A 288358-nucleotide genomic window follows, 5' to 3' on the forward strand; every position below is an offset into this window, starting at 1 on the left:
CACATGACATTGTCCCCCTTGCCCCCACCAACAGTGACCCTGTTTTGCTCCACACCTCGGGAGGCCCCACATGGCTTCCCGCATCCAGCCAGCCAGATGTGGGATCCCATTCCTTGAGCAATAGCTGTGGCCGAATGGGCTTGGGACCCAATCCTGATCAATGATAAGGGAGAGAAAGTGTGCTGCGGGCTTTGCGGGGGGTTTTTTTCCTTCTTGCTTTCCCCCTTTCTGGTCTGGCTGCCTGGAATGGCAGATATGGAAGGGATCTTCATCCTCTTGATGTCCTTGAACTTCTGATTGCTCTGTGCCTGCCTAAAGACAGCTTTTTTTTTTTTCTGTTTTTGTTTTTTTATTTTATTTATTTTTTTAATAATTTTTTATTGTTGTGTTAATCACCATACATTACATCATTAGTTTTTGATGTAGTGTTCCACGATTCATTGTTTGTGCATAACACCCAGTGCTCCACGCAGAACGTGCCCTCTTTAATACCCATCACCAGGCTAACCCATCCCCCCACCCCCCTCCCCTCTAGAACCCTCAGTTTGTTTTTCAGAGTCCATTGTCTCTCATGGTTCGTCTCCCCCTCCGACTTACTCCCCTTCATTCTTCCCCTCCTGCTATCTTCTTCTTCTTTTTTTTTTTCTTAACATATGTTGCATTATTTGTTTCAGAAGTACAGATCCGTGATTCATCAGTCTTGTACAATTCACAGCGCTCACCATAGCACATACCCTCCCCAATGTCTATCACCCAGCCACCCCATCCCTCCCACCCCCCACCACCCCAGCAACCCTCAGTTTGTTTCCTGAGATTAAGAATTCACAGCCTTTTTGTGGAAGCTGAACAGTCCAGACTCAGGCTCCAGCCATTAGAGGTCCTCAGCTGTGCAGCTCAGGAAAGAGACCCAGAGAGACTAAGTCACCTCCCTGGGGACACAGGGTAGGAATGTGGCAGAGGTGGGATTCCCACCCAGGCCTCTCTGTCTCCACGTCCTGCATTCTCAGCTGCCCCTCCACAGGAGCTCTTGGTTTTAACTGTCTCTCCTGATTTTACACAAGGCTGAGGGCCTGGGGAAGGCGCGGCTGCAGCCAGCTCTTAAGCACAGTGGGGACGGTGTGTCATGTGTCCACAACAAAGCAATGACTGCCTTGTCAGTGCTGGGGTCCCACTTAATCGGGAACAGTGCCCAGGACTTGGACACGCATCAGCTGACTCAGTCCTCCAGAGCAGCCCTAATACTGATGAGGAAACTGAGCCTCACTGAGGCTGGCAGCTCTGTGCAGAGCCATGCAGACAGTGAGGGGCGGAATTGGGCCTTGAAATTCCTCGGTCTCACTCTGGAGCACCCCCAAACCCCAGCTCCCCATCTATAATGTGCGCTCCCGGAATGGGACTTTGATGATTCCTGCTGCCTTCCTGGAGCCCAACAGTGCCTGGCTCCTGGAAGGCACTCAGCAAGTGTTTGTTGAATGAATACATGAGCCCCAGCAGGAACCCGAGGCTTGAGAAGCCCAAAGAAAAACCATAGGACCAGAGGCTCTTCCCACCAGCCTCAGTTTAGACAGCTGACTCCTACAACTCAATAGCGACAGAACAACCAGATTTAAAAGTGGGCAGAGGACTTGAACTGACATTTCTCCAAAGAAGACATACAGAAGGCCAACGAAAATATGTGTAAAGAGACCCCACATCACTCATCACCAATGCAAATCAAAACCAAAACGAGATAGCCCCCTCCCACTTGTTAGAGTGGCTGGTATTTAAAAAAAAGGTAACGGGTGTTGGCGAGGGTGGGGAGAGTGGGGGACCCCTCGTGCACTGTCGGTGGGATTGCAAACTGGCGCAGCCGCTGTGGAAACAGCAAGGAGGTTCCTCACAAAACGAACACCAGAAGCACCACGTGACCCAGCAATCCCACTTCTGGTATATGCATCCCCAAAACCTGAAGACAGGATGGTGAAGAGGGTCTGCATTCCCATACTCATGGCAGCGTTATTCATGATAGCCAAGATGCAGAAACAATCTAAACATCCGCCGAGAGATGCACGGACACAGAAAATGTCCTATGTACCTACGACGGTATTGTTCAGCCTTTAAAAAGAAGGAAATCCTACCACTTGCAGCAACGTGGATGGACTTGGAGGACAGAATGTGAAGCCAGGTGGGCCAGTCGGAGGACAGCCATTGCATGACTCGTCTCCGGTGAGACATCTAAAGGGACTCAAACTTCTAGATGCAGAGAATAGAATGATAGTTGCCAGGAGCTGGGAGGCGGGGAGGGGGGGTGGGGAGGTGTTCAATGGTTATAAAGTCTCTGTCACACAACGTGAGTAAATCCTAGAGCTCTGCTATACAACATTGTGTCTACAGCTGACAATAATGCATTGCACATCTAAAAATGTGTTGAGGGCGGATATCCTGTTTTGGATTCTTGCCACACACACATACACAATATAACACAAAAGGCAACTACAATGACAAGGGACACACAAGGAAACATGTGGAGGTGATGGATATGTTTGTTACCTTGACTGTGGTGATGGTAACACAGCTATATGCATACGTCCAAGCTTATCAACTTGTAGATGTTAATTGTGCTCAGTTTTTTGTATAAAAATTATACTTCAATAAAGCTGAGAAAGAAAATAGCACAGGTTTCTGCCCCCCCCACCCCCCCACCCCCCACCCCCCCCCCGGCCAACTGCTAGGCCTGGCCTAACCCTGACAAAGTCTGGAAGCCAGCTGCTGGGACTGGGCTTGTCCCCAGGGGACATGCACGTCTCTGAACAATGTCGGGAAAGGAAACCAAATGCAAAGGCTGTCAGGGGGTTTCTGCTCATTTTTGGCCCTGGGGGTGTAGGGGTAGGCCAGAAGGCTCCCTGGGGCAGGGGGAGGGGGCTTCACTGGGGCCTGGGGAGAAAGGGGCCCAGGTATGGAAGGCCCACCGCGTAACGATTATTATAACGAGAGGCTGTTACTTATGGAAAGCTGTGTTGTGCTCATCTCTGTGTTATGCACTACCTTGAATTCTTTAAACAACTTTCTAAGGTAGGTATTTTTTTTTTTACCAGCTTTATTGAGATATGTCATATATACACAATTTGCCCTTCTAAAATGTACAGTTCAATAGCTTTGGGTATCTTTGCAGCACTGTTCGACCATCTTCACAATTTTAGAACTTTCTCCTCACTCCAAAGGGAAACCCCGTACCCCTTAGTCATCACCTTCCAGTACCTACCTGCCCTCAGTCCTAGGCAAGCACTCATCTACTTTCTGTCTATAGATTTGCCTATTCTGGACAGCCCAGAGGATGGAATGATGGGGAAACTGGAGGTTCAGAGAGGGTGACTGACCAGCATAAGGTCACACAGCTAAGGAAGTGGCTTGAACCCAGGTCTCCCTGTTCTTCAAGTCCCCACTTTCCTGCTACACCACAGGGTTCTTCTTTCCAATGACAACATTAAAAACAGCTCTGACGGTTGAAGCAGGATGCCCATTTTAGCTTGTCACATTTAATCCTCGCCATCGCCCGGGGGTGGGGGGGAGGGCAGATACGGTTATTCTGCCCATTTGGCAGAGTGGGAAACAGAAACACTGAGGGCCTAATGGTCTAGTGTGCCATGGGGGCTAGCCAATGGAAGAGGGTTATGGGGAAAAAAAACAATATGTACATACTGAGGACTGGCAAGGAAACACAGGATAAAAAGTTGAGGCAATGCTGATGAAAAGACAAGTTTCTTTCAGGTTATTCCCCCCCTCTTCTTTCTTTTTATATGAAAAGGAAAAGAAAGTTCCCTCCACCCTTTGAGGTCACTTCCTGACCCATTTGTGAATCTGTGTGGAGTGGTTACAAATTCACTTCTCCCTGCCTGACTGCCTCTTGTTAATGTTTTGGATGGGCAATGGGGCTATGAGTCCCTGGGTGCTGGCACCAGACAGACCTGGGTTCAAATCCTGCCTCCACCGCCCATTGACTTAACACCTGCAAGTCCTCCCCATGACGGGTACTTTTCTTTTTCTTTCTTTCCTTTTTTTTTTTTTTGACACGGTGTCTTCTCCCCCTTCCTACTGTGCTTTGGAAAAGATATGTCATTTTGTATTTGAGTCCTCCCAGAAGGAGGCGGGGTGGGGAGGGGCTAATGTCCCAATTATTTTGAACAAACAAGCTGAAGTTTAAGAAAAAGAGATGAGGAGCCCCAGAGATTCCCATTCATTGCACCAGATGCCTTTAGCTATTCACCTGAAGATAAACAATGAGGCAGAGAAGAAAAGCAATGAAAAAATACGAAGAAGCAAGCTGCCATGTACTGTAATCATCATCTCATGCAGGTATTTTAGCTGCCAAGATGCTGCAGGCTTACAATCGCAGGTTAAAAGGGAGTTCTTCGAATTGAAGCATGGACTTCATGTTCTTCTTTTCTTGCTTGGCCCCAGGGACCAGAGAAAACTCCAGCCAGAATTAGCATCTGTTTGGACAGAGGTTGAGAGCCAAGGCTTCCAGTAGTGGTCTCTCCAAAACTTCTGATTGCATACAGTCTCATTTTGTCGGCAGGAGATTCAACATGCTTCCCTATACAAGCAGATTTTGGAATAGTAAATTGTACACATATATGGTTGCACCGAGGTACCATGCATATGGTGTGAGAGGTACTAAAGTGTTAAAAAGATTGATGGAAATAAATATTGTTGGGAATTCTTAAAAAAAAGGCAAAGAAATTGAACCTTGAGTTAGCCACTATTTCTTGGAAATTGGCCCCATGATTCCAAGTGGCTGACGTTGTAAGAAGCCTCTCAAAGAACTCTTTAGAAAAACAGGGCAGTAAGTGGTGCGTGGTGGTGAACAGTCACTGGTACACTCCTGAGATGGGGCAGGGAAAGAAATGAATCTATGGATTTCTGAAGTTGGTGAATGCGTCCTGTGACTTCACATAGAACATTTTCAGTCGGAGCAACATTCACGTGATCAAAAAATGCTGTAACTCAATTTCGGAGTTAGCACTGATGTGCTCTGAGGGCTCTGTAGGTGACCCTCACGCTGGCTTGAATCACCACGAGGGCACTTGTGCCAAAGGTGCACGCGAAAAGTTTAAGTAACATGGTTTCGTGAAACACAAGAATGGAAAAGAGCCGTTAACTATCATAAGTAGGCATTTGACTATCTCCTCCATGTGCTTAGAAGTTCACCAAGGGAGCCATTAAAAAACATCTTACTGGGAAACCGGGAGATCAGTTCCCAATTCTGTCTTCCTTACAACAAACTTTCGGGGCCAGCGCTGTTTGATCCCGCCTGACGGACGGGGACACTGAGGCTGGGCGCACTGAAGTGGTTTGCCCAAGGTAGTGAGAGGTGGTCTGACACCCGCGCAGCCTCGCTGACGATTTGAAATTCCGGCGGGTGAACGGCCATCTCCAGGTGATGATGAGTTTGTTCACCGTACGTAAAAGCACCTGGATGGAGTAGGCCTCCACCAATGCTAGGCCGGCGCCCGCAAGTTCTCGCTCTCCCTCGCCAGTGGCCTCGGGGGACGAGGTGCCGGGGTGCGCCGCGCGGCGGGCGGGGCGGGGCGGCCTCGGGGCCGCGGGGGGCGGGCCGGGGCGCGGGGGGCGGCCCCCACGAGTCACGTGGCGCGCGGCCGCGGCCGAAGCAGAAGTAGCAGCGCCCGCGTTGGAGGGCGCGCGCCGCAGGGAGTGCCCGGAGCCGGGACCCGCGGCGGGGGCACGGCCAGGTGAGTGGCCCGGCGGGGCGGGAATGCGCGCAGGCGCCCGGGGTGGGGAGGACCCGCGCCCGGAGACGGGGGACGGCGCCGGGGCGCAGCGGGCACGGGCAGGAGCGGGGCGCGCCGTCGGGGGCCCCCGCCCGCTGTGTCCGGGGCCGGGCGGTGGAGGCGGGGGTCGGGGCCTGGCCGCCGGCCACTTCCTCACCGGGAACGGCGCCACCGCGGCGATCCGTGACCGCGGACGGCCCGGCCTTTGAATGGGAACCCGGGAGGGTCGCGCTGGCGTTGGCGTTCAAGGCTCCCGTGGCCGCGGGGTCCCGCGTGGGGTCTGGCGGTGTTTCCCGGCCGCTTCTGTGCTCAGGGCTCGCTGACCGCGGGCGGCCAGGCAGGCCCCCGGCGCTTCCCCGTATTACACAGGTGGTTGCGGGTGGTGGGTGGCGGAGCGATACCACGGAAGGGGCAGCCCTCACCCAGAAGAGACGGGGAGGGTTTTGGGGGAGGCAGGATTCCCGCTCCCACCCCACAGTTGTAGGCATAATTATACGTGTTGGTCTGTGCGTTTTCCTGGTTATGGTTTGGAATCCCAACAAGGACATTCCCCTTCCTCCCCCCCCATAGTGGAAGAATTTGAGGGAAAACTGTCTCCTTTAGACAAGGGTTGGCGCCTGGTTTCTGGTGGAGGACGGGGAGGGGCTCTTCTAGCACCCTGATCTTAAGCCAGACTGAAAGAGTCTGGTGGGTTGAGGGGGTGACGTGGCACAAGGCAACAGGTGGCCTTGTTAATCAACTTAATTTGAATTTCAATTCCAGCTGTGTGACCCTGGGCACGTTGAAGAACCTCCCTGAGCCTCCGTTCCTTACCCTGGATCCTGGGGCTACTCAAACCTACATTCCAGGCTTGTTGAGAATTGGAGCCTATCTATGGAAAGGGTGCCCTGGCTAGTTCTTGACCCTCTCTGGCTAAGGGCCATACGTGGGGCTTGGCCATCATCCTTAGCTACAGTTCTGCAGAGAGGGGCCGATTTGGGGGCCCATGCCAGGCCCATGCCGTTAGCCTGCTGCAAAGGTGTGTGTGCATTTTGCATACCAGTTCAGGCTTCATGGATGCAGAAAGCGCCTAGAGCTGCTGCTGCTGCCGCCTCCCCCAACCCAGGCCCCCGCCCCCACCTCTATTGTCCCCTCCTACATGCCCCCCCACCTTGAGAGTGTAATACTTCTCTAGAAAAGGCAAAGCGGGGACCCCATGAATAGCCCTTTTGCTGGGTGGCGTTAGTGAGAAACTGCTGATAAGAAAATTTCAGAACCTTTCTTAATTTAGAAAACAGTGAAAACACAAAGAAAAGCTCATCCATATGTTACCACTTAAATTAATAAAAAGTCAAGACCTGATCTCTCCCCTCCCCTCTTCTGAAAGTAACCACTTTCCCTAGATTTATACGCAGGCAGCCTTTTAAAAAACCTAATTCTTTGATGCATACTGGTTTGCCACTCTTTTTTCATCTATTTCGTGAATCTTTCTGGATTCCATTGCTTATAAATTTTTGTGCTGCTCTACAGCTGCGGAGCATTCTTCAGTGTGCGTGTCCTGTGATTTCTTTAAGGGACCTCCCTCCCAGTTGTGTTCTGTTCTGTTACAAATAATGCTTCTGGGGACATCTTTGTGTTTCTTCCTCACCTTGGTGATTGCTGATCAAAGCATATGCATGTTTCATGGTTTGACAGATGATCATAGGTTGCCCCCTAAAAAAAAAAAAAAAAACGGACTCATTCACATTCCTCCCTGCCGTGGATGACACCACCTCTTCCTCCAATAAAACTCCATTGCCGCCGGGTGGGTGCGAGACGCAGCCGTAACCACCTTCCTCTGAGTTGTTGGAGGGGCAGCTAACCTCTCAGGGATGTGACTGTGCAGAGTTTAACAGAGGATTGTGCTGTGGGACTTGATATGAACTCCTCTATGGGCCTAACGTGTACAGAGAACACTGAAGAGGAGAAACCATCCCTGCTTCCGGGTTCTGGGTCCTTGTAGCCCAGAAGTTTATTTTGAAAAGGACATGAAAAGTAGAAATGGCAAAACCTCTTATTAAATTTCAGACACCATAAGTCATTTTGCAAAGGTACCCAGGGAGGATGAGAAACAGGACTAAAAAAAGGGATTTCGAGGCCCTTTCTTTCATTTGTTCTTTTCTCTCTTTCCTTTCCTTTCCTTTCCTTTGCTTTCTTTCTCTTTCAGCAGAAGCAAAATGGAAATTGCCTCTGATAGCTAGTGCCTTCCCTTGGGGAACCAACCTTGGAGACTTCCTTGCCTTAGCTGCTGAAGCATCAAACTCTGGAAACCTGAGTCGGGAGCTGGCTGGATTTTGTTGGTTGACTCCAAGGATCTCGTGGCCATGAAGACCTCTTTCCAGTTCTTGGCGAGAGGCAATGGGACAGACTTGATGTTTATAGTTGGGCCAATGCACCAGGCTTCTGAGCTGGAAGTAACCAGAATCTGGGGAAGGTTACGTCCAAGGCCATCCCAGGGCGAGAGTCGGAAAGAAATGACCCCAGTGCCTCTGGGCAGGCAGGTTTAATAGAGGGTGGAGGTGTTGTGACAGGATGTGTGTCCCCTATTTATGCCCTGCTGCCCGTTGGCCTAGAGACCTGGGAGGGAACTCCAGGGGCACATGGCTGGGGGGTGGTCAGCACAGCGAAGAGCTGCAGAGCTGGGACCAGGTGCAAATCATGCTTCTGCCACTTCCCAGCTGTGTGACCTTGGACAAGGCCTTCAGTCTCTCTTGAGAGGGTTGGGAGGGCCAAACTAGTTACTTTCTGGCCAGATTCTGGTGCAGAATTCTGAGTTCCAGAAGGCAGGTGCTGACAGACTGGGGGCGTGGGATTCAGACCAAGGCTCTGATCCCGGTGCTGCCACGTTTCTGCATGACCTTGATCATGGAATTTCCCTCTCAGGACTTGGTTTTTCACCTCTGGTAGTTCTCATTGAGATAAATGACATAAACCGGGTATAGCACGTGCTGGCCCCTGGGGAAAGCCAACAAACAGCTAGTTCACCAGGATGAGACTGGCCACAGGCACCTTGTTCAACGGCTTGACCTGGATTACAGGGTGATGAGGCAGGAGGCTCATCCCGGAGTCTGTGGCACAACCTAGTAGTCCTGCAGCTTGCTGGGCTTTGGCTTAAGCCAGCTCTTCTGGTTAGAACACTGTTCCCTCCTGCTTCACCTTTTGGATTCAGATACCCTCTCTTCCCAGAAGCTTTCTCTGATCTAAGTAGGGGTTGAGCTGACAGGTCTGATTCCAAGTGGGCAGAGAGCAGGTGTAATTCATGGTTTTACCTCCAGATGCCTGTGGAGGTGCCTTTGGTGATGGGCAGGAGCTGGAGGGAGGAGGGGGCAAAGGGCAAGGCCTGGGCCTCTCCCCACTCCCCCTGATTTGCATACCATTTCCCAGCTCAGTTGCTGGCACAGAGTTGACAAATGGCTGATGACTATTATCTGAGGCCCTGCCAAGGGCTGGGGGCTGTACATTGTAGCTTTCAGTCCTTCCAGCGCCTCTTGAGACTAGTATTATCCCCATTTTACAGATGAGGGAACCGAGGACCTGATTTTGAGCAGCGTGGCAGGAGGCTGTCAGAAGCGGACCCAGAGTGAGGGCCTGCATGACCTTGGCTGAACACTTGCCTCTCTACAGAGTAACAGCTGTGGGCTCCTAATGCTGTGGCATTTGGGGAGCGGGGAGGAGGTTCACGGAACGACTGATGGCAGTAGTAGCAGGAGCTAAATCTGGGGGGCACTGACTTTGCATCAGTTTTAAGGGCCCCAAGATACACTATCTGGTTTAATCCTTCCAAGAACCCTGGAGATTCTTGGGAGGAGGGATCCGCCTTTACGAGTGTGGAAATAAGGCTTGGGCATGGGGGTCTAGAACGTCTTCCATTGGACTCCCCTCTGCAGAGCCAGGGCTCAGGCCATGATTGCAGCAGGCTGGTCAGAGGGGTTGACGGGATTTTCATCTTGTTCCAGAAGTGTCCTCTAGCTCCTGGTCACTACTGGGCTGTAGGGGGCTGGGGCAGAAGCAGGAGACCAGGTGGGCGATGAGAACAATCCAGCTGTGAGATCCTGGGAGGAGCCAGCGAGCCGGGAAGATGGGTTGCATTTGCTTATGGATTGGATGTGGGTGTGAGTATGGCCAGGCAAGGGTGACTGCGGATTTGGGGCCTGGCGTCTCTCTGACTGTGTGTGGGTATGAGTGGTGTTCCAGAACGCCTACTGCGTGCTGAGCAGAACGCTGGAAGCCCCTCACCATGCCAACAGCGCCGTTAGAGAAAGGATGCAGCTGAGGCTTGCGGAGGTCATGCAGCCTACCCAGGGCCACACACCAGGCCTCGACCCTGGGGCTGCTGGGCCCTGACCTTTTCTGTCCTTTTGGCTTCGTTTCCATGCAGAGGTCTCCACAGACACATTCTGAAGTGGCTTAATATTATTATTTTTTTCTGTTCCCAACTTAGGAAGTAAGGGGATGCTGAGGAAAATCTAGGCAGAATAGAAAAGGTTGCTGGGGGTGGGGAGTGGGGCCAGTCTGGGCTGCTTTGGCTATTCAAATATTCTAAGCATGGAAGTGTGTGGGGAGGGTAGGGGTCACCGCTAGGCTGGGGTGATTTGGTTATTCAAAGCCAGGGTAACAGTTCGGTCCCTGCGGTGAGGGGCCTTTTCCCCCACGTCCACTTCTATTTAAACCTCTGTGTCCTGCATGGGCGGTCTGAGTGGTCCACGATTCCCTGCCACCAGAACCCCCTCCTAAAACTCATCCTGGTGGGCATGAGACAGGATTTTGGCTGTTAACGAATCCCCTCCCCCACCCAGTTAACAAAAACCAATTCACGCCTTTATTCTGCCCTTCCAGCGCCCTCTTCCCTCGCTCCTGCCACCCCCCATTCTGCCAACAATGACCGCCCCAGTCAATGTGGACACCCTTCCTGAATACGAGAAGAGTCAGATCAAGAGAGCGCTGGAGCTGGGCACAGTGATGACGGTGTTCAGCTTCCGCAAATCCACCCCGGAGCGGAGGACCGTCCAGGTGATCATGGAGACGCGCCAGGTGGCCTGGAGCAAGACAGCCGACAAGATTGAGGGCTTCTGTGAGTACCCTGGAGCCCTGGCCCGTGCATCTCTCCCTTTCCCGCCTTCGCTTATTGGCCTGATACCTTCTCTTCTTCTTCTGGAAATGCAAGTGTGGCCATTCTGTCTGCGTCTCCAGTGGGGTTTAGAGTAGGTGGGGGAAGTTCGGCCAGAAACGCCCTGGTGAAGCAGCAGAGGCCTGCGTGGGCCAACTTGGAAGTGACATTGAGGTGGCTCACCTGGGCTGGCAGGGGTGTGCGCCCTGCCTGACAGCATTGGGGATCCTTTAGTTTCTGCTGCTGGTCAAGCTCTCTGCCCTCCTAATGGCTAAATGATAGAGCTGCAGAAACTCCAGGCTTGCTAGCCAAATGCCTGTTTTGTTTTACCATGAACCACAGAACCAGAGGCCTTTACTTTTGCTCCGTGTGGCCAGAGCACATCACTGAGGATTCTGTAACATTTAAATGAAGCTCTGGTCCTGGGGGTGGTGTCTTCTTTCCCCACCCACCTTAGATTGGGCAATTGGCTCAGTTCCTAAAGTTTCTAAGACTGTTTTTAACAAACGGAGTAAGGAGGCTTAAGCAATTTTCAGTTGCAGACTTGCTTTAATTTGCATTTTTTTAAATGGACTCCTTTTTTAAAAAGTCAGCATAATTGAAAAATTAAAATATACCCTGGGGAAAAAAAAATCAAACAATTCATTAATACATGTATCTCCTCCCCAGCCCCACCTTGTGCCCTGGGGCGAGCTCATTACCAAGTTCTTCTGGCTTTCAGAGTATTCTGTGCCTGTGTCAGGGGCAAGTCGTGTTTTTTGCACGAATGGGTCCCTCCTAAAATTTCTGCACCTTGATTTTTTTTTTTTAAGATTTTATTTATTTATTCATGAGAGACAGAGAAAGAGAGAGAGAGACAGAGGGAGAAGCAGGCTCCCCAAGGAGCAGGGAGCCCGATGCGGGACTCGATCCCAGGACCCTGGGATCATGACCTGAGCCGAAGGCAGACGCTTAACCATCTGAGCCACCCAGGCGCCCCTTGATTTGTTTTTCTAATGATTATTTGGAGGAGGGTTCTGATCCGCACCTGGGTCCGCCTGATTCTTTAACGGCCACATAGCATCTGGCTCTGCTTAGGGGTATGAGCCCCGGAGCTGGACATTGGGGTTATTTCCGGTCTTTTGCTATTAGCTACTGCAGTTAAACTTGTAGCCCCTCCTTTTTTTTTTTTTTTTTTTTAATAACAGCTCTATTGCGATAGAATGCACGTACCATACCCCCACTGAAAACGAACAATTTGGTGGTTTTTAGTGTATTCACAGGTCTGTGCAACCAACCACCACCTACATCAATTTTAGAACTTTTCATCACCTCAGAAGGAAACCCTGTCCCTGATAGTCCTCACCCTCCTCCCCTGCCGTAAGCAGCCATGAGTCTACTTAATGTCTCTATAGATTGCCCTGTTCTGGACATTTCCTATGAATGGAATTCTGTAACATGAGGCCTCTTGTGTCTGGCTTCACTCACTTAGTGTGATGTTGCTGAGGTCCATCCATGCTGTAGTGCATGTCGGTACATCATTCCTTTGTGCGGTTGAATAATATTCCATTGTGTGGATTTTCCACAGTTTGTTTATTTGCTCATTGATGGACATTTGGTTTGTTTCTACTTTTTGTCAACTGTGAATCGTGCTGCTGTGAGCATTCACGTACAGGTCTTTGTGTGGGTGTATGTTTTCATTTCTCTTGGGCATATGCCTGGGAGTATAATTGCTGGGTCATATGGTAACTCTGTTTAATTATTTTAGGAACTGCCAGACTATTTTCAAGGTGGTTACAGCATTTTACATTCCCACCAGCAGTGTGTGTGGGTTATCCTTGCATGCTTTTATTCTTCTAACGTGGGCATACCTGAAGGACAGCTTCCTATAAGTGTTATTTCTGAGTCAAAGGTATTTTGGCAGCACCCCCACAAAAGCCCGTGAGGTACCTGTTCCCAAACTTGAATCCATGCTGCAGTGGGATTCCAAACTTGGCCATTCACAGGTGGACTCTGCTAGCCTGGCATAGTTTTTCATTTGATTTCTTATCATGAGTCAGATTAAATAGATTTCCAAAAGGTTTCTTCTGGCTTTGGAGCCAAGCAGGTCTCAGGTGGTACAGAGTCAGAAGCCCTGCTTTGAAAATGCCCATGTGAGTGAGCAGCCAACTTTCCTCCCAATTTTCCTTGCATTTGGCTACACTTGACCTCCCGAGTGGCCCAGATACCTGTTGGAGCTGGGGTGGGGTCGGGGGCCTGCTGGTTGTGGAAGGGGCACGAATGGTAAAGGCAGGGGTGCCATACTGAGAGTGGGCAGTGGGTCCCAAGCCTGACTGACAATCAGAAATACCTGGGGGACTTTTAAAAACACGAGCTCCTGGAACCTTCTCCTGAAGCTCATTCTAAGGGGCATGAGATGGGATTTTGTCTCCTGAAATCCATGTTCTGTAGTTCTCCCCCTTCGGTTAACTAAATGCAATTCTGCCCTCTCCCTGGAGAGTTTGAAGGTGACTATCGTTCACTAGGTAGTTTGGGACTCAGTATTTTAATCAGCTCCCCAGTGGTCCTGGTAATTAGCTAGGTTGGGCATATGGTGCTCTTGAGACTTCCATCCTGCCATCCCTCCTTCCTTCCGTAGTTGAGCATCCACGCTGCCAGGCACTGTCCTAGGTCCTGAACACACGGCAGTAATCAACTTCAAATCCTCATGGAGCCGACCTTATTGCGTTAGGTACAAGCAGCATGGGGTTTGACTTGGAGCACTATTTGCGGAGCTTTGTTGTGTGGCCATGGGCAAGTTACATCTGCTTTCTGAGATTTAATTCTCTCATCTCTAGAAAGGGAATAATACTGGTGTCCGCCCCACAGGGTTATGATTGGGAGTGAATAAATGCGTTAATATGTCAGAGGGGTTCAACATGGTGCATGGCATGGGATAGACACTCACCGTTGGGAACCCTTGCTGTATTTTTGCCACTGTTGTTGCTAACGAGTGGTGTCCAGCTTGTCCAGGGTGGCAAAGTCTTGCTCAGGTGTTTGGACTTTTTCTGGAGGGCCGCAGGGATCCAAGGAAGGGTTTTCAGAAGAGGGATGACATGATCACATTTGCATTTTGGAACACGCTCTGGCAGTCCTGTGTGAGATGGATGTGTTCCTGGTGAAGAGACAGAAAAAGCCAGTTCTGGGGTAAAGAGCTTAGTGATGGTGCTCCCTGACCCCTCAGAGAGCAAGCCTTCAGGTCCTTGATGGGGACTCTCAGGGATGCATTTCCAGCTGGCTGTTGTAAGGGTGATGTCCTGAAGGGGACCCCAGGACATGGTGTTCCTTCAGGGCTGTAAGTTAGTAGGACCATGCAGGTTACTGGGACGCCTGCCAGCTTTCGTGAGGGAGCACGGACAGGTGGTTTTGGAGTACTCGGCAAATGGTGTGTGACTTGTGGACAGGTATCTCACACACGCTGGCTGCCCATGCAGGCTTGGGTGACAGTAGACACGCATGGGTCCTGCTGTCTAAAGCAGGGAGTGGTTCTCCACCAGGGCAATCCTCCCCCAGCCCACTGGGAGCATGCAGCAAGGCCTGGAGATGTTTTTTGTTGTCATCACTGGGGATGGGGTGTGCTCCCGGCATCTAGTGGATCAAGGCCCGGGATGCTGTTAAACATCTTATGATGCCCAGAACAGCCCGTACCACAAATAATAATCTAGTACAAAGTGTCAGTGGTGCTGAGGTTGAGAAATGCTGGTTTCAAATCACGTGTGGCTTTGCTTAGAGCCATAAAATGTCAATGGGTTTAATAGGGTCTCTCTTTGGACCCTGTCATGATGGAGCCCTGTCATGTGTTCAGTCCATATTTGCTGTCCTATTGGGTGCTGGACTGCTGAGCAAGAGGAGGAAGGGTGGAGCCCCTGCCCCTGGTGGGGAACAGACCCAGCAACCAGCCGTTGCACGGTAGTGTGATCAATACCACGGTGAGGGTCTGGGCTTGGTACCATGTGGGGAAAGATGGTTCTTACCCATCTGGCTGTGAGGGGGATGGTAGGGAATAGGGGGAGGCCTCCTTGAGGAGGAGCTTCTTGGGTAGCAAGTTGAAGGAGAGGCTACCAGGTGGCCTGCAGGCTGGCTGTCTTGAAGTGGGATCAGCAGGTGCCATTGGATATGAGTGAGTAAGTTTGTAGGTCAGAGATTTAGGCAGGGTTCAGCTGGGTGATTTTACCCTTTGTGGCCTGGACTCAGGTCATTTGGTGGTACTCAACTGGTGTGTCCCTTGGTCCGGAAGGTTCCAGAATCTTCACTCCCACATCTGGTGCCTTGGTGGTGACGGGTGACTGAGTGCGTACTGCCTGCTAGTTCCAGAGTAGTTGGACTTAACATGGTGCTTGGGATACCCCCTGGCGGGTGTGTTCCAAGAGTCCTCGGCAGAAACCAGCAGAAGCTCACGGGACAGCCGGGAAATGCTGTGTGTGTGGTTTTTCTTTCCTTCCAGGGGCACCAGGTGAGTCTCCAGCAGAAAGGAGCCCACTTGGGGCCCTTGTTGGGTTAAACCTTTAGGGTCCTCCTACATCTTCTGCATTTGGGAGGCCTGGAATGTGTCTCGGGAGCTGACGTGACGCCACCGGTTTGTAGAGTCCGAACAGGGTTGGTGCAGCAATGAGCTGCCTTTGAGGGTATGGACTGTGGCCATTTCGACTGAGTAGGCTTGTATCCCAAAGTTTTCACTTGCGCTTACGCATGTTTTCTCCATCTGCTTATTTTTGCCAAGTTGTGGCTGCCCGTGAATTGAGGAATTCTCAAAAATAGGAGCTGTTCTGTTGCTCTGGTGTGGGGTTCTTGGCTTGTCCCCCTGACAGTGACGGGAGCTGCCTCTAATGAGTGCTCTTTCTGTACCGCTCGGTGTGGAAGCACATTGCACACACCAGCTCGTCAGCTGCTCACAGTGAACCTGGGAAGCAGGCATCCTCCCTGCACTATTGAAGAGGACACGGAGTCGTGGGGAGTCTTAAGAGATGCGCCGAAGGCCACACAGCCACGACCAGGCACAACAACAATTTGTACCCGTTCTGTCTGCCTTCAGAGTCCCACCTCCTGGTGCTCTTAGCTGTTTCAGTTCTGTGAGTGATGGAGAAGCACCCCGCTGGGGACCCAGGAACAGCAGCTCCGCTCAGACTGCATTGTTGACAATGGGAGGGAAATGCATCCATTCCTTCTGTATGCACAGGACACGCTCTGCGGGGTGCTGGAGATGCCGGGAGGGGGGACTCTCGACGTGCCCTGGTGAGCAGGGAGACAGGCGTGCCAGGAGGCTGCACAGTGTGGACAGTTGCTGACAGCCAGGGCCGGTGAAAGGGTGGTGGTTCTGTTTCTCCGCTAATTCTGAAATCCATCCTGGGGCTTCATAGCCATTAGAAAAAATGAATATTTTTGAAAGTTATTATCAGAATGTTTTCAAAACAACGTAGAAGTGACTGTTTTTCCACTGGCATCCTCCAGCTAAGAAGAAATCCACATTCCTTCAAACATCCCATCAGAGATAAGATTGAGCCAATGTCCTCAGTATCTATAAACCCATTTATTTGTTGATTTAGATGTGCACTTATGGTACATGATAGCACAGAGTCCAGAGCCCAGGTGCCTGGGGTCTGATCCCAGCCCTGCCACTTAGTTGGGGTGTGATCTTGGGCCACTTGTCATCTCTTTGTGTCTCCATTTCCACATCTGTAAAAGGACTAATGAAAGAGCCAATTGCACGAGACTTTTGGGAGCATGAAATGAATACGTGGGAAATGCTTGCTACGTTGCTGGGCACACTAGAGGCAGGTGCTCAAGTATTAGCTGCTCTTGTCATCTTTGTCATGATTATTGTCATTGTCCTCATTGAACATAAAGGCAAATGGTATTGTAGAAAGGATGAGATCAACATTAGAACTTCCACTTACATAGTGATTTTCCTTCCTGGTTCCCTTCTGGGGTATATATTCTCCATGATAGAGACTGCTGGTATAAAAAATAGAATTGACCTTTTTATTTATTTATTTTTAAAGATTTATTTATTAGAGAGCGCATGTGCGGGGTGGGGCAGAGCCTGATGCAGGGCTCGATCTCACAACCCTGAGATCATGACCTGAGCTGACATCAAGAGTTGGACACTTAAATGACTGAACCACCCAGGCGCCCCAACCTTTTTATTCTTATTATTGGTTCAGACCTGCTTGTATACTGGATGGTTGAGGAATTGGTGTCTGTGGCTGTTCAAGGGTTTTCTGTCCTGGATCATGATCATTTGATGTTCTTAGACTGTGTTCCTTTGTTGGTTTAGCAGATGCTCGAAGAGGACTGAGTGTGTGTCGGGTGTTACACTGGGCATTGGGGATGAAGTGGTGAACGGGACAGTGGAGATCCGTAAAGCAGCCTATAGTGCCTATAGTTTCGTGGGAAAGAAAAAGCCAAACTGATCATTCAATCATTTTGGAGTGTGATGGATGCTAGGAAGGAAAGAAACAGGGCACTGTGACAGAGTGACCAGTGAAGAACACTGTTTGTAGGGCAGGTCTCAGAGAAGCCTCTCTGTGGAGGTGACATTTGAGCTGAGACTTAGTGGGTGAGAAGGAGGGAGCCAGGGGAAGCTCTGTGGGGAGAGCATTCCAGGCCAAGGGCATGGCAGCAAAGCCTCTATGTTAGTCAGGGACAAAGTGCAGTGAGAAATGATTTCTTCATATAGTACAAGTTTCTCACCCAAGTCATGAAACAGTGGGTGGGATTGAGGGGTGGGGCTCTGCAGCCTGGCAGCACCATGATCCCCTAAGACTTCTGAGGCCACCTCAGGATCCTCTGTGTCCAGCCAGCATGCAGGGGAAGAGGGAGAGTAGAAGATGCCTTAGAGGGTTTTATGGGCCAGGCCTGCAAGGTGGAAGGTGCCCAACTTCCACAGACCAGAACTTGGCATGTGACTGGCTGCAAAGGATGCTGGGAAATATGGCCAACCTGTGTGCCATTAAGAATGGGAAATGGGTTTGGTGGGCATCTTGCAGGCTCTTCCATGGCCCTTAATTTTGGAGGGGGCAGAGGTGGCTGTAGGAACCCCATGGATAGCTGGAGGACAGAATGGTCGTAGGGGCTTGGTTGGGGGGTGGGTTCTTGTAGGAATCCAAGAAAACGAACAGCCTTACCCTGTAAGTGGCCTTTGTGGGAAGGGGAGGTGGTGGCACTGAGGACTCACCATCCTGTCTGTGACAAGAGCCCCTGGCGGTGGCTTTTCTCCATGGACTGGTCTCCCTTACATGTCCTGGCAGCCATGGCTGGATACCCCAGCAAAGCCTTTCTCCAGCTTGACTCCCTGTGCAGCCCCTTCCGGGAAGCCTGAGGTGTCCCCTCCCCCCCAGGGATGGACTCCTGAGGGAGGCCTGTGATTGGCTGGGTCTTTTTGAGCCAGTGCACAGGGATTGGCTGTTTTGTGGCCATTGTCCTCTCTTGGGTGTGGGCAGGGTAGGTGACCTCTCCTGTTGGAGAGTATAGTCTGGCAGCTTCAGGGCTTATGGGGGGGGGGGTCCCTGTGATGGGTTGAATTGTGACTTCCCCCCAGATTCATACATCAGAGCCCTAGCCCATGGTACCTCAGCATGTGACCTTATTTGGCAGTAGGATCCTTGCAGAGGTATTCGTTAAGGTCATGTTCTGTCGGGTGGGCCCTTAGTCCAATATGACCGTGTCCTTAAAAGGAAAAGAGACACACAGGGAGAGAAGGCTCAGTGATGAGGGATGCAGGGCTGGGAGTGGTGCATCTACAAGCTGAGGCATACCACCAGTGCCAGAAGGTGGGGGAGAGGCACGGAACAGATTGTCCCTCTGAACCCTCAGCAGGAACCAACCCTGCCACAACACCTGATCTTGGGCTTCCAGCCTCCAGGGCTGTGAGAGACCGTAAACTGCTGCTGTTGAAGCTACCCAGTCTGTGGTATTTTGTTATGGCGGCCCTAGCAAACCAAGACACGCCCCTTTAAAAGGGGCCTAAGGGGCAGCGGGCTGAGCATGACCAGAGGTGTCCATCTGGCTGCAGATATGATGGGCAAGTTGGAGTTTGTTGTAAAGGAATTTAGGAGCCCTTGCTTTATTTCAAGGGTCCTCTTACTTCCTAGCTATGCTGGTCTTGACCCGGGCCACGAGGACTGGTTAAATGCGTGTACTGTGGCACCAGCCCACGTAGGTTTGAATCCTGACTCTCTAGCTTTTTAGCTGTGTGACCTTGGGCATGAGACTTAACTCTCTGTGCCTCTGTTTGCTCATCTGTAAAATGGGAAGGCTGGTAGTGCCTGCCTTCCAGGAGGCTCAGATGCGTGCCTGTGGGTCGATCACTGAGCACCTGGAAAGCCCTCTGTAAGGTTTGTTCTTGTTCTTACGGCTCATGCTTCTTTCCTGTCTCTTGGAAGTACATCCCGTGAATTCTCTCCTCCAGGCGACCAAGCCTCCCCCTTTGAAGGATCCTGTGCACATCAAGTGAGTTGTAGTTGGTCCACTTTGGTGCTCCCACATCTCTTATGGATGTCTAGGGAGGGGGCTGTTAAAAGCGATCTCTCGGTAAATCCTTTTAGAAACTCGTCCCCACTGCCCACCATCCAGTGGATCTTAGAAATGAGCATGCATTTTTCACACATCAGGGTAGCAGAGTGACATGTCTTGGGTTGTCTTGGAAGAGACCTAAGTGCCGTGCAGTTTGAAGATGAAGCCAGAAATCCTGGTGTCGGCGTTTCCTGCCCTCTGGCAGGGCCTGACTTGGAGCCAGGCGCTCGGTGGTCCTTCCTCCCCAGACTGTGAGCTCCAGGTGTCAGGGACCTGTCTGTCCTGCTGACCAGACCAGCGAGGAATCCCCAGCGCTCTGCCTGTGCCTGGCCCACAGCGGGGGCCTCACGGGTACGTGTCCAGTGGACGGATCCGGGAAAGGACCTAGATGCCCCTTTTGGCCTCCGCCCGCCTTTTTCTCCCCAGACACAGTAGGATCTGGGGTTAAGATAAGGCATCCCTATGGCAACTTCCTTTTTAGCCACACACACACACAGCAGTTCCGGTCTTGGCCCTGTGCGTACTGGCTGCATGACCCTGAGCGATTCATGCCTCTTTGTGCCTCTGTTTTTGCATGCGAGAGATGGGATGATGGCAGAGCTTTCTGGCATGATCCTTGGGAAGATGATATTTGTAAATGTGTGTAACATGCCTGGTGTGGACCTGAAGGGGGAGGGGGTCTCACGCTCATGCTGCCCTGATGGCTGGTCAGGGCCTGCATTGGTGTGTTCTGGAAACGTTCTTGGGGCCATGTGGGGCCCATACACAGTTGCCACCACCTCCTGCTGTTTTGGGCACGCAAGGGGCCTTTTGGGTTAAGGTCCCCTGGATTCCAGCCTTGGGTAGGCCAGCAGCTCTGGCCCTGGCCTTTCTCCTTGGAGGCCGGGGAGGCCCGCACTTGGGGAGGAGGAGTGTCCACAGGTCAGTGGTGATGTTTTGGAAACAGAATCAGAGACCATGCCATTTTAGAGCAGAGGGGCCCTTCCCACTCTCCCAGCACAGCTGGAGGAAGCTTTCACCTGCCCCGAGTTGTGCTGGCAGCCAAGGGTGAGTGCGTGAAGGAGAGGAAGAAGAACGTGGAGACTGGCAAAGTTAGGGTCTGCACAGCATGATAGAGACCGGGAGTGGAGACCCTGCGGGGCACCTGGCCGGGGGTGGGATGCCAGCCTCAGAACTGAGGTTCTGCAGGGTGTCATTGGCAGGTGTGCCCTGCCCGTCATGCCCGGACAATCCAGGCCGCTCCTGGCCTGCTGCCGGCCTCTGCTGGTTGGCCTGGGGCCTGGCTGGAGGAGGACCCGAGTCCCTGGAGAGCTGAGAAGGGCCCAAGCTGGGGTGGCCAAGCATGAACGTTATGCCAGTTTCCTGCTGGAGACCACTCTGAGCTGATCTCCTCTGACTTCCTTGTGCTTGCCCTGATTAAAATAACTCCGGTTTTGTTCTCCTCGAAGAAGTAACATGTCTTCATGCGCAGGAATGTCTTTAACTACAACTGGGTGAGGGTAACAGCCCCTTTCCCCTGACCCAGAGGCAAGTGTGTGAACACTTGGTCTACACCCTTCCGGGTTTTTTTTTTTTTTTGGAAGACATAGATACATTTTTATAAAAAGCTGTCCCTTTACAACATTCTGGTGTCATGCCTTTTCCATTTTGTGCTCTATTGTGACCATTTCTTACTATAAGCTGTTCTCTTAAGTCCTGGCTGCCTGGGTTCAGATCTGGGTGCTGCCACTTAAAATGTTGGTGACCATGGACAAGTTAGTTAGCTTCTGGTTGTACCCATCTATAAAGTGGGGTCATAGTAGTGCCTCCCTTAGGGGATTCTCACGGACATTAGCTGAGCAAATTAGGTTGCACACTTTGAGATAATGCCTCACAACTATCCCAGAGCCCCCAGGAAGAGTCGTGATTTCTGTGTACTCTGTGGTAAGCAGAATAAAGCCCCCTTCCCCGCCCCAAGACATCCCCACCGTAATCTCTAGAATCTGTGACTACGTTATCCTGTAGGGCAAAAGGCTCTCTACAGATGTGATTAAGAATCTTGAGATGGGGAGATTATTCTGGATTACCTGGGTGGTCCTGATGGAATCACAATGGTCCTTGTAAGTGAAAGACAGAGGAGGGTCAGAGTTGGAAGAGGGGATGTGATGACAGACCAGAGGTCATGGAGGTTAAATTAGTGGCTTTGAAGGTGGAAGGGGTCCATGAACCAGCCGCAGCCCACCTCCAGAAGCCAGAAGAGGCACGGGAAAGGATTCCCCCACAGAGCCCTCCCAACACCTTGATTTTAGCCCAGTGAGACCCATACCTGACTTCTGACCTGCACAAGTGTAAGATCATAAATGTGTGTTGTCCTAAGTCACTGAGTTTGTGGTGATCTGTTACAGCAGCCATAGGACATGAGTATACCCTTCTGTCCAACTTGGACAAATCATGTTTCCTTTGGGTCATTGTTGTTAATAAATTTTAGGGCGCCTGGATGTCTCAGTCGGTTAAGCGTCTGCCTTTGGCTCAGGTCATGATCCCGGGGTCCTGGGATCGAGTCCCATGTCAGGCTCCTTGCTCAGCGGGGAGCCTGCTTCTCTCCCTGCTTGTGCTCTCTCTCTCAAATAAATAAAATCTTAAAAAAAAAAAAAAAAGATTATACACATATAGCTAAGTCCTCACATATACTCCTTCTTCCCTAGGAAAACCAGGATGCTGCTTTGATAATTATTCCCATGCGTATTTTTTACATTTCAAAAAAATTTAATCTTTAATTAGCATATAATCTGTTAGTTGTGAGGTATCCACATTGTTACCAGTGGCTTTATTTTAACTGCCCTTTGGTTTCACTCAGTGAGTGTCTCCTGATAGGACACCTGTCCTCATGATGATGGTTATTTTGGTTTCCTGTGGTGGAAATCTTTCCAAGTACACGACTTCCGTTTTGTTTTAAATGGCTATAACCTTTCCACCTTATCTTTTTATTTGTATTTGTTTAGTCAGTTTTCTATTTCTGGATATCATGAAGTTTATTATTTCGCTATGTCAGACCTTGATCCTGGGAATATTTTTAGTGCTAACCCTTAGGCACGTCCCTGGTCATTTCACAGGATAAATGTTGAGAAGAATTGGTGGGAGCAAGGGAAGGCTGTGTCACGGGCTCTGGGCACCGTGGTCCGTGGTCCGCAGGAAGGCCACGCTGATTTGCGTGCTCATCCACCACCCTTGCTAGCATCCGGGTGTCTGTGAACTTTTACAGATGTGAAATTCATAGGCAGTAAAGGGTCCCCCGAACATCGTGTTTCCTTGCCCTGGTTGGGCATTCTTTCTTTCCGAGGCTGTGGAACCAGTAGCTTGATTCCTCTGGTGACTAAAGGCCGTGGATCTCACCCCGGCATCAACGTGACCCCTTGGGATGGGGGTAGGAAAACTTAGGAGCCCATCCTGTGGGCTGAGGCCACCAACGGGCCCTCATTTAACCCACACAGCAACCCCAAGAAGTTGGTATTTTCCTATTCTTCTTGATGAGAAATTGGATGTTGAGGGAAATCTAGTCGTTTCTGAGGTTGACAGCTAGGATATGGTTCCAGTTATTCTAATTGCTCGTCTCATGTGTGTGTCAGGCCATCTTCTGGGATGAGTTGGATGTCCTGTTCCTTTCTTGAGAAGAAGGCTTTGAAGGACCTTCCATGTTGGAATTGGCTCCAAATGTACGTAACTCTAGAGAGTTGCCAACCAGAGCTAGGCCTGCCAGGAAGAGGCTGGATTCTGATTCCCTGATCTCTACTTCTAGCACCAGGGACTCTGTAAATGTGCTATTGAGCTACTACTTTCTTTTTCTTTTTCTTTTTCTTTTTAATTTTTATTTATTTATTTTTTAAAGATTTTACTTATGTATTTGACAGAGACACAGCGAGAGAGGGAGCACAAGCAGGGGGAGTGGGAGAGGGAGAGGGAGGCTTCCCGCCGAGCAGGGAGCCCGATGCGGGGCTCGATCCCAGGACCCCGGGACCATGACCTGAGCCGAAGGCAGACGCTGAACGACTGAGCCACCCAGGCGCCCCTTCTTTTTTTTTTTAAAGGAGGAATGTACTTTCCGTTTCTATAGATTTGCCTTCTCTGGACGTTTCATAGAAATGGAATCATAGTGGGTAGCTTTTTGCATCTGACTTCTTTCATTTAACATAACATTGAGGTTCGTCCACATTGTAGCGTGGATCAGTATGTCCTTCCTTTCTGTGGCTGAGCGCCGCTTCATCGTTAGGACAGACCACATCTTCTTTATTCATTTCATCCCTCGATGGACCTTCGGGTTGTTGCCCCTTTCTGGCTGTCATGAATAAGGCTGCTGTGAACCTCTGTGGACAGACTTTTGTGGAAATAGGTTTTCATTCTTTGGGTATATACCTAAGAGCGGACTCGCTGGGTCACTTGTAACTCTGTGTTTGCCTGTTTGAGGAGTGGCCAGGCCGTCCTCCGCGGTGGCTGCCCCGTTTTACGTTCCCCAGAGCAGTGCGGGAGGGCTCCCCCTTGCCTGTATCTTTGCCGACACTTGGTATGGTCTGTGTTTTAGGATAGCCACCCTAGTGGGGGTGAAGTCCTCTCTCTTTGTGTTTCTGATTTGCATTGCCCCGATGGCTCTTGTTCTCTGTCAAATAGAGCTCCTCATGCTCTTTGGTTGATGCAGTGTTTTCCCAAAGAACACTTTCTGTGGCAGTGTGCGGTCTTACTTTCACTTTCCCGCGCCAGCGGTGCCACCTGCTTGCTTACCTTGAGGGTAAGCTTAACGAGGAGCACATGGGTCTGGACGCTGATCAACAGGGATGTGATTCCTGGCCTGAGTCTAGAAATACACATTTTAACCCTTACTTCTGTGTTTGGGGGGGCAAAAGGACCATTTTAGGAAGGTGATAGCCCATCTAAGTTTCCTTCGTAAGTGTTCAAGATCACCTGGAAGCGGTGGGTGAGGTGTGGCATAGATTTCCCCGCATTTCAAGGTTCGACGCCTTGGCCCGGGGTGTCCGCTTCCCTCCACACTTCCTGACTGCCTACATGAGCCTCCACCTGCTGTTTGGCCACCAGCCGTCCCCTAAGAGGGAACGGAATCAGGAGGCACGATGCCATAGTAATTATTGCATTTATTGAGCACGTGCCCCAAGCCACCATTGTGCCGAGCACTGCACGCACACGGGTATCCGTGTGATCATGTGTACAGACGTGCACGTATAGTGTGCAGTCATCACAGGAAGCCTGTGAGCTAGGCCTTTGTACTGGTGAGTTAGGTGAGCTTGGGTGACTGGCCCACGGTTATCAAGCTTTTTGGAGGAACTACGTCAGGCCAGTTTTCCCCATCACCAGCTGCTTATAAAACCTTCAGGTTGAGAGATTGAAAAGCCAAGCCATAGACTGGGAGAAAATGTTTGCAAAACACATGGCTGACAAAGGACTTGTTTCCAAAATATATAAAGAACTCCCCACCCCATCCCACCCACCTCTCCATTCTGAAGCCAAACTGGGCTACTTCTAGACCAGTGCTGTGAACCACCAGTGCCAGGCCTCTGTCTGTAGAGTTTAAATTCCTAGTCACCACGTTAAAAAAAAAAAAAAGTACAAAGAAAAAAGGTGAAGTTAATTTTAACATATCTTATGTAACTCGGTCTATCCAAAGTAGTATTATTTAAACATGAACACAATATAATTATTGAGATTTTATATTCTTGTTTTTGGTCTGAGTCTTCAAAATCCAGGGTGTATTTGAGATCTACAGAACGTCTCGGTTTGGACCGATTCAGTTTTGCGTGCTCAATAGCCATACCTGGTTGTAGCTGCTAGATTGGACGGTGTCGTTCTAGAATATACCTCCAGCTTCCTTCTTGCGTCACCCACTTCCTTTATTATCCCCAGACTCTTCTTCTTCCCCAAGCAAGAGAAGTGGTCTCCGTGGGACAGCTGCTGTGATGATCATGATGGCAAATCTGCATCTTGCTTCGTGAGGTCAGGTGGCTTCGTTTTCCCACAGAGATGGGATCGTGCGTGTCTGCTGGCTTTGCCATCTGCCTGGGCATCTGTCCTAGATTGAAGTGTGACACCTGATCGGCTGGGCCAGAGTGTCCAGTTCCAGTTGTGCTTCTGCAAATTACTGGGGAGCCCAGCTAGAGCCTTCTTCTGGGGGTGGCCTGCATCCTGGGTGGCATTGATCAGCTTGCCGACTGGGGAGCGTGTGCGTGCCCTCATTGTGTATGTGTGTACATATGTGTGTGTCTTTCTCCTCTGGCTGCTGATTTCCCAGTCTTCTGTGTCACCTGTCCTAACTCTAGAGAGTGGGTGTCTGATGGCTCAGTTGCCGCTGCTCAGCACACAAGCCGGGGTCTTTTGGCCAGTGAGGTCAGAAGCTACCTTCATCATAAAAGAGAATTCCTGGAATGGGGGGCTGAGAAGGAGGCTCTGTAACTCACAGAGTCCAGGGAGCCAGGGCATGGGGATCAGGAGCAGGAACGGCCTCCACCACTTCCTGTTCGTCTTTCCTCGGCCCTTCTCATTTCCCCTTTCTCTTCGTTCACAGACCTCATCTGTAGATCAGATCATGTCGCCCGGGGTGCTTTCTCTCAGCATCCGCAGTCAGGCCTCATTATCTGTGGATCCCAGCCCCATGTTTGGCCACTCGCTGAAATTTATTTGTAACCCCTGCACCGAGTCTCGCGGCACTTCTGTAATCCTTCCCAGACATGAGCAGAGTGGGGAAAATGTTGAGTCGCCGACATGCGACATGTGTGTTCCCAGCTGGCTTCTTGTTTCAGCTCTCCTACAGGAAACAAGTGTCCTTTCCTCAGATGGTCGTTGACATGTTTTTCTGGTTTTGTACTTTTTGGGGTGGTTTTGCTGTGTAAAATAGCCCCCGAGGGTGATCTAGTGTTCCTGAGCCCAAGAAGGCAGTGGCGTGGCTTATGGAGAAAATGACAGGTGTTTGATAAGCTTTATTCGGGCATGAGTTCTAGTGCTGTTGGTTGTGAGTTCCGTGTTAATCAACAATGTATATTAAATGAGGAGTCTTTAAAAAGAAACACACAGGGGCTCCTGGCTGGCTCGTTCAGTGGAGCGTGCGACTCTTGATCTCAGGGTTGTGGGTTTAAGCCCCCATGTTGGGTGTAGAGATTACTGAAAAATAAAATCTAAAACAAACAAACAAAAAACCACACACACACACACACACACACACACACACACACACACACACACACACACAAATACAAATGAGGTTACATATTGATCAGCTGGTGCAAATGTCGTGACCAGAGGCTTGCAGGAACCTAACCCTGTATTTCCTTGGGAGCACTGGTTCAGTACTTGATAATTCAGGGTTCATGGTGACTTTACAGAATGCAACTACCATGAATGATAGAGAATTGGCATATATGTTAATCCAGGGAGAAGATTCTGGCTCTGCTTTTGTCAGGGGCCCATCACTTGGTCCACGGATGTGAATTCTAGAAGAACAAGGTGGGTTCTAGCCAGAAGATGGGTGGGAGAGCATGCATCTGGTTTCTTCTCTAGGCTGGAGAGAGAGTCTCCTCCCTCCAGAGCCACCTATTGGAAGTCTCAGGGTGCAGCTTACAGCCCCAGGTCTTGCTTCCAGAACTTTCCAAGTGCTCTTCCCACAGTTCCAGGAAGTACCAGACCTCACGTTCGAGAGGGAAGAAAGTCTGTTTCTTTGAGCATTAGCCTTTTCCACTGCAAAATGATCAAAGCTTCTGGGGAGTTGGTGTGTTGGAAGTGTGCAGTCAGGAGAAGATGTTAGGCTCTAGCTATCAGACCGGTCACAGGTAGGGGCCACTAACTGGTCATCTCTTGGCGTTCCATTGTCATGGCTTCATTCATTCCCACCATTATTCCTTCATGTAGTTAACTGTTTATTGATAAACCAAGGGCAGTTGTTGAGTTGAGAAAAATAGCCGTGATCTTTAATTCCATGGACATTGTTAGGGAATGGGCAAACGTTGGATCGATATGGGACACGAATGCACGTACAGTGAAGATGAGTATGAGTTCTCCTGCTCTCTCGGAGGGCTCTGGGAGGACGTTTTGTACCTGATGGGAGCCAGACTGCTCCAACAGTGGCCTCGCCCATCCCGGTGGCCTGCTTTGTGGCCCAGAACCACATCTGACCTCCGGCCCCAAGGCCTGAGGCTCTGCACTTTCTGGTTGATGTGCTGTGGGAGATCCCATGACATCATGTATAAGAGCAGTGTTGGATTTGGACAAGCCTGGGCTTGACTCCTGGACACCAGTCTGGGGATGGTGCTTCAGGTACCTCTTGCCATGTAACGAACGGTGTCACAACACCGGACTTCAGACAACAATTCTGTGGGTCTGGTACTTCCTGGGACTTTTTGGGCAGGGCGCACCTGGGTGATGGTTCCTTCCTGCTGAGCGTTGGCCGGAGTCCTTCAGTCAGCCAGCTTCAGCTGATGGTGGGAATTTCCACGAGGGCCCTCCTCCCTCATCTGCCCCTCGGTGCTCTTTCCTGCAGTTTCTCTCTCCCTCCCTCAACGTGGTTAGCTTGGGGTGTCACTTCTGGCGCGGTGTCGCTTGCACTACATTCTTTCGGTCAAAGCACATTATAAAGCCAGCCCATTCTCGAGGGGAGGGAAGCAAATTCCACCTCTTGATGGAAAGGGTGGTGAAGAATTGGTGGCCGGCTTTGATCCACCAGCAACAGAGACCGTGGTAGCCGGGGGCATCTCTTGGCCGTGAGCTTGGGTCTATCCAGAGGTGTAGGAGGCAGCTCTGGTAAAAGATCCCCCTCCACAAGGACAGAGGGAGGGAGAGTAGGGATGGGGGGCCCAGGCCAGGGCCAGCGTGCTTGTGCCAAACTTTGGGGCTGGAGCAAAGATGTCTTAAGACAGACGGGAGGAATGGGGTCAGGTCCAGGGCTGGAATGTCTGTCTGCTGTTTGTTTTCGGTCCCACTGCTTTATTGTTCTCAGTGGGTAATAGTCTTTCGAGGGGACCAGCTTGTTTTAGCTGAGACAAGTGGTGGGAATATAGTCTTAGGTGAGAGCATTCGGGAGCGAGAGTCTTGCTTCGGTGTCAGTGAGGTGGGGCATAGCAGGGATCTCCCTGAGAGACACCCAGTGGGAGATGAGGCACGGGAGATTGGGGAGCAAAGATTGAGACTGCTCTCCTGGCCCCACTGCTTCTTGCTGTGTGACTGTGGGCAGTTGAGGGAGCCCCTCTGAACCTCAGTCTCTTTGTCTATACAAAGGGGTGTAACGGAGGGATCATAATGGCCCTCACCCCATAGCGTTGGTGTAAGCTAATACAGGTCAGATTTGTAGCACAGGGTTTGGATCAGAGTAAGTGCTCGGTAAATGTCAGCTTCTGAGGATGACCGTGCTCACAGGGAGTCACCTTCATTACCATTCAGATCATGCTCACATAGCCTTACCTTTGTCAGGGTAATTCTCACATGGAGTTACCTTCATGACCAGGTTGTTTCAGTAATTCTCTCAACCTGCCATATCTCCTAGGACTAAAGCTTCCAGTTGCCAAGGTTAATTGGGAATGGCTTCTTTTTCCCCAGTTAAGAAAGGAATGTGTGGTCGTTGTCAGTAGTTGGGGACTGCAGAAGGCTTAAAATGAGCCACCCGTGACATTGTCCTTGTGATGAGCATTCATGCTGACGGGGGCTGGGTGAAGGGGAGCCGTTCCTGTCCTTTCTGGACAGCGAAGGGCGGAGTCCTTCAGCTGGAGGGTCTCTGCTCTCCCTGGGGGGCCCAGGACAAGTCTGAGAAGGGGGACCTTGTTCCTTGTTAGAAATGATTACTTAATTCTGAGATGATGGGGTCCGAGAACGGAGAGCGTTGGGGGCACTGTTACTTGGACACCCAGGGCCACATCCCATTTCTGCCCTTTTGAGATGGGTGTTGGGCCTTCTCGGAGCCAGTTGCTTTGTTCCTGTACCCTACCCATTTCTCAACTACCCATTTAGGGTCTAGAAGGTGACAGGCACTAGATGTGTTGGGTGCTGGGTAAATAGAGGCAAGTGACCTGGACAAGGTCCTTCCTATGAACCCTGTAGGCCGGTGGGGACAGAGAGATAATAGAAAAGAAAGGGGGACGGGGCGCCTGGGTGGCTCAGTCGTTAAGTGGCTGCCTTCGGCTCAGGTCATGATCTCAGGGTCCTGGGATCAAGTCCCGCGTCGGGCTCCCTGCTCCGCAGGAAGCCTGCTTCTCCCTCTCCCACTCCCCCTGCTTGTGTTCCCTCTCTCGCTGTCTCTCTCTGTCAAATAAATAAATAAATAAAACTCTAAAAAAAAAAAAAAAGGAAAAAAGAAAAGAAAGGGGGATGAAGGCCTGACCTGCCCGACAAAGACAACTCAAGGGGAACGGCATGAACCCTCACTAGGCGTGCTCAGCTAAGTCCTCTCTGAGCAGGAGGCGTTCAGGCCTGTCTCCCTGTGTATAAAATAGGAACAATAAGAGAACCTTTGTCGCTAGGCAGTTATGAAGGTAGAATGAGTTATAATTACTGTCTGTAAAGCATCTACCCTCTAAAACCAAGGTGTTTTAGATGTCATTATTTTACGGTTATCCTGGCTGGAGGGCAGTCTTATTTTTCTCCTGTGCGTTTGTGTGTGCGCGCGCGCGTACTCCTGCCCAGAGCCGTGTGTGTTTCCTTCCACTGTTCATTTCAGTGCTGCCTGGAGGTTTTTAAGAGGGAAGGGGTACCCTTCACCCATCTCAGAGAGCTTCTGGGGACAGGCCCACACAGCGCGGGGCTGCCGACCCTGACCGTGTGGGTGCCTCCCTAGCACCCTATTCTTACTATTCTTACTGCATCTGTGTAGTTTTCATGCAGTGCATTGTTCAATTCCTGGCATACAGAAAAAGCCGAATAAACGTAAGCTATTACTCTTTGTGGGGGATGAAGATCATGGGCCTGGGCCAGACAGCCTGCATTCCAGTGCTCACTGGTGAGGGACCTTGGGTAAGTCGCTTCACTTCACTGAGTTGCCCCTTTTATCTAAAATAGGGGAACATTTCCTCCATTTCATTGGGTTGTGTGTGTTAAATGAGTTACTCCGTGAGTGACCGGAAGAAAGCCTGGCGCGCTAACCGCCGAGTGGACGGTGGTGGTCGCCAATGGTGGTGATGGTGCTTTCGGCTACATATTGCTGTGTAACCAACTGCCCCCAAACTTAGTGCCTTAGAACTGCATGGATTTATTACTCTGCACGATCCTGGGCTGTGTTTAGTGGCCGTGCTGGCCTCACCCATGCGGTTGCTGTCAGCTGGGCTGGGAGTTCTGAGATGCCTGGCTCACGTGGCTGGCGGGCGGTCCTGGCGGTGGCAGAGGCCGAGGGCCTCCGTTGTGCCTGTGGCCTCTCCTCTAGGAGGCTGGCCCGGCTTCTGAATGCAGGGGTCTCCGTGGCACCTTCAAAGAGGCAGAAGGCAGGAGCCTCCAAACTTGTATACTGTGTCCCCTCTGTGTTGTCCGACTGGTCAGAGCAGGTCCCAAGGCCAGCCCAGATTTGAGGAGAGGGAAGCAGGCCCCTCTTTTCGGTGGGAGGAGCTGTGAGGTGTGATGGCTGGTGTTTGCAGCATAGCACGATGCCCTCATCTTTACCTTGAGGCGCACCGTCCACTCTCCCGTGCAAGCCACCAGAGTGGTTTCGAACACCCTTTATCAGTTGTATTCAGTGTGACAACAGCATCAGTAAACGTTGGTGGTAAAAGACCAGTTATACCTGCTCTGCGTAAAGACTTCAAAGGTCAAGGCAGAAGATCAGAGGATACGTGGTGATTCTTTGACTTAACACATTCATTGAGTCCTCAGGATGCGTCAGGCTCAGGCTGGGCTGTGCGAAATCCAGACACACCCGCTGCCCTCACGGAGCATGAGGTCTACGGTGCTTGGTCTTTGGGGAAGAAAAAAGGGATTAAGTGAACCTTTGGGGTTGAGAGCAAGAACTCAAAGGAGAAGTCCGACTCTGGGAGGGAGGGGGCAAGATCGAGGGACCTGGCTGTCCTCTCCCAGTTCCTTCCGACCACGTGACCTGGGCTCAGTCACTTCCTCTCTGTGGCCTGAGTTCTGATCTGTGAAGTACAGATGATAGTACTTACTTCATGGGGTTGCAGCCAGGATTCACTGAGCTGGGGTGGAAGCTCTCAGAATTTTTCTGCTCACTTCTGTCCTCTGGGCCTTCCTTGGTCTCCTCATTGGTGAGGGCCTTTCTGTCTGGATTGTCGGTGGCTTCAGGCAGCTCTTCCTGCCTCCCCATCGGGTGTACAGCCCTATGAGTCTCCGGTCCCACGATGCCCCGCGCACAGACTGGCCCACCCACATACCGCAGACTTGTCTGAATGGGCGAACGTCGGTCTTCCCTTGCCTGGGGCCGCGGATACGCTGTGGTGGCTGTGAAAGGGGGGGTCTGGAGGCCTCAGCTTCAGGAACCATCGGTCTGGAGAGGGCTGTGTTTCTGGACACTCCCAGGGCCTGGACAACAGCCAAGCCAGAGCTGTTCATCTGGGCACAGCCTTTGTCAGCCGTGGCAGGCCTGGCGAGCCCTTGTAGGCAGAGGGGGCTGGTTGGAACAGCTTGCACGAGGGCACCCCTTGTCCTTCCCAGGGAAACCGAGGGTTGCCTAGCCCATCACCTTGGCATGTAAGGGAGGAGGATGGACGGGAGCATCATGGGAGTTGGCGTTTAGATGGGACATGAATGGGTAGGTTTGCTGCTTCCCCCATAAAGTAGTAGGAGTTCATAGTGTTTGTTTAAATTTTAGCGGGAGACTCTTAGAATCAAAAATAAAAGCGAATACACACTTTGAGAACTCAGGGCATACCCAGAACTGTTCCTTCTTCCAGGCTCCCCTCCCCTGCTACCGTTATAATGGGTTATAATATATCTCCTGATTTCCACATGAGGAAGCCAAGGCTCAGAGACTTGCCCAAGGCCACACAGCCAGCGAGTGGCAGAGTTGGAGTCCAAAACCTGGTCTGCCTGCCTCTGGGGTTTGCTGGGCGTACAACACAAAGCCCCTGCTGGGCCCGAGGCTGCTTCGAGGGTGTGTGTGGGGTGGGTAGAGGCTGGTCTGTGTCCCTTCCAGAGCCAGATGGCTGGGCGGGGTGGGCAAGTGGAACTCATGAGTCCTCAAATACAGCCAGGCTCAGAGAACTAAGGATTGGGCCCAAGCACCCAGGAAGCCTGAGTCCAGCCAGGGACATCTCCTGACTCCTTGACCAGTGTCCTTCCACCCTTTCTTGGGGGGACATAGTCACCTGGGACATCTCAGGAAGGCTGCACTGTGTCCCCTGTAGCTTTAACTTATGTGGCCTGTGGTTTTATTTTGCAATACAAGAGGAATACATGTTCATTGTAGACATTTTGGAAAATAGAGAAAAGCACAGAGAAAAGAAAAAAATCTCTCTCCCATTGCCTGCCATCCAGGGATCAGTGGAACCAAACAGGAATTGGGTTGCTTTACTATAAAGATGTCAGACTTCATCTTTAAGAGTTTTGATCTTCCGGGAGACAGAAGATGTGCCTGGTGTCTTTTTTTTTTTTTTTTTTTAAACTGTTTAATTGAATTTTATTGAGGTATAAGTTACATGCAGTGATACGCACCCATTTAAAAGTTTAGTATGTTTCGACACTTGTGCAGCCACCATCCTGATCAAGACAATACCTCCATCAACGTAGAGAGTCCCCTCCTTGTCCCTTTGCAGTCAGTACCCTCTCCCCAGGCAACCCCTGACCTACTTGCTGCAACTCTAAGCTTGTTCCGTTCTAGAATTTCACATCGATGGAATCATATGGTATGTGCTCTTTTGTGTTTGGTTTCCTGCACCGTGTGATGTTCTTGAGGTTCATTGTGCTGTTGCGGGTTCTAGTGGTCTGTTCTCGTCTCTCGTGGAGTGCTGGTCCGTTATCTGTACCCTTGTATCTGTTTACCCTGGTCTCCTGAGGGGTGACCTGGGGCACCTCAGTTTCCCCTTCTGTAGAATGGGGGGGGATTCTTAACCACGTGATTGGGTGTTGTAAGGATTAAATGAGCTTCTGTGAGTGATTAGAAAAAGGGCCGACAGACAGCAGGTGCTAAACAACATGGCGGTGGTTACTGTTGGTAATAACCATGGCTTCCATTATCGATGGCTGTGTAACAAACGGCCCCCAGAACTTGGTGGTGGATATAGGAGTTTCCAGTTTGGGGCTCTTTTGAATAACATGGATGAGTGAATAAAATAATTAAAAAGGGCACCTTCCTGGCTTCTGCCTTCATCGTGGGCTCAGGTGCTCTGTGTCTTGGCGACTGGCTGACAGGCGGCTGCTGCTAAAGGTGGGCGGCTTTGGTTTTGAGGTGGGTCCCAGGGCCTCTGATCTGCTCAGCATTGGCCCTGCCTCTTGCCCTGTGTCTTGCTCTGAGTCTGGCTCTGGTCTTGCTGGGTAGACCCACCAGCTTGCCTCGTTTGAGCCTCAGGAAGTGGCCTCTGTAGAGAAAAAAAAAAAAAAAAATGTATGAGCAGCGGGCAGTGAGCTCTCGGCCAAGTGAGCAGATCACTGGAGCGCAAAGCTCCAAAATAGACCTTTCTCTGCTCAGCCTCCAAGCAAGTGGGGGCAGAGGCAAATGCTTTGCATAGTTTCTTACCCAAAACGAAAGGTTCTATTGTGAACAACTTTTTGAGACCAAAAGGAAAAAAAAAAACCAAAACCCAGCTCCAGAGGATCCAGGGTTTTTCAGAGCAGCACAGAGCAAAGCTAGACAAGCCTGGGTTCAAATCTGCAGGCTCTGTGACGTAGGGCAAGTGTCTTAAGCTCTCTGTGCCAGTTTTCCTCTGTGTTCATTGGCAAAAATGAGATCAGAGTCTGTAGCGTATATGCAAAGTACCTTGCCCTGCATTTGAAAACATGGTAAGGAAGCTGCAAATATGCATTGTCTTTTTTTTTTTCTCTCTTCTTCTCCTCTTTCCTTGTCCCAGAACTCATGCCTCTGTTTCTGTTAACATCCTGTGTGGTAGGCAAGAGGGGACAGGTGAGCTTTGGCTTCCCTGGGGGGATGCTTCCAAAGCCATCTTTGAAATAATACACTTCCCCTCTGCAGGTCAGTGGAGAGGAGTCAAAAGGTGGACGTAGACGGTAGGCATGAATCGAGGCCCCAAAGATGTTCATGTCCTAATCCCCAGAACCTGCGGATGTGTTACCTGATGTGGCAAAAGGACTTTGCACAGTTGATTAAGTGAAGGATGGGGAGAGCCCCTGGGTTGTCCAGGCAGGTCCAATGGCATCACAGGGTCCTTATAAGTTAAAGAGGCAGGAGGATCAGAGTAAATAGAGATGACAGCATAATCACAAACAGAGGTGGCATTTACATCTTTGAAGGTCGAGGAAGGGCCCCGAGCCAAGGAGTGCAGCCATCCGGGCCACTCACGGGAGGGCGGAAGCAGAGTCTTCCCTAGAGCCTTCAGATGGGGCCGACCCTGCCCATACCTTGGTTTTAGCCCAGAAAGGGACTGTGGCCTTGTAACTGGAAAAGAGTAAGTTTGTACTGATTTAAGCCACTCGACTTGCAGTAATTTGTTACAGCAGCTGTAGGAAACCTAGCACGCTAGGTTTGTGTTACTGCGGTTCCTGATATGGCACCCTGGATTCACTTCTGGGTGTTTGCCTGTCTGGCTTGGATGGACTGTTTGATCAGACTTAGGGTTGTGGGGTGCCCAGCGTGCCCGGGGGCCTGGCCTTGGAGCTCCGGTCCATGTGGGCAGGGGGCTGTGAGCCCCTGGGGCTGGGCCAGCTGCTGCAGGGAGGCATCCTCTCTCTTCCCCCCCCAGCGCCACCCCCCCACGCCCCCCCCACCCCCACTGAGCAGGAGGACAGCGAGAGGCATGCGGGGCCCGGCCAGCCTAGGAGCCCCCGCCACGCTGGGGTCCAGGTATTCTCTGAGGCCTGCTCTTCTCCGTGTGCTGTGGATTTGTGTTTAAGTTTTGAAAACGGTTGTTCTGCTGTGATTTGGCACAAATAGCCCCTGGGGATGTGAGCGTCGGGGACCATGGCCAGCCTCCTCGGAGAAGCAGGCCTGGACTCGGCTCCGTGACTCTCTCGGGACCCTGGATCTGCCTTGGGCCTTCTTGCTCTGTTCTTCATGCACCACGTTTGTGAGGCGGTTGGGCATCCAAATTCAGTAATAACTGTTATAATTAGGAAACAGCACCGGTGCTGAGAAATGTAACCTGTCCCATGGCTGAGATCCTCGAGGGTTGCCATTGTGTGACCTCCGCCCCTTCTGTCCTTACCCGTGACCTCCCCTTTCACTGGATGCTGACTCCCTGTGTAGGCAGAATATGGCCCCCAAAGATGTCCCCATCCCAGTCCCCGGACCTGTGGATGTGTGAGCTCACATGACAGGTGTGATCGAGTTAAGAGCTGGAGGAGGGAGATTATCCTGCACGATCAGGGTGGGCCCCATGACCTCACAGTGGTTTTTAAACGTGGAAGAGAGGCAGAAGGTCAAAGTCAGAGGGTGAACGATTCTGGCTCAAAGGATCGAAGGGAGGCCACAAGCCAAGAGATGCAGCCGGCTTCTGGAAGGAGGGAAAAGGCAAGGAAATGGATGCTCGCTGGAGCCTCCAGGAGGAACGCATACCCATCTTGGAATGCCGATCTGCAGAGCTGGAAGATAGGACGTTTGTGTTGTCTTAAGCAGGCAAATGTGTGGTCGTTTGTTAGAGCAGTAACAGGAAACTGATCAGTCCCAAATGTGTGTGTCCATCAAGATGCCTTTCACCGGTCCGTTTGGTAAGTATTTATTGAGCACCAACGACGTGCTGGATGCAGTGCTGGCATCGAGGTCCCCAAGTGGAGTAAAGCAAGGCCCTGGTCCTCAGGGCTCACTGTGCAAAGCGGGGAGAGACAGGAAGGCGACAGTGCTACCATGGGACATGCAGGGTGCCGTGGAATTGTAGGGAAGGGAGTGGGGATCAGACTGGGGGCCACCGGAGGCTTCTTAGAAGAAGTCATTGAGCAAGAGGAACATTGAGCTTGGAGGAGGAACTCCGGAAATGCCCAGGCCCCTCTTGGTTATCTCTCCTTGGGCATCTAGGGAGTCCTTCAGACTCAAACTGTCCAAAATGGAACATGGCATCAAAAATAAGGCCTTTCCTTTTATTTTTTAAAGATTGTATTTTTAAGTAATCTCGAACTCACAACCCCCAAATCAAGAGTCGCATGCTGCACCGACTGAACCAGCCAGGCACCCCAAGGCCTTTGCCCATTAAAACCTGTACCGTTTTCCCCACGTGGTGAGAGGTGCACCACGGCCCCCGCACAGTTACCCACGCCAGAGGCCTCCTGACTCCTCTCCTTCACCTCTGAGGGCTGTGGGTTTTATCCCCTTTTGGAGACGTGTTTCCGCCCTGCCAAGGGCAGAGCGCTGGCATCCCAGGCCCAGACACGGAGGACTGAGAAAAATGTCAGTAAAGCCTGTCTCTTCATACAGGTAGCGGGGCCAGTAAGCATCCTGGCCAAAGGGGTGCATTCCAAAGACGGACTTCCTAGGTTCAGATCCCAGCTTTGTACTTGCCAGTGTGACCTGCAGGTCCACTTGCTTCATCTTGTGTGTCTCTGTCCCACTGATGAAATGGGAACAACAGTAGGACCTATGCCGTAGGGATGTTTTAGATTCAAGTATGTTAATATATAAAAAGCACTCTGAATAATAGGCTCGGTAAATGGCGGTGGTGGTGGCTGGAGAAGCCACTAAAAGTCGGAAGAACGGCCACTTACTGTGTTCTCTGAGTAGTCCTTACCTCTGTCCTTGGTGCTTTATGCACCCTCTTTATGCTCCTTGATGAGTCTACCCATGTTATAGATGGGGAAACTGAGCCTCAAAAAAGTAGCATGACCTTCCTGAAGCCACTTAGCTGGAATAGCTCTGCTATTTCCAGTATGTCTTTCAACGCAGCTGAGACAATGTTGAGCAACTCTTGGGTTTTTTGAACTTTCTTCCTGCATGGCTTTGGAAGTCTCGGACCTTACTGCTGGAGCCTGCAGACCCAGCCTCCTGCTTCCCCAGGGCAACCAGTCTGCTGAGTAAAGCCAGGACACTTGGCCCAGAGTTTTTCTGTGCATTCAGCCTCCTTCGTTCCCATGAGGAATTTCACTGTGCTTCCCTGATGATCACTGTGCTTGCGTGGGCTAAGGATGCACTTCCCTGTTGACCTTGTGCTGAAATAAGACTCACTGGACTTCTTCACAGCATGGGGAAGGCACCTAGTAAATTAATGTCTACTAACAAAGGGTCGATGTTGTTTTGGAACACAGGCTGCTTCTATATATGCAATTAAGTTTTCAGACCCAAGAATAGAATCTTTGATTTATGGCTTTAAAAATCCTACCTCTTCTTTTGCAGACGAGGGATCAGAAACTCACTTAACCTGTAGGAGACCAGGCAGGTGACCTAAGTGAGAGAAATGGCTGGGTCTCGGGAACAAATACGGGCTGCACGGTGGGCGAGATGCCAGGGTGGGTGGGAACTGCGGTCAGTGCGGAGCCCATGCTTGCCTGGTAAAGGGTGGGTGAATCGTACCCCCTCTGCAGGCTCAGGGGCGGCAGATTGGAGGCTGAAAACCTAGGTCGTTACTGCAAAGTCTCCTTTTCGTCAAACGCTAACTCAGTTGAACAGATAGCATGGTTTTTGACCTAACAAAAGACATCTGCCGCCAGATACAGTTGCCTGGCCAACGATTTCTAAAATCTGTGTAGACTCTGGAGGATCTTTGTGATTTTTATGAAGTGGCATGTGGTGCCACCTCCTTTGCTTATTTCAGCCACGGTTTTGATCAGTGGGTCCTTGGTGTCCTTCCCGGGGATCCTGAAAAGATACACTTGTATGACCTGATGCAAGTTATAAAACGCAGTCAGAACTCCGTTCCTATATCTAAGCTGGCCTATGTAGCACCAGCCTTCCAAGGATGCTGTGAAGATGGAACAGTGCAACGTTTTTCAGAGTTCCCGGTGAAAGGTGTGTTACCTGGAAGGTTTCAATAAATGTGAATTTTTTTCCTCTCAATTTGTGTTCCTTCTTTTTCCAAATCTTGGATTAAAAAGAAAGAAAAGGAATGGAGTCGGGCCAGAGTCCAGCGGCTCATCACTAGAGGTATCCTGCCACCTAGCCCATGGTTTTGGTTTCTTGTTTGTGTTGGTTTTGTTCACACTTGGCTTGGGTCTGGAGATGCACCGGGGCAGTATGGCTTACGTAGAAGGAAGTGTAAGTGCTGCCAGAGAATGGGTTCTGAATCATGGCAGGTGCCAAGGCCCTGTGGCCAGAGAGCACTTTCCATGTTAAAAAAAAAAAAAAAAGGCAGGGAGGCTATTGGGAGCAGAGTGGCTGGAGGTGAGGTCCGTGAGTTGTCTTGTGGTTTTAAGCTTTCTTTATTTGAGGCAACACGTTATTTTGTACAATGGATACTGATAAGATGAACTACCATGTAACCGTCCCTCAACTCTAGAAGCCCCAGGTATGTCTTCCCATCATCCCTCTTTTCCCAGCTGGTGGCTTGTTTTTTCTTTATGGCTTGACCATCTCTGCAGCTTTTTGCTCTCGTCACTAAATAATATTTCAGGAAATCCCTCCAATTCAGTGGCACAGATAGTCCGATCCACCCCCTTTATTGAGTTCGGAGTAACCCACGGTGTGGCTGAACCACAGTTAACTCAGCTATTTTTGTCCTTTCGCTATCTTTCCAGTTTTTTTGCTTTTTTTGTTTTTTGTTTTTGTTTTTAGCCCCTGCAGACATTGAGCTAAAGGGGCCTCCTTGCACTGCATTGCACTGCTGATAATAGGTGTGTACTGTAACAAACAATGCGAGAGTTTGAAAAATGTTTTTTTCCTTCTTTCCTCCAAATCCTGGAGGTAACCAGTACTAACCATGTTTTGTGTATTCTTAAAAACATCTTTCCTAGGTGTCTGTAGACGTACAGACACACTTAGGTACATAAGTTTATGTGCAGTTTTTTAAACAAAAGCTGGACCGCAGGATGCACATTCTGCAGCTCGCCTCCCTGCCCCCCCCGCCCCGCCTTCCTGTCCTCCGGGCAGCCTTGTGGTCAGTATGTGTGCATCTGCGAAAGTCCTTCCTGACGGCTGCGTGGGCTTCCAGAGTTGGCTGCACTGTGGGGCAGGAGGTCCGTCCCAGTCATCCTGCATAGAAATCCGCCCCCCCCACCCCCTGCCGTACCTGTATCCCTGTGCACCTGTGCAGGATGGGCCGCTAGAGGTGGAATCCCTGGATGTGCACCTCGAACATTTTAACAGATGGTGTCCTCTTACCCCGATGAGGTCATATCTCGCCAATTGCAGCCTGGTTTTCAAGGGCTCACTGAAGGAATTCTGTTGTGAACATTGAATCTCTCAAACATGTGTAGACCGGGAATCCTCGGAGAACCCTAGAATGGGAATTTTAACGATGAGGGATGTGCTTCAGCTCTGCCCTTTTCCGCTTCTGTGGTTTTCATCCATTCGTGAGCTTTTGTTTATTTACATATTTTAATTGATAGGTGTTTGAGTTTTTCAATGATGACTTAATTCAAACATACATAGCAGAGCAGAGAAATGATATAAATGATGCCCAGTGACCCAGTTTTACCAGCTCAGTGTTTTCTTCATCATAGTTGCCTGAGATCTTTTTAAATTAAATGTTATAGATAGAGGTTATAAAGCCTCTGTCATTTCAGAAATAACCATTTTGTGAAATTTTCTTTTCTTTTCTTTTTTTTTTTTTAGTGTTTAACACTGTTAATATACTGGGATAACAGAAATCAGAAGTACCCATGACACACATTGAGCTAAAGAGGCCATGACGTCTATTAAATAAATTGTTACCATTTTATAAATTTTTAAGCTTCTTGCAGCCTTTTTCCTGCTTAACTGGCTGAGCCACCCAGATAAACTTTTAATTTTAGAATAATTTTGGATTTACCAAGGAATTGTAAAGTCAGCACAGAGAGTTCCCACATACCCTTCTCCCCCGTCCTGTGCTACTTGCTGAATTTGCCTAAACCAGGAAATTAACATTGGTATGTGACTGTTAACTAAACTGTAGACTTCATTTGGGTTTTACCAGTTGTCCCACTACAGTTTCTCTCTTCCAGGATCCATCCAGAATACCACATGGCACTGAAGGGTTTTGATTTATCTATATCAGTACATATAGTTGTTTTCATAATTATTGTAGAGCGAGCCACAGATGACAGAGCCGGTGTGCCCCCCTCTCCCCAATGCTGGACATTCCCGTTGGGTTCCCTTTCTCCTTTGCAAGCAGTGCTGCAACTGGCATGGGTGGGAGTTTCTTCAAGTTGAATGGTGAGAAGTAGAATCACCGCGTGGGAGGGAGTGTGCCTTTTCAGCCGAATCCCTGATTGCTTTGTTCTGAAGCCTCTTGACTGGGCCCTTACTTGGTGCCAAGCACTTTCCTGAATGCTGTGGTTACAGGAATGAGCAGGACAGTTCCTGCCTTCCGGGAGCAGGGAGGTAGAACTAAATAAATAATGGAAGACCACCACCTGCCTAGGGCCGCAGCAAGGGAGGTAATGGGGCTCCAGGGAGGTGGAATGACTGAAGCGATAGATGCAGAGCTGGTGTGATCAGAAGGTGTAAGCAGGAGAGGTGAGGTGGGCAGGCAGTGGGGGACCTGAGGGCTCCAGGGAGCTTTACACACACAGACACACACACACACACACAGACACACACACACACACACACGGTGTGTCCCAACCAGTAACCTGCTCTTTCTAGAATGTGCCATGCACATTTCCCTCTTGAGGCTTTTGCTCTTGCTATGTGCTCAACTTGGAATATTCTTCCCCAGACATCCACATGGATATGCCCTCACTTCCTTCAAGCCTCAGCTTAAAGGACACCTCTGGGGAGGCCTCCCTGATCACACCTGCTACCAGAGTCCTTCCCTTGCCCTATCACCCACTGTGCCTTACTCTGTTTTGGTTTAATTCTTCTGGAACTTACTGCTACCAGATGTAATATATACTGATTTGCTTATCTGTCTACGCCCCCCCCCCCAGTGTGACTCCTTGAGGGCAGGGAACTGGTCTGTTTGGCATGGCCTGCTCCCACAGCTCTACCAAGCTCATGGGTCCTCAGTGGCTCTTTGTTGACTGAATGAGTGGGGGGATGGGCGTTGCCAGGACTGTGATAATCTGTGGGTGATAGCAGCAAGCGTCTAGCACTAGCTCTGTGTCATGCACTCTGCTAAGCTCCTTGATGTGAACTGTTGTCCCTTTAAATCTTCACGTCTGCTCCACGAGCCTGGCTCGAGTTTTATTGTGTGTCCATTTTACAGGGGGAAATGGAAACCAGAGGGAGTGTGGCTGCCTCGTGTTGGGGCTGAGATTTGGACCTCTGCCTGACCCGGGGCTCCAGTTGGGCTCAGTCCCTGGCAAACGCTGGGAAAGGGGGAGGCAGGCCGTAGGTTTCAGCCCCAGGTCGTGGAGTCAGACTAGTGTTCATATCCCCTGGGCTGGACTTGGACCCTTGTGCAGAGGGGACTCGGGACAGACCTGCCTGGGCTAGAGTGTTTGGGGGACCCTCTTGCCCCAATCCTGCCTTCTCTGAAAGGGAAGGAAGACTCTCACCTTCTAGCTCGCTGTAACAGGAACTGCCACCCCCACCCCCCAACCTTGGTTTGCAAAACTGAGCCGGGTGGGGAAATGAAGGGCTGGCTTGCTAACCACAGTGAAGACTCATTTGCAAAAGCAAAACAGGGGCAGCAAGGCCCTTCTCTGACCCCAGCAGAAGGGATCAATTTCTGCAGGCCACCTTCTTGCTGGAACCACTCGAGCCCACCATTGGGCTTGGAGCTTGGAGGCACTTACCAGCTGCAGGCCTTATAGTCTTACAACCTCAGTCTTCTCCTCTGTTCAATGGGGATAATAATAACATTATAGTACATGAAGCGCCAATGAGGAAATGCATGTAACGCCTTCTCTCCATGCCCATTTCTGCAAACCCTTGGGGGATAGAGGCTGTTATTATTGTGGTGGTGGACACAGTCAGCATCCCTCTCTTGGGCCCCGCTCCACACGGTAGCCACATTTCAGGAATAGTCCTCAGGTTAAACAACAGAGGGGTAAAGGAATATCCTCTAATGCATGCTCTTCTTTTCCTTTTTGAGCAGAATTTGGCATTTTAGATGAACCTCTGTGAGCAGGCTGACAGTGAGTTGCTTGGTGGCATAGCGAGGGCCAGACCTGTTCTGCAAAGCTCAGGAGACAGGCCAGCCCTCCTGCCTCGGGTTTGGGGATGGGGATCGCGGGAGGAGAGGGGAGCTGGGAGTGCCCTGTTAGCCATAGGTAACTGTGTGAGGTTTCTTGCCTACCACCTCGCGTGGGGCTGGGCCACAGCACTGACAAGGGGCAGCAAGTAATGCCAGTAAATGAGAAGCAGGGAAGGGGAAGTTGAGAAGAGGAAGGCAAGTCCTCCAGAGTGGGGGCATTTGAGCTGGGCCTTGAGCTGAGCTGAGCGCTTTTTCCTGCTCTTGGATTCCTCAGAGAACCTACTCCTTCCCTGCAAAGAGCAAGAGGCAGGAAGGCCCTCTGTTTGGAGTTCAGGGACCCCGTGAAGGCTCATGGACCCAGGATGAGATCACCCCTTTAAAGAATGAGGGCTTCCCCTCTCCAGGGAAGGCTTTCTAGGCCCAGAGGGCTAGGTGGACCGTGACTGGGTGTGTGGTGCATTCACCATGGGGCACTGAGAGGGGCTTCTAGAAGACCAGGGCTTTCTCTGGCAGTCTCTCATGTCCCTCTGAGCCCTTCCCCTTGACCGTGGCTGTCGGTCAGTGGTGAGGGTCCTGAGCAGTGTTCTGGCCCGGTTCCCTGCCCCGCCCGCAGTGAAGTGGGAGGGCGTCTGGAAACCCCAGCCTGTCCTGTGGATCATTAACAAGGTGGAAAGGTATTTCTGCCTGTCTTGTCTTATCTAGTGACTGACTCTGGCAGTGGGAGCCCTGAATACGCCTGGCATCTCTCTCTACGTGCTGAGACTTGACTTGAAAGGAAGGATCCACCTTCAGTCGGATTCTAGCCTGTTCATTCCAGGGTTTTCCAAGAGGCCGTTGTGGGAGCAGCTCTCTCGAAAATGGAAAAAGGAAGGGGAAAGAGCCAGGCCGCCTTGCCCACAGCTCGCTCTCCGTGAGACGCCCGTGCGTCACTGCCCTGCTGTCTTTGGCGTCAGGGCCCCGGCAGGTGGCTGAGTGAATGACTTCAGTTTCCTGAGCCAACTCTGGAAAATGGGGTTTTGTTCCCAAGGTTGGCAGGAAGAGTGAGGAGACGGTGAAGTCAGTTCTGGCACCTAATAAATATTTCATAAGGAGGGTCCAGTCTGTTCTCTGTCCAGATCAGGTGCTTCTACCCCGGGCTTGACCTTGGCAGGGCTCCGTTTGCTGCCGGCGGACTTGGTAGGTCAGTCTGTGCAAGCGCCTCCAGGCAGGAGCAGGTGTGGGTGGTGTTTGAGAACGCCGGCTCTGGGTCCGGACGGGCAGGGCTCAGACCCCCAGCTCACCCAGCCCGCTGGAGCCTCTGTTTCCTCCTCTGCAAAACGGACAGGCTGATAACAGGGACCACTCACCTCTTGGGGCTGCAGGAGGCACCCCCCAGATAATGGACACCAAGCACTTGACTGGTTTTTGTTCGTTTTTTTTTTTTTTTTAAGATTTTACTTATTTATTTGAGACACAGAGATAGAGGGAACACAATCTGGGGGAGAGGGAGAAGCAGGTTTCCTGATGAGCAGGGAGCCGGACACCAGGCTTGATCCCAGGACCCTGGGATCATGACCTGAGGCCAAAGGCATATGCTTAACGACCGAGCCACCCAGGTGCGCCTTGACTGGTGTTTGATAGACCGGGAGCTGTCAGAGCCCCTACTGCCTCTAAGGGTTTGGGGGCTGGGATCCTTGCAAGGATGCTCCTGAGAGGAAGAATCCAGCAGGACCCAGTTAGGCCAGGGTGACAGCCGAGCCGGGGGGCGAAGGAGGGGGTCTGCCCTGGAAAAGACCTCATCCTTCCCTGCGTTGTGGGTAAGAGGACAGGCTTGGGAGCTAAGACTGCTGGGGTTGAAATCTGGGCTCGACTCGTGTATACAGCCTTGGAAAGTCACTGACTCTCTGCCTCAGTGTCCCCATCTTTGGAACGCAGATGGTGATCTCAGCCTCACGTGAGCCCACACGTGTCAGAATCCCTGGCATACTGCTTGGCCATACTAGATGTTTCTGTAAATGTGGCTTCCCTTCCCTTTTCTCTGGTTTTCTCTGAAGTCAAGAGGTGGGTAGGAAGATGCAAACCAGCAATTTCCGTGGGAGGATTCGACATCAGTCAACTTCTAGAATTTTTGTCGCAGTTGAACAGAATAGCCTGTGTTCTCGGAACCTTTCTTTTCCTATAAAAAAACAAGGACAAAGCATCCGACTGAAAGAGTGAGCATATATTTACATGCACCGCTGCTCGTTGGGCTGAGGTTAGGGAAGGGCATGTTGAAATGAGTGGTTGCTGCTGAGACGGGTCCACATTCGCCTTCTCCCGGGGCTGTGCGCAGACTCCTGGCGGACGTTCACAGAAACCCTGTTCTTGGCTGTTGTCGCTGCTGCCCTCTTGAATCTGTGGGCCCCTGGGCCAGGCCTGGCTCCAGGCCCCCTGCCGGCCACTTCCTCTGGGTTTCTGACTGGCTTATCAGAGGGCTACATGAGCATCTATTTCTGGCCTGGCTGGAAATAGTCTGGATCCTGGTACAAGGCGAGCCCGGAGTCAGTTCCTGGGATGGAGAAGTAGCCCACTGGGAGGGGGTGAGGAAGTCTCTTGACACTGTCCCCCAGGGGAGACCGGGCCCAGGGAACAGGAGTCACCAATGGTTCCCTTTGCAGGTCCCTTGTGGTCTCCCTGAGTGTGTCAAGGAGAACATCTGTTTGGTATTAGCGTGTTTTTTATTTCTTTCTTGATACTCTTTATCTTTTAATTGAAAAATATATTGAGATAAAGATAGATTCATGTAAAATTGTAAGAAGTAATACAGAGAGATCTCAGGTAGATGTTACCCTGTTTCTCCCAATGGTCCCATCTTGCGAAACTTTAGTGTGCCAAGCATAGCCAGGGTATTGACGTTGCTTCAGTCCACTCCCGGTCTTGTTCAGGTTTCCCCAGTTTTACTTGTCCTGTGTATGTGCATGTGCACGTGTGTGCGGGTGCATGCATGTAGAGTTCTATACGATTTTATCACACACGTACGTTCTCTGTGTCTGCCACCACAGTCGAGGGAGTTCCATCATGACAAGGATCCCTGGGTTCCCTCTTAACCACACCCGCCTCTGCATGGAAGGTTTGCATTTGGTAAAACGCACAAATGGTGAGTGTAAGCTCAAATTTACGCATAGGGACACCTCTGTGATCACTTCCATACCCCCACCTCCCATCCAGATCAGATCTAGACCACTTCCTAAACTGCTGCCTCCAGGAGATCACCACCACTGTGACTTCTGTCTCCAACTGTGAGTCCGGTACCTCTCAGTGCGCCTTACTCCCTCGAGCCTTTTCTTCTCACCTTCTATAACTCAGAGCCACACTGAGGGTTTGGTCTGTGGCATCAGCTATTTCTAGGCAGAATTTAATGTCCTATTTCCACTGCCTCTGTGTTGTACAATTCCTGTTATGTTTGGTGGGTGGGACCTTTATCAAAGGTAAACTCCTTAAATATATATGTGCATATATATTTATATCCTTATAATTTACATATATTTATAATTTATATATTATATATATATTTTTCCAAAAGCTAACTCCTTATATATATATATGTATTCATATTCAGTTGAAAAAGGTGAATTGATTTAAAGACTGATAATTAGACAAAGAGTGCCAGCACTATGCATATAGGGCAAACCATAAAATTGATAATCAAATGATATTTGAGAAAGTGTCAGAAGCATAGATGGCTCCAAAAAAAAAAAAACCAACACACACTCAAATCAAAAACTGGTGCATGGGGGGGGGTTGGGGGAGCGGGATCTATACATAGTCTATACTGTGAAGGCCTTCTTTGTAATTTTGATAAAGAATACTGGTTTAAAGCAGAGTAAATTAAAATTTCCACAGGCCATGTGAAAGGTGGTGAGCCCTTCCATAATGTCTTAATGATTTTTGTTCGATCTGCATTCTACCTGTTCTATAACTAAGACACATTTTGAAATGGACTCACTGTTGTTGTTTTTTTTTTAAAAAAAGATTTTATTTATTGGAGACACAGCGAGAGAGGGAACACAAGCAGGGGGAGTGGGAGAGGGAGAAGCAGGCTTCCCGCTGAGCAGGGAGCCCGATGCGGGGCTCGATCCCAGGACACTGGGACCATGACCCGAGCTGAAGGCAGACACTTAACGACTGAGCCACCCAGGCGCCCCTGGACTCACTGTTTTTAACTTAAATTTATATAAAAGGAACTTTGATCCTCAAGTTTAGAGGTGCTAGATGTGTATTTTTTCCAATTCTTGTTAAAATACATCACAGTTAAGACCTAACAAAATGTGGATACCATTTAAGATCCTTCCCCATATCCCATGATGGGGTTACTCCTGTTGAGTTTTCAGCAGGAGGGAGAAAACGTTAAACTCAATAACCCTGGAACAGTGAATATTTAAAGACATTTGTGATGGTCAGTGTTTGGGGTTTTAGCTGGCCAGTTCATAAAGCAGGTCCTCTCTTTCTCGTTGTCTCCCGAATTTGGAAACAATTGAGAAACCCGGATGACCGATAACACGGCGACAAGAAGGTCTGCTCTTTTTGTGCCTCCTGTGGAGTCTGGCTTAGATTCCGTCTCTGGCCCCTGACCTGCTCACTGTCTGGTCCTGGTGGACGCCCACTGGCCTCTTGGAGACAGCTCCCTGCTAGCGCCAGGGAGCAGGGCAGGGCGTGTGGTTCCTGGGGGACAGATCGGACCAGAACCGGACAAGGAGGCTAAGCTGGGCATGCCCAGTTCCTCCTTCTGGACTCCTGTTAGAGAGCGTTCCCTGCTCCCCTGGAGAGAAGGGGGTCCCCGGAGGAGGAGAAGCTCAGCCAGTTCCTCTAGTATCACTTAAAGCTCTGAAACATCTAGAAAACCGTTCGTCCAACATTTCTGTGTGACTACGAAGCACAGCTGTAACAGCTACCTCATCAGTTGAATGCTGTTGTTCCAGAACCCCCCGTGGAAGCGCTGGGAAGACTGGGATATTCCCCCCTGGAGACCAGCACAGTCTCAACAATGGTTTCTTTTTTAACAGAGATGAGAGCAGTCTCCCTCACCCCCCGATATGTAGGCTTTCAAAGGACTTTTGTATCTACAGCTCATGAAACAGTTTACATTTTACCGCGTTCTTTCAGGTGTATCTGTCTATGGGATGGACATTTGTTCCCATTTTACAGATGAGAAAGTAGAGGTGAAACCAGAACAAAGAAACCCATTCCAAGTTGGATTTAAGTGCATGCCTGCTAGACTCTTCTAAAGTTGGGCTCTTTCTGCTCTCCCACGGGTGGCCCTGTTAAAACCGTGTGTTCTGCAGTGCATCTCACTTGTCCATCTAGCTGTCAGGTTAGCTGCCATCCTGTATGTCCAACGGCCCAACACCCTTGGTTTTGTAAAGCAGAATCTTTCACTGAGACCCAGCAACCCTGAGACAAAGTGAAACCACCAGCGTCGGTGAAGGTGTTCTTAGAGGGTGGTATGCAAGAACCTGCATCCCAACAGCTAGATTAACCTTGACTGAGACCTCCTGGGGGCCACGGGGTTCCTATTAGTGTAATTTCACTTTGTTGGTAGAGCAGCTCCGTGAAGGAGGTACCACTGCCACGGTCGGTGCAGGTGGGGAAAGAACAGAGAAAGGAGATGATTTGCCCAAGCTCCAGGTGCCGTTGGGGCAACTTGTCCAAGCTCCGGGAACCCCTGCAGGGCTTTCTACTCCGCTCACTGGGTTACCTCCAGCCTTCAGAGCTCCACCAAGACACACGCCCTCAGAGAAGCCTCTCTTTCCCTTTCTGGGAAGAAGCCCCCGTGTAGACTTTGTTCCTCTCCTTTGAGGTATTCAGCGTGGTTGGAGGCTTACGTGTCCATGTGCTGGTTTGGAGAGGGTCTGTCTTCTGCGGGCTTCTGAGGGTGGGGACCATGTCTGTGTGCTTTCCCCCGTACACCCTCAGTACGAAGCTCAGTAACGGCCTGGCTGACTGAATGGCTGACAGGTGGACAGGAGTGTGGGGATGTGTGTGCGAAGGTATTGAGCCTCAGTGGTCTCCTTTCCCCTTAAATATGGCTGGAGCTTCCCTGAAGATGCTTGAAGCCTGTTGTCAGATGGTACCCCTTGAGGGCAAGTGTGGGAATCAGGGGAAAGGCCAAGTGCCCGGTCTGAGGGCAGGCAGATGTTCCAGGAGTCAGGGGCGGGGTGGGCAGCTTGAGAGTGTGGCCCAGAAAGGGAACAGGGTTTGAAGAATGGGGTCATGGGGACAGTCAGCAAAGGGGGTGGTGGAGTCAGGCGGGGGAGTGGGAGGAGGCTGGAAACCCCAACTGTGTGTCTGCGGGTGATGGGCCGGGAGGGCCGCGGGAGGTTGGCCGGACCTGGGGAAGGCCCGAAGTGATGCTGGGAAGCCAAGTTTGTGCAGAGATGAGGCCTCGCTTCTGTGGCTGTGTTGTCTTACTTCTTCAAGCAGGAAGCATGGCTGCTGAGCCCCACCGCAGGAGCACGCGTGGCCTGAGCTCTGGCCACCAGAGCCTATTTGGAAAATAAAGTTGGTCATCTTAATGACTATGTGCCTTTGGCAAAAATTCCAACCAAAGCAGATTAAGTCCACCATTTGCTCGTCATCCTGCCCCCCAGTAACCCTCACTGTCAGCAAATTGGTGAACTTTTTTTTTCCTACCTTGTCTCCTGCCTTTACACACACAGGTATACGCAGACAAATACAGGCATCCTTCCTTAGCTGAGTCTAATGCGTTCCTGGAAACTTGAGGGAGAGCAGCCTTTTTTTTTTTTTTTTGGATACTGTATATCATGTCCTAGTACATGGATGTAAAATGCATTACCAACCAAATGAAAAAAACCCAACCCCAGTGTTGCTTAATACCCTTAAACACCTGGAGGCCAACCCATCAGATATTTCTGCATGAGCACAAAGCATTGACAGCAGCAAATACTTATTGGATGCTTTAATGAACTTGTTACTGGGCGTGTTTGCAAACAGTACTGAGGGAACTATATAGTGTTGGTTGTGAATTTTCATTTTTTTTCCTGTCCTCTACTTTGCAACTTAATGGAGATGGCAGTGAACTAATCTGTTACAAATACTAGAGATGTTATCTAAATTGGACTCTGGTAGAAATTTCTGCTTGTCAGAAATAAATGCTGGGACTCAAGCAGGACTTAGTAGGGTGGGCAGGACCCGAGGTTTGATGCATGATGATTTTCAACATTGGGAGTGCTGGACTTGGTCCTCTTCCTTTGCAGGTTGATACACACCAATATTTTCACCGGTCCCTGTGCATGAACATCCTACAGCGGGTGTTAATCTGGGTAGTACATTTTGTGTAAAAAAATATTTGCAAGATAGAGTGGGTATTTAGATAGTGAGAATTTGAATGATGATAGACACCTGTGCACAATATGTATGTCCACACATATGTTTGTACGTGTGGACTCACATACATTCACGTGCAGGCACAGTACCCTATTTACATAAGGTGTTGTGGATTTTTTTTCCACATCAGTACATATGGATCTGCCTCTTCAGTTTCCACAACAGATAAATTAAGAGAATGTGGTTTTTTCTTATACCTTATGAGTCTAGCTTTATTCAGTTGCATTAGTAATTTAAAAAATAAGAGCTAATAAGCACCTAGAAGTGGCTATGTCTTTTATTAGTTGTCATTTTGAGGCACTATTGTAATGCACATGCACTCACACATACTCCTTTAATCCTCAAAGAGCACTATGTGAGAAGATTATTCTTGCTCCTATCACTCACATGAGGAAGTGGAGGCCCAGAGGTGAATTCTGCTGGAAGCACCTGTTAGAAGCTGGGATCCACACCCAGGCCTGCGGGTTCCAGAGTCCATTCCCTTGTCACCAGACACACACTTCGCATAACTTGGGTGGCACATTTGCAATCCTGGCACTAGGATTTGATTTCCAGCTGCATGTCAGAAGCATGATTTGTGATTGACCTAATTGAGTGCAGGAGGCCTGACCCCCCCATGGCTGCTCTGTACCCCATGGGCAGTGGGATCATCCTTCAGCAAGGTGCCCCTGTGTAATGCAAGATCAAGTGCGTGTCAACAGAAATGACCAATGGGCCCCCCTCACACTTTGCTGATTACCAAATAGAAAACCCTCCCTGCTGGTGAGGGGTTTCCTTCCTGCCTTCTTGGGGCTCCTGGTAACCAAGGGGGTCCTGGATAGCGGGCAGCCCTCTGGTTCTTCTGGAGCTGGCCCCTCCTTGCTCAGAAGGCCTAGGAAGTCGTAGTAACAGCTGTGGAGGGCTTGGTGGTGGCCCCATCACCACCTTTTCATGGAGGCCTTAGCCACAGCCCCATCCACAGCTGACTTTCCACCTATGAATGAGTGTCCCCCCTGGTCTTCATTGATGGCTAGACAAGCCCCTTGGCCTGAAAGAGGCACCTCACAATTAGACGGTCTGCAGCCCTAAGAGTGTGGACTCAGGAGGACTGCTTTCCACTCCTAGGAGATACGCGAGAGAACTGAAAACAGGTGTTCAAACAGAAACTAGGATGTGAGTGTTCATAGCCTCACTATTCACAGTAGCCGAAAGGTGGAAATAATCCAAAAATGCCCATCAGCAGAAGAGCGGATAACTAACATGTAGTCTGTCTGTACTGGAATATTACTCATCCGTAGAAAGGAATGCAGTCCCGGCTACGACACAGAGGAACCTGGAAGACTTGATGCTAAATGAAAGATGCCCGACACAAAAGACCACGTATTGTATGATTCCCTTTGTATGAAATGTCCAGAAAAGGCTGATCTGTAGAGACTGAAAGTAGGTTCGTGGTTGCCAGGGGCTGGTGTGGGGACAAGAGGGAAACAGGGAGTGATAGCTACAGGGTATAGGTTTCTCTTCGTGGTCACGAAGATGTTCTTAAATTGGTGGTGGTGGTGGTTTGCACAAGTGAATATATTAGAAGCTATTGAACTGCATGGTTGAAATGGATGAATTGTACAGTATGTGAACTGTATCCTGATTAAAGCTGTTCTGTTAAATGAGAGTACATTACCTATAATCCCAGAACCACCTGCTGAGCCAAGATACCTTTGGGGGTACAGAACGCACGGGGCAGTGACATCTAGTCCTGTCTCAGTGCGGGGGAGCCCAGAGGAGCCGTTCTTTACAATGACTGGGACTTGGCCACATCCATCCTTCTGCTGCCTGAAATACATACTGGGCCTTTGATCCCTCAAACATACCGATCCCTGCGTCCCATGGGGGTAGCACAGAAACTACCGGATCCGGTACCTGATGGAGCAGAGGCTGCCTCGGGCAGATTCTGCTCACTGTAGCATTGACTTCTGCCCCTCAAGGCCAGTTTGGCGTGAACGCCGCAACCCTCTGCTTGAGGACAGGGGAGGCAGGCCCCAGAAACAGCCCTCGACCAACAGCAGATGGGGTTTGGGGATAAATAACCCCAGTTCCCTTACTCTGTGGTGGGGCAAGGACTCCCAGAGCCCCCATGGGATCGGCTCCAGGTACCCACGGAGGGCCCGCTGGACGACCTAGCAGCCTCTTCCTCAGCTCTTTTCCTTGCCGGTCTCACATCCTCGCTCCTCTACCAGTGTTCCTGGGACCACCTCCCAAATAAGAACCTAAGTCATTCATTGCATGGGTACCCGAGTTCTGCTCTGAGCCAGGCTCTGGTGCACGTGGCTGTGAGGCTCCAGTTGTGAGTGCACGGGACAGACAGGATCCCTGTTGTCCTGGGGCTCAGAGGAGGATGCACCTGTACATACAGATGTGCACGTGAGGAGCTTTACGGGCCAGTTATAAAGATAACAGGGCGAATCATTTCAGGGGTGGGGATGGAGAAGGCAGGCAGTGTTGAGCAGGCGCTCGGGTGAGATCTACCCGCGTCTGGTCAGCTGATGACCAGGGAGAAAGGGCTAAGCCCCTGCAGAGGGCCTGGTCCCTTCAAGAGCATCATGAATGAGCCTGCCCTTACCTGGGGGCGGGGGGGGGGAGGGCGTGGTTGGCATGACGTCATGGAGGCGATGGGTCCTGCTGGAGCGGTGGGTGCCTGCAGCCCTCCCCCAGGACGGGTCTGGTTCCGAAGCTGGCGCCAACGCTTAAGGCAGGACCACTCACCTCCCTAGAGTGGCTCTTTCTCTTTCATTCTCTTTCCATGTCTCACACTTCTTCCTGTCTGACTTGGTACCTGTGCGTGTTGGTATCCCTCTCCCTCCTCATCCAGGTGGCGTGTCTGGTGTCTCTGTCCCTCTTTGCCCTGTCCGGGGGTCTCCTTTTGTGTTTGTTCATATCTCTGTGTCCATCTCCGGTTTGTGTCCCGGTTGCCCCGCCCCCCCTTCCTCATTCCACAGCTGTTTATTGGGTCCACTGGGTACCAGCCACTGTGCTAGGGGCCGGGACACGGCACTGAGGAAGGGAGCGCCCTCAAGGGAAGCGGTTCCGAGCCCACGAGTCCCACGTGCAGGTCCTGGCCTCTGTTCGGTGCGGTGGGGAGAGGGGCTGATAGGTATGATAGCAGGAATTGGTGGGTTTTCTGTGAGTTCGACGGCCGTTGAGCTGAAACTGGAAGGGGGAACTCGGAGGGAACCAGAGCCAGGGTGTTCCTAGCAGAGGCAGCAACACATGCTGATGTCATGTGCTGGGGGTGACCGCTCACCAGGTGGCCGGATCGCCGAGGGTGAGGGCACAGGCCAGGTGGGGCTGGCGGGGTCGACCCCGGGCCTTGGTTCTCAGTCCTAGGAGCACCGGGATGTGGTCAGGAAGTTTGAAGCCCAGGAGGGCCATGAACATGTTTATTTATTTACTTCCTTATTTTTTAAAGATTTATTTATTTTAGGGAGAGCATGCACACATGAATACGGGGAGAGGGAGAGGCAGGGGTTCCCCGGTGAGCGCAGAGCCTGACGCAGGGCTCGGTCTCGTGACCCTGAGATCATGACCCGAGCCCAAATCAAGAGTTGGACGCTTAACCGACTGAACCACCCGGGTGCTCCAACATGAGCTTTTTTAAATTTCATAAAAATGGCTCTGGGGTAACTTCTGTTTACTTCAATAGGCCAAGCAGGAGATCCAGTGACTTGGATCATGGCATTGGCCGTGGGAATGGAGAGAAGTTGACCGAGTCAAGAGTAATTTAGAAAGTAGAACTGGTAATTGCCTGAGGACAGTATTACAGTATATGAAATTTTTTCTTTATGTACATGTGTCAGATTTTTATTATAAGTTTCTTGCAGGGAGAAAAACTTACAGTAGGCCAATTCGGAGATTTTTCACCTACAGATATTTTATGGGGAACAAGGATAGTAGGTAATCACTGCTAGACTTGATAGGAAAAAAAAATATATTTGCTTCTTGCTTCAAGTCACTAGCATCTTGCCTGGCAGTGAACTGGGTGGGTAACATCCAAGAACAAACTCACCACCCTTAATGTTCTTAGGGGAGGCGTAAACTGTTAAATCGGCAATGCTAACTTCCTCCTAGAAGGCTGTAAATGTCAGTGCACACAAAGGGTGTTTGTTTTTGGGGAGTGAGGGCAAAGAGAAAAGACTCTAGGTTTCTGGGTTCGGTGAAGAATGGGGATGTGGCCCCTATTCCTCTCCCTACCAGGGTTTAGAGGCATCCCTGCTCCCAAAACAAAAGGACCACTTATGGTTGAGGACTGGGTTTTTTTTGGGGGGGAGGGGGTTTCCTTTTTTTTTAAGTTCAATTAATTAACAATATAATGTATTATTAGTTTCAAAGGTAGAGTCCAGTGATTCAACAGTGATCCATCAGTGATCCATCAGTGATCCGTCAGTTGCATACAACACCCAGTGCTCATTCCATCACGTGCCCTCCTTCATGCCCACCACCCAGTTACCCCCCCACCTCCCCTCCAGCAAGCCTCAGTTTCTTTCCTATGCTTAAGAAGTCTCTTATGGTTTGTCTCCCTCTCTGGTTTCATCTTGTTTTATTCTTCCCAGGTTGGTTTGTTTGTTTTTTTTTTTTGCTAACCAGAATCATGCTGTATGTATTGTTCTTTGATGTGCTTGTTGGAGATGTTCTCAGCCTAGCACACTCCTTTTATCCATTCTATATTCCACAGAAATAGTTAGATGTTTGGGTTGCTTCATTCTGCTGTTATAATTATGCCCACTTTTGTGCACAAACTTGAGCACAGGGGCTGGAATTTGAGGGGAAGAGTGTCAATTTGAGCCCTTGGCAATCTGAGGTGAAGGCGTGTTGACTTGGCATTGAGCAGGTGGCAGGCTGTGCATGCTGACTCGGGCAGGAGGGTGGCTGGACTGTGAATTTGGGACCCACAGGCCAATGGCATTGTGTGTGACAGGGACGTGGCTGGTTTTGCTTTTAATTTTTGGGTGTTTTCTGGGAAACTCGATCTCTCCCTCTATTCTAAATGAAAGCCTTGCTGGATAGCGTATCTTTGGCTGTAGATTTTTCCCTTTTAGCAGTTGCAATTTATCATGCGAGAAGTGGTTATTAAAACTTTCTGGTTTGCAACAATTTTAGACTCACATGAACATTGCAGAAATAGTACAGGATTTCTGTGTACCGTTCATCCGGCTTCCCCCGGTGATAACATCTTTCTTGTTCAGTCACCAAACCCAGGGCACTGACAGTGGTACAGTGTGATTAAAATACAGACCTGGGAGGTGCCTGGGTGGCTCAGTTGGTTAAGTGTCTGCCTTCGGCTCAGGTCATGATCTCGGGGTCCTGGGTTTGAACCTCGTGTCGGGCTCCCTGCTTCTCTCCCTCCCTCTGCACCTGCACCCTGCGCTTCATGCTCCCGTGCACGTGTTCTCTCTCTCTCTCTCTCAAACAAATCTTTAAAAAATAAAAACTAAAATAAAATAAAGAACAGAACTGGTTTTCGCCATTTATTTTATGTGAACTTGGGTTTGGTTTGGTGGCTTTCTCACGTGTATAGGATTGTGTAAATACTGCCACACACGGGTGCAGAACAGACGAACCCATTTAAAGTCTTTTCACATTCCTTCATGACTCCTGTCCGCCAAGGTGTTTTTGGTCTGGCTAGACCCATGGGAAGAAAGGAGAGAGCTTCCAGTTCATTCCGTCCCTCTCCCTCCTAATTGCATTCACTGCACCCCCACTCCTGTTGCTACCTGTGCATGAACCTTTCCTGCTGTTTCAACCCTGACTCTAAATGCCGTTTTTCACCTGTTGGCTTCCTCCATCCCAGGTTCACGCTCCTTCCCTCACCTCCCATTTCCAGGGACACCTTTTTGCCTGTTTCTCTCTGCAATATAAGGACTGAGATATACATGCCAGACTCTCAGGGTGGTAGAGTGAGCAAGTGATAGAAACTCAGGTCACACTAACCAAAGCTAAAAAGAGAATTCATTGTGTAGGGGTTCAGATAGTACATCTGGGCTCAATCTTTTCTTTCTCTAGGGCAGGCGGCATGCTCCCCGTTACCCCCAGACTCCTGTTTTATCAGCCAGGCAGCAGCAGCAGCAGCAAAAGAAATTTTATAAATATCTCTGGCCAAAAAAGTGCCAGGAAGATGCTGGTGGGCCATGTGCTTGTCCCTGAACCAATCATGGTGCCCCAGTGTGGGGCACCTTGGTCATTCCCAGGACCCTTGGGCCCCCTCTTTGACTTGTTGTGGTCAGTGGAAAGGAGAGGCAGATCAGCTTCATCTGAGGCACTTAGAATGGGTCCATTCCATGAAAGGTGCTGTTTTGACAGAAAAATGGGGAGGGAGGGACTGGTCGAACTTGTCTCTTTGTGACAGTCCATGGTCATCCTGTGGCAAGGAGGGAGATCTCCCCTGAGTCAGGTGGCTATCCTGTGGGGTGGGGGGTGGAGTCACCCATGGGTCAGTTGGCCATCCTGTGGGGGGCAGGGTCATCCCTGGGTCAGTGGCCATCCTGTGGAGGGGAGGGGTCACTCTTGGGTCAACTGGCCATCCTGTGGGGGGCAGGGTCGTCCCTGGGTCAGGTGGCCATCCTGTGGCGGGGAGGGGTCACTCTTGGGTCAACTGGCCATCCTGTGGGGGACAGGGCCGTCCCTGGGTCAGGTGGCCATCCTGTGGGGGGCAGGGCCGTCCCTGGTTCAGGTGGCCATCCTGGGGGGGAGGGGTCGCTCTTGGGTCAACTGGCCATCCTGGCCCGGTTTGGTTAGGAGTGGGTTGGAGTCCTCCAGCAGCAGGGATTATAGGGAGGATAGATTTCTTCTTGTTTCGATCGTCTGTTGCTATACAACTATCCCAGTACTTAGTAGCTTAGAACAGCAAGCTTTTTACTTGCAATGTAATCCTGCAGTTTGGACAGGGCTGGGGAGTAAAGGAGCTGGGTGGTGTGTGTGGGGTGCAGGCAGTGTGGCTACATCCTCGGGTGGAGTGAACTCTGGCTCTTAATTGTTTTTTAGTGGATATCATGGAAATCAAGGAAATCCGCCCAGGGAAGAGCTCCAAGGATTTTGAGCGTGCGAAAGCTGTCCGCCAGAAGGAAGACTGCTGCTTTACCATCTTGTACGGCACCCAGTTTGTTCTCAGCACACTCAGCTTGGCCGGTGAGTGCGCCTCCGTGTGCTTTTCTCCCTGCTGTGCCTGGCTGTTTCCTAGGATGTTCTGTAGTACCAGAAGGCTCCTGCCTGCCCCTCATGTGTGTTTGAGGGCATCGTGGTTTTGAGTTCTAACCCTGTCCTTTTCTAGCCGTGTGCCTTTGGGCAAGTTACTGAACCTCTCTGAGCTGCAGTTTGCTCAGCTGTGAAATGGGGAGAATGGTAATGCCAGCCTCATTGGGACGTTGTAAGCATTATGTTAAGGGCCTGCTTGACTCATGCAGATAGGTGAAGGCAGGCTAGAGTTTTCGTCCAGCAGAGCCTGGCCTATACTGTATATTCAGTTGAACTAGAGAAACTATCCCAAAATCTTAGATCTCACACATATGTGCACACACACATAGACGCCCCTACACAGACACATGCATGCTCACACGTACACACAAAACACTTACCACAAGCATACACACACACACACGTGTGCAGGCACGTATGCACTCACATAGACACATGATCTGGAGGTGAGATTTCCAGCCATCCCTATGAATTCACCCAAAAGCAAAGGGGCCTCTGAGACGCCAGAGAATGAACTGTGGAAAAGCTCAGGCACTTGACTCAGGGGCAGAAGCTTGTCACCCCCTTCAGGTTGACTTCTAGAATTCATTGACTTAGAACCGTATGTACAGCTGGGAGTGATGAGAGAAAATAAATGCCATTAAAAGTAGACCCAAGGGGGAGGAAATGATGAAAGCTGAGCAGTATCAGGGACATTTAAATTAGGGCCCGGTAGCTCTCGTCGATTTGCTCTCTCACTTGCGCAGCACACACCTTTGAACACATACTAGCCCCGGGCTAGAGGCTACTGGGGCTATAGGGCCGAATGAACCCGGTTGCTGCCTTTCAGGAGCTCACAGTACACTGTGATAAGAGCTACAGTCCTTTCACAATACAGCATGCTGTCGGAGAGCAGAGGGCTAATCTCAGGGAAGCCTTTGTGGAGGAGGTGACTTTTAAATTGGGTTTTGAGGCATCAGCGGGAGTTGGGAGGAAAGAGGGAGGCCAGTCCAGGGAGAGAGTGTTCTGTGTGTGAGGGCTTGAAGGAGGGAAATAGCAAGCTGGGTGTGGGACATGATGAGTGGCCGTCTGACTGATGGTGTATGGTTGGGGCAGGAGAGACGGGCCTGTGCCCATGAACTTCAGAATTTTGTCCACTTAGCCCTGCTGCAGGTTGAGGCCTGGTGGTTCTTGGTAGGGAGACCACGAGAGCCCAAGTGGGTCTTGGAGTCCAGGATGCTAACTCTGTTCCACTCTGGGGTCTTTCTTTTAGAGCTCTAGAATTTAGGTCCAGGAGAGAGATGGGCAAGACCTGGATTCAGATCCCAGCTTCCCACTTATGGGCTCTGGGACAGGTCTCCTAAAGCTTCTGAGTTTAATCCTCTCCTCATCCCCATGGGAAGAGGGAGAACAGAAACCTTGGCATGCTCTCGTCCAGATAAACAAAGTACCTGGTCCTTAGGAGATGGTTAATAACTCAACGAGTGTCTGCATGGCTAGCTCCCTTGTACTGATGAGGAAATGCGGCACAGAGGGGTTAAGGAGCCAGCTGAATGTCACACAGCCCCAAAGTGGTGCAGTGGCACTTGTCAGTGATGCCAAGCCCTTATTTGCTGCTTGGTGCTGCTTCTCTCCTCTCTCTCTGTGGCCTTGATGAGAAACGGGAAATGCTGAGGGCGGCTCAGGATTGTGGTGGGAATTATCCCAGACCCTGCACCTTATTTCCTAGCATAGGGGTAAAAACTAAAACTCTTGGGGGGAAAAAATTGTCCCACTTGTCACCCTTGCTGTAGAAGGGTCATCACGGGCATGTGGCTTTATCTCGGACAAAAAGCAGGTCTTAGAACCATGAAGGTGTGAAGGAGATGCCTTCTTGGTGCCTTTGAGCAAAACCGGAAACGGGTCCTGGCTGCTCTTGTCCCCATGGTCTGTATGGGGCTGGGATGGCCTGGGGCCCCGATTTCTCTGCAGAGGTCTTCCCAAGGGAGTAATGACATTTCTGTCCGTGTTCACCTTCCAGCTGACTCTAAGGAAGATGCGACTAAGTGGCTCTCGGGCTTGAAAATCTTACACCAGGAAGCAATGAGCGCGTCCACACCCACCATTATCGAGAGGTACTGACTTTTGCTTGTTTATCTTGCCTTCCCACATTCATTGATTCCGCTCCCTTTAGCCAACACGAGCGAAAGAAAACAAAGTGGGACGTTTCATCTTGGAGGCTCATGGAGGGTCCCGAGTGCGTCAGGTTCCCGGTAGAGGCAGTGGGCTCCCCAGCATCTCCCCAAAGAGCCTCTCTCAGTGTTGGGCCGTGCTTGGCCACCTGGGGTGAGGCGCGCGCTGAAATCCAGACAGAAACAGGCATTGGTGGTGTTTGAGGGGAGGACAGAGGGCTTCCTTCTTGTAGGATTAGGAAGGGATTCTGCCGACTCACCAAAGGACAGTCCCATACAGGGTATGGGATTTGCCACCCGCTCAGGACGGCCTTGTCTGTGCTTCCGTGTCGTGGAGGTCCGTGTGGGATCGGCATGTGAATGATTGTCCCCTCGGTTAAAACCCTCTGATTCCCACCATTTGTCTCATCAGGTTTTGGGGGGATAATGAACAGAGAGGCTTGTCCGTTTAAAGAGTGCCAGCCGCTGTGCGTTGCGGGGGGGCCTCTTGGCTCAGCTAGGGCGTCTCAACAACAAGGAGAAAACCGCTCCTTCCTGAGCTGCTCGAGTTAGCAAGTTGGAGAGCGTTTCTTGTTTCCGGTATCCTTTGTCCCCATTCCATAGAACTAACCGAGACTGGGGCTGTTTACTAACTCTCTCTCTCTGTCTCTGTCTCTACTCTCTTCGCAGTTGGCTGAGAAAGCAGATTTATTCAGTGGATCAAACCAGAAGAAACAGGTAAGATTTGTTCGTATTTCTGTGGTTTTCTCCACGTCGTATTGGCCTCTGATGTTCTTTCTTGAAACGTTCCACGGCTGTCGGAGCATGTTTTGTGGTGTGGAAAGGCCCTCGTGCGGTCTGGCTGGACCTGCGAGGTGCCGGACGCCGTGCCAAGCGCTGGGGGCTGACGGTGGCACAGCCCTCACCTGGCTGGAGCCTCACTTCTGTGGCTGTTCAAGTCCATCTGCAGAGAAGGCTGCTGTGCTGTGGAGCAACTTGGACCTCGTTCTTGAGGCCCTCACATTTGAGCACCTTCTGTGTCCTGGGGAGACGCAAGATTGCCACGCGCCTGCCCTACTTTGTGGCGGGAGAGAGGTTGACCGTAAGGAGGGAAAGCAGGTTGACTTAGGACAGTTAGGCGGGCTGGGCAGACATGAGTCAGGGGAAGTCATCAACGTAGTAACGTAATTCAGTGTATGTGTTCCTCAAACAGTGCATCTCGGAGTGGTTCCCCGTCAGCACCCGCGATGCTCCGCGTGGGACATTTTTGTAACAAACATGGTTTGACCTTGGACTTGGCAGCATGATTTCCTTACTGAGGAGAAATCGTTTGCTTCTTGATGGACGTAGAGTTGCTCCCGGTCCGTTAGTATCATGAGTACTGCTGCTTAGAAACCTTGGGGTCTCCCTGTTTGTATGCGTGTGTGAGGAGGAGAAAAACAGGATCGAGTCCTAGAGGAGGGATCCCAGCCGCGAAGTGTTTTCTGGTCTAATGTTTTGAGAGAGGTGGTAACAATTTGAATTTCTCCCTGTGGTGCAAGAGGGCACGCCTTTCCTTACTCCATGTATTACCAGACCTTTGGTGATCCTGATGGGTGAAAGGCAACGCAGATATTTGCTTAAATTTGTATTTATTTTTGAGTAAAGTTGAACATTCTCTCATCCATTTTTTTTAGGGTTTGATCCAGTTATTATTAACAGTGTAATGATAAATCCTACCATTTATTGAGCACTCAGCCTGCCGCACACGGTGCTCAGCGCTTTAAATTGTTGTATCATTTTAGCTTCGCATAAGACCTTCTTAAAAATTTTTACGTCATTTTCCTTCCTTCTATTCTTTGTTAAGATCTGTCAGCACGATACGTGAGGTCCCAGCTAACCTCTCCAGCTCCCCCCCGGTGTCCCTTTCCATCTCTGAGGCCCCTGGGTGTCAGGCCAGTGTCCTGCATCAGCTGGTGATCTCAGAGTTTGGGTGTGTGCCACGTGCTTGCTCCCACATATGCTGCCCGACGGGATGATGGAGAAGCGGTCCCCTCCAGTGGTGAAACGTTCAGTGATATTGTAAGGTCTGCCAGAAGCGCACCCTGCGTTCCCCTCTCCACCCGCCCTCCCTCCCTCCCTCCCTCCCTCCCTCCCTCCCTCCCTCCCTCCCTCCCTCCATCCATCCATCCAGCATTCACTGGGCTGCGCTCTGGTGTTAGGGAGGTGGATCTGGGGAGGTCCCCGTGTTGGAGGGTTTTGTTCACACTGGTCTCTCAGCCACTGAGGTGGGGCCTCCCCGGTGTTTCCTTTCTGTTGTGGCTTAGGGGTGATTCATTGTTGAGGTTGGCGCAGGGATGACAGATGGAGCCCTCCCGGGCCCTCTCCCCATGCACAGGGGGTCCAGGGTTGTTGATTTGGTTTGGAAGTCCGCCTCTCCATCTTGTCAGGGCAGCCTCCCTCTGGCTGTCTTGCTCAGAATGGATTCCTGCACTTCCTCCCTAGAGACCCGTCTTTCTGTTGGCTGGTCCAGAACCTTCGGCAGAGAGGAAGTCTGTTTGTGGACTTGATGCCCCTGTTCCTCGCTTCCTGTTCGCTCTCCCCAACCTTCCTCCCAGTGGGCAGAGCCCCGCTGCTCTGTCAACATGTGGAAAATCCCACCTTTCCTGTGGTTTTGGGAGGCCAGGAGGGAGCTTTTCAAAAGGAACTCTGACCAAGGTACCAGTGAAAGGGCAGCTGACTGACTTCTGCTCTGCCAGTTTCCCCTCCCTTCCTGTCACCCACGACTGGTGGCATTTCCTGAAGGAAAACAAAGCAGTGGCCCAAGCCAAGGAAAGACTCAGCGGCAGCGGGAGGCGGGCTTGAAGCCGGCTCCCAGCGCTTTCCTTGACCGGCATGCCTCGTCTCCCTGCGGGGCGTCTAGAGGGGACAAATGGTAGCAGCTGACCCTTGCCAAGGGGTCGGTGTGCAGCAAGCCAGCGTACCAAGCACGTTGCTTGCTCTCGGAGTTGGGCCCTGCTTCTGGAATGCTCGCAGCCCGGGGAGCTCGGTACCCTTGGATCCATTTGGTGAGGATAGTGAGGCCGAGCAGAGTTACGGGACTTGGCTGCAGCAACCCGGCTTGCGGGGCAGGGCCCCAGGGTTCGAGGCTTACCCATCACGACCGACGACGCGATGTTGCTTGTCTTCTTTTATAATCTGTACTCAGGAAAGCCAGTCAAAGGCAGAAACCTTCCCCTCCCACTGCCCGCCCCCCACAGCCTGTAACTGAAAACTGTTTAATTGGTCTGATTGTGGTAACGTCGACACAACATAAAACCTACTATTGTAAGCGCAAGCCTCCATGAGATTAAGTGCATTCGTACTGTCGTGTGTTCATCACCGCCATCCTCTTCAAGCGCTCTTCGCCTTGCACAGCTGAAGCTCTGTCCCCGTAACGGTCCCCCCCCAGCTGAAGCTCTGTCCCCGTAACGGTCCCCCCCCAGCTGAAGCTCTGTCCCCATAACGGTCCCCCCCAGGTGAAGCTCTGTCCCCGTAACGGTCCGCCCCCCGCTGAAGCTCTGTCCCCGTAACGGTCCCCCCCAGCTGAAGTTCTGTCCCCGTAACGGTCCCCCCCAACTGAAGCCCTGTCCCCTTAATGGTCTCCCCCCAGCTGAAGCTCTGTCCCCTTAACGGTCCCCCCCAGCTGAAGCTCTGTCCCCGTAACGGTCCCCCCCGCTGAAGCTCTGTCCCCGTAATGGTCCCCCCCAGCTGAAGCTCTGTCCCCGTAACGGTCCCCCCCAGGTGAAGTTCTGTCCCCGTAACGGTCCCCCCCAGCTGAAGCTCTGTTCCCGTAACGGTCCCCCCCAACTGAAGCTCTGTCCCCTTAACGGTCTCCCCCAGCTGAAGCTCTGTCCCCGTAACGGTCCCCCCCAGCTGAAGCTCTGTCCCCGTAACGGTCCCCCCCCGCTGAAGCTCTGTCCCCATAATGGTCCCCCCCAGCTGAAGCTCTGTCCCCGTAACGGTCCCCCCCAGGTGAAGTTCTGTCCCCGTAACGGTCCCCCCCAGGTGAAGTTCTGTCCCCGTAACGGTCCCCCCCAGCTGAAGCTCTGTTCCCGTAACGGTCCCCCCCAACTGAAGCTCTGTCCCCTTAACGGTCTCCCCCAGCTGAAGCTCTGTCCCCGTAACGGTCCCCCCCCAGCTGAAGCTCTGTCCCCGTAACGGTCCCCCCCCAGCTGAAGCTCTGTCCCCGTAACGGTCCCCCCCAGCGGAAGCTCTGTCCCCGTAACGGTCCCCCCCAGCGGAAGCTCTGTCCCCGTAACAGTCCCCCCCCCAGCTGAAGCTCTGTCCCCGTAACGGTCCCCCCCAGCTGAAGCTCTGTCCCCGTAACGGTCCCCCCCAGCTGAAGCTCTGTCCCCGTAACAGTCCCCCCCCAGCTGAAGCTCTGTCCCCATAACGGTCCCCCCCCCAGCTGAAGCTCTGTCCCCGTAACGGTCCCCCCCTTCCTCCTTCCCCACCTCTGATAACACTCTGCTCCACCTCCTGTGCCCAGGAGTGTGCCGGCGCTAGGCACCTCGCATGGAGTGGAGTCAGGCCGTCTTTGTCTTTGGGGGACTGGCTTGCTTCACTTAGGACAGCATCCTCGCAGTTCATCCATGTTTGTGTGGCAGGGGTCAGAATTGCCCTCTTTTTTAAGGCTGTGTAATATTCCCTGGGAGGTGGAGCCCATGTGTTGTTGATCTGTTCATCTGTTGATGGACACTTCAACGGCTTCCCCCTTTGGGCTGTTGTGAGTATGGTTGCTGTGAACATGGGTGTGCAAGCCCCTGCTCTCAGTTCTTGTGTACATGGCCTGGAAGTGGAATTGCTGAATGCAGTGGTAGTATGGCTTCATTCTTAGACGCAGTGCCCTGCTGCTTCCCACGGTGCTGGCAGCCTTCTCTCCTGCCAGCGCTCTGTTCTTCCCACTTCTTACCGGTGCTTGTTTTCCCCTGCCTGCCTGTCTTCTTTCCTCCCTTCCTGCCTGCCTGCCTGCCTTCCTTCCTGCCTGCCTTTGTTCGTTCCTGCCTGCCTTCTTGCCTGCCTGCCTGCCTGCCTTCCTGCCTGCCTGCCTGCGTGCCTTTCCTGCCTGCCTGCCTGCCTTCGTTAGTTCCTGCCTGCCTGCCTTCGTTCCTGCCTGCCTGCCTTTCCTTCCTGCCTGCCTGCCTGCCTTCGTTAGTTCCTGCCTGCCTGCCTTCGTTCCTGCCTGCCTGCCTGCCTGCCTGCCTGCCTGCCTGCCTGCCTTCTTGCCTTCTTGCCTTTCCTGCCTGCCTGCCTGCCTTTGTTCGTTCCTGCCTGCCTTCCTGCCTGCCTGCCTGCCTGCCTGCCTGCCTGCCTGCCTGCCTGTCTGCCTTCCTGCCTGCCTGCCTGCCTTCGTTAGTTCCTGCTTGCCTGCCTGCCTGCCTGCCTGCCTGCCTTCCTGCCTGCCTGCCTGCCTGCCTGCCTGCCTGCCTTTCTGCCTGCCTGCCTGCCTTCCTGCCTGCCTTCCTGCCTTCCTGCCTTCCTTCCTTCCTTCCTGCCTGCCTGCCTGCCTGCCTGCCTTCCTTCCTGCCTGCCTTCCTGCCTGCCTGCCTTCCTGCCTGCCTGCCTGCCTGCCTGCCTGCCTGCCTGCCTTCCTGCCTGCCTGCCTGCCTGCCTTCCTGCCTGCCTGCCTGCCTGCCTGCCTGCCTGCCTGCCTGCCTTCCTTCCTGCCTTCCTGCCTTCCTGCCTGCCTGCCTGCCTGCCTGCCTTCCTGCCTGCCTGCCTTCCTGCCTGCCTGCCTGCCTGCCTGCCTTCCTGTCTGCCTGCCTGCCTTCCTGCCTGCCTGCCTGCCTGCCTGCCTGCCTGCCTGCCTGCCTGCCTGCCTTCCTGCCTGCCTGCCTGCCTTCCTGCCTGCCTGCCTGCCTTCCTGCCTTCCTGCCTTCCTGCCTTCCTGCCTTCCTGCCTTCCTGCCTTCCTGCTTGCCTACTTGTCAGTGGTGATGTCACCCTTGATCCCCTGGCCAAGGTGGTATTGGGAAGATGGCCCTTTGTAAAGTCACCCCCACCCCCGTTCTTCGGGAATAAATCGCTGAATCTAGCCCACCCTAAAGGAGGCAAGGATTAAACCATTTTCACATCACGTTACAGCATAAGAATGTCTACACTTCCTTGCAGCTCTTCAGGAAAGTGATGTCCATGCCTACGTTAGAAATCAACCAATGGGAATGTGATACTTGGTTTGAAAAGTTGTCTTTTGTCATTTAATCTATGTCCAGTTTTTCCTTATGTTCACATTAGCACCAAATCATGTTCCAAGTTAACACAGGATGTGACCCTCACGAGAAACATTTTCAGGGCCACTGTAGGATTCTTGGTCCTTGTACCATGACTCCGCCGTCCCCCATTGGACAGACATGCTCTGCTTTCCTAGAGTCTTCCCTTCCTGTTGCTGCTCGCGTTGGCGGGGGCGCCTTGAGGTTAGGGTCTGGCTGGTTTGGTCTTCCTGGTGTTTGTCAGATGAAAGAAAGTTCTCCCTTTCATTCCTAGACATAACATTGAGCAAATGGAACATTCTAGCTTGGGAAGCTTTCCTTATGACATTTCCAGGCCTGGGGAGACTGAGTCAGAAGTGTCAGTTTTTTAACAGTAACTCTTGGCTGGATTTTTAGAGGCAACCCCCACCCACAACCCCATCTTTGAGCCTTTAGAGTTTAGTTGTCTCTTATCAGGGAATTCGGTTCTGAGGTTGTGCAAAATGTGAATATTTCTGTGATCAAAATACCCCTTGAGAAACCCCCCTTCCCTCAGCCGAACCTTCTGTGAGGGTCCCTGGAATTGTGTTCCCTGGTGGGAGGCTTACCATGGCTGCGTCCCACGGAGAGCAGATTGTCTCCTGCATTTCTAACAAATTCCCAGCTGACGTTGGTGCTGGTGGTCGGGGGACTCAACTTAGAAAAGGATCCTCTAGGGGCGCCTGGGTGGCTCAGTCGTTGGGCGTCTGCCTTCGGCTCAGGTCATGGTCCCAGGGTCCTGGGATCGAGCCCCGCATCGGGCTCCCTGCTCAGCGGGAAGCCTGCTTCTCCCTCTCCCGCTCCCCCTGCTTGTGTTCCCTCTCTCGCTGTCTCTTTCTGTGTCAAATAAATAAATAAAATCTTAAAAAGAAAAAGAAAAGGATCCTCCAGAGCTGCTCTGTCCAATACGGTGGTCCCTAGCTATAGGCGGCTATTTAAATTAATTAAAATTAAATAAAATTAAAAATTTAGTTCCTGGGTCATGTTAGCCACATTTCAAATGCTCAGTAGCCACATGTGGCTAGTGGCTACCCCATCGGACAGCCCAGATCTAGAACATTGCCATCGGGTAAATTACTTTTTCTCTGTGCCTTAGTTTTCTAATCTGTAAGAGAGAGCTAATAGTTGCTGCCTCCCTGGGCTGGTGTGAGGTCTCAGTGGGTGGGTATGTGAAAGTGCTTAGATGGTGCCCGGCTTATGGTGAGTGCTGACAAAGGCTTAAGATTGTCCTTACTGCTCTAAGAACCTGCAGGTGGTAGAGGGGTTGGTCCAGCCTCCCGTGGCAGGTAGGTTTCCTCGGGCGGCGTGGTCAAGGCTGCTGGGGTGCGGTGCTGTAGGAGCTGGGACAGTACCAGGCCGGCAGGGGGAGGTGCCACAATTGTGGAGTGATGCCTGCCGCGGAAGGGAGAGGGGCTCCGTGTGGCCCATGGCAGGGACCATTTCTTGCCTTCCCTCTCCAGAGGAATTGCCCTGGTTCCTAACCCACGGTCACAGGCTGAGCCTGCAGGAATCAGAATCTGAGATGGGTGTTAGTGTGCAGGAAGCTTACTGGGGAGGGCGTGGGGGAGGGACACCTGTGCATACTGGCAGGAATTAGCTGCCGTGGTCACAGCCACGGGCTCCAGAGCCATCCTCCCTTGAGGTCCTGAGAGGGTTGGGGATGCTGGATTTAACCTTGCTGAGGCACTCTCTTCATCTGAGGACGGGGAGAGGGGTGAGGTTGGGGGCTGCCGGATTTCTTCCCCTCCAGCAGCTGGGGAGTCCCAGTGCCTGTCCTGGCTCAGGGTCAGGCGGTGCAGCACAGACCCACAGTGGGGGGCATGGAGCGGCAAAGTCACGGCACAGGAGCCCAAGGAAGCTCTGTGGCCCCCACCTTTACCTGGGGGCTCCATTGCTCTGCTGTAAGGTGGGACTTTTGGAGCAGCTGGGTTCGGGTGCCCTGTTGCTCAGAGTCTTGTGCCCCCAGGTCTGGTTTGCTCCACTGGCTCCCAGCCCCCCTGTCTCTGTACCTGGAGGTAGGGAGGTTTCTTGACCCTGTTTCGGCCTAGAGGTTCTGGGGTCCCCAGGGGACTCTGACCTCTTCCCTGGTGCCGGATGAGCCCTGCAGGGCCACCAGCTTGGCCACACCCTCTCCTTGCCCCCGTCTTGGGACACCAGCCCCTGTTGCTCCTCTCTTTTCGTCCCGTTCCTGGCCAGGCTCTTCCTGGACATCCCGGGGGCTGGGTCAGAAAGGGGCTCTCAGCCAGCCTGCTTGATTCTCTGCCCGGCCAGCCCTACCTGACGTTGTTGCTCTCATTTCTGGGAAAGCCCTTGGTGCTGACCCTGTCGTAGTGGGGGGCAGGGAAGCCTCTTGCAGGTAAAGGTGTCTGATGTTAGGGAGGCTGTTAGACTAGAGGTAGAAAGGCTGACAGTGGGGACCCTGGGACAGCCGGGAGCCCCACTCCGTGGTCTGCAGGGCCAGCTGCGGAGGGTAACGTGCTGCTTCTCTCCGGATGTACCGGCAGAGGCCGAGCTGACAGCGTTGGGGGAACTCGGCCATTTTCTGCCCACATCCTGGACAGGCTTCCTTCCTTGACCACGCACAGCCCTGTCTGGTCGGGCGTCTCCAGAACACAGAGCAGTTTTCTCTGACCATACCAACAGCACCCCCAGGCCACCCTCTCTCGCTCGAGCAGACGCTCAGCTCTGTAGCCGCAGGGGTCTGGATGCCAGGCCCTTGACCCCCCCCACCCCTCCCCACTGTTCGTGCTGTCCCTGGAGAGGTAGGGAAATGCCCTGGAGTCCACCTCCCCCACCTCCCAGCTCCGAACCTTCTGAGTCTGTGTCCTCACCCGGGATGTGGAGATGGTGACGGTACCCACCCCAGGAGGTCGTGAGAGCATGGAGGGAGTATGTGTCTGTGCGTCCGTCCACCCCGCAGAGCGGTGCCTGGCGTTGAATATGTGCGGCTGAAGTTCCGGTCGCTACTGTTATTAACTAGAGCTACTACAGGTATTTCTTTTGCTCAGAATGTGCTCTCCCCTTCTTTCCTCTGGAACTGAACTTGCCCCCTGGCCCAAGTGAAAAGCATGCATGGGGGTTTCTGTGATGTGGTCCACATGACTATACCTTTTGGGATTTGATTCAAACCCGGGCTCTGCTGTCACCCAGCTCTGACCTAGAGCAGCGCTATCCTCCCAGACCCTTCCCCCGTTGCCTGTTCTGAAACCCGAGGGTGGGTCATGCTTCCTCTGTAGGGGGTCAGGTGTATGGAGGGGTTAGGTAACATTATTGCCTGGATGACACCAGGGCAGCCTGGCACATAGTAGGTGCTCCTATGAGGCTGGATCCTTCCCCTTTCCCCTCCGGCCTTCTGTGGCCGCCCCCCACCCCTTGGTTTGAACCCCTGGGACGTTTCGTGTCTGCCCCTCGAGGTGAATAGAGCTGGGGTTTCCCTGTTTTGCAGCATCAGCCTCCGAGAGTTGAAGACCATCTTACCCCTGGTCAACTTCAAAGTGAACAGTGCCAAGTTCCTCAAAGATAAGTTTGTGGTAAGTTTCCTAGCTTGGCTGGCCTGGCGATTTTGTGAACTTAGGGTCACTTAGCCTTTGAGCCCCATCGAATGGTGCCCAAGAAGATCCTTCACCTCCAGATGCATCTGTCCCAGTCCAGACAGAGGGACCATGTGAAGGTCGTAGGGCCCTGTTCGCAGTCCTAGCTGAGGACATCTTCCTCAAGGACCCTGTTTGCTGAACTGCTTGGCTTGCTCCCACCAGTAGAGCCTTTCCGTTTCCTCACCGTCCTGCAGCCTACTTTCCTTCAAATAACACGAACTAACGTGTTTCTTTTGGGAAATATTATGAAAGGTTCCTTATGTAGGTTGTCAGGGGCATGGTGTCTTGTATCCAAGACCACCTCCTAATCTAGTTGTCTGAGTTGGTTCTTCCCTGGCTTTCCCCCCCACTTCCCACTCAGCCGTCCTTCCACCCATCATTTAGTTTGGTTACGGTCTGGTGTAATTAAGCTGTTGGCAGATCTGTGGCAGGTTAAGTCACTCCAAGAGTGATGGTGCAGTGTGGGGCAGGTGGGGCCTTCCTGAAAGGGGTTAGGATGGAGATGTGTAGGCCCCCTGACTGGTGCTCAGAGAGATCCCGACTCTTGTCAAGGAACTCAGTGACACTCTGTCTCCCTAGCTCCAGTTGCAGGACTCACGTGGCCTTGCCAATGGCAGCCCCAGTCACAGGCTTCCTCAGCCATGAAAGTGCATTCATTTTTGTACCAGTGAACTCTCGGAAGAGTTAACCCACTTTCTGGCTATCAAGCCATCTTTTGACCTGTCTGGAACATTCCAACTATTCTAAGAAGGCAGAAACAGAGACAGGGGGAGCATTTACCATCGATCGTCACGTCGTTGGAATCTTGTTCTTTATCAAGGCTTTCCTGAGCTGGCAATACGTAGATGTCACTGGTTTGGTTTGGGGGAAGTCCTAGGGAGGGCGGTGGTGATTTTTCCATTTTATAGATGAAGAAACTGAGGGTCCGAATGGATTGGGTAAATTACCCAAAGCCATAAGCAGTTCGGGGGACAAGCCTTGACTGGAGTTGAGCTCTAACTCCAAAGGCTTGGTTAGTTTTCCCATGCTTTTAGAATGACCCTGTGCTAGGCCTGGATTTGGAAGTGTCTTCTGCCCCCAGAGGGAGGAGTTCTGCATTACCGCTCTTGGAATTCTGGCCAAATCTCTTCTGTTGTGAAGGGCCAGAGCAGGATCTTACCCGCCCCAGGAGCCCCTGGTGCATATGTTCTCCAGGCAGGTACATGAGGAAACCTGTGGACAGTTTGGGTTCAGAAGAAGGTGAGTTTGCTTGTAGCCAGTGCTGTAGGTCAGCCCTTCCGCCTGGTCACAGTGCGGCGCCCTACTTCTGGGGACTTCAGAGATCACGTGGTCATTTTTTTTTTTTTTTAATTTACAGGAAATCGGCGCGCACAAAGACGAGCTCAGCTTTGAGCAGTTCCACGTGTTCTATAAAAAACTAATGTTTGAGCAGCAAAAGTCGGTAAGATAATTCTTGAGCAAATGATCAAATGAAGTCTTTGTTTCCCCTGTGTTTCAAAGTCTGGCACGTTCCTAAGAAACCCCTTAGAAGTGTTGAGTGTCCGTTCTTGACAAGGAAAGACACGGTGGGAATGACAGGGACATACTGTTTGCATCTGTTAAATTATAGACATGTGAGAGAGCTATGGGGAAAATGGGGGGAATGGCTCGTTCATACCCTCCTGGTGGGAATGTGAGAAGTCTGGAATTTAATTGCAGCCTATTAAAGTAAACAAGTTCCATTAACTTGGCTGCATGATCTCGTTGTGGAAGGAAATTTATCAAGTTATTAAGGGGAACCATCTCTGGGTGGAGGGATTATGTGTGTGTTCCTTTTTATGCTTTTATTCATTATTTATGAGAATATTTTTTATTAAGATAATAGGCCATTTTAAAATTAAGATGTGCATACATTTTGACCTGACAGTGGCATTTTGGGGACTCTGTTTGAGAGAAATGAGGGCATGGGGACCTAGGAATTTATTACCAGATTGTTTATTGCAGCATTACTTAGGCTGGCAAAATACCTGGGAGCCATCTGCCTGCCTCTCAGTAGAGAAATAGCTAAGTAAATTATGGTCAGTCCATACCATGCAACATTATGCAGCTGATTAAGAAGCCTGAGTCTGTGTGTTTGTTGATCTGGAGGGATGTTCGTGATATTTTGTGAGCAAAGCCAGCAGCAGATTCAAGCAAGGAACTAGGTCTGATGAAAAACCAAAACCAAAACCAGGATATAATAACCCTCCTCCATACGTCTCTGTGTGTTTTATGAACAAAGGAAAAAGTATGGAAGAATACACACTAATGTTGATTTTGTCTGTATTGAAGGGGTTTGGGAAGATGGGCAGGAGACATGATTGCATCTTCCTTTGCACACCTCCGTTTTCTTTGACTTGTTTCGAAGAGCACATTACTTTCACGATAAGAAAAAGTTCCGTTAAGTGTAAAGCTTAAAAAGTGGGGTTCGTGCGGTGCATGGTGCACAGTGCCCGGTGGGTGGTGCACACCCCACAAACAGGAGCCTCTGCTGTCGGTAAAGGGCTTTGCAGGTGGCAGAGGTGGGTCCAGAGCAGAGCTGCAGAGCAGAGGGGATGTGGTACTTGGAGCCAGAGATCTGGTTTCTCCAACTAGCTGTGTGATCCGGGGCTGGCCACCTACCACACTCAGCCTCAAGTCTACTCATCTGTGTGATGGGGGCAGGGATTCCTGTCCCACCGGCCTCTAGGGAGGTCTGAATGAGGGCGTGGGACGGGGAGGTCAGTAGTGCAGGCATTTTTAAATGATGAGCATATGAAAGTCACTAGAAGGGGGGCGCTTGGCTGGCTCAGTTGGTAGAGCACACAACTCTTGATCTTAGGGTTGTGAAGTTCAAGCCCCATGTTGGGCATGGTGCCTACTTATAAAAAAAAAAAAAAAGAACACACACATTTGCTAGAAGACACTTATTAATTGCCTTCTGCATGCAGGCTTACAGTGGGCACAGGATGAGGCTTCTTGATAGGTGACTGTTGGCTGTGGGATTTTGGATGTATCTGAGGTAAAGAAATGGGGGCAGCATTTCTAGTCTGCCTAGATTGGAGAAAAATACAGTGTTTTATAGAGTAAAACAGTCCATTGCATTGTGTTCATTTTCACATATTAGTTCTTGGTTTGCCAAATAGAGTAGAAAGACTCTGTAGGCTTTGGGGATTGAAAGTCCCGGAGGTTAGCCCCAGCTTGACCTTGGCTGACCACAAGTGATTTGGGGGAAAGGCATCTTTTTCCCGTTCACTCAGCCACCTCTGTAAAATAAAGGTATCAAATCAGGTCATTGGTTATGAAACTTTTTAAATTATATAACCTGCCTGCCCTTTTTTATATGAAAACTTAATTTAAAAAAACTGTATAAAAGCTGATCAAAACACATTTCTTAGGTTAAAATCTGTTTTATTTAAAATCAGTTCTTGAGAACAATGAAAATGTTTTGATGACAATGTACAAGTGAAATCCAGAATAATGACAATTGCTGTCTTACGCAATTGACCGGGATTGAGAAAGGCTCCATGCACTCAAGATAAGTAGTTGCAAATAACAGTTTATTTATAATCGGTTGCCTTGAAATTTCAGGATGCTGGTCTCAGACAGATGGCAGGCGAAGTTTGAGAATAAGGTTTGCACAAAAGCTAATTCATCTGCCAGCACAGGTTAACCCATTGGTGGTCTGTTTCCACTGTGATAAAATTCCACATAAGACTTATTTCAACCTGCACTTTTGTTATGGTTCTTTTTAAGGCTAATGTGTGTGTGTTTGGGAGGGAGAAGGGGAAGAAGACATTTGAGTCAGATTTCTGCAGAATCCCCGAATCCTCTGGGGGTAACTTAGTTTGCCCGGTTTTGGGGGAAAAACATCTGTACCAGAGGTTGCTTCTGTTGGCCAGAACACCACATTGAGCCTGCATTCTGTTGGACTTGGCCTAATGCTTTAGATATTTTTAAAATGAATTGCCTACATTTAAAACTTAAGAGATTCCATATTAAGATCTAGATTTTCTGCTGCTTTTGAAAAAAAAAAAAAATGACATGTGGCTATATATGGGTCCTGAGTTCCCCATGAGGACTTCTGAGTAGGAAGGAAGCAAGCCTTCTCTGGTTTCTCCCACCGCACCCCCCAGCTCTCTACTAATTTATGTTGCCTACGGGACCCCAAAGACTTTGGATCTCCAGCACTAGAGGGTAGAACTGACTTGGAATTTGGATAACAAAGCCCTAAGCTCTGTAGATAGTTAATGGCCAGCTTGAGAAACCTTACTACTCTTGTGCAGGTAAAATGCCCCACCCCTACGGTCAGCATATAATTTACTTCCTGAGTTCCTTGCTGGCAGCACACAGCACAGAAAAGCAATAGCTGTGTGCTCTTTAGAAGCTCAGCTGGATTTCTTAGGCTCCTTCGGGGAGACAGAGCTGTTTATGGTGATAGACAACCCCCCAGCCTAGATCCAGGAGTGGGTTCCTGCTCATCAGTAGCTTTCGGTTCCCAGCTTGAGGAAACCTGTGTCTGACCACCTGCTTACGTTGCTGCTGTCAAGCCTCAAAGTTTCTCAAAGTTTGGCAGCAGCAGGAGTACAAGAAACTTAATTCCATGCGTGTGTCCGGTGATATGCCTCTAAGTAGGCTGTACTAACAATATTATGAATAAAGAGCATAGCGAACATTTCTTAAGTGTAAACTGTTTGCTGGGTGCTGTGCTAAGTGTTGTCCGTGCATCTAATTCTCTTCTCTAATTGTGTGAGAGGCCCTATTGTTATCCGCATTTTACAGATGAAGAACCTGAGTCTCGGAGAGGTTACTTGCTGGAGGTAACCTGTAAACTAGGTTACTATACAATAAGCTGCAGAGCTAGGATTTGAGTTCCCTTCTGCCCAGCTTTGGTGCCCAGCCACTGATAACTTGTTTTTAATTTTTAAAACATTTGTATCAAGGGAAATTTCAAACATACTTAAGCAGTGGTGATAGTGTAACAAACCCCATGTACCCATCAGCCAGCTTCAGCAGTGATTAACTCATGGCCCTCCTATTTCATCTTGTTCTTACCCACTTTCCTCTGCTCATGGGATTTTGTGTTATTTCTCCCTTAAATGCTTGAATGCCCAGCTTCCTAACTGCTGCTCTGCTCCCTCCCCACCAAACGTGTGCAGGCCCCCTGGGTTAGTGACAACCACGCATCAGGTATTCACAGGCTCTGATCTGCAGTGAGGATGGCTGGTTAATTTCCTTCTTGCTCTTGGTCCAGGACTTGAGTTTCACCCCGTGGGATGCGGTGGTCAGGTTATTGTTTGTTCATCGGTTTTTACCCCCTGCCCTTCCATATGATGTATTCTCTGTACCCTCCTGTAGATTCCTTTGGAAATGTGTTAGGGTTCTGCATTAGCTGCATAGCAGTATCACCATGATGCTCATTGTTCTTTCAGTTTCTGGCGCTCAGGCATTTAGCTGAATTCTCTGCTTTGGGGTCTCATATGATTTCAGCCTAAGGCTGTGGTCTCATCTGAGGCTCAAGTGAGAGAAGATCTGCTTCCAAGCTCATGAGGTTGTGGAACAATGAGTTTCTTGCAGGTGTAGGACTGAGGGTTCAGTTTCTTGCTGGCCAGAGGCCACCCACAGCTCTTAGATGCTGCCCATAGCTCCCTCTGATGGATGGGGCTCTCCTGCATGGGTGCTAGCTTCCTCAAAGGTGGCAAGACAGGTGCTCAATCGTGATAGTGTCATCTTAACAGTCTGAGACACATAATCATGTACATCCCATTACTTTTGCAAGTGGCAGGGAAATGGCAGGGGTGCAGACACTGGGAGGAGGACATCGCAGGGCCACCTTAAAAGTCTGTCCACCATGGGTTCCCATAAACCCAAGATTCAGAGTTGCTCTCCAGCAGCTCCCAAATAATCATCAGCTCCCAAATCGTGTCCAGTGTGATTCAAAGAACAAGTGCCTTCCCAACCCTGCAAGGTACCAGAAAACAAGCACACACGGCCTTCTGCCATCCATCACCATCCCCCTGGACTCTGAATGTAGGTGTCTTCCGTTGCTTGTTTGCCTGTTAAGACAGAAAATAGGGGCGTCTGGGTGGCTCAATCGTTAAGTGTCTGCCTTCGGCTTAGGTCATGGTCCCAGGGTCCTGGGATCGAGCCCCACGTCGGGCTCCCTGCTCCGCGGGAAGCCTGCTTCTCCCCCTCACACTCTCCCTGCTTGTGTTCCCTCTCTCACTGTCTCTCTCTCTCTGTCAAATAAAAAAAGCTATAATTTTTTTGAAAGGTGGCACTAATCTTGCTTTCGTGTTACTTGTAGCTGAGAGCAGTATTAAGTTTCCAGATGCTCAGTCTTTTCTCTTACATGGGGGTGATGGTACCCACCCTCCAGGCTTACTGAGAGGATAAAGAGGGCTCGTCGAGAGCAGTCCCCCCGCAGAGCGTCCAGTGCACAGCTGGCCCCCAGGACAGCCTGTCCTTTCCTGTGGCAGAATTACTTCAGGAAGAAGGGACTACAGCTGGTCTTGGTGCTTCAACAGGACCATCTTGGTCAGAGTCAGTGGGTTTCCCAGGGGGGTCCTTTGATACCTCACTGCTGAAGCACAGGACCAGGCAGCCCTTGATTGGAAATTCATTTCTGAGGTTTCAGTAAATTGTATGATAAGCAAAGTAACGCATACTTACTACAAAGAAGTAGGAAGCTCATACAAATAAAAAGATAATTAAAATGTCTCCAAACCTTCAATGATCATACATTGAGGAGAAAGATTAATATTTATTCTTCGAGCTTTGACATGGGTGCCAGTGTGTGGGAAGTGAATCACATTCTATAATGGTATTCTGGCTGAGGATTCCAGAGAATATCGCAGATTATTCTAATGGGGCGTGGGGGGGTGGGTTGGGGAGAACTGTCCACAGTACAGAAGTCAGCAGTGAATCTCTGGTTAGCTTTCTGTTACTGTCATTTTCCCCTTGGCCTCCTGGCACCGAATGGCTCACGTAACCTGCTACGCACAGAGGGTGTAGGGTGAGTTGTAGCCTGGAGGATGCACTGCCCCCGCCCCTGGCCATGTGGGGAGACTCATTCCCTGAACTCAGGTTGACCTTGACGCCTCTGGGCCCTTGCTTTTGTAGTCCCCATCCTTTGGCACAGTCCCTTCCCTTGTCTCCTGGGAACAGAAGTCAAAGGTGACTTTTCCTTGTAGTCTTCAGTTTTCCCCAGAGAAAATTAATTTGTCCATTATTTTAGGCATTCATTCAACGTACGTTTGAGCCAGGAGGTCACAGTGGTTAATAAAACAGACATCTCCCCAGACCTCATGGATCCTTTGCTGGGGCCAAAGGGGTCAAGGATGTCACCTCTAGTCACACAGAGCCAACAGTGTCCTGGTTTGGTAGACTTTGACCACATAACCCCACACAGTAATGGTAGAATAACTTAATTGCTGTCTCTCCACTGTGTGCCTGTAGCATCTAGCATATTCTTCTCTCATTGCTAGGATGCCACTATTTACTGTGTGTGCATCTGCATGTACCGTATGGGCCGGTGGAGAAGTACCAAGGTAGACCAGCATTGAAATTCTGACCCCATGACGTTCTAGATATGTCATCTTGGAACACCTGCTTATCCTCCCAGAGGAGGGGGGGCGGGTCTGTGACTGACGTGGGGTTTGTTTTACTGCTTTCCTGATGGGAGGGGCACCAGGGGTAACTGAGGTTGTGGCTGCCCTGCATCAGCTCATGACAAGCCCTGTGAGTTCCCCAGGGCTGCCACGACAGACCCCAGCTAAGTGGCTGAAGAGAGAACAGACCTCTGCCTCTCGAGGTCCGGGTGCCAACAGCACTGAGTGCCCACTGATGTCTCTGGGGAGGATCTGCTCTTTGCCACTCTCCCCGCTTCTGCTGTTTGCTGGCCATCCTGGGTGCTCCTCGCCGCCCCCCCCCCCGTCTCTGCCTCTGTCATCACATGGCCACCTTGTCCTGGTCTGTGCCTGCTCCACATGTCCCCCTTTATAAGGACTCCAGTCATGGCATTAGGGCCCGTCCTAATCCAGGAGGACCTTGCCTTCGCTTGATCACATCTGCAAAGATCTGATTTCCAAATAAGGTCACATTCGCAACGTAGGGGGGAGGGGTTGGGGCTGGCACAGATCTTTTGGGGGCCACATACGTACCTATAACACATGCTGTAAACTCTTCCATCGATAGAATGCCCTCCCTGACACGTCTCCCCCGTCCAACTGCTGCCCCATCCCCCTGCCCCGGGACCTGCCCCAGGAGCACCATCAGCATCACTGTCTTGCACCTGCCTCCCTGTCTCCGTCTCCTGAGCCTCTCCCAGCCATGTGTCCCAGCCTCCCCCCTGCCCACTGCAGCTCATCTTGTCATCTCACCAGTGACCTCCACGCTGACAAAGCCATTTGTCTCCATTGTCCTCTCACTTGGCTCACAACATCCTTGGCTGGGTCTCTGATTTCTTGGTGTCCGAAGGTTGGTCATCCCAGGCAGGGCCTGTGCTTAGCCAGACGCTCCCCTCTAACTGCCTCCTTGCCTTGCATCTCATGCTGCAATGTCCAGAAGAGACCTCTCGACGCTTCTCTGCTCTCCCCAGCGTCCACTGCAGTGGGTGTGTGACTGGCCGCTCTGTTGGATGGGCCCGGGGATCTTCTCGCCTCTTCTACCTTCCATTCCCCATGACCCCCACCCCCACACCTGCCCTGTTGTTTTGCATCTTTGAATTCTGCTTCTGCTTGTGCAAGTGGTGAGCCTTTTGGCTTTTAATCCTTTCCCTGCCCTGCTCTGTACCCTGGGGGTGCTGGTTCCCACAAATACATTCCCAGGTGCCTCTGCCAGCGGGTTCAGCAAATGGGGTGACCAGGATGGAGACACAGGCATACGAGAGGGGAAGCTGGGGTGTTTCTCCCCATATTTTCTGGCTCTGGAAGCATCTCTGCAGTAGGGGCACCTCCTTTGTCCCAGCTGTCCACCTGGCTGAAATGGGGTGGCGCTTTTTTGGTGCTTCATTGAAAAGAAGGAAAGGAACCAGCTGGCTTTAAAGAGCTAGTAGAGTGGATAATTGAGGATAAGTGCGAGACTGGGCTTTCTCCAGGTATAAGGAGACCAGTCTTGGGGTTCGGGTTTGGAAGGGATCTGGCCTTAAACACCAGGTCGATCTAGGGATCTAAGTGGCAAATGAGTCCAAATCCCAAAGAGCACGCACCGCCCCAAATCCCCTTCTTTTTTTTTCTTTTTTTAAATAAAGAAATAGCTATGCTGTAAATTATGAGTAAATAGAATGAAGAACTTCTGAGTTTTTCTGAAAGAGTGGCTCTTAACCTTTTTGGGTGACCTATTTCTTTGAGATGCTGATTAAAGCTATAGATTATCTTCCCAGAAAAAAAATGCATACATGTGGAGATTTACACAGACCTCCTGATGCTTCCTGGGAGCCTGTAGATAATTTTTCCAGAAGGCTGGTTTTCCACGTGTCATCCTGGACTCCAAGCAGCTTGGCAAGAGGGCTGGGGAATCCAGAGCAGGAGTGCCATTTATATCATTAGTGCTTGTAACATGCCAGTGGATGCATTTCCATTTGTGCCCTGAATTTTTTTTTTTTTTAAGATTTTATTTATTTGAGAGAGTGAGCGAGAGAGAGAGAGAGAGAGAGAGTGTGTGTATGCCTGAGCAGGGGGAGGGGCAGAGGGAGAGGGAAAAGCAGGCTCCCCACTGAGCAGAGCCAGACGTGGGGCTCAATCCCGGGACTCCAGGATCATGACCTGAGCCGAAGGCAGACGCTTAACTGACTGAGCCACCCGGGCGCCCCGTGCCCTCAATTTTTCAAATGCTTATCGATTCACAGTCTCATTAAAGATGGTTAAGTAATGCTACATAAGTGATGTACATATTATGGAATACAAAGTTTTCAAAGTAGTGAGGCAAGACTATTTGAGGTTGCAGAATAATATGTAAAGCCTAAAATGAACAGCTTAAAGTTTGGAGACATGGACGTAATATAAGATATAATTAAATGAATATCTATCAAACACATTCTAGAAGGAAACCTACCAAATTACTGAGATTGATTACTTCTCAGGAGTAAGACTAAGAAGGGGGTGAGGAAGACTTCTCCCTTTTGTTTCATAACTTTCTGTCATAATTGCCTATTTAAAAGTCATAGCAATTATAATTTTTTAATAAAAAACTGTTCATTTGCATTGTGTGGCTTGACTTGTCTAATGTTCTTATTTTTTTATGTGTTTTTCTTCTGTCTTCTATTTCAGATTCTTGATGAATTCAAAAAAGATTCTTCCGTGTTTATCTTGGGGTGAGGCACCTCTTCTGGGGTATTGTTCAGGGTGGCTGTGCTGGGCACAGGTGCCCTTTTGGAGCCTCCCAGTTGGGCCAGCTGGTGCCAGGAGGGCCACCTCTGTGGGTAGCCACTGGTCTCCACAGACAAGGTCTCCTACAGGGGGATTGGCTTTCCCGAGCCTGTGGCATGGATAAACATGAACAGCAACAGGGTTTGTGGAGTGGTGGGAGGGTGACCCAGAAGGTTCTATAGAGAAGCCTGTATGCCTTAGGACCTGCTTTCCCAGATAGGAATTTGGGAAATTCCTGGTTAAACAGGTTTAAGTGAATTAAAATGAGTTGATGCATATAAAGTGCTTCATGTGGTGTGTGGGGTGGCAAAGGGCTTGTAATAGTGATGATGGTATTATTATTACAGTGTAAGTGCTGCAGGACTTCTCAGGACCTTTACTGTTCTTTTTTTTTTTTTTTAATTTATTTAGAGAAAGTACAAGTGAGCTGGGGGAGGGGTAGAGGGAGGAGGAGAGAGAGAATCTCAAGCAGACTCCGCGCTGAGCACAGAGCCCAACACAGCGCTCAGTCTCACAACACTGAGATCATGACCGGAGCCGAAACCAAGGGTCAAATGCTCAACTGACTGACCCACCTAGGCGCCCCAAGACCTTCGCTGTTCTTACTAATTCCCCAAGTGGGGGATTTATGAAGTGTTCTGTGTTCCCAAGTCTATCTGCCTGGGAAAATGTTTGGTCTGGCGTTAAGAGCACCTAGAATAATTTGTGGCATGCTGACCTAGGCCTGCTTTTCAGAACCAGACCTCAGGGGTGAGAACACTCCGGCAGCTGATCCTTCATCCCTTTCTAAACCAGAAACCTCAAGACAGCAAAGTACATATGAAACAGATCTGATTTTTATGCAGTATTTTAAGGAAGAGGTTAGTGTTAGACCATGAGGCTGGTTAGCAAAGAAGGTTACAGATACACTCATGATTAAAGACATTAGACTATTGAACCCTGAGTGTTTAATAAAGGGAACAGCTAAAAGTGTGTTTTATCTCCTGTCTTTAAAAAGACACCCCCCCCCCCAGTACACACGTACACACACAGAGACACCTTGCCAATGCTCAGGGTAAAGTACAGATTTCCCTGGAAGGCTCTGTTCTATAGAAACACCTTCCATAGAAACCAGAGTTGCTAGTCCAGTGAGGTCCCAGTATTTCAGTAACCGCGAGCATCGTCTCCCGTGAGGCCCTCTGTCAGCAGGCTGCTGGCTGAGGTGGAGTCTCCCTGTATTCAGGGTAAAGGGTTCCCTCGTCTCAAACAGAAAATCCTCCCAACAGTGGGCCTCTGCCTGTTCCAAAGCCTATGTCTTGCATCTTCCGGCTGATTCTCCCCATCCGCCCAGAATCTGGGGGCGGTGGGGGGGGCTTCATCTGGCCCCCACTCCTGCTTCAGAGCTCTCATTGACTCAGCAAGCTCTGCGTTGTGGCTTCTGAGGAGACCCTCTGATGGGCCCCTGTTCACTTCTCCAGCATCAGCTTCCCCGAAATGCTGTCCACATCCAGCCCTACCCAAGCATTTGCTGTATGGCTTGGGTCTGCCCCCCCCAATTGCTCTCTCCCCCCTTCCTCCCCTTTCCGCCTTCTCTTTTTCGTTAGGCCTTTGCATATATGGTTCCCTTTGCCCGAGACCCTTTCCACCTCCTCGTGAGCCCCTCCTCATTCTCTGAGACTCCATCAGCTGCTGCATCTTCCAGAAAGCCTCCCTGGCCCTCCAGGTCTGGATTCGTACCCCGCCCCCCCTGCTTTCCATTGTCACTGCATTGCCCTACGGCACTGCATCCCCCAAGGCCACAGTCCTGGAGGTGCTCTGCAGATCCCAGGGTGCGCTGGCAGCACAAGGGAGCAGTGAAATGCAGATTCCCGGGCACCACCCTCCCGGGTTCTGGTGTCAGGGCCCCTCCTTGCATCCTCTGAGGTCAGGGATGTGGGGTCTGTCACCTTGTCTCCCGGGAGGGACTCACAGCGTGTCTGGTGGCAGCTTCTGTGGATTGTGTCCTGTCTAAATACCCTCCCTTTCCCCGAGGGCAGCAACACCGACCGGCCCGACGCCTCTGCCGTTTACCTGCACGACTTTCAGCGCTTTCTCCTACATGAGCAGCAGGTGAGAGACGCGCAGGGCTGGGGGAGCAGGGCGGAGCTGCCTGGGCCTCTGTCTCCCCTTCTCCCCACCTGCCACCTGGCCTGTGATCGAAACATGGGTGCTCCCTGTCCAGGGCCACTTCGGTGTCTCAGACTCTGGGAAGAGAACGGCCTCATCTGGGCCCCTTTCCCAGGCACAGACCGAGGAAGGGGGGAGAGTGAGCGCAGTCCAGGGTAGCGGGGTGGTATGTGCCGTGCCCCCCACCCCCGCCCCACCCCGGCTGGCTTCTGCTCCTTCTCTTGGCTCATTGCACGTGTCCCTTTCCCAAAACCTTCCCTGGCTGATGGGAAGCTGTGACCGGGTGGATGAGCCTGCCAGGTCCTCTGGGGGATAAGACAGCATAGCTGTCCTTTAACGAATGACACGTGGCGAAGTCTCTGGCGTGTTTGTGGACAGGCTGGTGGCAGAGTGAAGGGGTTTTGTGTTGGGCAGTGGTTTTCCATCAGGGTGGTTCTACCCGTTTTTCGTTGTCACAACTGGGCGGGCTACTGGCACCTAGTGGGTGGAGGCCAGGGGAGCTGTTCTACATTCTGAAATGCACAGGACAGCCGCCCCCGACCAAGGGATTACCCGACCCCAAAGGTCTGTAGTGCTGAGGTTGAGACACTCCGGGTTCAACTGAGAGAAGAAACCCGAGATCCTCTTACTAGCTGTGTGACCTTAGGCGGGTGGTTTGACCTTTCTGCTCCGCAGTTTCCTCTGTAAATGGGGATGGGAGCCCTACTTCCCAGAATTTGTCAGACTGTAATTATCTTTGTGTATGTGTATGATGAGTATGTATAAATGTGCTTATACATGTAGGTACTTAAATTTTTATATATCTCACTGGAGTTGCCTTTATTTTTTTCCTCATTTAATTTTTTGGTTTTGTTCTTTGTTTTAATCGACTTTACTTTTTTAGAGCCGTTTTAGGTTCATAGCAATATTCGGTTCATTTACTTCTCCAAAAACTCAGTACTGCAGAACACCTCAGACACAGACAAAAGTGGACAGACCGGCTGGCATCATGGATCACCATGTACCCATCACTCAGGCGGAGAAATGATGCACGTGTCTCCAATTTTACTTTACCTGTCCTCCTCTCCACACCTGTGTGCCTCCCTTCCCTTCCCCCTCTTCTTCATTTACTTCCCCTTCTTCTTCATACTCGCTGGAATATTCTAAAGCAAACCCCAGACTATGTATCAGTTCATTTGTAAATGCCTCAGTGTCTCTCTCTCAAAGATAGACTTTTTTTTTTTTTTTTTACGAAATGTAACCACAGGAGTCCTGGTCTCCCACCGACACTAACTTCTTAATGTCACCCAATGCATGTCCCACATTCAGATTTCACTGATGGTAGAGAAAATAATTTTTTTTTTTTTTTTTTTGCACAAGGCCAGCTACATGGAGGCCCAAACAACGGTAGGAGCCCCTGTGGTGCCTGATGAGTGGGGACCGAGGACACGGAGAGGCCATTGCTTTCCCCACGTGTGCCTGAACCAGAGTGACCAAGAGAGGGCTTGTTTGCTCCCCGCCGAGATGAGAGCTGAAGTGGGGTGCACTGAAGGGGCAAATGCACTATCTGGGCACCTTACATGCTGGGCACTGTGCTCCCACAGCATAAAGCAGAGAGAGGGGCACGTGCTCTTCTTTTCCCCTTTTTTTTTTTTTTAAGATTTTATTTGTCAGAGCGTGCCCACACACAAGTGGGGGGAGGGGCAGAGGGAGAAGCAGGCTCCCCGCTGAGCAGAGAGCCCCGATGGATGATGCGGGGCTCAATCCCAGGACCCTGGGACCGTGACTTGAGCCGAAGGCAGATGCTTCACTGACTCAGCCACCTAGGTGTCCCAGCAATATGCAATTAAAACAAAAACTTTGGGGGAAAAAGGTTTATATACTTTGATTAAATAATTGCCCTTCTAGGAACTTATCTTAAAGAAGTAATGGCAGAATCCTTAACGGAAATGAAAACTTGCAAGTAACCTCAAAGTGCCCACTGGAGGACTAGTTAAATGTGCCACAGCCCAGCCCTGGGTTGGATAAAAGGAAGTCTCCAGAACTCATGTGCCTGGGTTGGTCTTGGGCTCATTGTCAGGTCTCGCTATTTAATGATGTGAAGCCTCAGTTTCTCCACTTATATAACATGGAGAGTAATATGTACCTCCTGGGGTTGTGGGGGTTCAAAATGAGCCACTGTGTGAAAAAGGTTTAACATGGAGCCTGGCAGGCAGTCCATGCCCAGGGCTGACTCCCATCACTGTTCCCTTCCTTCACTCTTCTCAACATTTTCATTATTATAGCTGCCTGGCACATTACCCCACACCGAATAGATACTTTTTTTTTTTTTTTTAACCCCCAGATTATTGGTATTTTAAGCTCTTTAGGCAGAAGATTTCTTTATACCCAGCCAGGCTAATTCCAGGTTACACTAGGTAAGGACCCGTGTTTGTTAATAAGTGCAAAAGCTTTGGAGGAGAAGGAAGGGGGCGCCGAGGGCTGGGGAGGCATTTGCATTAAGTAGCCTGCGATTTGAGTTTTGTGTTCTAGTATTCAAAGATTCTAACACCTCGTATGCTGATGAGCTGGCTTTTCCTCAGCCTCATGGCTGTTTTGTGTCCCTATCCAAGGAGATTTGCAAGTGTCAACAGCAAAGGCTCAGTGTTGATCTGTCACCCATGTCCCAGCGAGGCCGTTCCTCACCACCTCATTTGTATCTGTCCTTATGCCTTTGCTTCTTTCACACACCCTTGTCTGACCCTTCCCACCCAGCCACACACGTACCCGGTAGCACATTTGTTTTTATTATCCCGAAAGGCAGAGCTTTTAGAATATTCACAACCCGTAAAACATGAGTCAAAGGTGAATCTGTGTGTCATGTTTCATCTTTTTGCCTATGAATATATGGGCTTTTAGGGATTGGAGAGGAAAACAGTAGAGTCACTTTATATTGCGTATTCTTTTTTCTAACGGGCTTCTGCATTTCCAAGCTGCAGAACCTGTTCTTCAACTGCTGGATGTGTATCTCAGACCTCATCCAAGCCTCTGCGCAGCATTACCTGGCTGCCTCTTTTGAAGAGAGGACATACTCTGTGTCAGTTCATTTGGAACCCTCACTCAGCTCCTTACTAGTTGTGGGAACTTGGGATTGTCATGTGACATCCTGAGCCTCTGCTTCCTCCTCTTTCCAGTGACAATGTGTGACCTGCAGAGTTGCATGGACTAACAGAGGTGACCATATGAGGAGGATTGTTTGTACCAGCTGCTGGGATTGGAGCGGTGTCTGTGTACGAGATGCTGTGTTAAAGCCGTAACCTTATTTCATTCAGCCGTTCACAGAAGCTGCACCTGGATAGTATTCTCATGTAATAGAGGAGGAGGCACAGGGAGGGTACATAGCTTGCCAGGGTCAGCCAAGTGAGTAACCCTGGGCAGTCTAACATCATTGTGCTCGCCGTCCTCTTCACGCTAATCAGTGTAGAGGACTGGCATAGGGTAGGAGTTGGCGAACTATGGCCCGTGGGCCGAATCTGGCCCACCACTTGTTTTTGTAAATAAAGTTTTATTGGAACACAGCCATGCCCATTTGTGTATGTATTGTCTATGGCTCCTTTTGCAGTACAGGAGCAGAATTGAGTGGTTGTGACCCAAAGGCTAAAATGTTTAACCCTCTGGTCCTTTACAGACAAGGTTCATCCTGTACAGAGTAATGTGTGATACGTGGCGCCTGATTGCATATGCATCTGAAATACGTTGATATTTTGGTCTTTGATGGGAAACTGGATCCTGAGAGATGAAGGATTTTGCCAGTCCTCTTTCTGATGATTTCTTGTTCTCTCTGTCATTCGAAGGAGCTTTGGGCTCAGGATCTGAACAAAGTCCGTGAGCGGATGACTAAGTTTATCGACGACACCATGAGGGAAACTGCCGAGCCCTTCTTGTTTGTCGATGAGGTGAGTGGGCTCCTTGTCAGCTTGCCTTGACTTTTTGATTCACGTCTATGACCTCTGGCTTTTTTCTGGTTCTCTCCACTTGGAGGGCTTTGCTGTTATCTGCCCCCCAATTGACTCTGTTGGTTGAGAGCTGGTTTTCTTCTAGGTTCTGAATTATAGCCTTCTGTCTTGCTCATCCTTCTCTACTGGGCTGTGTATCCTGGGTGGTTTCTTGGCTTTCCCCGCCAGAGGACGTCTGCTGCCAGGGAGCATCTAGCAATCACAAGCACAGCGACCAGATTTGAAGGTCGATGGGGCGCCTGCATCTGCCCTGGGTGAAGCAGCAGGGGAGGTGGGGCCGAGAGGAGAACTGTGGTACTCCTGCCTCATGTAAGGCTGGTCCCAGGCAGCAGAGTGTAGCCCCGTGCCACTCAATCTGATTTTTTTTTTTTAAAGGGGCGAGTGAGGAATTGGGGTAGGAAATTTCCTGCCTTTTCGATGATAGGATACCGGTGATGTTCTTTTGCTTTAGGTTGGGTGGTTTGAGTACAAATATTCATGGTATTATTATGCCTTAAAACTTACACGTGGGAGGCCTGTACGCTTGTATCAACTATTTTAGGCTACACGTTACAAAGGGAAACGTCACCCAGTTGAGTGAAAACATGTGTCCGTATATTCTCTTGCAATCTGAGCATTCTGCGTTACAAATTTGGGTACCTGAGGCCAGGAGACCTTCTTGTGAGTTCCCGTATCAGAGCTGCCATCTCCCTGTGTTGGCCGAGACCAGAAAGATCCAGGCCCCACCCATCCTCATCATCCTCGTTGAGGATCTCGTCTCTGTGACTCTCCTAGTTCCTCACGTACCTGTTTTCGCGGGAGAACAGCATCTGGGATGAGAAGTACGATGCGGTGGACATGCAGGACATGAACAACCCCTTGTCCCATTACTGGATCTCCTCTTCGCATAACACGTGAGTTTCTCGGTGAGCCTGTGATGGGCCGGGCGGCTGCGCCCAGCTCTGGTGAAGCGTGTGGGAGCGGGCAGAGTGCAAGGCACACTCCTCAGACTAGAACGTACAAAAGCTTCTGAAAGGGGCATGGGAATGCACCCGGCCCTTTCCCAGTTGGTATTTGCAATAATCATGTTTTTTTTCTATGACCCTAAAAAGCAAGTTGGCAAAGCTGGTTTTCACGGACATCTCTTAGTAGCCACGGCAAAGCAACTGAATGAGTTTTTGAGCTGATATTTGAGTGTCTGCCCTGTGCTGGGCCCTGTGCTTGCTGGGTGCTGGGGATATAGCAGGGAAGAGAGCAGAAGCAGCTCTGTCCTTATGTACTTGGAGGGGAAAAGGCCTCCTTTGTTTTGTTCTGTTTTGTGTTAAAGATTTATTTATCTATTTTAGAGAGAGAGAGAGTGCAAGCCCATGAGCTGGGGGAGGGGCAGAGGGAGAGGGAGACCAGCAGACTCCCCGCCGAGTGTGGAGCTCCGTGCAGGGCCCGATCCCAGGACCCCAAGGTCACAAGCTGAAATCAAGAGTACCACACCCAACTGAGTGAGCTCCCCGCCAGGTACCCCAGAAGGCCTCCTTTGATTCAAGGATCAACAGGAATTGATGAGAGAACAGGTGGTGAGGCAAGGAGGAACCGCACGTGCAAAGGTCCAGGGGCAGGAGGAACTGAGGGGGATTAGACTGTAGAATCCAGGAGGGTGAGTTGCAGGAGAGGAGGACACCAGTTCTGCTTGAGTGGAACCTTTTAAATCACAGCAAAGGTCACTTGGGCAGTAGGAGCCGCTGATGGCTTTGAAGGCAGAGAGCAACACATTCACGTTTACATTTTTGGAAGATTATCCTGATTGCAAAAGAGAGGGTAGACTGGAAGGGAGAAGTGGATGTTGCACTCAGGTTCCTGTATTTAGTCTGCTTGTAAGGTGAGAGGGTGAAAGTCTTGGGGCCTGGGCACCTGGCAGATTGTTACCTTCCCAAGTGTCACCACAGGCCCAGGAGTCAGAGAGACGGCATTTTGGAAGGTGACGTCTTCTTAGGGGCAAATTGATTGCGTGATTCTCGCTTTCCCACCATGTCTGTTGGCTTAGAGTGCTGAATCCTACCAAACCCAGAGGATAGTGAAGGAACGTGACCTCTTAAAAGGGGTGGGGGGGTGCGGACATGGAGAGGAGGAAAGTGCATACAAATACGCATTTTTATGTCAGTTTTGGTGGACAGAGTTCAAAGCATAGTGAATTCCAGCAATAGTTCTTCAAGAGCTGTGCCCGGCCTGGAGCCCTGATACCAAAATGGTGGCCCATCATTGGACTAAGGGCCTCCTGGGCACCATGGTGGTGGTGGGTGGGGTAGTAGGGTCATTAATTGATTGCTATATGTCAGTTTCACTCCTGATACCCTTTGGCCAAGTTCTTCTCCAAAGAATACACAGTCTTGACTCTTCCCTAGGATCGCCAAGGTGGCTATTGTCCACATCCTGCGATTTTGGCCTTGAGCCTAAAGCTCGTGACTGGTGTGGCCACACGATTGCTTGTGTCTGGCCCAGATCCTAACCATGGATCTTTTAGACAGGAAGGATTCAGGATGTTGGGCACTTGGACTGAGAAGTTCCCCAGGATGCCCCAAGGTGCAGCCCTGCCCCCACATGGCCACCGCCTCCTCTCCCTCAGGTACCTCACTGGTGACCAGCTGCGGAGCGAGTCGTCCACGGAAGCATATATCCGCTGCCTGCGGATGGGGTGTCGCTGCATTGAGCGTGAGTACCATTTTCCCAGTGGAGATGACACGTACGGTGAATTGAGGTCTGCCAAGTAGCTGCTCGATGCTTTTTGTTGTCTGAAAGGCCTGAGTCATGGGGGTGAGTGGGACAGGCAAAGGGAGGACCCGGGTGCCCGTAGCATCTGGGGGTGGAGGATATGGCCACCAAATGCTAGGCACCTTTCCCCAGAAGATTTCCCCCTGGACAAGGTATGGTGTTGAGCCTGGCTGGGCTGGAGTCAGAAACCCTGAGGCAGTGGTTTGGGGCATCTAGAGAATGTCCTGATGTAGTGGCAGGGCTGGGAGTCCAGTACCAAAGATGGCTTTGTTACGCTATTTTCTCCTTCAGCTTCCCTCCAGGCTGTTATTTGAGGAAGGCAGGAGCCCTCTATGTTTTAGCATCTGGCCTACCTGCTTTTCACAGTTGCTCACAGTCACCCCAGCACAGACGATCCAGGCCCCTGGACGCACTCAGGAGCCCGCTGCTTCCTCCTGGCCTGACTGCGCCACCAAAGGCGGGTGGGTGTACTGGGCTGAGAAAGGGCACAGAGCACTGATGGAAGTTCCAGTTTTATCAAGCACATTCATCAGAGCATCAGACTCGAATGGCGCTTATTCCTACAGACGTTTGCCTGATGTATGCCCTCCACCCCAGAAAAAAGCAAATGTGAAAAAATCAAGTTTGAAACGGTCAGCTCCTCTTACCTCTGGGGGTTGAAAATAGAGGGGACGTTCACCTTCTACATAATCAAGTTCTGTTGGAATATTTTCCTGTGAACTTTAAAAAAGTAAACGTTTCATTGCTCTTATTATTTCCATTAGAAAAAGCAAGCCAAGTGAAATCAGAAAAAAATCCCACGTTACAAATCTCTTTTAAAAAAAAAAGGAAACATTGAAATTAGTTTCTTTGGGACAAATGTATTGGGGACCTTTAATTAAGCAACCAGAGTCTTCCCGTAACTGCAGGAGTAATGCACGTACACAGATAACGGGGGTCCTCGTGTTGCTGCCCCCTGAGGGGAATTACTGGGTGTGGCCCCCATGTCCTAGTGACTGAGCCATGGTGGGGGGCCGGGGCCGAGCTTGCAGCTGCCCACCCCTCCACAGTGTGACTGCCATCAGTGGACTCTTGAGGTGGGGAGAGACAGGCCGGGTGTTGAGACTACACGTTTCTTCCCTCAGTGGACTGCTGGGATGGGCCGGACGGGAAGCCCATCATCTACCACGGCTGGACACGGACCACCAAGATCAAGTTTGATGACGTCGTGCAGGCCATCAAAGACCATGCCTTTGTCACTTCAAGGTCCGTTGACTGATTTCCTGGTGGTTCGTCTTTAAGGGAAAGGTGGACAGTCGCCCTCGTGCATGCACACACAGTCACACACAGTCTCTCACACACACACACACACACAGTCACACACAGTCTCCCTCACGCAGTCACACACAGTCACATACAGTCTTACACATACACAGTCACAGTCACACAGTCTCAGTCTCACACAGTCACATACAGTCTCACACAGTCACACACAGTCGCACACAGTCACATAGTCTCACACACACACAGTCACACACACACAGTCTCACACAGTCACACATAGTCACATACAGTCTCACACACACAGTCACTGTCACACACAGTCTCACACACAGTCTCTCACACACAGTCACACACACACACACAGCCACAGTCATACAGTCTCACACAGTCACATACAGTCTCTCGCACAGTCATACACAGTCACACACACACAGTCACAGTCTCACACACACACAGTCGCAGTCACACACAGTCTCACAGTCTCACACACAGTCATAGTCACACACAAACACACACACACACACAGTCACATACAGTTTCACACACACAGTCTCTCACACACAGTCATATGCAGTCACAGTCTCACACACAGTCACACACAGTCACAGTGTCTCTCTCTCTCTTTCTCTCTCTCTCTCTCTCACACACACACACACACACACACACACACACACACACACACTCTGCCCCGCCTCCATCCTCGGGTTGCACCCAACAAATCTTCAGCTGAGCGTTGGCGCCCCCTACAGGCCAAAAGTGCAAGTCCCTCCCTGGTCCTGGCGTGGGGAGGAGGCTGGCTCTGGGAAACCAGTGACCTCTGGTTCCCGGTCCCCGCCCCCTGCTGAGCTGAGCTGGCTCTGCCCGCACACAGCTTCCCCGTGATCCTGTCCATCGAGGAGCACTGTTGCGTGGAGCAGCAGCGCCACATGGCCAGGGTGTTCAAGGAGGTGTTTGGCGACCAGCTGCTGACGAAGCCCACGGAGGCCAGCGCGGACCAGCTGCCCTCACCCAGCCAGCTGCGGGAGAAGATCATCATCAAGGTAGGTGGCCCTGGGTGGCCTGTCACTCAGGAGACCAGGTGGCTCAGAGCCCAGGCTCCTGGTCCCACTGCCTGGACTCACACCAGCTCTCCTTGCTAACTCCCTCAGCGACGCTGGGCAGGGTCATTTCACCTCTGGGTGCCTCTGTGTCCCAGTCCAGTGTGTGAGATAGACATGGACTGGAGGGAGACAGTTGCCCCAAAAGGCTGCTTGTGCTAATGGACGAAGGGGGTGGCTTGCCAAGTGCTATGGGGAGGGATGAAGGATCAGCCGTGCCCGAGAGTGCCAGGGACACCGGGGAGAGGCGATCTGTATTACTAAGAGAGACCAGATATATAGTGGCTTAAAGCATAGGAGAGGTCATTTCTTCTTTGGCTGAGGGAGAGTGTTCTAGAAGGTTTGAGCTCTGGTCCACAAGGCTATCAAGGGAACCAGCACCCTCTTATCTTGTTCTACAGTCTCCTAGGGAAAGGATTTTCAGCTGGGGTTCTGTAGACCCCTCCAGAGAATCCACAGTTAGAATCTGGGATATGGTAGCATGTGAACTTTGGGGGAAAATGTTGCCTCTTTACTTTGATTAACCTGTAAGTAAAACTTAACATTTCCTTCCATTGTGAATATTGGCAACAAGCCACTTGGGGCTTTGTCACCAGTGGAAATCATGGATATTTTCATATCATGTTTACAGTTACTACGAATATCTCAAAATGATCTTGTCCTCATCACTACTTTGAAATTATGGTAGTTAATAGATTTGACTCTAGATCTTGTATAAAAAGTTAATAAGGAAGGACATCTGTTTATATTATAAATATTTGATATGTTAATAACTGTATTTCAGTATAGTTTCTCTTATTCTATGCATTATCAATGTTGTTCTGAGAAAGGGGCCCATCATCTTCCCCAACTTTGAAGGAGGTCCCTCGCACAGAAACTGGGTGGAGGGTCTGCCCTGGGGCATTGTCCCCGTGTGTGGGGTTGATGTTGAGTTGTAGGCTCACCTGAGCTCCAGCCCATGGAAAGGGCAACGTGAGTGTGTCCAAGGTCCGCAATTTCTGGCAAATAAGCAGGATGCAGGTTGGTATTTCCCAGCCTGTGCTGCCCTGTGTGTGAGAACTGTCACCTGACCACACCTCCCACAAAGGGGGCTGGACGTGAAGTCTCCCGCTGGGTGGCCGTTGGTAGAAGCAGTGGGATGGATTTTGTTGACAAGTAGCAGGTTCATATGGAAGAGTGGACAGATGTTTATTAGGCAGAGAGGGGGCAGTGCTCTCAGGTTGGGGGAATAACATCCACAAACGTGTGGTGGTATGAACACGGGGCACATTCCCTAGATTGTCACTGGGCCATCAAGAGGCACTGGGTATAATCCTTGTGTGCCAGGAAGTCATGGTCTCGTGGGGAGACAGACCTGTCAACAGAGACGTGTCAAATGGTGTGAGGGAGCTTTCTCAGAGGTTCATCCAGAGGACGGGGTGTTGGTGCCTTCAGGGTAAAAGCACCAGCATATCTACAGGATTTGGCTAAGACCCTGGGGCACTTTTCCCTGAGACACCAAGGGAAACTTCCAACCTGGGGAAGGTGGACTAGAGGCCAAAGGAGCTCGGCTCGGGAGGGTCTACAGCTTCTCAGGCATTAGGTCAGTGAGTCTGCATTTCTCTGTACCTTTGCTTTCTTGACTGTTCTCTGTGTGTCCCCAGAGGTTTTCTGGCTCTTGTTTTAGGGTGTGACGTAGTGACAGCCCCGGTCAGAGCACCCATTGCCTCCTGCTGGTACTTCTTGGCTCCCTCCTGTTTCAGGAAAGAGGGCAGGAATAGCATTTGTGAGCCTGGCTAGGCATGACACTAAATACTGCCCAGTCTCCTACAGCCCTGAGAGGTGGCAAATCCCAGGCCCTGGGCCCACTTTCCAGATGGGGACCTTGAGGTCTAGAAGGTCGCTTAGCTGAGGTTGTGGTTAGTTCTTGCCCAAGAAGTAATTCAAGGCCGTTCAAAATGAAACACATCATGCCTCAGTGTTGACAGGTGTCTTTCATGCCCATTAGCTGACAGGACCCAGCAGGGGCTGTCGTTAACCCCATTTCATAGAGGAAATGACTGAGACTGAAACTAGTTGTCACACAGCTATAGTAAGGCCCCACATTCGAGCCCTGGACAGACTCCCAATCCTGAGCTCCCTCCACCGGGCCACCGGAATCAAGTGTTTACAAATGCTGGCCTGGGTGGGTGTCAGTACCCACCTGGATGTAGGTTGTTGTAGTCACTGTCTTAGTCTCCCTGGTGAGAACTGTGAGGCCCAGAGAAGTGCAGCCTCCTGCCTAGGGTCACACAGCTGATAAAGCAGCTTAATTATGCATCCCCGGTATGTAGTCCACTGCCCTGCAGTCTGGGCTCCCGGACAGGCTGTTCCTGCCTTTCCCTGTGTGTGCCAGAGAATGTGGGGCATGCAGGTGGTATTGCTGATACACTGAATGTTTATTGAGCACTTACTATTTGCTGAACTGCCACAGGAGATTCAACAGGGGACAGCACGAAGTCCTGCCCTGGTGAGGCTTATATTTTTTGGCAGGGAAGCCAGAATACAGATAGACAGATACACAAAGGGCCAAGAGTATGGAAAATAACTCCCAGGGGCCAGAGAGTGACAGGGATGGAAAGGGGAGTGGAGGCTATTTTTAGATCAAGTAGTCAGGGAAAGCTCATCTGAGGAGGTGACACTGAGCAGAGAGCTGAATGTAGTGAGAGAGAAACCAGGTGGAGAGAACAGGCAGTGCAAAGGCCCTGAGGTGGATGCGACAGATAGATGCTGGCTGGCTGGCTGATGTGGATGAGTGCTTGCTGGCTCAAAGATCCTAAACTTGGGTCTTGAAGGAGACAGGCTATGTGTATTTTTTCCCCTCAGCATAAGAAGCTGGGCCCCCGAGGCGACGTGGATGTCGACATGGAGGACAAAAAAGATGAGCACAAGCAACAGGGTGAACTGTACATGTGGGATTCCATCGACCAGGTGGGTCTCCCTGCACCCCTTCTCAGAGCCTTGAGTGCATCTGAGGCCTACTAGAGAACTCTGAGAATATTCCTCTCTTACTCCCATTTTGACCTTTTTTTTGCATTATTAATGTTTTACTTTGACATTACTTTATATTTCACATAATATACTATGCATTTACATGCACAAACACAAAGAATTTTTACATGCTCTTCAGTCAGCTTCCCCAAATACTAACGTCCTCCATAACCAGAGTGTAATTATTGGAAGCAGGAAATGAACATTGGTGCAATACCACTAATTAATTCGTGGACCTTATTTCAGTTTTACCAGTTGGTCTCCTGATGTCCTTTTTTTGGTCCAAGGTTCAGTCCAGGATGTGACAGTGTATTTGGTTGTCCTAACTCCTTAGTACCCTTCAATCTGGCACAGTTCCTGCAGAACCCTTATTTTGGTGAGAGGAATGCATTTTGAATGCTAATGCCACTTCTCACGTCTCTTAACCTAACATACCAATCCATTTGCATATATTTTGATATGTCTGTCCTTACATCCTAGGAATATAAAAATTGTTAATGTTTAAATAAAGGATTAAGTCACAGATGTTGAAGAGTCGCTAGACAGACTGGCTGAGAAATCTTGAAAGTCATAAAAAGTGGAGGTAATACAAAAAGACAGTCACGAGACCCAAAAAACAATCCCGTCTTTCATAAAAGGCTTCACATTAAATAAACATGAACTAGAAATTTGATACTAAGTTGTATCAACCCTTAGACACAGTGAATTAAAAAAGTCCTGAAAATGCCAAAAGAACCCAAAAACAGATGTTTTAAAAGAAACGTCTTGAAGGGGATGGAATTCCATGAAACCACCATAAATGTCCATGAAAAGCAGGAAAGGTTCATCCCTCTTAAATCCTGGGGTCATGCCGGGCGGGGCCCCAGAGTTGATGGGGCAGAGACGGAGGGGAGAGCTAATGTTGGTTTCCCTTTCTAGAAATGGACTCGGCACTACTGTGCCATTGCCAGTGCCAAGCTGTCATTCAGTGACGATATTGAACAGACTGCAGAAGAGGAGCTGCCCCAGGTAGGGGACACAGCCTCCAACCTGTCCTTGCTCCATGGCCCCCAGGCCCCAACATCCTCAGCCCAAGGAGCTGCCTCTTTGGTACCCAGGTCTGCCTGGCTCTTTTCTGATTGGCTGGCTGGGCAACCAATGAGATTCAAGTGGTTCTTTGCTGCTCCCTGAAGGGCCTGATGGGTCTGTGCTCCGAGTGGGAGGGGAGGACCTTTGGATGCTCTGTCCAGCCCCACCTCCAGCCACATTCCCAGCTTTCCTGCCCTCTCCCCTCCAGCTCCTGGCCATCCTTGGTGCTGTTTCTTGAGTGCAGCCCCCTGGGCATTATCGCTCTCAGACTCCTTATACAATAGAGTTGAAACCTGTACCGGGGACCCCTTAGCCCATGTCTTAGGATTCCAGGAGGCCACCACCCATGATGGCAGGCAAGGGAGGGCAGTGGAAGCCATCTTCCCAGACTTCTTGGGGTGAGGGCAAGCTGAAGCCAGCCTGTCTGCTCTCCAGTCCCGAGCCAGGTTTTCAGAAACTCCTCTTTGTGGCCCAGGATACACCCCCGACAGAGCTGCATTTTGGGGAGGAGTGGTTCCACAAGAAGGTAGAAAAGAGGACAAGTGCCGAGAAGCTGCTGCAGGAATACTGTGCGGAGACGGGGGGCAAGGACGGGACCTTCCTGGTGCGGGAGAGCAAGACCTTCCCCAACGACTACACCCTGTCCTTCTGGTAGGGGCATGCTGCCTTCCCCTCGCGGCTGGCCAGGGCAGTGGCGGGGGGAGGTTGCGGGGAGCATGCGGCAAGTTGTGCGAGCTCGGGCCTAGCCCACAACCCCGAGCTTCTTTTAGGAATCCGTGCGGGGCAGGGGTGGGCTGAGGCAGGTGAGGGCCGGGACACTTAGCGATCAAGATTAGTGGTATTTCAATGCAGTATTTTTTAAAAATCAGAAGTAATGAAAAATCCACGATGAACACAGTATCATCAACATTTTAAGTAATGACAGGATCTGACCCTGCACTAAGGACAATGTGGCCTCATTCACACACCCCCAACCCTCCAGTCCTGGCTCTAGAGCAGGTGGGGTGCCCCTGGGTAAGTCACTCAACCTCCTGCAATCTCTGTTTCCTTGTCCCTAAAATAGAGATCCTAAAGGTGGCTTTATGGAGCTGTTGTGAGCTTTCTCACTCACTCACTCATTAGTACCTTCATTCACTAAAGGGTATTCATTGAGTGATTGCTCTGTGCTGGGCACTACGGTAAGACAGACAGGATCCCTGTCCTGATGGAGATTAGAGTCTGGTCAGGGAAATAGACAATGAAAAAGGAATTGATTCTCTATAATTGTAGTTGTGATACGTGCAATGCAAAAAATGCTAAATGTTACAAAAGTCCGTAAAAGCAGGGCTTGATGTAATGTTGGGGGCGGGAGTCGTCAGGGAAGACTTCCTGCAAGAAGTGGTGTTTCCTTGGAGACCCATTATAACAACATACCTATAATAGTGACAGCTTACACCTACAAGATGCTTCCCATGTGCCAGACAGCATTCTAGGCACATTTTGTGTGTGACCTTGTTCAGTCCTCAGGACAGCTCAGCGAGGACAGACCACAGGATGATGATGTGGAGGCTCAGAGAGGACAAGTCACTTGTTCAAGGTCACTTAGCACATAAGTGGCTGAGTCAGTATTTACACCTAGGCCATCTGGCTCCAGAGTTAGGAGTTATGTAGGTAAAAGTAGGTGGACGAAGTAGGTAGAATGTTCTGGAATCCAGGCTAAAGGACCAGCCTGCGCTAAAGCCCAAGCCTGTTCTAAGAGCAGAGGGAGGCCTGTGTGGCCGCATGTAGTGCCTCCCCGTCAGTGCCCCTGGCCACAGTTCTGGCCACCCCCCCTTCCCTCCCTCGCCACGTTCTCTGACACCCTGGGTACAGGCAGGGCCGGTGGGCCCCAGCCTCGGTGCTAATGCTGTCCCTCTCCCGACAGGCGGTCTGGCCGGGTCCAGCACTGCCGGATCCGTTCCACCATGGAGGGTGGGACCATGAAGTACTTCCTGACTGACAACATCATGTTCACCAGCATCTATGCCCTCATCCAGCACTACCGCGAGACGCACCTGCGCTGCACGGAGTTCGAGCTTCGGCTCACCGACCCTGTGCCCAACCCCAACCCCCACGAGTCAAAGCCGTATGTGTGCCTGTGCTCCCGGGGCAGCAGACCTCAAGCGCCAGGTTTAGTGGGTGCAGACGCCCAGGTGGATTGGGCTTCCCAGTCAGAAAAGCCAGTCTTGTGGGTGTGCTGGGGCCTAGCTTCCCACGAGGCCCCTCACCCAGGTCCCCTGGGATCTCTTAAATTCCCCAGGATGGCCCCAGTTTCCAAACACCTACTCCCCCTACTTTCTCTTTCCCTCGGCCTCTCCCTGCCCTTCTTCTCCTTTACCTTCACAGTCCTGAGCTCTCGGGCTCTGATTTTCGGAGGTGAATTTTGGCCGGGTGATATCATTCTGCTTGTCAAAGCTCATTCCTTTTCACTGTGAAAGTGAACAAGAAGGAAAGTAATTGTACACATTTCCCCTTCATTTCTTATCCAGTGAAATGAATATTAGTTATGCCTTGCAAAGGGTTAACCAATTCTGGAAATAAGTTGCGGGGCGGGGGGGAGCTCTTTTTAAGCAGAAGCCTGCTAAAATGTACCTTACTGAGAGTCCTTGTAACTTGTAGCAGCTTTCTCACTTTTGTCTATATTCATATAGATTGCCTTTTAAAATTTGCTATTTCATATCTTTGAAAGTAACCAAAGACCAGCCAAACCAAAAGACCTTTCTAAAACTCTGTTCCCTGTGTTCTCGGCCTCCGATTTTCTGTTCTCTGCAGTGATGGATGCTGGCCCTGAGTCAGGCTGATGGGGCGGGAGGACACAGTTAAATTTATTCTCTCACGCTCCAAGCAGACCTACCATAGGAATGTTTTACCCGGGCTACATCTTGGTGGTCTCCTAAAAAAAATTGCTGTCTTTAGCGGCGCTTTTGGGTGGGGGAGCCCACGGTGTAAGTTCCGTGGTGGTTTCTGGGGCCATACTCCAGGTATCCTCGGAGCCCAGTGCCACCCGCTCGGTGGGTGGCGCTCTCACGTGGCCGTTTCCCCGTGCCGCAGGTGGTACTACGACGGGCTCAGCCGCGGGGAAGCAGAGGACATGCTAATGAGGGTTCCCCGGGACGGCGCCTTCCTGATCCGGAGGCGGGAGGGCACCGACTCCTACGCCATCACCTTCAGGTGAGCGGGCGGGTGGGGGCCGGCTCTCGCTCGGCAGAGGAGGCCTGGGAAGGACAGGTGTGGGGAGCAAGGGCCGCTAATGGGAGCTGTCAGGGTGTGGGGCCCGGGTCTGTGTCCTTGAGAGTAGCGCCTGTTCTGTGGACTCATTCCGTCTTCCAGCAACTTTAGGACCATGATCCTTACTGTTCAGGGGAGGAAACCGAGGCACAGAGAGGTTGAGTAACTTGCTGACACGTGCAGCCAGTAAGTGGTGGAGCTGGGATTTGGACCCAGGCAGCCCCGGCAGCACAGAGCAGTGATGTGACGGACCGGCTTTCCTCCCCTCTGCCCTTGCTACCCGGCCTTGGCAGTGGGAAGGCTGTATGGACCAACCATCTCTAGGACTGTGGTTCTCTACTTTAATTCCACCCCAAGACCCCTGATTCCTCTGGTTTCCACCAGTGACAGTGTTGGGGGGTGGTTTCAGACCCAGGTCATTACACTGCCCCTCCATCTCCCCTGCCCCAGTGTATTGAGTTCCTAACTAACGTTCCAGACCCTGGGCTGATGTTGGGGCTTCATCTGCCTGAGTCCTTCACTGCAGCCCACGAGGGGGGTAGATGAGATACTATAAGTAATGGAGGCCCAGAGAGGTTAAGCGACCTGTCTAGAGCCGCCTAGTCCTGGGCTGAGGCAGAATTGTAGACTTGGACTTATCCATGTTCAAAGCCTGCTGTCTTCATGGCAAGTTCTCAAGAGGTTTACGGGCTAAACTGAGCCTCAGCCTGCATGGTTATGTTAAATACTGGGGAATTTCACTTGAAAATTTAGATTTCTTAGGAGAAGTGAGAGGAGGTGGAGCTCTGGACCCACATTTGCATGTGGTGATGATGGTGACCGGCTGCACCGTAGGGGCCCTGGTGCACCCAGGCTGCTCCTGTTCCTTCCATTGCTGTTGCCCTGGCCCATCCCCCTTGGTGACCCTACCAGGCTGCCGCCTTCTCCCCGTCATTCCTGCCTTCTTGGGTGAGTGGGTTGTGGTGGTGATGGTGATTATTGTTGCCATTTACCGAGCACCTGCTGTGTGCCGGCTCCAGGCTGCAGGGCTCCTCTGTGCTTTGTGCTGCCAACAGGGAGGCTCTGGGCTACTTGGCATCGGCGTCTTGCCCTTTGCCCCAAAGCTCCTGGTGGCGCCTCCACCACCCAGATGGGATTGGGCATGTTTAGTGAACATCTGTTGTACCAGCCACCATGTTGGGTGTTGGGGATTGAGTTGTGCTGCAGTTCTGTCAATCAGGATGCTTTGGGGTGCGAGTGACAGAAACCAAGCAGCCAAAAAAGGGCGTTTATTCGTTACTTGCTGAGATGCTCAAGAGGTGAAGCTGGCTTCCAGCAGGCCTGGATCCAAGTCTCACCTGGCAATCCTCGGGAGACTAGTTCTGTGTGTCGTGGTGCTACTCTGCATTGGCTTCACCTTGGGAACCAGTGTCTAGTAGAAAAGATGAGTCCTGTGATACATCCATTCCCCCTGGCCCCGGCCTGAGCTGGGCGTCATAGTTCTGACTGGGGACCTTCAAGTTGGCCATGGTTGGAATCACTTCACTGGAACCATGTGGAGGAAGATGGGATCCCCAGATGGAGGCTTGATTTTATACGTCCACCATTCTGTTTGCGCATCTGCCCTCCCCGTGAGATTGGTGGTACCCTAAAAGCTGGAGTTTTTAATTTTTAGGGATCAGTATATGTTCAGTGAGCACCTACTATGTGCCAGGCTCTGTGCTGGGCTCCAAAAACACAGAAGTGATACAAACCACCCAGTCTTTGCTCTCATGAGGCCAACAGTTGGCTGAGAATGAGAATGAGAAATGTCCTGTTACTCGCGTATTTCTCTGGAGCAGTTCCCTCCTACTTAGCGTTGCCTTGCCGACAGCAGGTGGTCAGGACCTGCTGGCTGAACCAGCCAGTGAGGAGGTCCTGGAGTCTCTAGGAGGAGAGGAGGGGGAGGCTATTTCCATTGTGTTGGGATGGTGAACCTCCCTGGTCTCCGCCCACTGCATGCCTGTTGGGGGCGCAGTCACTGTAATAGTCAAAAGATGACCTCCCCCTGCCCCGGCCTGGACACACAGACTTTTTCTAACCCACTGTGGACAGGGTGTGGGGTGGGTGTCACTGTCCCTCACTAAGTGTTGCCCAGGGCAGGAGAGTCAGGCACATAAACACATCACTGTAATGTTGTGCGGAAAGCGCCACAGAGAGTGGTCAGGCAGGTGACAGAGGGGGACCAGGTGGGGATTTGCTCCGGGCAGAAGGAGAACACAGGTCTGCAGGAACTTTCCCTCCCTTCCTCGTCCCCCCCTCCCCAGTATCTGTGGAGTACCTCTCCTGTGCCAGGTGGTGTTCTAGGCTCTGAGAACACAGACTGAACTTCTGGATAGATACCTACAGGAGAGGACAGATGTCCGCTTTCAAGTCTATGCAAAGAGATGAAGCTACTGTCTGGGTGTGATCAGTGGAAAGTGGACCTCAGTGGGACATGGGAGCAGGGGCCTCTTGGCAGAGCTGAGTAAGACCTCAGGTCACAGTGTCCACGGGCGTGTAGCAGCCAGGGGGGCTGGAAGGTGCAATTCACGCTCAGCCCTGTTCTGTCTCCCTTCTTGATTCTTCTCTTGCCAGGAAAGCTCATTTTGGCTTGACCTTGGTTCTGTTTTCCTAGCCATTCATGTATGGGTTACCCTCGGGGTGCCGGACACATTGCAGAGGGCTTACCCTGGGCTGTCAGATGGCGGTGTTAACACTTGCCATGACACAGGAACTGTCCATCCCCGGCACTGTGGACAGGGAGACAGAGGTGCAGTCAGGTTACCAGAAGGAACCAGAACCTGACCCCCACTCTTAACTAACCTCCATGCCCTAGAGCCTCCCTGCCCTAGCGAGCTTTTGTAAAAAGTTTAAAATTTCTTGGTTACGTGAATATATTCTTAGAAAAAATTAAGACATTGCAGTAAAGCTAAGCCCCCTGTGGCCCTTCCCATCTGGGTCCTTGTCCTGGTAGAAAGCACAGTTTTCTAACTGGTGTCTCCATGTGGACTCCAAAACAAACGAACAAACAAAAAACCAAAAAAAACACAAAAAACAAAAAACCAAAATGACCTCCATGTATATGTACCTATAGAAAATACAGTGCCATTTCGTGTGTGGGGATTCCCTTTTTTTAAATGTTCAATTTTAAAAAATACAAATGAGATCATACTATATTTTATCTTGTAACTTGTCTGCTCAGCAATTTTTTTTTTAAAGAAATACTAATGAAATATCACTGCAAATAAGCCACTGAGGCAGAAATCTTTTAGCACATTTTTTACAGGACTTACTGAAGAAATGGCTTAACAGTATGTGTTTTTTAAAACAAAAAGTATCTTTATGGTGCAAAATTTGTGTATTTATTTGAGAGAGCACAAGCTTGGCGGCGGGGGGGGGGTGTGGCGGTGGGGGCAGAGGAGGAGGGAGGGAGAGAAAATCCCAAGCAGGCTCCATGCCCAGCACAGGAGCCCAACACAGCGCTCCATCTCACGACCTTAACCGACTGATCCACCCAGGCGCCCCTCTAACGTTTTTAAAAGATGAGTAGTTCACCCATAGTAATTATGCCTTGAGACAGTTTAAAAAGATGCTTTTTGGCTGTAAAGGTAGGGTCAAAGCTTAATTTCCCAAATGTTTCTATTCTTGCTGATAAAAGCTGGTAAGACTGAAGATTGTGGGGTTTTTTTGGGGGGGGGGTTTCCCACCTCTCATGTCAGCAGGGTGAGGCAATAAAGATTGGTTTGCTTTTTGGAAAAAAAAAAATTCATGGTTGTAGTAGTTAGGCCACTGAAGATAAGATTTAAGGATGTGGGCCTCAAATCCCAGAGTTCTGGAGTAGAGATAAGGAAACATTTCCTGTAAAGGACCAGAGGGTAAATATCATAGGCCTGGCGAGCCCTGGGGCCTCTGTTGTAGCTACTCAGCTCTGCCGCTGTAGGGTGAAAGCAGCCCCGGGCAACACGGAAGTGGATGAACGTGGCTGTGTTTCAATAAAACTTTATTTACAAAAGCGAGGGCAGGGGCTGCAGGGGGTGGAGGTGGGGGCCACATTTGGCCTTTGGGCCATTGTCTGCTGACCTGATCTGGACACCAGGACCTTCCCAAAGTCACGTCCTGTAACTGGGGGCGGGCGGAGTGGCCAGACAAGAGAAGCCAGCTGTTGAGTCACTCCGTACTTCTTGTAAGATACAGCTTTTTCTGTATCTGTGTTGAAAAGACCCGCATCACTGTATTCCGCAGGAGGGCCGTCCCTTGTTCATTTATCTGGTCCCCTTAGGATGGAGAGCTAGGTGGTTTCTAATTAGTGGGGCTTATAGAACAACTGTCTGGTTTCTGGGATTTCGGTTGCCAACTCTGTGTGGTCTCCCCCCTCCAGGGCCAGGGGCAAGGTAAAGCATTGCCGCATCCACCGGGATGGCCGGCACTTTGTGCTGGGGACCTCTGCCTACTTTGAGAGCCTCGTGGAGCTCGTCAGCTACTATGAGAAGCATGCGCTCTACCGGAAGATGCGACTGCGCTACCCTGTGACGCCTGAGCTCCTGGAGCGCTACAATATGGTAGGTGGTTGATTCGCTCGGGGGAGTATCATTCATCTGTCCGTTCTTCCAGCAAACCTTTATTGAGCACTCACCACGTGTCCAGTACTGCTCTCAGTCCTGGGGACAAAGAGCCTGCCCTCATGCTGCTTGCAGTCTACTGTAGGGGAGACCGATAATAAAGGAGATAAATTAAAAAAACAGATCATGTGTCAGAGGGTGACACGTACTATAGAGAAAAACTGGGCAGGTGGAGACGTGGATGCAGTGATGGGGAAGGGGCTACAGTTCCCGAGCGTGCTCTGGAAAGATCTCACTGAGATCTTTGAGCAGACGCTAGAGTTCATGGAAGAATGTTCCGTGCAGCTGCGGACAGGAAGAACAGCAAGTACAAAGGTCCTGAGGTGAGGGCACGCCTGGAGGCTCAGAGAAGCAGCTGGTGTGGCCGGCACTGAGTGAGCCAGAGTCGGGGTAGACATAAGTAAGGACTGCTTTGTGCGGGGCAGGCCCCTGGGAGACACTGGCTTTTATTCTGAGCCACTGGATGGTTCTGAGCGGAGAACAGACCTTATCTCTGCCCCTGTCACATGGGTTCGTTGATGTATTTTTTTTTTTAATATTTCACTTATTTATTTGAGAGACAGCAAGAGAATGAGCAAGAGAACACAAGCAGGGGGAGCAGCAGGCAGAGGGAGAAGCAGACTCCCCACTGAGCAGAGGGCCCGATGCGGGACTCGATCCCAGGACCCTGGGATCATGACCTGAGCCGAAGCCAGACGCTTAACTGGCTGAGCCACCCAGGCATCCCGGTTCATTGATGTATTGAAAAGAGATTCAGGATACACCAGCCATGGGCCAGGAATGATTGTGGCTCCTGGCAGTGTGGTGGACCAAAGCCTGCCTTGGGACATTTCGGTTCTGGACGGGGGAGCTAGACAGCTTGCAGTCACATGAAGAAGCTGTCCCGGGCAGTGAGGATGACAGAGAAGCCAACAGAACAAGGGTGGATGCTGCTTAGGACTGCAGCTTAGGAGCTGTTGGAGAAGGTCTGAGGAGGGGGAACACGGGAGCCCAGGCCTGACAGCAGGGAGCAGTGGGGTGTGAGCAGCTGTGGGGAAAGCCGATTCTAGGTCAGGGAGCGGCTGTGGCACAAGCCCAGAGGAGACTCGGAGAGACAGGGACAGTGCAGACGGAGAGGGCAGGGTGGGTCTTAGTGTGAGCCGGTAAATGTGAAGCGTGTCCAGGTTTATGGCATTTGCCAGTTTCCATGGTGCAGATCCTTGGAGGGGGTGGCCCGTGTCCCACCGCGGACGTGGAACGTGGGTCAGGGAGAGGCATACGGCACGAGCGGGGAGCTCCCACACGCGCTGCTCCCCGGGCTTGGGTTTTCACAAAGGACCGCAGTGCCTGGCACAGAGTAGGCCAGCACAGGGGCCTGTCTCCTTTAGGGGTGCGGTTTCCAATTTGGGGGGAGCTTTTTAACGGCTTTTTACCGTCTCTACCAGGAGGCACGACAAAACTGGGAGGTTTCACCTCTTCGGCCCGGGGGTGGCCGAGAACCCTTGCTCTCTGTCAGGCTGCCCCAGGAACTTGGATGCTTCCATTCATTTCGCTTTGTTCTTTTTCAGGAAAGGGACATAAACTCCCTGTATGACGTCAGCAGAATGTATGTGGATCCCAGTGAAATCAACCCGTCTATGGTACAGTGCTGGCTCTCCCATTCACACCACGACCCAGTCCCTAGAATGAGGCAGAGTCCACCCCACGCCCCCAGCCTAGCAGGGCAAGGGAGCTTTCGGGCAAACTTGCCCCCTCCCAGGTGATTTTATTTTTTTGAGAATAAACGATGACTGACAATGAGACATCGGGTTTCAGGGAAGAGGTTAATAGAATTTCACCTAAAAGCGACGGTGCCTTGCTAAAATTCTGAGGTTTGATGAACCACCTTTGGGCCAAACGGCTTCTAATTAAAAGTCTTTCAGATGTTTCTTGCTCACTGACTGAGCCCGTGCTGTTTACAAATTCCGCTTGGTTCACTGACCTCTTTGCAGTGTGCACCTTATCCCCTGTTCCCACCCCGGCTGGTGGTGTGATTTCATGCAGGTGGGGTGGGCTTTAAATTTTCGCCCCCAGCTCCTCCTCGCTCTGGTTCCAGCTCACACGTTGCTTGAACCTGCAGAGGAAGAACAATGGCAAATTTTCTGTTGGGTCGGCAGGGGCGGGGTTGCACCTGGCACACAGTTCACGTATAATTCTTGCTAAGGAAGGGGCCCTGCTGACGGGCTCTGTGGAAATCAGACATGAATTTCTTCTCTTCTTTTAGATTTATAATCCTCAGCCAATGCAAATCCCTTCCAGCAAGAAATGAAGGCTTTGAAGGATGTGGGCAAGGGGAGAGAGTGTGCAAAATTATTAGGGAACTTTTATTAGAAGTGAAGAAGGTGTCGGTAGTGAGGATGACATGGCCACCTGTCAGCCGGATGTCAGGGGATGGTGGACACTGTGGTAAACTGAGGAACTCACACCTCATCTTGAGGGCAGCTTATGCCCTGTTTGCACTCAGTTGCTACCTTTCCAGAGAGCAGGCCAGGTCTCCTGGTTTTGCAAGCCAATAATCTGGATATTTTATGTGAATTCTCCCCATTTTTAAATCCTGGCAACCAACCCAAGTTGTAGAGAAAATCTTCCTGTACTGAGTGAGACAAGTGAAACACGATGGTAGCTGAACGTGATCACAAGCTGCCAGACTAGGGGGGAGTGCCTCACAAATAAAATCATTGCTGTTACTGTGATTGAAAATGGTTCAACAATAAAAAACACCAGTTTGAAAACAAGACCAATAATTAGCCCTGGTCTCACCATGCGAACTCAGTCCCTGTCCGCGTTCCTGGGCCTTTGCCTGCACGGAGAGGCATTTTGCAGCCCCCCTACCCCCCACCACACGCACACCTGCCATTTGTATTCTGTTCACCTGCCCCTTGGTCCTGTGTGGGTTTCTCCATTGCTCATTTTCTTCATGACCATTCTTACTAAAACTGGTGAGCCAAGTAATTTAGGTGAAACACATGGACTGCAACTTTAACTTTTAAAAAAAGAATGTTTTTAATGTTGCAGAATATTCTGGGTGGCTGTGCCAGGTTAGCTGCATCCCGTCAGTGGCCATGTGGGTCATTTCTAGTCTTTGCTGTTCTGGTTAACATTAAAATGAACTTCACATGTGAGGCACTGGGCATCTGCTGCATTATTTCCTTTGGATGCGTTCTAGGAACTGGAATGACTAGATCAGTCCTAATGGGACATATGGATGACCACATAACAAGCATTGTCCTAAGCACTTGATAGTTCACTAATGCTCAGCAGCCCCATGTGTGGTGTGCTGTTTCTATGCCCACCGCACAGCCAGGAAGGTATGGAGCTGGAACTTGCACCCGAGCCATCTGGCTTGGAGGCATGTGCTGTTCGTCACTTTGTTGTGCCGCCTGCCACCCTCGGCATCTGATGGACGGGTCATTTCTCTAGTTAACGAAGGACCTGACATTAGGACCTCTCCTGCCCTCTGTCAGGCTGGAGACTTGCTCCTCATGGAAGCCATTATATGGCACCTCCCTTTGCCACTGGCTGTACCTTGCAGCCTTGGAGCCTGGCAGTGACCCGTGAAGTTCATGGGGGCAAGATGTATCCACCCTTGAAGGGAGATGCACAGGTAAAACCAGCTCTGGTTGGAACCTCTGGTTGGAAGTTCTTATGGCAGAGCTTCTAGAACCCACATTGCTTCTTACAGGACATCATGAACTATGGCAATAACTCACATTAACTGATTGATTTCTGAGCTCAGCCACTTAACAGCTGGTTGACCTTGGGCCAGTCCGCAACCCCTCTCCCTGGTGAGTTTGGCGGCTCTTTTGCAATGCAGTGCCTGCCCTCTACCAGCAGATGGCGCTGTAACCTTGGGCTGAAGCATCCTGTTTCCTAACGAGAACCAAGGCAGCTGTCTCTCGGCTTCTGTCTCCCAGCCTAACGTTCTCCTCCTTCTTTTCCCTGAAAGCCTCAGAGAACCGTGAAAGCTCTGTATGACTACAAAGCCAAGCGAAGCGATGAGCTGAGCTTCTGCCGTGGGGCCCTCATTCACAACGTCTCCAAGGAGCCCTGGGGCTGGTAAGGCTGAGGGGGGCTGGGCCGCTTGCTGGATGAACTTGACCTATCCCTTCTTGCGGGTGAGGTTCAGGTGCTGGCTGAGCTCTGGACCCCCTTTGTCTGCCGTTCTGGGCTGGCTTTGACTTTTGTGCCTTCTCTGGGAAGGTGGCTTAAGACCTGCTCTATTCAGAAAAGTGTTGAGAACCATCTATTGCATCATATCACATATCATTTTAGTTATAGCAGAAATTACCACTTAGGCCTTCCCTGGTGCCGAGGGCCATGCTAATTGCTTTCATATGTTCATATGTGGTCTCTCCAGATTCTCGGTATGACCCTCGGGGTTGACTGTGGGTACCCCCACTTTACAGAGGTGGCAAATGGGGCTTTCTAAGGTTGTATAGCTATGAACTAGTGCAGACTCTTCCCATTATGCGAGCCTGTGTGTTGCTGTAAATTCAAATTCTTAAGCTATTGCTTGGTCCCGTGCAGTGGCCCTACCCTGGATGGCAGCAGGGACATTTTTAGGCCAGAGCTCCCTGGGTGTGTGCCAGGGTTCAGCTACCTCTTCTCCCTCTCCACCTGGGAAAAAGTTTCGCTGCCCATCCATAAGTCCCCGGGTAGGTGATCTTGTAGGATTATTTCTTACCATAGAGCAAGAAGCACCTTGCAAGTGTGGCATCCCTTTTTCCCGTAAGACAGCGGGGCCTGAATTAGAGATCTGAATGGCGGCTTGAATTGAGGGCCTCTTTGTGTCAAGAACTATTTTAAAAACTTCATCTGAAAGAACTTACTTAAACCCACACAGTGACCCTGAAAGGTTACCTGCATTTTACAGATGAGGAAACTGAGGCACAGACAGGTACAGTAGCTTCGCCAGGGCCATCCAGCAGGCTGGGACTCGAAGCCAGGCCTTCTGACTCCAAAGCCCATACTCCTAACTTGATTTATGTACTAGGGTCAGGGGTTTCAAAGTTTTTTGTTTGTTCATTTTTTTTTTTTTTTTTTTTTGAGAATGCCCTTGTTCTAATCCACATTTTACCTGGGTCCCCAGAGTCAAAAGAGAAAAAGTAACAACAGAGTGATGTGCTGAAGCTGGGGGTGGGGGCCTGGAGCTCCTGCTTGTAGGCTCCCAACCTCCACATGCCAACTGTTTTGTCGTCCACCTGTCTCTCCCTGAGGGGCACGGCCAGGATCCGGGTCTCCCCTGGACCCACCCGCCCTGTACCCTGCCTCTGTCGAGGCCCCAGTTCTGGGTGTGTGGGTGACTTTTTGGGTAGACCTTTGTGTTTGGGTGACAAGTTGTGGGTAGACCTCTTTAAAGCACACACTTTTCCATGTGTGGAACTGCCTCCTGCCTTTCCACACGTCTGAAGTGGGGTGCTCTAAATTTCCAGGGCTCTTGAGATGAGCTGAGAGTCTGGTGTAAGTGCCTTTGGTGAGGGGCTGTGGGTGAACTGCCTGCCGAGGTCCCCTGGTTTCTTTCGCTCTGGTGGCAACAGCACCATCTAGTGGAGCATCGTCCACCTTTTTGTGCGTCCTCCCAACCTACTGCCCATATGGCTAGGGGACTGAATTGGTATTGCCCAAACTGGGATGCATTTTAGAGCAAAAGGAATGTTATTGTCAATAATTACACCTGGACAACAGGTATGAACTTAGTTCTGGGCAAACGGTACATATGGTCAGCATGGATATAGCCAGTGTTTGCGTGAAAGGGGTCTGGAGAAACGGATGGGATGAGGGTGTCTGGCAGTCCTCTCTTTCCACCAGGCCACAGGGCAGTCGGTCCTCACTCTGCTTACTCAGGTCAGCAAATGTTTAGTAAGTGCTTCCCACCACCCCTGAGTACTGATTCGGTTAAGATCAAGAAACGGTCTCACATAGTGGGGAAGACGGAGGTAGAAGTTATATAAAAGGCACAGACTGCCTCCCCAGTTGTGGGGCCAGATGCCACAGGAGCACAGAGGAGGAACACTTGGCCTAGGTAGCAGTCAGGGAGGACTCCCTGGAAGAGGCATGCCTGAGCTGAGTCTCAGCTGGTTAGTAGGGACAAGCGAGATACAAAGGCATAGAAGCTAGGCAGCATGGCAGGGGCAGAAGGGTGGGGGCAACAGGCTGTCTAGGAGGAAGGTCAAGTTTGAGTCACAGAGAGGCAGGTGTTAAGGTCCAAGAGTCCATGGGGTCAGGCTAAAGCATCTACGCTTGATTCTGAAGACTTTGGGAGCTATGGGTGTGGCGTGGTCAGAGATACCTTCTGGAGAAAGAGCCCCCTGGTTGTACATGGTACCCACGGGGGGGGGGGCAGTTGGAGGGAGTGGCCCCGTATGCCTGGGCACTGCTTGGGGGGAGAACCTTAGAGGTGACCACAGTTTGGTGGAGTTGAGACACGTACATAGATCAGTTATGTTTCTTGTTATCAGTACTGTCACAGGGAAGAGAAGAAGGTCAAGGGGAGCGGTATTTTAGCTGAGTAACAAGAACTAACATTGTTTGAGCACTTACTGTAGACTGGGCATTGTTCAAAACACTCAGCATACGCAGAATCCTCTGGTCCCAATACAATCCTCTGAGGGAGGCACTGGGATTATTCCCATTTTACAGTTGGTGGTGGAGCTGGAATCTGATTCCAGGCTGTCTAGCTCCAGAACCTTCTTTATCTCTAAGTTCACAGCCCTTCTTGAAATGGGGTTGAGCTTGCTCTAGACTTGAGCTTTTGCCTCAAATGGCCTCCGATGTCTACCTAAAGCATTAAAATTCTTGATGTACTTGACCAAACATTAGAATCGTGTTATGGGGAGGACACCGACACTCTACTCACGCATTGCTGATTAAAAAAAGCAGAGGATCCTTTGAAGTGCTCGGTTGTCACAGATAATGATCACCCCCTCTGGTCCCTTGGCCGCTTGCTGCCTCCCCCACCACCAACCGCAGCGGCTGGGATCTAACCAGCGGTGAGGGATCCGTAACGCGGCCCCACAAAGGCCTTTGGATGCCCTCTGTTTTCATCTAGGTGGAAAGGAGACTATGGGACCAGAATCCAGCAGTACTTCCCGTCCAATTATGTCGAGGATATTTCAACAGTCGACGTGGAGGTGCTGGAGAAGCAGGTGAGTCCGGGTCACCGCATGGGGAGACCTGCCCGTCCTGTTCTTCGAGGAATCTGCTGAGCCGTCTCCGCAGGGCTGTGCCGCACATGCTGCTGCCGTGGGGTCCCTGTGGAGCAGCGTGACAGGGACACCAGGGTGACAGGGACATTGGGATTGCCCCCCCAGTTGTGGGTGAAGGTCACGGTGACAAGCCCGTCATGTTTTAATCAGGTTGTGCTGGGCCGGAAGGCTTTGCGTAGGCAGGAGAATTCCCTCTGGAGTGAAAATGGCCAAGTGGGGAATCTGTCCTTTGCTTAAAGCCGCTTGCACATGAAACACATTGTGTGGCCGCCAGACGTTCCCGAACGTGCTTGGTGTGAGTAAGCAGGGCGGGCCTAAGTGGAGGCGAATCCAGCCCTGCTGGTGACATTGCAAACATGGTTTCAGCCCCCTAACTGCCTCTTGCCCAGAAGGCCCAGAGAGCACCCGCGGGTAGGTGACCCCCTGCACCAAGGGCGGACTCTCTGTAACGAGGACTCTAAGGCCTTTTCGAGCCCAAGGAATTTCCTAAGGGAGTTGGGGCAATCTGGGAAGACTGCATGGAGTAATGCACATCTGAGCCTTAGAAGTCAAGTTAGAGATCACCAGCAAGGCTGGCAGAAGGGAATTCCAGTGGGAGGTGCAGCCTAAACAAAGGTGTGGTGCTGGGACTGTGGCTGTGTTCAGCATGCTGGGCCAGAGGCCGGGATGCGACGCCTCAACCCCCTCCCCAATCAGCATTTCCCTGGTGGAGGGGTCGGGGTGGGGTAGTCCACGCAATGAGCAGATGTGGTTCTGCCAGCTATGCAGAGAGCAAGATCTTCTCTGTTGCACCCTGGCCCTGGGATGCATCAAACGTGCAGTGGCAGATGCAGCGGTAAGGCTGACCAGGGCCGATCCCAAGAGCATGGGCATCACGCCCCTAGGACCTGGGTTTGCTGCAGAAGGTTCTTGAGCTGGGCTTCAGGAGGCTAGCTGGCCCCCTTTCATAATAATGTCAGAATGAAGGTTGAAGCTATTTTTTGAAACCAGATCCATGGGAAGTGTTTCAGAACCTGTTCTAGAATTCACAGGGCTCGTTTTTACAGACTGGAAAATGAACCGCTGAACCTGCGGGCACCTGCTTGCCGCTGGGTCCCCGTCGGCAACACACTTCATTATTGAGCACTCTCCCCCTGGATGTATCCTGTAATGAAAATGCATTTTAAACAGCTCCACAGGCTGTCTCTCTGCTAAACGGTGTGCCCTGGAAAACTGCTTGTCCTTTTATTCTTCCCGTTAAGACTAACGTGAGTTATGTCTTGTTTCTTCACAGATTATTGAAGACAATCCCTTAGGGTCTCTTTGTAGGGGAATATTGGATCTCAACACCTATAACGTCGGTACGTACACCTACGGGCGGAGGATGGATTCCCACCCACGTCCCCTACCGCTGGGCATTGGAAGCGCCCCAGGCAGGGAGGGGACTGCCGTCAGAGTCTGTTGCCTCGCCTGTAACACGCATATAAAACAATTAGTACCCCTAAAAGGTTGTGATAGGGGTTAAATGAGATCCGGTGCATGTAATCTGCTTAAAATACCGCCTGGCCTACAAGAGCTCAGAGATCTTAGCCGATGATATTACTGAGCACATAATTTCTCCTCGCGTGGCCTTTTCTTTCTAGAAAACAATTTCTCTGCAGAGAGAATCTATCGCCTGCCTGTCTCCTAGCTTCTGGTGGGCACTGGAGATCCTTGGTGCTCCTGGGCTTGTGGTTCCAACGCTCCTATGTCTCCCTCTGTCTTTGGGGGCCGTCTTTCTTGTGTCTGTGTCTCAAATTTCCCTCTCCTTTCTCTGGATTGGGAAATCCTAAATCCAGAAGGATCTCTTCTCAAGATCCTTAAGGACATCTGCAAAGATCCTCTTTCCAAGTAAGGTCATTTGTAGAGGTACGGCCGTTAGGCCGCAGACAGAACTTCTAGGGAACACGACTCGGCCCGCTCTCGGGCTGTGATGTAGGGGAGAGGCCAGACCCTGCCTGCCACAAGGCAGACGCCCCTGTCCCCACGGACCAGGCCTGTAGCTGCTATACTTGGGTTGGGTTTGTGCAGGACGTGGCTCGGGCAGCGTGAAGTCTGGCCTTCCCATCCAGGCCACTCAGGATTTTCACTGTTCTCTCCCCCAAAGTGAAAGCCCCCCACGGGAAAAACCAGAAGCCGTTTGTGTTTATCCTGGAGCCCAAGAAGCCGGGCGACCCCCCAGTGGAGTTTGCCACGGACAAGGTGGAAGAGCTCTTCGAGTGGTTTCAGAGCATCCGGGAGATCACCTGGAAGATGGACACCAAGGTGGGCACTTGGCTCAGCTGGGCTCACGCTGCAGAGGTGGGGGGCTGGGGTCCGGGCTCCGGAGGACAGGGCAGACATGGACTGGGGTTGGGCCACAGGTGTGCCGGTCACGGAGTGGAAAGGGACCCTGGCGGTCCCCTGGCAGGCTACGGCTAGTTTGACTCTCCAGGAGGCTCAGGGTAGAGTGATTATTAGGGGCCTGTCTGACCCTGCAGAGCGCTTACCACTGCTCTTACCAGAGAGAAATGCAACTTCGCTGGAAGGCTCTCCACCCCCGCAGGAAGGGTTCTGAAATCAAGCCTGGCTCTTCACGGCTTCTGCTTCTGATCTACATTCCTCCTTTAATCGGTTTTTACATCTGCTAATTCTCATTACACGTGAAGGTGAAGAAAACACCAGTCCACAGAACCCACCCAATTCCGAATCCTGCCCCTGGGCAGCACCGGCTGTATGAGGAGCTGGTGTGGGAACAGGGAAGAGCCCCTCTCCCCGCCCCCCAGTCCTGAGGAAACCAACACGATGAACACCCAGCTCACTGCTGGCTCCCTGCTTACATCTCAGTGGCCCTAGGAGGGGGGTACTCCAGTTAGCCTCATTTTCTAGTTGTGGAAACTGAGGCACAGAGAGATTATTCAATATGGCCAGTGGGCACAGCCAGTAAACAGAGGGTCAGCGTTTGAGCCCATGTCTGATTCGAGTTCCTGCTGTCCTAACCAGGTGTTAGGAAGCCTCTCTCACCTAATCATCAGCTGTCCCCTGAACACTTGCTACCTGCACATGGCTCCCTGGGGACAGCTTTAGGCATAAGTGGTGCATGGCCCCATTCCTTTCCTAGTCCTGGCTGGAGTTAACCAGGAAGGCTTCCTGGAGCAGGAATGATTTGGGTAGAGCCCAGAAGCAGGAGTGAGCTCATGGACTGGCAGAGGAAGGATGATTTTGGGGTGTGTGTACAGTGTGAGAGCAGGAGGTCATTGCTGTGGTTCAGAGGGACCCAGGATGTGATCTTGGGGGGATTTTAGAAGAATCTTCTCCAGGAGATGATGTATAAAGGACAAAGCAAGGTGCTAACAAGGGTGAGGTCCAGTGCAGAAGCATCTGGTTTCATCCCTGGCTTGCTGTGGAGCATGGATACGCTGCTCAGCCTTTGTGTACTGCAGTTTCTTTGCAAAATGGGCACAAATTCTCCCTCTCAGGGGAGATGGGGGCTACCCTATGTAATACCCATCACACACTTAGCGTGTGAGGCCTGAGGCTAAGCAGCGCTGTAAATGGTGAAGGGTATCATTTGCACATAATTTTCTCTCCAGGCTCCCCCTTGGCCAGAGGAAGAAAGAGTCAGAATTTGGGGAAACGTGAGAAGGTGGTCTGGTTTAGGGGGAAGCAAGCACTCATCCTTACACAGATGGAGATCGATTGCACAGTGTGTCCTCCAAGGGGAAATGGCATGGGGCTGGGGGCCTGGAGAGCTTTTGTCACAAGCTGTGATGGGTGAGGGCAGAGGTAGCCTGCAGCAACGAGGGGGCTCAAACCAGGATGTGCAGCGCCCACGAAGCTGGGAGGTCGTGGGCTTTGAGAACTCTAACAATATGGTTTTAGGGGAATGGATGGGGCAGGAGTCTCAGAGCAGAGAGTTGAAGAGAGTGGGGTGCTGACACAGGAGACCCTCGCCCCCCCCCCCGCTGTTCTTGGGAGCTGTGCCCAGGGACCCAGCTAGCCCCCAGTTCTGGGTGGAAACGACGTAGGAATTTCGGAAGGGAGGAGAGGAGGGGTAGGGCAAAGGAACACTTCCAGCTGTATTAAGGATCTGAGCCTGCAGGAGGCCAAAAGGGGGGGGGGGGGAGACGGGGTCCCGGGGAGGAAAATGCAGCCCAGCTTCAGGGCTGACGCTGGGGGCTGGCTCCAACAGGAGAACAACATGAAGTACTGGGAGAAGAACCAGTCCATCGCCATTGAGCTCTCGGACCTGGTAGTCTACTGCAAGCCGACCAGCAAGACCAAGGATAATCTAGGTATGGCCTCCCTGGGCTCTGCCCCAAACCTTCCCTGCAAAGCCTGGTTTCCTTTGGAGTCAGGGGCTGTCACAGGGCAAAGTGAGAGAGACTCCTGTTCCTTCTCCATGGCTCTAAGTGGAGTTTGTCCTCAGGGCAAGTGTGCAGCTGAAACGGGCCCTTCTGGGGTCTTCAGAAGGAAGACTCCCAGAAGGCACATGAGTCTCCCCTTGCTGCTCTGAGTTACAGCAAGCTTGATGGGAAAACCACCCCCCGTTTGCTCGCTTGCAGTCCTGGCGGCCAGAAATCCAACTTCAGTGTCAACAGGGCTGCAGTCCAGGTGCTGGCAGGATCCTGCTCCGGCCAGAAGCTCGAGGGGAGAATCCGGGCCTTGCCTCTTCTAGTGGCTACTGGCATCCCCTGGCCTGTGGTCATATCTCCCTCTCCCTAATACACAGACCCTACCTTTAGGTCCCAGATAATCTCCCCCTTTCAGGCTCCTTAATTTAATCCGATCCGCAAAGTCCCTTTGCCAGATGAGTTACAGTCACAGGCTCCAGGAAGCAGGACCTCGAGGCTTTGGGGGCCATGGATCGTGCCACAGAAGGATTCAAAAATGAATCTTCTCCAATCTCCAAAGGAGCAAGTTCTTTGCCCTAATGAGATCCTGTTCATCTTTTCCTCCCTCTTTGTTTGATCTCAAGCATCACTGATTCCACGACGGAGGACCAGAGAAACAGCACTGAAGCCTAGTTACCAGGCACTGGGCGGCGGGTCCCTCAGAACCGGACTCAGCAGGGTTAGGGGCCGCCCGCCACAGGTGCACGTTGCTGTACCTCCTCTGATCCCACCCCTACCTGCAGGCAGTGGACTCTTCCTCCGCCGTGGTGCCCGGTTCACCCATCTTCTGCACAGTGTCTTTGAGGAGGAAGCCAGATCCTAAGATCGCCTCCTGCTGATCCCTCCGGCCATCCCACCGTGTCCCCTTCTGTAACTGTACCACTCTGGTGTTTTGGGGCACAAGCCTGGTGGTGGTTTTAAACAAGAAGTAAATTACACTGATCCCAGAGTGAAAGCCTTGTGGGCACACTGGGATCCTCGGAGGGCGAGGGTCCAGAGCAGTACTGGTTGTGGCAAGAGCACCCTAACCACTGGGCTGTCTTGGCTCTGAGGTTCCTGATTTCAGTTGACCACCTGCGCATCCAGCGGGGGCAGCAAGCGTTACGAAAATGCATCAGATGGAGTAAATGGCGTCTCCCTCTCTTTGTGCAGAAAACCCCGACTTCCGAGAAATCCGCTCCTTTGTGGAGACCAAGGCGGACGGTGTCGTCAGGCAGAAACCCATCGACCTCCTGAAATACAATCAGAAGGGCCTGACCCGTGTTTACCCAAAGGGACAGAGGGTGGACTCCTCCAACTATGACCCCTTTCGCCTCTGGCTGTGCGGCTCCCAGATGGTGGCACTCAATTTCCAGACTCCAGGTACAGGAGCACTGATGGTGGCATCGCTCCAGGCCCAGTCTGCTGGGGCCACCAGTGTGACCGGCTGTTCCAGAAGCCGTCAGGTTTCACCCAGCATGCTGGTATGAGGCCCAGCCGTTGAACGGAGTGATGGGACATGGGGCATTTGTATCTGGCAGGCTCTGAGGTGGCAGGTGACTGACACGTTGCAGAGTGGCTGAAGGGAGAGAGGAAGCACTTGAGCTCATGTAATGAAAACGCCCAGGAGTTGGCACCGAGCTTTAGGCATAGCTGGATCCAGGTGTTCGGTGGCCGTCTTCAGGGAGCTCTTCTCCTGGCCCATCCTTCTTGGAGGGCTTCATGCACAGACTCTTGCAGAGATGTTCACTGCTGAGAAAAGCCCACACGCAAAACTTTTTGACACCAGTGGTGGTAGCAGCATAAATCTCAGCATTGTGCTCTTTGGCTGATGGGTCTATGCATCAGTAGGTCTCCTTTAGTATCGTCTTAACGTCTGCGCAGGATTCCACTGAATGGAACCCTAATCTATTTAACGGGTCTCCCCCACCAAGGCGCTTCTCTCATTTGCTCTTAAGGACGGCCCTGCCCTCTGTAAGCTTACATGAGCATCGCTGCACACACGGGGGAGGCCAGCGGCAGGACCGAGAGCTCAGAGCGCAGCTTCGGTCCCCCCGCGTTGGCGTTTGGGCCCACTTTCCTGCGGTGCCCCACTGGACACCTGCACCTGTTGTGCCTGAGCTCCGAGGCCTCACCAGACTGCCCTCCAGAGAGACCTTGGGTGGGAATGCGAAGTGGGAAAACGTTCGAATATACCTTTCCAGCAGTGACTTCCCTTATGGGGAGTAAAGTGAACCAGTTTTCCATGGATTTGGGAAGCATTTTCTTTTCTGCAAACTGTTCGTGCTTCTTACCGCATCTCGCTAACGGAGTGGAGGTATTTATAGCAACATCATCAGAACGCTTTCGTTTGTGGATCTTTCCCTGTCATTTGAGTTAAAATGATTTTTTTGTGTGTGCAGCCTATCTTAAGTGAAATTTTAAAATTAACTCAGAAAAAAAATTTAAGAAATTTTGAGCATTGAGTAGGTTTTAGTGTCATACTTAGAATGGTGTTCACCAGTTGGGATTTTTTTTGAAACGCATAATTTAACAACTGCCTGAAATTATTTTTGGAAACAGGTTTAAATCACCCCCCCCCACCTAGCACCACCGGCCCAAGAGGCTACGTTTTCTTATAGCTACAGTTCCCTTTCCTTTCCAGACAAGTACATGCAGATGAATCATGCCTTGTTCTCACTCAACGGGCAGACGGGCTACGTCCTCCAGCCTGAGAGCATGAGGTCCGAGAAGTACGACCCCATGCCACCAGAGTCCCAGAGGAAGATCCTGATGACTCTGTCTGTCAAGGTAACTCAGGCCTTCACCTCATGACACGTGTCAGCTTGTTGAAACCATCAACACCCAGTCACTGTTTCAGGATCTGAATTACAGGGCACCCCAGGGTGGCCAGTTTTAGGGGGCAAAAATTGTTAAAAATGCATCCAACTTTCAATGTATCGTCTCTTTCTAAGAGTTCGGCTTTCTCCTCTTTTGGAAACTATGCAAGGTAGAGATTTGAATTGCATTTCTCACATGAGGAAGAAAAAAAATGCAGCTTGTGTAATGAAAAGTCTTTTTTAAAAAAAAAATCACTTTCTCCTCTGTCCTTTCCTGGGCTGTCTCTGGAGGTTGTCTGTGGGCACAGGGGTGCGCATGTCTGTGCTTAGGGGAGGTCTATGGGTGTGAGATGGCATCAGGGTTCCGATCCTGGCTTCTCCAGCCCTGTTTCCCCATCCATAAAAGGGAAGCAGTTGGGTGGTCCCCACAGAGGGTTGTCAGGCCGACTTGGACCTCCTGTGGTCTGACTCCAGCACCCAGACTGAGCTCTAAGCTGCACTGGGGAGAATTCCAGTACTTACCTTTGGTGTCCTAGGTTCTCGGGGCTCGCCATCTCCCCAAACTTGGACGAAGTATTGCGTGTCCCTTTGTGGAGGTGGAAATTTGTGGAGCTGAATATGACAACAACAAGTTTAAGACAACAGTTGTGAGTAAGTTGCATCCGGTGGGGGATTCTGTGTACTTTTATTGTCTGGAGCTTTTCCTTCATCCCTCATGCCTGCTACAGTTCAGCTCGGGGAGAGGGGAAACACAAGACCCCACGATTAACTAGTTGGACGGGTACCCAGTGCTGCTCTTTGCTGTCACTCACGTGGGGAGTCCTGGGCCAGATCCCTGTGCTAGGAAGCCGGGGGGGGGGGTCCTCTTTGGGCACACCTCCCCCCCCCCCAGCTTTATCTACTGTGTCCAAGGCGAGGAAGCAGAGACACAGAGCGTGTGGCTGACCCACAGGCTACTGCCTCACCTGGGTGATTTTATCCCTCCAAGGGGAGGGAGACCCCGAAGCGAGGAAGAAATGGTCAGTGTTTTAAGGTCTGGGAACACTGCCCCTGGTACCAGTGAAACTGGCATTTCACAGGGCCGGGGGGTGGGGGCGGCTGTTGCCCTTGCTCCATGAGGCTGGTTCACCTCAACAACCCCAGAACCCCATCCATTCTACCTCTTCAGAGAGCCAGACCCCCTCCCCTGCCCAGAGGAGCGGTATAGCTCCCCACTCTGATCTCTTCCAAACCTCCCCGTTCCCGGCTCTCCCAGCCCTACCCTACCCCAGGGAGCCGAGATGGCAACTGTAGCATTTTCTCTGCTTACTAAGGGCCAGACCTTTGACAACAGCTTTTCCAGGACCGCTACTGGCATCAGTTAGATGTTCTTAGATCTTGGCATCAGTGCATACTTATAGGGCTGCTAAGGAGATTCCAAAAGCCAAGGGATAAGAAAGGTGGTTTTACCAGGAGGGGGTAGGACCAGTGGAGCCTCTGCTGAGCCTCGATCTCCTTCCAGATGACAATGGCCTAAGCCCTGTTTGGGCTCCAACACAGGACAAAGTGACCTTTGAAATTTATGACCCCAACCTGGCGTTTCTGCGCTTTGTGGTCTATGAGGAAGATATGTTCAGTGATCCCAACTTCCTTGCCCACGCCACTTACCCCATCAAAGGAATCAAATCAGGTAAGATGTTTTAATTAAGATGTTCTGTCTGGGCCAGCATCACTTTTGGTCTGTGCTGCTGGCTTTAGAAAAAATGAAGACACATTCTTCCTGGTTTTTATTAAATTGTTGCAAAATTGATTGGGTGGCTTGGACAGCTGATGTGTCACCATGAGCAGGCGTCAGGCCTCTGTGTGCAAAGCTGGATTAGTGGCTTGTCCACCTGGCAGTGTAGTTAGGTCTCATTTTGAAAAGCTAGCGGCTGCGGTATGCATCTCCCACTCTGCTGGGCCTGCACTGTGCCCGGGTGGGAAGAAAAGGGCTCTGAGCAGTCTCAGATCTGCCTCTTCCCATGTCAACAGAGCTTTACTTTCCTATTCCATGAAATTGGAATGGTTGATAAATCTCCAGTTGTGAGTGCCTGGGTGGCTCCAGTCAGTTAAGCATCTACCTTCAGCTCAGGTCATGATCTCGGGGTCCTGGGATCAAGCCTGCTTCTCCCTCTCACCCCACTTGTGCTCGCTCTGGCGTGCACACGTGCTCTCTCAAAATCTTTAAAAACGCAAAAAAAACTGAGTCCCATCCCCTCCAATGCAGTAAGATAGACCACCCCCCCGCCCCCCGCCGCCGCCCAGGGAGGAGATTTGGGACGCCTGAGCTTGATGCTGCTTTGTAAATGTGGCTACCCTTATCTTGTACAGTTTCTCTGCTTTTACTCTCCTGATGGATTGTGTGTGTCACGTTTGACAAACAGGCCCTCACTGGATGCTGAATTGTCTTTTCCCCTTTCCTTAGCATTTCTGAGGCATGAGCCATAAGATCATAGATCCTTCTGGAGTCCTCATGAGGTCACTGTTCCCCAAGGATCATTTTTCAAGAGAAACAGATCACTCATTTTAGTGGTTTATATACGAATATAGGCTTTTTTCTTGATGTTGTTTGGAAACCTTGTGTTTTGTTTCCTTTGTTTTTTTTCTAAACTTGAAACGTATCAGATATTCCCTAAATTTCTACCTTTCCTAGTATCCTAAATGTGATCGTTTCTGGCACCTGCCCAGCTAGCGAGGTGCTTAGAAAATGCAGGTCGCTGGGCCCGTTCCTAGGCGCTCGGCTCCCCCTGGGGATGGGGGTTGGGGGTGGGCAGGAAGGTGCAGGTTTCGCCAGCTCCTCAGTGGGCACTTCGAGAGGACTGAGCTGGGCTGCTCATCTTACCATCCAGGAAATGAATTCCTAAGTGCAGGAGTAGATGAAGACGGCTGTTCCTATAGTATTCACGTGTAAGTCCCCACAGTCTGATACTTGGCAACCCCTCTTGGTTAACTTGCCGACTCCATCAGCTACTTTAAACCCAGCGGCGAAGCTGCAATTCTGTCATGTGCCCTTTTACAATACCAGACAAACAAAGCTTAAGATAGCTTGCTCTCTATGTTAACTGTGTCTTCTTACCCCTCCCTTGGGCTCACCCTGCTCTGCTGTCAGGACCTCGTTACCATGTCCTCTTGAAGGACAAGGGATGTGAGCTTTGTAGTTGCTCCTAATGCCTGGGAGAGAGGTCAGAGTTGATGAACCCTCCCTTATCTTGCCAGCCAAATTGTGTCCGTTAATCTAGAAAATGCTAGGGATTAGCTTGGAGATTTAAAATACAAAGAACAGGAGCACCTGGGTGGCTCTGTCAATTAAGCGTCTGCCTCTGGCTCAGGTCGTGATCTCAGGGTCCTGGGATCGAGCTCAGCGTTGGGCTCCCTCTCCTCTCCCTCTTTTTTCTCTCTCTCCTATCAATAAAATCTTTTTTTTTTTTTTTTAAAGAACAGTATGTCATAGATGATGAAAAATGTGACCCTTCCCCCAGCTGTCAGAATGGTAAGGACCTTGTCTCATTCCTGTGCAATTTCCAGCAAGGCCTGGCACATCCATAATCAGGGAAGGAGTGAAATTTCGCGTAAGGCATTGGGGCCCTTCTGAACTCACAAATACACTCTTCCCATTGTCGTTAGGGATGCACTTAAGCTTTTGAGCCAGATGGAGCTCAGAAAGAAAGGAAAACATCGTTTATTGCGTTTTGGGCCTTAAACTCTTTCATCCTTGCAGCAGTCCTGTGAAAGAGGTTTTATCATCTCTGCTTTTTAAACATGAGCGTTTTGCGGCCTAGAGATGTTAATTAACTTGCTCCAGGTCACACACCCGTAGTACCATAGCTGGGCTGCAGACCCAGGAATGTCTCACTGCACACTCCACGTTCTTCCTACTTGGCAGGCCTCCCCTACTCCTAATAAGCCAAAATACTGACCGTGCTTCAAAAGAGGTCTCTATTTCCCTTTCGTCTATAACACAACCCAAATCAACAAGGATAACACAGAACCAAACTTTCTGGTGAAACTGGAAAACACCCTTCCACCCTAACCCCAAGATGCGTTAAGGCTGCTCATGAAATGAGACCTGGCCATTGAAAGGAGGAACGTGGGGATGGGGCTCACTTCTCCAAATCTGGAGGCACCTGCTGAGTATTGGTTCTAAGCCAAAGGGCACTGCCACGTCACTGGAGTGTAGGGGCCATCTGATAGCCTTCCCAATACCATGGAGCGCTCAGCAGTCTAGAACATTCTAAAAGTCAATCAACACCTACACGGACTTCTTCTACACTGTCCCCAGACCAGCCCTTAGAGATGTAGAATCTCAGGCCCCACCCCATTCCCCAAGCAGAATCTGCACTTTAATAAGATTCCCATAACATTAAAGCTGGAGGAGCACTGGACTAGACTGTGGGAATGCTGTAGGTATCCAGGCAAAAAACCAGACCAGCAAACGAGCCAAGAAAAATCACCTCACCTAGAAGGCGAGAGTAGGTCAGCAATGTCCTCAAAACCCTCCGGGGAAAGGTTTGACCTGAGAGTTTTATCCCCAAACTGTCACTCAAGTGTAAAACCAAAGAATGGATGCGTCCAAGTATGTGCCATTCGAGGACGATATGTCTCGTGAGGTGGTATTAAAATGAGGACAAGGTTAGCCAACGAAAACACTGATAGAGAAGTCCAATAAAAAGGTGGTGAGCACTGGACATTTGAAGTTTACACACAATGAAATGCACAAATTTTCAATCGGAAGAACACTGAAAACAAGTATTGAGCTCCAGCTCATGAGATGCATGCCAACGTATACAGGAGGAAATGTACAGATGTAGTCATCTCACTTTGAAATATATATACACCTGTATGCTAGATGGAGGAATGGATAAATGTGATTAAAAAAAAAACAGTAAAAGGTTAATGGTAGGATCTAGGTGGCTGGTATACAGGTGTTCCTTGTAATATTACCTTAGCTTTGCTGTATGTTTGAAAACTTTATAACCAAGTCTCCCTTTGTGGAAGAATTATGGTTACAAAATTAAACACAATAGAGCTGACCCCTCAACAATGTGGGGGTTGGGGATGTCCATCCCTCAAGCAGTCAAAAAGCCACCTAGGATTCTTGACTCCCCCAAAACTTACTAACAGCCTATTGCTGACTAGAAGCCTTATAACAGTCTATTACACACTTTGTTTTATACTGTATTCTTAAAGCTAGAGGAGAGACTATGTTAATACATTTACATTACCATACTTATTGGAAAACAATCTGTGTATAAAGTGGACCTGCACAGTTCGAACTTGTTTTGGTCAAGGGTCAACAGTATTTACATGCAGTATCTTGTAGAGACAATAATTCAGCTAACCCAAATTAGGGGAAGGAAGGAAAGAGGAGGTGTGGGCTTGCAATAAGCACATCAACTTCCTCCCCTGACCTAGTGGGGAGGGAGAGAGGAATGAGTCAAGCGACACTGTTAAAGGTTCTCCAAGAGAAGTAAGAATAACAGGACAAGCCAAAACCTGGATGGTGGAAGACACAGAGGGTGCAGTGTGAGTGCCCTAATTCAGGCATTGCTTGTCTGGAAGAATCAGAAGACAGAATGCTAATAAAAAGCTTTCGAGACAAACTAGGGCCACATCATCTCCAAGATACAATGTGAAATGAAAACCATACGTTACTATCATTAGTGACTTAAAAGAAACTCAAGACAGTATCTCGGGGAGATACTGTTCAAAGTGGCTCCTTCTGGGAGAAGGGATTAATAGTGGGTAGGAACGAGACTTCAGCTTTGACTGTGTATTTGTTGTGACTAAATTAACACAAGCAAATCGACCAACTTTTGAGATGTGTTGTCTTAAACATTACTTAATGAGGGGAAATCAGCTCTACCTCAACCCTCCCCCCTAAATAAGAAACACTTAAATGAGTGTCCTAATTATAAAGAAAGGCTTTCAGAGGAGGATCAGTACTGCTGTGCTCTGCCAAGGGACAGATTTCCTCCTACTGGAAATCTTTCAGGATGAAACAGCGCCCCCCGCACCCTACCCTTCGTAAAGGCGGACACAGAGGAGGGGAGACAAGGGTGCATTACTCCTGTGAGTCTTTTGGCCTCTGGCGGACTTAGGGAATTGAACCATAGCTGCAGTCCCTCTAAATGTGTGACGTTCTGTACATTTTTCTTTCTTTCAAGTGGATGATTTTCATTTCTACATGGCTGAGATCTTTGCACTTCTCTGTGTGGGCCCATCCACTGGGGCTGCATTCTGGAGCCTCTCTTCCGGGCCATCAGGAAGGGACCTCTGGTTTCCAGAAAGTCAGCCACCAGCTTACCTGCGCCTGGCACTGGACATGCGATCCCTGGGTACCCTAAGAAAGCTAAGGTCTGACCTTAATGGCCTGTTTTTGCATTGCTTTTCCATTCTCTGCTGCAGGATTTAGATCTGTTCCACTGAAGAACGGATACAGTGAAGACATTGAGCTGGCTTCCCTCCTGGTTTTCTGTGAGATGCAGCCAGTCCTGGTGAGTGAAGAAACGCCAGCTGGGGTTCCCTGAGCTGTGTCCGCTGGTGGGGTGGCAATGGCCTATGGGTTTGGTTGGCCGATGGACTTAAACCCGTTGGGAAATAACTAGCGGGACATGCCACGTCATAAAAATTCCTCCATAGTCCCAGGTTTTTCCTTCCAGCATCCTTCCTTCTTGGAGAATGCCATAGGATTCTTTGAGTTGGTCATGGAGTTGGAAAGCTGAAGCTCTTGGGAAGTTCCATATAGTTTCATTTCAGCAAGCAGAGTCAAGCAAGATAATGCTCTTTTAGAGAAGCTCATCTTTCCTGGGTGCTTTTCCCCCCACTAATGGTCTTGGAAGTCCCTTCAGAAGGGCTAAGAGCGTCCACCAAGGTCTTGTTGTGGCCTGTCCTGGGGAAGCACGTTCATAGGGATGGGCACTACTTTTGTCCTTCTCTTTGCTCCTGGAGGAGCCTGCCACCTTGGTCCTTTTGTCAAGACCTTGAAGATACATAGTCTCTCCTTTGATTAACCAGTTTGGAGAGGGTGGGAGGGGGGAGGGATTGGCCTCAATGAACGCAGCACCAAGCTGGGATAGTTCAGGTCTCGGGTTGACAGTGGGAGACTATCTGGATATGTGAATTTGGAGCTGCACAATCCTCTTGACAGCCCCTCCCACAGAATGGGACCCACTTGGCATGTGTTTTTGCAAGACCCCATGATGTGGTCAATCCACCCTTCTAAGATCTTTCCATTTCCCTACCACAAAACTCAGCCTGGGCTGGATGAGTGTGTGGTCACCCCACTTCTCTTTGGCTAAATTAGAAAAACCATGGTTCTGGACCCTAGTGGGCTGATGTGGCCTTGGTCATTGTGCCTGGATATGCATCTTTTCTCTTCCCGGTTGTTCTCTGGGTAGAGAAATCACAGCCTCTCACTTGTTGTTTGGCTCTAAGAACTACACGGGGATTTGGAAGTTGCTTATTTGGCAACTTCCAGAATAGAGCTGAGAACCATCCAACGGGGAAGGGAGATGGCAGGGGTAGAGATGCCTTTTAACAGCTGTAGCCATAGTCCGTGCAGTAAAAATTCATGAACTTGACTCAGAGGAGAGAACATTAGGCTTTTCTGCATAGCTGTCTGCCTTACATTCAGTTTTTGCAACCTTGCTAGTTTTCCACTTCAAAGCATTTTATTAACATTGAAATGCAAGAGGATGCAAAGGTAAGGACAGACAGAAAGCAGTAAAAGCAGAAAGCAACACTTAAAAGGCACAGTTCTTTGGTGGCCAAAGACCCTCGGTGACAGCCAGAGGTATCACTTGTGTTGGTATAAGATAGGCTCCTGATGACAAAGTTGTGTCTTGAAAACACGAGGCGATAGATAATGCGAAGTTTTCCATTAAATAAATTTGACATATCCGTGGCTTTAGACTCAAAATAAATGTTTCCATATGAAGTGAATAGTCACTTGAACCTTGAATGATGGATCAAAAAAAAAAAATCACCTTTCTTGATTCTTACTGTGATAGCAGTATTTGGTTCTGAAAGGACAACTCCGTTAGTCATCAAGTCCTTGGTGAGAACGCCCAAGACTTAATTAAATGGTTCTTAAGTCGATTTATCACCAGTAAGACTGAGTTAAGTCCATTAAAAAGACCTAAGCCAGAATACATTATTTTGTATAAATGGCTGAACACACACACACAATACCCAGATTTTGCCTACTTTACACTTATAATTTGGGGGAATAGACGAGTAGATCCACTAAGCATTTGGTTTGATTTTCTCTTCCTAGGCCAGTGCCTTTTTTATGTAAGTGTAATAATAATACAAATCCTTGTGTCCAGTTTCTTTTTTAAACTCTGGTATTCTTCACATTCGGGACCAGATCATCCTTTGTGGTGGGGGCTGCCCCCTGCATTTGGACTGTTGAGCAGCATCCCTGTACCTTGTATAACAACCGAACTATCTCCAGACATTGTTCCATGTCCCCTGGTTGGCAAAGTTGTCCTTGTTGAGAACTGCTTAGTGAAATTATCAACACTTTTCATACCTGCACTTAAATGATGGACAGGTTTTTCCATCGAGTGGACTGACCATAGATTAATCACCATTCCCCCAGTTGGGCATTTATGGAATCCACTGAGAAATAAGGCTTTCGTGAAATTTGTCACGTGATTACTATTTTCCTTCTTTAATTCAGAATTTCTTAGGATTGATTCCCAGATATGGAATCAATTTATTTTTTTAAGATATTATTTGAGAGAGAGGCTGACCACGAGCAGGAACAGTGGGGAGGGCAGAGGGAGAAGCGCAGACTCCCCGCTGAGCAGGGAACCTGATGTGGGGCCTGATCTCAGGACCCCCGGGATCGTGACCCAGGCTGAAAGCAAACACTTAACTGACTGGGCCACCCAAGCACCCCTGGGATCAGCTTATTTAGCAGAATGGTAAACCTATAAAATGGAATTAGTACGCTTGAAGACCCCTGGCTTAGTCAAGCTTACTTCTCCCTGGGCCACAGAAGGATCTGGGATTCTGTTGCCTGGGGAAAGGCAACCAGCATTTCCTTGCTGTGTATGTAAAGCCCATCTACAGACATTTCATGGAAAAATGATGTGATAAACTTGGTTGCAGATGGAGATGGGGATGGGGCAGCCTCGGTCTAGACGTTGCTCTACAAAGCTTTGTAAACAACTTGGAAACATTATAAATAATTTGGTAACACCAGCAGCAGAGAAACTTTTAGTACATGTTTAAAAGAAAATGTATTTGTCTAGATGTAGCTTCCTCCATGCTGGAAGACTCCTGGGAGGGGGCTGTGGGGGCCACCCCGTGGAGCACGGCAGGAAGTGAGGGCAGGGTGGAGGGTGCCAAGGGGAACGTGAACGCGCCCAGATCTGCTCTCTGAAGGAGTTTTGGCAGAAAAGGTGTCTGAGCTCATTTCAGCGGATGGTTTTTAAGCTTTAATTCCACATCCGTCCCCTGGTTCTCAGGCACTCAGAGGTGCCATTTGGAGTTTCTGCCCCACGGTGTGACGAGGCGTCTCTGGGGAACTGAGCTGGGGTGTGTGGGAGACCTGGGCTTTCTCCTTGCCCAAGGTCAGACCTTGTTTTAGTTATTACCGTATCCTCTGTCATGCCAGGGAGAGACGCTGGGAAACAGCCTCACAAAAGACTTCTCTGAGCCAGTAATTGATCCAGTGAGGGCTGGACGGAGTTTAAAGCTCCAGAAAACAGTCAATGAGCACTTCAAGCTGCTTCTCAAGAAGCCGCTGACATGTCACAATTGCTTTATCAATGCTCAGTCCTTTGCCTTGTTAGCGGCATACATGGTTTACAAAAAATCTTTTCAGTGCCGTTTTATTACCTACTACACTTGAGAAGTAGTAAAACAAAGGGGGAAGAGGGTGAAAAAAATCCCCATAAGCTACCCATACCTAACCACGGGGAGCATTTGGGCCGATTTCCTCTTTGCACATGGTAGATCCACAGTTGGATGCATACAGTACGCACGAACATGTGCCCTTTACCTACTTCAGAGATGACTTGACGCCTTTTTCTAGGTTATGATTTTCAAAGCCATGAATGCCTGTTTCATCAGGTGAGGGTCCCTCATTCACTTAGCCATTCTCCCAGGGATGGACGATCAGGTTGTTTGCCATTTTTTACTTTATAAATAATGAAGTCTTCATAAACCTTTTTTTGATTAAAAATTATTTCCTGGAGCTAGAGATTTAGTAATGGAATACTAGATCAGAAAGAAAAAACCTGCATCTTTGTGAAAGCATGTTGAACTGTTCTCTGCAAGTAGTTTCTTTTAAGCTGATGTATTATATCCAGTCTTGCCATTAACTGAAAAAGGGCTTCCCCTCAAATGATTTTAACTTGTGGGATTCAGAAGGGGACAGGAGGAAGTATGAAAACTTGCATATGCATCCTCATTATCATCAATGGGAAGCTGGCAGTACCTGGGATCTCTGCGTACTGATCCTGTGGCAGATGGTGCTGGCTGGGAGCTGAGTGGTGGTGGGGGGGAGGAGACCAGCATGCTGAGGCTCCCAGTGTGGGCTTAGCCAGAAGAGATGTGTGAAGCCCTTTGCAGAAGGGCTGTAGAGACCCAGGGCGGGGAGCAGCACCCTGCCACTGAGCTGGTCCTAGTTTTGGCGGGTGGTCAAGATTTCTTTACAGTGGGGAAGACCCCCCTTGTGCAGCTAGCGTTTGCCAGTGTGATCCCCAAGAGCAGAGACTTCTGTGCCTGCCACAAGGCCCCACCAACTTGATGTGACTACTGAACACACCAAAGACAGTGTGAAGTAGAAAAGAGACCCAGGTGGAGCCCTGGTACCAGTGGCCAGCAGCTAAAGTTGAGCCCTTGGAAGCATCCAAAGAGAACGCTAACATCCAAGCCATAAGAACTTGCAAGGATGTCTAAATAGAGCACTGAAAAAAGACTTTCTGGAATTTGAAACAAAACCCTGATTTCTTGAATTTAAAAATTCATCTCATCGACAGAAGTCTGCATTAGTGACCCCAAAGATAACATGGAAGACACGGCTCACCAGCCAGAGCAATACCCCCATGAAGGAGGCTCAGAGAACAGATACAAGGACCTACATGCAAGCATGTCCCCCAGAGCAAAGTGGAACGGAGGGGTAGGGAGTTGTTAATGGAAGTTAGTAGAGGGAACGTTCTCTTATTTGCTGCTCGAGAGGGTTTACTTGATTCCCTGAAGGGATGAACAGAAGACGCACTGCACCCCAAGGTGGGTTCTAGCACAGGCATACCTTGTTTTATTGCACTTTGCAGATACTAGCCCCCCCCTTTTTTTTTTTACAAGTTGAAAGTTTGGGGCAACCCTGTATTGACCAAGTCTAGTGGCATCGTTTTCCCAAAAGCATTTGCTCACGTCTGTCTCTGCCACATTCTGGTAAAACTTTTGGTAGGGGGATCTTTGATGTTACTCTTTGAATTGTTGGGCAGTACCCAGGACCACATGCATATAAGACAGCAAACTTAAATGTGTGGGTTCTGACTGTGCCACCCATTAGCCATTCTGTCTCTTTCCCCGAGACACAATATACTGACATTAGGTCAAGGAATAACCCTACCATAGCCTGTGTTCAAGTGAAAGGAATCAGTGGAGGGAGCAGACTTTTACCCCAGACTTCAGCAACCACAGCCGTGATCCGGCAGCAAGATGGAGGCCAGACCCTCCACCAGCAAAGAGATGGATTTGCTGAAAACCTCAGATAATGGTGATCATTTTTTTGGCAACAAAGTATTTTTAAGTTATGTACATTGTTTTTTAGACAATGTTATCACACACTAAATAGACTAGTGTATAGTGTACACTTAAGTTTTCTTAGCACTGGGAAACCAGTGACTTGCTTTATTGTGGCATTTCCTTTACTGTGGTGGTCTGGAAGCACACCCATAATATCTGAAGTGTGCCTGTAACACTTTGGAATTCCAAGGAAAAATACAAAGCTAGACTTCCCAACATATTATCTACTAAGAAAATAAAGCTAACATCAGACTTGTCCTCTTCAGCACTAGGAAGACTGAAGAGCTCAGTCTCCAGCCACCCCACATGTCAAGACAACAAAAATACATTTGTGGACATGGAAGGTTTTTAGATATGCATCCCCCCCCCAAAGGGAAACCTCAAGAGAACATAGACGAAGAAAGGAAAATAATTCAGTAGTTTCATTTTATAATATAAGTCTGATTAAGATTTTGTGACGTTGAATACAAGGATTCCTGAAACAAATACACTAAGAAAAATTTTGTTCTAGTCTGGAATTGAAAATATTTAAATATCAGCAAAACCTGGGAGCCGAGAGGTAAAAATCAAGGTGTCCTAAAAAGTTCTGACTTTGATGCGTGGGGGTTCAGATGGCAAATAGAGCATCCTGTAGGTGGAGAACCAATTCTGATACTTTGGTGTGAAAAGAAAATGTCCACTTAATTAGGACCATTAGAAAACTGAAAAAGAAAGTTGACCTGGAATAAAAATAATGAAAAATGTATAGTAATCAAAATGGAAGGGATAGAACGTATTGATTTAGCCAATGGGCTGAATTCTCCCTTTAGAAAAGCAAAAAAAATCAAACTGCAACGTTTACAAGAAGTTAGCCAAAAATCAAGAGGATATTGCATGAGCAAAGTTTACAACTCCCCTGCCAAGAATGCTAGAGTTACTGGAAGAAATCAGGAAGAAAAAATTAATCCCCAATTATAATTTAATGATGCCTGGGTGGCTCAGTCAGTTACGCATCTGCCTTCAGCTCAGGTCATCATCTCTGGGTCCTAGGATCGAGACCCACATCAGTCTTCCTGCTCAGCAGGGAGTCTGCTTCTCTCCCTCTCCCCATCACTTGTTTTCTCTCTCAAATAAAAAAAAAAAAAAAGGATAATTTAAGACCAAAAGTATCAAAGATCATTAAGAGGAACCATACGGAACGATAGTTTGGTTTACAAAGGGATGTAGGAGGCCTTGGGGTTTACTTAGGACACAGCATCATACCTGAATCTATAAAACAAAAGCTCCCACAAAGGTTACTTGATTAAAAATAAATCAATCAATCAGCAAGGACAGATTATCAAGCTAATATTAACAAGCTTGATTTAAGAGATAAACACCTTTGTGTCCTATCAGTGGATAATATACACTTTCCTTCTATTGTCCAGAAACTTTATAAACTTGATTGCATAATAGTTGCGAAGACAACTTAAATACATTCTAAGAGAAGGATTTCGTAAGTTGCTAAGATTTGGAAGATACTAAAAGCCCAAATGCTCACTATTGGAAAAGAAATTCCTAGGTAAAACCAATGAAAACAATTACCTAAACAGCAGTAAAATATTTATGCCATAACTATATTTAGAAGAGGAAAATGCTTGCCTTAAAACCAGAGAAGACTGAAAACACATGCACTAATTGTTCATCTTAGAATTTTTTTTAAACATCGATAAAATAGGAACAAAATAAAGGTGTAAAAGCCAACTGAATGAAATATAAAACATAGAAGAAAAAAGAAACACTGATTCATTAAGATCCATTAAATAAACTCTTTGCTTAATGAAGGAACAAAGTAAGAGCAAAAACAAGAGTAAATATTGAGAAGGAGAGTGAACCCCCCAAGAAAATACATTTGTAAACTACGGCATACGGGTGATTACCTTGAAGAATGTACATGGGCGAGAACTGTTTTAAGAAGCTGTAGAAAACTCAGAGTCCTGTAGCACTAAAACAGCTATCAGGTAAAACAGGTATTAGATCTGGATGGTTTTATAGCTAAGTTCTACCTGGATTTAAAGAACCCAATTCTAATGTTAATCCACTGAGGTCAACAGAAAAATGGAAATGCTCCATTAATGTCTAGAAGGTACAGATGTCTGTATCAAAACTGAAGACAGAAGAGGGAGAGCCGCATTTCCAGAGTCGTAGATAATTCTTAAAAAAAAAAAAAAAAAAAAGCAAGCCCTTACCAGCTATTTTCTAGAACAATTTATTACAACTCATTTTTTATTCCAATAATGCAGGGATGATTTGGCAACACTTTTAGCGGCAATACATAAATCACTCAATGCCACAAATGTAACGAATTTTCTCTCTTCACCACAATGTATGCTGATTATTGCCATTCACAAATATGGCTATATAAAGACTCCAGTTTTAAGGAGACTGATTTTTGTTTTGTATTGATTATCTAACCACTTTATTCTAGAAAGAACAGTTAGAAATGTAGGGTGGGAGGCAGGGACAGATAGTTTATCAATATCATGAATGATATTTCCTAACAATTTACACATTAGTGAAATTTAAATAAAATGTATACAGCTTATTGGGGCCCCTGGCTGGCTCGGTTGGTAGAGCATGCAACTCTTGATCTCTGGGTTGTGAGTTCAAGACCAATGTTGAGTGTAGAGATTACATAAAAAGAAAATCTCTTTAAAAAAAGGAACATAACTTATAAACACTACCTGAAAGGTAGTATCTATCAACCCTTCCAGAAATTGTTTGATGGGAATCAGAGGTATCAATATAAAATTACTTTAAAGTATACATATATAGACACACAGGTAAGTACAGAAACAAATGCATGTTGGCATTGGAAGAGAGAGCTCTTCCTTATGGAAGAATTCCAATTAATAAATGTACAAAGGAATGAGAAATAGAAAATCACGATTTCAACACCAGAGTAATTGCTACAGGTAAGATCTAAGGGATGCTAAAATTAGTGGAAGTTTGAGGAGACACAGTTTGCCTGCATAGTCTTAAAGCATCTTCCTTCAAGAAATTTATTGACTGCAAAGAGAATTAACCAAGTGGTCAAGATTACTGTCAGTAATAAGACATGTTGATATCACGCACTTCCTGAGAAGGCTACATCACTTCTTTGACATTCTTGCCAAAGCTGTACCATGCCAGATAAATCATGGGAAAACACCAAACCCAAATAGTAGGACACAGTTCAGATTTGCTGGCTAAACTCTTCAAAAGTGTCACGGTCATAAAAGATGAGAGAATGGAGGAAGTGTCACACAGTCTGTGACATTGGAAGACTCTAGGGAGACACAGCAAGTACAGGCAATGTGGGATCTTGGACAGGACCCTGCAACGGAACAAGGACACTGATGAAAAACCCATGAAAACCAAACAGAATGTGTAGTTAACTTCTTAGTTTGGATAACTGCACTGGGGTTGAGTGGGACGGTAGTCCTGGGGGGCGGGGAGGAGACGGGGATGGGAGAACTCTCTACTTACAGTGCAACTTTATTTTGTCGTAAAAAAAAACAAAACATCAGTGGGGACTAAAAACTGAAAGGGGAAAAAAAAAAAACCAACCACCTAAAGGTAGAGAACTGAATGAAGATCTTGTCACAGGCCAGGTGCAGTTCGTTCAAAGATCTTCTCCAAGACTCCAAGGACCCTAAATTTTAAAAATACATAGATCCATCTAAAACGAAGGCTTACCAATGATAATAAGGGTTCAAAGTGGGAATAATAAAATCACAAATTGAGAGACCCCCTCCCCAGATGGACATATAGCCATAGGGGAACAGGAGAGAACTGGGGAAAACAGCTAGATCTTTCTCCCCAAAGATAATTCCTAAAAACTGAAAAACCAAGAACTTACATTTTAAGTTTTTTTTTTTTAAGGACTCTCAATAATCAAAAGAAATTCCTAATTTTGAGGAGCGGGGATCATGAGAGCGGGGGGATGATTAACAAGAAGTCTGGTTTGGTGTTTTTTTTTGTTTTTGTTTTTGTTTTTTGGCTAATAATCCTTATAGAACTTCTTGACTTTCAACTTTTTGCATACATAATTAATAAAAACTGAAATTAAAATTTAAAAACCTAAGTAGGAGATGATGCATTGCTGGGGAGCATAGGATATATTCAAGGACCTTTGGTGTGAAGGTGACAAGAGAGATGGGTCAGTAGTTGGAGGGGGGTGTGGGCTCAAGGAGAGCTTTTCAATGTGTTTGCTGCTGATGGGAGTCATTTACTAGAGAAGGGAAGGATGGTGCAGGAGGGAGGGGGACCTGGGGCCAGCAGGAAAGAATGGATATAGCCCGCGGGCCCAGGATGGGCAGATTTCCCATGTAATTTCTCCTCTGTTCCACGTAAGACAAGAAGTAAGGCCATTAGCTGAAACCAGGGAGGTCTGAGTGAGAGGTGTGAAACAGTCATCTTAAGAGAGCAGGAAAGAGAATTGCTTAAATACAGCAGGATTGTATTGTTTAACGTGCTTCTATGATAGAGGCATATTAATATTTTGGATTTTTGCACTGAAAGTCTGTAGTTTTCGGTCAGGTTTTGTTAGGCCGGCTTCTTAACAATTACATGGAGGCATTCTTTCTCAGAGCTGTGGCACATTTTGAATAGAACTGAAATAATTACTGACTACACCTAACATGTTAAAGACATCATTTGTGAAACTTTCTGGGCGAGTCATAAGAGCTTTCTCATTTTCTTCTAGGATAAAATGAGTCTCTTACAGTTTTTTTTTTCTTATGGGATAATTTTCTATAATAGAAATATATGTTTGTCTATAATAAAAATTGGAGATGTAAGAGCCTTATAACAAATACAAATACATATTCTTTTCATGACCATCTTGGTTTTTATTTCACAAATTCCTACCATTTCTAGGTTTACCTTTACTGACTCAGTCTGCTTCCCTTAGACCTGTTCTTTTTACAACTCCTTGTGTTTGGATATTTAATTCATTTATTTCCTAACCTTTTTGGGTGCTAATACAATGGGGGCTGAAGGCCATCCCCAAGTAGATGATTCAGGGCTAGGTGACACTTCCTCTCCTGAAACACACTTCAGAAAAAATGACATGGCACGTGCCCAGGACTCAGGCCAGTGATCGGTCGCTTGCTGGAGGGACTGGGGTAAAAGTGGACACAGCGCTGAAGCCAGGATATGTACTATTCCTGAGAACCTAGAGCTCTAAGCAATCACCTTAGCCCTTTGCTGGCCCTACCCTGTGAATCCCCATTTAGAACATTCAGTAAAGGACCGTGGCCCCTGGCTGGCTCACTTGGAAGGGCATGCAAGTCTTGATCTCAGAGTCCTGAGTCTGAGCCCCACGTTGGCTGTGGAGGTTACCTAAATAAATAATAAAAAAAAAAAAAAAAAAGAAAGAACATTCAGAAAACCAGATACCAATGTATAGATTCAGGGAGGAAAGAAACCCCATTCAAGATGAGCTTGCACATTATCATTTTAAGATGCTTGAGGAAAATACAGCTAACAAATATAACAGCAAGAGGATTCACCCAGTGAATCTGAAAATAATTTTGAATTTTTTTTTAAAAAACAATCCAATGAGTATCTGCATTTTAAAAAGAACCACCTTTTTTACTATTATGTAGGACTGAGAGGGCCAGTTAGAAATCCTGGAAATACAGTTTGAAAACCCTTAATTTCCTTTTACAGCTTAGTAGTGGGAAATTCTGGAATGGATATGGTTAAGGAAAGAATCTGTAAATGTAAAGATTGTATTAGGGAATTTGCTTTCAAACTGCAAGACAAGATAAAAATATGAAAAGGGTAAAAAAAAAAAGTATAGAATGCAGAGCTCCAGCATAAAGTACTGGAAATGTTCATGGCTAAAAATCTTCTGGTACTGAAGAAGCACGTACTCTCCACCTATAATCAACAGCAGTATGAATATGCACATAAAGACCCATTCCACTGAACTGGCAGAAAACCAGAATAAAGAGAAAATTATAAAAATGAAAAAGGTTACCTATAAAGGATTCTATGAAGGACTGGCAGACCACAAGCACTCCCCTCTATAGCACCCACAGCCTCAAGACTAAGGGATATCTTCAGAAGACTTAAGACACAAAGCTGTAAGTCTAGACATTCTGTATCCTAATAATTACCATTCAAGAGTGAGGGCAAAATGATAGTTTTCAGACCTACAGAGATAGATGATTTAGTACCAATAAACCTTTGCTAAAAAGAACTACCAAAGTCCTTACTTAGGCAAGAAGGACTACAATGCAAGAAGCGATGGTGACCCATGAAATCAGTAAACTATTAGAAAATATCATGAACACTACATCAAAAACTAATGATATAATGTATGGTGATTAACATAACATAATAAAAACAAAACAAAAAACCAAATAACTGTAGGGGGCATCTGCGTGGCTCAGTCAGTTAAGTGTCTGCCTTCAGCTCCGGTCATGATCCCAGAGCCCCGCATCGTGCTCCCTGCTTGGCGGGAAGCCTGCTTCTCCCTCTGCCTTCTGCCCCTCCCCACCCTGCTTATGTGCTCTTTCTCTCTGCTCTCTAATAAAAAAAAAAAAAACGAACAACTGTGGACTTGGAAAAAGCTAAATTTTGTGTGAAAACTCTGACTCAAAAGAAAACCAGGAAATAACGATCCCAAAATTCTAAGAGGGAATGAGGGAGTCTTGATCAAGAAGGGTGCACAGGGCAGACAATCTTCTATTTCCTCTTTTGGCATCTCCACAGCTGTTTATAGTTATTAATTAAACCGTGTATATATTTCTACATACTTCTCTGAATACTCGTTATAGAATACAGAGTACCGAATTTATATATATATATAACATGGTATAAACGCACTGGGATTCAGAAAATGAGATAAAGGTCTGCAAGCATAGATGCATTAGTAGAAAACATGGATCTTGAACTTAACCTGAACCAAAGTCATTATAAATGAAAGCAACAGAAGTTGTTTTATTCTGGGTAGAGGGAAGGTGAAGAGAGATCATTTGTAGTACAGGTTTAAGACTTAAATGCAACTTCTGCTCTATTTCTTTTAAAGATTTTATTTGAGAGCGAGCACAAATGGGAGGGGCAGAGGGGGAGAGACTCTTTAGCAGACTCTGTGCTGAACACAGAGCCTGACGTGGGGCTCGAAATCACGACCTGAGCCGAAACCGAGTTGGATGCTTAACCGACTATGCCACTCAGGAGCCCCTCTGCTTTATTCTTAATAGGAAGAGAAGCTGGTCTCCTTGGGCAAACATGAAGTAGAGCCACTACTGACTCTCCCCAGTGCCTCACTGCATGTACTGAATAGTCACAGGGACCGTCCCTCTCACCTCCTCGCTCTGTGCAAGTCGGTCTGCTTTTTCTCCTCTGCGCCTTTGCAAGTGGCCAGAATACTCTCTGCCATTGCCCTCCCCACTCTCCAAAGTCAGAGTTCTAGTTATCCTGGTGGATGTCCATGATGTTTTGTTAGGTTGTTAAGGTGGGGAAAAAAGGGTGCAGAGCAAGGTATGGTCTGAGTCCACTTTTTTGTAAAGATAAATGACAAGAGAAACCCATTCTTGAATACTGATGGCACATTTTTGTAGCGCTGGAGTCTCTCACTTGAACTACTCCATCAGTAATAGCAGCTAACAGACTGACCTCCGGAGTATCTTTTTCATAATGGTAGATGGCGGAGTAGGAGGGTCCTGAGCTCATCTCCTCCCGTGGACACATTGAGAAATCTACAGATAAGAAACCCACTCAGAAAATGCCCCGAAGAGTGTCAGAGCATATTGTCCCCAGCTAAAGACCTAAGAAAAAGCCACAGCAAGAAGGGTCCGAGGGGCAGAAACAAGGTTGGGACCCAACCCCCCAGTGCAGTGACCCACAAGCAGGAGGAATATCCCAGGTGAAGAGGTGCTCCCTGCAGAGCAACGGAATCCAGTCCCACATCAGGAACGCCGGGCCCTGGGGACCTGCCCTGGGAAGACAAGCCCCCAGTCTGGCTTTGAAGATCAATGCGGCTGAAGTGCCAGAGTCAGCAGGCAATAGGAAACCAAGACTCCACTCGTGCAGGGCCATGGTGCTGTATCGCTCCGTCTGAGACCCCGCATAGAGGCAGCTGTTTGAAAGCACCTGGGTGACACATGGAGTTACTAGTTTCAGGGCATGTGCTGGAGGGTCTGGGATCTGTAGGAGTTGTCTCTAGGAATGGAAGTGCGGGTAGATGCCATTTTTCTTGCCCTCCTTCAGCCTAGCTGGCAGGATGCTGGTAGCAGCCAATTCTGACATTCTCCATCTACTGTGCTAGCGCCATTCACCCCACCAGGCATTCTCCTGCAGACTTCCCCCAACCCCAGCAGGTGCCCCTGCCCTCAGCAAATACCACCCTGCCACAGGCAGTGGGCAGCTCTGGTCAAGACCAGAGCCCCTCCAAAGTGACTCCTGGGGAGGGGGAGGCAGGCCCAATCACCATAGGGGGGCATACACAACCATGGAGCTCCTGGTTCTTGTGACCAGGGGCCATCGCACTACTGGGCCCCACAGTACATCTCCATAAAGCTGCTGCTTTGAAGACCAGGAGACGTAGCTGACCTACCTAATACATAGATACAAACAGACAAAATGAGACAGAGGACTATGTTCCAAATGAAAGAACAAGATAAAACCTTAGAAAAAGAACTAAATGAAATGGAGATTAACAATCTACCTAGTCAAGCGTTTATTTTTATTTTTATTTTTAGTCAAGAGTTTAAAGTAATGGTCATAAAGATGGTCACCAGACTTGAACTCAAATTTTAGCAGAAATAGAAAATATAAAGAACCGATCAAAATTGAATACAATAACTTAAAACCACACTCAAAAGGAGGGTGAGGGATGTAGAGCAGATCAATGATCTGGAAGACAGGACAATGGAAAGCATCCAAGCTAAATAGCAAAAAGAATAAAAAATAATGAGGATAGGTTAAGGGACTTTTGGGAAACATCAAGTATACTAACTTTCACATTATAGGAGTCCCATAAAGAGAAGAGAACGGGGCAGAAAACTTAAGAAATAATAGCTGAAAACTTCCCTAAGGTGGAAGGAAACACATCCATGTTCAGGAAGCACAGAGAGTCCCAAATAAGATGAACCCAAGGAAATCCACATCAAGACACATAATAATTAAAATGTTGAAGGTTAAAGATAGAAAATCTTAAAATCAAGAGAAAAGAAAATAGTTACATACAAGGGAAACACCATATGGCATCAGCTGATTTTTTTCAGCAGAAACTTTGCAGACCAAAGGGAGTGGTATCATATATTCAAAGTGCTAAAAGGAAAAAACAAACAAACAATCCTAAAACCAAGAATACTCTACGTGGCAAGTTATTCAGAATTGAAGGAGAGAGTGAGTTTCCTAGACAAAAGGTAAAGGAGTTTATCACCACTAAACCAGCCTCACAAGAAATGGTAAAGAGACTTATTTCAGTAGAAAAGCCCATAACTAGAAGAAAATTATGAAAGGAAAAAATTTCAGTGGTAAAAGCAAACATAAAGGTAGTAGATCACTTATAAAGCTAGTACAAAGTTTAAAAGACAAAAGTAGTAAAATCAGTTCTGTAGACAGAAATTAGTTAAGGGACACAAAATAAAAAGATGTAAATTGTGATGCCATATACATAAAATGTGAAGCAAGGGAGTAAAAATGTAGTGCTTTTAGGCTGTTCAAACTTCGGTTTGAACTTAAGAGATCAACTTAGTAGAGACTGCTAATATACACAGGATATATGTGATCCTTGTGGTAATCACAAACCAAAAACCTATAATAGTTACACAAAAAGATAGAAAGCAATCCAAGCATAACACTAAAGAAAGTCATCAAATCCTGAAAAAAGAAAAAGAAAAGAACACAGAACTACAAAAACAATCAGAAAACAATGAACAAAATGGCAATAAGTATATGCCTATAAGTAATTACTTGAAATGTCAGTGGACTAAATGTTCTATCTCTATGCTGCCGTCTATGTGCTTCCTCCAAGAAACTCAATTCGGATGTAAAAACACTGAAAGTGAGGGATGGGTACAGAAATACTCCATGCAAATGGAAGTGAAAAAAAAAAAAAGAGTTGCAATAGCAATACTTATGTCTAAAAAAGAAAAAAAAATACTTAAAAAAAAGCGTAACAAGAGACAAGGCCATTACATAATGATAAAGGGATCAATCCAGCAAGAGGCTATAGCAATTGTAAATATCTATGCACCCAACGTAGGAGCATCTAAAGGGAGAAATGGACAATAAAATAATCGGAGGGGACTTTAACATGTCACTTAAATCAATGAATAGATTATCCAGACATAAAATCAGGAAGGAAACAGTGGTTCTGAGGAACACTTTAGACCAGATGAACTTAACAGGTATATACAGAACATTCCATCCCAAACCAGCAGAATACACATTCTTTTCAGGGGCACGTGGAACAATCTCCAGGATAGGTTACATTTTAGGCCACAAAACAAGTGTCATTAAATTTAAGAAGACTGAAATCATATGCAACATTTTTCCAACCACAACGGTCTGAAACTAGAGACCAATTATGAAAAATACTTGGGAAAAAACAAGGAAACTAAACAGGATACTAAACGACCAGTGGGTCAACAAAGATATCAAAGAGGAAATCAGAAAACACCTGAGAAAAATGAAAACGGAAACAACAGTTCGAAATCTCTGGGATGCAGCAAGAGCAGTTCTAAGGGCGAAGCTACTGGAAATATTATAGACTTAACCCAAGAAAAAAACAAATCTCAAACAATCTCTACTTTTACTTAAAGGAACTAGAATAAGAACAAAAAACAAAGCCCAAAGTTAGTAGAAAGAAGGAAATAATAAAGATCAGAATGGAAATGGAGACTACAAAAAAAAAAAAAAAAAAACCACCACCACTGGAAGGAAGGGCTGTTTCTTTGAAAAGATAAAATTGATAAACCTTTAGCCAGACTCATCGGACCCAAAATTAAAGGGGACTTCATGCAGGAAAAGTTACAAGTGACACCACAGAAATATAAAGGATTATAAAATACTACCAAAAATTATACACCAAGTTGGACTACGTAGAAGAAATGGATAAATTCCTAGAAACATACAGTCTTCTAAGATCGAATGAAGAACAGAAAATAGACTAGTAAGCAAATCAAATCAACGATCAAAAAACTCACAACAAAAAAGCTCAGGACCAGATGGCTTCACAGGTGAATTCTACCAAGCATTTTTTTTTTTTAAAGATTTTATTTATTTGAGAGAGAAAGGGCATGAGCAGGGGGAGCGGCGTCCCAGCCGAGCAGGGAGCCCCATGTGGGACTTGATCCCAGGACCCTGAGACCATGACCTGAGCCGTAGGCAGATGCTTAACCCACTGAGCCACCCGGGTGCCCTTTACCAAGCATTTAAAGAGTTAGTAACCTATCCTTCTCAAACTATTCCAAAAAGCTGAAGAGGAAGGAATGCTTCAAATTTCATTCTGAGGCCAGCATTATCCAGATGCCAAAACCAGACAGACACACATATACACATGAAAATTACACACCAATATGCCTGATAAACATAGATGCAAAAATCCTCAACAACATATTAGCAAAGTGAATTCAACAATACATTAAAAGCACCATTCACCACCATGAAGGGGGATTTATTTCAGGGGTGCAAGAATGGGTCATTATCCACAAATCAAAGTATTTATCACATTAAATAAAGGATAAAAATCATCTCAATAGATGCGGGAAAAACATTTGTCAAAATTCAACATCCATTTATTATAAAATCTCTCAAAGTGGGGGTAGAGGGAACATACCTCAAAATAATAAAGGCCATATATGACAAACCCAGAGCAAACATCATACTCAACAGTGAAAAGCTAAAAGCTTTTCTTCTAAGATCAAGAACAGGACAAGGGTGTACACTCTAATTCAACATACTATTGGAAGTCCTAGCCACAGCAATAAGACAATAAAAGGAATCCAGATTGGTAAGGAAGAAGTAAAACTTAGCAGATGACATGACACTATATATGGAAAATCCTAAAAACCACCAAAAAAAAGCCATTATAAGTGAATTAAGTTGCAGGATACAAAATTAACATACAGAAGTCTGTCGTGTTTCTGTACACCAATAACAAGTTAACCGAAAGAGAAATTTAAAAAAATCCCATCCACAATTGCATCATAAAGGAAAAAGTACCTAGAAATAAATTTCACCAAGGAGGTGAAAGACCTGTACCCTGAAAACTTTAAAACACTGATGAAAGAAACTGAAGATGATGCGATTAGATGAAAAGTTATACCATGCTCATGGACTGGAAGAATGTTGTTAAAATGTCCATATTACCCAAGGTAATCTACAGATTCAATGCAATCCTTATCAAAATACCAACAGCATTTTTCACAAAAATAGAATAATCTTCAAACTTGTATGGAATCACAAAAGAACAGCCAAAGCAGTCTTGAGAAAGAACAAGGCTGGAGGTATCACACTTCCAGATTTCAAGATAAACTACAAACTACAGTAATCAAAACAGTGTGGTACTAGCACAAAAACAGACACATAGATCAATGGAACAGAATGGAGAGTGCAGAAATAAGCCACACTTACATGGTCAATGACAAAGTAGGCAATAATATACAATGGGAAAAGACAGACTCTTCAATAAATGCTGTTGGGGAAACTGGACAGCTTCCTGGAAAAGAATGAAATTGCACTACTTCCATACACCATACACAAAAATAAACTCAAAATGAATTAAAGACCTAAATGTAAAGACCCGAAACCACAGAACTCCTAAAAGAAAATACAGGTAGTAAACTCTTTGGACATCGGCCTTAACAATACTTTTCTGGATCTGTCTCCTCAGGCAAGGAAAACAAAAGCAAAAATAAACAAGTGGGCCTACTACATCAAACTAAAAAGCTTTTTTCACAGCAAAGGAAATCATCAACAAAATGAAAAGGCAACCTACTGAATTCATACAACCCAACACCAAAAAACAAACAAACCAATCTGATTAAAAAATGGGCAGAGGATCTGGACATTCTTCCAAAGAAGACATACAGAGATGGCCAACAGACACATGAAAAGATGCTCAATATTACTGATCATCAGGGAATGCAAATCAAAACCACAATGAGAAATCAACCTCACACCTGTCAGAAGGACTAGTATTGAAAAGCAAAAAGAGCACATGTTGGCAAGGGTGTGGAGAGAAAGACAACCTCAGCGTTGGTAGGAATGGAAATTCGTGCGGCCATTGTGGAAAGAGTATGGAGGGTCCTTCAAAAAATTAAAACTAGAACTACCATACAGTCCAGTAATTCCACTTCTGGCTATTCACCCAAAGAAAAAGAAAACACTAATTCAAAAAGATATATGCACCCCTATGTTTATTGTAGCATTATACACAACAGCCAAGATAGGGAAGCAACCTAAGTGTCTACTGATAGATGAATGGGTAAAGAAAATGTGGTACATATACAATGGACTATTACTCAGCCATCAATAAAGATTGAAATCCTGCCATCTGCAGCCACATGGATGGGCCTAGAAGGTATTATGTTACATGAAATAAGAGAAGGACCAATACTATAGGATTTCACTTAGATGTAGAATTTAAAAACCAAAACAAATTAACAAAACAGAAATAGACTCATACAGAGAGAGAGTTGGAGTGGGAGGATTAGCAAAACAGCTGAAGGGGATTGAGAGGTACACACTTCCAGTTCTAAGTCATGGGAATGAAAAGTACAGCAGAGGGAATGTAGTCAATATTGAAATAACTTCGTATGGTGACAGATGGTAACAACACTTATGGTGGTTAGCTTTCATAACGTCTGTAATTGCCAAATCACTATGTTGTACAACTGAAACCAATATTGTAGGTCAACTATACTTCAATTAAAAATTTAAATTATAAAAAATCAGTAGAGTAAAACATCCTCTTTCTCCCATGCTGAAATCTCAACTCCTTACTGTGATAATTTTTTTTTTCTTAACATAATGGAGGGAATATTTTGGGTAGGACAACTGCAGTGTTTAATGGTAGAGCTTGCTTCAGTCATGGCTGGATCCAGGTGCTCATTCCAGTGGCTCTATTTCCCTCTCTCTTAACTTCATTCCCAACTTTCTCTACATGATAGCAAAGGGACCACTATCAACTAGAAACATTCACTGCTCTTTCAACTGATCTCCAAGAAAAGAAACTTTTTTTTTTTTTTTTCCCTAATAAGAGCACCAACCAAACTCCCATGGAATTGGCCTGGCTTGGTTTGTGCTCACAGGTGGTGGGCAGGGGGAGTAAGACATCATTACTAGCCAGAACACAGTTGCATACCACCTCTGGGGGGCATAACCTATGTTAGTTTGGTTTGGGAGGGATGGTGTAACAGCTTTGCGATATAATTCATACACCATATAAATCACCCATTTAAGATGTGCTATTCGGTGGTTTTTAGTATATTCAGAGTTGTGCATCCATCACCATGATCAATTTTAGAACATTTTCATCACCCCAAAAACAAACACTTGCTCTTTAGCTATGTCTACCCCCAGCCCAGGCAACCACTACTTTTCTGTCTGTACAAATTTACCTGTTCTGGACATTTCATAGAAATGCAATCAACGTGTGTGGTCTTTTGGAACTGGTTCTTTAACTTAAATAATGTTTGCAAGGCTCATCCATGTTGTAATGTGCGATCTTGCGTTTAAGGTCGTCAAAGATCGGCCGGCCCCTGCTTCCCTTTCTGTCCTATTAGGCTGCTCTCCCCCTTCCCTGTTGTGTCCTACTTTAAGCACAAAGCTACTTAGACCCTTTGCATTCGGGTAAGGACCAGAAGGGGACAGAGAATGAAAACCCAGATTTAGGCCCTAGGATCAGTGGGCAATGCGGTTATTGCAGTGTTTCACAAAAAAGCCACCCTTTATTGGGGGGACAGGGGTTTTTCAAACTGCTTGCTTCCAATGGAATAAATATTTGTGAGTTTTATCTTCGGTTAAAATGGGCCCTGCCTTTTTTTGGGGGGGGATAATCCCAGTTTTGAAACTTCTGCCCCCTGCTCCGCTCACTCACTCTGTGAAGATACAGAGCCCCACACGGTCCCCATGTGGCTGTTCTCTCCCCTCCAGGAAAGCGAAGAGGAACTTTACTCCTCCTGCCGCCAGCTCAGAAGGCGGCAGGAAGAACTGAACAATCAGCTCTTTCTGTACGACACACACCAGAACTTGCGCAATGCCAACCGGGACGCCCTCATTAAAGAGTTCAACGTCAATGAGAACCAGCTCCAGCTGTACCAGGAGAAGTGCAACCGGAGGTAGGCTGGCCCCTCCCCCAACTGCAGATGCCCAGGTCTTGCTCCTCCAAGCAGTGATGTGGGGCACTTGAAGCCTGGCCCCCATCTTTAGAAATTCCTTGACTGATCCCTCAATGCTAAGGCTCTTTGCTCTATAAATAAACTTAGAGTAATTTTTCTTAAGTATCGGCACCTTCCCTAAGCCGAACTGTCACCACTAGGAGGACACTTTGATGTAAAAGTGAAACTAAACTGTGACCTCTACCTTCCAAAGAGCCTTGTCACGTTCCTGCGGTCCAGTGGTTCTGGATTGGGGCAGAACCCACCCCCTGGCCCCCAAGGGAGGCTTCTGGTTGTGCTACGGAAGTAATGTGGGGAGGGGGGTGGGCAGCCAGGTCCGCCCAGGGCCCTGCAGTGTGCCAGACAGCCCTGCTCAACAGAACTAGCCTGAACCGCCCAAACAGACTCAGCGGGAAACAGTGTAGACTCTACCCACATGCTCATTTCGTCCGAACCATAGCCTACAGGGTAGCAGGGAGCCCAGTGCAATGCCCAGTGAGGACACGGAGATTCAGAGAGGCTACGTGTCTTGCCAGGAGCCCACCTCCCTCACCGTCAGCCCTCTTCCAGCCAGCCACAGAGGTCCTGCAGCTGTTGGGCACACGGCCCGGGTCTGAGCCTAATGCCTGATGCTGAAATCTGTTTTATTGCAGGTTGAGAGAGAAGAGAGTCAGCAACAGCAGGTTTTACTCCTAGGAGACGGGGTACATGACTGAGGGGGTCACGTGTGCATTTGTCCTCTCTTCAGGCCCTGGGAATATGCTCATCTGTGGGGTCATCCTCTCCTCCAGCCTGGCCCCCAAGAGGACATTTCTGGAGATCCCATTGGCAGGAGTTGAGGTTATTTCCTGCTCATTTTTTCATCTCGGACAATTTCTTAACTTATATTTTCTATAGAGGATCGTGGAAACTGTGTTCCTCGTTTTTGGCCTCTCATGTTCCAAACCCCCTTGAATAAAAGCCGTGAAAATCCCGCTCAGTCCCCCCTCCCGTGCACGACCCATACAATGACCAGCATCCCTTTTCCACCTCTAGAGACCCAGGTAGTTGACTTCCACGGGGGGAGGCGGCCAATATGTAAGGAACGGATTCATTAGATTCTGCAAAGGAGGTTAACTAAAAGGCAAACGATTCCTCAGTTAAGGCCACCGGCTTTCACCAGGGCCCCCGGAGGAGCCCTGCCCCCGGCTGCCGTCCCTGCCGGCCTCCCCTGGCCCGGGTCAGCGGGCTCAGCTCCAAGCATGCTCCCGCTGGCTGACCGCACCTCAAAGGGGGGGTGGATTCCCCCCTCAAAGGGGGATTGAATCTTCAGGAGGACAGCTTCAGTCCATGGTGGAGGCTTGCTCTGTGACCGCAGTTATGGGGGGGGGTGGGGACCCCTTTGAATTAGAAAGTCTGTCAGAGAGACCAGAAACTCACTGAAGGCTCAGCCAGCCTCTTAACCCCTGGCTCTGCTCACTCAGGAGCTGGCTGCGAGCCCGTGGAGAGGCCCCGAGTCCACAGCTCTCCACAGACAAGAGGTCGTCTACTGATTTGAAAAAGTGACGACAGTTAGCCCTCCGGGTCATCCCATTTTTCTGGACCACCAAGCTAAGCCTTAGCACAAAAAAACCCCATCTGCAGCCATCCCGGAAGGGGCTGACCCACCTAGGACAGAGGGTATTCCTCTCCAGCTCGATGCGGATACGACCGAGTGATGGGTACAGGGTGAGGGTTTAATAAGGTTTCTCAAAGACAAGGATAGTGTGGGGGTGGAGGGCAGGGCTCTGTAAAGTCACAACTTGCCCAGAGGGAATGGAGAATTGACTTGGTGGGGGAGGGGAGGTAATTGTGAGAAAACACATTGTATCAGGATGACCAACTAGCAAGAAGCCTGGTGGGTTGACTGCTTGGAACTGGATCCTAGCAACCCCTTCAGCCCCCACCTAGTTACCCTGGACTTAGCAAGTCTGCGTTATTGCTGGGAAGTCCATTAAAACCAGCCAGGCTGTGTGTGATCAAAAGGCCTTATGCCTGCATTCCAAAAAATGTTTTTAAGCACCTCAAAATACCAAGCACTGTGCCCATGGTCAGGGGTACGATGTAAAAAAAAAAAAAAAAAAAATAGGGGTTAAAAAAAGGTCGTGCTCGCTGTTCTTCTGGAACATTATCCACATGCTCCTGAAAGAAGTGCATTTTACCTTACCTGAAGCCCGAAGTATAGGTAACAGCAGTCTGACTCGGTGGAGCTGTTACCTTGTGACATTACTTATTTATCGAACTGGAGTTGCTATTTTATTTGGCAGTAGCAACTGAGCGAATATTCCTGATGGTGGCAAATGTTCAAAGCAACTTTGAATAGAAGTGAGAAGCAAAGACACTGAGCTGAGTGCTACAGCAAAGGAATTTGCAGACTCTAGAGCCAGTGTCCTGTTCACCATTGGCCAGGTGGCCACTGAAGCCTAATCACTGCACCCCCAGCCCTACCTCCAGACTTCTTTTGCCTCCATCATTACCTCTACACCACAGAGCTCAGGGGCTGCTGTCGTCCCCCGTTTTCAGCTCAGCAGGGAGTAAGAGACCTAAACCTTCCCACTTCACTCCATTTTAAAGTCAAAGAGCTAAAGCCTGGATCCCCTTTCTGCTTAAAATGGATTTTCTGCTAGTGTGTCAAAGAAATTAAGATGGGGTGGCATAGAAGGCAAAAACGAAGCATCTTTCCAGCTGTTACCATGTAAAATCCATACCCAGCCACACCTATGCTGAGAAAAAGCAGACACTGGGGGTAGTGGGGGTTAGAGCATAAATGGTGCTGGGAAGAACTCTTTCCCTAAGACTGTCTCCTCCTAGGTGCTACAGTGACTTGAATCCACCATTAGGGAGTATTGGCTTTTGCTCATCCATTCTCCCCTTAATAGGGGAAAACCTGAATTTAACTGAGAGAAGGTGGGGCCAGGATTCTCTCAGGAAAGACACAGAGAGGGAACATGAGGGGCACCGGTGATACCACTACCCTTCCCAGAGTCTGCCCGGATGCCGCAGAACCTAAACATAAGATATTCAGCTGAGATTGTGGCTTAACCATCGTGGAATAAGCACAATTCAGGCCCAAGCAGAACAGAGGAGCATCTTGAGAGACACCAGCAGCATAGCAGATCCAAACCACGACTGTGTACGTGTTACACTGTTTTCGTTATCCGTTTCTCTAGGTGGAGCATTTAGAATAGGTTTTATGACGTGGAAAAAATAAAGGGGTGGGGCTGGTTAGATCATTAGAGTGTGGGAAATTCAGGTTGTACAAAGTTAAATAATTTCTCTGCTGCGAAACGTGGCTGTCCTAAAGTGCACAGTCAAGAGAGGTGTGGAATATCACATTTCCCAAATTAGATTTCTCAATCCTTTCACCAAGGGATGTCTATCTCATGGGACTAGTGTGCAAGGCAGCACAATTGAGGGCCGGCTGCTCTATGAAGAAGACAGCCACAGGGGTGCATGACTGCCTCAGTTGGAAGAGCAAGCAACTCTTGATCTCGGGGTCATGAGCTTCAAGCTCCATGTTGGGTGTAGAGATTACTAAAAAATTAAAAAGGCAGCCAGGCAACAGAATCTAATAATTGATATACTTTGTGACTTAGTTAAATAAAATCTGAACTTAAGCCACTAATGCCAATGGTCATAAAATGGGGCAGCCTTACCCCCACCTATCTACCACAGCTTTCTAAGGAATACACAGGGCTCAAATAGTTTTAGGGGGTCAATTTTCAGATCCTTACCTTCCTATTTTACTCTTTCTTAAGACTCATCTGCCTCAGAAAATGCCTTTTTCTCCCCTTAAAATGAAAATGCTCTTTCCCCAGAGTCAGTCTTAAATTATGGAGCATGACTCAAGGTATAACATTTAAAATATGAGTGCTTGGAAAGTGAAAGCCTCTTAACAATCAGGTACAAATCCTTCTGCCATTCCGGTGGCTCTCAATTCTTTTGATTTCAATGAAGTTGAAGGAACACCCAAGATTTCTCAGTATTTTAGCATGTAGTTCTGAAGGCCTTGGAAGAATTCAGCTATCACGCTATCACAAAAGCGCCTTCTGTTCCCGTCTCCTTACCTCCTCGAACAAAGATCAGCAACACTTCCATACATAAAATTGCCAAGGGAGAAAAGAATTGATACTGTGACCGTTCTAACAAAGGTAACCTTCATCTACAGAGAGATGAAATAAAGGGGGAGAAGCTTCCTTCAACACACTGACACATTGCCAATGAAATTTTACTATGTTTAATTATTAAAATTTGTACTATATTAGTTTTATTGATCAAGTTTAATCTAGAAGAAAGTTTCAAATACATAGAGCCTTATGATTTATAGAATATAGAACTGTGTTACAAATATGCAAAGAAACAATATAAAAGCCAAAAATCAATAGGCTTAAATTTTGAAGGGAAGTAGTAGAATAAAAATACACATTCAAGGAGTAAAAGGAAAAAGTGTGCTATTTCCTACCATCAAAAATTGCCTTATTCATGTAATTTTTTACAAGGGTGATAGTGTCTCTCAGCTCTTGTATTTAGAACCTCTAGGCTAAACTTAAAGAGGAATGTAAGCATTTTATTTAAAGATGCAGTATCTACAACATGCTGACAACTTGGATCCTTTGCAATGATTTACGATGGAAAATTTTAGACATCCATTTAGAAATGTTCAGGTGGATACTCAGATTTTCAAAATTCACTGAAGAGGTCTCTGAGTGTTAAATTTTAAGACAGCTGATCTGGGGCCACTAAATGATGAGTTGCACTTGAAACCAAGAAGGACAGCTAAAAGGGGCCCCAATCCTTTTAACAAATTTAAAATGGATAAAACTAATTTTCAGGGCACCAGGGTGGCTTAGTTGGTTAAGCGTCCAACTCACGATCTCAGTTTAGGTCTTGATCTCAGGGTAGTTAGTTCAAGCCCCAAGCTGGGCATGAAGCATACTTAAAAAAAAAAAAAAAATGAAGTTAACTTTCAACTTTCAACTTGGGTGACTGCTTTTTGGAGACAACCCTAAAAAGCCATACTCTGACCAATGGAAAGTTAATAAATAGGTTAAGAAATATGCAGAATGACAAAATTGGCATTTGAAAAACACTCAGTGATTTCTCTTGGTTCTGTCCTTTCTGAAAATTTTTCTTCCTGAAGAACCAGATTCTACAATGACCCTGTCTTTCAGAAATTTCCTCATTTCTTACTTTTCAATAGGCTTTAAAAAGCTGCATTTGTAAACTTGTGTTTCATTATTAAAGCCTAATTTATTTTTTATATAAACTGTGTGCTTGTGTGTACACAGAAAGTCATGTGAATGCATCACAAAAATACTGGCTACTGCTAATGTGAAAATTAAATGGCTGTATCACATTTTTAAAAAATAAAGATTTGGTCTAAATGAATACAGCAATCTGCCCACAATTGGGGTGTGTGTGTGTGTGTGTGTTTTAAATATGAATCACTTTTTTGCTCCCATGTAAAACAATAAATACTTCAGCCTTGAGATAGGTACAGTTACAATTCTTTTCTTAAAATGTGTTTTTTGGGGAACCTGGATGACTCAGTCATTAAGAGTCGGCCTTGGGCTCAGGTCATGATCCCAGGGTCCTGGGATTGAGCCCTGCATCAGGCTCCCGGCTCAGCGGGAGGATTGCTTCTCCTTCTCCCACTTCCCCTGCTTGTGTTCCCTCTCTTGCTGTCTCTGTCAAATAAAATCTTTAAAAATAATAATAATAACATGTGTTTTTGGGGCGCCTGGGGGGCTCAGTCAGTTAAGTGAGCAACTCTTGATTTCGACTCAGGTCATGATCTCAGGGTCGTGAGATCAAACTCCGTGTCGGGCTCTGTGCTGGGTGTGCAGCCTGCTTAAGATTCTCTCTCCCCCTCTGCTCTGCACCCCCCAGCCCACCCCCCAGCTCAGGCACGCCCTCTAAAACAATAATAAAATAGTGTTTTTCTATCCTATTACACTTTTCTTCTAGGTTACTGATCTATCTTCCTTTCAGGAAAAAGTCACTCAGTGTAGAAACCCAAGTTTATACAATTAATACATGACCACTCAGCAGTCTGTCAGTCTTTGGAAGAGTATTTGGTGCTAGAGGGGCAATGAGGTTATTATAAGCACTTGTATTTCTCAACTAAGTGATAGGGCATGCTAGAATCATCAGTCATCGTATTTTCTTGCCAAAAGTGCCTGGTACATGGGAAACCATGTTGTGTATCCTAGGATTGTCCCACCCCTGACCCTCAGCCACTGATTGGATTAGTCACCATCTTCCAAAAACTTAAGAAAAGCCTATGACAAGCCCCCTGCATTTAGAAGATGAACGAGTAGCAAAAAGCAAAGGCAAAGAAGGAATTAGAACTACTAAGCTATCTTTTTTAATGGATAAAGTTAGAACTCTCATAAAGATATAAAATGAAGACAGGTTGGGTGCCTGGGTGGCTCAGTTGGTTAAGCGACTGCCTTTGGCTCAGGTCATGATCCTAGAGTCCCGGGATCGAGTCCCGCATCAGGCTCCCTGCTCAGCAGGGAGTCTGCTTCTCCCTCTGACCCTCCCCCCCTTCATGTGCGCGCTCTCTCTCTCTCTCTCTCATTCTCTCTCTCAAATAAATAAAATCTTTAAAAAAAAAAATGACAGGTCAAAAAATTTAACTCATTAACAAGGGAACCAATAAAATGTTACACTGGTTCAGAGAGTAATTCAAAGAACAATACATAATACAGGCTATCAGATGTCCAGATCATCTGATTCTACACTTGTTATTGTAACTCAGATGATTCTTGTCCATAGACATGCAAACTATGTCCAGTAGAGATTCAAATGTTCACTGTCTGTGGCTATCAACCAGTTTTGCCAAGTTTTATATCTATTAAGCGAATTTATTTCAGCATCACCAGCGGACATGAAATCTGACCCCCTACCTTACACCACACACAAAAATCAAGTCCAGTTAAGATTGTAGATCAAAATGTAAAAGATAAAATGGTTAACATTTCTAGAAGGTATTCACAACCTTGGAATAGAGAAAAGCTGCTTTGACAAAAAGCAAAGGCACCAACCCTCAAGGAAGACTGCTAAATTAGACTCAAGTTCACAACTGGTGTTTATCAAGAGATGCAATTAGAAGAACAAAAAGGCAAGCTGCAGGGTGGGAGAAGGTACTAGCAATAACATCTGACAGAGAACCTCAGTCAAAATAGGACTCTATCCCTCCAACAAATCAGTAAGAAAAAGACAATTCATTAGAAAAAGGGCAAGTTCCATGAATAAGCAACTTACAAGACTATATCCAAATGGCTGATAAGTATATGAAAAGATGTGCACTCATTATTCTTAAGAGAAAATGTAAATTAAAGCCACAATAAAATGCCACTACACAATTATTAGAGTGGCAAAAATTTAAAAGCCTAATAACATTAGCAACTTGGCAAGAAGGTAGAGGGATCGGCACACTACTTTTTGTGTCAATTGCTACAAAATTACATTATAAAGATATCTGACATTCTCTACTAAGTTAAACCATGTGCATACCCTACGGCCCAGCAATTCCACTCCTAAATATATGCCTAATAGAAATGCATGCATATACACACCAAAAGGCATGTACCAGAGTGTCCACAGTACAGTTATTCACAATAGTCAAAAACAGAAGAGTGCTACTGTCCATCTACTGCAGAACTGGTCGACTGTATGTATGTGTTTTCACAACGAAGCATAGACAATGATGACAAACGACTGAGCTATGACAACATGTAACAACATGGACAGACCTCAACTACAAGCTGAGTGAAAGAGGCTAGAAACACACAAATGTAGCAAAGGAAAAAATGGAATAATCTAAATTAGTAGAAGAATATACAGGAAAATGTAGGCTATCCGTAAGAGGAGATAGGATAAAAAGGGGAAACAGAACGCAGCACAGCACATATGGGTAACACGGACACCTTTACCCACTGTTGTTGGAGGAACGCAAAATGCAGGGCAATGCATACCCAGCGGTACCATATGTTACACACTTTTTAAAAACTGCACGCAAACTGCATTCTACACTGCTTGTTAGCAGACATATGGATGGACAGGTAAAAGCGTCAAAATGGACTGAAAGGAGCCTCTAAAAGTCAAAGATGGAGTCAGTGGGAAGGCATAGGTGAGGTGACAGGGCAAGTTTAGCTCCATCATAGATTTTTCTCTTTCAAACACCGGAAGGGTTGCTCTGCTTGGCACAAACATGCAAGAGGGCTTGCTCTACCACAACTGGATACAGGCATATCCCATCTTTCCAGTCCATGCGTGAACACTTAGAATAGAAGTAATGAAAAATCAATGAGGGAGTAAGCCTGGGGAGGGGGGAGGAGAGGAATCAGAAGGAGGGAGGGAGAGAGACCACGGGAGATGAATACTAAAAGAAATAGTCCAAAATGTTAGCAGCTAATATTTCTGGGTAGTGAGAAGATGCCATTATATGAGAAAGGAAACTTCCAACTTTTAAGGTTTGTGGGACCAGCCTGTGGGCTCAGGAAGCTATACTTTAACAGTTAGTTGGGTCAAAAGGACTCAGCCAAACCTCAAAGCACGGGCTGTATTTCTGCCCGGAGTGCATGCTGTACGTTGGCTTTGTTAAAAAATAATAACCCAAAAGGAACATTCCAAATGTAAAGATCACACACCCATGCACACACCCTTCCCTGGCTCCTGAAAACAAGATAAAATCTGTAACTTTCTGGAATGTCCTTCCTCATGATGATTTGTAACTCTTTGTGTAAAATAAAACAAGGGGGCATCTGGGTGGCTCAGTTGGTTAAGTATCTGCCTTCGGCTCTGGTCAAGATCCCAGGGTCCTGGGATCAAGCCCCACATCAGGCTCCCGGCTCATCAGGGAGTTTGCTTCTCCCTCTGCTGCTCCCCCTGCTTGTGTACTCCGTCAAATAAACAAATAAAATCTTCAAAAAACAAAACAAACAAACAAAAACAAAAAACATCTATAACCCTCCACTGAAAGAAAATTCCTTCCCTGGAGCACTCTCTTCTTTTTGAGGATTGTCTATCCTGGGCAGCTGTCTTAACTTGACTTCAAATAAAACTCTTCCCTGCTCTTTAAAAATTTTAAAGCGGAGTCTGGGTGGTTCAGTCAGTTGAGCCTCCCACTCTTGGTTTTGGCTCAGGTTGTGATCTCGGGGTCGTGGGCATCAAGCACAGAGTCCGCTTGGGATTCTCTCTCTCCCCCTCTCATCCTCCCCCACCCCACATGCACACTCTCTAAAATAAATAAATCTTTAAAAAAATTTTTTAAAAAGGTTCATTTTGCATCAATATATATTATTCTTTTTTTCAATTTTACTTTCAAAAAAAAAAAAGGAAACTATATAAAAAAGATTTACCTGGCAAATTTTAATAAAAGCACAGAGGGAATAGCTTGTTAATATCAAATAAATTGCAAAGCAAGGCAGGTACCCCCCCCCACAGTAACATTTTACACTGATAACAAGAACACTGCCCCAACAAACTGCAGTAGACACAAACCTTGATGCTTCTCACAGTATGTGAGGCTTCTCAGGTAAAAGCAGGTTGGGGGAGAGAAACAAGTTCACAACTGTAGTTAGGGACTAAGAGTTAGGGTAACAAAATAAGGACAAAGAGAATCTGAGTAATACAAGTCACAAGTCTGATCAAGTGCACACATATGCTCCTACAAACACACCGCAACTCTGCACCCAAAGGGTACTGCTTTTGTTTAAGCACATTTACAAATATTGACCAAGCCATGGGGGTGGGGTGTACCCACAGGGGTCCACTTGTACTCGGGTTTTTTTTAAGGGTTCACAATAAAAGCCACAAAGCATTTATTTACAACTGTCCACTGCAGTTCTCAAGACCTAATGGAAAGTATGTGTGCTGCCCTCTGAGGACCCAGGGAGGAGGCGGTCAGTGGGGACAACCCGGGTCAGGAGAGGGCTGCAGGTGGCCCCACATGGAGTGCCCGGGTCTGTGGGCAGGAGACAGAGCTGAAGGGAGGATTTTCATCGAATTTTATAAGCTGATTTCAAAAGTCACATGAATAATGTATAGAAATAACCTGGCAATTTTGAAAAGAAACCAGAAGGGGGACATATGTCCTAGCAAATGCAAAAGACCTTATAAATCCATAATAATCGAAACTATGTTATCTCCACAGTGAAAGGTATAAACCAATCAACTTGAGAAAACGTTGAGAGAGAAACAGGGACACAGGGGGAGGGGGAAATGAGGGGAGCGAGGGGTAGAGGAAGGATAGAATGTTAGTAGGATGACTAATCCAATTCCGTGGAGATGACTGGTCATTTAGTAAACCCCAAGTTACACATTTACTTCACATCATTCATAAAACTAAATATCAGATAAAGGTAGTAGGGTAAAAACTAGAACTTTAAAATTATTCAAAGAAATATTTTTTTCCTTTGGAATGGGAAAGACTTTCACGAATATTAAAAGAAAAAAACAACCAAGAAGATAGATTAGCATCTAAATTAAAAGTCCTGTGTAACTAAAAAGACAAATGGAACAAATTAAAGGGCAAAGGTTCGAGAACCCATCTCTGTCTCATCTGGTAAAATGCATCATCTAGAATACATCCTAGAAATCCGGACAAAAATGAGCAACCTGACAGAGAAGTCCGGAAAACTAGGACCTTGTAATTCACCTGGAAAACCCAAACCTCTAACAAGTACCCAACAAGATGCTATCTTTAGTAGTAATCACAGAAGGGTAAAAATAAAAAATAAAAAAAATAATAAACCCATTTTCTACTCATCAGATTGGCAAAAAATTAAATGAGAAAATCCAGACAATGGTCTTGGGGAGCTAGGAACTCTGGTGGGAGGGTAGATTTGTATGGCCACGTTACCAAATAAGCGAACAAGGTGGCCATCCCACCCCCCACCCCCCTTCCGGTGTTGGTCTAGGCGTAGCTATGGGGTCTCTGTTCTGGCCAGCAGGTGCAAGAAGAAACCAGAGTAGGTTTTCCAGAAGGCTTTTTAAAAGGAGCAGAGACTGGAATTCCCTTTGACCTTATGGTTTCTCTCCTTCTTGCCCTATAATGACAGGTAGAAATGCAGCCACCTTCTCAGCAAGGACATTAGAATGCAGGCCTAACTGTGGAAAGATAGGGCCTGGTCCCTGAGGTCACCATCCTACACCTGCTGACTTCTGGACTCCTTTGCAGCATAAGAACAACCAACCCCTGTTTGTTTAAGCTACTCTGAGCTAAGTTTTTAAAGGAGCAGCTAAATGCATGTCTGGCACGGTAGAATCAGTTCTGCTTCTGGGTGTCTATCATCACGACTCATTTGGAGAGGTACAGAAGGGCATTCACAGCGGTGCGGTTTGAGCAGTGGCCAAGTAGAAAACTGAATAAGCACCACTAAGGCAATGGTTATATCAACAATGGTGTATGTACACCATGGAATACTAGGCAGCTCCTAAAAAGACTTGGGTAGATCTACTTCATTTGATGGTCATAAAGACGACCCATTCCATGCCCCCATGGTATCACACGTTGATGTCACTGGTCCTATAAAACAAAGGCAAGCTGACCTGCTGCAGCTTCTCCCTTGGAGCCTGGTTACGGCCCAATGTGTACCCAGCATGGGGTGCAGAAAGGCAATCCGGGCCTTAGACCTCCCAGCTCCTAGGCCTCCCGCTAGGAGTCATGCAGGTGACTTCCACAGGGAGGTGGGAGAGGTAGACAGAGTGCAACCACAGCCGGGAGTGAAGTTCTGATGAGCACCTAGAAGGCAAACTCTTCCCGCACCTGCGGAGCTTCGGGCTTCTAGAGCAGCCCGGGGTGGGGCCGGGGGCAGCCACCCCCTGTTCTGAACACTTCTGTCCCTATAGTGCCGGCCTGAGCAGGCCTTGTGGATCGCTTCCCAAGTTTGAGATGGTGAAATCACTGGAGTAGCCACCATAATATTGCGAAGGACAACACATCTTTTGAAGCTACTGTTGACTCTACCACCAATGCAGGGATGGCCAATTCCAGGGACAATTACCTGTGCTCATGGGTGCAGATGGCTTTTGAGTGTTTTGAGAAAATGAGGAGTAAAACAGTTATGACGCATTTTACAAATACTTTTGGAGGCATGTTGCTCTATTTACTGAAATATCAAGTTCCATTTGAATTCACTGGAATGTTTTCCTTGTTGCTTAAATCCTACAGTATTCTGCAAAATAGTTTATTCTACGGCATTCACAAGGTTGATACTGGAGTTCTTTCAAGTGTATCATTGTGCTGCATAATTTGTACCAATATTTACTGAAATATTTATTTTTCTACATGCACAATGGCTCCTGGAAGAGGAATTCATTCCAATGTATTAGTTTGCTACATGACTTTTACCAAGTTTTACTGAGATTTGCTTCATTTTGCCTGTACTGCAGAAAAATGCCTTCAAATATATTTTGCATCGTGGCTTTCTTTTTTAGTTCCCAGTATTCAATAAAATATAGTGCCAGTGTTGGCTGGTATACTCCCACATGTCAAATTACCTTCTCTTCCACCAGTAAATATGTTCTGCAGCTAGCTACATCAAAGGATCACTGACAAACACATATACGTAAGATTTCCTTTAGCTAGGTAATTTTATACTGATATTTCAGGATTCGTAAAATACTGCTGCATACTCAGAATTTAGGACTTCCTACTTGATTCTATCGTACATGTACAAAACGATATTTGTTTCCCTTAAAACCACTTCATAATAGCTTTAATGCATATATTATGGAAAAATACTTAATTCTTTATATAATTCTGGTATCTTATATAGTGACCATTCAATTTATTATAGACAATGAGGCACATTTGAAAGTGAAAGCGGGGGGGGGGGCATGCCTGGGTGGTTCAGTCAGTTAAGCTGCTGCCTTCAGCTCAGGTCATGATCCCAGAGTCCTGGGATCAAGCTCCACGTCGGGCTCCCTGCTCAGTGGGGAATCTGCTTCTCCCTCTGCCTCTGCCTCTCCTCCTTGCTCTTCCTCTCTCTCTCAAATAAATAAATATTTTAAAATCTTTAAAAAAAAAAAAGAAAGTGAAAGGCAGCACTATTAAAAATTAGGATGAGACTACAGGAATGGAATTGGAACGGTCCTTGCCCAACTGCGACATGCAGTCACATTATATACCGGCACACCTCCTATGTCAGCAAATAAAGAATATATACTAATATCAGTAGACAGTCATGATGCACTATTTTTGAGAAAGAGAGAGAGAGAGAAAGCACGTGGTGGGGGCGGGGGGGGGGGGAGGCAGAGGAAAAGGGAGAAAGAATTCCAAGCAGGCTCCCTGAGTGCAGAGCTCAGCACTGGACTCGATCCCACAACTCTGAGATCATAACCTGAACCAAAATCAAGAGTTGGACACTTAACCTACTGTACTACCCAGGCACCCCATGATGCTCTATTTAATGAGAAACACAAACAGCAGAAGGAACTGTAGGGTAGGAGACAACAGTATGGAGAAAAAGGAATACTACAGCCCTATTTCCTATACAAGTCTATACACGTACAGAATTTCGAACACATTGGTAAAAGCCTGCAGTGTTTTAACTTTTTACAAGGAAAATGTATTCATGCATTAGTTGTACAGTTACTTTTAAAACTAAAAAGGGGTATTCTGAGTGTATAGGATTAACAGCTTGACTGATACTCCATTTTGAGTTGGTTTTTCAGCCTGCAGGGTTTAAAACAAAGACACACCATTGTGACTGTCCAAATACAACAAAATGTAAAGCAGACAGGCACAGATTACCATTTTTTCCTCTAAGAGTGTAACCTGTTCTCCAGCTTAAAAAAAAAAAAAAAGCCTCTGGAACTTCAGAGCTCAAAACATCACTGAACTGAGGTCTTTATTAAAACCACAGTAAACAAGATGGCACCTATTACAAGGCCAGGAGTCAATGAATCATTTTCATCTCCACCTTCCCTGTCTGAACATCGAATTCTCATTCACACCCCAGTCCTGCATGGCTAATTGCTTAGGGAGTCTTCCACTTGAATGCCTCAAACTCAACCAGGAGGTCCCATCGACTCCCGTACACCACCAGCTCCCCCTCCAAAACCCTCCCACCTCCCCCAGCAGAACAGCTATTAATTTTAACAATCTACGGGCATATAATGCTTCGCAGGTTACAAAGGGGCCTCCACGCCACCTCACTGACCAAGCTCCCCTGTGGGAGGAGTAGGAAATGCTTTACCTCCTCCTTACAGATGAGTGGCAGATTGGTTCAAAGTCACATTGCTAGTAAGAGGAGGATCCCACCTAAGGCAGGGCAAACAAATGCATGTGCTCCCTGAGCACTGGGGGGCCATGAACACCCACCACCAAGTAATTCTTTTCCACTTCCCAGGCCTTAGAGAAACCTCCCCTCGGAAGTGCTTCGAAAAAAGTTCACCTTTCTGTGGGAGAGCTGAATCATTTATGGATAGCCTGACAAGTTGGACTTTGCATTTTCATTACTTTGGCAGATTTTTATCAGGCTCGTGTTCCATACCCAGAATGGTGTAAGAGACTGCAGGGGAGGTCACATTGTCCATCACCAGAGGGTAATCCTTGGGCTCTGCTCCCAAGATAGGATTTAAGGTGCTACTCTAGGAGAGGAGATTAGCACATGTGCAGTATGACCAACGCCAGTATTGGATTAGGTGCCAAAAACAAATCAAGTATTCTTAGAGAATGTTCTATGGGTTATTAAGGCTCTAACATGCCATACTGCTTAACTGACCTACACACACGCACACACACACACTCCAGCCCCAACACACGTGCATTTATACAGTAAAATGCTTTGCTTGTCGGTAGAACTAGGAGTTTGTGCAGCACAAGTCACGATGTACAGGTAAGTGCTTCTTGCAACAAATAAAATAGTAATAGTATTTTAATGACAAATAGTGGTTGGGTGGTATCTGGCCTTGAATGCACACCATGAATACACACCATGCATGATGGCCACTGCAGACATGGCCATCAAGAGTTTGGTGTCTGGATCCAAGTGAACATAGCTCAAATCTCAGCTTTGCCACTTCCTAGATGAATGACCTTGGGTAAGATGCTCCATCTATGTAAACCTCCATTTCCTCACATGTAAACTAGAGATAATAAATGTACCTACTTTTAAAAGTCATTGAGGGGGTGCCTGGGTGGCTCAGTTAAGCGTCTGCCTTTGGCTCAGGTCATGATCTCAGGATCCTAGGATTGGGCCTCACATCAGGCTCCCTGCTCAGAGCAGCAGGCAGTCTGCTTCTACCTCGGCTTCCCCCCCTCCCCACTTGCTACTCGCCTACTCACGCACGCGCTCACACTCTATCTCAAATAAATAAGATCTTTTTTTAAAAAAAAGTCATTGAGACAACTAAAGGAGCTTAAGAAATATAGACAGCCTTACACATGGTAAATGGTCAACAAATAGTAGCAATTAACTATTAACAATGATTGTTTTTGAGTGACTTAGTCAATGAGAGTGCCAGGTAGTATTCATCATTATCCCAGTGTTGAACACACCTAGGAGCAAAATCCCTAGGGAAGTTACTTGACCACAACTCAGTGGGGGTGTTTTAAGCCCCAGCAACACAGCAAATAATTTCTCCTCAAAGCCGGGCAGCGCTTCAAACCTCTATTAGCTACTCAAGACACTAACATGTAGGGAGGGGATGGTTAAGGGTATGCGACGACTCATTCTCATAACACAATTTAAAAATATGTATTGGCAAGAAATTATTTCACTCTTAGATCTGTAATAAGGCTCCCTGGAAGACTGGAGGAAAAAATACATCTAGAATATTCACCAGGATTAAAATCCTACCTATTACCAATGAAGAATTTAATTACTTGCATGCTTCAACCAGCTCTGTTAAAAATAAGCATTGCAAAACACTGCAGTTAAACCCCTTGTTGGCTGAAAGACACTTGCCCAGGTCACTTGACTATGTGTAATTTCTTTGTAGTGAGCTAGGTTTTGCCCCAGCCGTAATTACTCGATTCCAGTAACAAAGATATATTTCTGGGTGCGCATGAGTTCTAAAATACAGAAGGGTAACATCTTATCAATTTGCACAGCTTAGAAATACCATGGACTGGTTGACTCCATTCCTGGTTAGATTTTCAATAGCAAATGGCAAGTCTGTGCTAAAAGATCAGGTAACCAGGCCCAACCACATGGACTGCAGAACGAGCCCTTTGGCCAAAAGCAGCCGGTTCCAGGTAGACTGGAGTCTGCAGAGAGATGTGGCCAGGCTTGTCAGGGAACCAAGGACTGTATCTGCACAAAGGGGGAGGCGGGAGGTCACCTGAGTCTAAAGTCCTTTTGTAAGTCCCATCCCCCTCTTTATTCATTCAGCAAAGGGGTGCTGAGCACGTGGTGTCACAACACACTAGGAGGGAAGAGAAAGGAGCATTCAGGAGCCTCTAGCACTCAGCATCCTGCAAAGGGTATCGGGCAGCATTTCTCACCTCCTTGTTGGAAGACAAGAAACACCTGGAATACACATTCCCAGCCCACCCAGACCTTCTGAACCAGGAACTGCCAGGGGAAGAGTCTGGAATCTGCATAGAATTTTTATTGTAGTAAAGTATACATAACACAGAGTTCTGAAATTGTTGGTTTCTGATTTTTTCCCCTGGTTTACTGGTTGCTTTGGCGAAACAACTAACCCCTAAAGCTTCTCTCTCTGCTATTCTGCATCACGTCGCTCCTCTGTTACTTTCTTTTTTAAAATAAAAATGGTATATATTTAAGGTGTACAACATAAGGATCTTACATATATACAGAAAATGAAGTATTTACTAGAGTCAAGCTAATCATCTCCTCCCATAGTTACTTTTGTGATGAGAGCACCTGAAATAAATCTAGAACGCTAACATACCCCAGGGGGGCTGCAGTTAACAATCCTGTACTGAATACTGACATCTGTATTTTTAACTTGGGCCTCCAGTGTTATGTTCAGGGAGAGCTGCGAGCCGCAGATTTAAAGGAGTGGGTAAGGGGAACAGCAGAGCCACATGAGGTCACCTGGCTGATAAACGCATTCAGCCAATCAAGAAGCGTTTATTGGGCAGGTGAAGGGGCTGTATGGTGTTCTCTGGATAAAGAAGTTGACAAAACAGCCATGGCCCCTGCCCTCATACGACCCCAAAATTCTGGGGAACAAACCACTCTGTCAAACAATTTTCTTAATAAAGAGAGAGTTTGAACTAGGTTGCTGCAAGCCTATCAGCCCAGACACGCAGTATTCTATAAAAGGACATTAGTCCAACTCAGCAAGAAGAATGCCAGTGAATGTTCGGTTCCCCGCGGGATAAAAGCGCACTCCCCTTGGGCTCCCCACCCCCCAGGTCAGAAAGCACACAGGTGAGTGGAGAATGAGTGCCCTTAGGCACCACAGAGTGCGTTCAACTGTGCCCAGGAGTGCGCTGTGGAGACTATTAACTAAGACCTTTTGCAATGCATGGAGAAAAACCCAACTCAAAACAAACGAAAACTTGAAGCAGGAAGAAAATGCAGTGAGACTCACAGGACAAGATGATCCAGGATAAAGTTAGCCTTGGGTACAGCTGGGTGGCAGACTCGGTGAGGTCTTCAAGGACCTTCTCTGTCGTCCTTTCCGGGCTCTGGGGTCCTTAACTCCCAGCCGGAGCCAGGAGCCCAAACAACGTTTTCAGAGCTTAGTCTGAAAACAGAGCTCCTTCGGGGTAGAAGAGTCCCCGGCAGCCCTGAACCCTAACCTCGGGACGAAGCCACCCCAGCAGGCAGAGTTTCTCCAAACAGCTCCAGGAGAAAAGTGGAAGGGACGATGCTGATTGGCCCCCCCTTGACCAATGACTGTGCTCGGGAGGATGGCCGCCTTCTGATTGGCCAGGTCTTGCACAAGGCGGTCAGCGCCATGGAATGGGCTGGGAATGGGTTTCTCTCACCAAAGAGGGGAGAGGGGTGTCGTTCTCCAGAGCAAGAGGTGCTGGCAGACAGGGACAGTTTTAATAAGACACGAACTGCTGGTGTTGGATGCCAAGACCAGCTAACATGGGGACCATTAACCCCAGGGTGCCCAAGGGGGTGAGAGCTAGTTCTTCTACGCTGTCTGGAAGGCGAGGGAATTTGGAAAAGAATACGAGATAGGAGGTACACCAACAATTGTCAGTAAAACAATATACAGCAAAACAATACTGGCTTCCTTATAATCAACATTTTAGGTGATTGAGAAAAATAAAACCTTGGGGTGCCTTTCTCAGGTCATGATCCCAGGGTCCTGGGACGGAGCAGAGCATCGGGCTCCCTGCTCATCGGGGAGCCTGCTTCTCCCTCTGCCACTATCCCTCCCCCTGCTTGTGCTCTCTCTGTCAAATAAATAAAAAAAAATCTTTAAAAAATAAAATAAAATCTCCCCCCCCAAGGCCTACTCTGTAGCCTAGGTCATTTGGTGCCAGAATTGTCATTTGGCCCCCAGGAAACTGCTGTTTGTAACATGGCACCCTCTGACACTCGTGTTTAGAACAGCACTAAGGAAATCAAGTGTTTCCACCGGACCGAAAAGGCCCCTCTTCCTTTTTTTGGCAGACGTAGGCGGTTTTGCGTTACCTTTGGTTTCCACTGCAAGGCTCTTTGTCACAGGGTATGATCCTCTAACACACTTACCAATGACCGCCCAACTATACCTTGGAAGCACTGGTTGGGGTGGCAGTGCTGGCTGGTTCATGCCCAGTGTGTAGAAGCGCCCCTGTGTGCACAAGCGTAAACATGGTTTCGTATCCTTAGGCAGGTTTGGGGATTCAATCCAAGGTTGAGGGAAGGGGAGGGCAGCTGGGAATGTTAGAACTAATGAGATTCCTTAACTGTGGTATCTCCTGACCTGAGAAAGGAAGTGCCTTACCTTTCAGAAAATAGACCTGGGGTGCCTGGGTGGCTCAGTCGTTAAAACGTCTGCCTTCAGCTCGGGTCATTGATCCCAGGGTCCTGGGATCGAGCCCCGCGTGGGGCTCCCTGCTCGGCGGGAAGCCTGCTTCTCCCTCTCCCACTCCCCCAGTTTGTGTTCGCTCTCTGTGTGTCTCTCCCTGTCAAATAAATAAAATCTAAAAAAAAAAAAAAAATTGACGACTTCTTTCAAGTGGTCCGTTTTCAGCTGTGACGTGGAGAGAACTCAAACAACTTTCCACTTTGCCCACATCCCTCGCCCTTCCCGAACTTCTTCCAGCATATCGGAGCTTCCACCACATCACATGGAACGTGACCTTGCTTATTTACTAGACCCCAACTAGTCTTGATTTTGTCAACACACGACGCTAGAATAGTAGGTTGGCCATTTTTCCCAGTCAACAGTTTACAAACGCTAATGTAGCACCAGAAAGGAGTGTTCACCCTCAGAAGGAAAAATAAATGTTCCTTAACAAATACCTACCAAACTCCTCTTCTGTGCAAGGTGTTAGGCATAGAGGAGCTTACAGGCATTAGACAAATAATTGCATCAACTATTCCAGTTGTGATAAAGGCTGTAAAAAAGAAGCAGGTGGTATGAGAGTTTGTAGCAGGAGGACCACACCTACACTGTTGGGATCATGGAAGGCATCTGGAAGAAGAGAGCTGAAGCTGAGACGTGAAAGAAACATTAGGCATCAAGTGAGGAGGGGTGTGAGAAGCTGGGAAGCCGGAACCTGCAAGCACCTGGTGTAGTTCGGGCAGAGAAGGGAGTGTGCGGGGAGGTGATCTTGAAGCCGTTAGCAGGGCCCAGATCAAGCAAGGCCTCCCTCGGACTCACATTAAGGATTTTCAGCCTATATCTGAAGAGAGTTTTGAGCAGGGAAGTGACCTACATTTTCATATAGGATCACTTTGCTTGGCCCATGGAGAACGGACTGAAGGAAGGCAGGAGGGTATGTAGGTGGAAGAGAAAAGAGGACATTATTTGAGCCTAGGAGAGAGAGGTTAACACCTGCTCACTGGACAACACTGAGGCATGACCAGATGTTAAAGACAGTGGGCTTCAAGGGGGTTAGGTGTGTCAAGGGCAGGCAGGGATCGAAGATTATCCCAGATTTCCGGCATAAGAAATTCAGCGGGTACTGGTGATGCTTACTAAAGAAAGAAACCCTATAATTTGGAGGGGTTGTGTGATATGTTGATGGAGAGGTGCATGTGACGTACCCAAGTGGAGATGCCAAGGGACTTGGCTAGATGGGTCTGGAGCTCGGAATGGTCTGAGCTGGAACTCTATTTAGTAGTATGTATCTGGGATAGGGATGGAAATGAAAGCCAGGGGTTTGGATGAGATCAGGAGCTTGGAGAAATTATGGTATTAGAAGAGGGTCTAGTACTGAGCACTGAAGAAATCTACCACTTAGGACTGGAGTGGAGGAGAGGATAAGGGAACTGACGAGACATAGGAGTGTGGTAGTGGGCTCCACCATGGCCACCAGGGATTCCCCACCACCTGGTCTTCACGTCCTGGGTAGTCTCCTCCCACATGGAACAGGGCTAACCTGTGTAGCCAATATGGTATTGTGCAAATGACAGTGCATGACTGAGGTTGTGGCTATAAAACCTTTTAAGAGAGACCTAAGGTGGTACCTAAAAATGTTCAAATAATAAAGCTTTTAAGAATCTTAAGGGTATTGTCCCTCAGCAGCCTGAGCAGAAGCCCAAGGTAGAGAAGGACTGATCTCAAAGAAATGTGTGGGTGTGGCTTTTGCATAATGGAGCGAACTGGAATAAGACTCCCAGGAGACACACAGTGTTCAGAAAAATTATATTTGCAGTAACACCACCAGCTTGGGCTGAAAAGAGATACACTACAAAGTGTAAAGAGGTCTTTAGACCTCCCAAATCCTGCTGGGTGTCAGCAGGCTGAGAAAACGATGTAGCTGTAAACATGGGCTACCTTTAATGGAAAAAGGAGACTCAGAGGATGGAACCAAGAGCCCAGCTTCCAAGATGGCCTCCAACCTTCCCCCACCTTCTGGTATTCACACCTTTGGGTACTTCCTTCCCACACTGAATAGGACTGACCTGTGTAAACAGTATATTATGGAGGGACAGTTGTGACCTTTGAGGATAAGTCATGAAAGACATTGTACCTTCCACCATGCTCTCTTGGATCACCCGCTCTGGGGGAAACCAGCTACCATGTCATGAAAACTTTCAAGCCGTCCAATGGAGATGCCTACATGGTGAGGAACGGAGCCTCCTGCCAACAGTCATGTGGATGAGCCATCCTCCGGCTTCAGTCAGGCTTCCAGATGACCGCATTCCAGATATCACGAGATGACCCTCATGAGGAACCCTATGCAAGACCAACCCAGTTCAGCTGCACCCAAATGCCTGACCCATAGAAACTGGGACGTAACGTTTGTTGTTTTAGGATCATATGTCTAAGAGTGATTTGTTAAGATATGTCTTAGGGTAATTTGTAGTAGATCTTGAGGTAGTACAATAGGTAATTAATACAAGGAGAAAGACCAAGAATGAGTTCATGAACAGCGAATGAACTATGTTTCAGTGGACAACAGTGTCAAATGTTGTGGCATAGCCAAATACCTCACACCTGGATGACAAGAGACCCCATATATCCACCCTGAATTTCATGTGGATCTCGATTGTGGAAAACAACAAAACCAATCAAAACCCCACTATACTCAGTATACTTGGTGTAAGAAAACTAAGAAGTTATCTATTATTCTTTTGAAGGACTTCATTCAAAACATGTTTTGAAAGGCTGCGACGCCTCTCAATAACAGTGGGCAAGTGTTTTACTGAACGTACCCACTCTACCAGTGTCCTCGTGTGGACACGCCACACCATTGTGGGTTTTACTGAACGTACCCACTCTATCAGTGTCCTCGTGTGGACACCCCACGCCATTGTGTTTTACTGAACATACCCACACTATCAAGTATCCTCGTGTGGACACGCCACGCCATTGTGGGCTGTAAGGTGGCAGAGGGCAGAGGAACCTGCCCTACAGCACCTGTACTGTTGGGTATGCCATAGGTGCTCATACAAGCAAAAGCTTAAGATAGGGGCACCTGGGTGGCTCAGTAGTTAAGCATCCAACTCTTGATTTCAGCTCAGGTCATGGTCTGAGTCGTGAGATCGAGCCCCGCATCAGGCTCCGTGCTGGGCGTGGAGCCTGCTTGGGATTACCTCGCTCCCTCTGCCCCTACCCCCCCCCAACAACAAAAAAAATTAAGATAGAAGACTCCAAAAACATTTTACCAAAAATGAACACTACCACTACCTCATATTTATGTGGTAATTTATATATCAAAAGTACTTTCCCGACATCTTATTTTGTGCTCACAACAAACCCTGTGAGGTGGGTGGTGGGTTTGTAGAAAAGGCAAATACAAGTCATTCCTATTTCCCAAGTGAGGAAAGTAAGAGGCTTCAGTTACTGGATTAAAGCCACACAATATCTTCATGGTTGCAGGTGTTCTGGTATCAGGTTGAGCACTTTTTCCAAAATACCCAGGTAGCATTTACCAGGGAGTATTCATCTAGCTTCCTCTTTCTGCCAATAATCTCAACACAATTCTAACGTAACCTTCTGCAGCAATCTCTCTGCCTTGTGCTTGAATACTGTCTTTTCTGAAGCTGGAATCATGAAACGGGTAAAGATTCTGTCTTCTTTTCACTTTGGTTCCTGTGCAACAGGACACCTTGAATGCCTTCCACAGCAGGCCTCAAGGGTGGCTGGACAATACCTCCATTGTTCAAAACATTCTTCACTGGAAGTTGCCTTCTGAGAACCCAACTTCTTCCCAGAAGAAAACCAGTCTACTAGTTGAGAGTTATGTTTCATTTTTAAATTACAAATGGCATCATTAGCTTGATCATCTTTCTTAATCAGATTTGTAGCTGTTTCCTAAACTTCAATCTAAGCTCAGAGACCAAAACTTTACAAACACTGCGTATATTCAAACATGCTTGTTACAGACTGAGGGCTTATCACAAAGACGTTCCAGAAAGGTTAGTGGCAACAGCACCCTCTGAACAGAATTCCCCTGACGAAGAAAACCCTCACAAGGAATATATAGCAACGATATTAATAAAAACAATGGCTTGTGTGTTGAGTGGCACTTTATATGTCTTGTCTAATTTAATCCTCAAAAGAATCCTATGAGGTAAGACAAAGTTCTGTTTGTTTAAAACTCAAACGTTACCACGCGGTCACACATGGGTCATGCCCTTTTATCATAAAGGGTAAGAACTGATTCCTAAATCCTACAGGAATGAAGAGCTAATGCCTCTCAACAGCTACCATCTCCTCAGAGGGTTGGTCTGTAGGGATCTGACCCAATTTGGGGTTTTTCACACATTTTCAAGCCTGTTAGTGTTTTGCCATTCTCATATCAGTGCACATTTTAGTCTATTTTCAGTGGATGCAGAGTGTAGAGAACAGAAATAAGTACATTTTTGGCTCAGAGAAATTCAAGACATTTCCAATCTTCCTCAGTCTGGCTCCATGGCTCCAGTATGATTTCTATCATACCCATCTAAAGGAGGATACAAGAAATTACATTTCAACTTTGTCTTTGCTTCTTTTTTTCTCCTATCAGGATTAGTGCAAGAAGGTAAGAAATGAAGACTTAATCCAAGAATCTATTCTTAAGTAGCAATTTGAAGAGCCAAATTTGCTACCAGATATCTATTTCCATCTATCTAGATATCTATCTATAGATATATTTAGATCTAGATAGACATTTTATGATTCATTGTTTGTGCGTAACACCCAGTGCTCCACGCAGAGCGTGCCCTCTTTAATACCCGTCACCAGGCTAACCCATCCCCCCACCCCCCTCCCCTCTAGAACCCTGTTTGTTTTTCAGAGACCATCGTCTCTCATGGTTCGTCTCTCCCTCTGATTTCCCCCCCTTCATTCTTCCCCTCCTGCCTAGACAGACATTTTAAACTCACAATTCTTGAAAACCATCTCAGCAAGTGTGTTCAGGTCCTTATTTCTAGTTCCCTCATAGTGACAGAACCACAAAAGCAGGCAGCCACGTGAGAACAGCTAGAGCCAAGAGTAAGGCCATCAGCCCATCCCCAACAAGACACTCAGAGTCATGATTCCCAGGACTTCTGCCATGACCATGGGCTTTAAACCATTCTACTACTTCCTGGAGGTCAAATGGCTGAGGCTCATAACCGAGCTCCTTCTGGGCCTTCTCTAGGCTAAAGTAATGTGTGACGCCAGTTTTGTAAACTTCTGTGCGGGTGAGGAAGGGCTGGAAGTTGTAGAGTTGACCTAAAATGAAGTGAACCATTTCTGTTAGGAAAGCAAAGCAGTAGATGAGGGTCAATGGCAGGCGGACAGATGGGAACGTGTAGCCTAGGCCCTCAACCAAAGGCCGGAAGAACTCAAAGTTGTTCACGGGCCTGCCATCTGAAATGAAGTAGGGCTGCCCAGAGGCAATGTGGCCCTTGTCAGCTTTCAGAGCCTCTGAGGCCAGAATGTGAGCCTGTACCAAGTTATCCACATGGACAAATTCAACCAGGCTCCTAGGATCTCCGTACACAAACTTGAACAGACCCCTCTCAATGTACCTCACTATCCTGGGAAGGTGCCTTTGTTCTCCAGGCCCATAGATACCAGCCGGGCGCAGAGCACAGGTTCTTAAGACACCATCACTTCTTACCAGGCTGGTACCATTGGCCTCCAGTACCTTCTTCTCTGCAATAGCTTTGGTCCGAGAGTAGTGATCAGGATGGAGGTGAAGAGGTAGGTAAGGCAGAGACTCATCTCCATTTCTGATAACTTGACCTCCAAAGATGACATTGAAAGTGCTGGTGTAAACAAATCTTGGCACCCCTCTCCTCCTGCAAACCTGGAGGATATTGTCTGTGCCCCCCACATTGACTTCTTCAATCAGGCTCCGATTCAGCTGCTCCCGCCCTGACATGCCATAAGAGGCAATATGGAACACACACGTGACATCCACATCCTGGAAGGCGTTCTCCACGTCAGAGAGGTGGCGAATGTCTCCATGGATAAACTTGATCCCTTCTGGAATAGAATGAGCAGGGCTGCTGATGTCAAACAGAATCACATGGAATCCTTTCTGGTTCAGAGCACAGCCTAGGCTGAGATGAGAAGCAAGTTAGATCAAATCGCTAGTAAGCTATGCCTAAAGAAAAGTGCATAAATGTAGGGCTGATCCAAGCCTTCTAGGCTCATCCCGAGTCCCTTACTTTACATGTTCATTGGTGCAACTCTTATGTACGTAAGTATGCAAATATTCAAAACTGAGGATCCACACGTCTACTCGAATTACACTGAGAGGTTTTATCTTCTAATACGGTGGCATCTACATGTTCCATTCCCCCCGCCCCCCGTTTATGAAACCACCACCCATTCTTTGGAATATTTATGAATAACAGAACTGCAAAAGAATAACTATTATTTCTAATGTTTTTGGTGATGTTAGTTATCTCCCTAATTTAATACCTTTACAAAGAATTTTTCTTAAAGTAGAATACATCTGTAGTTCTGAATTTCAGCATCTGAGCAGTGGGCAACCTAGTTCATTTCTGATTTGACACTATTCAAACAAGTAGAAACTGACACTAGATTAATGTCAGAGTTGAAGGCTCTGTTTTTTCCAGCAACTACCAGTAAAATAATTCCATGGACATGTGTGATTGAAGCACTGACCGGAAACCAAAATAGCCACCTCCTCCTGTAATGAGGACAGTTTCCTTTAGAGCTTTTTGGAAGTCCATGTGTGACAGTCAAAAGATCACGGGATCTATAAGAAAGAAGTATGCAACACTGTTACTGATTCCTCAGAGGCTACTGCTGCAGCAAAAAGCAGGGGGCTGATAAGCTCCCAGGCTTATGAAGACCACCAAAATGCCCGACATAATGGGCACTCCATGAAGCCATTTCTCCAATTTCCTTTTCTTCAAGCTCTGGAGTCTGGGGATTGATTGATCTATTACATTTCCACATACCATGATTACACCTTTCAAACGTACAGGGTTGCACAAAGCCTGACAAGTTCTTCTGGATGAGTGTACTAATTACCTCAGATGGCCAGAAAAGCTAACCGGTCCATCATGCAGCGATCAGTTGGTGTGGCAGCTACTGAGGCTGTTTCCAAACACACTGGATGTCACTCCCTGATACTTCACCCCAGACTTCTTCCCTTCAGTATGTAGGTCTGCTTGAATGTCACTTGCTCAATCAGAGATGCTTCTCTGATCCCCGTAAAAGAGCTCCCCTTACCTTAAATACTGCTTTGTTTCTTCATGGTACATTTCGCTATATAAAATTATCTACTTTTTTTTTTTTTTTTTTACTATTGCTCTCCTTCCAAGAGAACGTAAGTTCCATGAGAACTGAGACCTTCTGCCTCTTCCACTGACAGGTCTGTACCAGAACCTAGGACATGGCAGATGCTCAACAAATATTTGTTCAAATTATGGACGATTTTGAACACTGTGAAATACATCCAGTTCAGTAAAATTATGATGGGCACAAATGGCGCAGGGCTCTGCAGTGTGGAAGAGTCATTGTTATGTTTGGCAACGAACACTGCTACTTTCATTTAACTTCTCTTCTAAGAAATGCTGAGTTATGGCGTGAAAACAACACAAAACTAAATGAGACAGAATTCCTGCTTTCTGGAAATGATGACGGAGAGAGCCTTTTGCAAATATCTAAACTACAAAGCAAAAAGGAGAAAACAAGATTCCTGTCATATGTTGGTGTAAGCAAGGTGCTATGGGAGTGCCGAGGTGGTGTCGAGAGAAACTGATTCCGGAGGGCGTATTAGAGAAGACTTCACTGAGGCGTGAGTCAGGGCAACAGGAAGATTCAGGTGGGCTGAGGCAAGGCAGAGGGGTACCACAGGCTGAGGGGACATCATTAATGAATGGAACAGCAACAGGAACGCTGTGTTGGGCAATTAATATGGTGAGTCCACTGTGGTTGGTATGCAAACTGAAGCCAAAACACGGAGCTGGTGATTGAGGTGGGAAAGATGGCCTAGGGGTGGCTTTCAGACACCTCTGAGTTCCTGGTGGGGAGTGTAGATTCTATTCTTTAGACAGCTGAAAGCCTTTGTAGGTTTACTGAACAGGCTTGCTCCCTTTGGTCCTTGCTAAGGGTCAAGCTTTCCCTGGAGGAGGGTGAGGCTGGAAACAGCCAAGAGTCTCAGTAAAGGGTGATGGGACTGGGCTAGAGGCTTATCTGTGAGGAAGAAATGCCAGTGTGCTGAGCTGGAAACAGGACAGGATCTGGTGAGCAACTGAGACCCCAGTGGGCAGCGTCCAGGTGAAGAGTGTGCGGTCATTCCCTGAAACAGCACACACAGGTTTTAGAAATGTTCCATTTGGTTAACAGACGTTCTATTCTGAGTAATAGGATGCCAGATAACAAAGTTTAAAATATTCTCAGTATCTCCACAAGAATTCCACGAGGAAGGGACGCCTGGGCGGCTCAGTTGGTTAAGCAGCTGCCTTCGCCTCAGGTCATGATCCTGGAGTCCCGGGATCGAGTCCCGCATCGGGCTCCCTGCTCAGCGGGGAGCCTGCTTCTCCCTCTGACCCTCCCCCTCTCATGCTCTCTCTCATTCTCTCTCTCAAATAAATAAATAAAATATTAAAAAAAAAAGCATTCCACGAGGAGGGATTCAGAAAATGGACCGGGCCTCAGAGTCCAATTAGGAAAATTCCAACAGAAATTCTTCCTAATCTCTAATTATCCTTTGATTTTAAAATTGCACATTCCAGCGCAGTCACAGGACCACAAGTCAGCCATGGTTCATGTGCACATTAGTCATGCTGGGAATGTACAAGTTCAAATTATTAACACATCAGAGTACCTGCCAGGCCTATTCATGCTACTCCTTATTACTTTCCAACTAATTCCACAATGATCTGAAGCAAGAATTTATATAACTGACCCGATCAGGAGGGTCAGAGGAGAAAGGTGGCAATGAGTAAGGAAAAAATAATGATTTAGCAAGAAAACAGCGTGGAAACGAAGCCTATCCACCAGGTGGGTAAAACCTTCACAGGTTACCAGCCATTAGCATTACCACCAGGAGCCAAGGCCTCCTTTCCTGGTTCCCCACATCAATAAGCATAGAGGAAACGCAGTAGACACATTTCTCAGGAAATTGCAAGAAACTCCCAAGAACACTAAGCCAGAAGGGAGAAGAGTAGATACAGTTTTTCCTCAACCAGCTGCCTGATCTTTACACTTTATGGCTTCTCTTTTTATTAATTAGTTACCATCTGATTCCTTCTGGGACTGGGCACTCAATCTCAACTGCTTTAAGGTTCTTTCAAAACCCGGCTTTGTAATTGCTTTCCCCTGGGCGGAGGGTGAACGGTCACATCTGACCTGAGCAGTCACTCTAGTGGATATGTGTTAAAGTTAAGTGCATGAGGCAGAAAAAGGAATCTTAATTACAAACAAGAAAAAATGAAATTTAGATCCGCCTGACCTCTTGATAATACTAAGATAAAAGTGAGGGTAATAAAGTTGATATCTCACAGGGAAGTTATGAGAAAACTCATAAAAATGACTATAGGTACTTTAAATTTACAAAGCCCTAATTAAAATGCTAAGGATCAGTAAAAAAGAACCTTAGATTACGCACACAGTTCCTTCATCCCCTGAGTTCAAGATGACGCTAGTAACCCTCGGGTATAATGCAATATACAAATCTAGGTGCCACTGGAGTCCAGAACAGATAGGAGAATTGAAGACTGCTTTCATAAAAATAAAATTTTACTATGTTTGCTTCAAGGAAGACAAAAACAGCTCCAAGTCGTTTAACTCTGTGGTGGTATGTTTTAAATTACTGCCCAAGTACTACCTAGAGGCAAAAGGTAACTGTGTTCTTACCGTATTGAGATCAGGAAAATAATCGAGGCTAGACGGTTTAGAAATGGTGCTGTTCAAATGCCATGCATGATCTGAAAATTTGTGCTTAATACAAAGCAGTCAAAGCAATAAAGACGAAGTCAGTAAAGATGATAAGGGGAGTAACCCTGATAACAGGTAAAAGGGACGTACGGTATACAAACTAAAAGGCCAGACACATTTGGGAAGAAAATTAGCTGAGGGCATAGCATTAAGTGGAAAGTCGACATACTCCAGGGGGTAACATCGTGGTTACCAGGGGCTGGGGGCTAGGCGAAATGAGATGTTGGTCAAAGGGTACACATTTCCAGTAATAAGGCAGAATGAGTTCTGGGGATCTAATACGCAGCAGTATACCTGACTACAGTCAACAATACCTTACCATGTACTTGAAAGTTGCCAAGACTAGATCTTTAGTGCTCTCAGCATACACACAAAAAACTAATTATGTGAGGTGCCTGAGATGTTAACAAACCTTACTGTGGTTACCACTTCACAGTATAACAAATCATCACATTGTACACCTTAAAACTAGTGTTATGTCAATTATCTCAATTAGCAGGAAGAAAAAAAAAAAATCTTAAATTCCGCACCCAGAACTGGTTGTAAGTGGCTGAGCTAGACCCAGGGCTTGAAGCCAGATGTGCAGCACTCCCAAGCCTGGGCCCTTTTTAAGATTTATTTACTTCAGAGAGAGAGGGGGGTAGGGAGAGAGATGGCGCTCAGTGCGGGGGGGCATAGGAGGACGGAGAGAGAAACTCAAGCACATTCTGCACTGATTTCAGAACTCAGGTGGGGCTCCATCTCACGACCCTGAGATCAGGCCTGAGCTGAGACTGAGTCCAAACGTGCTGCATGGAGCACTGGGTGTTATCCGCAAACGGTGAGTCATGGTTACTAACATAACACAATTAAAAAAAAAAAAAAGTCAAAACTAAGGTCGTAGTAAAGTGGAAAAAAAAAAAAAGTCCAAAAGGACTGCGCTACCCAGGCGTCCTCCCCACCCCCCAAGGCTGGGCTCTTAACCAGGCGAGTCGCCCCCCACATGGGGTTGGGACAGTGCACTGTTTACTTACCACCTTTACAATTTCTGTCACACCTGGTACCTCCGCTACCTATTATGTTTGTTTAAACCTATTTACCTTTTTACAAGAAATACATTCATTTTAAGTGCGACCCTCACATTCCCACTTTAAATGGGAAATCAGAATCATTTGTCTAAGGGAAGGTAGTATTTCCAGGAACTGTGAGATGAAAACAAATGATCAAGTCTAGCCAGATAGAGATGCCTGATGAAAACTCTGAGCTTGGGGTCGGCTCTTTATAAAACAAAACAAAACAGAACAAAAAACACCCAGCGGCCAGGGTTTGAGGCCTCCGAGACATTCTAGAAAGCCCGGCGCGACTGGCTCCTTGGAATCCGGCAGAGAGCTGGAAAGGGGGGTAGTTCCCGCCACCAGGGTGGGCGTCACCCACTGCCGCGCCCCCTACCACCGGGCCGACCACTGGGCGCAGGCACAGGCGGGGCCGCCCACAGCCGCTCTGCCCTCGGCGCTCCCGCCGGCCGGGACCCCGGACCCCGCAGGGCGGAGGCGGCCGCCCTCCGACCCTGGCCCACTCACAGCGTCGAAGACGGGAGCACCTTCGGACCGCGACAGGCCAGGGTCCCAGGCCTCGCGAGCCCGCCCCCGCCCCGCCCCGCGCCCGTGCCGTCTGACCGGTCTCGGGGAGCCACTTCCGGGCCTCTCTAGGAAGGCCGGAGGTTTCGGCATCTCTATGATGTGCAGGTTTCACGTCCATCCTCGCCTGAGCTGGGCCGGTGGGTTTGCTCCAGGAATCTACCCTACGTACCCAGCCCGACTGTTCCAGCTTCAGGGTCACATCTACTTTTATTCCCACGTCCAATTTCTGCTTTCAGACTTCCGCCTCCGTCTTTGTGTACCCACAGTGCTGAGCACAGTGCCTGATAAATGTGTGTGTGTGTGTGTGTGGAGGGGGACGGGTGTCTCAGCTCAATCAGTATTGCTTGGATAGATAGATGGATGATGAATGGATGGATGACGGATGAGGCTCCATAAGACTCCTGAATATTCACCTGCATGTGTCTTTTTAACTCTCCATCTCTGAGCTTCCAGATTTATGTGTATGCATATGTTTTCCGGTGTCCCTGATTTTCCTTCTTTTTCAAAATTCCAGTAGGTGTGAGGGGATGGCAGTGGGACACCAGTAGCATCTGCTACGCACCAGAATCCTCTAATGCTGTGCTTTTTAAGGGTGCTCCATATTGAGGTTGCTGAGGAGTGGGCTTTCTCTCCAATCCCAGTGATTTCCTTGGGCACAGCTCCTCAGGTGTCTACTGAGGAAGTGGCTTATGACACGAGCCCTAAAGAATGAATAGGAGGCAGCCCAAGAAGAGAAGAAAGGGACATTTTGGTGGAAGAAACAACAGGGCAAAAGTGTAGAGTCGGGATTGAGTGTGATACGTCTGAGGAATAGAGAGGTGCAGGCTATGTCTGTTCTAGCAAGAAAAGGGAAATACGGTTCTGCATACTACTCAGATACTGGAGCCTCTTTACACCTCTGCTGTGGTTTCAGGGAATTGCAGCATCTGAAAAACACTGTCCTGATACACTTTGAGGGCTTCCTTCTGCCTCTCAAGATCCTTTCTCCAGGAGGCCACACTTTCATGGTTGGCGGTTTTCAAATGGTATGTGTTGTGATCAGCTAGGAGGTGTTATAACTAATGTCCTACCTAGAGTATAGTAGTGAGCATGAAGTAATGAATAACTTCCCTTTCTAGTCTTTAGACTTAGAGGAGGTATAGCAAGGAAGTAAGAAACAGACCTTGGAATCAGAGCAGTGGGGATTTGAACGCCGACTCTGCACAGAGGAATCCTGAGCTGATGAGATGAGGTGAGGTCTGTGTCCCCCACAGACACCTGCTGGGCAATATTCGCTGCTTCTGTTACAGAGCACCTTCAAGACTATACATGCAAAACGTTTACAGGAATGTTCACATCTGCACTATTCATAATAGCTCCAAAAAAGAAATAATCCAAATGTCCATTAATGGGTGAATGGGTAAATAAAATGTGATACATCCACACAAACAGAATATTATTCAGCTGTAAAAAGTAACCAAGTACAGACCTTCCTCGACTTACAGTGGGGTTATGTCCTGAGAAAGCCATCATAGGTTGAAAGTATCTTAAGTCAAAAATGCATTTACTACACCTAACCTATTGAATATCATAGCTTAGTTGAACCTACTTTAAATGTGCTCAGAACACTTCCATTAGCCTACAGTTGGGCAAAATCATCGAACACAAAGCCTGTTTTATAATAGAGTTTGAGTATCTTGTGTAATTTATCAAATACTGTATTGGAAGTGAAACACAGAATAGTTGTAAGTGGCTCAGTTGTTTATCCTTACGATAGCATGGTTGACTGGGAGCTTTCGCTTGCTGCTGCCACCCAGCATCATGAGAGAGGATCATCCTAAATATTGGTAGCCTGGGGAAAAGATCCAAATCCCAAATTCCAAATTCGAAGTGCAGTTTCTCCTGAAGGCACATTGCTTCCTCACCGTGGTAAAGTTGAAAAATCAAAAGTCGAACCATCCTAAGTCTTAGGTCAGGGGCCGTCTGTACTGATACATGCTACACCATGGATGAACCTAGAAAACATTGTGCTCATGTTTTTATTAGCCAGTTTCAGAAGCCAGTCACGAAAGACCACATACTTCATGATTCCATTTATATGAAATGTCCAGAATAGGCAAATCCATAGAGACAGAAAGCAGATTGGTTGTGGGAATAGGGTTTCTTTCTACAGGGATGACATGTGGTGATGATTGTATAGCTCTGTCAAGACTAACAATCCCCGATTTGTAAATCACCCTTTCCATGCGTGGGTTTTACGATATATGAATTATATAGCTCATTAAAACTCTTATTTAAAAAAGATTAAACCATGGGACATCTGGGTGGCTCAGTCGGTTAAGCATCTGCCTTCAGCTCAGGTCATGATCCCAGGGTCCTGGGATCGAGCCCCGCATCGGGCTCCCTGCTCCGCGGAGAGCCTGCTTCTCCCTCTGCCCCTCCCCTGCTTGTGCTCTCTCTCTCTCTGACAAATAAATAAATAAAAGCTTAAAAAAAAAAAAAAGACCACACCTACAATAACGTTTGTCTCTTTGCAATTGCAATGTCATTTAAGTAGGAGAGAACAGGATGGCCAATCATCCTGGACATGCCCACAGAAGCGTGCCGTAGATCACAAAATCAATACACGTAAGAGTTTAGGAGCCGCTGCCTTCGAGAAATAAGCACACTTCTCCTTTCCACCGGCCCAGTATGAGAGCTTTGCCCCCAGGACTCTCCTCCCCCCTTCCTCTTTCTCAGGGCAAAGAGAAAAGAGTACAGAACATGAGCAAAAGCGGGGTTTGTATAATAAATGGCTTCCAATTAGCTGCATTGAAAACCGAGAGTCGACTTGTATTAATTTTCATGATCAAATTATTTCATTTTGTCTCTCTTCTAACTGCTAGGGTAATTTTATGCCAGGATTATTTGAGTCATTCTAATTATGCAGGCATCAATATTTAGTGGGTGTTTACCTAACCCACGGCATACCCAAAGGTGTTCCTCCCTCAGACAGCATGGCAGTACGATATAATATGAATAGGTACGCACGGTACAGAAATGAAGTTCCTGTTATTTCCCCTTCTCCGTTTGTAAGGAACATTGAGGTGGTGTTTCTTGAAAGAGCAACGTGTATCCTATTCAGCTGCATCTACAAAACTAAAGGCAATCCCGTGAGTGTGATGAGTTCCTTATATGATACTAAATGCAATTCTTGCACAGATGTTTCATTAGGGATTCAGTTATGCAAGACAAATTAAAATTTACCATTTGTTTAGATTTTCCTTTTTGTAAAACCCTTTCCTCGCTAGTTGCCTGGTATTTGAATTTCTGTCACGGACAGTATCACTCTCCCGCTTTTCCTCTGGGAGCCCTTCTCCTTTGACTAACACTCCCCTCTCTATGCTCGCCTCTGTCTCTTCTTCCTCCTTCTCCTCCCCCTTCATCCCCCCCATCTCTCTTTGCCTCCTTTGATCTTTCTTCCCACCCCAAGATTCAACCTCCAGCTTTCTTTCCTTCTCCATCTACATCCTTTGCCTGAAAGAACTCTCTAGTTATCTTGGTTCCAACTCTTAACCCTGCACGAGGGACTCACAGACATATAGGATCTTACCCCTGGGAGCTATTTATGGGGAAGCCCCCCTATCTGAACCTCACGTCCAGAGGTATATTCCTTCTCTCCAGCAACACCCGGTATTGGCTGCGTCATTTTGACACTTCCTTCTTTTCCATCATTCTTGTGCCCATGTACTTTTGCCCGGCAAAGTGTCTCAGATTCATTCTCTCTTTCCATTGCTTCTGCTTCCTTTCCACTTTCCTGATGGCCTCCGAACAAGGGTAACACCCCAGAGTGTCAGAGCGTTAATCTTGGCTGGCCGAGGAGTGTGAATATGTCTTAGAGACAATCCATGTTGAGGCCAGGCCACAGAGCTCCCTCCTCACTCCCTTCCTCCCCTCCCAGGGTCTAAAAACCCCACGGCTTCCAGTCCTGTGCAGTAAGGCCAAGCTGAGAGAGAGCCCCAGGTAAGAGCGTAGGACAGGAGATGGGGCAATGCCGGGCACCACATGGACCACAGGACTTGGGAATGTGGAAGGAGAGAGATAAGAGTGAGAGAGGCTCCTGCCTCTCCATGGGGTGGCTCTGTGGAGTGGCCACTGTTCTTTCACTCACAGGCATCTTGTTTAACTAGGTATACTCAGAGTTGGGCAAATCAAAACAGTTAATTCCAATACAAGTGCCATACTGTGGGTGTGTCATATTTTTGCTAAGACACTTTGACCAAGGGTCTTAAATATATTTTATGGCAACTTTGTAACCGATTTACCTCTTTCAACTATGGAAGATATTCATCATATAATTGGCAAAGCCATTCCGCCTTGCCAAGTCAGTCAGCCAAATCGAAGTATTTGAGTTCTTTCTGAGTTATATGCCCCCAATGATATTTAATGATCAGCTGTTAGGGGAAAAAATTTCATATTTCCTTTGTAAAAATATTTTATTTATTTATTTGAGAGAGAGAGAGAGAATGAGTGCACGAGGAAGGAGAAGGAGAAGCTGGCTCCCCACTGGCCTCACTGAGATGTGGAAGCCTGTGGTGAAGTGCTTCTGGAAGGTACTCGTTGGGAGTAGGCCCAGAGTGAGTTGTGAGCTGGTAACTCTGCAGGGTGAGGGAGGAGAAGTGGAAGGCCATGCCACAGTAAGGATACCTGTCATTGGACTTTGGGTCCGTCCTAATCCAGAATGATCTAATCTAAAGATCCTTAACTTCCTATCATAAAGATGGTGCCGAAGGTGAAGAAGGAAGCCTCTGCCCTCCCAAAGCCGAAGCCAAGGCAAAGGCTTGGAACGCCAAGAAAGCAGTGCTGAAAGGCATCCCCAGTCACACACACAGGAAAAAGTACTCGAATATCCTCATAAGAGCATCCCCAGGAGAGACAAGCTTGACCACTCTGCCATTATCAAGTTCTCCCTGACTCCTGAGTCAGCCATGAAGAAAACAGAAGACAGTAGCACACGTGTGTTCATTATGGACATCAAGGCTAACAAGTTCCGGATCAAACAGGCGGTGAAGAAGCTCTAGGACACTGACGTGGCCAAGATCAACACCCTGATCAGGCCCAATGGAGAGAAGAAGGCATATGTTCAACTGGCTCCTGATGATAATGCTTTGGATGTTGCCAACAAATTTGGGATCACCCAAACTGAGGCCAACCGGCTGAATCGAAACATAAACTTTTGCACCATAAAAAAAATAAAAAGTTTTATTCTTAAAAAAAAAAAAAAAGATCCTTAATTACATTGGCAAACACACTTTTTCCAAATAATATCACATTCACAGATTCGTGGATTTGGGACATGGACATATCTTTTGGGAGCCACTATTCACCCCACTACAGTGATGTACATGATTCTTCCATCCCTCCCTCTCTCCCAGGCCCAACTCTCAGGTCATTAAAATCCAGAGGAACTTTGCCACAGCTGACTTTACTGCTATACATTTTGTTTTGCAAACAGAAAAGAGAAGTTGAGTTTCATGCTGAGTTCAGAATGGTAGAGAGAAGCAGTGACTGACAAGAGGCAGAAGGAACTATAAGAGGGCAGGTCCCTAGGATCTTGAGGAATGTAGGCAAGGCTTTGACGACCCTAGGCCATAGGATGGGGAATTTGAGCCAATCTTATCTGGATCCCGACTAGGAAGTTCCAGCTGGTATCTGTGTTATAAGGACGTAAAATGTGATCATATTATATATTCTACTTTGTAACCTGCTCTCTTCGCTCAAAAAATGTTGCAAATGTTTTCTCAAGTCATTAAATATTCTTCAACAACATGGTTTTTAATGGCTGTATAGCAGTCCATCAAATGAAAGTACTGTAATTTATATAACAAATCCTTTATGGTTAGCCATTTAGGGTGTTTCTATGTTTTACATATGATAAATAACACTGAAATGAACAACTTCCTCTATAAATCATTGTGCACATCTTTGATTATTTTCAAATGGGCTCATTTTAAATAACCGTGAACAATTTTGCAATAGCAATTTCTGCTCATTGTTTTCTTTATGAACTAAAACTTTCCCTTCAGGCAAAAGGAAAAAAAAAAAATGGAAAAGAAGTTCCTGGAACATCTGGCTTATGGTGTAATTTACTTTTGGTATTCAGCTGTGCTCCCAAATTCTGAAATGTTGTCTTTCTAATAGACTCATCCTAGATTTAATCTCCCTTCTGGAGATACAGATGCAAGTGTGTTTCCTTCTGTGAACCTTCAGCCTGGGAGCCACGACTATATGAGAGAAGCCATGCCCAACTGTGCATTGGTGCCTTCAGCCCCTACTTCTCAATTTGCAAGTCCCGAGGAAAAGGGACAGAAACTGAAAGAAAGGAAATCTTGTTGAGACCGAAAAGATTCTTGTGATAATGGCTGCCATTGAAAACTCCGATATGCCAGGCCTTTTACACAGATTATCTTTATAGCCAATATGAGGTATGAATTATCATCCCACTATTGGCAAGAGGCGCTGTGGCTCGGAGCAGAGGGAGCCGTTCATACAGTCAAGTAAATAGCAGAGCCGGATTTCTACCCAGAACTTAGCTAACTCAAAGCTACCATATTGTCTATTAGTGGGGCTCTTACATTTTTGAATTTTGAACACTGGTAAGATTTCAGACCAAAATTTGGGAAGACATGTAGGCTTGCCAGCTTTTAATTTTGTCGAGTAAGGGCATCAAAACAGAAAAAACAACTAAACTGTGGTATCCTCTCATCACCATTTCATTCACCAAAATATATTTTAATGCCAAAAAGAGAGGAAGGCTGTAGTCTCTGAGGATAATCCTTGAAATTGAATGACTTCAGTCTCATGCAAACTCAGCAGATGTGCTTACTGGACCATCATGTCACCATGGGCCAGTGAAAAGTGGTTACTATCTCTCCAGCACATTTAAGAATTGCTTCCAGAAGCTGTATTATCATCAGTGCCTTGATGGAATGGTTGCTCGGGCTTGCCTGACCCGCGTGGAAGGAGATACATGGCCTTCCTTCTGCGGCAGGAAGAAGCCGGCACACCATTCAGCCTAGTGAGAGTTGGGTCATTCATGCTATTATCCCCCTTGATTCAGAGTAGAATTCTCACACTCTGGCCCTTCCCAAAAGGGAGGAAAGGAAGTGAAGACAGAGGCTGTAGACTAATTGCAAGGCATTTAAGGGAGAATAAGAAAGGAGAGCGATTTGGAGGCATGGGCAGAAATAGTTTTATACATGTTGATTCCTTAATGTACGCATGAGAAATAAGCTGTATAGGTAGAGAACCAACCCGTGTCAGTATATAACGTGGATAAGTCCAAATACAACTCAGGGATCTTTCAAGCTGGCTCTTTACTAATGTTATTTTTTTTAATTTTTAATTTTTATTTATTTATTTATTTTTATTATTGTGTTCAGTTAGCCAGCATATAGTACATCATTAGTTTTTGATGTAGTGTTCAACGATTCATTAGTTGCATATAACACCCAGTGCTCATCACCACACGTGCCCTACTTAATACTGCCCATCGCCCAGTGACTCCATCCCCCACACCCCCCTCCCTAATGTTACTGTTTGGATACATAATGTCAGATAGAACTCAGGGATTTTTTTTTTAAAGATTTTATTTATTATGTGAGAGAGAAAGAATGAGAGATAGAGAGCACGAGAGGCAAGAGGGTCAGAGGGAGAAGCAGACTCCCCACCGAGCAGGGAGCCCGATGCCGGACTGGATCCCAGGACTCCAGGATCATGACCTGAGCCGAGACCTGAGCCGAAGGCAGTTGCCCAACCAACTGAGCCACCCAGGCGCCCAGAACTCAGGGAACTTTCAAGCTGGCTCTTTCCTAATGTTTTTGCTTTGATACACAATGTATGGGAGGCAAGGACAATGGGTTAATGTGTTTGACTTTTCCATTCTTGATGCTGTTTTGTTCTTTGCTGTGCTTAGTGCCGAGAAGAGAAGGAAATCAGCCCAAGAAGAAGAGCACAGATAAAAATATCAGGATTTAGCATGCCACCTCCTGTTCACAGAATCTAGAACTTATTCCCTAAATCTCACGAGTATAATTTCTATTGTTGTCTTAGGAGCAGAGCCCTATAGCTTTCTCACTTTGGTTCCCACATTGCCTGCTGACAGTGAGAAAACTTTTACCGGCCGGGGCGGGGGGCTCTCTAAAAAATGAAGACAACATAGAAAATTTCTCATAAAGTTAAATTTATTCAGTATGAGACCTTATTTCATTCTGAGACTGTTTCCTTTTTTCTTTAGTGTTAAAATACCTTTTCTTTTGTAGACTGTTGATAGTTGATTTTTAAATGCATTCTTACTCGGCAAAGTTAAATGGTGGAGACTGAATGTGTATCTTTCTCCTTTTAAAAAGATTGCACTGGTTATAAAGTACAAAATTTGGGAAGTACTGATCTAGGCAATTTTATTATTTAGTTGCAGTCTAATTATTTAGTTACAGTCCCAGGAAATTATCAGCCAGAATCACATCAAAGATTTGTAAGAAGATTACACAGTACAGAAACTAAAAAATGTAAAACATTTCTAAACTTAAAGGTAGGATAACTTTCTCTCTAATACTAAAATCCAGATTTGGATTTTATCAACAAACACCTTTGATGTCATGAGCATATTCATAGATTAAAAACTCTGAAGAAGCACTTCTGAGCTCTGAAAGCCCCAAGCTCCCAATTTTTGTCTTTTTCAAAAAGAGAAAGAAAATGTCTTCTGAAAACCATGGAGCAGAGGGGAATCTGATTCTCTTCATGACTCTTAGGAAAAGAGTGGTTTGCGTAATCTTAGAAGAGGAACAGATGGTTACTAGGACGTAACATGGCTGACCAATAAATAAACATGTCAGATTAGGATGACTCTATTGCTTAGTGGAATGAGTAAACACACAGATTTTGGATTTCAGCAAGGGATTTGACAAAGTCACTTTTGATATCATTGTTGGCAAAATAAAGAAATGTCAGATGATTAATATCAACTTGAAAGATTTCCAGAGGTATGTCACTCATAGCTATATTGTAATTGTCTATTTACTGGTCTGTCTCCCTAATTAGAATTTAGGCTTCTCTGTGAGGGCAGGAACCAAGTCATTTTACTTACTCTTATATTCTCAGTACCTAGAACAACACCTGGCACATAGTAGTAAATATGTGGTGAATGAATGAACATCTTATGAAATGTCTTGTTTCAACACTTATAAAGCTATGGAACATTCACTTAGGTTTTCCCATGATATGTCACTAGGAGGAAGGGATAGAGGACCTAATCTTAACATGAACTTTAACAGGGTTTTCATTTACATTTTCATACAAATAAGATATCTTATAGGGACAGGGAGAGCTGAGCCTTACCAGACGGTATAAAAAAGACTTAGGAACTTTGCTTCTGGTAATGGCAAAGAAGATAATTAGGATCAACTCTCTTGCTGAGGGCTTATCCAACAGAGCCAGATAAAATATAACTCCTCAAAGGCATCAAATGCTGAAAGAGAACAACTGCCAACTCAAAATTCTATGCCCTTGAAGTGAATATATCCTTCAAAAATGGTGCAATGAAGACATTTTCAGAAAAAAAAAAGATTTCATCACTCGCACCCACACCAAAGAAATACTAAAAAAGGGGGCCCCTGGGTGGTGCAGTTGGTTAAGCGTCTGGCCCTTGGTTTTGGCTCGGGTCATGATCTCAGGGTTGTGAGATCAAGCCCCGTGTCGGGCTCCAAGCTCAGTGAGGAGTCTGCTGAAGTTTCTCTCTCCCGCTGCCCCTCCCTGCACACTCTCTCCCTCTCTCAAATAAATAAATGAATAAATCTTAAACAAAGAAAAAGAAAGACTAAAGAAAAATGATCTCAAGGGCAAGCATGGTGATAATGGGAAGGAATGAGAAGCCGCAAAAGGCTAACTACTTTGTTGGAAAATCTAAATGACTGTTGACTGTATAAAACAAATATAATAACATCCTGTGGGATTTGACATGTCTAGATAATAAAAATTTATGAGGACTATAGCATATAACTAAGGATGGTGGGGAGTGGTGTGCAAGTGTCCAAAGGTCCTGGCATGATCTACCAAGGGAGCAAAAATACCAAGTCATGGTGAACTTTGGTAAGTCATTTAAGTAACTGTTAAAAGAATCACAAAGAGTGCATCCATATCAAGGTAATAAGGGGGGAGGGTGGAAGAATAACAAAGAATAATTAATTCAGAGGAAGTCAAGAAAGTAGAAGAAAAGTAATAAAGAATAGAAAAGACTAATAGAAGGTAACCAGTAAAATGATAGATTTAAACTAAACGTATCAATACTTACATGAAACGTAAATGAACTAAATTGCTTGTGTAAAAGACAAAGATTGTTACACTGGAAAAGAAAACAAGTACCCTAGTATCTGGTGCTTTGAAGAGACTATCTGAAATGTAAGAATTCAGCATAACTGAAACTATGAGGGATGGAAAAGACCCTCTTTGATATGCATGGATCAGTGGAACAAACCACAGAATATACATTCTAAGCACATGTGAATGTTTATAGAAATCAACTATGTGACGGGCCATAGAGCAAGACTCAAGATATTTCAAAGGACTGAAATCACCCATAATATGTTTTTCAATATGAGTAAAGTTAAGCTAGGAAGTGCAATAAGATATCATTAAAATTTCCCATATGAAATTATAAAATACATTTCTTTTTTAAAAAGTTTATATTTATTTATTTCAGAGAGAGAGGTGAGAGAGAGAGCACACAAGCATGAGCAGGGGCAGGGAAGAGGGAGAAGCAGACTCCCCACTGAGCAGGGAGCCCAACTCGGGGCTTGATCCCAGGACCCTGGGATCATGACCTGAGTCGAAGGCAGACACTTAACGAACTGAGCCACCCAGGCGCCCCTGAAAGTATAAAATATAAAATTTCTAAATAACCCATGTAACAAAGAACAAATCCTAATAGAAATGATAAAACATTTTTCATTGAACAATAATGAAAATAGTACATACCAAACACGGGGAATGCAACTCAGACATACTTAAAAATATCGTTCAGCCTTAAAATGCATTTAGTTTAAAAAGAAAAAAGGCTTAAAAAACCATCCATCTAGAGAAGTTAGAAAAAACTTGATAAAGCACCTCACAAACAGAATATCACATAGCCAATCAACATATGAAAAGTTTTTCAAAATTATTAGTCATCAGAGAAAAGAAATGTGAAACTCAATTAGATCCAACTGCAGATCTATCAGGATAGTTAAAATGAAGCCTGACAATACCAAATTTGAGGAACAGTGTGGAGCAACTGGAACTCTCATAGTCTACTTGGAAATGGTGCAATCATTTTAGGAGGAAAAGAATGGCACTAAAGCTGAATTCATGTATACGCCATGGCTTCCATAGTTCCAATCCATTGAATGTACCCAAGGGCAATGGATACACATGTGCTTCAAGATATGTTTATAAGAATATTTATAGCAGGGGCACCTGGAGGGCTCAGTCGGCTAGGCATCTGCCTCTGGATTTCGGCTCAGGTCATGATCTCAGGGTCGTAAGGTTGAGTCCTCCCTCCGGCTCTGTGCTTAGCGTGGAGCCCCCTTGAGATTTTCTCTTCCTCTCCCTCTAGGCCTCACCCGATAGCCAGCAAAGTGAAAAACTCATTTTTCCGTTAATACAATGGAGAAACAAACAGAGGTATATTTATGCAACAAAATGCTTTACAGCAGAGGTTGGCAAAATGCTTACGTAAAGAACAAGATAGTGAAGATTTTCGGCTTTGCAGGTCTTATGATCTCTTTCTCGACTAACCAACTTTGCCATTGTAGCAGGAAAACAGACACAGAAGTAAGTAAATAAATGAGCATGGCTGTACTCCAATAAAACTTCATTTACCAAAACATGTTAACAGACCAGATTTGTGCCATCGTCTGTAATTTGCCAACCCTGTTTTCTGCAATGAAAATTAGTTATCCATACAACATGGATGGATCTATACAGTGTCAAGTGACCCAGCTGACATTAATATTATACGATTCTATTTATACAAAGTTTAAAAAAACTGGCAAAGCTAGATTATGCTGTTAAAAGTCAGGATAATGGTTATTTTTGAGGAAGAGAGAAAGGAGAGTAATTGGGAGGGAGCATGAAGGGGGTTTCTGGGGGTTGCTGACAATGTTCTTCTTCTTGACCAAAGGGGTGTTATAATTTCTTTCATTCATTGAGATATGTGCATATATTTTTATACATATAATTATATATACATTATATAATATAAATATGTTTATATATATTTATAATAATATATTACTATATATGTATATGTATAAATAAAACTACTATCTTCATAGTTTTTTGTAAATCTATTCTTTTTTTAAATTAATTAATTAATTTATTTGTCAGAGAGAGGACGAACAGCGGGAGCAGCAGGCTCCCCGACGAGCAAGGAGCCAGACATGGGACTCAGTCCCAGGACCCCAGCCGAAGGCAGACGCTCAACTGACTGAGCCACCCAGGTGTCCCTGTAAATCTATTCTAAAATAAAAAGTTTACTTAAATATATTTTTACATCTATTTATTTTTATTATAAATAAATATATTTACTATCATATACTCATAGAGGTATAAATCTAAAACATTAAATTATATTATTATAAAATTACTAATATTTATCATACTTATATATGATCATATACTTAAATAAACTTTTAACTTTAGAATACCTTTAGGCTTACTGAAAACTTTGAAGACAGGATGGAGTTCCCGTATACCCACAGGCACTTTCCCATACTCACAACATCTTCCATTACTGTGGGGCATTTGTCACAACTAATGAACCAATACGATACATTCTCATTATCTAAAGTTCATGCTTTATTCAGATTTCCTTAGTTTTTACCTGATGTCCTTGTTCTGCTCCAGGGTCATATCCAAGATCCCGCATGACATTTATTGCTCATGGCTCCTTAGGTTCCTCTTGACTGTGACCATTTCTCAGAAGTTCCTTCTTTTAGATAATCTTGACAGTGCTGATCAGGCCTTTTGTAGAATGTTCTGCAATGACAAAGGGGCCATTTTCATCACATGACTTACCACTGTTGATGTTGACCTTGATTACCCGGTTGAGGTTGTGTTTGTCAGGTTTCTCCAGCATCAGCTTACTCTGTTTCCCTGTCTCCATGCTGTGCTGCCAAGCTCATTAAGTGAGTTCTGCGTCACCTCCTTGAGTGGGGAATATCTACATAAGTTACTTGGAATTTTGCCATGTGGGACATTTGTCTTTTTTCCTCCATTTATTTATTCCATCATTTATTTATATCCACATGGATCCGTGGATATTTATTTACATTTATATTTTGGACAATTTCTCCACGTGTATTTTACAACAAAAAAACTTCAAATGACAACAAACTTCCTACAAAAACCGGAATTTTATTTGACAGCAAACACAGTGAGGGTCAACTGAACAAGAGTCAGTTATCAAATGAGCAAATGAGTCTTTAGACATATGAGTAAAAATGTAGCTTCAAGGCCAGGGGAGGTAATAATCTCACCCTATTCTGTACTATTTGCACCGTAGTGAAAAATATTGTGCCCTGTTCTGGGTCCAACCTTCCAGGGAAGAATTAACTGGATCCCATTCTAAGAAAGGCCAGGCTGCTAAGGATCCTTGAAACTTTATACAGTACATAAGATATGAGACCTATTTGGAATTAATGATAATTGTGGAGTTTAGACATCTTCAACTCACACACGTCAATGACAGAACAAAGACTTGATCCAGCCCCAACTTCTGGTTGTCTTCTCCTAGTGTTTTTCTCTCCCACTGTATGAAATAGAGAATGAGATATAGAAAATTTACACAAATTACAAATCAACACTTAAGACATTAGTTATTGTCCAAAAAGTGTGAAAATCACAACAAAACTTGTGTTACCAGCAAGACTTCCCTGATGTCCATGAGATGATCTGTTATTACCTGTCCCACCCAGTCCATACCATGAAGTTTGGGTGACCATGACATCAACACGTGGTCATTCCCTGCTTGGTGAATCACACCATCACCATGCCACCCTCACCATAATAATGACATGTTCTTCACTTACTGCAACATGATTTTTTAAGTGTTTGAACTCTTTTTTTTAAAGATGTTATTTATTTATTTGAGAGAGAGAGAGAGAGAACCAGGGGGAGAGTGAAAGGGAGAAGCAGACCCGCCAGTGAGCAGAGCGCAACGCGGGGCCCGATCCCACGACCCTGAGAGCAGATGCTCAACCGGCTGAGCCGCCCAGGTGCCCCAAGTGTTTGAACTCTTAACCTTGTGGATGCTTCAGGCACTTTGTGCCAGATAAGCCACATTAGGATGTCTATAAGGGGCATTTAAGAGAATTGAAGACTATCAGCCTGGAGAAGGAAGAGAGCAATCTTCAAATGTCTGAAAGAAATAAGGAGTAGATGTGGTCTGTGTGACTCCAAGTGGCAAAGAAAGGACAGATCACAGGATCAAACTTAATCTAGAGGAGAACTTTCTAATAATGTCCTCAACTGGAAAGTCAGCCTTCAGAGGCTTGTCTGTGCCTGTGATCAGAGGTGTACTGACAAGATGACCACTTGGTGGAGATGTTACAGAGAGAATCTAACGTGAAGTTACTTCCAATTCCCTTCTAAACTCAAGGGCCACTGGTACTAAGGAAGTGTTCGTTCCAGGATTCTCAGAAATGTTTTTTTGTTTGTTTGTTTGTTTGTTTGTTTTGGCCCAAGTTGGGAAATCCTCTCTGACGGGTAAGATATCTTGTCTTCAGAAGCGCCTTTTGGAAGCCACCTCTACCAGCAGAAGGAAGCAACTCATTTACCCGTTGGCATCATTAGCGAGAATAACTCGATCCAACTGGCTCCTTCCCCCAGAAGCAGCATGCAGAAAAATGAGACACTTCCAAGCAAGGATGGCCTCAAGGATAGCCCTAAAACAAAATGATGGGGACAAAAAGGAGATACAAATCAGCTCAGCCAGATGGAGGAGGTCCTCATTCAGAGGCAGGGCAGCCCTCAGATAGACCGGGACCCTAAGGTCCTCATTCAGGGGCCAGAAGGAGTTGGGCTACTTCTTACTGGAGAATTCTGCGTCTCCATCTGTGTTCCCAGTTGATATAAGGCCTTCCTTTCCCCCACCATCCAGCCCCACTAGTCACTGCTCCTGTGGCAGCTACTCCCCAAGGTCAGGAACTGGGTCCATATTATTCACTGGTGAATTCCCTCATGGCTGGTGCAGAATCGGCCACCGAGAAGGCACTCTGTAAAGATTTGCTCTTTCCTTTATTCATTCAACAGATGTTAATTATGTACATGCCATGGGACTGACACTAGGCTAGGCATTTTGTGCACAGTGAATAAAAAACAAAAAACAGATATGGTTCTTGCCCTCATGAAGTTCATGGTCTAGTAGGGGAGACAGAACAGTCTTTTTTTTTTTTTAAGATTTTATTTATTTATTTGAGAGAGAGAGCGCAAGAGAGCACAAGCAGGGGGGAGCGGCAGGCAGAGGGAGAAACAAGCTCCCTGCTGAGCAGGGAGCCTGGAGCAGGACTTGATCCCAGGACCCTGGGATCATGACTTGAGCCGAAGGCAGATGCTCAACCGACTGAACCACCCAGGTGTCCTGAGACAGAACAGTCTTAAAAATAAATTATGTTCAGAATTATGAATGGAGCTAACTGCAGGTAAGGGGTGAATACAGTGGTGATGGAAGAGATTGAGGTTGGGTGGCGAGAAGTGACATGGAAGCAGGTGTCTGAAGGATGGCAAGGGCAAGAGCTATGTGATGAACTAAATGAAGAAATGAACATGTGATGATGGGATTGGCAAGAACCTTCTCCTCTGCCCAGGAGTCAGTGCCAGGCACCCGGGCATGTGGGTGGCTCAGTCGGTCCAACCCTTGGTTTTGGCTCAGGTCTTGATCTGAGGGTTGTGAGATCCAGCCCCATGTCGGGCTCTGTGCTCAGTGCAGCGTCTGTTTGGGAGTCTCTCCCTCTGCCTCTGGTGTACTCTCTCTCTCAAATAAATAAATAAATCTTAAAAACAAAACAAAAACAAAACCTTAGGGGGCTGGGTTCCCTTTCTTTAGAAGAGGAAATGGAGCCTCAGGAAGGGCTAGGAGGTGGCAGAGTCAGGATTTGAACTCAGTTCCACAGGGCTTTACAACTCACCATCCTTTTTTTGTTGTTGTTATTATGCAAACCAATGAAACATGAGTGAAGAAAAGAATCAGTGCATAAAAGCCAAACCGTGTGCTTTTTTTTTTTTGTATACAAGAAACCCACTTTATTTTTTTAATTTAATTTAATTTAATTTTTTAAAATAATTTTTATTGTTATGTTAATCACCATACATTACATCATTAGTTTTTGATGTAGTGTTCCATGATTCATTGTTTGTGCATAACACCCAGTGCTCCACGCAGAATGTGCCCTCTTTGATACCCATCACCAGGTTAACCCATCCCCCCACCCCCCTCCCCTCTAGAACCCTCAGTTTGCTTTTCAGAGTCCATAGTCTCTCATGGTTCGTCTCCCCCTCCGACTTACTCCCCTTCATTCTTCCCCTCCTGCTATCTTCTTCTTTTTTTTTTCTTAACATATATTGCATTATTTGTTTCAGAAGTACAGATCCGTGATTCATCAGTCTTGTACAATTTACAGTGCTCACCATAGCACATACCCTCCCCAATGTCTATCACCCAGCCACCCCATCCCTCCCACCCCCCACCACTCCAACCCTCAGTTTGTTTCCTGAGATTAAGAATTCCTCATATCAGTGAGGTCATAGGATACATGTCTTTCTCTGATTGACTTATTTCACTCAGCGTAACACCCTCCAGTACAACTCACCATCCTAATATTGTGCACCTCCTGCCCCATCAGAGGGTGCAGAGCATCCTTACCTAGACTTCTGTGCCATGGCAGCTTTTGGCCTCTCCTCCGGAGCCCCAGGACTGAGCAGCTGAGAAGCCAAGTGGGCTGCCACCAGGAGATTTGCTTCATTTTCAGTGGGTGTGCCCACATCAGGAAACCCACAAGGGTGTTTGGCCTCAGCCCCAGTGTGGGAGCCCTGAAGAAGTGCCAAGGCCCACAGCCAAGAGCCATAACCCGTCCTGCACCCTCACCTAGAAAGCTATCCAATACCTGAGCTAGCCTGACTGAATCCTCCCGGGGTAGTGAGACCATGAGGCCCAGGGGAGGTCCCTGCTCCTGGGATGGGTGTGCACACAGCTGACAGGAGGGAACGGGGTGTGTGGAAGGAGGAAGACCTCAGGTCTAGCCAAGGGAATTCCAAATCCTCACCCCAATGCTTCCTGGCCTGGAGCTAGCAATCTCTCCCCACCTCAGGTGTCCATGCAGCTGGGGGGGCAGACAAGATGTGTCATTGCCCCACACAAGACCCCTGTAAGGGCTTTGTGGTCACCCCACACAGTTCCACTGTATGCTAAGGTCCACAAGTCATTGCCTCCCACCTGCTCTCCCTCGGACCTGGAGATAGCCCTGAGCCCCAGGAGGGCTGCCTTTGTAATTACCCTGGCCAAGAGCAGATGAGCGATTCTCATTTCCCCAACTCCCTGTCCAAATTTCTCTCTACCTTCGTCCATCACAGACTGCTGGGTACATTTCCTCCGAAGCCCTGCCTCCCGCACGCCCCTGGAAGTGCGGTCTTGCCTTCCTCCTGGCCCCTCAGCCCATACCTGGGGACTAGTATATATTCTACTGGGCCCTTTCTTCTACTCCTGAAGTTCTTCCTTTCCTGTTTAAAAAGCATGAATTGGGCGCCTAGGGTGGTTCCGTCAGTTAAGCATCTGACTCTAGATTTCGGCTCAGGTCACGATGATCTGAGAGTCCTGGGATCCAGCCCGGCATTGGTCTCCCTGCTCAGTGGGAGTCTGCTTAGGGATTCTCTCTTGCTCTCCCTCTGCCCCTCCCCCTGCTCCTTCTATAAATAAATAAATAAATAAATAAATAAATAAATAAATAAAATCGATCTAAAAAAATAAAAAGCATGCATTGCCAGCATTTATGAGACTACGTCTGGTGTGCCAGGCAGGGTGAGCTAAGGGCTTTACCTTGGTATTTTTATTTTACAGCTGATTGGGGGTCTAGGGAAGTAGACCCTCCTGACTTCCTGGTTAGTAAGTGGCAGGGCTCAGGTTAGATTTGAATATAGGTAATCTGACCTCCAAGTGAGAGCTTTTCTTGTCTCTCCAGATATGCTAACACCCTGCCTTTATCAGAATTCTGCCCAGCACACGGAAGATGTGCCATAAGCCCAGCGGCCGTGCCCTTTGGGGCTGTCAGTGTTGTCACTGGTGGTCAATTAGGTGTCAAGGCTCCAGAGTGTGGGCTCTTGAGCCAGTGGGTCACGGGCATGGTCAGGATGCACCTGCTCTTTCATAAGGAATGTACCCTCTCCTAGCTGCAGTTTTCCTCTGTAAATGAGCATACTGATCCCTTAAGTGTTTCATGAGGTTCAAACAAGGCTAAAGCAGGGAAGGGCTAGTTTATAACATAGTGTTTTATTTTTTGCCTAAAGCAGGCAGTAGAGTGGCTCAGAGCCACTGAAACAAGGCTGCTTGACTCCACTGTTGCGTGATCTCGAGCAAGTCTCTGCTTTTTTTTTAAATTTTATTTATTTATTTGAGAGAGGAAGAGGGAGAGAGCACAAGGGGAGTGGCAGAGGGAGAAGCAGACTCCCTGCCGAGCAGGGAGCCCAATGCAGGGCTTGATCCCAGGACCCCGGGATCATGACCCGAGCCGAAAGCAGGCACCCAACCGACTGAGCCACCCAGGCGTCCCTTGAGCAAGTCTCTGACCTCTCTGTGCCTCAGTGTCCTCCCTTGTAAAATCACTACAAAGGGAGAATCTTCCTCATAAAGACACTGTATTCGAAGAGACTGGGCATATTGACTGCTGCGTCCCATTGCCTGGAGCAGGGCATGGCAGAGAATAGGGTCTCAAAAAAGAGAATAAATGAATAAGTAGCGGAACGTGGCCCCTGGCATAAATAAGTACCAGTGGATATTGACCATTATAATCGTATAATCATTGTTATCTCTGCCTGGCATACCTCCTTTCTGGCAAGACCAGCTCACTTGTCATCTGCCAAGAATCTCTTCCTCTGTATTCTATCTTCCCTCGCTATGCAACACTTCAGCCTGATGCAGGTGGGAGATGGCGTGCAGACACGAACAAAATCAGAGTGGTCTTCCCCTCCAGATCTTCCAAACCTCATCGGTTGCTTGCATTTACACATGCATGCGCACGCGCGCACACACACACACACACACACACACACACCCGGTCCCTGTCCCCCCCAACCCACCCGGCCCCCACCTCCAGTCGGAAAGAGAACTTGACAGTCACGCCCGGGCTCCTAAAGCAGAAGATGTTTCCTGTGAGCTAAAGGTTTTGTTATTCAGTGTTCAGATTGAATTCTGTCAATTATTATCCAACTAGTTATCTCACCAGAGGTCATGAAAACATAACCTGTGTGCGTTTGTTGTGGGTGAGTATGTGTATGTGTCATGTGTGCGGGTGGCTTTGGGGGAGCTATTGAATAGGAAGTGCTCTGGTATTTATATGAAACTGCTCACCGGTTTCAAGGACCCACCGGCAAAAATGTGCCTGTGTGAGTGTGCTTAATCCCTGTTGATCTGAAGTGTGCCGGAGCCACTTTCTCCCCCTCCCTTCTTGCCTCTCTGTACATATAACCCAGGCTGCCTCCACCCAGCCTTTGCCCGCTTGTCTCGCTGGTCCTGAGCACGCAAAGGTGCAGCACGTCTCTGAGAATGAGCACCTTCTCTGAGACAGCGTGGCTCTGCCTGGCTGTCGCCGTAGTGCTGGCAGGAATAGCTCTTTGCAATCTCAAGAAGAGCCCAGGGCAGGCCAGCAGAAAGGTGGTCTGCCTGGCGGGTCTCTGGGGAGGGGCTTACCTGCTGCTCAGCCTGTCCCTCTCCTGGAGCTTGATCCTCTGCCTCCCGTCCTGTTTCCTCCTGTATACTTACCTATCAGGTCAAGAGTTGTTACCTGTGGATCAAAAGGCTGTGCTGATCACAGGTAAGTGGACGGTACTGCAGTTCTCACTCAGGGCAGAACCTGGCATGGGCTTTGGGGTAGCGGGAATTTTCAAATTAGCTTTAAAGATAAAATACTTGGCATGGAGTAAATGGAAGCACATCCCTAAGTGTCTCTCACTGCGGTGTTTTGGTTTGCTTTTTTTCACGAGATGAACTGGAAGGGGCTGGAGGTAAGAGGGACTGATGGAGGGAAGGGCACCCAAGCCATGATTTTGTTCATTTCCCAGGATAAAGAAGAAAAAGCAAACCTCTGGTATTTCATGTGTTTTGTTGGACCCAGGAAAGCCACATAGGTTTCTTTAGGCTTAAATGGAATTTTGCTCTGAGATTAATGTTTGGCTGTGTTCTAGGCTTAGGCTCTTCTTATTCCTTAGATGTGCAAGAAAGCTTGCAAAATCAGCCTCCCCTTGTACTTTGCTGGATTTTTGAAATATCAAAGGGACTCTTACCCAGGTTGGAAATTTTGCGGTTTGCCTGGCTGCGGTCATAAAACCATGCCTCATCTGAACCTTTTGTCTTCAAATCTGTCATTAGACCACTAATGTTTCTTAATTGAATCAAGTTGGCAGTGTGTCTGGAAGGCAGTTGCTCATTAGCTCAGCCACCAGCCTTTTTCTTCTTTTGTGTTTCTTTTTCCACTTCAAGTGTGAGGCCAAATTAAATTCCTGTGTGTTGTAAAACTGGTTTGTTTGGTTGTGAAGTTTGAGCTTGGATGGGGCTTTAATTAGGATTACCCATCGATATCCTAACCCAGAAAGTCCTGCCCAAGTGAGGCATCTGCTGCAGAAGCATTTGCCCCGAGGTCATCACCCCACACGCCGCCCCAAGGCTGTGACCTGCTGGGATGAAGGCAAACTTAGGGTGTGGATGGAAGCAAATCAGGGCTCTTCTCATTGCACTGAGAAATGGACTGTCAAGTGACCTGTCCATTTTGCCTTTGACGTTACCCCGATAGTGAAATTCTCTCTTAAGATAAAATGCAGGTTGGCACTTGTTGGAGTTTTGGAATGCTATGGAAAACAAGATTTTTCAAGGGGGGGGGAGAACAACCCAAACAGTTCAAAGGTAGAAAATACAGTTGATCAATAGGATGTTTATCTAATGAATGTCTAGTATCGCCTGGAATCATGCATCTAGAAGACGGGGTAGGTTTGCCACTTTTTCACTAGAATCCTTACGCAGGGGGGCTGAGTGAAAAGCTGTAATAGCAGTCTAAAATCCTCTGTTCTATGCGTACCATGTGTGTACCCGTGATCCTCAGAATAATTGCAGGTTTTTATTTATTGTACTTTCCCACTTGCCTGAAAGAAGATGGAACAATTAAACATATTAAAAAAAATACATAACAGTCATACTGTGCTTGATGCTAATGGAACATGATCTCTTGGCGGTCCAAATAGTCCTGGAAAATCAATTTCAGGGAGCAGTACTTCACAGGCTAACAAGCAAAAATACCAAACCTTGGGGTAAACTCTGGCAAACTTCAAGGTGACTGAGAAAACAGGAATTCTGTCTTGTTTATTTATCTTGTCAGTGTACCGTATCCTCTGTTTTTGAAGATGTAGGCATGCAGAAACGCACAAAATACACACCCAAGTCAGTTAGCCTACATCAGCCATTGAAATGTCCTGACTTGTGTTTTGTTGTGTATAAAATGACTGATTCAATTAGGAACTCAAGTCCAGTGACTAATCCCTCCATGAAATGCTTAGCAATTAGCTTGGAATTAAGAAAGGAGCTACATCCATTTAAGGATGACTGCAATGTCCCCTTAAGGTTCTAAGTCATTTTCATGAGGTATGCCACAGTTTCAGTATAATTCTAGAGAAGGTTTCCAGACCTTTCTACTAAATGGAGAAATTTAAAATGAATCCATCTAGTTAGAGCAGAACTCATTAACAAATAAGGCACCCTTACTTGGAATAATAATCTTTGTTTCAGGTCGGCTTATGTTATAAATGGGTACTCATTTTAGGGTGGGTTGAAGACCTGTGGCGGTGTACATCAAAAGCCATACATTTTATTCCTTTATCTGGCAATTCAAGATTTGGAGACTTCCCTTAAAGAAATAATCTGAAGTACGGGAAAAGGGTAGATGCAAACAACATGGCATATTCACAACGTTGTTCAGTGCCATCATTTACAATCATGAAATATCAAAAGCGATTAAAATGGTGACAGGTTACCATCTATCCTCTGGGTGTAACAACGGACGAGAATTAAAGATGACAACCACAGGACTGTGTCACAAAATGGAAAGATGGGCTAACGGGAGACCCAGGGGCTCCAGGCTTTTGAATAAGACCGTACCTGTGTCAGAGGGATAGGAAAACACTGAAGGAAATTGTGAATGGCTGGACTCGAGCACTTAGATTTGTTTCCCCCCCTAGAATTCCTCCAGTGCAGTTCTATTCCTTCTATAATGAAAACATTTTTTAAAGAGAGATCACGTTGAAAGGATGAAGTCTGTTTTAGTGCCTGTTTAATTACGGACCCCGGTATAAGACAATTACAAAGATAAGTTGAAAACAGTAACATTTTTCTTTGAGTCCCTTACTTCATTTTGCTAGGCTATTTAAAAGATCTTTTGTCTCAGAGACGTATAATTATAGTAAGAAGAAAGAAGCAAGCATAGAGCTTCGGAAACGTCATATTTGTGTTCAAGGCACCTGAAGCTATGGTAGCCATTCAATTTTTTAAATGGCTATGAAATTAGTGAAGAGAAGGCCCATATCGTTGCAATGGCATCTCAGGCACAATATAATGGAAAAAAAAAATGCTGAAGTCTGACAGGCTTGGGTTTGAATCCTACATTAACTTGCCTTAGACTGCATCTTCCAGAAACCGGGCTTGAGATAAGGATTTAGGGGAAAAGGCTTTATTAGGAAGGTTTCCAAGGAACACTGGTCCAGGAGTAGGGAAAATGGGCAGGGAAGGGAAGCCAAGCTGGGGTGCAGCCTCAAGGGGAGTTGGCTGAAGGTCATGTTGGCTTACTCGCTTGGGCTGATCTGGAGGCAGTGGGGGTCACACATGAGAGCTGTCCCCATTGGGGGCCAGGGAGCTGTAGTCCCAATGCCCTCACACTGTCAGTCATTAGTTAAGGGCTGTCACCCCGCCTTGGTGGTGGGGAGGTGGGGAGGCTTAAACTCCTGGCACTTGTGGTTTTCCATGTTCCATGTTCACTGGCAAAGTGAGCTCTGGTGTCCTGGGGCAGCCCTGGAACAAAGTTGCAGGTGCTGGCTACTGAGAGTGGAGAACTCCATGGATTAGAGCACACAAAAATGGCCAAAGGATCTGGGGCAGTATGACATTACCTGTTACATACCTCTTGTTAGCTGTGTGACCATTGGTACCCAGCTTTGGGCTTTTGAACTTCCGTTTTCTCCTCTGTAGACTAGAAATGACAGTACACACACACACACACACTCTCTCTCTCTCTCTCTCTCTCTCTCTCTCTCTCTCTCTCGCATAGATGGCTTTAGTGGATGAGACAGAGGGAGAGGGAAAGAGGGAGGGAGAAGGGAGGAGATTTTGTGCATCAGGTGGTGAGGGGAAAGGTTGAAGAGTAGGGGTTAGGTAGAACAAAGAAAAAGAAAGTCTGACAAAGAAATGGAGAGAAGAAACATTCATTTATTTATGTAACAGCTATTTATTGAGTGCTCAGTATGTGCGGTGTACCTTCTAGAAGCAATGGGGGAAGAAAATTAAAGCCCATGCAATCACAATGTTGTCAAATGATGGGATCAAAGTTTCCAGTTTCCCTAGACCTTTGACCACTGGGTTTCTCCTCCTCCTCTGAGGTGGTGCATTATCCTTCTCAGCCTACCCTTGGAACTAGGTGGAAAACGCAAAGGTAACTTTGATTTTCTGCCCTTGGGCCTTCCATCCTGGCCCCTCCATCTTTCCCAACCAACTTGATTCAGCATCTGTTGGGTGCAGGGCACACACCTAGAGGGCTTCACAGTCTGCTGGGAGAGATGTGGCCATACCTAAGCATGGCTGTGCGATGGGGCACAGAGGTGCCTCCAGGAGGGTTCCTGAGTGCCTGGAGCCCAGGGGTGGGCCAGGCTCCGTGTTAGAGGCTGCGGAAAGCTTGACAAAAGAGGGACCTCATTAGGAATGAAAAAGTAGCTTTCTAGAGGGAAAATAGGAAGGTCTTCCAGGCTAATTGGTTAAGCAGCTACTACACAACACAACCAGCACTCATTAAAACTTGTTGAGTTGGATAATTTTTAATTGGAGTTTTCAAAACAGCATACAATGGGGGATGGATGAAGGGCCGGACGAAGGATCTGTGTTATGTGGAAGTCCTTATGTTATGCTCTAAACAAAGGGTCCTAGGTGGATAGTGACCCCTTCTGGGACTTATTAATAGTCCAATTAAGGTTCTAAAACTGAACACTGTTGGCATCGCTTGGGATTTGGATCTAACATTAGATTACTAAGATGGGTAAATATTGACCATGGGACTAAGAAATAACATCACTGTGTTCAGAGTTTTACATTTTATATTTGATTCTCATAACCCTAATCACTTATATCTTGTGAACAAGGGCACTACATGTCCAAAGTCACCGAGCTATTAAGTAGCAGAGGTGGGCTAAAACCAGGTCACACCTCCCTACCACCCAAAGCCATGCTCTTAACCACTGCCATTACCAGTGTCACCAACTAGCCATGGTGTCTAGGATATAAAATGTGTTTGTTCAATCAGCAAATGTTCTGAGGTAAGGCCATTGGCATCAGGTTAGTGGGTAGATGGTTCAGATAGTTCTGTTGTACTGAACCAAACAGACATAAGCAGATGACCTGGAATGAGGAAAATCAGTAAATCCAGGTCTCAAAGAGGACAAGATGGGGGCCAAGTAGGCAGGGAGCAGTGATGGAGTGGAATAGGGGAACTTGCCCAGCTTGGATGATCCAGTGACCCCTGGGAGTTCCCTCCCACCCGTCATCACAAAGTGGCATCTCCTCTTAAGCACAGGATTCACTACAGACTATACTCTGTCACTCCCTGACTCCTCCACATCACAAGATCCTCCCTCTGTGCTCAGAAATACCAACTCCCCTTAACTTCATGCCATAAGCAGGACATTGGAAAGATATATGTCCACTGAGAAACAATTCTAAAATCCAAGAACAGAAACCATTAGGAACCTGGTACTGAATGACCTTTGTGTGCAGAAGACTCAAAGTCCAGCCCTGGGCCAGGGACATTTTAAATTTGAGTCAGTGCCCAACGTGGTCTTAGACTGAATAGAACCCAAATTCTACTTTTATGAGTCAAAGGCTCTGATAGGTCAATGAAACACTGGAAAGGGACTGGGTTTCATTGAATCCTGTTTTCTAAAGACTGTGTTTACTGAAGTCCTGAGGCCTACAGAGTCAAACCAAACCCAGGCATCATTAAGAAGGTGATTAGAGGGGTACCTGGGTGGCTCAGTCGGTTAAGCGTCAGACTCTTGATTTTGGCTCAGGTCCTGATCTCAGGGACATGAGATCGAGCCCCACATCGGACTCCAAGCTGGCTGTGGAGCCTGCTTAAGATTCTCTCTCTCTCCATCTCCTTCTGTCCCTCCTCCCACCTCTCCCTCTCTTAAAAAAAAAAAAAAAAAAGAATGCGATCAGAAACAAAACCAAAATTATGTTCCTTTCTTCAAACAGAGCCATAACATATGTACACCTAATTGCAGGTCTGGTCACTGTCATTTGGGGAGGGGGCAGTGGTTAAGGTGACACACTTAAGACAGTGACCAATCTGGCTACCAACTCCTGCCTTGCCACTCACTAGCTTTCTGACCTAGGACAAGTGAGTTAACATCTCTGAACTTTAGTTCCTTATCTGTAAAGTGGAGCTAATCATAAGACTGATCTCCCTGGGATTATTGCCAGGATGGAATGAAATAACACACCAAAAGGGCCATCTGTAGTTGGTAATTCTCATCCTGAGCCAAACAGGGCTGCCTGAGGGTGCCGCTGATCAGATAGTCAGAGGATGAGGTTGCTAAAATAGCCCCCCCCAACTCTGGAAAGATATGAAAGAGAGTGAGGATGACTGCAACAGGCCCTGGGATATAAGACAGAGGAAATCACTCTGTCAGAATCCTCCCTCCCAACACGCACACCTTTTCCCATTTACAGTTTGAGAGAAGCTTTAGAGTAAGCCACAGGAAGTGTGTGTTCACACACAGACAGTAAACCAGTAAGTCATCTGAGGGCAACAGTGTAGGGGTTGGGATTTCACTGTATCTTATTGCCCAGGCAGGGTTTGGCCACATGCAAGGGGTCTCCCCTGGCCCACTCCCCTCATTACAGGTCAGTTGTGATATTGGGTTGGAGGAGAGAAGTGATGAGGGGGAAAAACATCCCGCTCTGCCATTGTGGGGTTTACACAACCAGTCATCTCCCAATGCTCTTTTCAGGATCATCCCTTTCATCCAGTGGGGTTGTTTGAATAGCCCCAGTGATGGAAAGCTCACTACCTCCTCAGGAAAATCATTCCATTCTTATACAATGCTAATAGTTGTAAATATCTTCCTCCTAATGAGCCAAAATATGCCTCCTTGGAACCTTCATCAATGCACTTAGTTCTGCCCTTGGGAGTCACGTAATCTAATTAAAGCACTCTTTTGCATGAGAGCCCTTGAAAGACATGAAGACTGTATCTTATCATGGCCAAATCTGCTTTGAACTAAATCTTCTCATTCCTTTTACCATTCCCCCCAAGGCGGGGTTTCCAGAACTTTCATTATTCTACTCTGTCTTCTCTGAACCATTTCCAGTTACTTGTCATTCCTTTGAGATGTTGACTCAGACTTAACATCATGCGCCATCCTGGTATGAGCAATGCAAACCAGACTGGAGCTAATGAGGTGAAATGAAGTCAGAATAAATGCGAGGTTCTTCATCGGATGTTGTTGCTTGGTTTGGTGGAGTCAGTCCATAACAACCCTTTTTCCCCAGCTGAGTTCTGAACTGATTGAGACAGGGAAGCAAGGCAGGTGGGGATGGAGACCTCAGCTTTATTCCCAACGGAAGCACCGGAGAAAGTGTCTTGGATGTGTGGTGTTCATGGTGCACCCACTCAAGACAGGGTGGAAAAGTCTCAAGCCTCACCCATGGGGAAGGGCTTGGGTTGAACTGCTACACCATCCCAGCCCAAGAGCACAGGCATTTTGCCAGCTGGGAGATCCTGAGGAAGAGCAGAAAGCTTTCCTATGACACTCTGACCTCTTGAGTTCTCTGGTCCACTTTTTGTCCTGACTACTCTGGGGTGATGAGTTTGTGAATTGCTCTGAATTGTCCTTTTGGCTCTTTTCCTAGAGAGACAAGAGACCTTTGCATTTGACTGAAACATTCTTGTCCTGTTCTGTCAAACCCAGCAAATACTTTGCTCCACCTTCGCAGGGGAGGAGAGAGCTGCCAGGAGTGTCACACTGATAGATATCGCTCCATATTGAAGGAAGCATAGGAAGTGGGGAAGAAGTGTTCCCCCTACTACTAGGCTCTGAAAACCAGCTCTCTGGATGGAGGATACTCTCTCAAAACTGCAGCTTGTATGACAGAGGTCCAGGAAGGTGTGACTGAAAACTTAAATGGGGGCAATGGTGAGCTGTTTGCCCACAACCTCCTCCCTCAACCCCTCCATGTCCCCCAACAGAAACACATACACAGGGGCACCTGGGTGGCTCAGTCGGTTGGGCGTCTGACTCTTGGTTTCACCTCAGGTAGTGATCTCATGGGTTGTGAGATGGAGCCCTGCATCAGGCTCTGCGCTCAGCAGGGAGTCTGCTTCATTCTCTCCCTCTGCCCCTCCCCCACTTGTTCTCGCTCTTTCTCTCTCTCTCCCTATTTCTCTCCCTCTCTCAAATAAATAAAAAAATCTTAAAAAAAAAGAGAAACACATACACAAAACTTCACTCTTAAGAAGCACAGTATCTAAATGGAAGTATTAGACCACTCACTGGCTCTGGGTTGAACAAGCTGCTTCACCTGAGGTTATTGTCCTCATACGTAAAGCAGGAATCATGACTTGTACCTGTTCTCAGGATTAAATAAGATTATGATATATATATATGCGTGCTGCATGGCACATAGTAGATGCTTCGTGAAATATAATGATTTTTCCCTTTTCCTCATCTTGTCCTGTCTAATAATCTTCTTGGCAAAGGAGACACAAACAAAAGAGGAGTTTGGTAGTTCTGCCTCCTCTACTATTCATGAATGCCAGCTCCCTGGCCTCATTCATTGGTGTCCTGCCCCTTTGTTCATTTGCATTATGACCTTTCATTGACTGCCTAGTCCTCTTTCTGTGGTTAACTGGCTTCTGCAGGCCTGTCTAATCTGGGTGTTTTTCTTTGTTTGTTTTTTGTTTTTTAAGATTTTATTCATTTATTTGAGAGAGAGCGCACGAGCAGGGGGAGGGACAGAGGGAGAGGGAGAAGCACACTCTGCTGAGCAGGCAGTCCAACTCAGGGCTCGATTCCAGGACCCTGAGATCATGACCTGAGCTGAAGGTAGATACTTAACCAGGTGCCCCTAATCTGAGTTTTTTGTCTACAGATGCTTTTCTTACAGGTGAGTAGGGCTTCTCCTGTACTGAGACCCTTGGTTCTGTGCTACGTCTACCTGGGGCTCTTGCCCTGCTAAGCTCTGGCCTCATCTGAGGGTTCCCTGTGTAACCACTCTGGTCTCTTGAATTTTCTCCCTTGATTCTTCTCAGTCTGTACCCTTTTCTTCAAGTTGTCTTTTCAGTTTTTCTATTGGAGAGAGAGTCTTTTGAGGGCACTGAGTTATAAAGATCTTGCTTTGGGCAAAATGTTTGGTGGCCACCTTTCCTTCTGAGTCTCCGGCCGTGTATGGGCCGTGGTGGCGGTGATGGTGCTGAGGGATGAGGGTGTGTGACTGATCTGACCTGTGGTGGGAGACAAAGCTGCTTGTTTTCTTTTCTTTTTTTTTTTTAAAGATTTTATTTATTTATTTATTTGAGAGAGAGAATGAGAGAGAGAGAGAGAGCATGAGAGGGGGGAGGGTCAGAGGGAGAAGCAGACTCCCTGCTGAGCAGGGAGCCCGATGTGGGACTCGACGGCATCATGACCTGAGCCGAAGGCAGTCGCTGAACCAACTGAGCCACCCAGGCGCCCCAAAGCTGCTTGTTTTCATGGTTCATATCGTTGTTGTTGTTTTAATTACATATTGCATTAAAATTTAGTTTAAAAAGTAAAGTTTTATATATCCTTTGAAAAAATGAAAATTCAAAAGTCATAGAATTAAGTAATGAGTCTTTAACATTATGAAGCTCTTTGTAACAGTAATTAGAGTAGTGGTGCTCTTTTACCCTTATAAAAATGTTACAGAATTCAGATCACAACTTGGATCCTCAATGATTCAAGTGTCTTGTCTTACACAATAAGAGTTTGGTCAGTTTCAAGATAAAATTCCTCCAAATATGTTGTCCTCAAGTTACCCAGTGACATGGCCCATCAGCTCACACAGTGGAGAGCCTGCTGCTGTGGCAATTCTACAGTGGTTGCTCGGGTCTTTGGCCGTTGCCATTTTCCCAGGGGTTGACACAGTTCATGTCTTACTAACCACTTGTCCACTGTCTACTACATGCACTTGAGGTACAGTGGAGAGTAAAGATAGACGAGGTCTCTGCCCTCATGAAGCGTCATCTAGTGGCGGAAGACATACAACAGACACACCACTAAATAGGTGAGGTACTGTCAGCACTGAAAGACTTCGAAGGCATGGGTAATGGTTTCACTGTACTACTAGCAGCTACCTTTTATTGGAGGTTTCTTTGTGTCAGGCCCTGTGATTAGCATTTCCATGCCTAATTTTACTTAATTCTCACAGACACCTTATCAGATCATTTCTTTTAAACATGAAAAGCTTTAAATATGCAAAAAGTAGAATGAATACCGACAACATGCCCAATATGCATATTCTAGAACAACCATGATCAAGGGATCGAGGAGATAATTTCTATTACTAATCCCATTCAGAGATGAAGAAATTGGGGATTTCAAGAGATAACTAAGATCATATAACATAAAATAAGTAAGCAGCAGTGCTAGAATTCAAGGGATGGCACATGCAGTGCAGACAGGGGAATGGCAGGAGGGCCCCCTGAGGGAAAGGGACGACTACCAAGTATTTCTGCTAAGCTGCCCCAAGCATCTTTGGCTTCCACATTCAGACCCAGGGTCCTATGGCAAAGCTGACTTTCAGCAATAAAAAGAGAACTCTGTCACCCAGCGATGCTTGCCTTGGCAACTCCAGAGAACCCTAAGGACTGAATGGCCAGGGTCCGACTTCCCTGAATCTGCTCTCCATTAGCAGGGCTATTACGTGTCCAATGAGAAGCCATTAGTGCCCCGTGCAAGATGCCTTCTCATGTCTCACGGAATCAGTCCCCGTTTTCCAAATATTCCCAGCTGTGCCTGGGGGGCTGTCACTCGGCTACCTTCAGGTTATTACTTCAAACCTATCTTGTGTATTGTTGAGTTTTATGATGCTTTTGGTAGTGTGGAAGGGGGATTAGAATCCATTCATTCATTATTTCATGAATAATTATTGAGCGCTCTGTGCCAGGTACTGGGAATACAGTGACATTCATGCCTACAGTGACAGAGCATTCATGCATATAGTGACATAGCATGCATTCTGAATAAACTTTTGGTGTAGTGGGGGAGATAGAAAGAAACCAGGACATTACAAGGCAGTGTAGCCTATGAGAGTTCAGAGAAGTGGCCAGAGTGAGAGGAGAGAAGACCACCCATGAGGCTGGGGCAGAGGCCATGGGTTTGGCGAGCAAGCAGTGAATTAAAGGGACTTTGTGGCGGAAGAATCAGAGGACTTGCTGGCTCATTGGATCTAGGTAGAGAAGAAGAGGAAAGATCCACCACACACTGGACTTGCCCTCCTGTAATCCTCATCAAAGCCTTTTGTAGTTCCTTTTGCCCATCTGTCTTGCCAGATGGACTGTGGACTCTGTGAGGACAACAATGTGTAAAGTATGGTGCCCACAACAGGCTCAAGGAATGAATTCATGAACAAATGAATGTAGAGAATAATTCTGAGGGTCTGAGAATGATTCTTACAACTAAGAAACAATGGGTTTTGAGAGACTGAGGGGGAAGATGCTGACTTTGAAGAAAAGATAAAGCCTTTTGTTTGAGACATGTTCAATTTGAGTTGCCATGGTTGTATCCAACTGGAGATGTCCAGATGGATTTGGAGAAGTGAGGCTAAAATCCAAGAACGAGTCCAAGACTGAAGATACAATTGGGCTAATCTTCCACAGAGCTGGGGTAAATGAAGCTCTGGAAACTGAAATGGCACGGGAGAGAGAAATCTAGATAGAGATTAGGACATTGGAGGAACTAGGCAGGGGAGTCCACCCAAATCCACAGGTAGGAGGTAGAAGGTAGACCTGCAATAGTGTAGGGTTCCAAGGAAGAGAACGTTTCCGAGGAAAAGAGTGACAAACAACGTTCAACATGGAGGAGAGATTGAACAGGATGACAAGATATCTCTGGCTTCAGTGCCCTGGGAAGTACCGACTGGAGAGAATTGCTTCCTTCAGTAAAGGGTATGAGAAGGAGCCCCAGTGCAAAGACGATGAGGAGATAGTGTTAGTGGGCAACCCTGGAGTCTTGACAACCCCGGTGGAAAAAGCAAGAAGCAGGATGGGAGATTAGCTCTAGGGAATAGTAAGATCAAAAGAAGAAATGTGAGGGACGGAGGAATTTTGGGGAGTGATTTTGGAGTCCCTGCAGGAAGGACTCAATGAAGAAGACAATGACAGTGCAAAAGGGATTGTGGTAACTGATGAAGTAGGAAGCCATTGTCGAAGGAAAAGTAGTAGCCTTGAGTGTCTCAGCTTTCGTTCTAGTTAGTTTACAAGATGAATATGCAAAACTATTGGTTAAAAAGGCAATTTACTTACACAGCGAATCTTCAATAGTTTGTGGTGCCTGTTATGGTTCAGGGTAGTGATGAGAATAAAGTGAAATAAGGCATGCCAAATGCTTAATATGGCACCTGGCTGCATAGGACATAATTGTTGACTGCTACCTAGGAGACTGGAGGGGACAAAAGACAATAAAGTCATCAGAGAAAGCATCACAGTGGAAATAATACCATCTATTTCCTGGACTGGAACAGGTAGTCTCCATGTTGGGCACTCATCTCTCTCTATCAAGTTAAATTAGATCTCTCCTGTTGATGCCCCTTTCATCACCTGTATCAACCTTTATGAGCATTTATTTACTATCTTCTTCCTCCTAGGGACTTGCCTTTGGTTTTGCTGTAGCTTGCTGCTCCCAGATTGCCATTCTCTGCTATTCCTGAATAAATCCATTTTTGCTGGTAAAAAAACAAAACAAAACAAAAAAACTCCTTCCTCCTAAAACAGTTCTTGACTGGGAGAAATGTTGCTTCTCAGGGGACATATTAGCATTGTCTGAAGATATTTTGGGGGAGGCATAGGGAACATGCTATTGGTATCTAGCTGGCGGAAACCAGGGATGCTGCTATATACAGCATGCAATGCAAAGGTCAGCCCACCACAAAGAACTGTTTGATCTCAGGTGTTAATGCTGCTGAGATGAAACACCCTGTGCTAGAGTGTGAGTTCCCTAGATCAGTGGCCATTTCATTCTCATTGATCATGGGATCCCCAAGTGCCAGGCACAGAGCAAGTTCCATGGGGCACCCAATAATAATAAAAGGAAATAGGGACTGGAATGGAGCTTGCAGAATAGACCAGGTCTGAATGTATTTTCTTCTGCTTTGAGTACACAGTGGCAGAGGGTGCTGGGAGTTACCTGGGAAGAAAGTTCACAAAGGAGACTGCATATATTCTATCCCCAAAGGGATAGAAAAGATGAACAGCCCTGGGGCTTCACCAGGAGACTGACATTGCTATAAACAAGAGAGTCACAGAACAAAGGGTCTGGAACCACAGGTAACACAAGAACACCCAAGACTATGAGCCGTTTGTTGTTTTGACAGATAGAATTCAGCCAACCACTGAAGCAGCAGAGAGAGAATTTTAAATAGACACAAAATAGAGAGCGTTTCTTGGGTAATGCACAAAGGTGAGGCTTCTCAGCCCACTGTGGGCTGCCGTGCACAGAGCACAACTCCACCTTGGGAGTCCGGTGGATGTCAACCATCACTGGGCATCAGAAACACCTTTAAAGCATACCGATGTTTGGGCACCAGCTCCCGGAGCTCAGGTTTACCTGATCTAAGGTGTGTGTCTTGAGCACTGGTGTCTTTTTAGAGCACCCCCACCCCAGGTGAAGCTAAAGTGTAGCTCCACGTTGAGAATATACCACAGCTCAAAGCGTTATATGAGCAATTCCTCTCTCTAGCACCTGTGTACCCAATTCCACTGAATGTCTTGGAATTTATGTGTCTGAAACAGAGCTCTTGATTTGGGACCCTGTCTTACTTCACGTTGCTGAGCCACTCTACCCGGCACCCTGCAGAGACCAGAATCTCTGAGAGTCACTGTTAATCCCTGTTTCTTCTCCTTCTCTCTCCATATCCAATTCATTCCCAGCACTGTAACTGGTACTTTCAGAATGCATCTTGATAAATGCACTGCTCCTTTTCCAAGGCCTCTGCACTAGTCAAAACTGCTGTCATTTCTTCCTGGGCCACCCTGGCCTTTGGGATTCCACGCTTGCCTCTCCAACCCATTCTCTGCCGAGTAGCCAGAGCGCCCCTCTCTGGTTTAAGACCCATTAAAGGCTTTCGACTGTAAAGAATAAAATCCCAAACTTCTGCCCAAGACCAGAGGCCCTGTATGATCTGGCCTCTCTCATTTCACTCCCCTCTCTTGTACTCATTAGCTTGAAATACCAAGCTTTTCCTGGGAATTAATAGCCTTTGCTGTTCCTTTCACTTGGAATGCTTGCGTGGGGAGCTCCTTTACCAGGCTGGCTCCTTCTTTGTTTTCGTTGTTAGTCTAAATCAGGGTTTCTCAGTCTTGGCACCATTGACACTTTAGGCCAGAAAATTCTTTTTTTGGTTGGAGCTGTCCTGTGCATTGTAGAATGTTTAGAAGCATCCATGGCCTCTACTTACTAGATGCTAGTAGCATGTCACTCCCCAACCAAAATGTCTCCAGACATTGCCAAATGTCCCATGGGGACATTGCGGGCCAGTGGAAACACTACTGGTTGAAATATCACCTTCTTGAGGAGGTGTTCCCTAGTGGCCAGGCTTTAAGTCTCCAGCTGGTGTTCTCAATTTCCATATTTTGTTACTTTCATAGCGCTCTTCTCACCTTGAAATGAAATATACATTTATTTCTCTAGGAAGTATTTGTGTCCGCACGCTCCCTACTAGTCTACCTTGACTATTTAACCCAGTTCTGTATTACCAGCCTCTAACACAGATACACATAGCACATACTCAGTAAACATGCACTGAACAGATGCATGCATGAATGAGCAAACTGGTACTGCTGGGTATACAACTGCCTCCCCCCCTCCCCCGGGTGGAGGATGACTTAGCGTGGCAGAAAGAGCATGGACTTTGGGACCGGTGGATTCTGGCTTCCTGGCTGTGTGACCTGGGATGGCTTACTTAACCTCTCAGAGCTTCAGAATAGTCATCTGTGAAATGGGGGTGCTATCCCTGAGCATCTGATCAACTATGTAGTTCTTCCTGCTCTCTCCCAGATCCCAGGTGATTTTGATGCTTTTTCACATGTCCTTGGCTGCTGATGCAGGTCTCCTTCAGAGCTCACCAACACCGAGGATGGGAACAACACTGTACCCGCCATGCCCGAGCATATTGAGGTGCTCAGCCAATGAGCTCTGCAGAGTATAACCAGGAGCCAAGTTGTATCTGTGCTTTAATCACAGCACCATGGCCAGTCTGCGGAGATGATTCTTATGGGGTTCATCCCTGGGGCAAATGACCAGTCCCAAGTCCCTCCTTGGTGGGTCATGATGCCGGGGAGGCTACAGCCCTCTTTGTTGTAGGTCCATGTTCAGGTGAGCATTCTGGCTTCTTGCAGAAAACTGGGAAGATAGGCTAGGGTCCTCTTACCTCTCTATTTCCTCCTTCTTCTCTAGGCTTTGGTCAGAGAAGTTAATCTTCATATCTTCAAAATGCTTCTAGACAAGAGGTCTCATGAGCAGAGTTGACAATGAGTTCCAGTTTCCTCGTGGCACAAGCTCTTCAAGAGGCATCCTTTTGAGGTCTCCTATCTGCTTAGGAAATCTCTAGAGGAGGCCAGCCCTGGAGTATGCATTTCCCTTGGGACTGGCTCATCCCACTTCCGCTAGGCAAAGCTGGGGTCTAAATCTAGGTCTTGTCCATCTCCCTATTTTCATGCTCAAAATCCACATTCATGCCCAAAATCCGCATCCTTTCCCCCAGCCCGGGCAGGGTTGGGCTGTCCAACCAAGACCATATGTGGTAGAGAAGGGGTAGCCCCATCTGTTGTGTCCTAGGGCTGCTGTAACAAAGGACGACAAACAACAGTACAGTTGTTTTACATTGTTTTAGAGTTCTGAAGCTAGAACTCCAAAATCAAGGTGTCAGGCAGGGCTTCTTTCTATCTGAAGCCTCTAGAAGAGGATACTTCCTTGCTTCTTCCAGCTTCTGGTGGCCCCCAGTGGTCCCCGGCTTGTAGCAGCATTACTCAGATCTCTGCCTCCTTCTTTCTAGGGCCTTCTTCCCTTCGTGTGTGCATCCAGATGTCCTATTCTTAGAAGAACACCAGCCATATAGGATTAAGGACCCACCACCTTCACTATAACCTCATCTTAGCAAAGTCCATCTGTAACTACCCCATTCCCAAACAGGGTCACATTCTGAGGTAGTAGAGATTAGGACTTCAACATATCTTTTGGGGATGGAGGTGGGACACAATTAACTTATAACATTCTCCCAAACCAACGCAAGATCCCATTACCAGAAGAGGGGATGGGAGATGAGCTGATGTGCTGGTTGTAGGTGAATCTGTACTGTACCTTCCCTTCCCCATTCATCTTCCCCTCTCTGCTCTCAATCCTGGAGGCCAACTTCAGCCAATGGAGAACATGGGACAGAGGTTGTAGGAAGGGAGAAATGTGAAATCAGATTATTCCCCCTGGCACCCTCCCTGCAGGGTCACCGTGGACTGTTCAAATCCCTTGCCTGAAGGTCACTGTTTACCCTTTCTAAATTCCAGCAACTCCCCTTCCAGTAATCCCTCCCCTTGTTCCATCAGGCCTAGGAAAGGGTACCCTGACTTTTAACGTGCCCAGGGGTACTCTAACCCCTCCCACACCCTTTACTGAATTTTCTTGCAATCACCCACTATGCCATGTCCTTGCTCTAGCGATCCTGACTGATGCATCAGGAAAAGCAACAGATGTCCACTACACTTCTAAGAAATGTTCATTCTCCTGTCATTTCCTCATTAAATAAACATTTTACTAAATGACCGACCTTGGTCATAACTTCCAGTTCTCGGTGTTACTTCAGTGCTGCATTGTCAACATTCCTTGATTAAAGGTTCTTTCTAAGAACTCGTTTTCCTAACAGCAGAGGTACAGAAGCCAGCACAATTAGGGAATTAGTGTACCTGGACTGTAGAGAAAAGAAACCAAACCAAAAAATATTAACAGTAGGGGAGATTTGGAAGAGGCCCACAGTCCACAGGTGAATATGAACACACCCCTTTTGTGGCGTCTACAGAGGACGGAAGAGGTCATTGAAATCATTACCATTTTTCATTCTCCTGAGTTAAAAAACAACAACAACAACAACACAATGACAGAGGTTGCCAACTAAGACAATTACCAGTATAACCAATAAGAAATTTGACAGGGTGGGGGAAAGTTCAAAGTGCCAGCCATAACCTCCGAGTTCCTGTCGCCTCTTAAAGGCAGGGACTGGGTCCATCTTGGTCATCATTTGACCCCTCGTACCAAGCCCAGTGTGGGGCAGAGAGAAGCTGAGTGAATTAATAAGTGAGACACTCTGGTTGGAGCTGGCTTCTGAGGATGTTCTAAATCCACTCTGAGACTGTGCACAGAGAACTCTTGACTGTGTATGCTGTTGCCCCTGGAGAGGAAGCTTACCTCAGGTTGCTGCTAGATATAGAGAGTGCGCAATGGGCCAAGTACCCCTTTTGCATTACACAAGGGAGGTTCTAACCTAAAACATATAATCATAGATAGAAGTTGGCATTTTGATTTAATTAAACAGTTCCTAATAATCAAAGCGACTCAGATATCAGGGAAAGTCACTCTGCCCCAGTAGTCTCCATGTACTGTCTGCTTGAGTCCCTCTGCTGTACCCTGGGACGGGTCCTCTGGTACCCTCACAGCATGGTTGCAAATTCCCAGCTCATTTTCCTCCAAGTCACTTCTGACTCTGATTTTTAGTGAAGGTGATGTCTGGTTCTTTCCCTGCTTTCAGCCAAAACATGTAAGCATTCTTTTTCCTTAATTACCCTGGCGCGTGCACACACACACACACACACACACATCAGCTGAAAGTAGAAGCTCTCCAGGAAATTCAAGGGTCTTCTGTTATAGCAGATGCTGTAGATATTAGACTGTCCTATTGTTTTTTCATATTTTACTTTTTCTTGAGCTATAATTCACATATCATGAAATTCCCCCTTTAAAGTGTGCAGTTCGGTAGTTGTTAGTATATTCATAAGGTTATGCAACCATCACCACTGTTTAATTCCAAATTTTCATCACCCCCAAAAGAAACCTGTAACCATTAGCAGACTACCCATTCTTAAAATATCAGTAATTCTGCCAACTTGACTTCCCAAGCTCCCCTGCCATATTGGTCTCCATTCCCACTCAACCTTGCCTCTTTGGGGAAATCAGTCTTTCCTTCCACACTGGTGTCTTTAGTGGGAAGAGAATCGTATATGGCAGTGCTGTCCAGTAGGAACACAATGCAAGCCACATAAGTAATTAAAATTTTTCCAGTAGTCACATTTTCAAAAGTAAAAAAGCAATGGGTAACATTAATTTTAATAATCTGTTTTATATAACACAATATATCCGGCATATTATTTCAACATATAATGGGTATAAAAATTCTTAATGAGGTATTTTTCATGGCACCGAATTTTTGATGATTTGTTTGTATGTTGCTTCCTTATGGAAGTCTCCTGTGATTTGCCTCCTCCCTGACACTTCAATCATTCATCACAACATTTGTTTTCCTTTCCACAGTTCCTTGTAGAACTTACCACAATTCATGCTTTCCTTTTTTACATCATGCATGTACTACCATCTATATCCCACACTGAATGGTAAATTTTGTGAGGACAATGCTATAGACTGAACTGTGTTCCCCCAAAATTCACTGGTTGAAGCCCTAACCCCCCAATGAGTTGGCATTTGGAGGTGGGGGCCTTTGAGAGGTAATTAGGTTTAGATGAAGTCATGAGGGTGAGGCCCCAATGATAGGATCACTGTCCTTATTAGAAGAGATACCAGAGGGCTCTCTCTTGCTCTTACTCTCTCTTTCTCTCCATCTCTCTCCCTCTCTCTGCCAGACGAAGACATTGTGAGGCTAGCAAGATAGCCGTTGCCAGAACGTTGACCATGCTGGCACTCTGGTCTCTGATTTCTGGCCTCTAGAACTGTGGGAGAATGGATTTCTGTCGTTCAAGCCAGCCAGTCTTATGGTAGGATAGCCACTGGATGCAGATTTGCTCACAGTTGTGGTTTAGACAACTGACACCGAAACTCAGTTTTCTTGTCTGTGCAATGGGGATGAACAAATTGACCCTAGAAGCCATTTATTCATTCAGCAGATAACAGAGCGCCCAGGGTACACTGGGCACTGTCCTAGGTGCTGGAGGTTCAGCAGGTCACCAAGTGAAGTTCTTGCCCTCACCTAGTGTGCATTCTGTTGAGGGGAAACAAATACTTAGAAATTCATGTGCCAACATGTAATACAATGTCAGGCAGCGGTAGGAACAATGAAGAAAAATAGCATGATGTCTTAGATAAGATGTTTAGCACAGTATCTCAAATATAAGTGCTCAAGAAATTGTGTCACTGTTTTATATCACTCTTATTATTCCAGGTGTGATTTACTACAGTGTCTAAAGCGATCCTTTTAAAATTTAGGTGAGTTCAGATCACTCCTTTGTTCTAAGTTTCTAATGACATCTCATCACACTTGGTATAAAAACCATAGTCTTTACCATGGTTTAAAGTAAGGTTTCTCAACCTTGGCACTACTGACAGTGGGGCTGGATGCTTCCTCATTAGGGGGCTATCCTACGTGGTATAGGATGTTGAGGAGGATCCTCGGACTCTCCGCACTAGATGCCAGTAGCACCACCCAACTGTGACAACCAAAAATCTCTCCAGATATCATTAGATGTCCCCTGGGGGAGAAAAATCAGCCCCTTTGAGAGCCCTTGGCTTAAAGGCCCCACATGAACTAGCTTTGAACTACTGCTCTGATTTACCTTCTTCTATTGTCTTTTGACTTACTCTGCTCCGGCCAAAATGGCTTCCTTGTTCCTCCTCCAAGACTGTGTCCCTGTCTAAGAGCCTTTGTCCCTGCCCTTCCCTGTGGGATCTGCTCAACTGTTCCCTGTTCAGGTTGCCTTCCCTGACTTCCATAAAGAACGTGGCATTTTCCTCCTCAGTCACCATTCTGCTTCATTAACACTCACCGCCACTTGACACCATCTGCATCTGTTTGTATATTGAAGGCACTGCATCTTCCTCTACAATGTAAGCTCCACAGGACAGGGACTTGGATGGTTTTAGGTACTGCTGTACCCCCGGGATCTAAAAGAGTCTGTAGCACATAGGAGGCACTTAATGAATATATTGAAAGAATGTGACAAGGTTGAAGGAATGAATTAATGCATCAATGTATGACCATTAGAAGCTTAGGAAGGAGCACACAGGGTAGAAAAAGCAGGACGCAGGTGAGATGGTGACGAAAACAGCGGAACTAGAATCACAGGAGGTCTGGAAGCTGGGCTTGGTCGGGTGTGTGCAAACCCAGCTATTGTTGATTGTGTCCAGGCCGGGTCCTTCATCTATTACTTATCACACACGTAGGAGCCAGAGCAGTTTCACAAAGAGGGGGGAGATGTGATAAGGGTGGAGTAGAGATTAGATGCCTGACTCCAACTGGAAAACAATGCAATGGAAACCTGGATCCAGCTAGAAATTAACGTAACGATTTGTGGGGGGTGGGCAGGGGTGGCACACAGGTTTTCTCTCTTGTGCCATCTCTGCTTGGTTGGGGGTGTTGGGGCGAGTGGGTTCTAGGGGAGAGAGCGCTTCACTTTAACAACGTCCATGGTGGCATCAGAAGGGTGTGATGGCAGAGGCCTCAAGGGTTTGCTACCCCTGTTGGATCCAGGAACCACACCAGTGGGTCAATGGCAGTGATTGTGATTGAGACAAAAAACAGAGAACTGTAAATCAGGGATCTTTTGGGTTTCTGCACAGCATTTTAGTCAAATTTGGCAGGCAGTGTCTTGCACCATCACATGTTAGAAGCAGCCGGATGAGATTTGGGCTATATGTTGGCACGAATGTCATCCTGTCCCTCAGGAAACACCTTTCCTGTGAAAAAGATCCAGGGAGACGTTATTAAAGGCAGCCCTTTGTAGATGAAACTACAGATAATGACAGGGAGGAGGACCTAAGCCACCTCAGGATAATGGGGCAATTTAGCTACATCTCTAGGTAGTTTTCTCTTCTTTGTGGTATGTTCCTCTTAAGTAAATTTACTTTTTATGTGACAGCGTGGTATTTTTTATGTAGTTGCTTAACATGCTTTTACAAGTATAAGGGTTTGTAACCTTTCTTGTGAAATATATAGCTGGAACCTTAAAAAAAAATTCCACCAACCCAACCACATGAAAACAGGAGAATGAGCAAAAGAATCCAGCCTCTAAAAGGACTAATGTACGATTCCTTTTATTTAAGATAAAAATCAGGCACAACTGATCGGTGCTGCTAGAAGTCAGCATAGTGGCAACCTTGGCCGTGGGAGATGACCCGGAAGGGAGCACAGGGAGGGTTTTGGTGAGCTGGTGATGATCTGTGTCCTGATCTGGGTACTGGTTGCATGAGTGGATTCACTGTGAAAATTCATCATGGTGTATACGATAAAAAGTCAAAAAGTAGCTAAGAAACTTCCCCTATAATGTACACAGAGCAATGAGAGTCTCAAAACTGTTAATGCCTTAAACAACTCCATCACGTGAGATATACACCAGTTATTGATTTATAAAGATTGACTATATTCAGATGAAACATGATAAGTAGGGAAACAAAAAACAAAACCAAAACAAAACCAAAAACACGTGCTGTAGAATCTCACGATTCTCATTGCACCTCTACTCTTGTTAGTTGAATGATGGTGGAAACACTATATTCTTTGAAGCTTGGTTTCCTCATCTTTAAAATAGGAATAAAAAGATATACTTTTATAGGAGCCAACTGAAAGGACTCCAAATGGCCAAAGCTGGAACAATATGAGCAATAAAATGGTATTGGATTATAACCCAAAGTATAAAATGAATACCCATGAGTCCATAATGACATAAATAAATAATGGAATAAATTAATAAATGAGGGAGAAAAGACAAATCTCCCATGTGGAAAAATTCCAAATAATTCACCTAGATACTTCATTCTAAAAGGAGGGAAGATGGCTCCTCGCTCCTTTGGTGTGAGCTATGCACAGAGACTGCCTTCCCAACAGCAAACTACAGAAGGGGAAAAGAGAGTAATTTTATAGTAGGGAAACTTGCCAACATTGCTTCACCCAGGTGATCAAGGGTAACATCAACACTCATAAGTCATGATGATAGTATGTACTTCTTATATGATATGATGAATAGCACTTTATCTCTGTGATCTCTTCGCCCAAACCCACAACTGCAGTCTAATCAGAAGAAAAACATCAGACAAATTCCAGGAGAGGAGCATCTTAACAATACACCTGACCAGTACTCTTTGAAACCATCAAAGATACCCAGAACAAAAAAGGGCTGAGAACTGCCACGGCCAAGAGGAACCCAAGGAGACCTGACCACTAAATGGAATGTCCTGGCACAGAAAAAGGACATTAAGTAAAAAGTTAGGAAATCTGAATAAATATGGGTTGTAGTTCATGGTAATGTATCCATTTTGGTTCACTGGTTGTAGAAAATGTCACGTACTAACACAAGATGTGGATAATAGGGGAAACTGTGTGTGGGGTATACAGGACCTCTACACAGTCTTCCCAATTTTTCTGTAAATCTAAAACTGTCCTAAAAAATTAAAATCTATTTTTACTTATTTATTTATTTTAAAGATTTTATTTAAGTAATCTCTACCCTTCACATGGGGCTCAAACCTACAACTCCAAGATCAAGAGTCACACATTCCACTGACTGAGCCAGCCAGGTGCTTCAAAAATTAAAATCTATTTTTTTAAAAAGACCCACTTTACCTTGAGATCTGAGGCATGAAATGAAATAATGTTTTGTTTTTTTCTTTTCTCTTAGTAGGCTCTACCCCCAGCATGGAGCCCAATGCGGGGCTTGAACTCATGACCCTGAGATAAGACCTGAGCTGATAACAAGAGTTGGGCGCTCAACCATCTGAGCCACCCAGGCACCATGATAATATAAAGATAAGGCTCTCAAACCTTTGAAACCTGGTTCCCTTAGATGGTGCAAAATTCATTAGGGCCTGCCTACTCCACCCATTGCCATACCAGCTTTTTATTGGTTCCTATATGCCCTAGGGGCAAAGCAGATTTTTCAGCCAGATCTCAGTAGAATGCTGAATTAGAGTTATTTGTGTACTCTAATTTCATTTGTGAATATAAAAATTTGAGAAACCTTTAACAAGTTAGGTGTATATTAAAAAATGAATGGATGAAAATGGTCGTTAAAAAAGGATCTGAATTTGGGGTGGGGGTCTTTTTGTGGTCCCATCAGTGCAGCATTGATTATACTTGGAGAATTGATTTTTAAGAAAGTCATTGAATACCTATTACATGTTGGCCACTGTGACAGCATAGGTGTATAAGAACAAACAGTCCCTGTGCATAAATTGTCACTTTATAGTCTACTAAGGGAATTTTTAAAAAAAGATTTATTTATTTATTTATTTATAGGGGGGTGGGCAGAAGGAGAGGGAGAGAGAATCTCAAGCAGACTCCCCGCTGAGCCCAGGGCTCCATCTCACAACGCTGAGATCATGACCTGAGCCAGAATCAAGAATCAGACGCTTAACCGACTGAGCCACCCAGGTGCCCATCTACTAAGGGAATTTTTTTAAAAAGCAAGTCAATCAACAAATACAATTAACTTTTGAATTGAAGGAAACAGTGAAGAGGCTGAGATAAAGAATAATGGGGTGTGAGATTTGGGATGGGGAATGGTGCAGTTTGGGTCCCCTGGGAAATGGACTCTGAGGCAGAGTTGAGCCTGCAAGGTATTTCCTAAGGAATGTTCTGGGATATGTGCTGTGGGAAGTGGGGAAGGAAGCAGGATGGTCGGTCCCTTGGGATTTCTCCCTTCAGGTTGGGCTGAAATGGCCAGGCCTTGGCTTGTGCTCTTGCATTGATCCGTTATTGGATGTGGACCACATTTGGGAGGGTGGCTCTCTTTAGCTGAGACAATCCCTGTGGAGGAGCTGACTTCCGAAGGCTGTCTGGCGACAGCAGTCCCAACGTCTGGGGCGAGTCCTTCTGGAAGGGAATTGGGGTGGTACATCTCAGGAGCATCCACCACCAGAGGTAGGGGACATCTACTTTATTTATTTTCTTAAAGATTTTTATTTCTTTATTTGAGAGAGGAAGGGGAGAGGTGGGCAGAGGGAGACAGAGAGAGACAGAGAGAAGCAGAATCCCGTGCTGAGCACGGAGCCCGACGCGGGGCTCAATCTTGTGACCCTGAGCTGAAACCGAGAGTCAGCCGCTTAATGAACTGAGACACCCAGGCGCCCCGGGGATATCTACTTTAAACACAATAGTCAGGAAGGTCTCTCTGAGATGGTAACATTAAGCTAAGGCCTGGAGGATGACGGTGAGCCAACAAGGCCAACAAAAAAAAAACAAAAACCCACAAAAACAAAACAAAACCAACCAAAAACCAAAAAACAAAGAGAGAGACAGAGAGAAAATGAGATAAATAAGTATTGTATGTGTGAAGGTCCTGAGGTAGGAAAGAATGTAGTATGGATACATCTGACCTAAGCCACTGAGAATAATAAGTTAATATTCTTTTTCCTCCCTGAGGTACATCTTTTCTAGGTTCCTGATAACTAACTCCAGGTATTTCTCAAGCTGCTGTGTGCTGGAGAGGCAAGTGTTAAATATTGAGAAATTTGGGGAGCTGATTGTTAAATCGTTGGCAGCTTAACAGTGGCTTAGCTCAGGTTACTGTAACAAAATACCATACACCGGGCAGCTTATAAACAAGAGAAATATATTTCTCACAGTTCTGGTACCAGCATGGTCAGCTTCGGGGAAGGGCTCTTTCCAGGGTGCTGGCGGTTGATTCTCCTCATATCTCATATCCTGTCCACCCCCGACCCCCCTGGTAGAAAGAGAGCAGGCTAGCTCTATGACCTCTTCTGGTAAGAGCACTAATCCCATTCACGAGGCTCCAGCCTCATGACCTAATCCCCTCGCAGAGGCCCCAGCTCCTAATGCCATCACATTGGGATTGGGGTTTCAAAATATGAATTTAGGGGACTCTTATTGCTTCAAAGCCTTTTCAGGGGACAGAACTAAGGAACATGTGATGTGTAGAAAGGGGGAAAAAATCATGAATTTATCTTGATACTTTCGATTTACATTTAAAGGTTTTATTTATTTATTTGAGAGAGAGTGAATGAGCGCGAGAGGGAGAGAGCACAAGCAGGGGTGGGGGGAGGGGCAGAGGGAGAAGGGGAAGGAGAAGCAGGCTCCCTGCTGAGCGGGGAGCCTGATATGGGACTCGATCCCAGGACCCTGGGATCATGACCTGAGCTGAAGGCAGACACTTCCCGGACTGAGCCACCCAGGTATGCCTCAATCCAAATTTAAGATGACAAGACTTTTACTGAACTCCTTCCATGCTGAACGTCTTGGTTCCTAATACTTTAATTTGCTTTATTCTTGATATAGATATGACAGTTCAAAGTAATAAGAAATTACAATAATAATAATAATAATAATAATAAGGCTAACGAATGCAATTTAAAATTTTTGTCAGTCTTCACAATTTTAGCTAACAAATGCAAAAGAAATGACAGAAGTAGAAAACTTGTGTTTGTTTGTTTGTTTTTTATCCTGAATGAAATGTGAACGGAGGCAACAATCATTACTGTCATTAATGTAGGCTAAGCCTCGTGTGAAAGGTCGATGGGGAACTTTGAATTATATGGTTGGGTTGACAACACCTGAATTCTCTGATCAATCATCATCATGAAAAGCGGACAGGACTCATCCTTGCATCTGTTGGCCCCGCAACAGGAGGCAGCCCAGCACCACCTACAAGGCAGTCCTGGGAGCGGAAAATGAACCTAAATCAAACTAAGCCTCTAGATCTAACTTTCCCAGAAATACAGAGGACAGAGGAACAAATTAACCGACAGCACAAGGAAGCGATGCGCCCAATTTAGGATGTGGGATATTCTAAAGGACAAACGCCATGGTTTCTTCAACAAATAAATGGCATGGGAAAAGGGAAAAGAATTTTGCAGAATAGATGAGACTTAAGAGACACGAAAACCAAATGTGTGGTGTGGAACTTGTTTGTACCTTGAATCAAGCCAACTTTAAAAAAACATTTTTGAAATAAGCAGGGAAATTTGAATGCAACCTGGGTATTAGATGACATTAAAGAAGAACTGTTCATTGCAGCAGGCTTACAATGGCCATGGAGTTGGATTTGAAAAGTCCATGTCTGTTCTTGGTGTATACTGATGTATTTACAGGTGTATGGATAACATGATATGAAGGTTGGGGATTTGCTTTAAAATTCAGGAAAAAGAGAGAAAGTGTGTGGGGAGGAAATAGATAAAAACAAAATATTGACAATTCTTGCTGATGGAAGGTGGGTACATAGTCCATTATACAATTCTCTATTTTTTTTGGTAGGCAATAGTTTTTAGAAAATTAAAATGGCAAGGAATGGTAAAAGCATGCGTACTCCAGGCAGAAAGTCCAATGTCATCAAAGATGTGGGTAAGGAAGCACACAGGACATTCCAGGTATGGTTGTGTGTGACATTCTGCATACACGTGGAAGGATAGGAGGAGATAAACTTGGAAATGTAGACTGGAATCAGATCATGCAGCCTTGGACGCTGGACTTAAGAACTTGATTTTTATCCCATGGTCTGTGGAAACGTCGGAGGCTGTGAAGCAGAGGAAAGGTAAGCTCAGGGACAGAAGTGGGCACTGTGGGCCAGAGAGATGGCAGGCAGGGGCTAGCAGGCTGGGGAGGAGGAGCTGTGAGTCCAGGAAACGCATGCAGAGCAAGGTGATGGAAAAGGTGAGGGTACCTGACACCTCCATTTAATGTGCTGAGCGTTTTGTCATTTGGCAAATATTTACTGAGCAGTTACAGCATGCCCAGCACTGTTTTAGGCACAGGGGATAGAAGAGTGAACTAGATAGCACAAGAGAGTCCCTTCCTGATGGAGGTGACCTCATTCCTTCTCTTTCCTGCCTGTATTCTTCTCTGATGGAGTGTTTACTAAAGCAGGGACTTGGAGTTCTCTGTAAATGTAAGCTATGGCGGGTGCCTGGGTGGCTCAGTCGTTAAGCGTCTGCCTTGGGCTCAGGTCATGGTCCCAGCGTCCTGGGATCGAGCCCCGCATCGGGCTCCCTGCTCAGCGGAAAGCCTGCTTCTCCCTCTCCCACTCCCCCTGCTTGTGTTCCCTCTCTCGCTGTGTCTCTCTGTCAAATAAATAAAATCTTAAATATATATATATATATATATATATATATATATATATATATATATATATAAGCTATGGCCCACAGTTCCTAGAACTTTCTATGTATAACATTTATCACTCCGTATTGTAACGATTTACCTAATGTCTGTCTTCCCCTAGGTCAGCGTATCCCAGCCTTGGCACTATGCCATTTGGGGCCAGATGATTCTTTGTGGTGGGGACCACCCTATGTGCCCTAGGATGTCGGAGAGCATCCCTAGTATCTACCCATTAGATGCCGATAACACCCTCAGAGTTGTAACAAACAAAAATGCCTCCAAATATTGCCCAATATCCAGGGGAGCAAAGTCACCACCGGTTGAGGTCCCTGCCTCAGATCAGTGTTTCTCAACCCTGACTGCACACTAGAATTACCTGGGAGCTTTAGAAACTGTTGCCAATACTTGGCCCCATCCCAGACTAACTAAACAACACTGTCTGCGCATGGGGCCTGGGCACTGACATTTTTGGAGAGTGTCCCAGGGATTCTAGTGGGACTCGGGATTGAGAAGCTCTGTCTCCTAGGCAGTAAGCTCCATGAACGTGGGCAGATGTCTCTCTTTTGTGGTGGTGTTTCTAGGACCTAACACAGTGATCTCTGAATGAATGATGCATGTGCAAATGAATAAATGGGTAGAGAGACAGGAAGACATGTCCAATTTTAAAAGTGGCATTTGGGGAGAGCCAGCAGCGTACTACATTTTTTTATGGTCATGGACACCAACTGTTGGATAGTCTCTTCCTATTTTCTTTCTTCGTGAGAAGGTGGGCATGAAGTAGGGATTTAAAAAAAAGGATTCTCCAAACCTCTGCAAAGACACCCTTAGAGGAAAAGGGACCGAGAAGTCTTGGCTGAGGCCCCTAGTATTGCCAACAGGGAGTTTTCCCACCCTAATCTGGATATTTAAGCTATCTCTTTCTAATGGCTTCTGGTCTTGGCCAAGGATTTCTGAAATTCTGATCACATCATCCCCATCAGCATCAGCTTCAGGGATGTCAGTATCGAGAGTCATGTCCATTGTTTCTTAACTTGTATAATCTCAACAGATGTAGTGTGAAATTTTGGACAATTATGATGTCATCTTCTGCCGCACCTGAGAAAGTACATCCCCGACTTGGTAGCAATCTGAGGGCGGGTTGAGCTGAGTTGACCTGGCTTTTTTTTTTTTTTTTTGTCATGCGATGCAGAAAAGGGGATATGGAGAGAGTTGTCAACATCTTAGGATGGAAGGCAAGGGTACTGAATGGAGGTGAGGATCGGGAGAGAAGGCATTGGTGTTGGGTAACTGCAAGGAGGGGGACGCCAGTTAGGAGAACAAGTAATTCCAGAAGGTGAAGCAATTGGGGATGCACTGGAGGTGGCAGCAGGTAAAGTTCAGGAGAGGCATCAGGACTGGACTGTAGTCTGGGAATACAACCTCTTGTTCAAACCCAGCAGAGTTACTTTGATTGGTTGCTTATTTTGCAGCCATGCCAGGAGCTGTTCCCTCCTGCACCACTGAGAACAAATCATGGCATTTTCCTTTCTGGAAGAGCAGCTGTCAGAAGTTTGTGCTGTTGCACGGATGATGAAGGGAGCTGACACCAGTGATGGGGACCCTTCTTTAGCAGATAGCTCTCATCATTGGTGCCCCCACTTTGTGCATCCCCCCACCACCACCCTGCCCAAGGTGCTCAAGGAGACAATAACTCATAGCAGTAAAAGAACATGGCTTTAGAAAGAGCAAATCTGGGTTCAAAAGACGATTCTGGGGGCGCCTGGGTGACTCAGTCGGTTGGGTGTCTGCCTTTGGCTCAGGTCATGATCCCAGAGTCCCGGGATTGAGCCCCATTTGGATTCCCTGTTCAGAGGGGAGTCTACTTCTCCCTCTCCCCTCTGCTTGTGCTCTCTCTCTCGCTCGCTCTTGCTCTCGCTCACTCTCTCTCTCAAATAAATAAATAAAATTTAAAAAGAAAGAAAGAAAGACAATTCTGGCATATCCCAGCTGTGTAACCAAAATTTTTGGCATCTCAGTTGCCTACCTTAAGATAGGAATAACAATAGCGTTCATTCATAAAGGTTATGTTCCAGGAAAAATGCAATTACTTCCATTAAAAAATGGTCTTTCCCCAGGGCCTCACCACCCAACAGTTATTACCCTTTGAGAATTCAATGGGCAAAGGAGATGAGTGTTGATGTTACAATCGTCAAGTATTTGCTCTTCTTGGACTTGAAGCTGAGCCTTAAATGGCCCTCAGGGAGGTCTTAAGTGCACTACAGTCTTATTTTATTTATCTACCATTTTATCATACCCTGATCTATTTTATAGGGAACAGGCAGTGTCAACATGAGAGTGGCAATCTGATGGATTGCTTAAGTCTGAAACAAAGGAGAGGAAACTCCTTTCCTCCTTAGTTTTCTGCAGGTTTCAAGATAAACAGCTCTGGACCCAGACAACCTTTGTAAGTGGGACAAAGGATATCAGGGGTCTTGGGCTCAAAAGGTTACAGGGGTGGGGGTGGTATCATTAGTGAGGAATGCTTGCAGTGGCCCTGTGCCCACCATGGAGCCCTGCTGTGAGAGTCTGGCCCATGGAAGAAAGCAGCCATCAGGATCCTCAGCTTCAACTCGTGGGCTCCTTGTTGGAAGGCAAGACTGGAGTTGGCCCATCTTCTGGGTAATCAAGAGAAACCACTGACCTGGATTCCCAGGTGAAATCACCTGATTCTAAGTGTGAGTGTAGATTTCTACAAAATAGCCCATGCAAACAAAACGCATATGCAGACCCTGTCTTCTTATCAATACCTAGCAGGTTTTCAGTTTCTGTTTGTGCCTTCCACTAGGCGAAGTAACATTCCGCTCTGAGAAAACATCCCAGGTGTTTATATCCTGAACCCTGCCTAGGTTCCAACCTAACTCTGCCATGTCCCCGGTGAATGACTTAACCCTGTTGTGTCTCAGTTTCCTGCTCTGTAATTGGCGACAGAGAAAGGACCTCCCTTTCAGAGTGGTGAGGAGGATGTAATGAGTTAGTATGGAGAAGGCTGGCTGGAACTTGGTAAACATGGAAGGCCCCAGGCTTGACTTTGGGTTTCAGGAGTGCACAAGGGTTATCCTATCTCAACAGGGAGTGGCTCCCCAGCCATATACTTTTCCAAGGCCCTCTGACACCTGCACAGGCTCACACCCTTAACACACCAGGGCTAGGACAGCCTGATCTTTAACACTGTAGATCACGGAGGATGTCCAGGTTAGAGTCAGTCACACTCCTGATAACAGCCACTTACAGCATGCTGGGTCTTATGTAAGACATCCTCTGTGTGTTACCTCCCAACATCAGCCTGTGAGAGAGGTACTGTCACAACCTCACTTCCATGGAAGCTCCACACAACTCCATGGAACTTTCCCCAAAGCTCATACCTGGAAGAGGCAGATTCAGGCAGCCTGGGTCTTAACCGAGATGTTTAGTTGCTTCTCACTAGACACAAATTCCCCATCTACCAGTTTGTGCGTGTAAAGGCCTGAAAATCAGGAAGGATGACAGTTTTATTAAAAAAAAAAAAGATCTCTAAAATAATTACTTGGAACAGGCACTGCTAAGCATATCACAAATATTAACTGATATAGGTACCATTATTAAGCCCGTTTTATAGGTGAGGAAACGGAGTTCACAGAGAGGCTAAATAAACTGACCAGGGTTGCACAGGTAGGGATGGTGGGACCCAGGCTTACTCCCAGGCTTCAGTGCTGCTACGCTTCCTAAGGACAAGCAGGTGGCCTCCTATGAACTTTGGCTTTATTAATGCACCATTGAATAAAAACAAATACAGATTTAGTAAGGAGAGACTTTATTTGAAAGGGTTATTGTGGGGGGACAGAACAGAATTGTTGCAGTATGGGGAACACTCTGACCATAGGTCTGCAAGTATCCCAAGAGTTAGGCAAAAAAAGAATGTTGCTTTCATGGGGGTAAACATGTCCCCACAGAACCAGGTGAGGGGGATTGGGATGGACAGGAGTGACATGACCAGAAGGAAGAGGAGAGAATGTTTCCCCCTGAGACCAGCCTCTTCTCAGGAGGGGCTGTGTCCTGGCTGAGGCTGCGGGTTGGCCAGGACCTGCGGAAAGGAGAGAATCTGTACCCAAGTTTAGCGAACAAGTATTTGGCTTCAATGATTCACTGGCAACAGGCAGTTTCGCTAATCATTTATGAAGCATTGAATGGAAGTTTGGAGGGCTTGGGTCTGGCCTTACCATTGGTAAACAAGATGGACATCAGTGAGTCCTATCTAAGTCACATGGGGAAGGTGACTTTGCATTAAGTTGTTTCCGAAAACACAAAGAGTAGGGGCATTTCTGTTTGCTATTTTCCAGGATCACAGGGCCTGGCAGAGATCAACGTGTCATCACTCAGTTTGCATCCAGTACAGACACACCTCCTTTTAGTGCACTTTGCTTTAGTGTGCTTTGCAGATAATGCGATTTTTACAAATTGAAGGTTTGTGGCCAGCCTGCATCGAGCAAGTCTATTGGCGCCATTTTTCCAACAGCATCTGCTCACTTCATGTCTGTAGGTCCCATTTTGGTAATTCTCACAATATTTCAAATTTTTCATTACGATTGTATTTGTTATGGTGATCTGTGATCAGTGATCTTTGATGTTACTGTTGTAATTGTTTTGGGGTGCCACGAAGTGTGCTCATAAAAGATGGCGAACTTAATTGATAAAGGGTGTGTGTGTCCTGCCTCCTCCATTAAATGTCTGTTCCCAGATCTCTCCCCCTACCCTTGGACTTCCCTGTTCCCTGAGACTCAACAGCATCAAAATTAGACCAGTTAGTAATCCTACAATGGCCTCAAAGTGTTCAAGTGAAAGGAAGAGTCCCCCATCTCTCACCTTAAGTCAAAAGCTTGAAGTGATTAAGCTCGGTGAGAAAGGCATGCTGAAAGCCGAGATAGGCTGGAGCCAGGCCTCTCGTGCCAGTTAGCCAAGTTGTGAATGGAAAGGGAAAGTTCTTGAAGGAAATTAAAAGTGCTACTCCAGTGAACACACAAATGTTAAGAAAGTGAAAAAACCTTATTGCTGATATGGAGAAAGTTTCAGTGATCTGGATAGAAGATCAAACAGCCACAACATTCCCTTTAGCCAAAGCCTAACTAATCCAGAGCAAAGTCCTAACTCTCTTCAATTCTGCGAAGGCTGAGAGGTGGGGAAGCTGCAGAAGAAAAGTCTGAAGCTAGCAGGCGTTGGTTCAGGAGGTGTAAGGAAAGAAGCCGTCTTTACAACTAAAAGTGCATGGCAAAGCAGCAAGTGCTGATGTAGAAGCTGTAGCAAGTTCTTCAGAGATCGAGCTGAGTGAGACAAGGAAGGCAGCTGCACTGACCAACAGATTTTTGCTCAACAGAAGGACTGTCATAGCTAGGGAGAAGTCAATGCCTGGCTTCAAAGCTGCAAAGAACAGGGTGACTCTCTTAATTAGGGGCTAATGCAGCTGGTGACTTGAAGTTGAAGCCAGTGCTCATTTACCATTCTGAAAGTCCTTGAGCCCTTCAGAATCACACTACATCTGCCCTGTCTGTGATCTATAAATGGGACAAGAAAGCGTGGATGATAGCACATCCATTTACAACATGGTTTACCGAATACTTTAAGCCCACTGTTGAGACTTACTGCTCAGGAAAAAAAAGTTCCTTTCAAAATATGACTGCTCATTGACAGTGCACCTGGTCACCCAAGAGCTCTGATGGAGATGGACAATGACATTAATGTTTTCATGCCTGCTAACACAACATCCATTCTGCAGCCCATGGATCAAGAAATAATTTTGACTTTCATGTCTTATTATTTAAGAAATACATTTTGTAAGGCTAAAGATGCCGTAAGTAGTGATTCCTCTGATGGATCTGGGCAAAGTCAATTGAAAACCTTCCAGAAAGGATTCACCATTCTAGATGCCATTCAGAACATTCATGTTTCATGGGAAGAGGTCAACATATTAACGGGAGTTTGGAAGAAGTTGATTCCAACCCTTATGCATGACTTTGAGGGGTTCAAGACTTCAGGGGAGAAAGTCACTGCAGATGTGGTGGAAAGAGCAGAAGAACCAGAATCAGAAGTGGAGCCTGAAGATGGAACTGCATTGCTGTAATCTCACGATAAAACTCTCAGTGGGTGAGGAGTTGCTTCTCATGGATGAGCAAAGAAAGTGGTTTCTTGTGAAAGTGGTTTCTACTCTCGGTGAAGATGTTTTGAAGATTGTTGAAATGACAACAGAGGATTTAGAATAGTACATAAACTGAGTTGATAAAGCAGCAGCAGGGTTGGAGAGGATTGACTCCAATTTTGAAAGAAGTTCTACTGTGGGTAAAATGTTATTAAATAACATCACGTGAAACAGAGAAATTGTTCGCAAAGGAAGAGTCAATTGATGTGGCAAGCTTTATTGTTATCTTATTTTAAGAAATTGCCACAGCAACCACCACCCCGCTCAGTCAGCAGCCATCAGCTTCGAGGCAAGACCCTCCACCAGCAAAAAGATTATGACTTGCTGAAAGCCCAGATGATGGTTATCATTCTTTATCAATAAAGTATTTTTTAAATGGATTAATTTATTTGAAGCACGCTCTACACCCAATGTGGGGATTGAACTCACCACCCTGAGATCAAGAATCACATGCTCTACTGACTGAACCAGCCAGGCGCCCCCATTAAGTTATTTTTGAATTCAGGCATGTACATTGTTTTTGTTTTTGTTTTTTTTTAGACATAATGCTTTTGTACATTTAATAGACCACAGTATAATATAAACATAACTTTTATATGCACTGGGAAATCAAAACATTCATTTGACTTGCTTTATTGTGGTGGTCTAGAACTGTACCAACAATATCTCTGAGGTTTGCCTACTATATGCCAGGCTCTTCCTAGGATCTTTCTCCAGAGAGAGTTAAGGCCTAGGTTCACGAAGCTGGTCACAGGCACTACCTTCAAAAATATCTTCCAGATTGTTCTCTGCTCAGAGAACATGGAGTCAGGATCAATGTGTCTCTTTCTTCTCTCACCTAGCATAAAGTTTGCAAGATTCACCACTGCTGTAGTGTGTATCACAACTTTACTCCCTCCTGTGTCTGAATAATATTTTACTAGATGGATACACCACATTTTTTTATCCAATCATCAATTGACAGACATTGGGGTGGACAACAGTTTCTCACCTTCCTCTGTACATACCCTGGCTGACTTTGCTGCATGGAACCGAGGGCCACAGCCTTCATCTCTGCACAGCAGAACGATTCTCTGTGCGGGGAGGGAACGTGCTGGCACCTGACAGGACACAAACCTGTCAGGGGAACGGGAAGCTTTAAAATTCATGGCCCCAATATGTCCAGCTGTGCCAACAGGAAGCAGAAACACAGGGTGTGGTGTTTTACAAGTGGGAGGGGCCCTCCATGAACACCTGGCCTCACCCGGTAGAGCATGTATAACTCAGCTCTAGATCCACTCTTCACTCCAATCTGGTTCTAAGTTAGTTATTTTTAGGTTAATCATACCTTTCCTTGCTGGGCCACAAGAGGACCATTCTGGAGTTGGCTTCCCCTCTCTATTTATACCTCCCCTCTCTATTTATACAGATAAAGGAGAAGAAGGTGGCTGGTCCAGGATGATGAAGAGGCATGGACTTGGGTTTAGACTCTGGCAAAGAGTCCAAGTCCATTCCGACTAACTCTGTGACAATGGTGTCTCTCCTTTTCAGGTTTCCCACGTGTAAAATGGGAAAGGTAATCTTGACTGTTGACATTTGGAGAATAATTTTGCAAGACATTATTGATCACCAGTGCCATTGGGGTTTCCAGAAAAGGGTTGCACACATTGTACCCACTCTCTTGTGAACTTGCCATTGTCCAGGATCTGGCCTCACCACTATAGACTCAGAAGTTGGATTTGTCCAGCTGTAGGTCTATTTCTACAGGGCAAAGCCCACATTCACTGGGCTCACAAAACTGTTATACACATATATTATTATATGTTAGAAGAACCATAATTCTAATATGCTAATTTACACCAAGGCAGAGATTGTCACATGGCCCAGATACGTGTGTGTGCCTAAAATGCTACCGTCTCTTCCTCTGGCCAGGCCCAGATGGTGAATCATGCGTACACAGAGACCTGTTTCCTGAGCATAGATGCACATGGACATATAAGGAGGAAGGAGATGGAGCAAAAGTTAAATGCAATCAGCATTATTTATAGTAGGCAAAACATGGAAGCAACCCAACTGTCCATTGATAAATGGATGGAAAAAGAAGATGTGGTACACACACACACACACACACACACACACACACACACACACACGCACACACACACTCACACACACACGCCACATGTACATGCTGGAATATTCTGCAGCCATAAAAAAGAGTGAGAGCTTGCCATCTGCAACAATGTGGATGGACCTAGAGGGTATTCTGCGAAGTGAAATGAGTCAGACAGAGAAAGACAAATACCATATGAGGAATCTACAAAATAAACAAACAAATAAACAAAAAACCAGAAACAGATCCAAAGAACAAAGTGGCAGCTGGGGGCTGGGCAAAATGGGGGAAGGGGAGTGGGAGGTAGAGGCTTCCAGTTATGCAATGAATAAGTCATGGGGATGAAGGGGAGAGCATAGGGAATATAGTCGGTGGTATTGCAAGAGCGCTGTGTGGGGACAGATGGTGGCTACACTTGTGGAGAACACAGCAGAATGTATAGAGCCATGGAATCACTATGTTGTACACCTGAAACCAAGGTAACACTGTGTCAACTATAACTTTTAAAAAGTTAAATGCAATCAATTATGGCAACTCGATGCCTTCATTCCATAATAGGGGTGCCTGAGGAGCAGGAGTGCCCACTTTTAAGTGCAGGTGGCTATGAGCCACCATCTTTCAGAACCTAGAAGGAACTGGGAAGCCTCTTGTTGTTGACTTGTGTCCACTCTGAAGCAGGACCCAACATTTTGTTAGATTTCTAAAACCCCAAACCAACTCCAAAGCGTTAATTTGCAATGAATGACTCACTGAAGATTTTATGGAGTGATGGAGGTTACATCAAATATGACACAATGGAGATTAATAGAAAAATCTCCAGTAGATGTCTTAGTTCTCCCTCCCCAGTTCTTTAACCACCAACCACTCCTAAACCATCCCTTCATCAGCAGTTCTCCTTCTAGTTAGGCCCCCATTCCAAATTCTACCTTGCTTTTCTTCTTTTTATACAGAGAAATGTGTCTGTTTCAGCTCCTCTGCCCATTTTCCCACTTAGCAGATAAAGAAAGGTCCTCAAGTCCCACTCTCTCCAGAAAACATGGAGAATCATACATAGTATGCAATGTTTTCTTTATTAGGTAATTTCTCCTGCCACTTGCGTTTGAACCCACTCTGTGTTGCCTTAACCCCTTGCAGGTGGCGATTCCGGATTTGGCCATGCTCTGTCTAAATATCTGGATGAGCTTGGCTTCACGGTATTTGTGGGAGTTCTGGATGAAACGGGATCAGGAGCAGAGGAATTGCGAAGAACCTGCTCCAAGCGCCTCTCTGTGCTCCAGATGGACATCACCGACCCACAGCAGATAAAAGACGCCCACAGAAAAGTGGTGGAAAAGTTGCAGAACAGAGGTACTGCCTTCGTCTGTCCATGTCCTCAGTTGCTCCCCACCTCCTCACAAATGACCAACACTGGTTACTGCTGCCCTCTAGTCCACTCTGGCTGCTGACCACACCTTGAGGACACCTGTACCAGGCACCTGTCACCTGTTCAACCGCCCCCCTGACATGGGCCTCTGGCAGACACAAAGATGGTATGAGTAAGTCAGGAATCGCCCCTCCTCACAGAACTTGAAGAATTATTTAACCCATTCGTCCAACATTGGCTTGATTGCTCTTCCATTACTTACCTTCATGCCCGCACCCCCCATTGATTTCCTCCTACTAATATTAACATGGATCAGATTTAAAAAAAAGTTTAGCAGTCACCTTCTTCCTTTAGCCACAGCCCTTTTTCTTCCCTTTCCTTTGTGGTCCAGCTCTTTGGATCACTACTGCCCTGTTTTTACTTCTTCACCTTCAATCCCGCGTTGGCTAACTGGTCTGGCCAAGCTGATAAATATCATGTGGAACACCAAGCTCTTTACCTCTCAGCAATATTTCCATGTGTTCATTACCTTCCCTTGTCTTAACTTCGGGGTCTCCAGCCCCCACCCTGCACTGCCTCCCTAGTTCTCTGGTCATTTTTCTGCTTCTCCTGCATGAACCCCTTCCTCCATTCCTCCCATAGATGTGAATGTTTCCAAGGGCTCCATCCCCAAACTTCCCACTCCACATTATCTGGATTAAGCTGTTCTCTGTCTGTGCTAGGGACTCTCAACCCAGCTGCACATTAGAATCACCCGGGGAATGTCTGAAAATACCCATGCTTGGGCTCAAGATGGCCTACATAACTTGGAGGACCCAGCTGAAAGTTATGTGGGGCCCCTTGTTTAAAAAAATGACTAAGACTTGAAGATGATGCTAACAGAGAATTAAAACAAGCATGAGACCTTTCAGAAGCACAGGACCCTATGTGGCTACACAGGCGGCACACCCATGATGCCCACCCAGCCTGGGCACTGTCCTCCAAACAATTAAATCAGTGTCTACATGGAAGGACTCAGCTGATCCTGCAATAAGGGGGCTGCTACTGTTGCTCTCCTTTTGCTAGGAATGTCAGCTGTAAAGAAGATCCTATTTGGGGGCCCAGGTCTCAGTATATTTGAGAGCTCCCTAGGTGATGCCAGTCTTCTGCCAGAGTTGAGAAACAGTGAGATGTATGCCAGTCATGTCCAAATCTATATTACCAACTTAGCCCTCTTCTCAACATCTGGACTTCTATGTATATAAAATTGTCTGCCAGGCATCCCACCTCAGTTTGGCAAAACCTGACCTCATTATCTTTTCCCCTGTTGCAGGTCTGCAAATGAGCTTAACCCTGCTACAACTCCGGTACTGCCATCTAGTCTGTCATCCAAGCCAGCAGCCTGGGGGTCACTGAGACCTGCAGCTTACCCTCAGTCCCTGAATCCTATTGGTCCTGAGTCCTTCAGTGCTGTCTCCTAGATCTTTATCATTCCAGTCCCTTTCTGTCATCACCAGGCTGCTATGGCTTAGTGCAGGCCCTCACCTTCCACCTGGGCCCCTCAATAGCTTTCCTTTCCCATTACTTTCCAAATGGACAGTAATCTTTACAATGTGCACTTTACAATGTCACCCATCTCCTAAAAATCCTTGGACATACAGAGCCTCCATGTCTTGGGTTCTTCCCATGAGCCAGCCTTTGCTAAGGTCTTCTGCTTTGTCTCATTGAATGGTTCAGTGGTTCTCTATCCACCACCAAATAAAACCTAAACATCTTCACAAGGATTTGAGGGCTTTCAGGGTAATAGCCCTGGACAAACCCTTAATTTGTAATACCTGATGGTCTACTCAGTAAATTCTGATTGGTTTCCAAAATAGAATGTGCTAAATGTGCCACATCTTTGCACATTCAGCTTCCTCTTACCCAAATTTCACTCTTGCCTCTATTCCCCTTTTCTAAGGCTCTTGACTTTGTCCAACTGCAGACTCTACTCCCACAGGAGACCTGGCTCAAACATAGCATCTCTTGCATGACCTTCCTCGTGATCCAGGTTACATTATTCACTTCCTCTTCTGGACACTCACTTGTTATGTCCTGCACACACTTGTATTACTGCATTAATATAAATATCTGTCCATCTCCCACTCCTCACCACTAGGTCCCTTGAGAACCAGATCCATGTTTCCATCAGGATTCTTTCAGATGCCAGTGGCATGGCCCTATTCGAAATTGCTGATGTATAAAGGAATGTATATGCTTAATTGAAAAGACCTGTTGGCTTCAGGAATGTCTGGATCCTTAAGCAATGTCACCAGGTTTCAGTCTCTGTTTCTTTTCTTTTTTAAAGATTTTATTTATTTGAGAGAGAGAGAGAGAGAGAGAGACAGAGAGTGCACGCTCAAGAGAGAGCACAAGCTGGGGGAGGGGCAGAGGGAGAAGCAGGCTTCCCGCGGAGCAGGGAGTCTGATGTGGGGCTCGATCCCAGGACCCTGGGACCATGACCTGCGCCAAGGCAGACGCTTAACGACTGAGCCACCCAGGCGCCCCGGCCAGCTTAAAATTCTATGGCAGGGGTTGGCAAACTATGGCCCCGGTTTATTATTATTTTAACATTTTATTTTGAAAGAATTGTAGATTCACAGGAAGTTGCAAATAAGTGTACAGAGAGTTCCTGTGCATACTTTGCCAAGTCTCCCTCAATGTTAACATCTTGCATTAACTATGGTACAATATCAAAACCAGGAAATGGGCGTTGGTGTAATCCACGCAGCTTATTTAGATTTTGCCAGCTATATATACAAGTGTGTGCGTGTGCGTGTGTGTGTGTGTGTGTATGTAGCTTTGTGCAAAAGCTCCACAATCAAAACACAGAACTGTTCTATCACCACCAAGCTCTCTCATGCTACATTTTTATTTTTATTTATTGTTATTATTATTATTTTTGAGAGAGAGAGTGCCAGCAGGTGGTGGGGACTGGGGAGGAGGGGCAAAGGGAGAAGGAGAGAGAGAGTCCTAAGCAGGCTCCACACCCTGGGAAGCCTGATGTGGGACTCGATCTCATGACCCTGAGATCTCCACCTGAGCTGAAATGAAGAGTCAGATGCTCAACCGACTGAGCCACCCAGTTAAAACAATCAGAAGAAGAATATTATTTTGGCAAGTGACAATTAAATGGAATTCAAATGTCCATGTCCACAAATCAAGTTTTATTGGAGCCCTGCTCACATTTTCATTCATTTACAGATGAAGTCTACAGCTGCTCTTACACGAAAATAGCAGAGTTGAAACAGTAGCGCCTGCAACTAAAATAGTCACTACCTGGCCTTTCCTAGGAAACGTTTGCTCACCCCCATTCTAGTGCAACCTCAAGCTGCTGCCTGCATGTTGCCTGTCAAAGGTGTGCATCAGGCTGAGCGAATTAAAACCATCCCCTGGAGGGGCTAGCACAAGCATCCTCTGCACCCATCGGCGTCCTCCTAATAGCTGTTGAGCTCTTACTACAAGCCCGTCATTCTGGCACTTAATGCCCCCAGTCATTACTGTGTGTAAATGTCAGACCCCCAGCTCAGGTGCGTGAGAAATGTCATTTATTTTCTACAACTCAACTCTGTTTCTATTTTGAGCTGTCTTTCTGCCGTGTGCCAAGAACCATTTCAGTTTGAGCTTTGCCTCATTTCCCCAGGGTGGCATCTAAATTCCTGAGGATGAGACATTTCATCTTCGATCATCAATGCTTCATGCTGGCCCCTGCGGAGATGTCCAATGCTCTGTCCAGTCCTTGTGCAATCTGGCTGCCACCTACCTCCTTGATGCCAGCAAGGGCTGGACCTCCTGCCATTTGTGTCTCTCTTAGCGCTGAGGCTCATTCGGCTTCGGTACATACTGAGGCTCTTGCACGGGAGCGGGCATGTCCTGTCACAGATGCTGAGCTTCAACAACAATTTCTGATCGCCAGTTTCCGATCCAACAGGTCTGAAGTGGGGTTCTAGAAGTTGCATTTTTTTTTAAGTTTTATTTTGAGAAAGAGAGAGTGCACACGTGCAAGGGGGAGGGGAGGAGCAGATGGAGAGGGAGAAACTTTTTTCTTTTTTGTAAAGATTTTATTTACTTATTTGACAGAGAGAGACACAGCAAGAGAGGGAACATAGGCAGGGGGAGTGGTCCCGGGAGGGAGAAGCAGGCTTCCTGAGGAGCAGGGAGCCCGACGCAGGGCTCGATCCCAGGACCCTGGGAATCATGACCTGAGCCAAAGGCAGATGCTTAATGACTGAGCCACCCAGGCGCCCCGGGAGAGAGAGAATCTTAAGCAGGCTTCACACCCAGCACAGAGCCCAAAGCGGGGCTCCATCTCATGATCCCGAGCTCATGACCTGAGCCGAAACCAAGAGTTGGATGCTTCACTGACTGAGCCGCTCAGATGTCCCTGGAATTTGCATTTCTAAGTTCCCGTTTGATGCTGCTGGTTCTGGACCACATCTTGAGGATCATTATTCTAAACCACATGGAGGCTCAGGGAACTCAGAGAATCTGCTTCAGGTCTGCCTAACTAAACGTACCCCAGATTCTGTCACCTCTGTCGGGTAAAGAGGACCCAGGTCACTCACCTCTGCTACAGATCCTGCCCCTTGAAAAAGAACTGGAGTTCTTGTATTACCTCTTTCCTGCTTCTTAGGGCCATGGTTCCCAAGCTTGTTTGTACACTGGAATCACCTGGGGAATTTTTAAATTCCATGTCAAGATCCCTTCTCTCCCCTAACCCAGAATTTCTGATCTAAGTGGCTATGATGTGGCTGGGCATTAGGCGATGGGGGTGGGGTGTTAAAAAGCTCCCCAGGTGATTCTAACATACAGTTAAGGTTGAAAACCACTACTTGAGGACAGAGGTTCTCCAAGTGTGGTCCAGACCTGCAGCATCAACATCACCTGGGAACCTGGTAGAAATGTAGATTCTCAGGCCCCATCCCAGACACCCTAAATGAGATTCTCTGGAGGTGGGACCCAGCAATCCATTCGAACAAGACTTCCTGGTGATTCTGATGCAATCAACAGGATTAGGCTGGTTGGGGAAGGGACTAGGGCTCAGGGACTCTGCAGTCTTCTTAGTTCTTGGCACCTCTCTAGTTTTCCTGTTTCCCTGAATTAGGGGATCTCTTCTAGCCTAGGGATAAGGCTCGTATATCATCCTGCCTGGTCCTGAAGATATTAGACTGTCTCCACACAGTCCTTTGAGGGAGAAACATGTTATAGCCTTTTATTACTCTCCCCCTTGCTGTGTCCTCTGTCCCCAGATACTGCAAATATCTAGCTATATCTAGGGAAGTGCTTTAAGGAAGAGAAGATACCTCCAAAAACCCATCGCTTACTATTTCAAATTTATTCTCCACACAACCCCCCAGAGTAGGTAGATTCAGGTGTTCAAGGAGATTAAGGTCCAAGGGCTTGAGTCATCTGCCTAGATCCTAAATCTCAAAGGGGCCCTTTACACTCCAGAGCTTCAAGTGTTAAAAATCCTCCTGCCCTTCAGCATCACTGGACATTAAAGCCATTCCTTTCTGTCCTCAGGACTGTGGGCTGTGGTCAACAATGCTGGGATCATCGGCTTACCAGCTGACGGGGAGCTCATTCCCATGACTGAGTACAAAAAATGCATGGCTGTGAACTTCTTCGGGGCTGTGGAGGTCACGAAGGCATTTTTGCCTCTTCTTAGGAAATCCAAGGGCAGGCTGGTGAACATCAGCAGCATGGCAGGTGAGTTGGCCTTTTCCCCTCAAGGTTGTGAGATCACTGTTGTGCAAGACCTGGCTGGTTACATTCTTTGTGGGCCAAACAAGAAAGCAGGACGCACTTCTGCAGGGCTGGGTCAAGATTAGTCAAATTGTATGTTTACCATTGATCTTAATACAATAAAACCTTGCCTTTCAAATCCTTTCATGTACAAACTATTACCTCTCAATTCATCTATTCATTACTGGGGATTTAGGGTTTTATATATCTTCATAGCACATAAGCTTCCTAGATTTGGACAGGAAATCCCACATAGTAATCCGTTTTCAATGCTCTTTGAACTGGGCACACTCTGTTGTTCCCTGTGAGATGAGTAGGCAAGTGTCTCCACTGTTGGCACAGCCAGAGCTCCGTGTCTCGGTTGGCTGCCCACTGGAGCTTTCCCTAAGATCCTTCCCATCATTTTACAATCTCAGGGTAGTTGGGTCAGATATGACATTTGATGACTCATCTTTTTCCATTTCAAAAAATGGAGAATCAACAACTTGAGTCCAGGGTTTAACAACCTCCCTTCCATAAACAATGCTCATGTATGCCATAACACATCCTTTCTTCTGGGACAGGTTTTATTTTCCGACCGGGGTTCCTTAGATCCTGACTTGGCTTTGGGAATGTCCTTGGAATTGTCTTTCAGGCCACTGCATGGGTGAAAGGGAAGCCAAGGGGGTGGGGGCGTGGACTCCAGGATCCTGCTTTTGAACAGAGGAACACTGCTCGTCTCTGTTTGATCAGTCGGTTCCAAAGAATATTTTCTTTTTTTAATAAGGCATCCAATAGTTATTTTATTTTGTTTCATTGTTTTTTGAGGGGATGTTCTTTGTATTAACTAGGCAATTATCATTGTCCACCATATTCCCTTTCCTGGCTTTCACTCAACTTCCTTGAACTTAGCTGCTATGTGAGTGTGTGTTACTAAGTTGGTGGTTGGCCTGAGGAGGAAAGAAGCAAGGAAAGAAGGAAAAGAGGGAAGGAGGAGAAAGAGAATGGGGAGAGAGAAGTCTAAGGTGGTTAAGAGCAATGAGTATTGGGGCACCTGGGTGGCTCAGTCGTCAAGCGTCTGCCTTCGGCTCAGGTCACGATCCCAGGGTCCTGGGATCGAGCCCCGCATCGGGCTCCCTGCTCAGCGGGAAGCCTGCTTCTCCCTCCCCCACTCCCCCTGCCTGTGTTCCCTCTCTCGCTGTGTCTCTCTCTGTCAAATACATAAATAAAACCTTTAAAAAAAAACAATGAGTATTATATTTTAACTTGTATGAGGACCCTGAAGTATTTCCAATTTCTTGCTACCTGCAGAAGCAAACAAATCCTGGGAAAACACATTTGCAGTATTTCACCCTTATCTTTCGTCTGAACTCCACCTTCAAATTTTTACCTCTGTGGAAACCTCACCGTTCTCAGTGCCCTGGCACAGCCTGGTACTTCTGAAAAAGTCTCCCATGTTCCTTGCCTCACTCATTCAACAAATATTTACTGAAATACCTGCTTCTTGACACATTGGCAAGAAAGTTTTTCTTTCTTTTATTAAAGATTTTATTTATTTATTTGAGAGAGAGAAAGAGAGGGAGCACAAGCAGGGGGGCCACAGGGCAGGGGGAAGGAGAGGCAGGTTCCCTGCTGAGCAGGGAGCCTCATGCAGGGCTGGATCCCAGGACCCCAGGATCCTGACCTGAGCCGAAGGCAGACGATTAACTGACTGAGCCACCCAGGCGCCCCAGTTTTTCTCTTTTCTCTCTTTGTTCTCAACTTGGAGAAGCTCATTCAGAAGATTTTACTTTAGTTATCACCTAACATGCACACTACGTACTATGGACCTGGTGTCTGGCATATAGGAAGCTCAATGAATAAATGAAGAAATGCAAGTGTGAGAATAAATGAAACATGGATGAATGAACGGAGTAAAGAATTTACAGTGCAGAGGATGCCCATTCATACATCTTCAACTTGGCTTCTACAGCTCTTTCCTTTTTTTTTTTTTTTAAAGATTTTATCTATGTATTCAGAAAGGGAGAAAGAGTGCGCTTGCATGCATGAGTCGGGGAGGGGCAGAGGAGTGGGAGAGAGAATCCTACGTAGACTCCCCGCTGAGCACAAAGCCCGATGCAGGGCTCAATCCCACCACCCGAGATCATGACCTGAGCGGAAATCAAAAGTCGGACGCTCAACCAACTGAGCCACCCAGACGCCCATTTAATGCAATTTTTAAAAAGATTTATTTATTTGAGAGAGAGAAAGAGAGCGAGCACGAGAATGTGAACGGGGGAGGGGCAGAGGAAGAAGGAGAAAGAGAAAGAGAATCCCAAGCAGACTCCACGCTGAGTGCAGAGCCTGATGCGGGGCTTGATCCCACAACCCAAGATCATGACGTGGGCCAAAATCAAGAGTCCAACACTCAACCGACTGAGCCACTCGGGTGCCCTTCGAAAGCTTTTTCTAAGCCAAGACTCAGTACTCGATTCTCATATATTTCCACTGGAGGGAAACTTGAGTGTTAAAATAAATCACATACGTTTACTCTCATTCTCACCGTGGATGTGCAAATTCTTTGCATCCAGCTTTACTATTTCCATTCCATCATTTTACCATCATCACCAAGTCAACATATCTGACACCAAAGTTGTTATCAGCAAGTCAAAGCTTGCTCCCCTTCTTTCAGTTCTTCTCCTTGTCTGTTGAATTGCAGAGCTTTGAGCCTTCTTGGATTTGTTTCTCCCTCTGCCTTTCCCTCCTTTCTCTCACCCAGTCAGTCACCAAGATGTATGGAGTCTTCCTTTATCACATCCAGTTTTAAATCCTTATATCCCAGGGGCGCCTGGGTGGCTCAGTCGTTAAGCGTCTGCCTTTGGCTCGGGTCATGATCCCAGGGTCCTGGGATCGAGCCCCGCGTCAGGCTCCCCCCTCCGCGGGAAGCCTGCCTCCCCCTCTCCCACTCCCCCTGCTTGTGTTCCCTCTCTCGCTGTGTCTCTCTCTGTCAAATAACTAAATAGAATCTTTTTAAAAAAAATAAATCCTTATGTCCCAAAGAAACTCCAGAAATAAGTTCATTTGCCGGACTCAGAAGCCACCTAAGGTATTTTATAAAGTTGTTAAAGCAACAGCAAGAAATCAGAACAGATGGGAAGCATATGTACCTGACAGAGCAGGTGTTTGTAGAAAGATAGGAGCAAAACTCTTAAATGATGCTTATAGTTTCCTTCAGTGATGAGAAGCAGAGAAATTCAGCAGAAAACAAAATAAGGGAATCCCTAGCACTTGGCTGATAAGAATTTCGCAAAACAATGGAAAAGATTTTGAGCAGGGCGATAAGGAGCTAGAATGTAACACAGGATCAGGAAAGTCAAAGCATGTATAAAAGACAATAAATAACAAACCAATCCATAGAAATTAGCATCCACTTTAATGCCAACTTGATACATCTCTTGGCAAAGTTAATGATGTAATAGCAATTATGGAAAACGTGCTTATCTGGGAATTCATCCCTGGTATTTTTCTCATTTTGAAGTAGGGGTCATGGAGAAAGACAGGCAATCAGTCACTAATAAGTGTTCTTTAAAGGAGCTCATGGTAGCCCTGACCCATCAGGTTGTCTTGAGCCTGGTGTACCCCTACCACCCTCTGCATGACAAGAATTTCAGTGGGGTAGATTTATCATGGAAGTTTGCTTCAGCCAGGAGGAGCTGAGCTGGAATCAATCATTCTGTTCCAGTTATCCATTGCTGCATAACAAATAATCCCCAAAAAAGTATCTCAGGCTGGTGTGAGCAGGTAGGTGATTGGTTTGGTAGACAGTATAGTGGTTCCTCAAATCCATATTTGAGATTTGGGGCACATCCTAATTCCTGGAACCTGGAATATGTGACCTTGCCTGGCAAAAGGGGGCCTTGCCAGTATGATTGAGTTAAGGATCTAGAAATGGCAGGATTATCCTGCATTATCTAGATGGTTCCAATACAAGAGTCCTTATAAGAGGGAGGCAGGAAGGTCAGAGTCAAAGAGAGATTGGAAGATGGGGGAAGGGACCCGGAGCCAAGGAATGCAGGCACCTTACAGAAGCAGAAAAAGTCAGGGGAACTGACTTTCCCTTGAAGACTCCAGGATTGCAGCCCTGCTGACACCTTGTTTTAGCCCAGTGTAACCTCTGACCTTCAGAATTGTAAGATAATACATTTTTATTGTTCAAGCCCCTAAATTTGTGGCAATTTGCCACAAAGTAATACCTCTGGGCCCATCCCAGTTTCTTTAAAGGTGGATGGAGGCACATCTACACCTCCTCCCTGCCTTCCCCACTAGTAGGGGTGGGGCGGTGTCGGGGGAGGGGGCGACTGTAGGGCTGGCCTTCCTTTCTAATACCCAGCACTGCCTATCCGTATCAAAGCTCACTCTGCAGTTTGAACTCCCAGACAGACATGCTTCCTAGTAAGGCATCAATTCTTTTTTTTTTTTAATTTCAACTTTATTTGGCCAATGCGTTCAATTCCAATATTATAGTAGAAATGCCTGAAGAACTGTCAACATTTGATTCAACTTAAGCAACAAGGTGTCACCAATTCCTGCCGCAGTGGTAAGTACATGCTTTACAATCCTAATTTGGTTCTTTCTCTGTGTCAAATTTGAATTATTTCCGATGAATAACTTATCATATATACCTAATTTCCTATTCCAAACATTTTACTTTCTCGGGACCTTAACACACTTATACAGCCCCGGGACCCACGGACAGCTTTCTCCCCCTCACCCTTCATATTGTATGGAATCAATACTTAGCACTTTATTGCATTCCCCCAAAAGCAAAGCCAACGTCAGATTGGCTCAGATCTTTAGTGTAGATTTTACTAAAGACTTTGTGCACCTGTCAGAATGGCTAAAATTAACACAAGAAACAACAGGTGTTGATGAGGTTGCGGAGAAAGGGGGGAACCCTCTTGTACTGTGGTGGGAATGCAAACTGGTCCAGCACTGTGGAAAACAGTCTGGAGGTTCCTCAAAAAGTTAAAAATAGAGCTACTCTATGATCCTTCAATTGCACTACTAGCTATTTACCGAAAGGCTACAAAAATACAGATTTGAAGGAACACTTGCACCCCGGTGTTTATAGCAGCATTATCAACAATAGCCAAACTATGGAAAGAGCCCAAATGTCCATTGACTGATGAATGGATAAAGAAGATGTGGTGTATATGGACAATGGAATATTACTCAGTCATCAAAAAATGAAATCCTGCCATCTGCCACGGTGTGGATGGAGTGAGTATAGAATGCTAAGTGAAATAAGTCAGTCAAAGACCAACACCATATGCTTTCACTCTTATGTGGAATTTAAGAAACAAAACAGATGAATATATGGGACGGGGGGGGGGCGGGCAAAGGAGAGCCAGAAACAAGCCCTGAGAGATTCTTAACAGCAGAGAACAAACTGAAGGTCGATGGAGGGAGATGGAGGTGGGGATGGGCTGGAGGGGTGATGGGTATTAAGGGGGGCACTTGTTGTGATGAGTTCTGGGTGTTGTCTGTAAGTGATGAATCACTGAATTCCACTCTTGAAACCAAGATTGCACTGTATGTTAACTAAAATTTAATTTAAAAGAAGATTTTGTGCGACGATTGAAGAAAGAGTTATATCCTATACCACAAAACTCATTTGCCTTATTGATTTATTTATTTGGTGCAAAAAGGGGATTTTATTAAAGCAAAGGGAGAGGACCCGTGGGCAGAAGGAGCTGCTGCCCCACAAAACTCATTTTAATGAAAACGCTTTCAGATGCTTCTTTTCTCCTCCCCAAGATCTTCAGCCACTAGACACCTCTCCTCTGGTTGAGTTTCTCCCTCCCCCTGCTGGTTCCACAATTTTTCCTCATTCATCTCTTCAAGGTTCATCCTTCTTATAAGCATGTAACCGAACTCCATTCCTTTTTAAAGCTGAGTAGTTTCCCACCGTATGGCAGGCCACATTTTGTTTATCCATTCGTCAGTGGATGGACATTCACTTTTTCGCTACTGTGAGTAACGTGGCAATGAACATTCATGTGCAAGTGTTTGTGTGCACACTGAAAATTCTATGTAAGAGTTAGCTCTTACTATCACTTTCTGTGACCTTCAGTGTCAGGTTAAGATCTTTGCACTTTGATTTTTTTTATCTTCTCAGATAGAGTTAATGAGGATAATAACTGAACCTACCTCACAGGACAGTCGTCACCATTAAAACTGATGTTAAAATACTCAGAACAGTGCCTGGCATGCAGTGGATATCTAATAAATGTTAGTAATTGTTACAGAGCATTTCTTATGCTTCAAGCATTTTGGGGGTACTATCAGATATATGATCCCAACACCCTTGCATGGTATTAGTATCCCCATTTTGCAGCTGTGAAAACCGAGGTCCAGAAGAGTTCTGTGACTGGCCCTCCAGCTACGGCTCGAATTTGAACTCTGGCTTCACGTTCTGACTCACCAAGCTACAGCCTCCCCTGTTGTTTCAGCTGGTGCAGGTGTTACCACCATGTCAACCACAAGGCCAAGAGCCTCAAGGAATCTTCCCAAAGTTATCACCTCCACCAACTAGCCCCACTGCCGAATGCTTGCTCCAGCCTCACCCCCATTCCCAGGCGGGGATAAGGTCAAAGAGCCTACATCTAAATCTACTCCTATGGCTGGGAAGTTCTAGGATCAGGCCAGGGAAGAAACATAGCTTCTTTAAATTCTTTTCTAGAAGATACACAGAGGGGTCAACCACATTATAAATACACCCTTCCCTTGCACAACTCCCATCCCTGAAGAAAGGAATAAGAAACAGAAAGAGTGAGAGAGACACCATGTAGCTACGCAGGTAGAATCAGATTTCAAAAAGAAGAGGAAGCCAGCCACACAGCATGGAGACAAACTGCCTCCAGGTTTTGATACTGTCTTTATCACTGGCAACTGAGTGGCCCAGACCAAGGTCCTGAGCCTCTGGGTGCAAGTGACCGCATAGGACGATGGGCATAAGAACTGCTGCTTCTTAGGGCCATGGGGAGACCACATGCAATGACACGCACGTAAGCAGGAGCCTCACACCTGGCAGGTGGCAGACCTAAGGGGCCTCTCTGGGGGACAGGCTGGCTCTATGTGTGCCTGTGGCTTTCCATCCTGCACGTACTGGCACAGCCACCCTGGACTGTGACACCGAGTTACCTTTCAACCTGCTGCTCCCTGTCACACACTAGCCCCTGGGCAGATAACTCCAACAAGTCACTATTTCCACCTCTGACCACAACTGCTCTGGGAGAGTCTTAACCCTATCAGCGTGTTTATCAGCCCTCTCAGAAACGCAACAGCTCTTTAACCCAAATCCCTGCAAGGCAGTTGGATAAATATTTAACCGAGTCTCGGAGGAACTGGGAGGTGGCTCTGATTGATTGTACAAAGGGCAGGAGAAAAATCTTTGAGCGGTCTAAAAGCCTTTTCTGGCCAATTTTCCTCCTAAATTGCAGAGTAAACAGTTGCAAGCTATGCTTGAACAGGAACGGTTGAAAACAAACATTATAAAACAACTCCGGCCTCAGGGATTTTGAGCCAGTTGTGGTTTGAATCCTGCTCTTCTGTCACTAGCTGGGTGATCGCAGGCAGATCACCCCACTTCTCTAAGAGTCCATTTTATCATCTGTCTGTGATAGGCTGTTGCAGCCCCTGAGTCTAGGGCAGTGTTTCTCAACGTCAGTAGTATCGATATCTGGGGAGAGGCTAAGTCTTTCTCTGTGGGGATGCCTGATGCATTCCAGGATGTTTAGCAGTGACTGTGTTCTCTACCCAGTAGATGCAAGTAGTGTTGCCACATGTCCCCTGGGGGGAGGTGTGTGTGTGTGTGTGTGTGTGTGTGTGTGTGTGTGTGCACGCGCGCGCATGCAAAACAGCCCCTAGTCGAGAACCTCTGGTCTTGGCTGGAGATTTAAACGCACTGTGGGTTCTGAGTGCTTAGAAAGTAATAGCTACTGGTGCATAGAAAGTACCCTAGTACCCTCTACTGAGAGACAGTAATAGGTGCCCACCCCACCGAGCTATTGAAAATGCATTAAAATCACTTTACACCAAAAGTAAGTGGCCCTAGAGATTCTTACAATTCTATAAATTATAAGTATCCCATAGAATTCACAGGTCCAGCCTTGAGCAAGGTCCTACTTAGTCCAGGGAAGTTGACTGTAGGATCAATCCTAAACTTCTTGCCAAGCTGGCTGCCTTAAGGAAATCATCTGGCAAATCATTTAGCCAGTCCCTCAGAGGCTCATTGATGTGGCAGAAGGCCAAAGCTGAGATTTGCTTCCCTAAAACTCTCACAAGATAACCAGGACTAGTGTCCGGAGGGGAGGAGGTAGAACCAGATTGAGTGAACTCCTTGGCGCTGAGTTGTATTAGATGCTTACACATGGCTAAAGTCATTTAACTCTAATGGGTGCAGGATGCAGATATTAATTCCTCTTCTAGATCAAGCACACTAGCCTGGGGTCATCCAGCCCGTGAGCAATAGAGTCAGTAGTGGAAACTGGGTTTGCCTGTTTTACTCCAAGTTCTGTGTTCCTCTCGCTTTTCCAGACTGTCCAACAAGAATAAACTAGATAAATGGGGCATTAAAAACACAGACCCTCACTCTAGCAAATTTAAAAGATGATTAGGAAGCGTTAACAATTAGGGATGTCTCCTTCACCAGTGCTTCTCAAACAACACCAAGGTATGTTGTGATCACCTGGGGATCTTATTAAAATGCAGAATTTGACAGAATAGTCTTAATTGGTCTAAGACTCTGCATTTCTAAAACTAGCTTCTGAGTGGATGCTATTGGTCCCTGGACAACTTTTTCAAATTTCTGATGCATTAGAATCACCAAGGAGGGCTAGTTAAAAACAACAGCAGGAAATCAAAACTACAGTGAGATAGCATTTCATATCCACTAGGATGGCTACAAAAAACAAAACAAAACAAAACAAAACAAAAACCAGAAAACAACACTCGGTGGCAAGGGTGTGCAGATATTGGAACACTCATGAGTTCTGATGGGAGCATAAAATGGCCCAGCCTCTATGGAAACACTTGGTGGTTCCGTAACAACTTAAACATAGAATTACCATATGACCCAGCAATTCAATTCCTACATATACTTAAGAGAACAGAAAACAGGTGTTCAAACAAAAACTTGTACACAGTTGTTTATAGCATTCATGATTCATAATAGAGGTGGAAATAACCCAAATTGTTCATTAACTAATGAAACGATAAGCAAAACGTCATCTATTCATACAATGGGATATTATTAATCCATAGAAATGAATGAACCACTGATACATGGTACAGAATGAATGAACCTTGAAAAGATTATGGTAAGTGACAGAAACCAGACACAAAAAGCCACATATTAGATGATCCTATTTATATGAAGTGTCTAAAAGAGGCAAATCCAGAGAGATGGAGAGCATATTAGCCTTTGTCAGGGGCGGGAGGAGAGGGAATAAGAAGGGACTGCTTAATGGCTACAGGGTTTTCTTCCTTTCTTCCTTCTTTCCTTCCTTCGTTCCTTCGTTCCTTCCTTCCTTCGTTCCTTCCTTCCTTCCTTCCTTCCTTCCTTCCTTCCTTCCTTCCTCCTCTCCCTCCCTCCCTCCCTGCCTCTCTTCCTCCTTTCTCTCTCCCTCTCTCTCGATTATTTTTTTATTTGAGAGTGAGCGAGCGAGCAGATGAGTATGGCAGGGAAGGGGCAGAGGGAGAGGGAGAGAGAAACTTAAGCAGATTCAGGGCTGAGCGTGGAGCCTGACTCGGGGCTGGACAGGGGGCTTTATGTGAGCTTGTCCCAGGGCTCAATCTCATGACCCTGAGATCAGGACCCCGAGATCACTACCTGAGCTGAAACTAAGAGCCAGATGCTTAACCAACTGTGCCCCTAATGGTTATAGGTTTTTCTTCTGAGACAATGAGAATGAGCTAGATAGCAGTGATGTTTGTATGGTATTGTGAAAATACTAAATGCCACTGAATTGTGTACCTTAAAAAGGGTATATGGTGAATTTTATATGCATTTTACCAAAATAAAAAAAAATTGTACCCACCGCCAGATTTCTGATTCAATTGCACTGGAGTGAGACCTGAGGATTTGCACTTCTAACAGCTTCCAAGGGCTGCTCCTGGCTCCCAACCACACTTTGAATGACAAGGTCCCAAACTTTGACTTTGATATTCAAATGGTTTGTCACATCCCCAGGGACTGTTGGATTACAAGGAACAACCAAATGCTATTAGTCTCAAATTTCTTCGAACCATGCCTAAAGGAGATTAGCAAACCTGATTCTCTTGGGGCCACGTGCTTAGTCTATATTTTCAGCTTGGAAAAGCTCAATAAAGGAATGGACTTTGTTACTTGAGTTGACTCCAGATGACCTTAGAGGAGGGAGAAACTGGCTGGGAGCCCGCATTACATTTTCCTAAAACAAGGTCATCTGAGTTCTGGCTTAGGAAGGTATTAGAGAATGAGACAGCTGCTGTGGGCATGGGACTTTGGGACCCCTTGTTAAAGAACAAAAATTCAACAGAGCAAATTTCTAAGACCTAATTGGCTTTATTAACTGATTCATGAATTAGGCAGCACCCCATCTAGCAAGTAAAGGGGAGATCTGAGGAGTTGTACAAAATGGAAGGTTTTTATAGGAAGGAGAGTGGGGCATGGAGATGACTAGCAAAAGAAAGGATTGTTTCAGATAAATTCACTTTCCCTTAGGGGGAAGAGCAGAGGGTCTTATCAACACTTCGTCTTCCTTTGGGGGTGGTGGTGGGGGAATGGAGAGGGCCCAAGTGACAGATTACCTCACTGGTGTGGCCAGTCAGAAAACTCCTGACGGACCCAGTTAAGACTATATTTCTGTAGGAGTTTCAAAATGTAATTAGGTTAGGTATCAAGCCTTCATTGGGTGATGTGGCCTAGCATAAGTGACTCCATTTTGGGCCTATAGTTTTTCTTTTTGTCATCCTATAAATATGTCCTATACCCAATTCCACTGTGGAGTCCTGCAATTCAACTCAATTCTGCCAATATCTACCTGGAGATAACATCAGATCCTACAGGTTAAGGGCTCAGTCCTACAAGACATCCCCTCCACCCCCTACTTCAGATGCCAGTTTGTCACCTGTGCTTCTGGACCCACCAGCTATAGAATGAAGTTTCCAGGGACCTTCTCCTTGGGTTCAATTAATTTGTTAGAGCTGCTCATAGAACTCAGGAAACCTGCTTACTTACTGGATTACCAGTTTATTACATAGAATATTAAAGGCTACAGATCACCAGCCAGATGAAGAGATATGTAGGACAAGGCATAGGGAAAGGCCAGGGAGCTTCCGTGCTCTCTGAATCTACATTTTCACCAGCCTGGGAAACTCTCCAAACCTCTTCCTTTTAGGTGTTTATGGAGGCTTCATTACTTGGGCACTAGTAATTAAATCTTTTGGCCATTGGTGATTGACCTCAATGTCCAGCCCCTCTCCCCTCCCAGGAGCTGGGGGGTTGGGGAAGGACTGAAAGTTCTGCCCCTTGAATCAGCTGGTTGGTTCCCTTGGCAACCAGTCCCCGCCCTTAGGTGAGTTCTTGTCACTCGTTATTAACATAACAAAAGACATCTGCTGAGGTCATCACTTAGGAAATTCCAAGGGTTTTAGGAGCTCTGTGCTAGAAATGGCCAAATAAATATCTCTTATTACAAATCACAGTATCAACAGCCTCAGGCTGAAAGGTTGCACTATTTCCGTCCCCTGCTGGGGCATCCACTTGCAAAACTCTTTGAGTCCCATAATTCCTATGTGCCCATATGCTAGTTTTAGGTAGAAAAGAGAGGATCAGGTAGGTAGTGATCAGACAGTGCTGAAGAGGTTTTGAGGTCCCGTGTTATCTCAGAGGACATCAGGGCCATTTGGCTGGTAGAACCTTAGGATATGTTACTAACTTACTGCTTATGCCATACCAAGGGAGTCAGGAAAAGTCCATGCCTCAGCACAGCGAGAGAGAGGGGGTCGACACTATTCTTTTGAAAGCTCCAAAATTGTAACTTCAAGTTTCCCTCATTTTTAGTCCATGACCAACAGTGATGAGGGAGCAGAAGGCTAACTGAAGACAAAGCACAAGCTGACATCCTGCAACCTCCCCCCAACCTGTCCCGGGTGGAATGTGTGTGACATTCTTCCAGGAAGCTCTCAACTGTCTTAATGTTAATGCCTTACTAGAGGGAAGAACAACCTTCTCACCCCACCAAACCCCACCTGTATTCCAAAACTACCTCAACAGTATCAACAACATGAACGCTGAGTTTATTCACTTGCCAGGGAACAAAGTCACTGAATATTTCCCTGAGACAGACAAACTGGGTGGTAGAATGTGGAATCTTCTGGAGAAAGGGACGCTATAGTCATGGTGGCTACACTAAGTAAGGATAGAAAGCTTGCAGTTAGGAGGAAGGGTGGAAACGATGTGATTTGGAGTAGTGTCGGGGTCTGGAGTGGACAGCCAGGAAAGAATGCTTGAGACGTCTTCGGTGCAAAAAGGTGTTTTTAGTAAAACACGGGGACTGGATCCATGACAGAAAGAGCTACTGTGAGGAGCAGTTGATTAGATACTGTGGGGTTGGGGGAAGTAAAGACAAAGGGAAGTTCCAAAAGGACTTTCATATGCTAAAGAAGACTCCTGGGGTACTGGAGGCCTGGCCAGTGTCAACCTAAGGTTGTTTTTCCCTCTAGCAAGGCTTAACATTAAGACTGTCCCGGAGTTTCCCGGAAGAACCTTATACTCCACCTGCCTAAAGCATTTGTCAATGAGCTGCAAGTTGTAAGGACGTTTCATTTTATCTACATTTCCTCTGCCTTTGTTTCCCACATCAGAAAGAGTCTGTAGGTCTGTGCGTGGTTGGTTAAAATAAATCCCATTGGTGACTGGGTAAGTCACCACAAGTATTTTATTAGAATTGGCTACTTAGAATCTGTTGTGGGGAAACCTAACATTCAATTTTGGTATGTCCTAAGCAAGTACCGCGCTAAGTGCAAAGTTTTGTTTTTACATTAGTCACATCTGTGATGGGGGTATGCGTGGGATAGAGTGAGAAATGATACGGTTTTGGAATATAGGTGAGGGTTGGTGGGGTGAGGTCCGGAGCCAATGGCCAAGAAGGAATTCTGGAGACAAGTCTTTGGTGCAAAAAGGTGGTTTTATTAAAGCATGGGGACAGAATCCGAGGGCAGAGAGAGCTGCTGCCCCAGGATTGTGAGGGGTGGCTGATTACACTTGGGAGGTGGGGAGGTAAGGAAAAGGGAGGTTTCCAAAAGGATTTTCCTACGCTAAAGAGGACCTCCAAGATCCTGGAGGCCTTGCCATTGTCAAGTTCAGGTTGTTTTTCCCTCTAGTAAGGCATTAACATTAAGACAGTTGGGAGCTTCCTGGAGGAATGTCACACATCCCACCCAGGAGTAGTGGGTGTGGCATTTCAGGGGTGTCAGCTTATGCTTTGTCCTCAGCTTGCCTTCTGCTCCCTCATCAGGAAAGAAGTATACTGTCACTTTAAATGTGGTTGCACCTTTGGCAGATGTTTCTAAAGCTCTAGCTTGTCCAGGAGGATTTGTCATCTTTTAAAATTTCAAATGAGCCAGGCCTTACTTTTTGGCCTCCAATGACAAACTCCAAAAACTTAAATTTTTAGTTTTATTTACCAAAATTTTAGGAGATTTTATGGACCTTTATTCAGCCAAAGACCTACATGGGAGCTAAGCAATTCTCCCTTGTTAAGTCTGTCTTAAAGGGAGTATGTATTTTTTAAACTTTTATTTGGAAATAATTAATAGATTCACAGGAAGTTGCAAGGATATGTACAAGGAAGTTCTGTTTACCCTTCATCCCACCTCCCCTAATAACATCTTGCATAAACATGGAGTATCAAAACCATGTAATGTGGTGCAACCACTCTGGAAAACAGTACGGAGGTCCCTGAAAAAATTGAAAATAGAGCTACCCTACGACCCAGCAATTGCACTACTAAGTATTTATCCAAAGGATATAAACAGTGACTCGAAGGGGTACCTGCACCCCAGTGTTTGAAGCAGCAATGTCCACAATAGCCAGAGTATGGAAAGAGCCCAGATGTCTATCGACATATGAATGGATAAAGAAGAGGTGGGGTGTGTGTATCTATATCTATAACTATAAAGTGGTGTGTGTGTGTTTGCAATGACGTGGATAGAACTCGAGGATATTATGCAAAGCAAAATAAGTCAGTCAGAGAAAAACAAATACCGTATGATTTCCCTCATGTGGAATTAAGAAACAAAATAGATGAACATAAGGGAAGGGAAGGAAAAATAAAGTAAGACAAAAACAGAGAGGGAGACAAACCATGAGAGACTCTTAACTCCAGGAAACAAACAGGGCTGCTGGAGGGGACGTGGGTGGGGGATGGGGTAACTGGGTGAATGGTATTCAGGAGGGCAAATTGATGGAATGAGCACTGGGTGCTGTATTCTACCTCTGAAACTAATAATACAGTATATGTTAATTAAATTTTACTTAAATTTAAGTTAAATTAAATTTAAATTTTTTAAAAAGATTTTATTTATTTGACAGAGGGAGACACAGCGAGAGAGGGAACACAAGCAGGGGGAGTAGGAGAGGGAGAAGCAGGCTTCCCGCAGAGCAGGGAGCCCCAATGCGGGGTTCTATCCCAGGACCCCGGGACCATGACCCGAGCCAAAGGCAGACACCTAATGACTGAGCCACCCAGGCGCCCCAAATTTAAATTTTAAAAACCATGTAACAGACATTGCTGCAGTGCAAAGAATTACTCAGATTTCACCAGTTATATCTGCACTCACTTATGTGTGCACTTCCTGTGACCTACTGACACAATCAAGACACAGAGGGGTTCCATCACAGGGATCCTCCAAGATACCCCTTTATAGCCACATCCACTCCCTCACCCCATTCCCAACCCCGACAACCATGAATCTGTTCTCCATCTCTGTAATTTTATTTCAAGAATGTCATATAAATGAAACCATACAATATGCAACCTTTTGAGAGTGGCTTTCACTCAACTAATTTGAAAGGAATATATTTTGATCCAGGCTTATACAGCTCACAAAAACTCTCCTTCTTCCAGCACAACATTAGAAAGTTTCTTTAATCTCAGTTCCCAAAACACAACATATCTTACCCCCCACATCTGTGAGATTTAGATCAAGGGTAAACACTGCCAGGTCTCTATCCAACCTCTGAGATCATATGCACCTTCTACAGCCAAATCAGAGATTAGGTTTTTTTTTTCAGATCTCAAGCTGGTATGAGCTTTTACATGTCCAGAGGATAGAAATATATGGAAAATTTTCAGAAATGTTCTCTAGAAATGTTTAACAACACTGTCTGCACAGTAGAATCACCTGGGGGAGCTTCTTAAACATTCTAGTGCCTATGATGAACCACAAATCAATTAAATCACGTGGGAAGGTGGGGGGGAGGAATAGACTTTTTTTAAAGCTCCCCAGGCAATTCCAATAGCTACTAAGTATGAAAACTATTGCTCTAAAACAATTAACAGAGGGTCTCAAAATTTGGGGTCACAGGAGTAAATCAGGTTCACCCAGGGAATGTGGGAACACCACAAAAGCCGAGGCTCGTTTCTCCTTGAAGGGCCTTGACCTCTGGCTGCTTCATTAGTTCCCCAGGTGATTCTGATACTCACCAACATTGAGAACCACTGACTCAGAAAAACTGTCCTCACATTAAAATCACCTTCAGAGTTTTATTTAAATACTGATGTTCAGGTCCCACTGCCAGAATTGTTTTATTTCTTTGTTCTAGGGTAGGGCCTGGGCATTAAGTTTTTTGTTTATGTTTTTTGTTTTGCTGTGTTTTAATGTTCCCAAGGTGATTCTGTGCCTACCGAGTTATATACCACAGATCTGGAATTTAAAAACAAAATTTAGGGACGCCTGGGTGGCTCAGTCGGTTAAGCGTCTGACTTTGGCTCAGGTCATGATCCCAGGGTCCTGGGATCGAGTCCCGCATCGAGCTCCTTGCTTAGCAAGGAGCCTGCTTCTCCCTCTGCCTGCCTCTGTCTCTCTCTGATAAATAAATAAAATCTTTAAAAAAAAATTTAAAAATAAGCACAAAGTATATATTTGTCTCTCTGGGCATTCTGGTTTTATTTGATGTCAGCTAGTGGATGAGTATGTAGATTTCCAAGACAGCCTTCTTGGAATTACATCAGTACTCTGTACGGTCATTAACGCTATAACCCACACGTTTACCCAGGGTTGTGTGTTCCTCACCAGTTCTTTTGCGTCCCAATAGATAAGCCCTCTGTTTTGGAAGTCAAGTTTTCCCTTAGAAATGGAAATAAACTTACCACGTTCTTGGCAACCTCTTGCCTTGCTGACTTCTGGCAATAGGAATTTAACCTGAACGGAACAAAAACAGAAATTACAAATCTAACTGGATAGGCAATGAAGGGGTGCATAAAGTCAAGAAGGAAGCATGCTCTGAGACCCTGTGAGGATCTCGGTCAGCGAGACTTGGACATCTGCACTTACCTCATCCTATGCCCCCAGGAATCTTAGACACTACTAGGAAACATTAACAGCAGGGTTGAATCTATGAGGTTGAACCTTACAGAACTGCCATTTTGTAGGGCAGAAATGGTCTAATAATGGCAACTTCACAGGCTTCGATATCATACAAAAGACAAACGTGTCTTAACTGTTTGGTCCAAAGCACATTTTCTGTGTAGATTGATAATATGGGATATGATCAATTCTTACCACCTGTCCTATCATCTGTAACGCAGTATGTCACCCTGAAAGCACATATTCAGAAATATGTGACCAAAACCCTAAGGTAATAGTTCAAGGCTTAGTAGTCAAAAGAATCACTTGGATTGGTTTCATTTGCAGATTCTGCTTCAGTAGGTCTAGGATGGGTCCTAGAAATCCACATAAACAAGTACTGTTGGGAAAGCCTGAAACAGGTGCGCTTACTACTCTAAGAAACACCAAACATACAGAACCTTTTGGGCTATTGAAAAATTCTGAAAACCTTGAGTAGCCCTAACACAAGAAAGCTCGTATAGGGAGCTTACTTTGTGCCAGGCACCATTCTAATATATTAATATGTTTGACCTTCACAACAGCTCTGTGATGCATATACTATCATTCTCAATTTACAGATGAAAAAAACAGAGATACATAAACATAAAATGACTTTCCTGATTTTAATTTATTTTACTCATCAATGACAGACCTGGGATTTGAACGTAGGCAGCACTGGCTTCAAAATCGGCTCTTTACCACAGCCCTCTGCTAACCGACATGGTAGCCAGCCAGGTTCTCCTTATCTGTAAAATTGTGGAGAAGTGAGATGGGTGTAACTCTGCAAACTGGGTTGCAAATTAGAACATGTTGCTTTACCTTCTTGGGCCTTTCTCACCAGTAAAAGGAAAAAGTTGGGTTTGGAACTCTTAACATTTTGTGAAACTAAAACTTTAAAAAGAATCAGCTGGGGGTACCTGGGTGACTCAGTCAGTTAAGGGTGGAGCTCTTGGTCTCAGGGGTGTGAGTTCAAGCCCTGGGTTGGGCTCCATGCTGGGTGTGGAGCGTATGTTTAAAAAAAAAAAATCAGCTGGTTATCTGAGGCAAGACAGAAACCAGAGTTTAATGTTTTTTTTCTTTTTCCTCTGTCTCCCCCAGAGTCTAGTGTTTGATGCCAGATGCTATAATGAAATTCCATCAGTTAAGCCTCAGGACTCTTTCTTTTAAGTGACAGGGTCAATCCTCAAACTAACTAAAACAGAAGAGGGAAAAGGAATTAATTGGCTCACCCACTGACTAGAACTAAGTCATAAAATGGGTTCATCATAGCTCTTCCCCCCAGCTCGTCTCCTGTTTCCCTTCGCAACCCCCCACTTACAACTTCTCCTCTCCCTTTCTTGCTCCTCTGCTTTCCTTTGCTTACCTTCTCCAATATGGTAGCAGAAATGACCCCTGGGAGTTCTGGCTTTCCACCATTATCCTACTCACATAGCCAGGAATAAACAATAAGGTCATCTCCCTTCCACCATCCTCAGGATTCTGGCTCAATTGAGGTCACATGCTCAGCCCCAACCCAATCTCCTGGTCCAGGGAATGGAGTATTGTGGTGGGTCAGTCTGCCCCTTTCAATGAGGAAGACAGAAACATTAATCAATAGTCTTCCCACAAAAACAGGGGGGTAAGGATGAGTATTTCCTAAAACGAAATTATGTGAGCCAGACCAAAGTTTTAACAATCATGTAAGAATAAGGATGATAATTGAATTATTCTAGGTCTCTCTTCTTCAATGCCTATGCTCTCCCCATCCCCCTCACCAGTTTTATTGAGATATAGTTGACATATAACCTTGTATTAGTTTAAGGTAGATAATATACTGATATGATATATGTATATATTGCAAAATGATTACCACAAAAGTTTAGTTACCATCTATCACCTCACATAGATACAATTTCTTTTTCTTATGATGAAAACTTTTAAGATTTACTCTCCTAGCAAATTTTCAAATATATAATATGGTATCATTAACCATCACTATGTTGTACATTATATCTCTGGAACTTACCTATGTTATAACTGGAAGTTTGTACTCTTTGACCTTCACCCATTTCACCGCACCCTCCACCTCTGGTAACCATCAACCCATTCCCTGTATCTGTAAAGTGCGATCATACAGTATTTCTTTTCTTTCTGACTTATTTCACTTAGCATAATGCCCTCAAGGCCCTCAAGATTCTCAAGGTCTACCCATGTTGGTGCAAATGGCAGGATTGCCTTCCTAACTTTTAACAGTTGAATAATATTCCATTGCATATATATACTAAGTTTTCTTTATCCATTCCTCCACTGATGGACACTTAGGTTGTTTCCATGTCTTGGCCGTTGTAAATAATGCTGCAATGAACACAAGGGTGCAGATGTTATGCTCTTTTTTTATTGAAATTTTTGAGATCATCATAGACTTACCTAGAGTTTTAAGAAAGAATAGAGATCTTATGTACCCTTTACCCTGTTTCCTCCAATAGTTGTTTTGCAAAACTATAGTACAATATTATAAGCAGCATACTAATAATGGTAATCCACCAGTGTTATTCAGATTTTCCCAACTTGACCTGTACTTGTGTGTATTTGGTTCCATACATTTTCATGTTCATTTTCCTTTTTTTAAAATTTTTTATTGTTATGTTAATCACCATACATTACATCATTAGTTTTTGATGTAGTGTTCCATGATTCATTGTTTGTGTATAACACCCAGTGCTCCATGAAAAACGTGCCCTCTTTAATACCCATCACCAAGATAACCCATCCTCCCATCCCCCTCCCCTCTAGAACCCTGTTTATTTCTCAGAGTCCATTGTCTCTCATGGTTCTTTTCCTCCTCCGATTTGCCCCCCTTCATTCTTTCCCTCCTGCTATCTTCTTCTTCTTTTTTTTTTCTTAACATATATTGCATTGTTTCCGAGGTACAGATCTGTGATTCAACAGTCTTGCACACTTCACAGTGCTCACCATAGCACATACCCTCCCCAATGTCTATCACCCAGCCACCCCATCCCTCCCACCCCCCACCACTCCAGCAACCCTCAATTTGTTTCCTGAGATTAAGAATTCCTCATATCAGTGAGGTCATAGGATACATGTCTTTCTCTGATTGACTTATTTCGCTCAGCATAACACCCTCCAGTTCCACCCATGTCCTTGCAAATGGCAAGATCTCATTCCTTTTGATGGCTGCATAATATTCCATTGTACATATATACCACTTCTTCTTTATCCATTCATCTGTCGATGGACATCTTGGCTCTTTCCACAGTTTGGCTATTGTGGACATTCCTGCTATAAACATCGGGGTGCATGTACCCCTTCGGATCCCTACATTTGTATCTTTGTGGTAAATACCCAGTAGTGCAATTGCTGGGTCGTATGGTAGCTCTATTTTCAACTTTGTGAGGAACCTCCATCCTGTTTTCTAGAGTGGCTGCACCAGCTTGCATTCCCACCAACAGTGTAGGAGGGTTCCCCTTTCTCCGCATCCCCGCCAACATCTGTCGTTTCCTGACTTGTTAATTTTAGCCATTCTGACGGGTGTGAGGTGGTATCTCATTGAGGTTTTGATTTGGATTTCCCTGATGCCGGGCAATGTTGAGCACATTTCATGTGTCTGTTGGCCATTTGGATGTCTTCTTTGGAAAAATGTCTGTTCATGTCTTCCGCCCATTTCTTGATTAGATCATTTGTTCTTTGGGTGTTGAGTTTAAGAAGTTCTTTATAGATTTTGCATACTAGCCCTTTATCTGATATGTCATTTGCAAATATTTTCTCCCATTCTGTCAGTTGTCTTTTGGTTTTGTGGACTGTTTCTTTTGCTGTGCAAAAGCTTTTTATCTTGATGAAGTCCCAATAGTTCATTTTTGCCCTTGCTACCCTTGCCTTTGGCGATGTTTCTAGGAAGAAGTTGCTGTGGCTGAGGACGAAGAGGTTGCTGCCTGTGTTCTCCTTAAGGATTTTGATGGACTCCTGTCTCACATTTAGGTCTTTCAACCATTTGGAGTCTATTTGTGTGTGTGGTGTAAGGAAATGGTCCAGTTTCATTCTTCTGTATAGTACCATACTGTCTTGATGATGACAGCTTTGTAATAGAGCTGGAAGTCCGGAATTGTGATGCCCCTAGCTTCGCTTTTCTTTTTCCACATTCCTCTGGCCATTCGGGGTCTCTTCTGGTTCCATACAAATTTTAGGATTATTTGTTCCATTTCTTTGAAAAAAGTGGATGGTATTTTGATGGGGATTGCATTGAATGTGTAGATTGCTCTAGGTAGTGGTGACATCTTCACAATATTTGTTCTTCCAATCCATGAGCATGGAACGTTTTTCCATTTCTTTGTGTCTTCCTCAATTTCTTTCATGAGTATTTTACAATTTTCTGAGTACAGATCCTTTGCCTCTTTGGTTAGATTTATTCCTAGGTATCTTATGGTTTTGGGTGCAATTGTAAATGGGATCGACTCCTTAATTTCTCTTTCTTCTGTCTTGTTGTTGGTGTATAGGAATGCCACCGATTTCTGTGCATTGATTTTATATCCTGCCACTTTACTGAATTCCTGTATGAGTTCTAGCAGTTTTGGGGTGGAGTCTTTCGGGTTTTCCAGATAAAGTATCATATCATCTGCAAACAGTGAGTTTGACTTCTGCTTTTCTGATTTGGATGCCTTTGATATCTTTTTGTTGTCTGATTGCTGTGGCTACGACTTCTAATACTATGTTGAATAGCAGTGGTGATAGTGGACATCCCTGCCGCGTTCCTGACCTTAGGAGGAAAGCTCTCAGTTTCTCCCCATTGAGAATGATATTCGCTGTGGGTTTTTCATAGATGGCTTTTATGATGTTGAGGTATGGACCCTCTGACCCTATACTCTGAAGAGTTTTGATCAAGAAAGGATGCTGTACTTTGTCAAATGCTTTTTCTGCATCTATTGAGAGGATCATATGATTCTTGTTCTTTCTTTTGTTAATGTATTATATCATGTTGATTGATTTGCAGATGCTGAACCAACCTTGCAGCCCAGGGATAAATCCCACTTGGTCGTGGTGAATAATCCTTTTAATGTACTGTGGGATCCTATTGGCTAGTATTTGGGTGAGAATTTTTGCATCCATGTTCATCAAGGATATTGGTCTGTAATTCTTTTTGATGGGGTCTTTGTCTGGTTTGGGAATCAAGGTAATGGTGGCCTCATAAAATGAGTTTGGAAGTTTTCCTTCCATTTCTATTTTTTGGAACAGTTTCAGAAGAATAGGTATTAATTCTTCTTTAAATGTTTGGTAGAATTCCCCTGGAAGCCATCTGGCCCTGGGCTTTTGTTTGTTGGGAGACTTTTGATGACTGCTTCAATTTCCTTAGTGGTTATAGATCTGTTCAGGTTTTCTATTTCTTCCTGGTTCAGTTTTAGTAGTTGATACATCTCTAAGAATGCATCCATTTCTTCCAGGTTATCTAATTTGCTGGCATCTAGTTGCTGATAATATGTTCTTATAATTGTTTGTATTTCTTTAGTGTTGGTTGTGATCTCTCCTCTTTCATTCATGATTTTGTTGATTTGGGTCATTTCTCTTTTCTTTTTGATAAATCTGGCCAGGGGTTTATCAATCTTGTTAATTCTTTGAAAGAACGAGCTTCTGGTTTCGTTGATCTGTTCTACTGTTCTTTTGGTTTCTATTTCATTGATTTCTGCTCTGATTTTTATTATTTCTCTTCTCCTGCTGGGTTTAGGCTTTATTTGCTGTTTTTTCTCTAGCTCCTTTAGGTGTAGGGTTAGGATGTGTATTTGAGGCCTTTCTTGTTTCTTGAGAAAGGCTTGTATTGCTATATACTTTCCTCTTGTATTGCTATATACTTTCCTCCCAAAGATTTTGAATAGTTGTGTTTTGCTTTTCATTGGTTTCCATGAATTTTTTTAATTCTTCTTTAATTTCCTGGTTGACCCATTCATTCTTTAGTAGGATGCTCTTTAGCCTCCGTGTATTTGAGTTCTTTCCAACTTTCCTCTTGTGACTGAGTTCTAGTTTCAAAGCATTGTGGTCTGAAAATATGCAGGGAATGATCCCAATCTTTTGGTACCGGTTGAGACCTGATTTGTGACCTAGGATGTGATCTATTCTGGAGAATGTTCCATAGGCACTAGAGAAGAATGTGTATTCCGTTGCTTTGGGATGGAATGTTCTGAATATGTCTGTGAAGTCCATTTGGTCCAGTGTGTCATTTAAAGTCTTTATTTCCTTGTTGATCTTTTGCTTAGATGATCTGTTCAGTCAGGGGGATGTTAAAGTCCCCCACTATTATTGTATTGTTGTCAGTGTGTTTTTTGCTTTTGTTATTAATTGGCTTATATAATTGGCTGCTCCCATGTTAAGGACATAGATATTTACAACTGTTAGATTTTCTAATTGGATAGACCCTTTAAGTAGGATATAGTGTCCTTCCTCATCTCTTATTACAGTCTTTGGTTTAACATCTAATTGGTCTGATATAAGGATTGCCACCCCAGCTTTCTTTTGGTGTCCGTTAGCATGGTAAATGGTTTTCCACCCCCTCACGTTCAATCTGGGGGTGTCTTTGGGTCTAAAATGAGTCTCTTGCAGACAGCAGATTGATGGGTCTTGTTTTTTTATCCAATCTGATAGCCTGTGTCTTTTGATCGGGGCATTTAGCCCATTTACATTCAGGGTAACTATTGAAAGATATGAATTTAGTGCCATTGTATTGCCTGTAAGGTGACTGTGACTGTATATTGTCTGTGTTCCTTTCTCGTCTATGTTGCTTTTAGGCTCTCTCTCTGCTTAGTGGACCCCTTTCAATATTTCTTGTAGGGCTGGTTTCGTGTTTGCAAATTCCTTTAGTTTTTGTTTGTCCTGGAAGCTTTTTATCTCTCCTTCTATTTTCAATGACAGCCTAGCTGGATATGGTATTCTTGGCTGCATATTTTTCTCGTTTACTGCTCTGAGGATATCATGCCAGTCCTTTCTGGCCTTCCAGGTCTCTGTGGACAGGTCTGTTGCCAATCTAATGTTTCTACCATTGTAGGTTACATATCTCTTCTCCTGAGCTGCTTTCAGGATTTTCTCTTTGTCTCTAAGACTCGTAAGTTTTACTATTAGACGTTGGGGTGTTGTCCTATTTTTATTGATTTTGAGAGGGGTTGTCTTTGCCTCCTGGATTTTGATGCCTGTTTCCTTCCCCACATTAGGGAAGTTCTCTTGTATAATTTGCTCCAATATACCTTCTGCCCCCGTCTCTCTTTCTTCTTCTTCTTCTGGGATCCCAATTATTCTAATGTTGTTTTGTCTAATGGTATCGCTTATCTCTCGAATTCTGCCCTCGTGATCCAGTAGTTGTTTATCTCTCTTTTTCTCAGCTTCTTTATTTTCCATCATTAGGTCTTCTATATCAGTAATTCTCTCTTCTGCCTCATTCATCCTAGCAGTTAGTGCCCCCATTTTTGATTGCACCTCATTAATAGCCTTTTTGATTTCGACTTGATTAGATTTTAGTTCTTTTATTTCTCCAGAAAGGGTTTCTCTAATAACTTCTATGCTTTTTTCAAGCCCAGCTAGTTTCTTTAAAATCATCATTCTGAACTCTAGTTCCAACATCAGACTAATGTCTGTATTGAGTAGGTCCCTGGCAGTTGGTATTGCCTCTTGTTTTTTGTTGAGGTGATTTTTTTCCATCTTGTCATTTTGTTCAGAGGAGAATAGATGAATGAGAGAACAAAATGCTAACAGGGTAACAACGTCCCCAGAAAATATACTCTAAACAAATCAGAAAAGACCTGAAATGTGGGGAAAAGAAAGGGAAAGAAAGAAAAAAGAAAAAGATAAAAACAGAACAGAACAGAACAAAACAAAACAAAACAAAAAACAGAATATGATCAAATATGATCAGGCTGGTGCATAGATCAGTGCCACACACTAGATTTTGGATATATTTTGGTCTGTTAGAAGAAACTGCCTCCCAAAATTTTAAAGAAAGAAAAACTTGTATCTGTACAAAAATAAGGGTTAATACAATGAAGGGATGGAATATGATTGTAAAGATGAAAATTATAAAAGATTTTATGAAAGGAATTGATAAGAAGTTGGTTGAAAAAAGAAAGAAGAGGATTTAAAAAAAAAACAAAGAAAAAAAAAGGAGAGACTGTGATCAGGTGGGAGACTAGAACAGAGCCATACACTAGAGATGTAGGGTGTATTTTGATCTGTTAGAAGAAAGTGTATCTCAAAATTTTAAAGAGAGAACAACTTATATATATGCCAAAAATAAGGGTAACTACTATGAAGAGGTAGAATATGACTCTAAAAATGAAAAAGAAATGTTTTTTAAAAAAGGGATTGCTAAGATGTTGGTTGAAATAGGGAAAAAGAAACATTAAAAAAAAAGACAGTTAAAAAATTAACTTTGAAAGACTAAAGAATCATGGTAAAAAAGCCATGAATTCTGTGTGCAGTATTCCTCTAGCGCTGGAGTTCTCCTGTTCTCCTTGATCAGTAAACTTGGTCTTGGCTTGCTGGCTGTTCCTGCTGATCTTCTGGGGGAGGGGCCTGTTGCCTGGTTCCCAAATGTCTTTGCCGGAGGCGGAATTGCCCCGCCCTTGCCGGTCCGGGCTAAGCAAGCTGCTCGGGTTTGCTCTCGGGAGCTTTTGTTCCCTGCAAGCTCTCCGTACAGCCTTGGAGGACCAGGGTGAAAATGGCAGCCTCCCAATCTCCGCCTGAAGGAGCTGAGAACTCGGGGGCCCGCTCCTCAGTGCACCCCCAGAGAAAAGCAGTCACTCCCGTGTCCCCGGTCTCCGGCCGCACTCCGTGCTCACCCGGCCTGTGACCGAGCGTTTCTATCTCTGGCACCCGACCCCGTGTGGAGTCTCCAAACCCAGCAGATCCCTGCGGTGCGCTCCCGCGCTGCTCCTCCCCGGGGAGGAAGGGGAGTCTCCCCGGCTCTGCCGCTTGTTGGGTCCCTGCTGGGGGAGCCGTGGCCCGACTGGGCCGCGGATCACAGTTTATGGCAACCCCGAGCTGAGAGCCCGCGCCTCGGCTCCGTCTCTGCAGCCGGCTTCCCCGCTCCGATCCCTGGGAGCTCTGCCGCACTCAGGCACCCCCGGTCTTTCTGTGACCCCGAGGGTCCTGAGACCACACTGTCCCGCGAGGGTTCCACCCCCGCTTAGCCACTGGAGCGACGTCCCTCAGCGGAGCCGGCTTCTAAAAGTCCCGATTTTGTGCTCCGCGGCTCTAGCACTTGCCAGAAGCGGCCGACGGAGGCCCCCTCCCCCGCCGCCTATCCTCCCGAATATCGCCTCAGATTCACTTCTCCGCATGTCCTACCTTCCAGAAAGTGGTTGCTTTTCTGTTCAGACAGTTGTTGCTATTCTTCTCTTCGATCTCCTGTTGAGTTCGTAGGTGTTCAGAATGGTTTGATCCCTATTCAGCTGAATCCCTGGGACCAGACGAAATCCAGGTCTCCTACTCCTCCGCTATGTAGCTCCTCCCCCTCCTCATTTTCCTTTTAATTGCATTCTATGCTTTCAGATCAAGGCTAGATAATCAAATTTAAGGCATGGGAATTGCTAATGTCTCTACTAAGACTGTTCTTTAAGAAACCACATCATGGTCATTGGAGTCATGCTTTCTTTGTGTGCAGAAATGAATTCAGTGTTTTATAGGGGTCTAGGAGGATGTAGTGGAAAGCCTATCAAAAAACAATGGTTTGTCCTACCCATTACAGACCATAAGGTGATGACTTAAGTATACCTTGATAAATGATCTTTAGTAAATGTTAGATGTGAGTATGAGCCATATTTTGTTGTCTCAAATACACTGACAACTTTAATTTGGGGATAGAGGTAGGATGCAGGCGAAGAGAACTCAGGGCTAGGAAGATGTTCTCCCATGGATGAAACATACCCAATTAGAAAAAAAAGAAAAGAGACTCTCACAGGGGAAAGGAATCATTTCCAAAGTTGTGAAGTCAGAAGAACAAAGACAAGCACATATAGGAAACTGGACCCATGTTTGGTTTGCTGAGAAATTGCTGAAGGCTGGGAAAGCTAGTGGCACAGGGATGCCTGGAAAGGTTAAGAGCAGGGAACACAGGAAGTCTTCCACCCATGCAGAGATGGTTGTGCAAATGTCCTGGGGGATTTAGGCAGAGAATAACCATGAAGTCATCTTTGGCATTTCTTGATGTGCATGGTCTCTGGAAGCCAGGTGGTGGTGTTTTCTTCCTTTCCTTTCCTTCCCTTCCCTTCCCTTCCCTTCCCTTCCCTTCCCTTGCCTTGCCTTGCCTTGCCTTGCCTTGCCTGACCTTCCCTTCCCTTCCCTTGCCTTTTCTTCCCTTCCCTTCCCTTAAAATTTGAGATATAATTGATATACAATAAACTGTTCGTACTTAAAGAACACAATTTGTGGGGCTCCTGGGTGGCTCAGTTGGTTAAACATCTGACTCTTGCTTTCAGCTCAGGTCATGATCTCAGGTTCATCGGATCGAGCCCCACATTAGGCTCGGTGCTCAGAAGGGAGTCTGCTTCTCTCCCTCTGCCCCTCCCCCAGCTGATGCACACTCTCTTTCTAAAATAAATAAAATAAAATCTTTAAAGTACACAATTTGGTAAGTTTAGACATATGTATGTATCCAGGAAATCATCACCACAATTAAGATAGTGAAATTGTCCATCATCCCCAAAAGCTTCCTTGTCTGCCTTTCTAATCCTTCCCCTGCCCCATTGCAGGTAACAACTGATCTGTTTATATCACTATAGATTGGTTTGCATTTCCTAGAATTTTAAATATATGGAATCATACAGTCCACACTGTTTTTTGTCTGGCTCTTTCATTCACCGTAATTATTTTGAGACTCATCTATGCTGTTGTGTGTATCAAATTTATTCCCTTTTGTTTTAAAAAGATTTTATTTTTAAGTAATCTCTACACTCAACACAGGGCGCAAATTCACAAGATCCAGAGCTGCATGCTCCACCGACTGAACCAGCCAGGGACCCCTCAAGTTCAGTCCTTTCAATGAACTTTTTAAAATGGCTGAGTTGTATTCCATTGCATGGCTGTGTCTGAGTTCATTTAGCCATTCACCCAGTGCTTGCTTCTTTGACTAGAGAAATCTTGGCCAAAGCTGGGAGCCCTCATGTCATTGTCCACTCTCCCTGGGTTCCCCATGAGGTCCCCTGAGTGCTGTGAGGCCTCACTATCTGCAGCCCTCCCCAGTCTCGGTGTCTTCCAGGAAAGAACACCAGGAACACATCCATATTCATTTCCTAGGGCCACTGTAACAAATTACAGTAGCTTAAAACAACAGGAAGTTGTTCTATCACAGTTCTGGAGACCAGAATTAAAATTAATTAAGGTGTCGCCAGGGTCAACTCCCTGTAAAGACTCTAGGGAAGAATGCCTTTTTGACTCTCCCAGCTTTGGGGGGCTCCAGGCCGTCCTTGGCTTGTGGCAGCATCCCTCCCATCTCTGCCTCCACCCTCACGTGTTCTGTTCCCCTGGTTCTCTGTGTGTTTTATTTTTGGTTCCTTACAAGAAAGCCCATTATTGAATTTAGGGCCCATCCTGATCTGGGTTGGTCTCATCTTGAGATCTGTACTTTAATTACATCTGCAGAGACTCTTACTCCATTAAGGTCACTTGACTTCTTTGACTCCCCTTGCTTCTGCTCTCCATAGCTCCTCCTGCACATGTGGTCCATCGATAGACCTGGTGTAAGGATCAATTTCTCCCAGCTTCTAAGCAAAGTGTGGTCCAGGTGCAATAAAGAGCATCCCCCCCCCAGCCCTAGGTGGCCCTCCTAGAATAAGCCCTTTCTCACTCCCTCATACAAAGATGCCCCACAGTTCCCTACGGTGTGCATTATGCCTTGTTTTGACAAGTATTAGCTCCAGTTTGTTCAACTACAGGTGCTGGAATGGGCTGACCAGTACCCCTCCCCCAGATATGTCCACCCAGAACCTCAGAACAGTGGTTGGCTGAACTGGAAGGTCAGAGGCTGGGGCAGATCTTCTTTATCTCACCTGAATCACATTTAGCCTAGAAACCAGGACAGATTGACCTTTCCACTTGGTTTGTCATTGGATCAGCTGTGAGGGAGCTGCCATGGACGGCAGAAGCAAGGGAAGCTGGATCATGGTTGTGACCAAGAACAGGCACTAACCTGGGTACAGAAGCCCCTTACCTGCCCTTTTTCCACCTTAGTCACCACTGATACCCGTTCCTGGCACGTGGTAGGTCCTGTTTAAACACTTAGTGGATGAACAAATGAAAACATCAGACCTGATATTTTTTTTCTCTCATTCCCACAGGAGGGGTCCCAATGGAAAAGCTGGCAGCCTATAGCTCATCCAAGGCGGCTCTGACCATGTTCTCAGCAGTCATGAGACAAGAGCTTTCCAAATGGGGAATTAAAGTCTCTGTCATCCAGCCTGGAGGCTTCAGAACGAGTAGGTGTCTAAGCCTAAGAGTCCCTCTCTCAGTGTTCACCCTGAAAGGGATGCTGAAGGTCCTTTGGATGTGGTTTTGGAATGTAGGTGAAGTTTGGTGGAGTGGGGTCTGGAGCCAATGGCCATGAAAGAATTCTTGAGACATCTTTGGGGCAAAAACATGTTTTTATTAAAGCACAGGGACAACCCGTGGGCAGAGAGAGCTGCTGCCCCAGGATTGTGAGGGGTGGCTGATTATACACTTGGGAGTTGGGGGAGGTAAGTAAAGGGAGGTTTCAAAAGGATTTTCCTACGCTAAAGAGGACCTCCAAGATACTGGAGGCCTTTGCCATTGTCAAGTTCAGGTTGTTTTTCCGTCTAGTAAGGCATTAACATTAAGACAGTTGGGAGCTTCCGAGGAGTGTCACACATCCCACCAGGAGTATGGGGGAGGCGGGGCTGGGTAGGAAGAAAACTGAGGCTCAGAGAGGTTAAGAGCCACAGAGGTGGTACGAGTCCGAGATGGGATTTAGGTCCAGGTCACCCTAACAATTTCGTTGTGTATGGCCCCAGAGTGGCAGAGGATGGGTTTGTGGGTGTCAAAAGTGGCAGACGAAAGTTGACAGAAGTCTGGTGGCTTTGTTACCGATAAAAAGAGCTTTGGGGTCTCTGCACAGAGTACCCACAGAAGTGGTTAGAAAGTCCATGAGGTGTTTAGAGAGGGAGGAAGTGGGGAGGAAAAGGAATCCCTCAGTCTGGGAAAGCAGAGACTGGGGGAGAGTTAGCTGGAGGAACATAGTTCACACAACATGCTGTTCTAGACCCAGAAACCTCGAGAGTACTTGTCAGGGTAATCGTTTCTTTATTTGTGGTCTTGTGCCTTCATGAAAAGAACTGAGCAAATCCATCTGCATTTCTGTGAGTATAATTGAAAGTCACTGGCTTACGTTTCACAGCCAGGCTTCCCCACAGACCTGATATGCTGGAGTCACCCAAGCTAGTAAACCCAGGCTCATCCCACAGCCATCCCTGGAGCGATCACACACTTTGCAGGAGGGAGCATGGGCTGCTGCATCCTTTCTGGAAAGTAATCTGGCAGAAGGTATTAAAATTCAAAATGCAGATGCCTTTTGACCAGCTAACCGCATTGTGGGAGCTGCCTGCAGACATAACAGTAAAATACAAAAGGATGTATTGTGCAAGGCTATTTGTGGCAGCATCACTGAAATGTTGAAACATAGGAATGACTGCAAAGTCCTTTGATAGAGAAGTGGTTGCCTAAAAGCTATTCAGTGGGAAATTTCTGCTGCTCTGTTTTAAATCTGTGGCTTGACTATCAGAGGCAGGTCTGTGATTTATTACTAAGCAAGCAATCATATCTTTGGAAAACACTGTATAGTGTGAGCCTTTTTGGATTTTGTTTGTTCCTGGTAATATAAAGTTAAGCCAAAGCCTTCTATACGTATATATGTTTGTATGAACAAGGAGGGAATACAGAAGGACACACAAAATTGTAAGTTACCTTAGGAGAGGTTAATTTTAAAAACATATACATCCTATTATTTACTTTATTTCATGTAATGAGCAGGCATTGCTACTCTATTTTCAAGTAAATATATATAATTAAGTTATATATGATAAGCAACCATTGCTTCTATATTAAATGTTTATATATTTAATCACATATAATTTATATGTTAAAATTTAAGTGTATATTTAAATGTATATTTATTATATATTGTTTAAAATTATATTTATTAGGTAGATAAGATGATAGTCAACATTGTGTATTTAATTTTATACCTAGAAATAGGTATCACTTCTATATTAAAAATTATATATAGATGTATATATGTGTATGCATATATATGCATGTATATTATATTGTATATGTTACATTTTATATTGTATATAATTATCATGAAAATGGATGTAATAGAATGTTTGTGGCAGCACGATTTGTAAGAATCCCAAATTGGAAACAACCCCAATACCCATCACAGTATAATGGACCAATAATTTATGACATATTTACACAATGGAAAACTGCACTGACGGGAATGACCGCACGGTACATGGATGAATCTCAGAGCGTAATATATGATTCCATTTACATAATGTCCAAATCCAGGCAAAACTGCTCTGTTCTGTTAACTTGGGGCAGTGGCTCCTGGGAAGGGGGGGCTGGGAGTGGGGCCTTCCAGGCCGGTTTGCCTTCTTCTTCTGCCGCTGGCGGCACGGGCTATTTAGTTTGCGGAAACCCAGTCCCGTGTGAACTTTTCTGTATGTATGTCAAAAAAAATATATTAAATACCATTTAAAGCACATTTACATAAAAAGGTGTTTGAGAACGCCCATCCTTCCCAACAGAAGCCAATTCACAAGGGCCTGCTTCCCTGGTAGGGGGTCAGACATGCCCGATACGGCCTCCCCAGTATCTGAGCCCCCCTTCTGCTTGCATCGCAGACATTGCAGGCTCCAGCGAAGTGTGGAGCAAGCAAGAAAAGGACATCTTGGACCACCTGAGCTCTGACGTCCAGGAAGACTACGGCCGGGACTACATCCTCGAGCAGCGGAATTACCTTAAGTTGATCAACATGAAGGCCAGCACAGATATGTCCCCTGTGCTCCTGGACATCCGACATGCTGTGTCTGCTAAGAGCCCCTTCGCCTTTTATGCGCCGGGGGCGATGGCTTATTCGTTGATCTGCTTTGTTTCCTTTAGTCCTACTGGCATATTTGATTATTTTAGCAAAAAATTGCATAACTTTGGAGGGGGCTTGCCCAGAGCGCTAATTAAGTAGGCCTAACTGAAGAACAGGCCACACGGGCAAATATGTGGGAAATGTTAGTCTTGGAACGAAAGGGAAACTTGAACTTCCCATTAAAGTTGTGGTTTCCTACCTTGCATTCCCTGTGAATTCTGTTGATTGACTAGGACTTAGTGGTGAGAAGGCTAGTGGGTAGAAATGACGTTAATCGAGTGCCTGCTCTGCACAGATACATTTCAGATACTCTCTCATCTAGTTCTCATCGGAGAACCAAGGTAGGTATCTCCACCCCTACTTAACAGGTAAGGGAATTAAGGATCAGAGAGGGTGGGTTGCTAGTTCATTGTCACACAGCTAGCAAAAGGCAGTTAGAATTGAAATCCAGGTTGGTTGGACTCCACCGCCTGTCAGGAGAGGAGGAAGAGAAAAAGATGATGGGGAAAATGAGGTAGGGAAGGGAAAAGAGAGGAGGAACTGGCAAGGACCAGAGTAAAGTGGAGTCTTTCTCACCATGAATTGATAGCCTCCTGTACCTACTGTATACAAGGTATTGATTCCAGTGTGTAATCAGTGCTCCACACACCTCCTCTCCTTTCCTCTCCCTGGAGGCCTAGAGATAAGAGGATGTGGTCCCCCATCTCAAGAAGGGCCCCAGAGGCCTTTTGGCAAACCCAGGGCATGTGAGTGGCTGGCTTGGTGTCCAAAGTAACCATCACTGTCACCTCCATCTGAGCATCCCAGGATGGAAAAGCCAGCATCTTTACCTGGAGAAGCCAGCCAAAGGGAGCAAGGTCAGGTACCAAGAGAGGTGGAGTCAAGTTCACCTGGGGGAGGCGAAAGGGGAGGAGTTGGTGAACAGGGGGCACATAAAAGGAACTAGAAAAAAACAGCAGCTTGACATGAGGGAAGCAGAGGTCCAGACATTGCAAACCTCTCTTTGTTCCATTTCCTTTCTAGAATGTGCAGGTTCTTTTTCTATTTTCCAACCTCATGGAGATTTTAGGAGAATAGATAAACTTGACGATGTTCTGCAGTTTTCCCTCAAAAGAAAAGAATAAATAAGGTGGTGAGATAGATAGTTATGAAATTATTAATATGATAAAGTTTTAATGGTTGGTCATGCCAGCTGCACCGTAGTTCTCCACCATTGCTTTACGGCAGAACAGAAAGAAAAGAAAAAAAAAATTCAAGCTTTAACCACTGATTTCCAGAATAGGTACTTTTTGGAGATGAGAGTTGTCAAGGCCAAAGCTTTCATTTGCATGCTTCAGATCTTGAGAGAGCAAAGGGTTTGTATAACCAGAATTTGGAAGAGGACTGAGGATGATGTGTTTCACTCTAAAGCAGTGGTCCTCAAAGTGATCCCTGGACCGCAGCATCACCAGCACCTGAGAGTCAGTTAGAAATGCAGATTCCCAGGAGCCAAAGCAGTCATATTTTAGGTTCTTATGATGGCTCCTGTAACAAATTATGAAAAACTTAGCAGTTTAAAAATATACATTTATTATTTTACAGTTCAGGAAGTCAGAATTCTGAAATGGCTCCTACAGGGCTAAAACCAAGTTGTCAGCAAAAGTGCATTCCTTCTGGAGGCTCTAGGGGTGAATTCATTTGTTGCCTCTTCCAGCTTCCAGGTCTCCTGTATTCCTTTACTCGTGGCTGCATCACCCCAACCTCTGCTTCTGTGGTCTCCTCTCCTCTGACTCTGCTTCCTTTTTATAAGGACCCTTGTGATGGCACTGGGCCCACACATAATCCAGAATAATCTCCTTAAGATCTTTAATTTAATTGCATCTGCAAAGTCCCTTTTGCCACATGAAGTCACATATTCACAGGTTCTGGGGATTCACGTACTGTGATCATTACTAGGGACCTTTATTCTACTGACAACATCCACTGAATCAGAAATTCTGGGGATGGGCCCAGCAACCTGTATTGTAATGAGCCCTCCAGGTGATGCACACCCATGTCTGAGAACCCCGGCTCTGGGCCACAGTGTAAGCACGTTGGCCACAAAAGGAGGGGGAAAGCTCTTTGAGTATAGTGGGAGGGAGCTGGAGACATCAGGTTGAGTAGTGCTGGGCAAATACACCAGCCTTTAGGAACCCAGTGTGGGACCTACTTTCTGTTCTGATGAAAACTCCACGAGGCATGGGGAGAAGGTACAGACCCAGAGCTGCTGAGAATCCCAGATCTGAGAAGCTCTTAACTGGTTCCCCCCAGGAGGGCTTCCACACTGCCTTGGGGTTACCTGGGAGGGAAGTATACCACAAAGTGGTCTATTTAGCCAGAGGAATACTGAAAACATCTTCCCACCACTCCCATCTTGACTCCCTTGGGTCTGGGTGGAAGTGGGGACGTCTGGAATAGTCACTGAAGCTCCTGGAGACAACAGGGAATAGAGCTAAGAATGAAGTATCTGGGTGCCCTTGGAGCAGGTGGGGGTCTGTTGCACCAGAGCCCACTTGGTAAACAACCCTGGGCTGGGGGCTGAAGTGAATAAGAGACAATGTCGCATCCTCGGTGCTGGGCAAATATACCAGCCTTTAGAAACCCAGATTCTGAGGTCAAGAGAAGGAGAAGGGGAGAGAATCTTGCGTGCCACTGCACATTCATTGGGAAGGCCCTGTTTTAAAGCAGCAGAGATTGTAACCTGAAAGTATCAATAAGCATTTAAACGTCTTTTCTTTCTTTCTTTCTTTTCTTTCTTTCTTTCTTTCTTTCTTTCTTTCTTTCTTTCTTTCTTTCTTTCTTTCTTTCTTTCTTTCTTTCTTTCTTTCTTTTCTTTCTTTTTTCCTTTCTTTCTCTTTCTTTCATCCTTCTTTCTTCTTTCTTCCTTTTTCTTTCTTTCTTTCTTTCTTTCTTTCTTTCTTTCTTTCTTTCTTTCTTCTTTTTCTTTCTTTCTTCCTTCCTTTCTTCTTTCTTTCTTCCTTCCTTCCTTCTTTCTTTTCTCTTTCTTTCTTTCTTTCTTTCTTTCTTTCTTTCTTTCTTTCTTTCTTTCTTTCTTTCTTTCTTTCTTTCTCTCTCTCTCTCTCTCTCTCTCTCTCTCCCTTCCTTCCTTCCTTCCTTCCTTCCTTCCTTCCTTCCTTTCTTTCTTTCTTTCTTCATTTTTTTTTAAAGATAGGCTCCATGCCCAACGTGGGGCTTGAATTCATGACCCCAAGATCAAGAGTCACATGCTCTACCCACTGAGGCAGCCAGGTGCCCCGAAATATATTTCATTTTTAGCACAGTACCTATAGTTTCTCAGAAAACAAGAGTGACAAGTATTACGTACAAAACATCTTCATGCCCTGACCATGTCTGCCCAGGATTGGTGTTCCTGGTTTACCATAAGAAACCAGTAAGAGTTAATGGCAGAGGGAAGCCCCCAATATGCTCACAATTTGACCAGCATGATGAGCAAACAGGTGATTCAACAATAGGACTCTTCACAAAAAATATTTCATCCTCCCAGTCCTCCTCTTCTGCTCAAGGTCAGGACACAAGGTACATGTAATACCTGGTCACAGAGCATCACACACAAATTGCATACAAAACCTCACCCACTCCTCTTTATCTCTTCCTTTTCTATATTTTCCCAATGCTGGAAGCAGGAAAGTGGGCGATCCTTACAACACACCTGAGATAAGAGGGAGGAATTAGGAAAATATGATTACTTTATTACATAAGGAGCTGATAAATACCTACAAATAAACCTCACTGTATTATTTGAATGGAACATTAAATTTCATCAGTTTCATTATACTGGTGGTAAAGAACAAGTTTTGGAATGCTATTCTGGATGGTGTAATTCTGAGGAAGAATAATTCCATGCAAACAGCTCCGTGAAGTGGTGGTACCTCCTGCCCAGTGAAAGTCCCCAGTCCAGGTCACACACAGTGGTCCATTCAGGGGGTGCTTAGAACACCTGCTCTGGAGTGGCTCAAAATAAAGTGTTTCTCTACCCATTTGTCTTGTAACCCAATATTTCCTTCCGGGATCTCAGGCGTGGGGATGACCATGGCAGGACTGGATGGGTGTTTCTGAGTCTCTGTTCAATTCCCAGCTCAGAATTCCACATCAAGAAATAAGAATCAAAAGGAAGGAAGAGAGATTGGAAACTAATTTGAAGGCTGAAAATAGGGAGATCTCAATGTTTGTAGTCTGACTTTGCATACTCTCCTACCTGCTCAGTATTCCTTTTTGGGGGATTTTGTCATTCAAGAGACCCCACCTCCCCACCATAGGGGTAGTCATGTGACCTAGGCTGGCCAAGCAACTCGTACCCTTGGCTCCAGATATTGGTTCTGAGGTGGGCTCCTGATCCAAGAAGAGCCAGTCTTGGCTCCCAGTGGTGGAAGAATTGCTAAAGCAAGGGGAGAAAAAGGGTATCCATGTTAACTGAAGCTTCTAGAGCCCACCAAGAGCCACCAACAATGAAGCCAGGATAGAGGAAAATGGAGCAGAAGGATGAAGAAAAACCAAGGTCTGATAACACACTGCGCACCTTCATCTAGCTACACCTACAGATCCACCATTTAGGTTGATTTCCAAGTTGGGTGAGCCAATACATTTCCTTTAAACTATTTCAGGCTGGCTTTCTGTCTATAGCAACAGAATTAATTCCTGACAAATACACATTCTAGGGAAGAGTTCAGTGAAGAACAAGGAAAATAATCCTTGACAGAGAAAAATAGGCATGGCTACAGTGTTCTAGGGGAGAGAGAAATTGATGAAACTAAAGAAAATAAGACAGGAGTTAAGAGTGGGTATTACCATTCAGTGGCCCTCTCTTATAGAAAAGCAATTTTTCTATTAAAATTTCTTTTGAGGTTTTACCCACACAGTCTGTGAGCATGGTCCCTCTGGAATAAGGTGAAACAAAATCCTTGCTGAGCCTCATGGTGCAAACCAAATATTTCAGCTCATCACTGGCAGTCCTAAACTATTGGAGTGATATTTGGCTAGGAAAACAGTGTAAGGTACGTTGTGTTTAGGGTGATAAGACATTCTGTCCTGGTTCATCCTAAAACTTATTTATCATATTGCAAAATGTAGAGATGACTAAAGTGAGAATCCCAGCTTACCCTGGGAAACAGGAAGATTAATAAGCAAACTCAAGCCTAAATTATTTTACTTTTAGGATATTCCATTCATGGTCAGTGTATTCCAGTGGCCTGGTAATCACCCCACAAATTTTTCCTATTTACCTCTACTTTCTGTGCTTCCTCCTATTTTCATACTAGGTAATGATCCATTCATGGATATAATGTAACCTCTCTCTTTGGCATTGTCCTGTGTTCTCTCTCTTGACTATTCAAGATGAATTCCATAGAGAGTAGGTCCTAACTTGAAACATACTATCCTTTGGTCTGGGTAGGATTTCTAGGTACGTCTTACATATTTGCACAAAAAGATTTCATTGATAAACACAAAATTCACACTTTCATCTTGAATACCCATGGTAAATAACAAAACATGTCTGAAAAATCATAAAAGGTCTAGGCCAATACATGTCATGACCATTGTAATGGTGGATTTTTTGGTGGGGGAAGGGAGGACACTGCCCAGCATCTACTTGCCTTCCTATGTGGAAGCCATTTCCCATGTGTGAGATCTTGGTAGAAAGCAATGCTTTTCCTCCAACTACAGAAGCCGGAAGATCTAAATCCTGCCTCTGCCCACATCTCAACCTCTAGGATGTGGGTATAATGAACAAATGTTATGACCTTCCTAGGACATGGAATGTCAATTGAGGCATATGAAGAGTGATGGTGGCAGTCTCCCACAATGATAGTTCCATTTCCTGTTTCTTAGCCCTTTGGAGACATTTGGTCCTGTTAATCAATTTTTCAAGCCTGATCCTTCAACCTTCCCTTGATGATGTGAAATAACAAAACAACTAACTAACTAACTAACTAAATAAATAAATTTTGTTAAAAGACGGAACTCAGATTTTGTTGCTTGCAACCATAAGCATTCTAATTTACATCCTCCTCTGTCTCCTCCTCATTCCCACAGCATTTTCGAAGACTCGCTCCCAATACACAGTTCCACATCTTCATGGGTCCTCAGGGTGAATGGCAACAAGAAGGATGCACCCTTTACAAAGAGGGATGGCATGTGTGTTTTCCCTATACACCACGCCAGTGGCCCTCTCCTCCTCTCCGGCTCTATCTAGGGCTCTCTCCCACCTGCACAACTGCAGTGGGATGCGGACCCAGGCAGGTCCTGGATTCCCATCCCTTCTTTTTGGTTTCTACTGAGAAACCTCTTTATAACCCCCAGACAGAAGGCTTTGGGCTGTGATGTAAGGGGCAGGCTGGGAGAGATGAAAGGAAGAAGATTTTGGAGGGAGACCTTTTCCAGGGAGGCTTATACAAAGAGCTGATGGCTCTGCTGGTCTGTCTTCGCTTTAAGGTCAAAGGACCACTCTCTCCTCCCCCTGCACAGTGATTTGTTTCTGTTTCATGTTTGGAATACCGGTTAATATTGCTTCAAATATGTCACATTCTTGGTGTCTGAGTGGCCAGGTGGTATGCTGTGGGCATTCTGGAGTTGCACGGGGTTATGGGTTGTATGTGTCCCCTCAAAATTCCGATGTTGAAATCCTAACCCTCAATGTGATAGTATTAGGTAGAGCTTTGGGAGGTAATTAGGTCATCAGGGTGGAGCCCTTGTGGTGGGATTTGTGCCGTTTACAGGAAGAGAAAGGAGAGAGCTTGCTTTTCTCTCACCATGTGAGGATACGAGAAGATAACCATCTCCAAGCCAGGAAGCGGACTTTCTCCAGTCACTGGATCTGCCAGCACTTTGGTCTTGTCCTTCTCAGTCTCCAGAACTATGAGAAATAAATGTTTGTCATTTAAGTCACTCCGTCTGGGGTGTTCGTTACAGCGGCCTGAACTGACTAAAACACACTGGCCTGGGTTCAAATCTTTTTCTTTTTTAAATTTTTAAAAAGACTTTATTTATTTATTTGAGAGAGACAGAGACAGAGAGAGCACAAGCAGGGGGAGGGGCAGAGGGAGAAGCCGACTCCCAGCTGAGCATGGATACTGGTGTGGGGCTGGATCCCAGGACCCTAAGATCATGACCTGAGCTGAATGAAGGCAGCAGCTTAACCAACTGAGCCACCCGGGCTCCCCTTGGGTTCAAATCTTGAGTCTGCTGTTCAACAGCTGGATGACCTTAAGCAAACTGTTTAACTTCTCTGCGTCTTAGGGTTATTATTATTTTTTTTCTTTTTACTCCAAACATAGGGGCAGTGGTAATGTTAATCTCATGCAGTTGTTGTGATGATTAAATAGGATAATTATGTGAAAGATTTAGCCAGTGCCTGGCATTTAATACGGGCCCCATAAATGGAGTAATACTAGTTGTTTAGTTCCGCTTTCCCTGGGAGTACATTTCCCTTGTGTCTTCTCTAGTAGAGGTCAGATGGTGGGAAGGTCAGTATCGCTCTGTGTTTCTGCTGCCAGAACTTTAGGAACATTCTGATCCAAATGGGGACTTGCAATGCCCGTCGACTAATGCTCCTCCCACAAGAGCACAAGGGAATCTTTCATGGACAAACAATGGTATATACCTTCTACTTTTCCTGATAGGAATCCCTACTCTCTTCTCTTTTTTTTAAGCTAACAATCATTTATGACTTGCTATGTGCCAGGAACCTTTTAATCCTTACAATAACCCTATGACACATATACTGTTATCATCTCCATGTTTTAGATAAGAAACTAGGCTTACAGGGTGAACTTGCCTATAGTCATACTTCAAAGTTATTATGTAGTAGTAGCATTTTTTTTTAAAGATTTTATTTATTTATCAGAGAGAGAGAGAGACAGAGGCAGGCAGAGGGAGAAGCAGGCTCCTTGCTCAGCAAGGAGCCTGATGTGGGACTCGATCCCAGGACCCTGGGATCATGACCTGAGCTGAAGGCAGACGCTTAACCGACTGAGCCACCCAGGCATCCCAGTAGTATTTTTTTTTTTTAATTGTGGTAAAATAGACACAATATAGGGGCACCTGGGTGGCTCAGTCTGTTGTGCGTCTGACTCTTGGTTTTGGCTCAGGTCATGATCTCAGGGTCCTGAGATCAAGCCCTGTGTCAGGCTCCACACTCACTGGGGAATCTGCTTGAGGTTCTTTCCTTCTCCTTCTCTTTCCCTCTCCATCTCCCCCCTGCTCAAGTGCATTCTCTCTCTAAAATAAATAAATAAAATCTTAAAAAAATATACACAATATAAAATTTATCATTTTTACCATTTTTAAGTGTACAATTCAGTGGCATTCAGTATATTCACAATGTTGTACAACCATCACCTCTAACCATTTCCAGAATTTTTCATCATCCCAAGGGTTGAGCTTTTTAAGCCAAGTTTGTTCAACTTCTAATTTGTGAAAGGAACTGTCGTGCAGTGGTTAAGAGCACAAATTCCTCTGGGGTTCCAATCTCAGTTCTGCCTTAATGAGCTATGAGATCTTGGAGAAGTTACTTGATTTTTCTAGTGCTTCCATACCTTGCTGTGTACATGGAGAGGGTGATTATCAGTGGTACCTATCTCATAGAGTGGTTATAGTATTAAATAATTTAATCCACATTAAGTACTTAGAATCTACCTGGGAAATAGTAGGCACACAATGAGTATTAGTTATTATAACTCCATATTCCTAATTATAGGATGCTGTAGTAATGATGGGTGGGGATCTAGAACATGAGCATTGTGTGAAGGAATGAAAGATGATGATGTTCAGAGTGGGCTTGGGCTTGGGGTGATATATTTCTTTCTGATATAACACTGATGGGGTTTCATTAGGTCTCTAAAATCTTCTCTGATGTTGAAAGGCAACAAGATCTCTCATCACTAGATAACCAGGTAGCCTGAGCAGGATACTGATAATACTATGTTCATCTCTACCTGGAGAGTGGTCTTCCCTGCAGTTGGAGAGCCTAGGATGAGCTGGAGAATGCAAGACTTTGTAGATATCTCCCTCAAACCCCTCTCCTCTGGACTCCAGGCCAGGAATGCAGGACTCAGGACTTCTGTGCCATCCCCCTCCTTCTTCCACAGTGGCAAGGAATAATTCTCAGAAGATGTTAAAATCTCATACAAGTACCCAATGAACACACACCAAAGTTTTATTTAACTCGTTAGTGAGAGGGTCAGTGGATAACCAGAGCAAAATCTCCGGCTTAGCCACAAAGAAAGACCTAAATAAATACCATCTCTCATTGAAGGAAGGTGAAAGGGCAAAGAAAATTTGAGGTCAAAGGGAGCTATTTTTTTTTCCATCCTAGACAGATGTTCACTTGCTCTTCTTAAGTCAGGATTTCATAGATAAGCTCCATGGCTTCAGAGCTCTTTATCTCATGTTGATGGGTTGTTTTGGCTGCATCGGGTGTAGAGGTGTACGTTAAGTGCATGAGTAACTTGGGAGTAGATGGGAAATTTGTTTTTAGTTATGGTGGGTGCTGCTAGTGACCTTACAGAGGTGTATGGTCCATCTATCTAGTAAATGGACTTGCTATAATCAAGAGAAATAGGAAGATTTAGGACCCAGGAAGAGAAATAATCATCCATTGTCGCCTATGGTGTGTCAAGCTTCACTGAAGCCCATTGGAAGCTGTCGGAGATTGTCTCCTCCAGAAGGATCATGAGACCTCTGGTACCACTGTGTAATGAGTTTCCTAAGTGAGCGATAGCAGGGCTTATGTAGCTCTTCCAATAAAGGCTTGTCCATCTGTAGTTAGAGAGTAGACTTAAGCTGTATGTCTGTGTCCTTTGTTGAAATGTTCTTTCTTATAATTATGCTTTCTTGTAATAATTATGCACTTTAAATTGTCAACATTTCCTGCTTGAAAATTACACTTGACATTCATATTTCTATGCAGAATTAGGGAAAAGATGGTTCACCCATGTTTCAAATAAGGCAAAAAGAACAATAATTCGGGGTCAGTTTCGTATTTTATTTCTGTCCAGAGTGAACTCATAAAAGGGGACAGCACATTTCCCTCTAAAGACAGCTATGAATGGACAACTGATGAAAAGCACAAGGAGGCAGAGACCAGAAGCTAAGTGGGTAATACCTTGCATCATGATTCATATGCAGTAAAGGAAAAGGGGAAGATGTGGCTCAACTCTATGTCTTGGTGTCCCATGACTTCTGCTTCATTGTTTAACCAACAATGAAATTCTTGTCTTGCTGAGAGGTGGGAGACAATCCACTCTGGTAGATGCTGAAGCAACAACACTGAGTGAGCAGCTGTGGGAGGTAGAAGCAGATCCAAAATAAAGGAGACAGCCCCTGTCTTCCCAGAACTCAATGTGTGGTAGATAGGAATATAACGAGATTTTCCTCGAAATTCTGAGGGTCAGTGCCCACAAAGACATTGAAAATGAAGAGAGCATTGATATGAGAAACATCCTGAGATTGAAGGCAAGAAGATTAGAAAAAAAATACTTGCACATACTAATCAAAAGTAACTTGGTGTAGCTATACTAATACCAAAGTAAACTCTAAGGGAAGAAGCATTTCATACAGTATCCATCCCACACACCCCAACTGGAGCCCAGAGGTTTCTGCTCTGTGACTCGTAGCTGCTCTGCCTTCTCTGATCTGCCCAGTCCACTTTGTGCACTCAACCCATACTGTTAGCAGGAGAAGGTCCTGATTCAGCATCAAGCCCTAGCTTGTCTTTTTCACCTCTCCACCCACTGCATTAGCAACTCCTTCTCCCACTCAAGTGTTTCCTGAGCTCTTACCTGAGTCAGGCATGGTGCTACTCACTGGGGGCATATCTGAGAACAAGTCAGTTGGATCCCTGCTGTCCTGGGAAATGACAGTATGATGGGGAAGACAAACATGCAGCAACTCAATAAATAGTTGTTTGATGTGGATGTGTGATCAGTACTATTAAGAGTGAGTGCCCAGGGAGCTCCAGGCAGCTATTACAAAGTGTTCTTGATTTTAGCTATTTGCTACCAGGGCTCCAACCACCAAGCCAACCACTGCTGGCTCTTCTGAGAAGAAGCCCATAAATAAATTTGTTGACTATGGGCCGCAGGAGGTGTGAGAAGGTAACAGATCTCCCCTGAATAACTGCCTGACATCTTAGGCTGCTCAAGTCACTCTAACTCAGATGTTTCCTGCTCCTAGACTCTTGAGAAGTGACTCTAGTCCCCATCTGGCACCTGTTGGGGACACATGATGCTGCAGAGCTTGATCTTAAAGTCAGCCCCAAGGTAGGGGTTTAGCACCCAGGACCACAAGCCCTGGACCATAAGGAGGAGCCTGTGTGAAGCCACAGAATCAGTTTCATCCAGGAACTGGTTTTGAAACACCGAGGCACAAGCCAGGTGGCAGAGGACCAAGAAAGGGTAAGGACCCCTTTGGCCAAAGCTGAGTGGATGATGGAACTTGGGCACAGGGGCTGTGACTGATTTTACACTACTACTAAACATGAGATAACAGGCCTCACTGAAAACTGGCTCATGCCTTTAGGCTGCCTTCTTTCAGATCTACCCAGAGAAGCCTGTAAAACTTTGCCATCGCCTTGTGGGACCTCAGGACCCTGAATCCAGCCAAAGCCAATGTCCCTTCCTGTCTTCCCCAGGCTAAGTTGCAGGGTGGATACTAGCCTCTATGGAACCTTTTACAAATTAGCAAAAAATTTAACATTGTCTGCCAGATAGACATAGTCCCAAGGATTCAGAGCTTGGTAAGGGGGCTGAAGGCTGGATTTCAGGCCCCTCTTATTGCCTTAGCAGGGTATACTGTGAAATGCATAACCTGCATAAGCATGCATGACAGCCTTGCCCAGCTTTATGGTCTCCAAGGATAGTTTCCACAATCCCTTCCTTAGAATGCCTCCTGCAATGCCCCAGTTAGTGCCAGAATCAAGAGGATGAGCCGTTGCTACTGGAGAAGAAAATGTAGCAATCAGCTTTGGCTCTACCTCCCTGCAAGGCCTTCTGCTCTAGGGGCAGCAAAAATGATTTTGGATCCTGAGCAGCAATTCATCAAATAAGGAATAACAGCACAGACTCTGATAAGACACCCAGAAGGCAGGGCAAGCAAATTTGGGGTCCTAAAGCCCAAACTAACCACCAGAAGTGGTTGCTCTTACCTCTTGCCTTGCCATCCTCAACATCTTGCAAGACGCAACCTAGCAGGCATTTCTAGTGAGAGGACGGGGAGACTGGGTTGGGAAGACAAGGAGAGAATGGGTAAAGCAAGGTGCTGGAGGTGCTTGGAGGGAACGGTGCAAACGTAGAGGGGAAGGGGCTCAACAAGCGCAGAAGAACAAGTGAGCATGAAGGATGTGGGAGGGTTGTAGAGCAGGGGGACAAGGAATCTTGGCTGGATAACATTTTACCTTTTGTAAGTTTGGGTCCGCCCAATCCAGAAGGCTGAAGATGCCGAAGGTCTAAAGTGGTTATGGGAAACCTCTCCGAGGAGGGAACATTTGGGCTGAGCAAAATGTTGAAGAGGAATTAGATGTAATCATTTCTAACAGATTTTTTAAATTGAGTATTGTTTTATGTATGATAAACACACACACACACACACACACACACACGCACACACGCACCTCAAGTATATGGTTCGATAAATTTTTGAGAAACGAATGCACCTGTGTAGCCCGCACTGGTGAGAGTAGGAATCAAGATTCACTTTTGTCACTATGGACATCCTATTGTTCCCATATCATTTGTTGAAAGGACTTTACCTTCCCCACCGAATTGCTGTGATACCCTTATAAAAAAAATTATTGACCGTACAGATATGGGTCTATTCCTGGATTCTCTTCTATTTCATTGATCTAGTTGTCCATCCTGTGCCATTGCCATGTAGTTTTTATTTCTTATTTTTCTAAGTCTTTTATTGGATAAATTTTTTTTAACCTCTTCTTTTTAACTGGACTATATTCTATTTCAATTCCTTTGATGATTACTCAAAATTTTATCATGTATACCTAATGTATTTTAAAAATAATATTCACATAAATTTGTATTTCTAGTCTTTTCTTGAGTAAGATGAGGATCTTAAAATAATTTAACTTCCCTGAAAATGTTGCCTTCCCATTTTTCATGTTTTTTTTTCTGGTATTATTTTATAAACCAGATAATTAGACTATTTACAATCAATACACATTTAAATCATCTAAATAATTACACAATTTACAATCAATGCATATTTAGATTTTCCAACCAATTTTTGCTGATTCCTGTCCTAGTTCTTGCGTGACACAACTTTATTTTTCTAAATTCATTCTTTAATACTTCTTTCAGGGAGGGTCTGTGAAAAATAATAGCTCTTGATTTCTGGGTATGTGATAAAAAAATTTCAATCCAGAATTCTATACCTGAATAACCTATCATTAAGACTGATTCTGTTTCGGGGGCGTCTGGGTGGCTCAGTTGTTAAGCGTCTGACTTCAGCTCAGGTCATGATCCCAGGGTCCTGGGATCAAGCCCCGCGTCAGGCTCCCTGCTCCGTGGGAAGCCTGCTTCTCCCTCCCCCACTCTCCCTGCTTGTGTTCCCTCTCTCATTGTGTCTCTGTCGAATTAAAAAAAAAAAAAGGACCGATTCTGTCTCTAAGCCTGAGTTCAAGGTCTACTTCCCACAGGATTCATCTTGTCCAGATCCTCATATGAACTACAGTTTTTCTTTTTGTTTTTTTGAAGATTTTATTAAAGAAAAGTTTTAGGTCACAGCAAAATTGAAGAGAAGGCACAGAGATTTCATGTATGTCCCCTTTTTCCACACTTGCATAGTGTCCCCCTCTATCAACATCCTCCACCGGAGGGCAACATCTGTTACAAGTGATGAGCCTGCCTTGACACATCATTTTTTTTTAAAGATTTGATTTGATTATTAATTTAAGAGAGCAAGCAAGCATATGCGTTAGTGGGGGAGGAGCAGAGGACGGAGAGAGAGAGAGTCCTCAAGCAGACCCTGTGCTGAGTGTGGAGTCTGATATGGGGCTTGACATGACTTGAGCTGCAATCAAGAGTCCAACACTCTACCAACTGAGCCACCCAGGTGCCCCTGCTTTGACACATCATAATCACCTAAAGTCCACAGTTTACCTCAGGGTTCACTCTTGGTGTTGTATATTCTGTGGGTTTGGAAAATGTATCATGACATGCATCTATCACTGTCACTGCCCTAAAAATCCCCTAAGGCCCATCAATTCATCCCTTTACTCCTCTCTCCCCAAACCCTGGAAACCAGTGATTTTTGTATTTTTAAGATTTATTTTTAAGTAATCTCTGCACCCAATGTGGGGCTTGAACTCACAACCCCGAGACCAAGAGTCTCATGTTCTACCAACTGAGCCAGGTGCCCCAACCATTGATCTTTTTACTGTCTCCAAAGTTGTGTCTTTTCCTCCTGTAATACAGGAGGAATACAGTATGTAGTCTTTTCAGATTGGCTTCTTTCACTTAGCAATACACATTGAAGCTTCACTGTAAATTTTCATGGCTTCATAGCTCATTTCTTGTTAGTGTTGAATAGCATTCCATTGTCTGGCTATTATTTATCCATTCAACTACTGCGGGACATTTTGGTTGGTTGGTTGCTTCCAAATTTTGGTAATTATGAATAAAGCTGCCATAAACATCTGCATGGAGGTTTTTATGTGGACATAAGTTTTCAGCTCCTTTGGGTAAATACCAAGGAGTGTGATTGCTGGATCATATGGTAAGGGTATGTTTAATCTTCAAAAAATTTTTTCGGGGCACCTGGGTGGCTCAGTCGGTTGAACATCTGCCTTCGGCTCAGGTCATGATCCGAGGCTCCTGGGATTGAGGCCCGCATTGGGCTCCCTCCTCGCCTGGGAGCCTGCTTCTCCCATTCCTCCCTGCTTGTGCTCTCTCTCGCTATCTCTGTCACTATCTCTGTCTCTCTCAAAAAATTTAAAAAAATTTTTTTTCAGTGAGTATACTGACACACAATGTTACATCAGTTTTAGGTGTACAACATACTGATTCAACATCTCTATACGTTATGCTGTGCTCACAAGTGTAGCTACCATCTGTCCCCACATGAAGCTATTACAATACAGAGTAAGTTTAATTTTCTAAGAAGGGGCAAAACTTTTCCAAGGTGGCTATACCATTTTGCACTTGGGCCACACAGTTTTGATTTCCGCTTATTACTGAGGCTAAGTTCTCCTGGTGGCAAATGGGATATTTCACTTCTTGTTTCTAGGTTTGATCTATGGTTTTAAACTTGGGGTGTAGCCGGTTTAGACTTGGGAACAAGCACCACCCAGGCTGAGCAAACAGCATGTGCATAAACCCTACTAGTGGTGCAAGGAGAGGAACTCATGAGGTGAGATCCAAAGACAGGTCCAAATTACACAGGGCCGGTGTTTATTCTCAGTGTAATGGGAAGCCATAGAAACATTTTCAATTCAAACATGATCAATTCCCAGAATTAAAAATTAATTTGGCATTTATTTCTGGCTTTCTCCTTCACTTTACTTATCCAGCTTCTCAGAGCCCTTGATTTTACTTTCATACACATATGTCTGCTTCCACAGCCTCCAAGCACTTACATTTTGAGGAGGCCTTCCACAATATAAATAAAAGTTTCCAGCATTAGTCTGCAAAAAAGGAAGATATCACGCCAAAGCACTGGCTTTTCCCTGGGTTATAAATTGCATTTGCATTAGATTTGACCAAGTTTTGTTAAATTAAAATTTATCAAGCAATTATTCCACAAATGTATTGCAAGAAAAAGAGGGAGGAGTAGGGAACATACGGATTAAAAGAAACTTAAAGAGGGGCACCTGGGTGACTCAGTCGGTTTAAGCATCTGCCTTTGGCTCAGGTCATGATCCCAGGGTCTTAGGATCAAGTCCTGCATTGGGCTCCCTGCTCAGTGGGGAGTCTGCTTCTCCCTCTGCCCCTCAGCCTGTTCTCATACTCTCTCTGACTCTCTCTCAAATAAATAAATAAAATCTTAAAAAAAATAAAAGAAACTTAAAGAAGTATCAACCAATCACAACATATAGACATATCTATCAGCTATCTACCAGTCATCCATCTGCCTGCCTGCCTGTCTGTGTATCTGTACTTACCTTTAACACTTATTTACATGCCTGGTTCAGAGATACTGTCTTAATTTGTGTTCCCCAGAAGTAGACCCTTGGATGAGGATGCGGGTGCAAGCGGTTTATTTTGGAGGTGCAGGAAACCCTTGTAGGGGAGTGAGGAGAAAGGAAAATAGCCAATTAGCTGCCTGATCAAACAAGTCAGCACTGAGGGCAACTGGAGCTCAATTGCTGGGAAAATGCTCCAAAATGGTGTTAAACACATTCCTCCAGATGGTCCCTCCTGAGTGGTGATGGGGTGTTTTGATACCAACTCTGATCATTGATCGGTTGAGGCTGCTCCCAGAAGAAGCAGTCTCTGGCACTTCCGGTGTGCTGTGCCCAGGGAGAATCCGGGAGAGCATTTCCCACAACTTTGGGAAAGTTCTACAGAGAAGTGGATCCAGTTGGCTGGGGCACCATGAAGTGGGGATGTAAAGGAAATGGGCAAGTCACCAAGAGTATTTGCTCGAGCGTGCACCTTACACCATCTAGACCTGCTTGTGTTCCGCATTAGTTCTCTCCGTCCAGTCAGTGCTTCTTCAAGGTGGTGGCCAGTCACCATGTAAAAAATAAAAACTCACGGTCGGAGGATGAGTGAGACAAATTACAGTCCTTGCTGCATTATTTCCCTCTTCCACCACTCATACTAGGGTCCTCTCACTTGTCAGCGCTTCTGGTGGTCTAGGTTGCTTTTCCCGTGACGTAACCCAAAGCTTCATATCTGAAAATCACAAACCTTTGCTTACCATGCCCTCGTGAGGTAATGGTGCGTGCAATTCCCATTTATTGTTTTCCCTGGACATGGAGACAAGAGGAGTAGCAGTGAGTTCCTGGGATACCATACACACTCCTGTGTGTCCCCATTCTGCAGCAGGAACCTTAGAATCTTGTGGGATAGTCCATGAGAATTACTCCTGCTGGTAGAGTGACCCTTCCCTTTGCCCACTGGCCTTGTGCTGTACTTACCCTCCTTGTGAGGACGTGAGATGTCATGTCTACACGATGTGATGGAGTGAGGAGAGGCACTTGTGGCGTAGCGTTGGGCTCCTACTGACCTTCTGACCATACACCAGAAGGAGGATCATCTGCTTCTGGACTGCTGTTGACCACAGGTAACTGGGCGGGGGGCGGGGGGGCGGAGTTCCTGCTATCACCTGGGCGCTGACTAAAAAGGATTTGTCTTAGCGGTTGACAGAGTGTCAAAACAAAAGACCTATATGGTGAAGATGTGGTGGTCCCAAACTTTTAAAGGAGTTACTTTTAGAATCTTCAGCTTGAAGCTAAGAGATTAGCTTAGCTAATCTCTTCCTGGGTCCCTTCTCGGGGAAGCTCAGTAAAGAAGGAGTTTTCCATTTTTCCTCCTCCCTTCTTTTCTTAAGAATGAAGTATTTATCCTTCATCAAGGAAATGAAGAGTGAGTTTATATTAGCATTTTTATACTCAGAGTTGATTTAATATGAATTGGAGTTTTTGGAACAAGACAATACTAATTCTTTTTTATTTATTTTTTATTTTCATGTAATCACCACACCCAACACAGCGCTCGAACTCACAACCCCGAGAACAAGAGTTGCATGCCCTACTGGCTGAGTCAGCCAGGCACCCCTGATTCTAACACTTTTAACTATTAATGCCAATAAGCTTCTGGTGTGCATAATTCATATTCACAGGAAAGCTTTTCTTAGCTTCCTAATTATTACTTCTTCTCACCTTTGAAATCACTGGTACCTATTTAGTGACCTTGTTTTTTGTGATCTCTTCATCTATGAGAAGCAAGCTCAGGGAGACTTCAGGCATTTCTTAGTTTTGCTCTTCTGCTCTCAGGTATAAAGTTTGGAAATACTTAATTTCTCATTTGAAAATTGCTGTCAATTCATGAGTGCTTGAGGGTGTTTTGAAGCCCTCTGCTATCACCCAACTGTCTCTGCCTCAACATGAGCATAAATATTCCAGCCTTTCTTTTTCCACTGAGGCTCCTGACCAGTGGGACCTGCTCGATTCCTGCTGGAGGCCTTCAGGTGCTCCTGTCCCTTTTGGTAGAGACAATAGTAGCAACTTCAGAACTGTTCACTTGACCATTTGGACTGTCATTTCTAAAAATCCAGATGTCAACTTTCCAGAATCAAGGGGATCCAGGCCATAATCTGTTGAGCAATTCTTCTGAAGGCAGCTATAATGTTATCACAGTCCTGAGTAGGGATGTGCCAGCCAGCAACCTAACATTCTGCCATTATTTTCTTCCTTTGAATTTTCTCCCCCGCAATATCTACGTTGTAATTTATCCCATTTGACGTATTTCTCCTGGCTAATTCAGAGAAACTTTTTTCTTCCTTTCAAACCTTGTCATCCAATTTACGAAGGCGGGGGTGGAGGGGGGGACAGGGTAGGGAATCACAGGTATTCCAAAAAAGCTTCTCAAACTCACTAGCAGCCAGAGAAATGGAAATAAACGCTGAGATGCCGCACTTGTGCACCTAAGAGTGAAGAATGTTTTAAAGTTGGTATTTCAGTTATTCATTGCTATAAGACAAACTACCCCCAAACATAGTGACAGCATCCTTAAGGTTCTTTTTTTTTTTTAAAGATTTTATTTATTTGACAGAGAGAGAGGGAACAAAGGCAGGGGGAGTGGCAGAGGGAGAAGCAGGCTTCCTGCCGAGCAGGGAGCCCGATGCGGGGCTCGATCCCAGGGCCCTGGGACCATGACCTGAGCCGAAGGCAGTCGCTTAACCAACTGAGCCACCCAGGCGCCCCCACCATCCTTAAGGTTCTTGGAATCCCTTACAACAAAGAGGGTCTAGGAGACACACCCTCCTGATATCTTCTGACATCTCAAAATCAGAAAATGGATTTACAGCTGCATCTTGACTTTGAGGGCTTACTTCAAAATTTATCCCGAGGGGTGCCTGGGTGGCTCAGTCGTTAAGCGTCTGCCTTGGGCTCAGGTCAGGGTCCCATCCCAGGGTCCTGGGATCGAGCCCCGCATCGGGCTCCCTGCTCTGCGGGAGGCCTGCTTGTCCCTCTCCCACTCCCCCTGCTTCTGTTCCCTCTCTCACTGTGTCTGTCAAATAAATAAATATCTTTAAAAAAAAGGTTATCCCAAGACCAAAT

General features: G+C 46.7%; 3 protein-coding genes across 4 annotated transcripts; 2 read left to right on the forward strand and 1 right to left on the reverse strand.

Moving 5' to 3' along the window:
• Positions 1–5639: 5639 nt before the first annotated feature.
• On the forward strand, positions 5640–145276 carry PLCG2 (phospholipase C gamma 2). The gene is made up of 33 exons (XM_028095500.2): positions 5640–5729; positions 10623–10857; positions 57057–57200; positions 59266–59359; positions 60086–60133; positions 69088–69172; positions 70593–70676; positions 79501–79544; positions 81615–81687; positions 85557–85658; positions 86493–86611; positions 88315–88400; positions 89585–89705; positions 90595–90763; positions 93665–93769; positions 94748–94837; positions 95373–95548; positions 96801–97001; positions 97967–98086; positions 102522–102702; positions 104310–104381; positions 106727–106836; positions 109829–109925; positions 111259–111325; positions 112111–112268; positions 114175–114277; positions 115529–115738; positions 117000–117145; positions 117711–117825; positions 118676–118843; positions 123598–123686; positions 144079–144263; positions 144956–145276. Exons 2-33 carry the CDS (start codon positions 10665–10667, stop codon positions 144996–144998), a joined length of 3798 nt encoding a protein of 1265 aa, XP_027951301.1. The 5' UTR covers positions 5640–5729; positions 10623–10664; the 3' UTR covers positions 144999–145276.
• A 21281-nt stretch (positions 145277–166557) lies between these two features.
• On the reverse strand, positions 166558–174874 carry SDR42E1 (short chain dehydrogenase/reductase family 42E, member 1). Of its 2 annotated transcripts, none has more exons than XM_028096762.2 (3): positions 174815–174874; positions 169971–170064; positions 166558–169399 (listed from the first exon to the last, which is right to left on the reverse strand). In XM_028096762.2, exons 2-3 carry the CDS (start codon positions 170036–170038, stop codon positions 168286–168288), a joined length of 1182 nt encoding a protein of 393 aa, XP_027952563.1. In that variant the 5' UTR covers positions 170039–170064; positions 174815–174874; the 3' UTR covers positions 166558–168285. The 2 variants fall into 2 exon arrangements, with proteins under 2 accessions (XP_027952563.1, XP_087883632.1); XM_088027506.1 differs by having other exon boundaries at positions 169971–173258; positions 174815–174855.
• A 19804-nt stretch (positions 174875–194678) lies between these two features.
• HSD17B2 (hydroxysteroid 17-beta dehydrogenase 2) lies at positions 194679–269187 on the forward strand. The gene is made up of 5 exons (XM_028097137.2): positions 194679–194946; positions 231359–231571; positions 237129–237314; positions 266267–266404; positions 268850–269187. The coding sequence occupies exons 1-5, from the start codon at positions 194679–194681 to the stop codon at positions 269185–269187; spliced, it is 1143 nt and encodes a 380-aa protein (XP_027952938.1).
• The last annotated feature ends 19171 nt before the right edge of the window (positions 269188–288358 follow it).

The sequence above is a fragment of the Eumetopias jubatus genome, unplaced genomic scaffold (genome assembly GCF_037043125.1).
Source record: "Eumetopias jubatus isolate StellerSeaLion01/CBP00866 unplaced genomic scaffold, mEumJub1_p1.0 scaffold_10, whole genome shotgun sequence".
Classification (NCBI taxonomy): domain Eukaryota; kingdom Metazoa; phylum Chordata; class Mammalia; order Carnivora; family Otariidae; genus Eumetopias; species Eumetopias jubatus.

Bases quoted from the DNA above. Each gene is read 5' to 3' on its own strand.
- PLCG2 (XM_028095500.2), top strand. From the start codon at position 10,665: ATGACCGCCCCAGTCAATGTGGACACCCTTCCTGAATACGAGAAGAGT. The intron at 86,612-88,314 runs GTGAGTTTCTCG...CCTCTCCCTCAG, and splicing joins ATCTCCTCTTCGCATAACAC to GTACCTCACTGGTGACCAGC. The intron at 112,269-114,174 runs GTGGGCACTTGG...TGGCTCCAACAG, and splicing joins CCTGGAAGATGGACACCAAG to GAGAACAACATGAAGTACTG.
- SDR42E1 (XM_028096762.2), bottom strand. From the start codon at position 170,038: ATGGACTTCCAAAAAGCTCTAAAGGAAACTGTCCTCATTACAGGAGGA. The intron at 169,400-169,970 runs GTCAGTGCTTCA...TTCTCATCTCAG, and splicing joins GGTGGCTATTTTGGTTTCCG to CCTAGGCTGTGCTCTGAACC.
- HSD17B2 (XM_028097137.2), top strand. From the start codon at position 194,679: ATGAGCACCTTCTCTGAGACAGCGTGGCTCTGCCTGGCTGTCGCCGTA. The intron at 194,947-231,358 runs GTAAGTGGACGG...AACCCCTTGCAG, and splicing joins AAAGGCTGTGCTGATCACAG to GTGGCGATTCCGGATTTGGC. The intron at 266,405-268,849 runs GTAGGTGTCTAA...CTTGCATCGCAG, and splicing joins GCCTGGAGGCTTCAGAACGA to ACATTGCAGGCTCCAGCGAA.